This window comes from Talpa europaea, assembly GCF_964194135.1.
Source record: "Talpa europaea genome assembly, chromosome: 7".
Taxonomy (NCBI): domain Eukaryota; kingdom Metazoa; phylum Chordata; class Mammalia; order Eulipotyphla; family Talpidae; genus Talpa; species Talpa europaea.
The window spans coordinates 9,684,059-9,917,956 of NC_140074.1; the positions used below are offsets into that span (position 1 = coordinate 9,684,059).

The 233,898-nt window shown below is 49.0% G+C and overlaps 1 protein-coding gene across 1 annotated transcript; it reads left to right on the forward strand.

Annotated features, from left to right (window-relative positions):
* Window positions 1-20,618: 20,618 nt before the first annotated feature.
* On the forward strand, window positions 20,619-216,954 carry TTLL11 (tubulin tyrosine ligase like 11; the record flags this gene model as incomplete). Its single annotated transcript, XM_084236353.1, is given in 11 exon segments — window positions 20,619-20,654; window positions 20,658-20,676; window positions 20,679-21,343; window positions 58,641-58,737; window positions 64,555-64,688; window positions 93,809-94,384; window positions 106,263-106,358; window positions 107,105-107,220; window positions 179,733-179,984; window positions 187,779-187,885; window positions 216,683-216,954. Coding segments are annotated over 11 exon segments (2,370 nt in total).
* Between the last annotated feature and the right edge of the window lie 16,944 nt (window positions 216,955-233,898).

Consider the following 233,898-nt stretch of genomic DNA (forward strand, 5'->3'; position numbering starts at 1 on the left):
CACACACACAGATACCGCTGCTCACACAGCCCTCCCTCAGACGCTGCCAGCCCATCACCCAGAAGGCTGGGCTGCTGAACCAGCTCCATGGTCTCCCCGGAATGAGCAACTGCACTATCCCGCTCACCCAGGCAAATCTGCAAAAGGATTTGCACGCATGCACGTGCACACACACGCGCGCACACACATGGCACACAGGCACAAAGTCCGAGCTCACACAGGCCTCTTGCCCACTTGTGAGTGTGCCCGGGTGGGCCCCTGCTCTCTGGAGAGTCACTCTGAAGCTTTCTAGTGTCCCTGGAGCCTGCTCTGGGTCCTCGGTAGCCCCTCTCCCCCCATAACAAGATGAAACAGACGGCTCCCTCCCCCAAGCACCCTCCTGGCCGTCCTCATCCTCCAGCACCCCCACCCTCAGCTTCCAAAGCACCGGGCACCCCTTCCCCAGCGGGTGCCCCTCTCGCGCTGCGGGGTAAGTGCAGGGAGCACAGCTCGGAGCAGACAGGCTGGGGGACCCGGAGACGCAGGGGCAGGATTCAAACTCAGGGCGCTGGGGTCCCCCACCCCTCTCTCTCCTCGGCCACCCGCTCCTCCCGGGCGGGGCAGGGGGCCCGAAGGGTGCTCGGCGCCCCCCACCCCAGCACCCAAGGGCCCCCGACACAAAGCCACTTGGCGGCGCTCGAGGGGGCGCGCGTGGGAGCGCGCGGCCCGCGCCTCCGGCCAAGATGTTCCCTCTCGGCGTGATTGACAGGCTCGAGTGCCGAGAAACAAAATTGTTTATGCGCTAATGAATAAGGCCCTGATTGCAAGATCCTGTTTGGAAAATTATAGTGCGGCGGCGGCGCGGCGGCCGCGGCGGCCCAATTACAGCCCGCGCTGCATATTCATTTCGTCTCCCCTCCGCATGGAGATGCGCGCGGCCCGCGCCCGGCTCGGCAGCGCCAAATTTAGTCCCAGGTTCCGCGCTCCTCCGCGCCATTGTCTGCCGGGGCCACCTGCCTCCCGCCCGCCCGGTGGCCGGCCGCGGGGGCCCGCCCGGGAGGGCGCGGGAGGGACCCCAGCAAGGTCGCCCCCCCCCCGCGCCCCTGCGCGCGGCCCTCTCGCTGCCCCCCTGCGCCCTCGGCCCGACTTTCTCCTCTCCCAGCCTCTCCCTGGTCGCGCTCTCCGCGGGGCTGACGCTCTCTGCTCCCCCGTCTCTAGCTCCGGGGCCTCCTGGAGAACCGTGGAGTCTGCAGCCCCGTCCACCCCCGCGCGGGGCAGCGTGGCCTGGGGCCCGGGGGCTGGAGGACAGAAGGGGCGGCCAGGGGCACAGTCTGCTGCCTGGAGTCCACAGAATGATGCTTTGAGAGCGGGGCAGCTTGGTCCCCCAAATCAGGCTCCTTGGGACAAGGCCCCCCGCTTGTCCTTCCTCCCCAGGCATCGCCCCACAGCCCTGCCGTGCAGCACCAAGGCCGGCCAAGCGCGCCGCTCACATCTGCCTGTCCTCGCACGCGGCACGCCCTCCTGTCCCCCAAGACTCACGCTGATGAGCTTCTAAGAAGCCTGCTCGTCTCCCCAGCACCCCAGCAACAGGACAGTATTCTTCTTGCACACCCTCTTTTCCAGGCATGTGCTGTTCTCCTGGCCACGGGTCCTGGGGGCTGGCGCTGAGCCACCCTGGGGCCTCCACCAGGGCAGACCAAACCGACACACCTGTTTGGTGATATGGGGTGCATTCACCCTGCTGTAGGATATTAGTAGGCAGGGGTGATGGAAACAGAGGGGGGGACAGGGGCCCAGCATGTTTGGGTCCCCCACATCAGACTCCGCCGCACCTCCAAGCCCCAGGCCGGGCTGTCTGTCCCTTCTCACTGCGGCCGCTGCCTTAGCCCGCAGGCACTGGAGGTCTGGGAGTGAGGGGGGAGCTTTTCAGAGGGTGGGGACTGTGCCCAGGTGAGACTGCACCTGCTCCCCATCCTTCCTAGGAGTGGCCAGGACACTCCTTCCTGGCTGTGAGAATTGGGGGGTCCAGATGTAGAAGATGGACAGTCACATTCACCAACTGACCTAGCTACACCCCCCAATTAGACAATCAGAGACATACAGTCCTGATGTCTCTCTGTCTGTCTGTCTGTCTGTCTGTCTCTCTCTCTCTCTCTCTCTCTCACACACACACACACACACACACACACACACACACACAGAGGAGCACTACCCCTGAAATACACAAGCCCTCTGAGACACAAAGACAGGTTGGTCTCAGGGGCTGTGCATGGGCCAGTACTGCCCTCTGGCGGCTATGCTGACGATCTCGGCCAGTCCCTCACTGGCTTTCTAGAGCCGTGAGCTGAGCCTTAATAGCGGGAGGCACCCAGATGCAGGCAACTGGGGGTCCCAAGGAGAAAAGGCATTTAAGGGTCCCCGAGGATGAGGGGCTCTTGAGCTCCAGTCCCCTGTCCCTATATGTCCATGTTATCCAGGAGCCGACTTTGCTCTCAGTAGACAGTGAGACGGAGGGAGCTCCCCATCGCGGGAGGTATGCAAGCTCAGCTACTGTCGCCTGCAGATTGGTGACTTTTGGTGGCAGAATGGACCACCGTGGAAGTCATCACGAGCTTGGGATGACATGCCCAGACTCCTTCCCCACCCCAGCCCCGACAGCCTCCCTGGGAGTTTGTTCATCACCAGCCCAGCCTTGAAGGCTTCTTGGCACCCGCAACTTTGGTGTGAGAACATGAATGTAGGAGCCGAGGGAGCACGACCACCTCTTGGGGGCCGGCAAGGCCAGCCTCAGGAACATGGACTTTATTTGGGGGTAACAGGGATCTGGGCTCAGGCTGACTGGGGGTCCACACAGTCAGAAGGGATGTGAGCTGGTCAGGGGCAGGAGTGCCCGTCGGAGGGCCAGCAGTGGCCTGATCAGGGCAGGGGCTGAGGCGCATGGTGGGAAGGAGGTAGATTCCAGAGCATTAAGGAGATGGACTCACTGGCCTTGCTGGGAATTGGCGGAGATGTGGGAGGAGGTGGGAGGAGGAGGTGGGAGGAGGAGGCAGCTGAGCGTGGTGGTGAAGTTTCCTTGGGGCATATTAGGGTGGGAAAGTGAAGTCTGGGGAGAGATGATGAGAATCACTTGGATCTGTTGAGCCCAAGAGCCAAGGGGACATGTCGGGTGGGGTCCAGGAGATGGTTGCGATCAGGCCTAGCGACATCCACACGGGAGTTGGAAGGTTATTGGCAGGTAGTTGAAAGCAATGAATAGGGCCTCCCTGGTGGCGCAGGCGGCCGAGTGCAGCGGTATGAAGCTGTCCGCAGCCTCTGCAGGGTGGCTTTGATCCCGGCCCGCCGGCGGGAATCCCGCATGGCGCCGCAGACCTGCTCCCCTCAGCAATGCATTTCTTTTTTCTTTTTTTTAAGTTTTATTTTTATATCCCCCATACAATTGCAACCCCCTTATTTTGACCCCAATCCCTCCTTTCCCCGCCCCCCCCTCCCATAGAGTGTCTCTGGTTCATAGTTGTTTGTTGATTTTTTCTTTCTTATAGTTATTCTTTTTCCTGGTCCCTTATTTAGGTTTTCTAGATTCCCCTCAGCAGTATATTTTGTCAGTCTGCCGGTTCTGCTCCCCACTCTGTCTCTGGTGAATCCTCTCACTCCCCGCATCTGGCCTATACCCTGGTTTCTTGGATGCATGAATAAATAAATCTTTAAAAAAAAAAGAAAAGAAGAAGAAAGCAATGAATTGATGAGGTCACCCAGGCAGGCGAGGTCACCTGAGGTCACGCTGTGGATAAAGTGAAGCCTAAAGCACTGAAAAGATGATGCTGTTCACCTTACCCGTTAGTAAAAAAGAAAGATGCCACACAGCTGCCATCGGACCCGATAATCCCACTCTTGGATATTTGCCAGAATCACAGGAAAGCACGGATTTGCAGGGATCTACGTCCCCCTGGCACCATGTTCATTGCAGCACTATTTTCAGTGTTGCGACAGGGAAGCAACCCAAGTGCAGAGGATGGAGGAGCAGATTAGGAAGATGTGTCATATACACCGTGAAATACTACTCGGCCACTCAAAAGGATGGAATCTTGGATTTGTGACAACGTGGATGGACCTGGATTATGCTTAGTGAAAGGAGTCAGAAGAAATACAAATACCAGATGATCGCACTCATTTGTGGACTATTACGGGGAAAAAAAGGCAAACAAACAAACAAAATGCAAACAGAGACAAATCCTTAGATTCTGACCACAGATGGTGGCTTCCAGAGGGGACGGAGGGGGAGAGAATGGGTGGGTGACCCGTTGGTCAGCGGTGGGTGGCGACCGGGTATTTGGGGGTGGGAGCTGCGTGATAGCTACTGAGATGGAAAGGGCACACCTGAACCCCGACACATGCTGTAAACTGACGTTATCTTAATTAAAGAAAAAAGAACATGGATCGTAAACCTAGCGCTTACATATACTATAAAAAGTCATCGCTACCGAGTGGATGGATTCAGAGAAACTGACCTCTCCCTCCTCGTCTTCCTTTGTCGGCCCCGGTCAGCACGAGCCCGGCTCCCCTCCCGGCCTGATCTCCTGTCCACTAGGTGATCCAGCTCCAAACCCAGGCAACAGCAGGGAGGCCAGAGGCTCAGGAAACTTCAAGTCAGGGCCAGAGGGAATAAGAAGCCCCCTAAGGTCAGAGGACTCAGAGGGGAGTGATCGGTCGTGAAGAAAACCAGAGAGGGCAAGGAGGTGAGGACTGAAGATACCCCCAGACGTGGATGGCGTGGGGGGCTGCAGAGACAGGGGTGCTGCGGGGAGGGGGTGACTGGTGCACACTTGAAGCTCTAGGGGGCAGGAATCTCTGCCCAAGGGAGCCACATTGGGTAGGGAAACTCAAGTAACCCTTGAACCCCGCATGTCCTCAAGCTGAGAAACAGAGGTAGAGCCCAGGGCAGGGGTGGAGGGGCCAGTGCTGGCGCTGACGTGGGCAGGAGAGAAGCAGATCAGCCGCTCTGGATCTGCTCCCCCAGCAGCAGCGCCTGTGGCAGTCCCTCCTCTGACCACAAGGGGGAAGCATAGGACCAGGTCGCTCCTTGGCCCACATCCTGCTTGGAGCTCTGTATTGCCAGAACCAAGGTGTGCCCTGGGGCTCCCTGGTCTCAGTTTCTTTGCCTGCAAAGGGGATAATGGAACCCCATAATCTCTTGAGACCCCTGGGAGAATCCCCTTCATTTCATATCCTGCCTCCACCCACCTGGACCTGTGGCTTTCCTGAGACAGACCCCAGGGCAGAGCACCATGTCATCTCTCTCCCCCTCGCTGAGGCACTGAGTGTGTCCAGTGGACACAGACACAGGATGCGAGTGGAGCACAGGATGCTCCCAGGCCACGGGCTTGTGCAAGGTGGGCAGAGCTCAACCTGTCTGTGCTCAGGATCTGCAAACGTGGCTCCGGCGTCCCCCTCCTGGGAGTGTTGGGAGGTACCTGCTCTCTGTCCCTTCTGTCTGCTCCCTGGACAGCCTCCTGCTGGAGGTCAGAGCCTTGTCCTGCCCGCCCGCTGACCCTCAGTGTGGCTTGTCCCTGCCCCTGCCCTCTCCGATGAACAGTGGGGGCAGGGAGGTGTGGGTCAGCGTAGATTGAGCTAATACCAGAAAATAATGATCCAGCAAGTATTTCACTTGTGCCTTTGTGTCCAGTGTCTTCTCTGTGCCTTCTAAAGAAGGGCTTTCTCTGTAGGCGCTTTCTCATTTAATCTTTGTGACAATGCTGAGGCAGGACTGTTATTGTCCCCATCAAACAAATGAAGAGACCAGAGCACAGAGAGGTCAAGGAACTCAATCAAGGACACACAGCAAGTGGTAGCAGAGCTGGGCACGGGACCCAGAGTCTGACGGCGCAGCCCCTGTTGTCATCCTATCAGGTGTATTACCACTTCCAAATTTTTGGAGAGCAGTCATACAGATTGTAAGGTGAAATCCCCCAATTTGTAAAGTTTCTAGATATTGGCAACTAATCACCATTGCTTTTCAACATCCTGCAAGCCACAGGCCTGGAGCCTGGAAAGTGTGGTTTGACACAGAGGAGGGAACAGCACCTTTGGCTTCTGCCTCAGCATCTGTGCCACCCCACCCACCTGCTTCCTCCTGCCTGCTCAGGAGGAGGCGGGACAGCCTGTCCCAGGGCTGAGGCCAGCTGAGCACTGTGCTGTAGCCGGCTGCTCCCAGCTGCCCCTCGCCCTGCATCCCGCCCCCCTGCACCTGCTGTGTGACCCTGGGCCAGGCTCCTTCTGCTCAGTCTCCATTTCAGTCTCTGCCCCTGGGGAGAAAACTTCCTGACAGGCCGAATGTGACATTTGGGCATAGATTTTGGGTATAGCCATCCAATAACAGCCAGCTGACTCAGAATCAGTGGCAATTCCTGGAGATCACATTGAAGCTTCCAGACTCGGGCAAAGCACTTGACACCCACTCCCCGTTCAGTCCTAAAATCGCCCTGTGGTCCTGGCTGCAGCATGCGGCCTTGCTTGATGGCCGCTTCGGTGGGTGAGCTCGGGGTGACTCCCTGGAAGATGGGGAGAATAATACCGGTGAGGCGTCCGGGAGTTCAACCAACACAGGCAAAGCGCTTAGGACTGCCTGGGTTCAGCGGGCGCCGCCTCCATTAGCTCGTTCCTCTATCTCTCTGCGTGTCCGTTTTCCCAAGGGGGGAAACCGAGGACAAAGAGCTAAACGCCTTGTTCAAGGCAGCCGTTCTCAACCAGGGGACTTTGACCCCAGGGAACATTGACCTGCCACTCAGGGCAGGGCTAACCGGAAGGCAGCCTTTGGGGGTCCTGGCCTCACAGCCCAGCACATCAGAGAGGCAAGGGTCAGACAGACAACGGAAAGACAGCTCCGAAAGACGGGCCAAGGTGGGCGCAGAGCCAGGACTGATCCCAGTGTTGGGGTTTCCATGTTGCAGCCTTTCCCCCACAGGCTCTCCCTTCTGATGTGGCCAGCAGGCAGGCATCCCACCGGGGAGCAGAGGGCCACGTGGCACAGAGTGTACCCCTCCACTCTCAGCACCTCCAACCCAGTTATTAGAGGGTGATGCTTTGCCCAAGGATGCTTTTCCTCCAGGCTTGTAGGGCTAGCTCTGGCGGGGTGGGAGGGGAGGTGGGGTTGGGGGGGGGAGGGGGTGGTGCTGGGTTCTAGAGGTGCAGAAGAGACTGGGGTTACCACTGGCCAAAGAGCAGCCCCGGGGGACTGGTTGGGCAGCTGCCAGGAAGAAGATGTCTCCATCCCTCAGGGAGGCTGGCACAGAGCCCCGGGAGCTGGCACAGAGCCTCCGTCCTGGGCTGGCTGGCGGGAGGGGCTGCAAACAGCCTCCTGCAGGGGGTCTGCTGGGCTCCTCCATCCAGACTCTGAGCAGCCCCCTCTGTGCATGCAGCCCCCGAAACAAGCTGATCTGGGGAGACAGACCAGGAAACCAGCCAGAGGGACTAGGATTATGTGGAGGGACACCGGGACTTGGGGATCACGAAGCTGAGTGACCCAGTTTTGCAGAGAGGCCACTGGGGTTGGGACTTGAGGGGCAAGAAGTGGCAGTGGAGCAGGGAAGCCTGTCGGGGGGAACAGAAAACCCCCAGAACCGTGTGAGAGAGAGAGTGTGACGGGCGTCGTCTGTGGTGACCGCAAGGCGGGTGGGCGGCCGCGGAAGTCCTGCAGAAGGTCGGGGCTCGGGAGCAGGTGTGTCCCATTCACAGGAGGTGGGGCCGCGGGAGGCCCCTGAGCAGGCACGGCCGGGCGGAGCTCACGGGGATGGACGGTGTGGGCTGTGGTGGGCAGGAGGCCAGCAGGGCTGGCAGTGGGGAGGCTGATCTGGGTCAGGGCAGGAAGAGGGGACCGAGTTCAAGTTCAAGGTAACCCGTGTGCCTGGAGGGGCGCGGGGAGCAGAGGATGCCTCTGCCAGGACGTTCCTCCCCAAACACCAGAGGCACCCGCCGAGCCAGTTCTGGGGGGTTGGAAAGTCTTGGAGAAACATCCTTAGACTCAAGCTGTGGCTGGTGTTGGCCGTGCAGAAGGCGAGGGGGTGTGAGAGGGAGAGGAGCGGGGTGAGGCAGCAGACAGACTCCAGGGAGCCAGCAAGAGGCCCGGGGAGGGCGCAGGGGGCCGGGGAGGGCCTGCAAGGCCGGGTGTGCAGACCGCACCCTGGGGTGGGGGCCCGGCTGCCGGGAGGATCCCCAGCGGAGATGTGGCTCATGCCCGACGGATGGGGACCCCAGTGAGCCAGGTGCAGACCCTGCCAGGGATTATTGCCTTGGAGCTTGTTGGGGGGAGCCCGTCCTCTGTGTCGTGAGCCCCCCACCCCCACCCCGCACCTTTCCCATGGACTCTGCTGCTGCAGGACGGCGCCTCCTCCTCCCGAGCACCAATTGTGTCCCAGCCTGGGCGTCAAGAGGCCTCCCCAGATCCTCCCACCGGCTTCCGCTGGCACCCGCGGCTCCGGGAAGGTAGGCCCGGCCCGAGGCCGCACATCTGCCCTGAGACGAAATTCAAACTTAATTCCGTCCGCGGAGCCAAGGGGCTTTTCTGTTGCCCTACTTATCCCCCGTGGTCTGGGGCGCCTCTGCCCCAGAATGTGCTTTAGTTTGTCTCAGTGTTTTCAGGGCTCGCCCGCTCCCCTCCATCTGCCAGGTTGGGATGGAAAGGGAAGAAGCAGGGGTGGGTGTCGGAGGGGTCTCCTCTGCCTCCCAAATTGTGTCTGGCTCCTTCCCCTGAAGCTTGGCAGCAGTTCCCGGCACACCTCCCTCCCTCCTGCCATCCCCTGGCCTCTTGCTAAGCAGAGGAACAATTGCTAATCAGCTTCTGAGAGAGACTGGGGAGTGAATGGAGGAGCCGCAAAGCAACTCAATTGCTGGCAGCTGGTCCTCCCCAAGCGGCAGCCCCAGCTCTCGCTCTCAGCTCCCCTTCTTAATTCCAGCTCTTCCTCTCTCGGCCTGATCTTCTCAGGTCTCTTTAGGTTTCTTACCTGTCTTAAAGGAGTCACAGGGGTCAAGAGATCTTACCCAAAACACCCCTTCCTTCACTCACTTCCCCACAAGGCCCCCCAAAGCATTCATCATATCAAGCCTTGCACACCCTGTGATTTCTGTATGGACAGACCTCCTCGAGCTGGCAAACTCCTACCCGTCTTCTGAGGGCCAACTCAGATGTCACCTCCTCTGTGAAGCCCTCCCAGATTGCTCCTGCTCCTCCAAGGTCAATTCCCCTCTTGGGGCTCCCATAGCTGTGTCCACACTTTAATACTGTTCATGGCATGGTCCTTCTCTCCAGGGTCCAGGACAGGGGCTGGCCACGTGGGCAGCCAGCATGGCAGAGTGATGTGGTGGGAAGAGCACCAGGAGTGGAATCCAGTGTGGGTCTGGTCGCGGCTCTGGCTTGTCTTTGGGCACATTCATGACTTGGACGGCTTCTCTGCACCACCCCTGCAGACCTCCTGCTCTTCCTCCTCCTGCAGGGCGCACTGCTCTGCTGTGCTCTGGGGCAGTCCTCTCTGGCCTGTCCCTTACCTCTCCTCCCGGGACTCCCTTCCCTCCCTCGTCTCGTTAGGAAGGGCTCACTCAGAGTCCCTGGGCTCCTGGAGGGGGGTGGTTCCCACTGCATGGCCACCCCTGCATCCCTAGCCCTTGGGGAGCAGTGAGCGGATGAACGCCCAGAGCCTTGCAGTTCTCATCCGTACAATGGGCACAACAGGACTTTGCCCTCCTCGGCCATTCTAATGGGATTCCTGCAGGCGGAGCACCCGGAGCCTTCCTCAAAGGAGTGCCCGCAGGTGACAGGGTGCTACGCAAGCTGGCCCAGGGCCGCTCTCCTCATTGTCGCAGCTGGAAGATGCAGACTGAGCCCCAACTGCAGGGGAGGCCAGGTGGGTCCAGGGAAGGGGAAGGGCCTGGGCAGTGTTGGCCCCGGCCCTCCCTGGGCCTGGAGGAAGGCTGGATGGAGCTGCCGGGAGGGGAGTGAGGGCAGCCCCACCTCCAGGCTCAGCACAGCCCTTGAGCCTGCAAGTCCAGAACTTAGGGTCAGGGATTCTGCTCAGCTGTGTCCCCTGCTGGAATGTTGGGGTTTCAGGGGAGGGGGGACTGCCTGGCCCCAGAGCTCAGCTCTTTCTGCTGACTCATTCCACAGACTCCAGCGTGGAGATGTGGCTGGTGGTAACGGAATGTGAACTCCGGCTCTGCTGCTAACTGGGCAGCCTGGGCGGGTGGTACATCCCAGCCACACCCCAGGTCCCTCATCTGTCTGCTGGGCATGAGAATGGGGCCTCCCTCTGCCCTGTGCCCGGGTGGTCCCTTCTCCAGGAATCCCCTTCCTGCCTGGCCCGCAGGGTCCTGTTCCTCTCCTGTCCTCCCTGGTGTCCAGGAAACCCGCACCTCCGGGGCTCAGGTCCCCAGGGCCCAGTGCCATGTGCGGAGGTGCCCTGTGCCCCAGACCAAAGGGGAGGCTGACCTTGAGACATAATGTGTCAAGGACAACAAGGAGGGAGCCTGGGGTGCAGCGAGAGTTGCTGGGAGTTCAGGGGGGCGCTGGAGCAGGACTTCTGAGACTGCAGCGTGGATGGGGTCGCAAGAGCAAATGGCACAGCCACGCCTCAGGGTGATGGAACCCAGCACGCGGGAGCAGCTGGTGCCTGGAGCAGGGCTGCAACAGCGAGCAAGGGTCGCGCAGGGACCTCTGGGCCCACCTAACTGGGGGCCAGGGAAGAGGCCGGCTGAGTGTGGGGTCTTCAAAGCACAGTCCTAGTTCAGCAGCCATTTGAGGGCTGAGAGCTGGGGTGGCTCCAGAGCACAGAGGTGGGTGGGAAAGCAACCCGGTGGCCTGGCTGAGATCCCCGCTCAGAGCATCCGGGTTCATGGCCCGCCCTGGGCGGGTGGCTCACCCCTGGCCAGGGTTCTGAAAATGAGCTGGCGCTTGGAGTAGCAGCAGGGCAGAGCAGGCAGGGGAGCAGGCACTGGGCTCAGCCTCAACAGCTGCCAGTCCCCCTACTCCTTATTTTCTTTTTTTCTTTTTTTTAAAGATTTATTTATTTATTTATACAAGCACTGGGTACAGTCAGAAGCGTGGGAGGGTGAGAGAATTCACCAGAGCCAGAGCGGGGAGCAGAGCAGGCAGACTGACGAAGTACACTGCTGAGGGGAGCAGCGGGCGGCAGGAGAGGTCTGCGCGCCATGTGGGACCCTCCTTTGGTGGCCGGGGAGCAGCTGGGGATCGAACCGGCGCTGCAGAGGCTGCAGGCAGCTTCGCAACCCAGCACTCAACCGCTGCGCCACCGGGGAGGCCCACTCCTTATTTTCACAAGCGAGGCAGGCCAGAGCCCAGAGTGGTGTCACACAGGCCTGCATTCAGGTCCCAGCTGCTCCCAGGACACGTCAGGTGAGTAGCCCAGTTTTCCTTGCGGCAGGGTGGGGGTGGTCTCATGCCCACCTCGCTGGGGCGGGGGAAGCTTCAGGAGGCCTGGCGGAGTGGGCCAGGCTCTGGAAGAGCACCTGCGCTGGGAGGCGCTCACCATTGCTGTGACTCAGACGCAGGTCTGCTCTCAGGAGCTCACAGGGTCTGGGGTGGGGCTGCCCCCATCAGGAGTAAGACTCCAGGCCCTTTCCACCTCAGCTCTCCCTCCTTTCTAGCTCTAGATGATCCTTCCTGTCCTGGGACTAAATAAGCCTCCGAAAGCCTCCGTTCTTGAGCCTTCACACTGAGGGCGTAACTGCAAACACAAGCAAATCCATCCCTGTGAGTGGCTGTTATGGCCTGACCTTACAAGAAGAAACTTACCTGGATGCCTGGTTTAATTCTCAGCACCACGCTGTCCTATTTTACAGACAGAAAACACACGGGCCAGCACACCTTCCCCTTGCCCCTAGGCTCCCCTTGGAGGTTTGCAGATATGTGGATGTGTTTGGCGCCACCCACCTGTCCTGCTCTCCTGTCCCCAGGCCCCTGGGCTGTTCCTGGCTCCCCCGCTCCCTTCCCTTCCTCCCAGCCCCCCAGTGCATACCCCTGGACGCCATCAGTTTGACCTAAAGGGCTCCCTGGGAATAAAGCACACAGACTGAGAGCAGCTGAAGCAGCGACCCTGTTTGATAACCCCAAGTTTCTGGCTCCCTGGGGGACACAGATGGAAATCCAGGCTGAAGGAGGTCTCCTTGGGGCTCCACAGATGTGATGTCAAACCCCACCTGTCCCAAACTGAGCTCACGCTGGCCCCTCCTCTCCCAGCTGATGCTCTTTCAGGCTCCTTTTTAGTAAACGACATGTCCATCCCTCCTTTGGGCAGCCTGGCACAGCCTGTGTCACCTGACCTGCCCCTCACTTGCCTCCTAGGTTACCTCCTAGACATCTCGAGCCCTTCACTTTATCCCCACTTTTTCACACTGCCCAGCCCGCAGAGCAGTGCCTGGCACGTAGCAGGTGTTCAGTGCAAACATACTGCATGAATCAGTAGGTTGCCCCAGACTCCCTCGCCCTGGCCTGTCCCCACTAGAAGACAGAGCCACCTGTGGAACTGTCCGTGCAGCTGTGTCCTCTCTCTCCAAGTCCTTGCTGGGCCCAGGGTGGTGTTCACGCTCCCCTCATGGCTGGAGAGTCCCTGAATACCTTGGTCCTGCCCACCTGCCGCCTGCTCGCCCCACGCTCTGCTATATATAGAGATATTCCAGCCACAGCACCGGCTTGTAGGGAGCCAAGCTCCAGGCTATTACTCACTCTGTCTTTGCACATGCTGGTCCCACTGGCTAACAGTCCTCTACTTCCCCCACCCTGCTGCTCTGGAAGCTGGGGACAAGGTCATCCTGGCTGAGAGGCCCAATGGGGCTCCTTGCATTATCTCCTGCTTGTAGCACCTCCAGCTCTGCTCCCCTCAGCTCTGGCTGATCTGGACGGGACACACCCTCCTCCTCAGAGTCCTCTTTTACTCAGCTGTGTAGAAGGAAGAAGGAAAGGAAGCTCCTCAGTGTCAGTGGAACTGGAAGCACAGCTCTGTGTGGAACTCAAGCTTACATCCTGCAAGTGTATCTTCACCAAGAGAGGGTCACTCATTCAGCAGTTTATTGGTGTATGAAAAAAAAAGACTCTAAAATGGAATTGCTTAAAATAATGACTATTTGTTCTCTTTCCTGGTTCTGAGGGTTGATGGGGCTCTGCTGGCATGTTCGTCTGCTCCACACCAGTTATCTGGGGTCACCCCACAGTCATGCAGCTGGGCGCTCGGCTGGGGCTGGAACTCTCCTCCTTAAGGGTCTTCTGCAGTCTTGCATGAGAGTCTGGAATATATGGTGTGGGGCTTCCACCAGGGAACAGCCCAAGATGCTGGGGCCCTGCACAAGACCTTCTTAGAACTTGGCTTGGTCATGTTGCTATGCTCATTGGCCAAAGCAAGTCCCACCACCCTTGTGGGGCTGGGAATGTTTGAACCACAAAGGTCCAGCTTGAACCAATTTTATCTGGCTGCAACCAGTTTGAACCACTTTTTCCCCCCTGGTCAGAATCAGTTTGAAGATTTTTTATTTTTGTCAGAACCAACTTAAACTGGATTTTAACCGGTTTGATCCTGTCAGAACAAGTTTGAACCATTTTTTTCCAGTCAGAACTGGTGAGAACCTGTTTGATCTGGTCAGAACTAGTTTGAACCAGTCAGAAACAATATGAAGTGGGTTATTTTTTTCAGAAACGGTTTGAACTGGTTCAGAACCAGCCTTTCTGGAAAAAGGCAAGGTGTTTTTCCACTCTCTCAATATTACTCAATTTCAAGAGAAGCCAGTGTGGAGGCTAATTGGTTGTGGGAGGGATGGGCGGAAGGGAAGCATCATGCATGTAAAAGCAGAAGGCAATTTCTCCTCCAAACACCGCTGAGCCCCTCGCAACCAACCAGGGAAAGGATTTCTTCTCTACCCGGGCCACTAGGGAACATCAGCAACTTCTTTTTTTCCTTCTCCCCTCCCTCCCCTCCCCTGTTGCAACAGGAACTTTGTTGCTGCTTTGCAGAGGGAACTCCATGAAGGACACAGCAGTCCTGGAGCAGGTTTGCAAGACAAGACTCTGCTGCTTGAGCAGAAGTCCTTGTGCCCTCTGTTGAAAGCAGACACGCTAGTAAAAGCTGATCATGTGACAATGCTATGAGGAATAAAGTCCGGGGGAGGGAGAGGAATGGGGGACAAAGTTTTATGAGGGACAGGGAAAGGGACAATGTGGCCATACGCCAAGAGACATTTGTGTAGCCAAGTATGTTATCACAGGCAGAGGTATCCCGACACCACCATGGAGACGGTCACTAATCAGGTCAACAGCGGCCTGAGTGTCCCAGGCCTGCCTCCTGATACAGGCTATGCTCTGCATGTGGTCAAGGAATGCTCTGCTGGGATTTGCAGACCCCAAATGGGTCACAGGTGCCCATGAGGGGCCACCTAGTAGCCAGCCCATAGGAGCCCACGCTCCCCTGTGCCCTCTTCTCTCTCACGTGACTCTTCCCACTGTTGGGCTAACATGGAATTCTAGTTGGCTGCTGTGTTTTCCAGAGTGCAGCTTCATGGAAATACGGCTATATAACACCTAGATGATTGCTTTATAAAATATTTTTACACCCTGACAGCTCTCCAAGAGGAAGGCTATTGTTAGAAGACAGCAGTGACCTTTAATTTCTCTTGACCTTTTAGGAAAAGTAATTTGAAGTTTGGTGTTTATTCTGCCTCCACAGAGCGCCTGGAGATGCACCTTGTCAGTTGTGTTATTTCCAGCTTACTACTCGCTCCTCTAGACCACTAGGGCCGGCATAAGAACCCTGCGAGGGATGCCGGAACCCCTTTCTCCAGGCTTAATGCCCATGGCACAAAGGTTCCCAGAGCCTGGATCCAAGGCCCAGCATTTAAATCTCCTTCACCAACTTATAAAAAGTCAGGCCTTCAGCTCTTTCAAGCTTTTGACAAGTATCCTGCTCACCACCCTCACTTGGCATCAGACAAATGGATGCCCACAGGATCTGGGTCTGGGCCAGGCCTCTTGGGGAATTAGGACCCAGCCAGCAGGTGACCGCAGGACAGAATGCAAAAATGGAAGAACAGGGACTTAGCACAGGGCAGACCGCACTTTGAACTTCAGCTCTGTCCCCCGCTCACTGTGGGATTTGGATAAGAGGCCCTCTTTGTGTCAGCCTCAGTTTCCTCATCTCATTATGCTCCCACCGGGCAGGTACTTTGCATATATCAACTCACTTTTTTAAAATTCAAGAGTTGTTATATGAAGCATCTAAAATATCTTAGATTGACGTCCATTGGCTTATAACACAAGGGGGGACACTACACCTTGAAATCTGTATACAGTACGCTGTTCACCCCGAAGTACTTTTTCCCCTTCACCACACAATTGATGCCTCTGACCTCATTGACCTACCCCTCCATTTCTTTCTGGTAATGGCCATTTTGTTTTTATAGTTTAAGAGCTTGTTTTTATTCGTGTGTTCATTCGCTTTGTTTCTTTCTCTTCCAAGGATGAGTGAAATCGTATGGTGCTTGGCTTCCTCTGTCTGACTTATTTCACCAGGCATCATGTTTCATCCATGTTTCAACACACTCACTTTTTGCAAAAGCATTGATAGAGGTATATTAAGGTCACTCCAGGTGCTCTATCACACCTGTCTCAGAAAAGGAGATTTTGGACTTGCGCCTTAGTATAAACAGCATCGATTTGCAGACGGGGGTGACTGGGGTGTGAGAGAGGATGTACCAGACAGAGTGAGCCACAGTGGTCAATACCCTGAAGTGCAAAAGTATTTGTTTACAAATAGAGCCAGGTGGGCACTGTTCACTTTTACTCAGATGTTGCTCTGGGATCCTGCCTGTGCCCCACCAGACTGAAGCCTCCTGGAAAAGCAGGCCTAAGGTGCCACCTGGTGGCAGTCTCTGATAGCAACCAGGGCAGAAACCGCTGGTGGAGTAACAGCTGCTCCTCACACTCCTCTCCTGCAAACTGTCCAGAGCTGTCTCTTTCCATGCTGTAAATGGACGTGCTTAAAGGTGATAGAACAACAATTAAGGAACAGTTTTTACTTAAAATTACGTTTTCCCAACTATCAAAACCAATGCAGGGTAGAAAACTGGGAGAGTATAGAAAAGAATAAAGAAAAGGTCACCCTTAATTCTATCACCCACAGTAATCTTTATGAACACATTGGCATATCTGCATCCAGGGTTTTTCTCTGCAATAGTTTTCACATAGCTGAAGATTAAGGTGTATTTATAGTTACGTGTAACTGAATATACATAGATAAGGACTCAGTTATGTTTAAACATGTTCAGTAATTTTGTGAACAAGGCTTGGTGTGGGTACAAGGAGCTAGAGGGTCACACCATCCTGAGTTTGCATCTTATCTTTGCTTTTCTCAACTGTGTGAATTGGGAAAGTTACTTCTCAGAGTAACAATTTCTTTCACCACTTGTAAAATATGGTTAATAACAGGGCTGAAGTGGGCCTCCCCTGGTGGCGCAGCAGTTGAGTGCTGGGCTGCAAAGCTGCCTGCAGCCTCTGCAGCACCGGTTCGATCCCCGGCCACCGGCGAGGGTGCCACATGGCTGGCAGACCTCTCCTGCCACCCGCTGCTCCCCTCAGCGGTGTACTTCGTCAGTCTGCCTGTTCTGTTCCCCGCTCTGGCTCTGGTGAATTCTCTCACCCTCCCGTGCTTCTGACTGTACCCAGTGCTTGTATAAATAAATAAATCTTAAAAAAAAAAAAACAGGGCTGAAGTCCCAGGGTGTCATGAAGATGAAGTGACATAATGTATGCAAAACATTTAGTATGGAGCCTGGGATGGAAAGTTTCTCACTGATTACCATGTAAAGTTTAGTTTGCCTTTCTGACTCATAGCAGAGAAAAATCTGTAAATGGGATGAATTTCTGGGTCCAAGGAGATGATAGTTTGATCGTTTACCAAAATTGAGAGGAAAATTTCAACCAAGATCTCGTGTCTCTAACATCACAGCTGTTCTCATTTGTCTCTATATTCTTCTAGGTCTGTTTACACCGAACACTTTTAAGCATTGCAATTACAATGCTTTCACCAGTTTGCTTAATGTCACAGCATCGACATCTCCCTAAGCTACTAAAGCTGCCATTGACACTACAATTTACTTGACTAGTTCCTTGTTGTTGAATATCTGAGTGGTTTAATTTTTCATTCCTTCATTTGAGAAATAGTTATTGAATGCCTACTCTTCCAGACACCGAGCTGGGCATTGGGATGTGGCCAGCGAGAATGGCTTCTTATACTGGCTCCTGGACTCTGGTCAGAGAGACAGCCCATTCCCTGCACTATGACAGACAGACCATGAAAAGTAAAGGGAAAGTAAAAACTCTACTTATAAGAGTGAAGGGGAAGGAGAAAAGCTCTAGAGAGAACTACTTGTGAACATATTTGTGTATTTTTGGAAATCAGTCCTAGTCCCCAACCTGCTCTTCACTCCTCAGTAGCCACAGCTGGAGCTTCTCTTTGAAGAGTTCCCTGTGGATTTTCTACTAACACATTTAAGAGTTTCCTGAGAAGTCAGAGCTCTCTGTGGTGTTCAAAGACCTGGCAGTGAGCTCAGATAGAACTTGTTTCCTGTCTCCCTTCCTCTAGAGTGTGTGTATCAACCGGTCCAGTCTGCTCTCTGCTCTCCTGTAAAGGCTTATGACAATTCCCTTCTTGCATGTACATTCACTAAGCCTTTTTCCTGCCTCACCCACAACTGAAGAGCCCTGGCAGCCTTCAAACCAATGGGCAAAGGTGCTTCCTTGTTGGGGAGAAGCCTGTATGGGGGAGGCTTGGTGGGCACAGCACAGGCTGCATTTCAGCCCCTATGAAGCCCCTGGGGTCATCAGCATGACTGAACGTAGCAGCCCTGCCCTTGGCCTCTGGAGTGGCCTTCCTACCTACTTTCTAGCTATCTGCTTCTTACTGCTTTCTAGCTATTGACTTCTTATCTGCTTGGGTAAGGCCCACTTGATATTCTGTTGCTTATATGAAGTCTTCCTAAGCTCTCGAATTCACAGTAAGTTCTCCATTCCTTGAGCACCTAAATAATTTTTCGTTTTTACTCTTTGTTTGCTTGGCACTTAATTGTATGCTGCCTTGATTCCTCTTGTTATCCTCTTTTGTATCATTATTTTATCTTCAAGATGTTTGATTTAGATTTAGAAGTCTGAGGTAAGAAGTATCTCTGTAGACATATCATTTACACTGAATGCTGAAGAAGAAGTAGGCAGAGATCTAGGAAAAAGAATGTTTCAAGCAGAGAGATTGGCACGCAAAACCCTCAAGGTAGAATTTTGAGCTGGTAAGGCCAAAATGATTATCTTTACGTGGAATGGCCTTTCCAGATTTAACAAATCAGAAAGCAACTTATTAAGCCATGCATTCATATTGCTTTCTGACACTCTCTATTTCTTAGTCTCTGATAATGGGGATAGAGATGAATCAGACCAGACATGTTTTTTCTAAGTGTAACGGATGATTTCTGTAGAGTCAGACAGACAGACCATAATGGAGGGCTAGCATGCATGTCAGTAGAAGAAGAGAGAGAGAGAGTCACTGCCTGTGGATACTGAGAAAAGCTTATCCAAGAAGGAGAATCTGAGTAGGGTCTGACGTAGATATTTTCCAGGCAGAGACATAAAAGAAGTCCAGACTGAGGGAAGAGTTGTGTTCAGAGGCCTGGAGGCAGGGAGAGGAGGGTGAATTCAGAGGCTGGAATCCAAAGGCTCTCTTAGGACAGTGAACATGCTTGGATTTTACCTGAAGACAGTAAGAAACCAGGAGAGGTTCCTGAGCAGAAGAGTGGCAGGAAGGGCTACTGTGTGGAGAATGGATGGGGGTATGGTGTAAACTGGAGTCAGGGAGACCCTCGAGAAGACTGGTGCTTTGGCCCAGGCTACAGGTCCAAGTTGGGACAATGATAATGAGGATGAAGGAGAGAGAAAATGTAGGAGAGACATTCAAGGAGGCCAGGGAGAGGAATAAGTGAAGACTTTGCAAGAATGGGTGGCTGAAGTGGCATCCCTTACCAGAACTAGGTATGTCAGGGGGGATGATAGGATTTGGGGGCCATAGATTGGTGAGGAGAGATTGTGGGGGACAATGTGGTCTTCTCTTTGGTACCATGGACAGCTCCAAAGATCACCAGAGGACTTGAAATAGAAGACTTCCGTGGTTCTTGATCTGGGCTGCCTTAGAATTAGCAGAGGAGCTAATCTAACATGCAGACTCCCAGGCCCACCCCAATGTCCCGCATCAAGTCTCTGGAGATGGGGCTTGGGAACCTGATTCTAAGTAAGTACCCCAAGTAATTCAGGTGCAGTGAGATAACTGTACTCAAAGACTGAAAGAAACCCATGCTGGGCTCCAGGGGAAGAGAAGAGTGTGCCTTTTACTGCCAAAAGGAAGGCTGGGTCTTTTGAGTTGTGGTGGGTGAGGGTGGATGAGGGGCACCTGCTGCATGCTTTCGCCCTACAGTGCAGTGTGGCAATGGTCATTGTGTGTAGTTACTGTCTTCATGCTGGGGTGCTGTTACACCTTCCCAACCCCATTCCCTAGAAAAACAAATGTGGTTTCCTGAAGGGAGAGGGAAAGTCCTCACCTTTGATTGGCATAAAGATATGACAGCCCAGGAGAATTGAAAACAGAGATTCAAATGAGTATCCATGTGCATCCATGTTCATAGCAGCATTATTCACAGTATAACCCAACACAAACATAAACCCAGTACAACCCCTTATTCCCCAAACAACCCAATGTTCACTGAGGAATAGATGCACACAGTGTGGTACATGTCACACGAGGGACACTATTTTCCCTTAAAAAGGAATGAAATTCTGACACATGTTCCTACATGGATGACGCTAGAAGGCATTAAGCTGAGTGAAATTAGCTCGACACAAGGGATGGATTTTGTGTGACTGCACATATATGAGGTATTTATCAAGTTCAAGGAGACAAATAGTAGAATGGTGGTTGTCAGGGGCTGGGGGAGGGTGAGTGGGGAGTTACTGAATGGGTGCAGGGTGTCATTTTGAGAAGACGGCACCATGTTGGTGATGGATGGGGAATGTACTTAGTGCCACTGGACTGTATACTTAAAAATGGTTCAAAGGGTAAATTTTATGTTACATTTATATTACTCCAATAAAAAAATGACACCTTATGGCGTCATTTTTATTATGAACCTACAGGTTGAACTCGACTGGGAGCATCCTGAGAACAGGGAAAGGTGTCCCCCCCCTGCCCCCCGAGTCAGGGAGTTCTAGGATCAGCAAGGTGTTGCTTCAAACGACAGCTGCTCCGACGGCCTGGATATGTCCCGTCCATCTTCAGACTGAGGCGCCTCCCGATGGCGGAGATCCCTCCAAAGGGTGAGGCTGTGCCTCCGCCATCAGAACTGGGGTTACCATAGCCAGAGTCTGTGGGGGAGAGGCAAGGTGGGCCTCTTGTTCGGGGTGATGTCTCTCCTCCCCAGGCCTCATAAGGCCCAGGATTCCCATAAGTGGCCTTCTTCTCCGCTGGAGCTCACCTCCAAACTCTCCCCTCAAATTCCGCGCCTCGGGAAGCCAGCTGGCTTCTGGCTGGGCGGGCTCCGGAGGCCTTTTGCCCTCATCCAAGATGGCCGCCGCCGCCTCTGTGACAGGCCCGGTCACGTGAGGACGCCCGCCTATGAGGTCGCCGGGCTCGGACGTAAATTGTCCCTTCCGGCGCCCCATCCCGCGGCGGCGCCCGCCCTTGTCAACCGGAGCCTGAGCGATCATGGCAACGGGCTCGGGCGGGGAGCGCGTGGCAGCGGCGCCGGCGGCAGCAGTTTGGGCGCGGGCCGGGGCGGCGGAGCGGCGGCGGCGGCGCTGGCACCGGCGCTGGCACCGGCCCTGAGCGCCATGCAGCGGGGCGGCCCGGCGGCGCCGGCGCGCGGGTGTGAGGCGCGGGCGGAGGCCGCGGCCGGGGCGCGGGAGGCGGCGGAGCAGGGCGCGGTGGACGCGGGCGCGGCCGGGGAGCCGGAGCCCCAGGCGCGGGGGGAGCCGCCCCCAGCGCCGCCGCCGGCGCAGCCCCGCGCGGCCGAGGAGGGGGACGCCCGCGACCTCCGGCGGCCGCCGCCCGCGCCGTCCCCGTCCCGGTCCCCGTCCCCGTCCCCGTCCCCGTCCCCGCCGAAGCCGCCGTCCTCGCGGGGCCGCTGCTCGCGCGCCAAGCCCGGGAGCAAGGGCCGAAGCTGCCCGCGGGGCTCGGGCCGCCAGCCCCAGGAGCGGGCCTCCCGGCGGCGCGTCACCGTGGACAGCTCCAAGGCCAGGACCTCCCTGGACGCCCTGAAGATCAGCCTCCGGCAGCTCAAGTGGAAGGAGGTGAGGCCCGGCCGGCCCGAGGGCGAGGGGGGTGGGGGGGCTGGACGACCTCGGAGGGCCGGCGCGGCCCGGGCCAGCTCTGAGGGCCGAGCTCCTGCCCGCCACGCTGAGCCCGCGTGTCGGCCGCAAGCTGTCCATCCTCAAGGCCTAGCCCAGGCTCGTCCTCCGGGAAGGCGTTCAGACCCCTCCAGGTCAGGTCGCCACTCCTCCTGTGGGGCTCTGCCTGCTTTGTAGATGTTTGTTTGTATGTCTGTCTCCCTCCACCAGCGGTGAGTTCCCTGCCTGGACCCTCTCTCTTCTACCTCTTCATTTAAGTTCTATTTGCTTAGCACTTACTGCACGATTCTCGCGCAGTTTAACAGTTTGTATTTTGGGGCGGACTGACCGAGGGTCTCACTGCCCTGCCACTGAGCAGTGCGCCCTCAGGCAAGCTCCTTCTCTGTTTCCTCGTCTGTAAAGTGAGGCTACTAATACCTCTCTTGTGGTTCTGTTAGCATGAGAAGACTCACTGCCTGTTGTAGGACGCACAGGTGTGCAGTAAATGGTCTTACCACCCTCTCCTCTCTCTCCTTCACCATCACTGTCACCGTCACCATCAGCATCCGTGTATTATATGAACCAGGGCTTGGCGTATGGCAGGTGTCAGTGAGTGGCGGACGGAAGGGTGGATGAATGAATGGGTTATTTGTCCCTGAGCCCATTTTAGATGTGTTGGGGCTGGGATGAACCACCAATGACATGGAGATGCCTGTTGAAGCAGGTTGAGTTTAGCCCTGAGGCTTTCAGGAGCGCCAGGGCTGCCATCTGGGCTAGGCAAGTCCAGAGGTTTAGACCCAGATGGTCACTGAGGAAACAGGACCTGCAGCAGGCAATGTGAGGACTTAGCTACTAAGCCCTGGGTCTTGGTTATGGTAGATGTTCAGGAATGGGAGGTGCAGAGATATGGCTGCGAAAGGATTAATGTCTCAGCATGAAGGAGTAATGTGGTTTGGAGGAAAGGACAGACTTCCTGGTAAGGAAGTCCAGGTGCCAGGGCCTTGGGGCTTGGATTTGGGGGAGGACTTTCGGGTCTGGGGAACATGGAGAAGTTAGGGCATTCTGGAAGGGACCTAGATCCAGGCCAGAGATATGAAGACCAGAACAAGAGAAAACTAGAGAACTTGTCAGTCCCATGGTCCTCATGAAGAGAGGATCCAGGGACTGAAACCAGGCCCCAGAGTCAGGCAAAGCGGCTTGGCCCAAGCAGGGCCTGGGCTGAGCTTAGCCTGTGGGAGAGAGACGTGAAGCTGTCTGGATCCCCAGAGATAGAGCTTTGTGGACTCAGAAATCTGCAGGCATCCATGGCAGCCCAAATTCACTCACTCATTCTCTAAGTAACCCTACACATTAAAGATGCTTGAGATGTAACGCTTGCTCTCAGGACCTTACAGTTCAGTTGGGGATGGAACCCATTCATTGCACTGTTGCAGGGCCTTTGCTGCTGCTTCCTGAAATGCTGTTCCCCAGTTATTTGCTTGGCTTACTCTGTCTCTTCAGATCTCTGAGCAAATGCCACCTCCTCCAGGAAGCCTTCCTTGCTGATACCTGCACCCACCCTTGTGCTTCTTTATTATTATTGTTGTTATTGTTGTTTATAGCATTGAAATCTGCCTTAAATATTTTGTACTGCTTGTTTATTGTCTGTTTCCATCACTAGAATGTAAGCTCCATGAGGGCAGGGATTTTGTTTTACTTACTGCTGTATCTCAGGTGCTTGGCACAGAGAATTTGCTCAATAAATATTTGATGAATGGATAAATCCATTATGTGATGAGTATTTCTCTCTCAGTGAAGGCATAAGGTCAAGGAGGGGAAACCTCAGGAAGAGCTTCCTGGAGGAGAGAAACTCGAGCTGAGTTCTGAGTGCTGAAAAGGATTAGGAGTTATTTAGGGGTCATTGGCTGGAACCCCAGGATAGGGAGCAGTAGGGGCAAAGCAGAGCTACTCTGGGGTTAGCACGCAGTTCTGTAAAGTTGGATTTCAGAGTGGGCCAAGAATGGTGAGCAGTGAGGCAGGAGAAGTGAGCAGGGTTCGATTGTGTGTCACACTGTGGGGCCTGAACTTTGTTGAGGAAGTCTGTGTGAGCCTCTCTAGAATTTTAAGGTTCTTCTACTTCTTGACTATACTGCTTGGGCATAAGAGTTAAGCTCTTTAGGCCTTAGTCTGCCTGTTTGTCAAATGAGTGGGCAGAGCTAGTTCAGTGATTCCCACTCTCTCTCCAGCTACAGTCACATCGTGTAATGCTAATCTACATGCCACCCTTGCACTGGTGGACCCAGTGGGTGGGTGTTCTCCAGCATGCACCCCCTCCACTCCCGGCACTGCCTTTCTCTCCTGCTCAGAAGGCATACTGGCATGTAAGTGGAGATACCCATTCCAGTATATTTTAAAACATAATTCGCTCACAAGAATAAGACCTTACTAGTAAATGTATCATTGTTTACTGAATATCACTCTTCCCAACTGGTCTGTGCGGTCCTGAGTGCAAGAGTGGTATCTGATGTGTGTCCCCAATGCTCCAATCGAATACACCCTGGTGTTCAGTAAATGTTCATCCAGTGAATGGAGGAAATACATCAGCGCTCACATCTCTCAATACCCTGGAATGTGGAGTTTAAGAAGTACCAGACTAGGGACACTTTAAAATTTCTCACGGTACTCTTAGCACCCACTACAAAGTTGACTGCATGGCAAGGAACATGTGGCATAAACCAGGTTCTAACAAAGTGCAAACAAGTGGCTTCCCAGGCCTCAGTTTCCCTAGCTGCTACAGGGAAGATGTTGGACAAGATCATTTCCCCGTGCTGATGTTCTAGGAGCAGGAACCCCTGTTGGGGGTTGAGGCTTGAGGAGTGCACCCCGGTGTCCCTCGCGGGTCATGTGTACTGCTGGCTGGCGGGCTTTGACAGGGTAGGCGGCTCGCCCAGTAAGAGACAAGGTCGTGAACACCAACCAAAGTAAGGGCTCTGCCTCCTGCTGTATGTGCACAGTCAGGGGCCCTGAGCAGGCCAGCACCAGCCCTCCAGCAAGTTCAGATGTTGGCTCTGCACGCATCATTTCCCTTCTCCCCTCTTCTCTGTTCTGCGCACATCCCCAGCCACAGCAGTGACAGTAAACAGCAGCCCCTGTAATGAGCCCTCACATAGCTCTGTGCCCGGCATTCTTCTCAGTGCTTTCAGATTTGCAGTGATTTGATTCTCCAACAGCCTGATTCAGTAAGTGCCTGGTTGTCTCCTTTTCATGGGGGAGGTGGGTGGGGTCCTTAGAGGTTAACAGCCCAGGCCATACAGCTGGCAAGTGGCAGGACTAGCATTGGAAGGAGGTCGACCATTCAAAACCAGTCTGTAGTTCTGTGCCCTTCCCCTGCCCCCCGGGGGCTCTCTACTGGCAGGCCCTGGGTTAAGGATTGCAATAGGATATGAATAGGGTATGAATAGGATTCATTTCTTGCCCTTCAGCAGCTCCCAGGGTCAAGGGACAGACAAGCACACAACTACAGTCTCCATTCTGGAAGTTGAGCGGGTCAAGGGCATTTCATACAGAGGGCCTGTGTGAAAGACAGGATGATAGCAGCTTAGGGAGGAGGTGGGAGAGCAGAGAGAAGAAGGTGCCAGATCACACAGGCTTGCCTAGATTCTCCTCCATAGATGGAACTTGCCTTGCCCAACCCTCAGATGATTCCCTTTTCAGTCCTGTTCACACTGGTTAGGTCCATTTCAACTGTGTCCACAATGTTAAATTTATTCCTCAAAGGAAACTTCACAAACATTTGCTCTGTGAACTTGTCGGAAAGACAAAAGTTCATTCCAGAAAAGCCAAGTCCTGTTTACAGAGTCGCCTGTGAAGTGGCAACAGGAGAGAGGCCCCCTACTCGTAGTTGCTCGATGAAGGTTTGTGGGGCTGTCTGCTCCTTGTGCACTTGTGGGAGCCTTCCCCCACCCCCTCCGTCTTCTTTTGCAGTTTTGACGCCCTCATTAAAGAAAACCCCAGGGAAAAGACACCCTGGAGAATAGTTGCCACCCAGGTGAGCTGCCCTCCTTGGAGATGGAGGTTGTATACGTGTGCCCGTTGGTGCCATGGACACCACTCACAGGAAGCAGGGCTCCCGGAGACTTGATAAAAGGACTTTTGTTGACCACAGTGTGCATGAGCCCTGACCCAAGATCTTTTGTCTCCACATTTGTCTTCTGAAATTCATCCTGCCCTCCTCCGTTGCTCCTGCTCTGAACTTGTGCTGGTATTTTTTTTTTTTAAAGAGTTATTTATTTATTTATACAAGCACTGGGTACAGTCAGAAGCGCGGGAGGGTGAGAGAATTCACCAGAGCCAGAGCGGGGAGCAGAGCAGGCAGAAGGACCGAAGTACACTGCTGAGGGGAGCAGCGGGCGGCAGGAGAGGTCTACGCGCCATGCGGGACCCTCCTCTGGTGGCCGGGGAGCAGCCGGGGATGGAACCTGCGCCACAGAGGCCGCGGGCAGCTTCGCAACCCAGCGCTCAACTGCTGCGCCACCGGGAGGCCCTGGTATTTTTTTCTTTTTAATTTTTTTAAAAGATTTTTTTTTTTAAATTTTATTTATACAAGGATTGGGGTACAGGCCAGATGCGCGGGAGGGTGAGAGGACTCACCAGAGACAGAGCGGAGAACAGAATGGGCAGACTGACAAAATACACGGCTGAGGGGAACAGCGGGCGAGACAGGAGAGGTCTGCTTTGCCATGTGGGATTCTCGCTGGCCGGCTGGGATCGAACCTGCGCTGCAGAGGCTGCATACAGTTTCACAGAGCCACACTCAACCGCCTGCGCCACCAGGGAGGCCCCTGTGCTGGAATTTTTAAAAAAAGATTTATTTATTTATGCATACAAGGACTGGGATGTAGGCCGGAGTTGCAGGGTGTGAGAGGATTCACCAGAGACAGAGCAGGAAGCAGAACAGGCAGATCTACTGAAATAACCCTCCTGAGGGGAGCAATGGGCGAGACAGGAGAGGTCTGCTGCACCATGTGGGTGTCTCCCTGCCTGGGGATTGAACTCATGCTGCAGTGGCTGCTGATAGCTTGATAGCTCTGTGTCTTTAACCCCTGTGCCACCAGGGAAGCCCAATGTGCTGTTATAATGACTGCTGTCAAGGTATCTCTGAGGTGCTGGGCACTACTCACTGCCTCTCCTCATTAGCTACTCATTAGTCCAACTTTTCCTTGGATAAGTTTACTTAACCCTCACAGCAACCCTCTGAAGTAGATCCTATTATCATTCCAACTTATGGATGAGGAAACAGGTTCAGAGAAAGGCTGACCCAGGGCTAGCTCAAGGCCACACTGGTTGCAACTGGCAGAGCCATTCCGTTCCGTCCTAGGAGCCAGTGTGCAGTCCCATGCTATCATTGTGCTAATCCGTTGCAAGAATCCACCCTGCAAGCAGTTGTTCTATTATTATTCCAAGATAACAAGTCCAGGATGGAGGAGTGAGCCCCAAGGAAGTGGGAGGCCAGGAAGTCGGGGGCAGCCAGCAGTGTCCCTTGTTCCCAAACCTACTTCTCGGTGTGGTTTCTACGTTTCCAGTCTCTCTGATTCTCCCTCCCGTGCCTCTTCTGAACGGGAGCTCTCCAACAACAGAGCAAGCCGCTCAGTGTCTGGAGAGCGACATGGCACACAGAACACACTGAAATATAACTTGCCTGGCAGGGGAGCATTCGGGGCAGGCCCCTCCAAAACCTACGTCATCGCTGCTTGCGAAGGAGAAGCGGGCTGTGCTGCAGATGCCTTGCCCCTCTGTGCCGCGTGAGCCCCCTGTGGATCACTGTGTCCCAGGTTCCTCGTGGGTGATGGCAGAGTGGAAAATGAAGCACCGAATAGTTTAACATTCCCCGCTTTCTCGTTTGAATGACCGTCATCATGACTTACGTTCTACTTTTTGAAAACAGCATTACATTTAAGAATGGTTTCCGTCCTACTCCGTCAACTGCTCTCCCTCAACAGACTTGTTATTTTAATGTCTCGTCCGCCAGGATTTTTCCTTTGTAAGTTAAGCTTGTCATGCCATAAAAATCACACATTGCCATCCTTTGAACAATACTATCTGCGTAACAGCCTCATGAATCCACACTAATCCTTAAACCTTTAAAAGGTGGTGAATGCCAGGGCACACATTCAAGTTCTCTAACCACTGCCAGCTAGGAGTCTGTCTTCTTAGCAGATGTTGTTATTGCTGGAGCGATTTTCTGTGTTATAGGAACATACTCTCCATTGTGAGTAACCTCAATCTTGGTAGCATTCTGGTTTCTGGTGTTGGAGCAGCAGAAGTTGCAAAAGCTCAATCACACATTTCTTTGTTCTTTGAGATCTATTCCTTGAAAAGAACATGCTATGAAAGTAATCAGCCACTCGGAGTATCTTCTGTGAAGGGGAAGCTCTATTCTGGGGGTGGCATGGACTTTGGATTCAGACAGATGACTTAAAATCCTTACCACTAACTGCTTATGTGATCCATGTGCTGTGTGCTAAGTACAGAGACTCCCTGAGCCTTGGTTTCTTCGACGGTGGCCAGTGACACTGATTTTGCAGAATTATAGTGAAATTCAGTGAGGGAATGGATGCCAACTGCCATAACCCAGTGCTTTGACGCTTGGGGACTTACGGCGAGTGTTAATTATGTCCCTATGTTGGCTGATGACAGGCATTGCTTATTTGATCCATTGTTTTTTAAACTAGAGAACATTGGAGAATTTTGTCTGCATCTATAGGTTACCGGTTAAATGGATATTGAATCATTTAATAAGCATTTGGAGAGCTACTTTGTGCCAGGTTATGGTTGGGTTCTTGGGATACAGCAGATCCCACTAGGAGGCAGTTACATTTTGAATATGTCAATGTGATATAATCTAGGCTTGATTTTTTTTAAATAACTCTGATTTAAAGCTTTTTCTTTTAAAGTCAGTTATACTTTAAGATTTCATGAATCTAACTGTGTTTTTAAAGCCCTATGCCAGACCCGGGGCCTGTCTTGTGCTTTGGTACATTCATTATATGTGTCACCATGGGAAACGTATTAGCTGTTTGAAGGATGTTAGTATCTTCACTTTGGGTTAACCTGCAAGGTGACTAGTTCACAGGGGACAACTAAGGGGGTTATCTGAAGGTACCCTAGCTGCATGAAGACATGGATTTTCCTGGGCTGACTCTTGCTCTCATTGTGAGGGCCCCTCTGCTCCCCAAAAGACCACAGCCAGGTGTGGCTCTGACTTGGCAGAAGACCCCTGGGCCTGCTTTGCTTGCCTGAGCCAACGGGTCCTCCTCTGTAAGGAGGAACATGAAATCCTTAATAGGGTTGTTAGGAGGATTAGGTCAGATAATCTTTGTAGTACCTGGTGCTTCAGAGTAAGAGTACCTGTGGGTTTGACTCTCTCTCTCTGATTTCTAGGACATCGTAATTAAATTTTCCAACAGACAAGTCAATTTATATATAACTAAATAATCTGGCTATTCTCTTGCATTAATTTGGAGCCCGCCCCCTCCTGGTGGTTCCTCCTCTGCAGCTGAGTCATGTCCCCCAGATTCCTTTGCACAGGTTATACGTGAGAGGAGTGGTGGCGTTTCTCTGTTCCAGATGGACGCACCTCTCTCCTTGCCCACTGCTTCGGATCCTGCCTGGTTTTAAAAGCTGCCTTGACCGCCATTTGTGTGTGGCTTCCCTGGTGGTTTCAAACCACTACCTAAGTCCTAGCAGGCCTTTCCTCTCCCCTCTGCTTCTGTGTCAGGGAAACCTCATCCTTAACCGGGTGAAAGAACAGGGCAGGATGATGGCGAGATTGCCCGCCGTCTCCCAGGAAGCTTCACTTTTCCAAGAACACCCCAGTTCATCTGCTACAATTCTTGCACAGGCCTCATTTATCTATGATTTTCCTCTTTCATATTTTGATCTTTTTTAAAAAATTTATTTATTTATGCACACAAGAACTGGGGTACAGGCCAGAGATGTGGGGGGGTGTGTGTGCGAGAGGATTCACCAGAGCCAGAGTGGGGAACAGAACAGGCAGATTGACCGAAGTACACTGCTGAAGGGAGCAGCGGGCGAGACAGGAGAGGTCTCACCACGTGGGTTTCTCCCTGTCCAGCTAGGAATCTAACTCTTGCTGCAGAGGCTGCAAATTGCTTCATAGTGCGGTGCTTAGCCCCTTGCGCCACCAGGGAGGCCCCCATATTTTGCTTTTTGTGTGTTTTGGGAGATTTTATTTCTCTTTGTGGTAGAACTATGGTTTATTAAAAAGCAACAGTGGAAACTTCTGGATAGTGTAGGGGATGTCCAAATATCTTTGTCAAATTCCAAAATGACCTATGTGCTAAAAATTTATACAGCCCCAAGCGTATGAAATAAAACCTGGAAATCCCCACTCTCCATTACCTACCCTCTCCCCCTTCCCCTCTAATTCTTCTCCTCAGGGGTCATGCCAGGATTACAGTATGGTGTGTGTCTTTCTGATATTTTCCCCCTATTTCCTGTAAGTATCAGGATGCTACATTGTGCTATAGTAACAGCAGCCGCATAATATTGGCCTGGAACATGACAGGAGTTTATTTCTTGCTCATATTTAGGGGCAGGATCATGGGGGTGATGAGGGATGTCATTCTCTCTCTTATTCAGAGACCTGGGCTTCCTGCTCAGCACCTGCTTCAGTGACTCACTGTGGGGGCAGCAGCGTGGTAAATGAACTGTGCAAGGGCAGACTTGCTCTCAGGAGTGACTGTGCTCGGATTTTTTTTTTTTGCCAAAGCCAGTTACATGCATGACTGACTTCAGAGGGACAGGGGCTGTGCTGTCCTCCTGTGAGGGTGCAAAGGGGAGCTCGGGAGCATCTGGGGAACCGGGCTCATGACCACATGATCATCATCTGTAGAGATGCAAGAGATACATACCTACAATTTTATTTTGTTCTTCATGCTGCAGTTGTATGATCCCTAGTGCTTGGCAGCTGCTTTTTTTTTATCAGTACCTCGTGGGCATCTTTCTCTGTTTGCCTTATAGATTCATTTCATTTTACTAACAATTTAATCATCCATTGAATGGATCTACTACCATGAAATTTATTGATGATATTGTTTGAACATTTTTTCTTTGCTATTATGAGAAAGATGCAGCAAACATCACCTTTTGAACATTAAGTATTTGCTCGTGCAATTAGTTCTGTAGGAGAAATCCCCAGGAGTTGCGGGGTCAAAGGGGGTGAGCATTTTCTGTTCCCGCCCAGGTGCCCGGCGGGGTGTGTGTGTGTGTGTGTGTGTGTGTGTGTGTGAGAGAGAGAGAGAGAGAGAGAGAGAGAGAGAGAGAGAGAGAGAGAGAGAGAGAGAGAGAGAGAGAGCGCGTCTTGCTCCTGGCGTCGTGCTCTGCTACCTTGTGTCCGGGAAATCTAAGCTTTTGCTGAGCTGATAGGCAAAACTGTGTTCTTTTAACTCACATTTCCCTGCTTATCAACATGGTGGGACATTTTGGCCAAGCTTAATAGTCTTTTGTTCCGCTTCATTTGTGAAATGTCTCAGTGTGCTCTTCGCTCATTTATCTTTTGGGTTAAGTTTTTCTTATTGGTTTCTCAATATTACAGAGTTACTTTTTGTCTCATATGTGTTGTGAATCTTTCCCCTCCTATTTATTGTTTAATCATCTAACAGGTAATCATTTGTTTTGTGAGATCTACATTATTATAAACAAAAAATTTTCTCCTTCCTATTCACTAAAAATAGTCCTTAATTATCATCAACTTGGTAGCCTAAGGAGGTTGGAGAAACACACACTTCCATCTTCAGGTGCTAGTAAACATCTAGTAAATTAGCAGGTTTTATGGGGAGGCTTAGAGTCTTATATTTCTATGAAACTAGATGTTTATTGTGGAAATTTCACACACATTGATCTAAGTTGTCTAGGACTCTAGCGTGTATAGTAGACTTCATTACGTCTGCCTAACAGATGTCATTGGAATGAGGCCCCACCACTCAACTAGTTCTGCCACCTGAGTGTTGTGATATTTGTAGCCCAGCTGCATATTTTTTATTGTTGTCCAACTTTAATAACATCTGTAGCAGCTCTGCCAAAGTCAGCATGCTCTGAGAATTTGTTCTGTTTCAACTCTCCCACCATTCAGAGGACTTAAGTGACATACAACTTCGAATGAGAGCTTGGGCCTCCTGGCTCCCAGGCCAGGTCTTGTTCCAGTAGTCACACGGTACATCTAACTAGAATATTCTTTCCTGGTCACTTAGAAATAAGGCCATTGGAAACAATGCAGGGCTGGGCATTGAGCCTGGCTCTTAGTTTTACTTGAAAAACACATTTATCACTTTTATAAATAGTCTTTGTACATTGTTTAAAATATTAAGACTTTGCAAAAAATTAAAAATATATAATCCCAACATAGAAATGCAATAACTATTTTCATTTTGAAGCATTTCATTGTAGCATTTCTCCTAGGCATAAATTTTTATATTTTACAAAAGCCTATATAATTTTGTTAATGTTTCACAAAGCTGATATAGCTTTATGATGTTAAAATTAATACCCACATTATGATTTAAATATTTCCCATACTATACTAATTTTTCATAAGTGTCATTTTAGTTGCTGCAAAAAATCTCATTTGGTGATTTATATTTCATTATTTATTTGCATGTTATAAAATGTTAAGATTGATGCCTCTATGAAAAAATTTCTGGAATGCTTCTTTGCTCTCCATCCCCACCCCCCATACCTCATATTATTTTCTTAAGATAAGCTTCCAGAAATGAAATAATTGAGTGAAAGGGCATGCCCATTTTCAGGCTTTTAGGATGTATTTCCAAAATGCATTCTCAAAGAGTTATAGCAATTTGTACTCATTAGTATATGAGTTCCTTTAAGTACTTACTTTTGAAGGATATAATGATAAATCTTAGGGAAGAGAGTGATAGAAATGAATATTCTCTCTGTCTTTACTAAATATAACTCCAAACAATTAGTTCCTACTTCAGAGCAGGGCATTTTAATATGACTATTTTGGTGTAGCTGATACATCTAAATTCACCACATTGAATGTAAAGTCACTTTAAAACTCTCAAATTATGTGTCCAGTCACATAGTCAAATTCCCCCTGTCCTTTACCTCCCACATTAATTCCTTACCCCACTCCTGTTCTTACCACCCAGGGTAAGACTTAAGTATTTCACATATGGTTGGGCTATGAACTGCTGAAAGTTTCAATAGTTTATATCTTAGGTTTGGTCAAAATATCTTTATGTAAAAAAAGGATACTTTAAGAGCTGTGGTAAAATGTCATATGCCATTATTAGCTATTAAGGAAACAAAATTCAAAACCATAAAGAAATGCCACTTTCATACCCACCAGGATGTTTATAATAAAGAACACAGATTAGGTGTTGATGACAATGTGGAGAAATTGGAACCTTTATACACTCCTGCTGGGAATGTATAATGGTGCAGTCATTTGAAAAACAGTTTGGCAGTTCCTCAAAATATTTAACATGGAATTACCACATGCCAACAACCCACTCCTAGTATATATAGCCAAGCAAAATGAAATCTTATATCCACACAGAAACTGTATACTAATGTTCATTGTAGCATTTTTAATGAGAGACAAAAGGCGGAAGCAACCAATTTACCACCAACTAATGGATAACTAAAATGTGGTATATACCACATTGGAATATTACTTGGCCCTGCAAAGGAATGAAGTACTGATCATACTCCAGAATGGATGAGCCTTGAGAATATGTTCCCAAAAGAAGTGACTGATCATCTTCATTATATCTTTGTTTTCTATTTCATGACTTTCTTCTCTTTGTTATTTGTTTCCTTCTGTTTTTTGAAGTCTATTTTGTTGTTCTTTTTCTGACTTTAGGTTGGCTGCTTAGCTTATCATTAGCTTTTCTACTAAAAGTGTACAAGACTACACACTTGCCTCTCAGTGCTGCTTTAGCGCCACCCTCAAGTTTTGCTGTGTAGCATTTCATCAAATTACCTTTTATTTCTATATATTTCACATTTTCAAGAAAATTTCTTTCTTGACCCATGGGTTATTTAGATTTGTGGTTTGTTAGAGTTTTCACACATACAAGAATGTTTTGGCTTTTCCATTGTTAATTTCTAACTTAATTGCATCCTTGCTTAGGGGATGTTCTTTTTCTCCTCCTTTCTTTCCCACTTCCTCTTCCCTCTCTCCCTCATTAGCCGCCCCCCCCCCATTTTTTTGCTTTATAGCCTAATACTAGAGCAGATGTTCCATGTATGCTTGAAAGGGTGTATTGTAGTAACTGGGTGCAATATTTTACATATATATACATTTGTTAGATTAGAGCTTGAGGCTTGTATCATATAAATTTTATAGCCCTACTGTTTTTGTCAGATTATTAATTACTTGAAGAGTTATATTAACGTTTTCCTCTATATTGCATATTTCATATCTTTTAAAATTGATATTTTTATTTTTCCATTACCCCCATGCCAGCATAGAAGTTAACCTAACTATTTTTATTCCTCTTGTGATTGCCCTAGAAAATTTAATGTGTATAATTTCACAAAAGTTAAAGTTGCTATCTTTTTTTCTCTCATCAACACAAAGATCAACAACCTTAGGATGCTTTTGTTTTGCTTGTACCATCCACCTCACAGACAGACTTTCATTGTCCAATGTTTTACTTCTTACTTTATCCTTTTTTTTAACTTCACAATTTAGACCTTATAATTATTTTTCATAGTCTCAGTGAATTTTAGGCTTACCTATGTTCATCATTTTAGTATTCTATTTTACAACTCAGATCTTCCTTCTGGAATCATTTTCTCTCTCCTGGAAATCACCTTTTAGAAGTTCCTTTAGTGAAGGACTATTTGTGATATATTCTGTCAGTTTTTATTTATCCAAAATTGCCTTCATTTTGCCTTCTTGAAAGTTAGTGTTGCTGTGCATGCAGTTCTGTTGAGCTGCGTGGTCTCTGCACGCTGAGGCCGTGGGGAAGTCACCTCTTAAGTCCACTCTTTTCTTCTGCTGGTAAAGTGTCTTTCTCCTGGTTGCTTTAAAATCCCTTCAAAATGTCTTCCGTGTCCTTAGGTCTATCTCGGCAAGAATTTCTTTGCATTTATTCTGCTTTGGATTTATTGAGATTCTTCTCTCTGAGGTTGGGTTGGATATCTTATCCATTCTGGAAAATTCTCTTGTGTTTTCTCTTTCATAGTGTCTCTCTCCCAGTCTCTTTCTTCTCCCTGGAATTCTGATTTAGATGTTGTTAAACCTTTTTTGACAGGGAGCTGTGTTTCTTGCAAATTTATTCTCTAACAATTCTTTGAGGCCTAGGTTTGAAGTGAGGATTTGCATCTTGTGCAGCTTCCCTGGAAGGCTCTACCAACCAGAACACTTAGAACTTCATGTTTGGACTTAAGCCTTTCAGCTTATAAGCATCATTGAGTACTGACTCCAGACTTGGATGGAGAGGGTGTCATGGGTATGCATACCTGGGGGAGACTTTGCCCTTCTATTTCCCCTTTCCCTGAGCCAAGGGCAAGACAGGATGGCTTTTTTTCCTCCTTCACCCACTGAGAATGTGGGTGAGAGGGCCTGGCTTGAATTTGGAGTTTTCCAATCTGATGCTTGCGTTGCCAGCAGGCATTCAGGCCCCAGAGTACACACAGAGGGCAGTCCTTTGCCAATGAACTGGGAACAAGATGATTATACTTGTCTTTTGAAAAGATCACGCTGGCTGCCTTGTGGAGGAGGGATTAGTATTCCCTAGTGGCGCCAGAGGCAAATTAGGATGCTGTTGTAGACTGGGTGCAAGATAGCACTACCTGGGACATGATGATGCTGGAAGGGGAAGGTTATTATCTTCCCTGGACTGTAAGATATTCAGTAGCAGGGAGCCTATCTCACTCATCTTTGAGTCCTCCGATGCCTGGCACAGAGAAGGCATTCAGCAAATGTTAATTGAATTGAACTGTGTAATCAGTAATGGTTTGAGTGCTGTTTTTTGGACTACCTTCAAAGTGACTATTTTCTTTAAAGGGAAATGACATAAAGGGATTCCAGGCAGTGAACTCATCCTGTCTCTTACATTGCAAGGCTCAAGCCAGAAATAGGGAGCCAGCTGCTGGTAAGTCCCTGCCAGCCTGAGATTTGGCTGGGTTTGCCTTCCGTGATCACTGAGCTTTCTTTAGCCTGTGCATTGCTCCTTTCTTAAGGAACCTCAGGCTCTGTTTGAAATGACTTACACAAAGCCTTGTCTTTTTACTGGATTTTTATGGCATTTTCTCAGAAATCACTAAGCTCTACGACTCCCTAGGCAGGTTTCAAAGATGTTCCTCTAATGATATGTTATAACTGTGAAAACTTCTCACTCTTAAGATGTTCTTGGAAAAAGTGCTCTGTGTCTAGGGAACAAAGGGAGAAGCAAATGATCCCCGCTGTGTGGCAGCTTAATAAGCTTCAGCTGGTCACCCAGGACTGTGGTTTGGAGAAATCCTGTGGTACTATTCCACTAGAATGTGCAGACGTATTTCAAGAAGTATGGGGAAATCAAGTGTACAAATGTGGTGATGTTCACTTCTGAGGCCTTGGAGATCTTTATTATTCACTCAATAAATGTATGTTGAATGTCTTGTGCAAGGCACTGCCCCATAAAGACAAACTCAGACCCCACCCCAGTCCTTGATCCAGGGCTGCTACTCGATCTCCTTTTGTGTGAATCAAAAAATGTTGACTTAGTCAACATAGTATTTCTATCTCAATAACAAATTATTTTCAGCAGATGGCTTATTAATGAAAAGTTAATATTAGTTACTAAATAATAATTACATAACAAAGTACTTGTTGATTTAAACTTGGAATTCAGAAATAGTCTGGAATAGTAAACAAATATCAGATGATTGAACTGCAACACAAAACCTCATATTTAACCAGTGCACGAATACCAACGAGGGATTTCTTTAAAAAGTTAAAAGTACTCACTAATTATTCATCAGATATAAGAGCAGGTTTTTTTTTAGAAACACAGTCTATTTTAGATATTTTTTTGAGCGACAGTCTTAGGATAATCTGTTCTGTCAAAGGTGAGCAATGCGCATTGTTAAAATAAGACGCTCATCCACGACATGTCAGATGATTCTCAACATTAATATAAAATTGCCCAGCCAAAATCATCTCATGTACATTTATCCCACCAGAATATTTCTGAATTCCCAGTTTAAACCACTGAATACTTCCCTTAAGATAATAGGTAAATATTATATAATAACTGTAACTATATTATATAATAACTATATCACGGATTTCCACTGCTGTCAGAAATACAGTGATAAAATATGAGAAGTGTGCAAAATATTAAACATGCCTGAGTGTGAGCAGCCCCAAGCACCCTGTGGGTGACCTGGAGGGACACACACGATGGCCCTGGAAGTCCCATGCATGGAGCAGACATAGCTGAGGAGTCACGTGAGGTGTAAGAAGCCCACTGGGGACACGGGGAGGCAAGACGGGGTGGACTTGGGGGTGCAGAAAAGGCCTGTGTGAATGAGACTCTCTTGGGTGATCAAGGCGCCTTGTGTTTTTGACAGACTTGGGCTGATTTGCATCCTTGCCTCCTTTCTGGGTCGGTAACAGCTGAGTTCCCGACTGGCGAGATGGTCTATCCTGAGAGCAACAGCGCCCATCTTTTTCTCTCTCCCTGCCCACGTCGTCCTCTGTCTCAGGTCTGAGGTTTCTGCCACTATAGCCTGGATCAGCTGTATTTTTATGGCTTGTTTAATTTTCTTTCTTTCCCACCAGATTTTAAATTCAACTGGTACAAGGACCACATCTGTCTTGTTTATTATTGTTTATTATTGGGGCCTCGCTCCAGCGCGCAATGCCTGGGATACCATGTAATAAGCTTTTGATAGATACTGGCTGAAACGATGTTTTCCATTCATTCTTCAAACATTTCCTGAGCCCTCATTTTGTGCCATGGGCCCTGTTGAGCGCTGGGCAAACAAACAAATGACACCCTGTGGGACTCCCCTTAGGCAGCCCCCTCTGTGCTAATTACATCCAGAGGAGAAAGAACAATGTCACCGGGAAGGAGGAGGGATAGCAGGGACCTCTGAGCTGAGCCGGGGAGGAGGAGAGGGGAGAGCGAGGTCTCCAGGTGGAGGCAGGGACAATATCCAGATAGGACTCTGCAGGTGCGGTAACAGGTGGGGGCCAGAATGGGGGGAATTGAGGGGCCAGAGTGTGGGGAGGGGAGAAGGGTGGGTGACGTGACCCCTCCAGTATGGGGGAATTGGGGGGCCAGACACCCCTGGAGTCCAGAGTGTGAGAAGGGGAGAGAGTGGGGTTGGGTGGTGAGCAGGAAGTGGGGACAACTTCCTGGAGGGCAGGGAGCATGACTCCTGCCCCGTCTTCAGTGTCTGGCGAGTGGCTGGGGTGTAGTGAGCTGGGGTGTAGATGATTCTCTGTGACTCAGTCAGCCTGCAGAGCCAGCAAGGCAGCAGTCCTTGCCTGGCTGCAGAATAACTGCTGTCCTTTTAGGGAGCCTCCCAGCAGCCTCTTGATGCCTGCAGGGCCTGCTTCCTTCCTCTATTGTCTCTGCCTTGCTCACAGGTAACCCGGCCTGCCTGAGGAAGGACCTACGCCCAGGTGTGTGTGGTTGCCAACCCTTGGCCCCAAGCTGCCCCTGGGGTCCCGGGCAGGGTCGGGTGCCAGTGCTGGCTGTCTCTTCTCCACAGGGACTGTGACTCCCCTTTCCAATGAAGTGGGGGATCTTGGCCTTCCAGCCACTGATGTGTCCCCTCCAGGTAGTGCGCCCCCTTCCCTGTGTGGGCAGAGAGGCAGAGCTGCAGGGGACAGTGGAAGACTATCTTCCCCAAGCAGCAGGGAGAGATTTGTGGGCGCTGCGCCTCCTTATTGCCCTGATATCATGCTGCTATTTAATAAAGGCCTCATTGCTTGAAGGGCCATTAAGTAACCAATGATATATTTCAACCTCATTGAGGAAGATGCAGAGTTAAATCAAATTCAGACCATGTGGAAATAAAATAATAAAGAGGCTATTCACATGCGAGGCCTTCTTCCCCAGGGAAAAGGGAGGGCGCCACCCACCATCCAGGGTCTGCACTGACCCAGGTGCAGGTCTTCTTAGTCCTCACAGCTCTCCCCTACTGTGCGCAAAACTACCTTTTAACAAAGGCAGGTCCTCAAATAAAGTCAAGTCCAAGTCAGCTTGTTCTGTGAAACTCCACCGGAGGGTCGCCTGTCATTGCTGTGACTTGTGCTTGTGGCTGCTAGTGGAGGCTTGCGGGGTGCATTGGAGGCGAGGAGATGGAGGGCTCTCTTCAAAATTCAGATTGAAAATTCTCGTTCCTGTGAGAGTTGTGGAAAGGAGAGATGTGGCTTGACTTGAGAAGGTAAGAGATGAAGTCCACAGTGTCTTTGCTTTGAAAGTTTTCACTGATACAGACCCTGCTCCCTCTTCCTGTGATGACATGGATTCTTGACTCCACAGCCGAAATATATGGCAGATTTATAAAACAATGCAAACCGGCTCTTAGCTTCAGAATTTGTTTTCCCACATAGGTAAAGTATCTAACAACTCAGTGACCCCATCACACAAGTTGGGTTCCCCATAATAGAAACAAAAGCCACTGGTTGGTTGGTTGGATTTTGAGTGGTAGAGAAGCAAGCACACTGGAGTGATTTCTCTGTGTGGGTATTTTTCAGATTAATGATCTCATTTAATCCTTGCAAACGTTTGAGGTGAAGAATATTCTCCCTGTTTTCCAAAGAAAGGAGTGGGTTCACAGAGGTTAAGAAACTTGCCCAAAGGCATACAGAACCAAGCTTTGAACTCAAGTCTTTATAATGATGACCTCCCAATATGGGCCTCTCCTGTTCTTAATTAGGGAATTTAGTATAACTTTCCTGAATGTTCAAGACATGTTAGCTACTGCATAAACATCTGCTGGTGAGCACTGCCTTCAAAGATTCTGTGGCATATCTGAGCATATCCCTGGCATCACAGAGAAAGAGGACCCTTTTTTCTGGCTGGGGCCCCAAATTGGGTAGCTGCTGCCCTTAGACCTTATTTATATCATGACTCCAGCACCTCTCCGTGACCAGTCCAGTTGACACTGTTAGTCCTACTGTGGGTGGTCTCTATCCCCTGGTTCTAGCGCCAGAGTGCTAGCTGTGACCCTGGAGTCCAGCTGGCTCCATGAACTGTCCTTGCCTGGTGTAGGGTAAGGAAAAAGCATCAGGCTATTCTGCCCTCCCGCCATTAGGATAGATGAGGGAACCCTGTGGTCCTGAATGCATGCCTGATGGCGGGCACCTGAAGTGGGTACACCTGGCCTGAGAGACTGAGTTTGTAAGGGCGGCGTCACGGGGACGCCAGCAGAAGCCGAGAGAAGAAGAGAAGCAGAGAGAACGCCAGAGAGAGAGAGCCCAGATAGAGTGAGGATTTGCGGGGGGCTGGGAGGCCTGCCAGCCATATGCCCGGTAAATCTAGATAAGAGACCTGCAAAAGCCACTGAGGACTCTCACTCCTCCGTTACCCGGTCTGCTGGATCAGAAAACCTGCCCTGTGTCCTTCCTATCCGTATACCTGGGTCTTTCCCACACCTTTTAGCAAATTTCTTATTGTGTTTTCTGTCTTTCTGCAAAGGAAAGTCACCAGAAGCACTTCCTATATTGCAGGGCATTCTTATTCCTGGTGACCTATGCCCCCTGCCCCTGCCAGGGCTTTAGGCTTTGAGCTCCCTCACCTCAACTTCAAGGTGCTCTCATTTCTGGAACCGGGACTTCGTTCCAGTTCCCAGGAAATCTTTCACCTACGAAAAAAACTTAGGGTATTAAAGACCTCCCACCCCTTTTTAAAATGGCACATCATATCCAGAGGACCACACTATTAGTCAATCTGCAATATATTGTTTCTCGCCAGCAGAGCTTAGAGCCTCGGGCTCTGTGCCTGTGAATCTCTCCTTTATGAATTTATTATCTCTACTAACTCTTGGCTCCGTATCAGCCTTCTCTTGTTGGGCTACAAATTCACTCTTGCTTTATTATTTATTAATCAACATTTAAGAGTCTGATAGCATTAGGGCACCACCTCCACTATCTCACCTAGTCCTCGGAATAACTGCAGAGGGGGCGGAATTAGCTCCTTTTGCAGTGGGGGGGAAATGAGGTTCATTAGCTTGTCCATGTTTCATCTAGTAAGTGGTAGGTCTGGGATTTGAACCCAAGTGTTTGGATTCTAAATCCACAAACTCTCCCAGATGAAAGGCAAGGCATGTAGTTTCTTATTATCTTGCTGCTTGGGTTACTCTCTTCTGCTCCTTAATTAGTGATGACTCCAAATGAGTAGCACATTATTGAGCCTTCTGGGGTGGGAGTGGGTTTTGTTTTGACAGCAGTCACATACTTCACACTGAGAAGCTGTTATTTAATCCAGAATGAGAGATGGTAAAAGTCCCTGGGAAATTTGGAGGAAAGGAGAGGGAACATTTTTATTGGGCTAGTTGATTGAGCTCTAGGGTTTTAAATTTTTTTTCCCATTCTTTTTCTTCCTCGAAGGCTAAATTACTTCAAGGAGTTCTACCCAGTTCTTAAAAATGTCCGGGAGAATATAGATCAGTAAACTCCCGGGGTGTTGGGTCTTAGGTTTGCTGAAGCCTGAACTCAACATATCCCATCTGATCCTAAGAACCCCTTGGGGCAGCTGCTACAATCTGATTTCCCGGCAGGGATAGGACCTGGGGAAATTTTTTTTTTTTTTATAAACAAGCCCCCTTAGGCGGTTTTATGACTGGACTGGCTGGGGAAGCACTGCTTAGCGTCCTGGGAATTAGGTCCTTCTTGTGGCCCTCTGCTTAGTCTCTAAGCACCGCTGGTCATGTTGTATTGCAGTGGCCGGGATGGGAACTTTGAGGGCAGAAAGCACAGGATTCAGCACTACCACCTGACCGCAGATATATTTTATTATCTCAGCGCATAATCAAACAGTCTCACCTCCAGACCTCTGCTGCCTCTTCCTCTGCCTGGAAATAAGAAATTGTTTCCCTTTCTTTCCCCACCTCCTCTGACTTCTTAGTATTTGACTCTCCGGGACACATTACGTGATTCCTCCTAAATTGGGTCATTCATAATTATTTCTATAATAATATTTTTGTGTCTATCATTCCCCAATAGATTCTCGATCCCCTAAAATCAGGCACCATGACTCTCGTGTTTATTATTTTTGATGCTTATGTTAATTATTGATGATTTTATCACTAGGACTTAACGTTTCTTGCTGCAGGCCCAAGACCTAGCCCAGTATGGTGTAACTGAGCTCTCAGCTCTGCTTCTTTTATCTGTAAAGATGGATGCGTGGGCGCTATCCAGCATGGTGTTGGGAGATTTAACTGAAATGCAGAATCTCAGAGCAGCTGGCATATAGGAGGCATCTAATGCATGTCCGATTTTGCCTTCTTTAGGAGAATCCTTTTGTGGTTATTGTACTAAATAGAACAGATTATGACCAAGTTTTTAAGGCTGTTTGCTTGATATACTATTTAAAAATATTTCTAGTATTGTTAAAGATTTAGAACTTAACCTTCTTCTCCCCACCTGTCTTTAAACTTCATTTTGGTGATCCATTTTGAGATTGCTACATGATTTCCCATGGATACTGTATCTTTCAGTTTTCCTTATTCAGTTTAGTGCTGAGAATAAAAATGATGTGATTGTAGGTTGAACTTAGTTTTGTTTTTGTTTTTTTTTAAGATTTATTTTTTATTTATACAAGAGCTGGGGTACAGTACAGATGTGCTGGAGGGTGAGAGGATTCACCAGAGCGGGGAACAGAACAGGCAGACTGACGAAATACACTGCTGAGGGGAGCAGCGGGCGAGACAGGAGAGGTCTGCTCGCCATTGAGAGGATTCACCAGAGCGGGGAACAGAACAGGCAGACTGACGAAATACACTGCTGAGGGGAGCAGCGGGCGAGACAGGAGAGGTCTGCTCGCCATGTGGGTTGCTCCGAGGCTGGAGGGGATCAAACCGGCACTGCAGAGGCTGCGGACAGCTTCACAGCGCTGCGCTCAACTGCCTCGCCACCAGGGAGGCCCCCTGAACTTAGTATTTTAAAAAGAACACAGGTGGTAGGATGGGCTTCAAAGGTAGCATCATGGACTCTCCTTCCCTGGAATTCCATAGATGAGAATAAGGATGTTGACTTGTGGAGATTTCTTCTAATTTTTTCACTGAGTTGACATTATTAGTGAATAAAATTCAGAAATTCATTTTGCTTCACCATCGAGTTAGGAGTAACTTTTGGATGAGAGATGACCCATTCAGATTTCAAGTTCATGAAGGCTTAAGGTGACTGGTGATCCTGGTTTGCCCAGAACTAGGTGATTTCCAAGGCCCAGCCTTTTTAAAGCTAGGACAGTCCTGGGGAAACTGGGATGAATCAGTGGGTTATTTTGCACAGTGCAAAGAGCAGCTTGGAATTGGAGTCACAGAGAAGTAAGCATTAGCATGTATTTCTGTTGTTTTTAGGAACACATGGACCTCAAGGAGTTGAAACCACCTTTTAAGGAAGTCTTATAGAGGTCTTTACAAATCAGTTTTACTTTTAAAGCCACTAAATTAAATATAGGGGATCTCAGATGTAATTGCTTTAGCACCATTTTAAACTCAATGACAGTTATTTAGAAATGAAGGGTATTGTATTTCAATCCCCAGTCTTGTCTTTTCTGCAGCTGCATGGCCACAACTAGCCAATTTATGTGACTCGTTTCCTAGTGTGAATCCTTTTCACTGATAATGCTGTGAGCAGATTAGCACTGAGGTTTTTTTTTTTCTAGTTAAAAATCAACAGTAAAACCAATATTATCATTTATGAATCTTGATAATAGGTCTGTTTGGAAAGAAGGACCCTTAAATACACATACGCTGTATATTATCACTTAAGTCTCACAGAGTAAATTTAAAAACTTCGTAAGTATGTGTTTCTAAAACATGTAAAGTGGCTTTCAAAGACACATACATTGTTACATTGTTATGGGTTTTTTCCCCAAAAAATTGATATACAAAAATATCAGGGTAAAAAAACAAAGACGGTATAAGATGAAACCAGGAAACAGCCAGCATTTAGAAATGCATGACGTGAAAATATTAAATGATTTTGAATGATGGAACAGACTTTGTTCAGAGGTTTTTTAGTTACCAAGGAAACACAGAAATGCAGCAAGCTGGTACCTATTAAGGCAAAACAAAAGATGTTGCTTAAGAGATGTCCAGCTCTTCCGAGTGCTGAAGGCTGGGGAAAATTTCCTCAGAGGGCCTTCGTGAAGTAACCCCAGGTGAAGTGATGGAAAGTGTCCCTCCTGCCTGGCCCAGCCTCTCATCAATACGTCAGGACTTTGTATGAGATAGTGCCCCTCGCCTCTCGAGGCACTCCGAGGGTGCCAGTGAGATGGGGTTATTGCACTTCCTGTGAGTTCCTCCCCTGTGGCTCTTCTGTAACCTCCTGGCAAGTTTTTAGCATTCAGATTTCCAGTATCCAGCCTACCTTGATTAAATCAGTATCTGTGTGCTTCTTAAATGCTCTTGGATGTTCCTGATAGAGAACTACTCATTTAGAGTTAAAAAAGCAAACTAGATATGTAAAGAAGGGAGAGTCTCTTTATCCAATAAACATTTGAAAAAAAATTCAATCTCACTGATATAATCATGAAGATGCAAATTAAAACACTGATGAGAAACCTTTTCACATGCCCTTGATGGGGAAATATTCAGCGGCAGTAGAGTTGAAAATATGACCCCACCAGTTCCACTTTTAGAGATGTTCTTGTCCATGTACACAGAGACACAATGAGGGTGTTTATCACCGAATTCTTTGTAAAGAGGAAAATTGGGAAGTGCCTATATTCCACTGATTATTACTTGGGTTTAATTATGTCCACCCAAGAAGATATGTCCATACCCCAACTGCTCTCTGTGGCTATGACCTTACTTGGGAATCATTTTTACAGATGTGTTAAAATTAAGACCCTCCAGATAACATGGTTTACGGGGTAGGTCTAAATCTAGTGAGGATTAGTGTCCGTATAAGAAACAGAAAAGGAGTAGACAGACACACACAGAGGTGCAGGCCATGTGAAGACAGGGCTTAAAGTGAATCCATCTACAAGCCATGGGTTGCCAAGGACAGTGTCCAGCAGAAGCAAGAGAGAGGCATGGAAGATTCTAGCTGAGAGCACTCTCTGGGAATGAACCCTGACAACGCTATGATATAGAGCTTCTGGCTTCCAGAAAAAAAAATTTCTGTTGTTTTAAGCTGCATAGTTTGATATGGTGGCCCTAAGAATCTAATAAAATGGGAATATTCCTTCAAGTCACAGGGATACCTGGAAGAGGGTATAGCTAGAGGGTTGTCCCTCATCTAGGAAAGTGGAAACACAGAGTTAATAATCCTCCACAGAGCAATGAGAGCAGTTTTGTCCTGATTTGAGGCTAAAACAACCCTTGGAGACCACCAAGTCTAACTCCCATGTTTTAAAGATGAGGAAGCTCAGACCAGGGAAGGGACTTGCCCAAGATGCTAGAGCTAATAAGGGAGAGAACTTGCATTTGAACCTGGATCTGTCAGACTGTCCAAAGTCTGTGTTCTTTCCGCTTTCACTGTGGTACCAGCACTAGAATAGACCTAATCTTCTCAGGTCAATATGGTTAGCATAGGTCAGAAGTTGGTTTTAGATTCTGGTGTCTGAACATTTGAGTGAGAGTCTTTGCTTCCCCATGCTCCGCCAGCATAGCAAGGAATCCATAACTTCTCTAAATCTTTTCCTGACAGTGAGGCTAACCTTTGCTCCCAGAGCATCCAAATGACTCAATGAGATAACCAGTGTGCAAAGATCTTTATTCAACTGTGTAATTGCTGTATAAATAGTAGGACTATTACCTTCTAGTCTAGTCTCAGGCCAGGAAAGAGAAAAGTCAGAAAGCATGTTAGGCAGGATCCTAAAATGATCCCTAATGACCTTCACAGGAATATAGACCTCTCCCTTTTCATTAAGGGGAACCTGTGGATGTGATGAGCCATCACTTCCAAGATGGTCACATTATATGACAAAAGGGAGTTCCTTTGGGTGGGCCTGACCTACTGGGTAAGCCCTTTAAAAGCAAAATTTTCTCTGGTGGTTGCAGGAGAGGAAGTCAGATAGATGTGTCATTCTAGTTAGTCTGCAAGAGAGCAAATGTCCCCACTGTGAACTTCCTTTGGGGGTCACTGTGGCAAAGCACTGTGAGTGGTCCTGGGTTGAGGAGTGTGGACCCTGGCAACACCTGGGGAAAAAGGGCACCTCAGTCCCACATCTGCAAGGAGATGACTTCTCTTCAGTGAGTGTGGAAGATGACTCTGACCTGCAAGCCTGGCGACACCCTGATTTCAGCCCTGTGATAACCTGAGCAGAGCCCAGCTCCACCAGGGTGGACTCTGACGTAAAGAATTGTGAGCTAGTAAGTGGGTGTTGTTGAGTGAAGCCACTAGGTTTGTGTTGATTTTTTTGTGCCATGATAGAAAACTAATACAACTAATACAGGAAGATGGAAAGTTTCCCCCTGGGTCCTAATTAGAGCTATTAGGTGTACTTGTCTGTACATTCTTCCCCCAAACTGGCTTGGCTTCTTAAGGGCTTGAAAACTGAAGCAAATTGCTTTACTTCCCTGTGCCTCAGTTTGCTTGTCTGTAAAATAGGTATAATAACAGTACTTACCCTTAGGATTGTCAGGAGTGTTAAGTGACTTTATACAGTTGAACCAAGCCTGGAATATAGCAGATGCTAAGCAGAGGTGGTGGGGATGGTTTTGTTCTACCTCAGCATGTAGCCCCGGAACACAGAATAGGCATTCAATATTTGTTGAGAGAATGAATGAATGAATTAGGGCTAGAATTCTTGGTCTCTTTGATTTTTAACTCTATAATAATTCTATTAATCATTATTTGTAGTAAAATACAGAGTTTTTTCCCCAAAGTGAATTTACTGGTCCAGTTTCTTCAGAATGGAGCAGGAAAGCACCAGACTTACAGCGCTGAGGAGACACAGAGGTGTTTAAACTGGTGTGAGCGCTTAAAAACCTGCAGTGTGGAAACTGACTGAAGCTGTGATGAGGCTGACTCTGCCTTAAGAGACCACATCAGCTGATCGGGGTGACACACATTTAATGCCGTCGCCTAATTACCTGGTCATCAGGGAGATGCCAACTGCCATTGCCAAATGAAGTGGGCCACCAATCATTTTGTTCTGAGTTCATTAAGTAAATTAAAAGGTATTGCTTAAATACTTATTAGAGAATAACAACACTCATCTCCTGTTTTTGCCACAGCGATTGCCTGTATTGAGCTGTGAAAAATGAGATGATTTAGAATTTGACAATAGAATTCAATACCAGAAGCAAAAGGACACTCCGACATTTGATAAAACTCTCTGTATACTCCACCCCGGCTCCCATTGCATTTGGACTGTTATTGCTGGCAATTCTTTCTCCAATTCTAAATGGTAAGGTGGAACTCCAGCTGTGAACTAGCCATCACTCTTGAACTGGCCCACATTGTGGGCATAGATTTCCTTCCCCACAGCTGCCTTGCTCACCTGTGGAGGGACTGACATGTGCGCTACTCTCAGTTATTATTACCCCAGGCTGGAGAAATGAAGGACGAAAGCCTACACATGTTTGCTTATGCTGAGCAGTTTCATATTAGGATTTGTTTTGAGACTTACAGATTCTGTTTCCACCCAGTTCTCCTTCTCTTACCAGACCCCACAATCATGCTTTATTCCCCCTTTCTGGCACTACATACCGTTCATTCCTCAGCATCTGTTATGTGCTACCCCTTTCCAGGCACTTGGCAAAGCCCTGGAAATACAGAAATAGTTAAGCTGTTGTTCCAGCCCTGGAGAGACTTTTAACCTCCCCGCCCCCAACTCCCATGCCCTTGAACATGGGGCTTCTCCAGCCTAGACCACCTTCCTAGCCCCTGAGCAGCTCGCCTTTCAAGTCTCTACCAAGCCACACCTTGCCCCCCAGCAACACTGCTTCATGCTCTCATTGTCCTTTGACCCTTACCTGCTGGAGCATTTGCTACTTTGCATGATGTTTTATTTCCTTGTTGCCATCCTAAAGACAGACTATACCTTATTCTCAGAATCAGGTTTGCCTGAATGAAAGACTAAGGAAAAGAATGTAACTGTTCCTATGTAAAGTGGTGGAGATAGAGCCAGAGAACAAATGTGCTTTTCTAATATCTCTTTTACCAGCAGGGGGAGAGAAATGTTTATAAATACCCCATCATGTAAGTCTCTAGATTCTGTTGCCTGAAAAGCCAAAGACAAAAAAACTCAGGCACTTTCTCAGTGACTGCCCCAATTTATAAGGAGCTGTTTTACTTCAATTAAGACTAATACCTATTTTTCCCTGGAATAGTTTGTCACTTCTGGTTCTTTTGTGCAGGGGTGGGGGACCGGTAGAGGAGTGGTTAAATTATTCACAGGTTTAAAGCCATAGGCAACAAAATTTTGTCCTCTCTGAACACCTTCCAATGCAGTATTGGGACTGGAAGTTTGACAGTTTGTTCCTGGGACCTACAGTCTAGGACTGCTAGGGAAAGTTCCCTTCCCCTCGCTGCTTCTGGTCCTTTGCTTCTCTTGATCAGTAATCCCCCCCAACACATTCACCCCTCTTTCATTGCTCTTCTATGAAGAATTTGCACTTCTCGTTTTGACTTTACTCCCTTTCCTGTGTTTCTAACCCCTCATAGGATACTTCCAATTAGATGTCCAGTTGTCCCCTCAGGCTCAGTACTTCGAAAGGTTAACTGTTTCTCTCCCACGTGTACTCCATTCCATTTACTCTACTCAATTCGTGACTCCACTGGGCACAGGAGGTGAGGGTTAGGACAAGCCAAGACCCTGGCCCGAGTTGGATTACTTTGGCCGAGGCCGTTCAGCACCCTGGAGAGCTCCCTTTTCCCAGCTGCCTGCGCCAAACCTTTCCTGCCCCTTCCCTACACAATTGGTCTTAGTATGGGTGCACTTGAGTACCACTACATTTATTATTACAAACATTCTTGGTAGAATTGTGTTAATTCTTCTTAATACTATGTGATGGTATGGCTTGTGGTTCTCATGGCAGTGGCATGTGTCTGGGAGATGACAGGTCGGTTTTAGGGGTCAGGAGGAGTAGCTGCATTTAGGGGACACAATCCATCCTCTTTTATCTAGTAAATCCTCTGAGAATACTCTTCTGTGCCCCTTAGGGGCATTATCAAGGCACATTGGGGGCTTCTGGGTCAGCACAAATCAAAGTCAATTTCTGAAAAGAAGAGCAGGCCCCTGCAGATTTGCAGGATGGAAAATGACAAATGGGGAAACAGGCCTGAAGAAGTCCAGTAATGCCCAAGGCCGCTCAGCAAATTGGTGGCCATAGACAGACTGGGGCTCACAACCAGGCTCCTTGTTGCTCTTTGCTTGTTCTTTGCATGTCTCTTTGCTTCCTCTGCTGGGCTCACTTTTCCCATACCAAGAGTCCAGCTCAAATGTTGCCTGCCTCTCAGAGCCTCGGTCGCCCGTCCTGTAAGAGGGGGCTGTAACAGCTGTCACAAGGTGGGGTGGAGATTGAGTGTGGGTAAAGGGCTTAGGTCTGGACGTGTGGTAGATGTTTAGCAGGAAGATGCCTACCAGCACAATAGCAATCCACCTCAGCCTCTGCATGAGCTCCTGGAAGGTCAGGTATCTACCTCATTCTTCCTCCTGTTTTCTCCCCTCCAGCTTCATCTCCTCCCACTAACCTTCTGCTGCCACAGGTGAAGCCATTCCCAACAGTCTGAGCAAATGGCTTGACTCAAAGGCATGGCTTGCTTGTGTGTTGAACAAATGAGTGACTGGCTGGCTGAGTCATGGCGCCTTCAGACAGGCTTTCTGGTGGCAGCAGCCTCTATGGAAAGTTCTGAGTTGGCCTGGGCCTCTTAACCACAGGGGATAAGCTACCCTAAGAGATGGCAGGAGTGACTTCAGGAGACGTCTGATCTCCCCTGTGGAAGGAAAAGTGCTGTTAAAATGGAAACCTGATTTGCCTTATTTCCATTTCAGTTAATAAACACATTTAAAGTTCTGCTGTCGAAGAGACTGGGTAATTGGAGGCCTAGTGGTGAAGTAATATAATTTACTCACAGTGAGGGGGTAGAAAGCAGGGAGATTACTGTTGATGATTTTGCAGAGCATAATGGAGTTAATTTATAATTTATAATTGATACTGGAGCTCTTTTCCATAGGCTGAATTATGATGGAATAGAGTGAGGATCATTTAACGTGGTTGTTTTGTTGTTTGTGTCACCCTTATGAATTCAAACGTGGAAAAAGAACAGACTGCTAAATTGGCATCTAATCTTTTCAGAGCTATTTGCTAAATAAACTGGAATTTTAATTAAAACTGCAAGCCAAGAGGTAAATCACTTTAGAAGTTTGTGAAGTTTTTTTTTTTTTTCTCTTGCCTAATATAATTACTACTAATAAAGGTTCTTTACGGGTGGGAAATTAGACACCAGAATAAATAACTGGAGGAGATTGCCACAGGGCACGGAAATTATGTAAGGGGCAAGGTGAGCTTCCCCTCCTGCTGACATGGGCTTTTTTTTTTTCTGTCGTTAAATTGTTGTGTAACAGTTTTGATCTCCTTAAAAAGCGTTGTGATGAGAAGCAGAGGCAAGGTGGACCACAGACCTCACGGCAGCTCTTCCAACTTTAATTCATATGAGCCAATTATAATGAATGGATTTAATAAAAAATACAACATGCTTTGGTGATTAACTCAGCGAACAACGGATGGCACCCTGAGCCAGAGCCTCATGTTTGCAATAACGAAGAAGTGAACAGGAAAAGGACACTTCATAGATCACAAGAATTGCTACTTTCCAGCAAAAGGTTGTTAATTACTTATCCTCTCGCTATATTTATTGGCTCTATTAGAGGATGAGTAATTATTGTCTTCCTAGGAAGCCCTTGGAGCCAGACGGCGCCTTTATTACACGGGAAGGCTCCTCGGAGCACTAGTTATCGCTGTGGGAAGCTCTCCATTCTGCGTCTCCAGCCACCGGGAACCTGGAGGAGGTGGGGCAGGAAAGTCAGCCCATGGGTTTAAGAGAAGTGGACGCTTCCAGCACATCAGCTGTCCAGGCAGTTCTTCTCGTGGGCCTGGCAGTGCCCTCTTGCTCCTCCGTGCTTTTCCCGTGCCTGCTCCCAGGGCCTGCTTCTCTGTGGCCAGTCCCCTCTCTCCCAGGCTCAAACAGCTTCCTCTTGTGTCTGGCTTCCCTCGTCTCCCTCCACCACCCTCCGGTCTCCATTGACAAGGGCTAGCATAGCTCTGCTCAACTAATTCTCTGGGCTCATCTCCACTGCCGGATCAAGTTCAATCTCCTCAGATCACCCTGGGAGCCCTTCATGATCTGTCTGGGCTTCCTGGACCATTCCAGCTTGGTCTCCTGACCTACCCTGGGCTCCTGGCACATGGAAGGAACTTCTGGAGCTCTCCCTGACTTCCTGCCTTGCACATAGTCTTCCCTCTTCCCCCTTCCTCCACCCTCTCTATCCTCATCCCTCCTGTTCATCTCTGCCCTGTACCCAGCTCAACGGGCCCCTCCATGGGGAGATTTACCTCATCTGGAACAGAAACAATCATGCCTCTTTCTGGGCCCCTGTGTGGCATGTTTTCAGGAAGAATACATTTCTCTCTTAACACAGCCATCCCGACCCAGGCTGAGTCTGAATCCCTGGAGCTATGCTTGATTCACAACAGTTTTTTAAGCAGTGGATTTGTCGAGGGCCAGCTGCTGCTTTCTCTGCCATTGGGGATGCCTGCGACTCTTCCTCTCTGTCTTTCTCACCAAGGGACTTAATTAGGGGAAGGCAACCCAGGAGGGTCGCTCTCAAACATTCTGCACTTGGACCCATTTAGCTCCTACTATGTGCGAGGCAAATCACCAACGTTCTGTCTCACATCCTTGTTATTAACCATCAACACCTCCTGGGAGGGAGGCTTTATGATTCCTCTTTCTCAGAAGATGAAACCAAGACCCACAGTATCTGGCAGGGCTGAGATTTGAATGCGGGCTCCTAGACCCAAGTCATGGAGCACTGGGCCAAGTCCAGTTTACCTTGGAGACTAGGCACACAACAGGATGACAGGCACCCTCAAGTACCTGGGTGTAGCTTGTGCATGTTCAACCTCAAGCTGGTCTCTGGCTCTTCTGGGTACTGTCTTATCACTCAGTAGGCGTGAGGTGAAGGGTGATGGAAAGAACGGAAGAGAAGGAGGAAACCATCATTTTTTGAACACCTGCTGCGTCCCAGGCGTCATGTGCCAGGCAGGGTGCTTGGCAGCTCCCACTCATCATGATGGTCTGATAACCCAACCACGGGGCATTATGTCCCCATGGAGGAAACAGGCTTGCCGTTGCCCATCCCCTACATACTCCCCCTGCCCCCCACTAGCCCCATGTGAGATGCTGCAGCCAGGAAACTGGTGTGTCCCTCCCCAGCCCGCGGAGGTCTTTCCCACGGGCAGGAGGGAGCCTGGAGCCCCCAGTCCGGTGGTTGGCTCTTCTGGTTCGCCTGGGAGGATAGCGATGCCATTAGCTGGCCTGTGAGCAGCAGAGAAAGGAGGGAGCTGACATCTCTCTCAGGCTTGAAAGGGGCTCACTTCTTTTGATATGCTCACATTGGGCACAAAGAAGTGTGTTCCATCTGGTTGCACCCTTCAGGATTTGATGGATTTCCATCCCGATTTTCTTTGTCTGCTTTCTTGATTAAAAAAAAGACTGCTAACATTTTAGTCCATGCTTGAAGGGCAATTGCTCAGTCCTTTCCTTGTCTCAACTGGCCTTCTTCAGCCTTTTCTGTGCCACATTCTCCCTTGAAGTGTGCTTTGCACGGTCTGCTATATGTACTCCTCTGCTCGCCCCAAGTAATCCAGCTAGTGGAGTCCAAAGAGCACGAATTCTGGGCTGGCCACTTATTAGCAATGGGAGTGTATTTTTTCATGTGCAAAATGGAGGCAAACATGTAAGATATCTGGCACATATTTAAGTGCTCAATAAACAGTAATTACTATATTAATTATAAGAACATACGTGTCTTAAATACCTTCATTCTTAGAAGCCTTTCTTTTTCTGTGACCCTATTCTAAGACTGAAATGGTGAACTCAGTGTCTGTTGCTCTGGAACAAATTCCCCCCACCCCCGTCCCCCTCTACTGCTTGGCAGCTTAAAACAACACGTTTCTATCACCTGCTGTTTCTGAGAGTTAGTAATCTCCGCATGGCTGAGCTGGTGGTTCTGGTATAGTCTCTCGCGCGGCTGCAGCCAAGCCTTTGACCAGGGCAAGTCTCCAAGGACTTGTCTGGGCTGAAGGATCCACTGTCAAGCTCACCTGCATGGCTGTTGAAAGGAAGCTTTGATTTCTTACCTCTCCCTGGGCTTCCTCAAGCAAGTGATGAGAGAAAGGGGCGGGGACAGGGGGGACCATCTTTTTATAAAGCTATCCTAATATTGGAAGTGACGTCCCTTCACCTCAGTGGTGACGACGGGTCATGGAGACCAAGCCTGTGACAATGTGGAAAACTATGCAAGGATCTGAGTCCCAGGAGGCATTGTCGCCTGCCTGGCACAGATGGGTAGAAAGAAGAACAAATACCTCCACCCTGAAGCATTCTTCGTGGTAGGAGGCAGCCGTGGAAATCTTCATGCCCTGCAAGGCGGTGACTGTTCCACAGAGTCAAGGCAGCATCGGAGAGAAATCCATTAATTGCCTGGGGCATCGGGAAGGCTTCCCAAGTGCAGGTGCACCGCGGTGTGCTTCATCAAGAGCCGTCCTAATGATGCTTGGTGTTTGGTTGGCATCTTTTTAAATTGAAGTTCCTCATTGAGGTGATTACCTTGGACTATCTATTAAAAATAATAACCCATCCTATATAATAGCAATTTACTGGGTCCCCAGCGCTTTCCCATGCATCACCTCGGACCAGCCAGTGGTCCTGGCAGGCAGATGTGTTTCTTGTGCTTCTTTCTTTTATTGTAGATGATTCGCTGAGGCTTCGGGGACATTGGCTGGGTGGCAACTTCTCTGGGTGGGTGGTTGCAGGCGGGACTTGAGCCTGGGTTTTCCTAGTCCAAGTATTGTGCGTTGGTCTCCCCTTCCTGATGACCCCTACCTCCCCCAAGAGCCTTCCCCCATAATGCACTGCACATGTGCTCTCCCGTAACGAAGATTATTTGGTGCTTTCATGTCTAATCACTTGAAAGATTTTCAGCTCCTGAAGCTTTATGAAGAAAATTATTCCCCAAGTATGGAAATATGAACTGTGCCTTCATCAGCGTTCACTGTGAAATTTCATTTTGTAAAATCCCCTGGGGCCCCTCAAGAGAGACCTGAGCATCATTCCTAAAGCACCCACAGGCTCAAAGGACATTGAATGGGCTCCTTTCTTAACTGACCCTGGTGAACTCGCGAGCTTGCTGCAGGCCTGCTGGGCAAGCGGGAGGATTCTGGGTCTGCTGGAGTCTACACTTCCTTCGTGGTGAGGGATGAGGGCCGGTGAGTCATGGTAGCACGTGTGATGAGGTAGACCGGTGGGCCTCAGGTCTAGACCAGCATGTGTGGCAAGGTGCGTGGGCCTGGGAATCAGGCAAAGGGGGAGTTGGGAGATAGCCCCTTGGAGGAGCGAGCAGGTAGTCAGGCCAGGTCAGAAGACCCCAGGCCACAGAGAGCAGCACACAGGCTGCTTCACCCATGGTCCTCGGACAAAAACAGAGACAAGACATGGACAGTGACAACACTCAGGCCTTCTGACCCCCAATCCAGCGCTTTTTCCAAAAAGATTTGAACAGAACAAAGGAAAGATAACTCCCAGATTTAGAACCAGGGTGAGCAGGAGGATGGTGCAGACCTTGAGAACAGTGGGGTGTGGGGTGTCTGAGAAACATTTGTTTGTTTCCAATCGCCCCATGAGATTCCGTGCAGCATTCCAGGCTCGGAGTGCTCAGCCTCAAGGAGCTTGAGCAGACAGGTCTTTGGTTATTGTTTTACTGTGGTCAAGTAGGCATCACATAAAACTGACCATCTTCACCCATGGCAGGTGTACAGCTCTTTGGCATCGAGCACCTTAACATTGTACAACCATCACCACCAACCATCTGCAGAATAGTTGTTCTTCACAATCTTTCCAAATGGAGATACTGATTTTCCCTCCCTGCGCCCCTGTCCCAACACTCTGCTGTCTGTATGGCCTGATGGCTCTCAGCCTCTAGTGCAAGTGGAGTCGTACAATCTACCTCTTTTTCCCATGTCCATCACTTAGCATAATGTCTTCAGAGTTCACCTGTGTCGTAACAGGCGTCAAGATTTCATTCCTTCTCGATACTCCGTGATATTACAGTGTATTATACACCACATTTTGCTTCTCCACTGAAGGACAGTCGATGGATCCTAGAGCTGTTCCTACCTTTTGGCAGTTGTGAATGATGCTGTTATGAATGTTTGTGTACCAAGATCTGTTTGAGTCCTTGATTTCAATTCTGTTGGGTATATACCCAGAAGTAGAATTGCTGAATCATGCAGTACTTTCATTTTCCACAGTGGCTTTTTACATTGCCAATGCACAAGGGCTCCAATTTCTCTATGTCCTCATCAACACTTGTTATTTTCTTCTTATTATTTTTATAATAAGTCATCCTAATGGGTATAAAGTGGTATCTTACTGTGGTTTAGATTTGCATTTTCCTAATGGTTGGTGATGTTGAATACCCTTTCATGTGCTTATTAGCCATCTGCGTATCTTTGAAGAAATGTCTATTTAAGTCCTTTGCCCATATTTTAGTTGTTTTGTCATTGTTGTTATTGAGTTGCAGGAGTTTTAATATATTCCAAATATTAATCCCTGATCAGATATACAATTTTCAAATGTTTTCTTCCATTCTGTTGATAGTGTCCTTCGATGCAAGAAGATTTTAACTTTGATGAAGTTCAGTTTATTTATTTGTTCTTCTGTTACTGGTGCTGTTGGGGTCAGAGTAAAGAAGTCACTGCCAAATCCAATGTCGCGAAGCTCTTATGATTAAACCTTTGATCCATTTTCAGTTTGTATTTTGTATATGGTATAGGATAAGGGTTCAGTCTCATTTTTTCACATGTGACTATCCAGTTTTCCCAATACCAGCTATTGAAAAGATCACCCTTTTGGAAGAGTCATTTCATCCTTGTCAAAATATGAAGGGTTATTTCTGGGTTTTCTATCCTACTTCATTAGTCTATATGTTTGTCTGTATGTCAGTACCACACTATTAAAAAATGAGCTATTTTAGATTCATAGCAAATTGAGCAGAAGGGACAGATTTCCTATAAACTTAATGTCCCTGCATATGCACAGCCACCCCCACCATCAACATCCAGCACCAGAACGATACATTTGTTACAACAGATGAACCTACATTGATATATCATTATCACCCAAAGTCTGTAGTTTATGGTAGGGTTCACATTTGGGGATATACATTCTGTGGATTTGGACAAATGTAAAATAACATGTACCCACTTTTATGGGATATAGGGTAGTTTCACTGCCCTGAAACTCCTCTGTGCTGTCTAATCATCCCTCCCTCCCTCTAGACTCCTGACAATCACTGCTATTTTTCCTGTCTCCTTAGATTTTGCCTTTTCCAGATTGTCACATAGTTGGAATCATATAATATATAGACTTTTCAAATGGGCTTCTTTCACTTAGAAATACACATTTCAGTTTCCTCCATTTTTTTTCCTCATGGCATGATAGATAATTTCTTTTAGTGTTTGTTAATATTCCATCGTCTGGATGTACCACAGTTTATTTATCCATTGACTTATTGAAGGTCATGTCGGTTTCTTCCAAATTTTGGCAATAATCAATAAGCTGCTATAAACGGTTGTGTTTAAGTTTTTTGTGGACATAAGTTTTCAACATTTGGATAAATACCAAGGAGCACAATGGCTGTATCCCATAGTACGAGTATGTTTAGTTTTGTAAGAAACTGCCAAAATATCTTCCAAAGTAGCTGTATCATTTTGCATCCCCACCAACAACAATTGAGAATTCCCGTTGCTCGATATCTTCATCAGCATTTGGTATTGTTCGTGTTTTGGATTTTGGCCATTTTAATAGATGTGTACTTGTATCTTGTCATTTCACACACTGTTTTGATTACTATAGCTTTGTTATAAGTTTTGATAACAGGAAGTATGACACCTCCAACTTTATTCTTTCTTTTTAAGTTTGTCTTGGTTACTTAGGATCCCTTGAAATTCCATATGAATTTCAGGGTGTACTTTTTTTATTTCTGTAAAAAATTCATTGGGGTTTTAGTAGGGATTACATTGAATTTGTATATTGTTTTAGGTAGAATTGATATTTTAACAATATGAAATCTTTCAATCCATGAACATAGGATATTTTTCCATCTTTAATTTCTTTCAGCAACATTTCATAATTTTCTCTAAGTCTTTCTCTTTCTTGGTTAATGCCCAAATATTTTATTCTTTTTTGATGCTACTATAAAAAGAATTGTTAATTTTATTTTTGGGTTGTTCATGGCCAGTATAGAAAAACAACTGATTTTTATGTGTTTATTTTATAACTTGAAACTTTACTGAATTTATTATTTCTAACAGTTTGTGTGTGTGTATGTGCATGCGTGCATACCTTTAAGATTTTCTACATATAGGATCATATCACCTGCAAACAGAGGGAATTACTTCTTCCTCCTCATGTGGATGCCTGTTATTTCTTTCTCTTGCCTATTGCTCTGGCTTGAACTTTCAATAATGTGTTGAAGAGCAGTGTCCAATTCCTGATCTTAAAGGGAAGGCTTTCAGTCTTTTATCATTGAGTATGATGTTACTCAGTCTTTTATCATTGAGTATGAAGTTGTTTTTAAAAAGAACTTTAAAAAAGGTGGGATTATAAGACTGGGATCCATTTATAATTGTATTTTTTTATATTCTAAGATCTAGCAAAGTGTCTAGCACATAGTAATAATTGGAAGGATAGGTCTTAAAATAAAGATAGTTTCTCAAAACTGAATGAGCTAAAGGCACTTCTTACTGAAGGGTTGATTTGGGATTCAGGAGAGTGGCAAGGATTGCAGGCAACCAGAAGGGTAATAAGGAAGCATCAATTCCACAGACACAAATGTTAGCCTCACATTACAGGCAGGAGAGCCCCTTGGATAGTCTGCTTTTTAGAGAGAACTTTCTGGTGAAGTTTTTCTTCCCTTTTCATATTAGCATGTAACAGCTGGAAGAAAACAACATATGTTGTATCTCTTTATATTTATGAGTACTGAATTAATAACTTCAATCTATTGGATGCAAAGAAAATGAGTGAAATGCTATAAATTATAGATGACAGTTGTTAATGCTAATAGAGTATGTAACTTATGCTTTACTTTGGCACAATTTTGAATAGTGTGAATGATTTAAAGGGCTTAAGTCTGTTTACCTTTATTTTAATTTGGAATATTTGGAAAGCATGGTGTTGCCACCATTTTATGAGTAACTCTGTATTCCTCCATCAGAGTTTAATCCTCTCAACCTAGAGTTGATAAACATTCTGATTGACTATGGGCTTAGAACAGAAAAATCAAATGATTTTATGAAATGTGTTGGCATTTCTCCCCATTTAGACTTTTACCAAGTTGGTTGTACATATGAACTACCAAGAGAGAGAGAAATCAGTCTTTTGGCAGTGGGTTCAGAATTACAATTTTCAGTGAAAGAAGAATATGTTTTGGGATTTCAATAGTCCTGAATTCAAATCCTGATTCCTTCCCTTACCGGCTCTTTCTCAGCGCTGATTTTCTCATCAGTAAAATGGGACTAATTCTTTTTAGGGTAGTTATAAGGATTAAAATGGGAAGAGTGCCTTTAAAGTTACTAGCAGTGCCTGCCACACAGAATCAGAACTCCGCCCTTCAGGGGCTGTGATCCTGAGCAGGTTACTCAGCCTGTCTCAATCTGTTTCTTCACCCATGAAACGGGAAATTATATCACTACCTCCTGCATGTGTCCTATACGAGCATCCGGTCACACGATATAGGCCAGGGTGCCAGGACTGTACATAACAGGCACTCAGTGTGGGAGCTGCTCCTGTTGTCCTTGTACTAATCACATTTCCTCTTTCCTCTAGTTCCCATTTGGCCGACGTCTGCCTTGTGACATCTACTGGCATGGAGTTTCATTTCATGACAATGACATATTCTCCGGTCAAGTGAACAAGTTTCCAGGTATCAGCTGTTACTGTTGGCATTTAAAAGTATTTCTAGGGTTGAGTCTGAGGGTACATTCTTCTATAAAAACATGACAGTGTTTGCAGATGAAAGTCAAGGACTCTTAATTGGGAATCGCTGCCTGCATTCTGCCTCAGGGACATTACCTTGGGGAGGGAGGTGATCGGGACTTCACCCGCCCAAGGCTTGAAGACTGGAGGTTCAGAGCATAAGAAAACAGGCTTTGCTGGTCTAGTTCCACTGGAAGCACATGATTTTCACCTTTTAAGTTGTAGATATAATATGGGGTGTAATGAGGGAACTGTAGTCTCAAAAGAAAAAAAGAAAAAAGAACATTTCAGTCAAATAGTTTGCAGAAACAGAAGTACTAAAAGCCTAGGACTCGATCACAGAATCACAGAAATGGGTTAGCAGCTTCCCTTTTCTTGAAGTCTCTTATTGGGAGGTCTCATTTAAAAACCCAGCACACCAGTCTCTGCGCTAGGGATGGTGGCAGACAGCGTCTGCCTTGAACTTGAGGACATTATCTCAGTCCCTTGGTGCCAGAAAAGTGGCCTAATCAACATTTGAACATACCTGCCCTGGCTCCACTTCTAGCACCCTCATATACCACTTCATTTTACTTTTGCTCTCTATCCCCTCTCTGATGCTTGGGTTGTTATTCATCATCTTTATGGCTGAGGAAAAGGGAGGTTAGGGTCAGCTCCAGGAGTTGGTGAGAAAGGAACATTTGGTTAAGCTGGGCATGATCACAGCCTGAAGGTCTGTCACTTATTTTCAGAAATTGTAACATAAAATGACAAACCATGGATACCACAATAATAATTTCTCAAAAGAGCATCACCCTGAATCCCATCCCACATTTAACAAAGCCTCAATGTATTTTGGTATTTACCCCCCAAGCCCTAGCCAGGCTGGGGTATCGGTTCTACATAGTTGCCAGCAGCACGTAGTGCTGGACTAGAAGGTGTTTTCTCTTGGCATCATTATCGGTTTTGCTTATTTTAAGAAGGAGATTCAATTTACTCTTTTTTCTTCAACATCCTCTGCTACGTTTTTAAGAAAACACCTCTCAGGAAGCCCCAAACTCTCACCTCCTTCATGCCTTGGGGTGCCGTGGGTTTTCCACTAAGCCGCAGATTTCCTTGCACCTCACTGGGCTGAGGCTCACCCAGGACCTGGCGCAGGAAGCAAGCTTGCCTCTGGGTGATGCAGGCATTTCTCTGCAGGGCAGTGTCTTCACAGTGTTCCAGGGCCCAGTCATTGGCGCCTCAAGTGTGAACTCTGCTCTGGTGGGTGATAGTCCATCTTGGCTAAGACCCTCTCCCACCAGCCAGTGTCTTGTAACTACACGCGGCACAGACCCAGGGTCCCCGCAACAACATACTGGGTTACAAGAGCCTCTAGATCCAGGAAGACCCAGAGCTTCGTCTTCCCTTGGTATTTACACAGGGACATAGATTTTGTTGTCCAGTAGCGTGCAGCTGACTTTCCACTTTTACTGGTTTCCAGGGAAACCAGAAAATTAGCCCAAGGTCAGATCTGCCCTTGAGGAAGAGAAAGGGTTTTGTCAGGGAACAAGGACAATCCTTGCAGCCAGGGTCCTCGCACACCAGTTGCAAGAGACAACCTGTATTTTCTCCAGGTTGCTGCTCAGAAAAGGTGACCTTTAATGCCACCGAAAACACGGGCAAACAGAATTGGGAGAAAACAGCTCTTTGGATATGACAGGAGCTCTTGAAGCATGAATCAGGAAATGAAACTTTACATTTCATGTGCAAATGAAAATGTACCTTTTCCCATTTGCTCAGACCTTCTCAAATGGCAGGGAAGAAGTAGCAGCTATGGCTCGACACTGGAGCACATGCTAGGACCAAACAAACCTAAAGGACCAGTTACATGAAAATAGCTGCCACTGTTCATTCCCCGGGAGCACGTTCGCCCTCCCGTATTCCACATACCAGTGATAAGAACAGACGATTTTCCACTTTACTAACAGCAATTAATTAGCTCTAATGACAAAGCTGGCTCTGGAACTTCTAGGCAGTGGGCCGTGCTGTCCCGCCCTCTGCCTGGTGACAGACAGCCACCCGGCGCCCCGGGGCCATTACAGGACAATCTGTGCTGTGGCTCCAGTTTGCATCCAAGCTTATCTCCTGTCCCTCGGCTATCCCATGACTCCAAAAGCACCGTTTCTATTACTTAGAGTAAATTCCTGAGGAGGAGCCAGGCAAGAGCAAACACTCCACAAGCTGAAAGCTGAAAGCCTCTGGGTACGCATATGGAAGTGATTTATTTTCTTTGTGTCAGCACATTAGATTTTAGCCACTTTTCTATGGGCAATTTCCTTCGAGATCTGTGATTGTATCTTAACTGATGAATTAAGACTTTCTATAAAAAATAATCCGATTTACATATGTCTTTATTTTGAGAAAGTTCAGAACTGTCGATTCTCAGCTTATGAGCAACAGTCTTTTGTTTTGTTTTGTTTTGTTTGCTGCATTTCAGGTCTGGGATGTGGAGGGGTGGGCTCCTGGCAGGTGGTACCTAAGAACTACCTACCCCATGAGGGGACTTTCTGTCAGAGGGGGAGGGCTCCAGGGAGGAATTTGCCTGTCATTCAGTGAAGAGCTTGTGGCTCAGGATGGCTCGAAAAGGGCAAGTGTGATAGGGAGGACAGAGGTGATAGGTAGGGGCCAAAGATCATGGGGTGCCACAGAAATTTTTAAGCCCAGACTGACACATGGGCCAGCGTGCATGTCGCAAAGATCAGCCAAAGGGGAAGCTACCAGGGGCAGTTGGGGAGGCTGAGGGAGGACCCAGAGCTCAGAGGCTGTTGCAGCATCCGGCCCAAGAATGATTGAGCCTGGGGCAGTGGAAACAGAGAGGAGGAGGTGGCCCTGATGGGGGTGCTTGCTGTTTGGGGGCTGCCGTGTGCTTTGGCCAAGAATTATAATCAGGAGTGATGTTTGGATTCAGCAGTGCTCCCAACCTGACTCAGATTTTGTTTGTTTTAATTGGGTCAAAGTAGGTCTGTGTGGGCCAGCCCGAGGGCCAAGCCTTGACGCTCATGTAACTGCACGTGGGATGAGTCCTTGCAGCAGACTGAAGGACGCAGGCCCAGAAGAAGCCCCAACTGGAGTTAAGGACTTTCCCAGTTGTTAGGGGAACTGCCACTATAGGGACGTTAGGGGCAGACCTTGTGGAGAAGCCCAGGTAGGCAGTCAGCTCAAAAGGATCTATTAGTGGGTAGCTGGACCCCAGACACTGGGCTAGCCACCGGCAGGAGGACCCGTCCCCTGTAGGGCAGGCTTGGGAGGGACTGAGGAAGGACACTGAAGAGAGCATGGCAACGGCATTGCTAAAGCAGCCACTTGGGCACTAGGAACCAAAGACAGGTTACCAAATTTTGGGGACAAAGCAATGACACCTCAGAAAAACAGTTGAAATTCTATTTACCTAAGTGGAGCAGAGAGTCAAGGCCAAAGTTAGAAGTGGGGAGATCTCATGGTTTCCCCTAGAGCGTCCACTTTATGACCTGAGTCCCAGAGCCTAGGGTAGGGGTTGCCCTAGAGGTCACGTGCTGTAGGTGCTTAGAGAAAGGAGGGCTGCCAATGGCCCCCACCCCTTTGCAGACATTTACTCCGGGGTCAGCTAGGAGCACAGCTAGGAGCACAGCTACTGTGGTCAGCACCTCACTGAGAAACAAGTGACGGCTCCCCACATCTGTCTTTGAACCAGCCACAGGCTCCTCGTGGGGTCTAATGAGGCGGGGGAGACACTCTTCCTGGCAGCGTTGGTTGGGAACACAGCTTAGACTTGGCGGAGAAACAAAGGTTTCCAAAGTAAGCAGAGAGAAGGAGGTTTGCACTGGTGCCTCCTGGAGTTAGCGGGTTAGGCAGGAGTAGGGGTGAGCAGACTGCAACCCACCTGCTGGATGTGTTGGGAAAGGTGACTGTTGGCTCGTAGGGATGTGCTTCTAAGGAGGACTGTTTTCAGTAGAGAACGGCCTGGAGACAGACGTACAGGTAATGTGGGAAACAGTCCTACTAGCTCCTGTGGGGCCCGATGACCCACGTTACAAAAGGGGCCTTTGCAGATTTAAAATGAGTATCTACTCCACTGGCTGGACCTTGACTTTCATGGAACTTTCTGGAACATCAAAATCTGACTCCTGTACTCAGTGCACTTCTTGTATTTTTCGGAAAGAGACTCTTTCCCTTACACCACTGTTAACACACAGGAGATGTCACACCACCTTCCCATCTGTCTGGAGGCATCGTCCCTCTGCTGTGGGGTGCGGTATGCTAGTCAGTTGTGAGGTTTGTACTTGAACACTATCGCTAAAATGCTGCTTAAATACAAGTAAAAAGGTTCAAAAAAACAAGTTGAAATTTTGTCTCCTGTACTTTAAAATGCTCAGCTCCAGTGTTTATGATTCAAAAATTCCAATTACCTGGGGGAAATGAAAGAAAATAGCTGTGATTTTCCAGATGCATGCTTATTTCTTGGGAAGCTCTGAACAGCGTCCTCAGTGAGTTTTCTTTAATATGGAAGAATCTAGAGCACAGTTTATTGGTACTTCTTAAGCTCCTTTATTTCTTACTTATTTCATCTCTATCACCTTCCAACCAAGAACCAAGAACCTGGGCACTGAAATCTTGAAGCTGTGATCTGGAGGTTTATTGCTCTTTTTAATACGCCGAGGAAAACAAGGAGGAGGTTATTCAACCTTCACTCTCAAATGTTCGCCCGATGCCTCCTGAGAAAGGAGTTTAGAGAAACCTCGTTCTTTCTGTCTGTGCCCATTTGGAATGTGTGATAATTTGGACATGCCAAGCTGGCACGAACCTCTGTGCTTTCTACTAAAAATAACTGTGCTAAGCACATCTTCTAGTGTCAGTAATGGAACTATTTAGCCTTTCTCACGGGGAGGCCAGTGGTAGTCTCCATTTTTAGCAGTGATCTTTGCCTTAAGAAATAAGCGTGGTAATATTTAAAAATAATTTTTCCTTGTTAGCTTGAAAGTTGCCTTTCAACTTGTAGAGGAGACTCCTTGTCTTCCCTTGTCAGAGTTACTAAAGGTGTGCCGAGGAAAAAAATGCACTGTTCTTTGAAAATGTTTTATAAGTGAGACATTTCAGTCCCCTCTGGGCATATTAATGAGATCTGATCAATGTCAGTCTCAGTACTTTAAACTGAAGAACTCCTACGGATTCCATTTTCCTCCAAAAACTCTAATTTATGCTGATATCCTTTTTACTTCCTGTCCTTAATTCAAGGAGACGGATTTTGTGCTGAAAGGTATATATTTTTCTGTGCCATTTCTTTAATACTCATGAAAGATTTAAACAAAGCAGCTTCACCAAGCTTCTCATAAAATAACCAAGAATCCACTAGATAATATTCTCTAGGCTATAAAATAAGATGGAAAGAATCCCACAAGTATGTTTGCTGGTCCCAAATCAAAGAGGACCTTGAGTTTTAAGTGCAAGATATAAATGCTTCTCTTTATTCGTGATCCAGGGGACTGGCAAAGTGGAATAATAAACTGGGTTGGAAATTCACTCTTTCAGACTGATGCTTCATTTTTATCAGGAGAAAAAAATCATCTGTCCGTTAGCTCAAGTTTTTCATTAGTTTGGTACATCTTTCCAAACTGAGTCACCGCTGCGGGGAACAACTCATACCTTTTTTAATCCTGTCTGAAAAAGTGAATCTGTTGGGTGGGTGGTTTTGAAAGTCCCCAATAATGGCTGTTTTATAGCTAGTGGCCCACTGTTGTTAAAACCTCACAGCTTCTCTTCTCCCCAGGCATGACGGAGATGGTGCGTAAAATTACTCTGAGCAGAGCGGTGAGAATCATGCAGAATCTCTTTCCAGAGGAGTACAACTTCTACCCTCGCTCATGGATTCTGCCTGACGAGTTCCAGCTCTTTGTTGCTCAGGTAGATGGCACTCTGTCCCCACGACCCTTGAATTACGTCATGGTTGCAACTGTGTCCTGGGTCCTGTGTGCTGGGAGCTGGGGCAAGGTATCCCCAGGAAGCTGAGACAGCTGCGGGGGTGTCTTAATAGTACACAAGTAGGTGTTGGAAGCAACCAAGGCAGCTTGCAGAGTAGCACGGTTAGGGTGACAGGTAGGTAAACTGAGGAAACTGGTCTTGACCAGAGGAGACAGGCCTGAGGCTGATAGTGAGAGCTGGGTCATGGAGTCAGGGCATCTGGAGGGAAAAAAGCTGGAGCAGCTGGTAGAGCCCAGAAGGGCACTGGGGCTGTGGAAGCGTGTCCTAGAGCTGGGGTGTCCCCAGCATCTCATGGTATGAAATGTGGGAAGTCAGGCTGCATTGATGTAGGTGAGACAAAATGAGGGGGAAAGCTTTTAAGGGTCCTGGCTTAAATTTATTCCAGAAGCAATTTTTAGATGACCCAGATCAAAGCAATATGTTGGAGTACGAAACGCTTGGTTGTGAAACACAGCCAGGAGTGGAGTTAAATTCAGAGCGGCCATTCTGGTTGGCCTGTCAATGGTTTCATTGAGGGCTGCTTCAAAGTCTTGAGCGACAGGCTCCAAGCCCCTCCCTCTGAGGATAACTAACAACAAACGCCTGATTGTTGATCCTACCATGCTCCCGGCACTGTGCTAGACGCATACTGTTACTCCTTTTAGTCCTTACAGCAATCTTGTGAAGTTGCTTGTGTTATTATCCCCATTTTATGGATGAGGAAATAGGAGCTTTGAGAAATGAAGTGATTTGCTCAAGAAGGAGTACTTTGCCCCTAGAGCGGCTTTCAACACTTAAGGTTTTGGAATCTACCTCTTTGCCTCCTTGTTGTCTTCTGTTTAACACTGATTTATAAAGTTTGTAGTAAAATTATGATTTACAAAATATAAAAGAAAGCTCTATGGGATGTTGATCATGTGGGTCTGTATACATGGAATTACGAACCTCAAATTGGTGTGCAAAGGCAAAGTATGCTTCAGTAACATTAATTTAAAAAATAAACTATCAACTCTACCCTACACTTGCTCCCCAATTTCTCACTTCTGTGCTCTGCTTATGTTATTGTGGCTCATACCTTTCTTTCCCATTTTACATCGATACCTAACTATTCCTGAAGGCCAAATTTAAATAAGATACCTACTGTGTTTTCAGAATCAGATAAGTGAAAAGACCATTTCCATCATCCTCAGAAGTTCCTCTGTGTCTCATTGCTGTCCATCCTCAGCCTCTGATCTGCACGCTTATTATAGATTGGTTTTGCCTGTTCAAGAAATTCATATAAATAGAACCATCTAGTAGGTATCTTTGGAGTCTATTTCATTTTTTTTTCAGAATTATATTTTTGAGATTCATCCATGTTTGTTGTGTAGATCAGTAGTTCATATTTTTATTGCTGAGTAGAGTTCCATAGTATGAATATACCACAATCTATTTATCCCTTCACCAATGAGTGGACATTTGGGTTATTTCAATTTGGGGGATATTAGAAATAAAACTGCAATGACTAATCATGGCCAACTATTTTGTGGATATTAGTTTTTATTTTTCTTAGGTAATAACTAGGACTGGAATTTATGGGCTGCATGGTTTGTGTATGTTTAACTTTGTAAGTTGCCGAACTGTTTTCTGAAATGGGCTTACCACTTTCTACTACCACCCAAGTGTGCGAGTTCTGTTGTCCAAGGCCATTGCCACTACTTGATGTTGTTAGTCTTTTGAATTTTAGGCATTCTGGCTAATTACAGTTGTGTATCTTTATGGTTTTAATTTACAACCCCCCCACCCCGATGACTAGATGTTGAGCATCTTTTCAAATGCTTTTTTTCAATATTTGAATATATTCTTTTGTTAAGTGTATATTCAAAATTTTTGCTTAGTTTAATGAGCATCTTATTTTTAGCTTGTTGGTTCTTTATATATTTAGAGACAAGTCTTTCGTATATGTATTGTTATGTATTTGTATATATGTTGTGAATATTTTATCGCACTTGACTTTTCCAAGTCTTAACTTTGAAGAGCAAAGCAAAAGTTTTTAATTTTGAGGAAGCTGATTTATGAGTTTTTTCTTTCATATTTTCTGCTTTTTGTAACATCTAAGATATCTTTACCTAACTAAAAGTTATGAAGAGTTTAGACTTTACTTTTTTTCTACATGCTTTGTAGATTTAACTTTTGTATTTTCCATGATCCATTTCAAGTTAGTTTTTGTGAGAATAAGGTTAGTTTTACTTATTTTTATTTGAATATTCTGTTGTTTCAGCATCTTTTGTTGAATTGATTGTCATTTCTTCTATTAAATTGGCTTGATATCCTTGTTGAAAACCAACTGACACATATCTGGACTCTGTTTTGTTCCACTCATCTGTATGTTTAGTCTTATGCTAATAATGCATATTATCTTAGTTACTATAGTTTTATAGTCAGTCTTGAAAATCAAGTTAGGTGAATCTTCCTACATTATTTATCTTCTGTATTGCTCTGGCTATTATAGGTCCTTTGCATTTCCATATCAATTTTGTAATCAAAATTACAAAGAATCCTGCTGGGACTTTGGTTGGAATTGCACTGGATTTGCAGATCAGTCTGGAGCAGTGGCCATCTTAACAATGTAAAGTCATTTAATCCATGATTTTTCCTTCTTTCTTCAAATCTTCTTTAATTTGTCTCTGCAATGTTTTATAGTTTTCAGAGTACAGGTCATCCACACATTTTGTTAAATTTATCCCTAAATATTTTCTTCTTTATGCTATTTTAAGTGGTGTTGTTTGACTTTCACTTTCCAATTGTTTGTTGCTAGTTATAAATATCCCAATTGACTTTAAAAATTTGAACTTATATGACTTAGTTTGATTCATTGGTCTTTAAATATTAAAGCAATGCATTTTCTCTCTAAGCAGTGCTTTAGATGCATCTAAAATTTTTTGTATATTATATTTTCATTATCACTCATCTCAAAATGTTCTCTAATTTCCCTTGGAGTTTCTTCTTTCAGTCATGGTTTATTTAGGAATGTGTTGTTTAATTATGAAAATAATTTTGAAATTTTCCAAGTATCTTTTTTCATTGATTTATAATTTAATCTTGTTGACATCAGAGAGTATATTGATTATTATCTCAATCCTTTAAAATTTACTGAAAGTTGTCTTGTGGCCCATACTGTTTGAGAATGTTCCATATGTACTTGAAAATGGTATATATTCTGGATTTGTTGGTACAGCATCTTATAATTGTCAATTAGTTGAAGTTAGTTCTTGGTACTGTATATCTTCCTTAGCAATTTACTGCATCTTTGATCTATTAGCTACTGGGTTTATTGAAATTTCCAATGCTCACTGTAATTTGTCTGGTTCTTATTTTGGTTCTGTCAGTTTTTACATTGTGTATTTTAAAGCTCTGTTACTACCTTGATGATGTGGCTCCTTTATAAGGTAACTTTCCTTGTCCTAAAGTTGACTCTGTTATTAATATAGCACTTTGGTTTGCTGTGGGTTAGTGTTTGCATAGTATATATATATATATTTACCATTATTTTACTTTAATGTATCTGCATCTTTAAAGAGTGTTTCTTGTTGATAGCATGTGATTGGGTTTTGGTCTTTTGTCTAATCTGACAATCCCTGCCTTTTAATTGGCCTGCTTAGCTCATTTATACTTAATGTAATCATCAGTGTCATTGTATTCAAGTAAATCATCTTGCTATTTCTTTTTTATTTATCCTATGTTTACATTAATTGGATTTTTTATTATTTTTTTTCCTCTTTATGTTTACCAGCTACACCTTTTTAAAAAATGGTTTCGGTTTTAGTTTTATAATCTAGGGTTTACAATACATCTTTATCACATTTATCAGTATGTATTACATACTTCAAGTAAACTATAAGTACCTTACACCAGTATGCTTGTATTCCCATTCCCATCCTCTATGCCACTGCGATATGTTTTACTTTTATGTTATAAACCTCACAATACATTGTTATTATTTTTGCTTTGAAAGCTAATTATCTTATGCAGAGACTAAAAGATGAATATATTTGGCTTCTATACTTACCTATATATTTACATTTTCAGCATTCTGCATTCCTTTATGTAGTTCTTGAATTCATCTGGGAATTATTTTCCTTCGACTTGAAGAATTTTCTTTAATAAATTTCTTGTAGTGCAGGTGTGCTTGTGACAGATTTTCTCAGCTTCTGTTTGTTTGAAAATGTCTTTATTTTGCCTTCAGTTTTAAAAATTATTTTGAAATAATTTTAGACTTACAAAAAAGTTGCAAAGATTTTTATATAGCGAGTAGTCATATTTCCTTCATTTAACTTCCCTCATGTTAACATATTATACAATTACTGAAACTGGAAAGTTATCATTGATATAATATTACTAAATAATTTACACATCTTATTTGCATTTTTGTCCTATTATTTGCATTTTGTCCTATTGTCCTATTAATGTCTTATTTCTGTCATGGCTCCACACCATGTTCTCTCACTGCATTTAATTGACATTTCTCCTTAGACTCCTCCAAGTTGTAATGGTTCCTTAGTCTGTCTTTGTCTTTTGTGACCTTGACTCTTTCGAAGAGAATCAGCCAATCATTATTTTTTAGACCATCCCTTCATTTAGTTTTGTCTGATTTTTTTCATGAATAGACATAGATTACACATATTTTTGTGTAAAAATGATATGACCTCCTCAATGTAGCATCAGGAGGGACATGATATTAAGATGTCATTTCTGGTGATAACTTTGATTCCCTCGTTAAGGTAGTATTTGCTAGGTTTCTCTACTGTAAAGTTATGACAGTGACTTTTTCATCATTAAGTATTATTGTGCAGAGATATTTTGAGATATTATTGTGCAGATAACCTATTTGTCTATTTTGAGATTTTGCAGATAACCTATTTGTCTCATACTTTAAAAATCATTTTAATTAATAACTGAAATAATACACTGAAAATGCTTTAATAAACTGAAAATATTTTAGTTATACTATTTGATACATGTAAAAATGCATGAAATCATCCCCACAATCTAAACAATGAATCTATCCATTCCCCCAGAATTCTTCTTAATGTCCCTTTGTAATCTTTCCTTTCTTCCCTTCCCTGTGGTCTACCTCCCATCACCAGGCAATCATGGTTTGACTTTTTGTCAAGATTAGTTTGTAATTTATACAAATGAAGTCACACAGCAGGTGATCTTTTAGGGGTTCTTTCATTCAATGTAATTATTTTGAGATTCATCTATGTTGTAGTATTCATCAATAATTCATTATTTTTATTGATTATTCTTTGAATATGTAAGTATACCACAGTTTGCTTATTACACTGTCAACCGCTGCTGAACATTTGGATTGATTCTAGTGTATGCCTATTACAAATAAAGATTCCGTGGCTATCCTTGTATAAGTTTTTATATGGACACGTGTTTTCATTTCCCCTGAGTAAATGCTTAAATATTGAATGTCTGGATCATATATTAATAGTAGGTTTTAATTTAAAATTTTATTTTAAATAAAGTATCAATTGGTTTTTCAATGTGATTGTGCCATTTTATATTCCCATCAGCAATGTGTGAGTCCTCTAGTGCTTCTCCATCCTTGCTAACACTTGGAAATCGTTTTTTTTAATTTTAGCCATTTTAATAGGCATATAGTAAGAGTTTTCTCATTAGTTTTAATTTGTGTTTCCTAATTTTAATGATGTTGACCATCTTGTCATGTGGTTATTTGCCATCTAAGTATATTATTGAATTTCAAGGGTTCTTTATTTTGTGTACAGGTATATATATATATATATATATATATATACTTATATTTATAGATTTTTAAATTTATAAAATTGCCTTGTCTTTTCATTATTTTAATAGTATCTTTGGTTTTTTTTTTTTTTTTTTAAGATTTATTTATTTATGCATACAAGAACTGGGGTACAGGCCAGAGGCATTGGGGGTGAGAGGGTTCACCAGAGACAGTGGGGAACAGAACAGATAGATTGACTGAAATACACTGCTGAGGGGAGCAGCGGGCGAGTCAGGAGACGTCTGCTGCACCATGTGTGTTTCTCCCTGGCTGGGGATCGAACTTGTGCTGCAGTGGCTGCGGATAGCTTTATAGGTTGCATCTTAACCCCTTGCGCCACCGGGAGGCCCTTAATAGTATCTTTGAAAGAGCAAGTTTTTAATTCTAAGGAGTCTACTTCATTGATTTGCTTTTTAATGGATCATGCTTTTGGTGTCATATATAAGAATATTTACCTAACCCAGGCTCACAAGATGTTCTCTTGTGAGTTTGTCTAGAAATTTAGTAATTTTCAATTTTATATCTATGATTCATTTTGAGTTAAGTTTTGTATATGTGAACTATTTTTTGCATATTAATATCCAATTGTTTCAGAAACATTTGATGAGAATAGCAATCTTTCTCCCCCAAATTTCCTTTGCACTTATGTTGAAGGGATGTTCAAGTATGTGTGTTATTCTGAATTCTTTGTATTCTATTCCTCTGATATATTATTTATCTTTATGCCAATACCTCACTGTCTTAGTACTGTAGTTTCATAATCAGTCTTGAAATCAGGGTAGTGTAAGTCCTCCAATTTTTCTTATTTTTCATAGTTGCCTCTCTCTATTTTTAGTGGTTCCTTAAGGGTTTATAGTGTACGTTTTTAATTTATCATGATCTACCTTTAAATTATATGAAGGCTTTAATATGATTCCATTTTCCCACCTCAGATTTTTATGCTGTTACACACTTTGCTTTTATGCAAGTTATAAACCCACCACTATGTAGTTACTATTTTTGTTCAATTAATCTATTGTATTTAAAAGATATTTAAATTAAGAGAAGAAAAAGTCACATATATACTCATGGTTACTATATCCGGTGTTTTTGTCCCCTTTGTTTAGATCCACATCGTTTTTTTTTTTTTCGCCTAAAAGAGCTTTCTGTAGCATTTCTTTAGTAGGGTATTTTGGTGATGAATTCTTTCATTCTTTGTATTTCTTAAAATTTATTTGCCTTTGGTTGTCTTGTGGTTATTTTTTGCTTTTGGTTTTGAAAGTTATTTTTTCTGCATATAGAGTTCAAGGTTGACATTTTTTTTCTTTCAGTGCTTTTAATACATTGTTTCTCTGTCTTTTTGCTTGTATTTCTGAAAAAAATCCATTTTTGTCCTTATCTTTGATTTTCTGTATATAATGTTGTTTTACTTTGACTGCTTTTAATATTTTCTCTTTATTGCTGTTTTGAACAATTTGATTATGATATCTTCTGGTTTATTTTTTTTCATGTTTGGGTTCACTGGACTTTTGTATTTGTGAGTTTATAATGTTCATAAAATTTGAAAAATACTTCTCATTATTTCTTCAGATTTTTTTTGTTCCTCCCACCTCCTCTCATTTGGGGTACTTCAGTTACAGACATATTAGATCATTTGAAGTTTTCACTCAGTTCACTGATATTATGATCATTTAAAAATTTTTGTATTATCCTGGGGAGTTTCATAAGACTATAGTCTTTGTCTTCATGTTCACCAATTTTTATATCTTTAGAATCAATATGATGTTAATTCCATTTGTTTTACTTTTCATCTCACATATTGTATTTTTTATTTATAGAAGTTAGATTTGGGTCTTTTTATATTTTCAATATTTTTGGAGCATATGTTTTGAACATATGAAATGCATTATAAAACTATCTTAATGTCATTGTCTGCTAATTCTAATTCTGTGTTCATTGTGGGCTAGTTTTGATTGATTTTTCTCTTATGGCTCAAATTTCCTTGTTTCTTTTTATGCCTAGTAATTTTTAATGGGATGCCAGACAGGGAGAACCTTACCTTATTTGGATGTTGTGTATTTTTACATTCCTATAAATATACTTGAATGTTGTAGTGAGACCCAGTTAAGTTACTTGGAAATAGATTTTGGCTCTTGTTTTGAAGGTTTGTTAGTAGCAGTGGAGCAGTGCTCAGTCTAAGGCAATTTATTCCTCACTACTGAGGTAAGAATCTTATGTGTGCGCTACCTAATGCTACGTCAATCATGGTGTTTTGCAGTCTGAGTGGTGAGAACAGACACTAGTTCAAGCTCTGTATGGGCACAAGGTATTGCTTCCTCCCCCTTTTGGGTAGCTCTTCCCTTGGCCTCAGTTTCCTCACATACATGCATGATCTATACTCAGTTAAATATACAATGGAGAACCCCTGTGGATCTCCAGAGTTCTCTCTTTATGATGAAATCTTCCCTCCAGTGCCCTGTCCTAAGAACTGCAGCCATCTTAGTGTCTCCAGTCACATTTTCTCCACTTGGAGTCCACTGGGCTGGAATTTCTCTGTGAAGGCAGCAAACTGGGGCAACCATAGGACTCACATCATTTGATTTCCATTTGTCAGCAATCGCTGTCCATTGTTGCCTGATGTCCAGTGCCTTGCGATGTATTGTTTAATCTATTTTGTCCATGTTTTAGTTGATTCAGGTGGGAGAGTAAATCTAATTTCTGTTACTGCTCCTTGGATGAAAGTGGAAGTCCTATGAATGAAAACATTATGTAACAATAAAAGTAACAGCATGTATTGAGACTTTTTTTTTAATTTTTTTTTATTAAGGCATTTTATTTATTTATTTGTTTGTTTGTTTTTTTATACATGTACTGGGTACAGTCAGAAGCGCGGGAGGGTGAGAGAATTCACCAGAGCCAGAGCGGGGAGCAGAGCAGGCAGAAGGAACGAGGTACACTGCTGAGGGGAGCAGCGGGCGGTAGGAGAGGTCTGCACGCCATGTGGGACCCTCCTCCGGTGGCTGGAGAGCAGCCGGGGATTGAACCGGCGCCGCAGAGGCCGCGGGCAGCTTCGCAACCCAGCGCTCAACTGCTGCGCCACCGGGGAGGCGCTGTATTGAGACTTTTAAATTGGATTACATAATTTAAAATTCTTCAACAATCCCAATAGGATTTTTCATAAGAGAGAAAACGGTTACACAGAGGGGTCAAGTATTTTTGCCAAGGTAGCACAGCTTAAAAGACTGATTCCAGAGCCAGTAGTTTTGCCTCCTGTACCATAATATAGGAGAGTATTTGAATACATCTGTGTGTAGGGCACAGGCATATTCCAGAGAAAGGAGTAAAACATTCTTAGTGCGACAAGAGGGTAAACATGGGTAGGGTAGAGGACAGGAGGAATGGAGGGAAGAAAGAAGACTTCCTGGTAGAGGTGGTAATTGACCTGATTTTGAAATAATGAGTTTACCTTACTAGCCAAAGAAGAGCACTCCAGCCCAAATTTAAGCTTGTGCAAAGATGCATAGGCATGAGCTACTATGGCATATTGGAATGACAATAAGCTTGGTGTTCCTGGAGCTTAGAGGAAGAGGGTATGAGGTGGATGCGATGAGATCATGGAGGGCCTGGGATGCCAGGTTGGTGAGCTCTACAAGGGATAGCTCTTATGTCAGGGTGGGGAGGAGGTTGGGCAGATTTTAGTAATAGAAACCTGTTGGCAAAGGATAGAGTAGATTTGGGAGGGCAGAGGAGTGGACTCTACTTGTCCGGGTAAAAGAGATGCTGATGTTATGATCAGATGCTGAGACAGGAATACTAGGCAGAGAAGAGCCAGATGTGAAGACTATTTAGAAGATGTCCTCCGTAGGACTGCAGACAGATTGGAGAAGGGGATAAGGAAGAAAGCAGATGACTCAGGAATTTGGCAGAGGTGCTGCTTGCCAAGATGGATAGCCAGACAGGAGGCTTAGTGAGAAAATGGAGCATGGATGCCAAAGACCTGAGAAAGTGCTTGTTGCTTAGCGGTGGGCTTTCTGACTTTAGCCATCTAGAGGGAGATGTTCTCATCAGTAAAATGGGGAGGTAGGGCCTGGCGATTGCTCTGGTCTTTCCGTTTTCACATCTAAGCCCAGAGTCATCAGAGTCCATTTGACTGATGCTGAAAGTACTTTGGATCGGATAATTCCTTCATAGGAAGTGAGATTGGTCTCTAAAATGGCATTAATTTAGAATCTGCTGACTCAGGGCCTGGCACATGCAGAGTCATTTGCTGGAAAGCCCCTGGCACCGTCCCCGATACCTCATGGATCTCAGGCAAGGCCTGTCTGCTGTCAGCTCCATTTCTTCACCTATTAAATGAAGAAATCCTCACCAAGTAATGGTGGCCATCCAGTATTTGATGATGATAAATGCTTGATTAGCAGTAAACCTGACGCAAACATGTGGCATTCTTGTTTTTAACATCTTCTTTGTTTTAATCCAAAACAATGCATTCACATTAATGATTCAAATGATAGAGGAATGTATAGTCAAAAGTAAAAATTTCCTGAGCCTCAGAAACTACTAGAACACGTTCATGTGTCTCCATGCAGAGCTCTTCTCTGTATAAAGAGACATGCACTGGAGCAAACAGAGATTTTTCTTTTTAAAAAGTCGAATTATACCATACAATCTCTTCTTTAGCCCACCCGATAGGTCTTAGATACTGTTCCATGTCAGTGCTGCATAATATTCCAGTGTCTGAATGCCCCAGGTCTTTGAAAATCATTTAGATAGTTGATGAGTATTTAGGTAGCTGTCATATTTTTGGTTCAATAAATAATGCTGTGGAGAACAACCTGTGATAGGGATCTTTACACACCTGTACCTACGTTACTTCATAGAGATCTCAAAGTGGAATTGCCATACTGAAGGATGTGTATTTTTATATTTTTGCCAGGAAAAGCCAAACATGAGACTTTCTTAGCAACAGTACACTTCATTATGACAGTAAACCATGTTTTGTCAATCAGTGCCTTGGAAGGGAGGTCCCAGAGGTGTGTGAGTGTGAGGGTGTGTGTTGGAGGGAGCGGGTAGTTATTAGTGTAGGGATTTCACTTTGTGATTCGTGGCAGCCACAAGAGGAGGTGTGAGTTGCTGTAAGATATTCCAAAACCAAATAATACTTTGTAGGCATTTTATTTCTTGCTTCAATTTAGGATTTAGTTAACTTTGTTAAAGAAAGAGGGAGGCCCACATCCCCCTTGCTATATCCATTTGCAAAACTGGTACCTGAATATAATCAGCAGGTGGCACTAGCTGGAAGCAAGTAGGATTCTTAGTGGAAATTTTTGTGAAGACTAGAGGATGGAAGCTTTCTTTCCAGTTTTAGCAGATGGCCAATAAAAAATTCCTTGGAGTTTATTTTGCATATGGTCTTCCATCTGGGTATTTGAGAAAAGTACAGTTTTGTTATCAAAACAGTATTTATTATGGTGAAGGAGTTTGTATTTCATAGTAGAAGAATTTTTTAGTGAATAAAGCCAAAAACCTGTTCAATAACGTCTTGCAATTTCTTGGAGGGAACTAGCAAGCATGGGCTTCTTCCATTTTCCTCTCCAGTTACCAGCTGAAGTTAGCTTTTATTGATTCAGCTCCTCAAGGCTGAATGAAGTGCATTATTTGCAAAAACCCCAGAGAATAATGTTCTCCACTGGGTTTAGGAATGAGGAAATGTGGAGCTCTAAGTGGGTCAGAGCCGAGCAGAAAGCAGACTTGCCGCGTGAAGCGCGCATTCCATGTCCTGACCCCACACTTAGCGAGGAACCCAGTGCTGAGCTGATGGCACTCGCGGGTTTCCTTCTTAGAGACAATATGCTGACTTGGCTGGCTGCGGACCACCTGATGGATCAGCCAAAGGATGAAGCTTAAGCTCCTTCTCATGCCTCACAGAGCCGCTGCCCTCCTCTGCAGCCCCCGGGGCTCCACTGCCAGCCTCTTCCTCTGGGGTGCTTCATTGCCAAGTTTCATAGGTGCCCTCTCGACGCTGCATTTGCACGTGGCTTTCCTTTCGTCTTCATCCTTTGTGCCCTCTCCCACTTCCAAAGCCGCCTTCCTTCAGCAACAAGGCTGACCAACTTCGCCATTCTTCGGGCTCCTGTTCTCTTTAACTTTCTCTGCCAGGCCCAAGCTGCCCCCACCCCCATATCTGGCACCAGCCCCGACACCCTTGATATTTCTCTCTTCCTGGTACTTATGTCTATTATACTGCCAGTGACTACCTGTTTTATTATCTTTCTTTTCTAAATTGCCCAAACGCAGCGAGTGAGTAGACGTGTCTTAGTCGTCATTGTATCCTGAGTGCCTGTCACAGTGCCTGGCACATAGTAGGAACTCAAGTATATTTGCCAAATTGAATTGCAAGTTAATATGCAGATGCCATGATTTAACATTTTTGATGGCAGCTATCAAAAATAGCTTCTCCCAGGCCAAGGGAATCAACTTGTCCCAGCCTGTTGTTTTACAAGGGTGCAGGCAGACTTGGGCCACTTATCCAAAGTGGAACTTAACCAAAGTGAGGCCGCCCAGTAAGGCCTTCTGGCCTTTGCCTGCGATGTCTCAACCTCCACCCCCACACAGAGCTCTCAGGTATCTGCAGCAGCCCTGAAGCCCAAGTGGAGAGGAGTGTGCCTTCTGCTCCTGCAGCAGCATCCCCGGAAGCCGAGGCAGTGGTCCAGGCTCTAGTAGGACAAGACTGAAGACAGAAACCCTGGAACTCCAGCTGTCAGAAGAAGGCAGATGATTCAGAGCTGCTGGCAGAGACTCTGTAGGAGCCATGGTTTCACCTCCCATCTGCTTCAAGTTTTATTGCCTTTGTTGCCAAAAATAGAACTTTACCTCCTGCCTAGATCTATCATGCTGTTCTTGTGCCCCTTGTTTAACAGCTCAATTTGTTTACTGGAAAAAATGATATCATCTAAAACTCAAGATGCTGCTCCTCTCTGGAAAGGATGCTTCGGTCCTTTTAAATGGCCCAAGTGACAGCCAGCATCTGTGTAGGGCACTGCAATTTACCAAGTGCTTTTTCTACACATGACCTCTCTTCTGTGCACTCAATCTGGGGGAGGGATCATTATCTCCAATTACAGATGAGGAAATAGAAGTTCAGAATCGAAGTACTTGCTCACGGTTATTTATGAGTGCACAACTGCTAGTGCTCTCAGATTTACAACTCACATTAGTTCACACATTTCTTGAGACCTACTAAGTGCCATGTGCTAGGGATACAAAACAAGAAAGATATATCCTTGCCCTCATGGAGTTTCTTGTATGGAAGGGTCTGTTCACTCAGTCAGACAGGGGTTGGTCCAGATCCTATTGTTCTATCATTGCACCATGTCCACCAAGCTGAGCAGGGAGGGTTATGTAGCTTGCTTACATACTGGTAGCCAGGACCCCACCTTCTGACTCTTGTCACAACTTCTTCTAGTGTCAACAGATATTTACTGAGTCTCCTTGTGTGTCCAGCACTAGTAGACTGAAGGGTCAAAGATAAGAAGTGTGGTCCCTGCTTACGGGCGAGGGTGCTGCTGTGCCCTACACAGTGGAGAGAATTGATGGCAGGGCTGGTAAAATCCGAGAGGGAATTTAGCCAAAGGACTATGTGGGCCAAAGTAACAAGGGGTTCAGGTTCTGGCTCCGCTTATTTTTGGCCCCCAGCTTTATTGAGAACTAATCAACATATGACTAATGGACATCTGAGGTGACCAGGATGTGATGTCATACAAAGGGATGAACAAGAACAGCAACAATATTGTGAAATAATTACAACAGAGGTTAGTCAACATATCCATTCCCTCACATCATTGCAGCGTGTGTGGTGAAAACATTTAAGGTCTTTTCTCAGCAGCTTTCAAATATACAACATGGTATTGTTGACCACAGATAGTCCCCAAGCTGGAGATCAGGTCCCCCAGAACTGATCATCTCATCCCTGGAAGCTTATGCTTGTGACCACCATCTTCTCACTCCCCACCACCACCCCTGGCACCCACCATTCTACTCTGCTTCTGTGAGCTCAGCCTTTTTTTTTAATATTCCACATAAAAGTGAGATCTTGTGATACTTGTCTTTCTCGGGCTTAACTTCACTTAGCATAATGCCCCGTGTCTGTGTCAATGGCAGGCTTTCCTTTTTATGGCTGAGTACTATTCCATTATATATAATGGAAGCCACGTACATCCCTTGCTATTTATCCACTGCAGCCTCAGTGGGCTCATAGGTACTTTCCACATCTTGGCTACTAGAAATAAAGCGGCAATGAAGACAGGGGTGCAGCTCTCTCAGAGGTGGAGATTTCATTTTTTCAAAAAGTGTACAGATGCCCAGGAATGGAATTGTGTGAGCCCATGGGGGTGCTATTTTTTAGTTTTTTGAGAAATTGTATCCTGGTCTTCGTCGTGGCTGCACCAATTCACAGTCTTGCCGATGAGCGTGAGGTGATGCCTCCTTGCGGGTTTGACATATGTTTCCCTGGGGATTAGTGACAGTGAGCAGCGAGCATTTCTTGTGCCTGTTGGCCATTTGTATATCTTCTTTGGAAAAATGTCTTTGTAGGTCCTCTGCCCATTTTTTGTTGTATTATTTGTTTTTGTTTTTTGTTTGTTTTTTTCTGAGTTATATGAGTTCCTTATATATTTTGGACATCTGATATCTCCATATGTGACCTATGGTTCATGGTTATTTTTCCCACTCTTCATTTTATTGCTGGCTTCTCTCACTGTGCAGAAGCTTTTTAGTTGGATGTGCTCCTACTTGTTGATCAGCTATTGTTGCTTTGGGTGTCTTATCCCAGCGTGGCACCTCTTCACTGGCTAGGGGAACCTGGCCACGTCACCTCTACCCGCCTCCCGCCTCCCCCCATCCCCAAGGCTTCAGCACTTCCTCTGTGCAAGGAGATGGTGGGGTGGCCCTTGGACCCTCCCAGTGCTAATGCTTTGTGATCCTGTGAGTCTGGCTCTCCTGGACTTCCATAAAACTCCCAGAGTTAAAATTCTGTGCAAATTCCTGCTGCCAGGGTTTCAGCCGGAACACAAAGGGCCGTATGTAATCAATCATCCTCTTGTGAAGGCCAGGCCAGTGTAGCCCAAGGCTACTGAGGCGCTGGTAATGAGGGCTGCAACAAGGCCACCTCTGGAACCACCCCGGGGGCCGGCCGGCTATGGCCTCCTCATCTGCTCACCCCCTCCCAGAGGTACTGAGGCTGTGTCTGCAATTCCCTCCCAGGCAGTCCTGTGGGGCCATTGGCAGAGACTGAGAGCAGATACTGACTAAACCAAGACAGCCTTCCTGTTGGTTCCCTCCAAACCCACTCAGGAAGATTCATATCTGCCCAGGTTCTGGAACCTCCTGACTGGTTTTCTCTGGGGGATCCCCTTCCTGTACTGGTCCACCTGCCAAACTCTAAGCTTCTCTGTGTCAGAGTGGACGCCTCCAAATCTATAAAGTTCTTTTCTTTCTTTATTTGGGGAAGAACAGTTCAATAACTTATTTCCATGCAGCACCCCATTACCATGGTGAACAAATGGGTCTCCCCGCAGCTAAAACAATGTGGAGAATTGTCTGCTGTCCCAGGTGTCCTGGTGTGCTTATCAAAGGGAGGAAACAAGCAGTTAAAACGTGGCTTGTCCTTGAAGGCCTTTTCCCCAAACCCCCTCTCTCACTGCTTTTCCCACGTCTGCAACTCTGACCCATGACAGTTCTCTGGGTCCCTATTTTATATTCTCTCTCTCAGTTATAGCCCCCCACCAACATGGTCTTTTTTTTTTTTTTAAGATTTATTTTATTTATTTATACAAGCACTGGGTACAGTCAGAAGCGTGGGAGGGTGAGAGAATTCACCAGAGCCAGAGCGGGGAGCAGAACAGGCAGACTGACGAAACACACTGCTGAGGGGAGCAGCGGGCGCGGCAGGAGAGGTCTGCGCGCCATATGGGACCCTCGATGGCAGCCGGTGATCAAACCGGCGCTGAAAGGCTGCAGGCAGCTTCGCAGCCCAGCGCTCAACCGCTGCGCCGCCAGGGAGGCCCCCAACATGGTCTTTTATTGCAATGTTCCTGGCTGGATTCAGGTGAGGATTTGGGGTCAGTGTAGACCTGGGTTAAAATCCTTTCTTTATCGCTCTCTATGTGTATGTGCAGAGAAGTTACTTAATTACAATGTGCCTCAGTTTCCCCACTTATAGCGCCACAGGGATGCTGTGAGAAGCAGGCTGTATCTCCTCAGTGAGTGGATGTTAACTTATCTGCTATCCCTGCAGGACTGGGGCGCCCCAGGGAGCTGGAACCTAGTCCAATTCATCTCCGTCTTCCCAATTCCCAGCACAGAGGGGCTCCTAGGTACGTGTGTGATATGAATGAATATTGATAGAGGTTTTTCAGTTTGGCATGGAAATTTAAGCCGTAGCTAAAACTGCTTAGACAAAGTGTTCAGGGTGTCACTGGCTGATTGGAAATGTGGAAATGGACTTATTTTAATTTTTAATAAAAATCTAATCCTCAGACTCGTTATCTCGTTATTTGATGATAGATCATCTAGAAGAAGACCGCACTGAGTCTCCACTTGGGCTGAATGGCATCCGGCCTGGCTTAATTTTTCTTCCCCTTAGATTGCTCCCTCCCCCCAACCCCAGGCATTTCTTTGCAGTAACACTTTTAAGAGTAGCTGCTCTATTGTTTAATTTTAAACTTCAATTTGGCCCCAAATACACTTAGTGTTTTAAATCACAACTATTACAATCCGGCCACTTTGCAGGGCTGAGTTATTATGTGGTGTTTGGGGATGGATGTGGCATTAGGGGCAGCGTAGCTGTAAGGCATTGTCCCCCCTCTAATGGCAAGGTTTTAAAGAGAAAAGGTGAAAGAGGTAAACATTTTTCTGGGAGACTATTTTAAAGGTCAAAAAAACTCTGCTTCCCGAGGCAAGTAAAAGGTCATCTTTCACCCTTCAATTTTTGTCCTTTCATTTCATTTTGCCAAAGTTCTCGGTGCCATCACCCTCGTCACTCGAGTGGCAATGTCTAATTTTCTGCAAGAAAATAGTTGAGCCCATCTTGACTTCAGTGCACATTTCAAAGGGAAATTATGAAAATTGCTCCTCCTGTACCTTCTTCCCTCATCTCCACAGAAATGAAGGAATCGCTTCTACTCTGTTTCTGGTTCAGCTCCTTTTCTGCGTAATTGCTTCTTGGAGGAGTTCTAATGAAAGGCGAAGCAAAGCCGGGATTCGGATTTAGAAAGATGCTGTAATCGAATTCTCTGGCCTTGTTAATGAAATTATTCTCTCGTCCTTTCCTGTCACCCAAACATGCAGCTGCTTCTTCACCCACCTTCTGAAATTAACTCCATACGTTTTCTAGAAGACCGAGTGGAAGAGTAGGGTGGACAGGTTCTCGGGGCTAGCGCAGAGCTGGTCCTGGTGCTTCCCTATCCTGATGGGCCACCCGCTGGCCCTTCCATTTTGTTTTTTACTTATTTTGACATAATTCAGACTAACTGAAAAACTGTGAGAATAATATAGAGATTATCTATACTCCCTTCACCCAGACCACCCCAGTGTTAACATTTACCACATTTCCTTCTCTCTCCTCTCCTTTCCTCTTTGTCTCACTCCCTCGCTCTTGCCCCCCTCTTGCATGTTGTGTGGGTGACTCACATACATGAGCCACATGCGTCAGTAATGTGACACTTCTGAAATATTGGACAATTTGATAAAATTCCAGGGGAAAAAAGTGAAGTGTGTTTCCCCTCTCTTTACTGTGCTGTTGCATTCTGGGGGAAATTGTGATGGTCAATTTAAATCATGTAGAAAATTAACCTTGTTTATATGTGTGAGGAGTCAGGTTCTAGGCTTTCTCTGTGTCCTTTATAAATAGGCCTTTCACAAAGGTGTGGCAGGACAGCCGGGGGTGCAGTCAAGGGGCCGGCCTTCAGACCCCTGTCCTCCAAATGCCAGCAAAGCTCTACATTCACCATGGAACCAAAAACACACCCAGAAATTTCCAAAACCCTCCCTAGGTGGCAGTGCCAACCTCAGTGGGAACCACTGATGTATCTTAACAGAACAGAAGCATTTTCATCTCTCTTCCTTAAGAAACACAGATCCTATTATGTTGCTTGAAAGCATTTAATTTTTAATACTTTCTATACTTATGTCCAATAATACAGGTTTTCTACTTTGCTTTGGGACCCAGGGTGACCCCAAGCTGTCTCCCTGCTTGGGTAGGGAGGGGGCCCAGCTCACTGCTGGGTGGTTAGAGCGTGTCCGCCAGGAGGGCTTGCTTGTCCATGAGAAGGAAGGGGGTCACCTCAGCACAGCTCCCTGCAGGCAGTCTTGCCATAACCCTGGCCCTCTAGAGATAAATGCTTCCATGTACAGATGGGGAAACTGAGACCCAGAGAGGGGGAGACACTTGGCCAAGTCATCCAGCCACTTGGAGCTACTCATTAGGCTAGAGGTGAAGGAATTGGTACCAGAGACCAAGAAAATGACAAAAAGTGGACGGTGTCACAGGTAATTGTGTGTTTAATGTTATCCAGAGTGATTGAAGTCGCCAGTGACTGACAGCATGGGCGGCCCTCTCTTGTACGATGCAATTATAATCATCTGCATTACCAACCCCAACATGTGTGTGTTCTCCAAGGACATTGTACTTTTTTTTTTTTAAGACTTATTTATTTATGCAAGAACCAGGGTACAGGCCAGAAGTGCGGGAGGGTGAGAGGATTCACCAGAGAGAGCGGGGAACAGAACAGGCAGACTGATGAAATACACTGCTGAGGGGAGCAGCAGGCAAGACAGGAGAGGTCTGCCGCGCCATGTAGGATTCTTGCCAGCCGGCCGGGATTGAACCCACGCTGCAGAGGCTGTGGATTGCTTCACAGTGCGGCGCTCAACTGCCTGTGCCACCAGGGAGGCCCAAGGACATTGTACTTTTAAGTGTCCCCTGGTCCTGCAAGTCTGGAGGATGCTGGAGCAGAGAGGCTTATTGTAATTCCCGCTGGATGGATGAGGATATTGACGCTGTGGTGAAACAAACACCCTGCTGCTTCCTGGATGTCTGTCTCTGTGACTGTTTAGTCGGGCTTGTATCCTGACAGCCTGAACTGCTGTCCTGTGGAGGGTACAGCACAGCTATCTTGTCTATAGATCCAGGCTGAAGTCTCCCCAAGCTCATTGTTGGGGGTCACTCATCTGGGCTTCCGGGGCATCCAGATGTGTATCAAGGGCGGGGTTAAGCACCACCTTCTGCCCTCTGAGGGCACAGGTGGGGGTGCTGCCATGCTAAGACCACAGTTTCTCTTTACAAAACAAACCAGTTGCATACTTTTCTCTGTGTTCACTTCCCTCCTGCTCTCTGCCAGTCCAGAATGAAGGCTTTTGGGGGTGATCACATCTGGGCTGCGGGGAAAGGAGAGACTGAGGGCTTATGCTTGGTCCAGGGTGACAGAGGGGATCATAATCCCCTCCTGACTTAATGCCGTTGTAGTGGGAACAGCAAGATAGTCTCAACCAGAGGGTAGATTTGGGGGGGGGTCAGTCAGGGGAGTTGGTTCCCACACAGAGAGACAGCCTCCCTGTTTGACTTATTAAGGGAGCTGGGCAGCTTCCACCGGCCACCCTTGGTGACTGCCGAGGTTAAATGACTGTCCAGATGTCAGGAAGGGGCACAGGGCGAACGTGGCCTGTGAGCCCATCTGAGCCCAGTCAAAGGTCCCCTTGTCAGTGGCCACCTGCTGCCATGGCAATACAGTGGGGCGGGAAACAGAGGGTGTTTATTTAAGCCAAAGTGGCTTATAGAGCTGGCCTTCAGCGGCACAGTAGGAGTTCCTTTGTAAAACTCAGCCCAGCTTGGCTCCCAACCAGCAGGCTCATTTAGAACATCTCGAGCTTCACGGTGATCAAAGGCATGCGAAAGTAATTCCTTACATGTCAACACCTTCCTCCTTCTCCTTGAAATTTAAACCAGCAGTTGAAATTCTGAGGCTCGGGAGCTGCTGTTCTCACCCTCAGGGTAAACGATCAGGCTAGCGACGACTGTCCGCTTCCAGGCAGACACTTGGCTGCCAGGCCAGGTTCTCCGAGATTGGTTTCTGGGTTTGTCAGTTTTCATCAAGGGCTTTTCCGAGGGAGATAGGAATCTTGTCCTTGGGCACTGGCGCCAGCGCCACCGGCCACAGGCGGTGCCCCTGTGCACAGGCCAGTAAGTGCCCCGGCTCCAGGTGCTGGTCGCCCAACTCCCCTGCCTTGCCCCCTCCTGCCCTTAAAGATTCCCACCCTCCTGGTGTTCTGGCTCATCGCTGCCTAACAGTGTGACGCCCAGCCCCCTGACTTTGCTAAGACTCAGAGCCCAATTAGTAATATTAAAAATGATACTGCAGCCTAGAAATCTGACGGAAGAATTGAGCCTTCCAGGGGAACTGCAAAGAGGGGAGAGGGCCCCATTTGTGGTAGGGGATTAAGGGAATCCCATTGACAGGTGTGGTCGTGGTTGGCTGACATACGTCTGAAGGTGAAGAGGTGGGGATCTATATCTCTGTATCATAGACTGTGTTGTCAATTAAAAAAAAATACAAAAAAGTCAACTCCGTTATCACACGTTTCCACACAGGATTCTAAAGAACAAAACAAAACAAAACAAAATGGGCTAAACAGGTGAAGGAGGTCACAGGTATAAACTTCTAGTTATAAAGTAAATAAATACTGAGGCTGCCACGGAGCACATGGGACCATTTTAGCCAAAAGCTAAAGAGCATCGGGAGAGGATATCTGGTCTGCGTGTGGTAGAACATGACATTGCTATTCTCTCTCTTTTTTTAAAGTCCAATGTCAAGTGTGGCAAGAATGCCAGAGCCATAGCACGATGGTGCTTGGAGTGTGGGTAGAGAGGAAAAGCCAGGGCTGGTGAGCTGAAGCGCTTTTGATGACAATGTAGCTGTATGCATTGGAGGTGAGCTAAAGATTATTTAGCCAGTTCATTAGCAGGAAACCCTCAGGATTGGAAAAACGATTTTAGCTAGAAGGGGAGCTTACTCAGCAGTGGAGTGTTGGCTCAGCTGTGCCACCCTCTCCCTCTCAGAAGGAGACTTGGGGGTTGGAAGGCGGGAGAGTGAAGCTGGGAGGCTGGGAGACTGGAGGGAGACCAGCTGTGGGCTGGGCTCTGCCGGGAGGCCCAGAGGAAAAGGGGACATGAGAGTCTGACACCCCGGGGGGCCAGGAAACAACTGAGGGTAGGGAGCCAGGCTCAGCCCCCAAGGGCCTCTCGGTATAGGTGGGTACTTGGACTCTGGCCAAGCAGGTCAAGGATGGTTCTCAGCAGGGAATCAGGAGGCTGATTAAAAAATAGGACTGTGTTAAGTACAAATGCAGGGAATTATGGACTCTCACAGGCACCATAGAAGCCAGGCCCTCACCCCAGTACTGATACATGCGGGGGGGTGGCTGGACGAGGCTGGTTTGACTAGGAAATGGCCTCGCTGAGACTTGAACCTGGTCTCTCTGAGCCCAAAGCCCCTGCCTGCCCTGTGCTCTGCTGCTCCCCACAGACACTCAGATCCACACACTGGGACCTGGTGGAGTAAAGGGGCTGCAGCCTGCAGGCCCCCTTGCTCCGGGATCCCCAGAGCCCTTAGGATGTAGCTTCAGGCCCAGCAGGTCTGGTAAAATCCCCCTTGTTAGGTAGACAAAGGCGAGCTGGGGGTGGGCCAGGGAGGACTGGACTATGAGGAAGGTGAGGAGGGTGGATTCTGGTCTCATCACTCCCTTCACTCAGCTACTCCAGTCAGGGGCTGGGTCTTGAGGGGAGACCTGAGAGGAAAATGGAAGTCCCACGAAATGACTGGCTCCCCCCATTAAGCAGGTTTTATAGACCCAGATGCGTTCAGAGTGGCTTTTTCATTGCTCACTAATAGTAGATAGATTATAGCCCCCATAAAGTTGCTGCTTACTGAAAGTGGGGTCCATTAAATTGCACTGACAGTGGGCTGGACAGGGGCAAAGCTCACCGAGAGGCTTCCCTCTGTCTTCCGGCTTCCCTCTGTCTTCCGGCTTCCGCAGCCAGCCGGGTGATGCCGGCTCCACTGCCCCGCAGATCTGAGGGCGCCTGGATGAGACAGGGCAGCGTGGCCCGGGGCTGCTGCTGGGAGACTGAGTGCGCCTCCCTCGCCTCTCTGGCCTCAGTGTCCTCACTCTCCCAAGAATGGAGATGTGCAGCTTCCACAAGGGACAGCTCTGGGAAGCCCTGACCTGCCAGCACAAGACACATGTGATGTGATTGTCCTTTACCACAAGTTCCTTCCTGAGGGACCTCTGTGGATGCCGGAACTTTGGGGTGGAAGTCTGGAGATTTGATGTTCTGTTTCTGGCCCTGCCACCTGCTACGTGGCCTTGGGCTAGTCCCTAGCTTTTCTCTTTATGGAGTCTGTGTGCGCGCGTGTGCATGATGACACTTTGTGGCCTGGCCTGGCTGGGTCTGGAGGTGCATGTGGCTCCAAAGCTGTAGAGAATTGCTCTTCTCACTCTGGCTGCTGCTCCAAAGGCAGGTGACTCGGGTTGGTTACAGCTTGGTGTTTGCAACACTGTTTCCTCCCTTTCTTGGCCTATTCTGCAAATCTTCCTACCTGTCAACCGTTCTGAGTTTTCCCAATGAAAATATGTGTCATGGAAAAGAGCACAGACTTTTGAATTTGATCCATTTAGTTTCAAGTCATTACTGCTCTTTAGCTGCGTGACCTTTGCCTGGGAATCCACCTCTCTGAGCCTCTCTTTCCTCGCAGGGTTGTTGTGAGGATCCCACGGATCCTGACTGTACAGCAGATAGTGTGTGTGCTCCCAAACGGTTGTTTTCCCTTTCCTCGTTCTTATTTGTTCTAGCAATTCTGTTTCTGTAGGAGACGCTGGTTTATCTGGCAATCTGTCAGCTAGATATCAAGTCGCTAATGTTCTGGGCTTCATAGATGCCATCGCAATCCATCTTCCTTGTAACTGTACTTCGGAGAATATAATATTTACTGAGCACCCCCTGTGCTACCTGCTGGGAGCAGTGAGTCACGGAAGCACAGCCCTTATCCTCCAGGAGCCTGTGGCCCATGGGAGGGGGCGGGGTCCTATGCCCCACAGCAATGCCGGCCCACCCAGCACTAGCCCTGACAGAGCGGCCTTTGATTTACAAAATCCTGAGGGGCAGAGGCGCTACTATACTTCTGCTCTCCAGGTGAGCATCACCCAGGGGCGGGGGTCCTGGAGCTCTCTCACATGTTCTGCACGCACACCGACAGTGACTAGAAAGCGCATCCGCTAGGTTCCTAACCCCCTCATCTTCCCTGCCTCCCCGAGGCCCTCCTTGCGCCTCTGGTGTTCCCTGCGAATATACACGCTACCTAGACTTTTGCCTGTTGTCCTGCATGCCTGTTCCCCTCACCCATCGGTCGATTTTACCTCCAAAATATTTCTCTATGCTGCCTCCTATCTCCCCCACTGCCTGCCTCAGTTCAGGCGGTCCCTCTCTGCTGCCACCCTTCCATTTCCTACCCCGCCCTGAGGGCTAGTGCTACAGGACAAGGCTAATTAAGTTGCTTCTTTCTCCCAACCCTCCTGAGACTGCCCACGATTTCAGGACATTGTCCAAACTCCCTAAAACTATATTCCAGGAACTTCTCTATCAGGTCGTGTTTCATACCCAAGCTTGATCGTCTTCATTGGCCCTCATCACGGGTAACCCTCATTCATTTCAAACATGGGCTCTGGAGTCACTTCTGTGCCTGCTTTTCACATCCTGGCCCCATGTCCTATTTGCTGTGCAACTCTTGGCAAGTTACTTAACATCTCTGGCCCTCCCTTTCCTTGTCTGTGAAACAGAGTTGTTGAGGATTAAATGAGACAATGCTGTGAAGTGCTCAGAACAGTGCCTGACCTGTCTGTGACCAGTAGGTGCATGTTGTGTTCTTGCTGTGGCCGTGTTGCTCTCTGGCCCCGGCCAATCCCACTGGTGAGCTGTCCAGGGCATCCCTTCTCCACTGCACCCCTCTTCAGCCGTTGCAACTATTTGCAGTTCCTTCAACATCTGCTCTCTCTGCCTTCACACATGATCCACCGTGGCAGCTATCTGCTGCTATCTGCTCAGTTCTTTTTATTTATGTTAATAATTTCATTTTCTAATCAATTTTTTATTGAAGTGCTGCTGGTTTACAGTGACTTCCTTCAGGTGGAGTCACTCTCCGCTCAGTTCTTCCAAGGCCTCACCTGTCTCCCCCGCCCGCCCTTCACTGGCTGGGCTTGCACTTCCTGTCTGGCCCTTGGAAACCCAATTCCTCCTTCTCAACCCAAATTCTCCTCCTGCCTCCTTCTCAGCAGACAGGCATCGTCTTGAATGTCTGAAGAGCAGGGATTTGCCCTGAGTCTGGAAGGGGCTGGTCCCTGCACCTGCCTGGTGAGAGCTCAGTGGCTGTCGCTTGCCTGCCAGATGCTGATGTTTCCTGAAGATACGCTCCCTGTATGGCAGCCCGGGGCTCGGTGTTCAGCTGGGATGCAAATGCGCATGAACAGCAGAGGACCCCACTAACCGGCTTTGGCCTCCCTGGCATGTAGACACAGTATTTCTTCAGAAATTGTCCTCTTACTGTTCCTCGCTACTAATAATATTTTGTGGCTTCGTGTTCCAGTTGCTGAATTTCTCTCAAAATATTTTAGCTTGTTTCCCTCAGATGCCCAGCCAGCTTTCTCAAGTGCCTCATAAATTTCCAGCCCAAATCTGCTGCCCTTGTAGCTAATCCCCCCCGCTCAGCAGCTCCCTATGTACTCTCTGCTGATTAATGTCACCTGAGTGTAACACAGCCATCAAGTGTGGTGATGGCAAGATACATTGCAGTTCAAAATCTCTTAGCTGGCAGAAGCCAGGGACCTAGCGTGGCCCCCTGTATGTTGTAGGTCAGCACAACAAACCCAGGCAATGATGTGACTTTCTCAAGGTCACACAGCCAGAAGCTACCTGCCTAAGTTGGCACTGGAGTCCAGATTTTCTGCTTTGTACTCTAGTACTCTAACTCATAAAGCCTATTTCTATTCTTAATTTCTGAATTCAAAAAATTTTGACTTAATGCAGCAACACTCACAATAGCCAAGAGGTAGCAGCAACCTAAGTATCTAGTGACAGATGTGTGGATAAGCAAAATGTGGTTAATGCATACACTGGAGTATTACTCAGGCATAAAAAAGGAAGGTACTTGTGATGCTTGTGTCCACATGGATGAAACTTGAGAACGCTATGCAAAGTGAAATGAGCCATCACCCAAAAGGGCAAAAACAATATGCCTCCAGTTATTCAAGGCACTTAGGGTAGTCGAATCCATGGGCAAAGAAAGGGCAGTGGTGGTTACCAGAGATTGGTGGGGGTGGGGCTAAGGGTTGGAGGAGTTGGAGTTTGATGCCTACAGAGTTGTAGTTTGGGAAGATGCAAAGTTCTGCAAATGGATGGATGGGCTGATGGTCACAGATAATGGGAAGGTACTTTAATCTACTGGACACTTAAAAAGAGGAAGATGGCAGGTTTTATATTGTGCAAGTTTATCCATTTTTTTTAATTTAAAAGCAGTTTATTTTTTGTAATTTATTTATTTATTTATTTGTTTATTCAAGCACTGGGTACAGTCAGAAGCACGGAAGGGTGAGAGAATTCACCAGAGCCAGAGCAGGAAACAGAACAGGCAGACTGACAAAATACACTGCTGAGGGGAGCAGCGGGTGGCAGGAGAGGTCTGCGCGCCATGTGGGCCCCTCACTGGCAGTCGGGGATCGAACCAGTGCTGCAGAGTCTGCGGGCAGCTTTACAGCCCAGGGCTCAACCGCTGCGCCACCAGGGCAGACCCAAATTTGAAAGCAGTTTAAAATGATTTTAAGGAAGCACTATCACAAAGCATTCCCTCTGTGGTCTTCCTAAAGCGAGATCATGCTGTGAGCAAACTCATGTCTGCCAGTTTGGCCATCAGTTTTCATGCGTTCTGTCCCTCAAATATATTTCAGGGCTTCTCTCTCCTATACAAATTAGTCTACCTGTTAAAATTCTTCTCTGTCTGAATAAGAATTTTTAAAATTATGGGCAACATGAATATAAAATCCTGGAATAGATACCACCTCTCCCTCCAAAATCAGAGATTTTTGTATTCTTCATAGGGCTTTTTTATCTTTTCCAAACTTTCCATTAGGCAAAAAATATGGATGGAAATAGTAGGCAGAAGAAAAGATCTCTAATTATAAAGATTTTCATGAACAGATATGTGTACATCCATTCCTTAAGACCATTTAAAACATCTCTGTGGAATGTCTTATGGCTAAGAAATGTTGCGGGGCTGGGTGTCTTTCCTGACACGTTTCTTAAATAACCACTAGGGGGCAGTAAAAGACATAAATTTTTCAACAAGCCTGGCAAGTGCCAAGCAATCCAACCTCCACACCCTTTCTATCTCTTTCAGTCATCCGAACTCACAGTTTCAAGGTAATGGATTTCACTTCCAAGGGCAGGTTTAGGCAAAACTGGAGCTACCATCAAATATAGCCTAGCTGCTAGTCTCCCTCAGGTTGAGGCTCACCTCAATGCCAAGACGTTACTCTATACTGGTCCTGGGCTGCATTTTGACTTAACTCCCCTTAGCCCAGTGCATCTCAAACAGAGTGCACATCAGCATGACCCATTATGCTCTTTACAAAAATACACTCAGGTCTCCTCCCAGATCTATTAAATCAGAATTTCTGGGGCCGGGGCCTAGTTCTACAAACCATATTTAGCTTCTGGTCCATGACTTCTTGCTAAATTAGTCCTTAATTTTATCAATGTTAATAATTGGGGGGAAGGATCACCCTTTGGTAAAACTCAGAGGAGAGTGAATATGAATCTTGGAAGACCTTTTTCCTTTTCCGAAAGAGGTTGCTGAAGAACCGAGATCTGCGGGCTTCATAGTAGGGACAGGTGTGAGGCTCTCCCTCAGAATGTGGCCACATCACCACAAGTCAGGAGCAGAGACAGAAGATCTGGAGCTGGGGCAGGCCTAGCAAACTCAGGATCTATAGTGGGAGCTCCAAGGAGGCCAGGCCCAGGCACCGGACTGCAGTGTGAGCCCCGAGATCAGACACCAACACGGTGTGCTGTCTTACGAGAGCCCTTTGGATAGTATCCAGGAAAAAGAAACCTTTCATTTTATCTTATCAGAGATAGAAATGGCACAGAGAAGCTACGAGGAAGTCAGAAGACCCCAGTTCTTATCCCAGCTGTCCCACTCACCAGTTCTGGGCCCACGGCACACTATGTCTCTTCTTGACCCTCAGCTCCCATGCCTGAGTTATGAGAGGAGTGGACGCTGTTCATCTCCGAGCATCCTCCAGTTCTCAGGAACTCAACGATTCTATTAGTATTAATAATCTTGATGTGTATGGTATGACTCTGGCAAAGAGCAGAAGAAATATTCAGCAAGGCAATGAATGACAGAGCCTATTGACCATGTAGTTTAATTTATTTAGGGCATAGGCACTGAATTCAAAGGAGAAAATATTGTTCCCGATAATATATTGAACTATTAGTATCTTCAGCATAGTGAAAGCTTTCCAGAGGGAAAAATTACCCATCAGTGCAAACTTGACATTTTTCACTTCCCGATCCATAACTGCCATTTCTCCAGCACACTTCTATTTACTGTAAAGGGCCAAATGTATGAATGCTTTGGGTGAATATTAAATAACTACATAAACGTCAAGGTCAGACAAGTCTCAAGAAAGACGCACAGGGCCCTGGGAGGCTGGCATTGATCTCTCCCGAAGTTCCATTCTCAAATCCTGCTGACAAGGGGAAACAATTGATGTGGACCATTATTAAGGCTTTCAGTGTTTCCCCATTGTTAAAGATCTTTTACAAGCCTGGAGTAACTGATAGTGCCCAAGGAATTGGCAAAAGCTTCACTTAGAAATATAGGCTGGTCAGAGAGATAAGTGACACCCAGACTTCCGGGTCGAGGGTGAGGCTGGGCCATGGCCTCCTCCCTGTGCAGGGCAGCCCCTGAGTGACGGCCCAGAAGGGAGGGCGAAGCTGTTCACACTGGCTCTTTCACACCAAGGCTGCAGAGGGGGCTGCTCCTCTCTTAAATCCACCTTTCCAGTTCCTCCAGCTACTCTCCCCTCCTGCTGTTCTCCATAGCTGCGTGAAGGGTCTGACAGGTGGGGGGGGGGAGGGGTGGTGGTGGCTGGGGATAGGGCTCTGATCTCCTGCTGACTCAGAGATCCAGACAGACTGTCTGTTCTGGTCAGGGGCCTGGCGACTTCTGAGAATGCCCGGCTGACCTGGAGCCAGGAGGGGAGCAGCATTCTGGGTGATAGAAGGCACTTTCAAAAAGATCTCAACAGACTGAAGGATAAGGCAGGTCTACTTGATGAGCCCAATGAGAGGTATAAATGATGAAACTGACATTTTCCATGCACATTTCAGTTTATCTCATCTTTATAACCACCCAGCGAGGGTTGGTATTTCTTGCCCCATTATAATAGCTGAGGAAAGCAAGTCATAGTGACATGGAGGGAGAATCAGGCACATTAGACCTCAGTCTCCATTCCAGCCCCAGCTCTACCCCTCAGCTAGCTCACAAGGGACTTCATTTTTGAAAAGTAGCAGTAGCTAGACCTTCTGACACTCCTGTGCAGGGTTCTGTGCCTAGTCCTTTGCATTTGTATTTCTTTCAATTTTCAAGCACAAGCTGAGTCCTATTTTGCAGATGAGGAAGACACAGATAGGTAAGTGACTTGTCCAAGGTCATGCAGTAAACAGCAGGGCCAGGACTAAGCCCAGACATCTTGACTCCAACGCCCTCTCTCTCACAGCTGCCGTATCCTCTGTTTTCTATATTCTAAGGGGACCCCCTGTGTTTTCTATGGGGTGAGTGGAGAGAACTTATGTAATGTGCACACTAGACTACCTGGCACAGAGCAGGTGCTGTCGTTGTTGGCTTCTTCATCATCCTGGGTTAGAGCACGGCCAGCAAAGACCTGGAACTTGAAACCCACTGCACTCACCACCTCCCTTCTGGAGGACAGGGGCCGTCTCCAGGCTACCTCTCAGCACCTACTTCAGTGTCACCTGCCCAGCAGGTGCTCAGCACGTGCTCCCACAGGCAGGGCTTGTTTGTCACTCATTCACCAGACATCTGCTAAAGTCCTGCTCTGCTTTGAGGATCCCCAGAGGAAAAGAATGCAATGCTAACCATTCTTATTCCCCTCCTAGGTTCGAATGGTGAAAGATGGCGACCCTTCCTGGAAGCCCACTTTCATCGTGAAGCCTGATGGTGGTTGTCAGGGTGATGGAATCTACCTCATTAAAGACCCCAGTGACATCCGCCTAGGAGGGACCCTGCAGAGCAGGCCGGCGGTAGTCCAGGAATACATCTGCAAACCTCTCCTTATCGACAAGCTCAAGTTCGATATCCGTCTGTATGTCTTACTGAAGTCCTTAGAGCCCTTAGAGATTTATATAGCCAAAGACGGACTCTCTAGATTTTGTACAGAGCCATATCAGGAGCCCAGCTCCAAAAATCTGCACCACATCTTTATGCACTTAACCAACTACTCACTGAACATCCACAGTGGGAACTTTGTCCACTCAGACAGCACAAGCACAGGCAGCAAAAGGACTTTCTCCAGCATTCTTTGTAGGTTGTCTTCCAAAGGCGTCGACATCAAGAAGGTGTGGTCTGATATCATCTCCTTGGTGATTAAGACTGTCATCGCCCTGACTCCAGAGCTCAAGGTTTTCTATCAGTCGGACATCCCCGCGGGGAGGCCGGGACCTACGTGCTTTCAGGTAACCAGCGCCCTTCCTAGCCCGAGTTTCCCACCACGCTGGGCTGATAGAGGACTCCCTGACCTCAGGCGGAATGAGGGGTGGGGGTGGGCCACGGCCACCGAGGGCTGGGCAGTTGCCCGTGTGTGTGTCGGTGTTAAACTGGGGTCCAACTTCCAGGCGTCTATTTGGTAGCTGTGTGATTGGGGCAAGTTACTTTTCTTTTCCTACCTGTACAATGAGACCAATAGCACCTTCCTTAAAGGATGCTTATTAGAATTAAACGAGATAACATACACTAAGCACAGCGCTTGCCATTTATTGATTCATCTATCTTCCAGCAATTTTGGCTAGTAGGGACGAGACCCTGGCCAAGGTCCTGATGACACAGTAAATCAGAGGCCTAGCATTGTGGGAGACAAATAATTTCAAAATGTGTTGCACATAAGGTGTCACAAGTACTAGAGAGAGTGGGGAAGCTGTGGGTGGGTGAGATTGTGGGACCATCTAACATTTTCTGGGTGGGCATGACAGTAGTCTAGGAAGACTTCCTAGAGGAAGCGGCAGTAAAGTGGAGGTCACTGGAGGATGCACCAAGATTTTCGTGTTTCCGAAGATGAACTGGCTGCAGGGTGGAGAATGGATGGAGCAAGGCTGGGACAGGGAGGTGGCAAGTGAGCCAGCTGCGCTCATAGAGGCAAGAGAGGATGCTGGCTCAGATTAGGAAAGTGTCGGTGGAGATGGAGCAAATGGATCTGAGAGACATTAAGGAGAGAACGGCGAGAGGGGGTGATCAGATGGGATGGGGAGACAGAGAGATGGCGGCCAAGAGGGAGGGGAAGAACCAAGATTGGATTGCAGGTGTCTTAGGCATTTGGAAGCCTGGATAGAGACCTCTGGAAGGGGACCAGGTTTGTGGGGGGAAGGTCAGGAGTTGGACTTGAACCTGCCTTTGGAGTGCCCTTATGATACCCAGGCAGAGAAGTAGAGCAGACAATGAGGAATTTGGGCCTAGAGTTCAGGAGAAAGTGGTCTGGGCTGGACGTAAAGGTGGGGAGCTCAGCCACATTCACATGCACTGTATTAAGGTACTGGAAAGAATTAGGGAGCAGGGCTGAGAGGCAGAATCCAAGAAATCAAAAGATCAGGGCAGCTGTGATGGCCACGGAGCCCCAGGAAGCTGCGGGTGAGCGGAGGCCTGAGAGGGCGCCTGGGGCACCCACTGAAATAGGGAATAGGCAGAGACACAGGACCCAGCAAAGGGGCCAAGAGAAGTAGCTTGAGATAGAAAAGGGGGGTCAGGGAGGGAGGGCCCTGGAGGCCAAGGAAGACGGGCTTGGAAAAGGCAGGGAATGGCTCAGCAAATGTAGCTGAGGTGGCATGGGGCCAGACCCCGTCTGTCCACTGTCCTTCCTCACTGGAGCCACCGTCAACTTCCTCAGGATGAGGGGGTAGGGGCCAGGGTGCAGTGGCCTGAGCCAGGGTGTGGGAGGGGTGGAGCCGGGGATGAGAGGAGGGCCTTCCTGCAGACCACCTGCCTGAGGGTGTGGGGAGATGAGGCAGACACAGCCATTTCCTTCCACCAACCGGTTGTGGTGGGGAGCAGATGAGCAGGAGGACCGCCCCGGGCCCTGTCTCCATCCACCTTGACAATGCTTTCACAGCAGTTGAGATAGAGAAAGGGACATGCAGGACACATGCGTAAGTCACGAAGCAGAACAGCTAAATGACCGTTCCAAACCCGCCTCCTGCCCAGGATCTCCAGCCGTCACGCTATCCCCTGCACAGTTTCTCTTCTCACCGTGGGGTGACCATGACTCTGGACTTTAGGTCTATCACTTCCTTGCTTTGAAAAATACTTTCATTATATAAGAATGTGTCCCTAAACAATATACTGCTTTGTTTTACTTGTTTTTGAGTGTTATAAAAGCACCATTTTGAAGTATATAGCCTTCTGGAACATTCTTTCCTACTCCATGTTGCTGTGGGGCGTTGGGACTGATTCATCGGCACTGCTGGACCTTCCATTGCAAATGTGCACAATTTGTTGACCAGTTCTTCCGTCGCTGAACCTTTGGGTTGTTTGTTGTACTCTATGTGGTCTTCCGTGACAGAAGAGTATCAGGTGGCACGGAACAGAAGGAGGGGAAGGCCCAGAGCAGTATGTCTAAAGGATGGGCCACTCATTAATTCTAGAACCGGAGGCTGGCCCTGAGGAGGGCTGGCCCCTTATCCAGAAAGGCTGGTCTGGTGGCTGAGTTTCCAGGCAGGCTGGTGGGGTGCTTTGGAGGGGAATTTGGGCAGCGATCAGTTCTATGAGGGGCTAAATGTTACCCAGAGATTGCCCTTGGCCCTCACACCCCAGGCTTTAGTTTCCAGGCAGACTGTCCAGCTCAGCCATCAGGAATGTGGCTTAAGGTACTGGAAAGGACTAGGGAGCAGGGCTTAGAGGCAGAACCCAAGAAATCAAAAGATTAGGGCAGCTGTGATGTGGAGGCATTCAGGGGTCATCCCAGGGGATTGTGGCCACAGCTGCTTGACAATGACAGCTATTCTGGGAGTGTCATGTGGACAGGGCTGCATGGCCAAGCCACAGAGCGCTGGCTCAGAGGGCCTGCAGGGTGGAGGCCAGGGCAGTTGTCTCGCAGAGGGCAGGCTGTGTGTGGGGGTCTTGGGGGGAACCAGCCACTAAGCTGCGGGAAACGGGAGGGCAGACAGGCAGGGAGCCACTAGTTTGAACAGATCACTTCCAGCAAATGGAGCCCCAGGGCCAGCCGGTTTTCCATAGTTTGAGGACACTAAATGCTTCTAGGCTGGGGGCTGGGGGTACAGGCCTGAGGGCTGGGGGTGCAGGGACCCCAGTGCTGGAATCGAAGCTCCAGAAGGGGCACTTCCTCTTTCCATCTGTGTGACCTTGGGAAAGTCTCTCTACCCTTGAATCTCTGTTTCTTTATGTAAATCACCTAAACTCCCTTCCCTACCTGCCTTCGTGGCTGTAGTGTGAAGTAACTTCGGTGAACACCCTTTGTCAGAGCTGTGCAGAGCCAGCTGCTGCGGTGTGCTACCTTATGCCGCAGGTTCCCAGAGACTGAGAAAATAGCCTTCCTCTCCTTGGAGGCCTCTTTTACTTTCTTTTCTCTTACCACTTGTTAAAAACCTCAGTAGCTTGGGTCTTAAAAGCCTGAACTAACTTGGAACCCCAAGATTTAGGGATGCCGTGGTTCTGCCTTTGACTTAACTGTGTGTGCATGCATAAGTCACCTCACTTCGCTGGGCCTCCAGTTCCTGGCCCAACTCATAGGGCTGCTGTCCAGCTCACACAAGACAGAGATTTTGAAGGGCTCTGCAAACTGCAGGGCTCTGTGAATATATAATAAGTTCTTTCTTTGCCACGAAGCCCTTTCTGCTTGCAGCTTGAGCCTGGCCCTGCAACATTCCAGAACACACTCTCTCGCCAACAAAATTACATTTATTTTAGACATGTGACCGTGACCCCTTTCCAATCACAGCCACAATAACTACTTGGGAAATGGTGATGGCCCGGAGCTGCTGCTGGCTCAGCTCAGGCTGTGGGCAGATTTCCTATAATCTGTTGCCTGGGAACGTGGCCGCCCTGTCATTCCTGCATGTCCCCCTGTCATTGCCCAGGCAGCTCCCAGCAACATCTCCTCACACCAGTCTTCTTGAGGGCCGTGGTTTGACCTTGGCTTCAACCGTCAAGTCCATCTGGGGTAGATGATTCATGTGGCAGAAATCCAGCTCGGTTTTCAAGAACGTTCTTTCCCAATTCCATTGCTTGGTCTATATCTTCCTCCAGCTCTGTGTCTAATTCTGTCCCGGGCCCATGGTCCTTCCCCTTAGGTGTCTGGGGTGACAGCCATCTCCTCCAGCCCCCCCCCCCCACCCCGGCCTAAGGTGCTTCTCCTCTCTCTTCCTGTTCTTTCTCTGCCAAGCAGAGAAATGTATATTCTTCTCTAATTGTGCCACACTCTCCTGGTTTCCCTCCTACCTCACAGGCTGCTGCTCCTTTTCCCTCTGCCTGGACACCCTCAGGCAGGAGGGGAAGCGGCAACCTGACCACCACAGCGGGTTTTGTTCGCAGAGGCCCTGGGTTTGAGCTCATTCCAGCTTCTCCTTGCAGCAGCTCTAGCTGGTGAGCTTGGTAAGTTGGCCTTTCTTAGCCTCAGTCTCCTTGCCTGTAAACAGAGGTGACACTTGTATCTGCCTGTGAGAAGTGTTGTTAGATCAAAAGAGAGAAAGCTTGTGGGGCGTCAGCACAGTACCGGGTGCATAGCGATCACCTAGTAAATGAGGGCTTTGATTATGTTATTTGTTATCTTTAACAATGACAGTTCTCAAACTTGTATGTGAAGAAGTACATTGACTCAGAGGAAACCATGAGGTATTCACATTTTAAACTTACCTGGAATATTGGTGTTCCAAGGAGCATAGTTTGAGAAACAAGTCCTTAGTCTGGCATTTGTTGCCACCCAGCCTGGCTCCAGCCTCTCACTTCTCTGGACCCTCTCTGCGCCTGTGGTCCTGCCAACCCAGCGATGTCCTGTCTCTTGGATATAATTTTGTGCTTCCCAGTTTTGTCTGTTCTCGTCTGTCTTGGTCTGCACACACTCTCCTATTCTCATGGTTTTTGTGGGGTTTTTTGAAATTCAATGCCTTTCAACATGGGACTACTCAAACCCCACCTTTTCTATAAAGTCTGCCCTGACCTCTTCTGAATTTAAGCCTTCTCTAACACGTTCACCGGGTACCCACTGAGATAAGCCCTAAACTCGTTGTGGGGCACATGGTTATGGATAAGATACTACCCCTCCCCTAGCTGGGGCAGGGCTCAGTAGAGAAGACAACTCCTGTAACAGATGCTGTAAGCAGGCTTTAAAAAGGATGCCGGGAAAGCACAGAAAGCAGAGCACTCAGCTTTACCTAACCCAGTGGCTACTTCCCAGAGGAAGAGATGTGTAAACTGGAATTTGAGGCACGAAGGAGAATTTGCCAAGCAGAGAACTATATGTTCTCATCTGCGATGTGCCACGCTCCCCTGGTTTCCCTCCTACCTCAAGATTGCTGCTCCTCGGCCCCTTCTCTAGACCAGTCAGCTTTAGGGATCCCCAGGACTCAGTCTTAAAAAGTTTTCCTCTCATCTTCAATCACTTCCTAAGTGGTCCCTGGCATTAAGTACCAGTGATAAGCTGTTGACTCCTAAATTTGGATCTCCTGTCTTGACCTCTCCTTGAGCTCCTGAGTAGCCTCTAACCACTCACTGTAACGCGCCCCTTGGATTTCTAATGGGCATCTCACTCTTAACAAGTCCACAATCAAACTTGATTTTGGACCTGTTCCATTATCTTTCCTATTTCAGTTGCTATTTATGCTATTCAGTTCCTCAAATCAAAAACCTGAGTCATCCTTTTATCTTCTTATTCACTGCTTCCTATATCAAATCCACAAGCAACGCTTGCAAATAGACTTTAAAACACATGCTAAATGTAACCACTTCTGATCAGCTCCATGGCTCCCCTCCCATTGTAGGCAGCCAGCACCCTGCATCCTGCACTTGTACCACAGCGACAGCCTCCCAACTACTGTCCTTATTTCCACCCTTGCTGCCTGTAGCCTATTTTTTTTTTCTTACTGTTGCCAAAGTGATTCTTTTCAAACATAAGTCAGACCAAATTGCTTTCCTTGTGCAAATTCTCCACTGGCTTTCTCACTGCACTTAAAATCCTGGCTCCTTACCATGCCTACAAGACACTACATGATCTGCCCCTTCTTTCTGTCTGACCTCATCGCTTAACACACTCCCTCTTGCTCACTCCTTACTGTTTATCCAAAGTGGCTTTTGTTCTTCTGTTCTCTCCAGCTGCAATACTCTTCCTTAGATCTTCAAATGACTTTTTTTTTCACTCCATTTGGTCTCTGTTCATAAATCACCTGCCAAGACTTTTGCTTCTGGTCATGATGGAATAACAAAGACCGGACTTAACATTCACTGAAAACAACTAGGATACCAGACAAAATATAAGAAATAGGTGTTTTCAGATTTTGACACAGACAACTCAGCACTGTGATCCCTGAGGAAAAGGGGTGGGGGACCCAATACAACTATGGTTGCCTTAGTTTGATCTGGAGGTCAAAGTTTGGGAAGGTCAAGGTGGCTGGAATTCTGTGGGCAGAATTCTTAAAGGGAGGGTAGTAAACAGGAAAAGAGGTCTAAAAACCTAGTAGATCTTAAACAATGGGTCATGAAAATATCAAACTAATCTGCAAGTAACTATCAACAAAGCCTAATGCTTTTTTAAAGAAGACAAAATTCAAGACATTCACATTATAACATTTACAATTCCAGCATCTGCTTAAAAGCAAATAAACTAAAGCAGATGTTCCACAGGACAGGAAAAGTTGACCCATACCCAGGGGGGAAATCAATAGAAACAGACCCAGAAAAATTAGAAATTGCAAAAGTTGTAGGAAAGGGATGTTCAAAAAAATCTAAAGGAAAATATGAGCGTACTGAAGAGAAATGGAAGCTATTAAAGAGACTAACTGGAACTTATAGAGAAGAAAATGCATATCTGAAATGAAAATTTCAGGATTAAATAGGATTAACAGCAGATTAGATACTGCAGAAGAAATAATCAATGAACTTGAAGATATAGCAATAGAATCTGTCCAAAAAGAAAAACAGAGAGGAAAAGAAAGACAGGAAGAATAAATGAACAGACTTTCAATGACCTATGGTACCATATCAAGTGGTCTAATATATGTATAATTGGAGTTTCCTGAGCAGCCTAAGAGACCAGGAAGATACAGAAAAATATTGGAAGAAATGACCAAAAATTTCCAAAAACACAAGCTAGAAACAATATTGTATAAGCCAGAAGATAATGGGATGATAAATATCACCTATTTGGAAAGGCCTCTGACCATCTTATCTAAATTGTCAAAACCTCTCCTCCTTTAGTTATCTCCTTCACTCTCCTTTAGTTATTGACTTATTTGTGGTCTTTTTTTCTCCACTAAACTGCAATCTCCAAGAGGGCAGGAGGTTTAAGCATCCCTTGTCTTGTTCAATGTTTTATCCTCAGTGCATCTAACAATACCTAGTATTTTGTAGGTGTGCCATAAATATTTGATAAAGTCATCTTCAGACAGAAAAGTAAAAAGGCAGAGGCAGGAAAGCATCCTAGAACTAGAACAGTTCAGCACAATTGGAGCCCAAGATATGCCATAGTGGGTAGGAGGAAATAAAGCTAGTGTGAGACAGATGCCAGGCCACAGAGGAATGTAGAGGACCTGCTACGGGACATGGGCTTTATTCTATAAGCAAGGATTATAGGTAGAGAAGTGTTAATATTCTATTTGCATTTTAGAAAAATTAGTCTGGTAGCCCCTTCTTCCAGATGAATTAGAGAGGTGACTTGAGAGCAGGGAAAGCTGTGGGGAAGCTCTTCAATAGTTCAGGTGAAAGATGGTGCAGTCCTGACCTATTCTAGGAGCAGTGAGTAGGGGCCAGATCTGGAGAGAGCTTCAGGAGCTGGTATGTAGGGCAGTCAGTGTGCAGTTCCATATAAAGGATGAAGGAAAAAGTTTTGATTTGTGTTACTTGGTGGGTGAGGAATACAGGGGGCAAAGTCGACTTTATAGAAAGGCGGTGCATCAATTATCTATTGCTGTGTGAAAAATTACCCCAAAACTTAGCACCCTAGACTAGCAAACATAATTATCTCATAATTTTTGTGGATCAGGAAGCTAGGCTTATATGTTGGCCAGAACTACAATCATCTCAAGTTGTGCCTGGGGGAAAGACCCTCAACTTCCCTTGAAGCTTCTGCAGGTCAGGAGGAAGGACACATTTCTGAAACCCTAGGGTGCCCCTCAAGTAAGTGTGTAACACATAATTGCCAATTGCATTTCTGGGGTGAGGGGCAGATATTGCAAGATTGAAAGGTGCTCTCCATTAACAAATACTGCTGTGCCACCAGCGGGGCAAAGATTTTCCCTCTTCAAGTTGTAGTTTCATGGTCTGCACAAGTGGGTGTTAGATTAGATTAGTAGTTATTGTTTGCATTTTGTTTTCTGGGTTTTTTTTTTTTTTTTTAAGTAAAGCATTTTTCCCTGGGAAGCCTAGATATAAAATAACTAAAAGTTGATCCCATCTAGTCTCCCCAGTCTACCCCAGAAAAGAACCCCATTTTGAAAAACACCAAACCAAATAAATGCCTTATTTTCTGTCAGCTCTGATGCTCTGGGATTTTGAAATAAGATCAAGTCTAAGCTCCTCCCAGTCTTGTGATTCTGTGTGTTGAGATTCATTTGTGCTACATATTTCCTTAAACTTTTGCAAAGAAAGCAATCCATATTGCCTCAAACCTGTGACAGAAGATAATAAAGTTGATCTTCATTAAATCCTTACACACATGGGCCTCCCCTGGTGGCACAGTGGTTGAACGCTGGGCTGCGAAGCTGCCCGCAGCCTCTGCGGCGCCGGTTCGATCCCCTGCCACCGGCTGTCGGGGAGGGTCCCACATGGTGCAACAGACCTCTCCTGCCATGCCCGCTGCTCCCCTCAGCAGTGTGTTTCGTCAGTCTGCCTGTTCTGTTCCCCGCTCTGGCTCTGGTGAATTCTCTCACCCTCCCACGCTTCTGACTGTACCCAGTGCTTGTATAAATGAATAAATAAATCTTAAAAAAAAATCTTTACGCACATGGGGCATTGTGTAAGCTAATTTCCTTCATACTTATTTGATCCCATCTCCTCTACTAGATTGTAAGCTCCATGTGGGTAGGGGCTTTGTCAAGTTTACTACTCTATTTCCAGCAACTAGAATAGTTTCTGTCACATAGGGAACACTCACTAATTATTTTATGAATGAATGGACCAAGGTAAGTACTGGTGGTTGTTTTTTTTGTCATAAGAAGATAAACTCTATATATTTATTTATTTAGTCTGCATATATACTTTTTTAACTTCTCATATTTGGATTTGTTGTTATATAAGATTCAAAGATACGTGAGGAACCATGGATAATAAATCAAATTTGTAAAGCAATAATGAAAATGTTAAGTTCAATACTTTGTTTTTTTTTTTTTTATTGGTAAGTACTAGTTTTACTCGCATTTTACAGATGAGGAAGCTGGAGCTTAGAGTTGTTAAGTGACTTGCCTGTTGTTACATAAGGAAAAGGCAAAGGTTTCAAATTAACTCTCCTGGATCCCAAAGCCACTAATTCCATTTCTTGTTGATGGGATGAGTGGGAGATTAGGCAGGGAGTAGCCTATAGCCTTCTGTATGGTAAGCATAGTTACCGGGACACTTTGCTTTTTCATTGTCCTGCTAGTAACTGCTGTTGTCCCATTTTTTCAGATGAGGTAAGCGAGGTTGAGAGAGGCTATGGGCCCTGTGTCTAGAGTCATCTAGCTAGTGTGAGAGACAGAGCCAGGATCAGAGACCAAGCCTTCCTGACTTCAAAACATCACTGTTTTTTTTCTTTTTGCATAGAAGAACTGGGGTATAGGCCAGAGGTGCAGGGGTGAGAGGATTCACCAGAGATAGAGTGGGGAGCAGAACAGGCAGATTTTACTGAAATACACTGCTGAGGTGAGCAGCGGGTGAGACAGGAGAGGTCTGCTGCGCCATATGTGGGTCAGCTCCCTGGCTGGGGATCCAACTCAGGCCTTAGCAGTGACAATGCTGAGACTTAACCGTTAGAGCACCAGGGAGGCCCCAAATCACCACCCTAAAGACCCAACTTATTCAAGTACATGCACCAAATTTAAGTTCTAGAAGATAAACCACTGGTGGGTGTGGGCCAACATGGCTGACGACGTCTTGCCCCCCCTTTCCCCTTCTCCAATTTCCCTTTCGCTTTATCCTCGCCAAACCACAGTGTGCTGAAGTGGGAAGAGTCCACTGGGCTGAGGAAGAGTAAGTCCGAACACATAAGATGGAATGAAAAGTAAGCATCGATGACTAAGGATGATTAACGCGGCGCTGCAGCTGCCTCTGTGCAGCCGTTCTCATCAGCATCACATGTCTCAGACCAGGTCCGAAGTTAGACAGATGATGTCACCAGAGTCTCTTAAAAACCTCATCACTCATGTGCACTTGTCACATGTTATTAAGCAGATCTATAACGCATGCAACATTTTCCACTGAATTTCCATTCCCTGCTTTTCATGGCCAGGGCGAGAAAAATAGAGAGGATGAATTTTCCCAACTTCTGATCCTTATTGCCCTTCATTGAAGGATAAGTTCGTCTTGAATTATTTCAAAAAATGGCCGCTCTGGCTCTGACTTAATTAGTAAGGATGAAGCTTCAATTTAATAACTACTATTTAACTAATGTGCTTTCTGCGTAGACAAGGAAATGGATCTTCCTTTTCTCCTGGAGTCCACACAGGCGGGGGTCCAACCCTCTCTGTTTATTTTCTCTCCTTTGTGTTCCACATTATTTTTTTTATTATTATTTTAGGGTTGTGTAAATTATGTTAGACGCTTTCTACCTCACCACCTCCTCTAAAGAGTATGAGAGTCCTCCCGAGAACCTGACATCCTCCTAGTCCAAGTCTGAACCTAGGGAGGACCTAGGGAGGACTTGTTCCTCAAGGATGAGGAGGAGTTTTCAAGGAGAAAGGTTGCTACTGGCAGAGGGAATGAGAAGCCCCGGGAGGCAGGGTGGGGGCTTCAACCTCACCTCGGGGACTTGTATTGAGAGAGGCCAGGGGAAGACAAAGGCTCCCCTGAGTTAGCAGCTGGAGTCAAGGGCAAGCATGGAGCCTCGGGTACAGAATGGGTCATGGGCATGCGTCATGCGCTGGCTTCCACCGAATGCATAGCCAGCCATGCCTGGGTGTGAAATACAGCGCTGGCACTTGCTAGCTACACAGCGTTGGGGGCATTCATTGTCCTCCCTGAATCTAAATTTCTGCTCCTGTGAAATGGAAAGCATACTCCCTACTTCAAATACGTTGTCGTGAGGATTCAATGAGATGCTGAATAATGGATTGTGCCTGATAAATATTCCAATCTCCTTAGCTAAGTAGGTAGGTCAGAATATCCTGGGGTGGTGTGGGGGGCACGTGCGTTATTGAAAATACATTTGCCTTTTTGTCTTCCACTGACTTAGCGTGGGTTGGGGATGAACAGAGGTTTTGGAAGGGGTCCTGAAAGTGGTACTGATGGACACCTGAGGTTAAGAAAAGCAGCCTTGGGCCTCCCTGGTGGTGCAGCGGTTGAGCGCTGGGTTGCAAGGCTGCCCGCAGCTTCTGCGGTGCTGGTTCAATCCCCGGCTGCTCCCCGGCCACCCGAGGAGGGTCCCACATGGCGCGCAGACCTCTCCTGCCGCCCGCTGCTCCCCTCAGCAGTGTACCTCGGTCCTTCTGCCTGCTCTGCTCCCCGCTCTGGCTCTGGTGAATTCTCTCACCTTCCCGCGCTTCTGACTGTACCCAGTGCTTGTATAAATAAAATATAAATAAATAAATAAATCTTTAAAAAAGAAAAAGAAAAAGAAAAGCAGCCTTGTATTTTCAGAGATCTAGCTAAGAAGCAACTTAATAGAGGAGAGCAGAAGGAGAGGAAGAAATTGATGGGCTGCTTCTGATCCTTACCATAATAATAATTTTTAAAAACCTGTTACAGAAGAACGAGGTCATCCACTGAAAGCCCTTCAGATAGCACTGATAGTGCTGGAATGCACTAGGGGAAACTCATTTCATTCCCAAGACCCCTATACAATTTTCTGCTGTCCAATTGGCTGACAGTATACCCAGAGGAAGAGGGACTATGGCCAAGCCTCAAGTTGGGGGCCAAGTGATAATTTACTTTCTCAGAAAGAAATTGTAGCTAGAGGGAATAATTCTGAATTATGTTTATCCTGCCCAGATTTTAGGCTTTGACATTCTTCTAATGAAAAATCTGAAGCCCATACTACTTGAAGTAAACGCGAATCCCAGCATGAGAATCGAGCATGAGCAAGAAGTAAGTATGTTGGAGTCTCACTGAATATGTTGCCCCACAGCTGAATGCGCGCACCTCTCAAGTTGTTTGCTTGGCTAACACGACTCAACATCCCCAATTTGCCCAGCAAAGTTTTGCTCAAATCTAAATCATTTCAGGTTTTGTCGAACTCTGAACAATCTATTAATATAAGACCTGTCCGACCTGTGCTAATTTCCCAGCATGCCATTCTTCCCATTTTTAAGGTCTGCAAACACGGGAGCAGCTGAGAGTTTCCATCCGTCTTTGACATGAACTAATTAGTTAGCCTCAGGAGATGAACTAATTGAAATTCTATGAATATGATTTAGCCATGTCGACATGCTTGAATCACTAAGATAAATAGTACATTTATAACCATGGTTATATTTTTCTCCCCCACCCCTCAACTGCATTAAAGGAAGGAAACACACCAAATGTTGACATTGAGTTTGGTTCATGGGGGGAGGGTTATCTAGGTTTCATGTTCTCAATCCCAATCTATATTTCCAAATTTTCTACAATGATCATGTGTATAATCAGAAAAACAGTGCTATTGTTCCTCTTCGTGTATTTTGTTGATTGGTTAAGGGACATTGACACTTTAAGGTAGTGTACGGGGAGCCTTTGAAAAATTCTCTTCTATTGAGTAACATGAGCAAAATCAAAGCAAGTGGAAGAGCTGGATGCTGCTGGTCCCTTGACAGAATCACTGTCTCCACCGTGATGTGGAATCCTTGCCCCTTCAGCTTTCTCCAGGCGTCTTTGAAAATGTCCCCAGCCTTGTCGATGAGGAAGTGAAAGTCGCCGTGATCAGAGACACTCTGCGCCTCATGGACCCACTTAAGAAGAAAAGGGAGAACCAGTAAGTATTTCTTCTATCATTTGTTTCTATTGACTCTGCTTTCTGTGCCCGAAGCAGGTAAGTTAAGTTCTTGGAATGGTGAGATTTATAATCATGGAACTATCTAATAAGTCATATTGTCACATGAAGCTTGGCACCCAATCAGTGGCTCAATAGCAGGAGATGGAGACTTACCTATGGATCAGATGTGGGGCTTCAGCTGATGGTTTGCAGCTGATTATTACCTGAGTCTGGAAAGTCTCTTCTCAAAGCCCAGAGATGGACTCTCCCCTTGTGCACAGCTGTCTGTAAACTTCAGATCCAGGTGTAGGAGTGAGTAAGGTAAACCCCAGGCAGAGGGCCCCTGGTCATCTTCCTTTGATTTTCTTCTGGATGTTTGTGCCTCCACAGTTGTCTCTCTCAGAATCTGCAGGGCTGTTTTACTGAAGCTCCGGCAGTCCTCTAATGTGTGCGTCAGTCACAGATCCTCCCTGTGCCGCCCGTCTCCCTGGACGTTACGTGGGGATGCTGGTGGGGGTCTGTCCCCATCCCTCCTCCAGGGAGTCACCCCTGAAATGAGTAACATTTCACTTGGGTATTTTGTTTGTTTTGTTTTGACCAAATTCCTAACTCTTTAAAAGTAAAGGTTAAGTAAATATCATAGTGGCTGCTTTCAGCTGAAAAATCAAAAACAGGCATTTCACATCACCTCTCCCAGCCCCTCCAGCAAGTCAGATGGACCCAGACACTCCCAGGCAAGTGACACAATTATCAGTTCTGGTTCAAGATTGAGGGGACATTGACTTCCCTCAGCAGGTGATGTTTGCAGGCTCCTCTAACACCGGTTCCCTCCTTACTGCCTGGGTTGGAAATCAAACATGGTTAGACTCAGCCTCCAGTGCCGCTGCTCTCCTCTCCTAGGCTGCACATTAGAACCATCTGGAGAGCTCTCAGAGATGCCAGTGCTGGCCCCTCTACCCATGCTGACTTTAATTAGCCAGGGCTGGAGGCCTGGTGATGATGCCCTGCAGCCGAGACAGCGTGCTGCCCCGCAGGACCACCACTCTGAGGGGGTACTGGCCCTATCCTGAGTCAGGCTGGATATGGTGCCTGCTCAGCCCAGTTCTCCCCAGAGCCTTCCTCGCCTTGTGAGGCATATGGCACAGATCTCATGGTTGGCAGCACTCAGCCAGGAATGTTCACCTGCACTTTGTTCCGGCTGAGCCTGCCAGGGGCGGCCTCCACCCACTAAAGCATGGAAGTGGTGGTGGCTCAGGCCGCCAAGTCCTCAGAGCAGCGCAGACACGGCAGCTGCAGTAAAGTCCCCCGGGCTTGGTGGCCCCTGCTCTCCTCAAGCCGCCCCTAAGGAAAAGCGGTGGATTAATTGCAGTTTGCTCGGATTAGCTGCAGTAAAACTCATACCCAGGAAATCTACTCTTTAATGCTTATCCATCCCATCTGTAGAGAAGAGGTCTTGGAGACTGGCTGGCGCAGGTGGGGACTTCGGGCACCTGCCGTTGCCAGCATGGCACGCTGGCATAGGTGGCCATACACACTGGCATTCTGAGCTCTTTGGTGGAAACAAGTTCCAAGGCCCTTGTGTGGCCTAAGCTACTTTAACCTCTGTCACCAAAACATGCGGGTGCAAAGGACCCCTCACATCAAGCACCAGCACAGCCCGTTTGCTTACTCTCTTGCTCGGGTTGCTTTTCTTTCCCCACAGCTGGCCTTCTGCATGACCCACGCGAGCTGCAGGTCTGCAGCTTAATAGCCACAGGCACAGGCCAGTGGGAAGGATGAGAAAGGCATTTTACAACTTATCAAGTCATAAGTAACAGCTCCTTATTTTTTAATCTGAAAAGCATTGACTTTTTTTAATCGATAACCAGGAACAGTTAGAACTTCAAGAACCTGACTTCAATTCTGATATAAAAGCCCTTGATCTCACCCTTTTCTTACAGACAATATAAAAGTGTACATGTTAGTAGCTAAATGTCATTTACTGATATTTTTCCTTGCTTTCCCCATTAAAATGCTGAGTTTACTACTCAATAATAAAACTATACTAGATCATGAAAACACAAAACAATAGCACATGGTTCCCACTCTCTTTCCAGGTATTTCCCTGATTATTTTAAAGACTAGATGTTAGTCCCTCAATTGAGTCCTTTCTGGAATGTCACTCTACCCTTGGGGGAGCTGTTTTACTAGTACATTTGTCCTTTTCCTGAGTGTGGATGTTGCTGGTAACCAGAATCCTTTCTCAGGAATCATGACCCTTCATGACCCCAGAGTAATATAAATGAAGCCAGAGCCAGGCTGGGAGGAATCAGAGGGGTTTTCTTGTTAGTGCAATGCCCGGAAGCTGGGGTCTAGACGCCCTGGGAGCTGGGGTATAGACAACTTGCCTCTTTTATTCAAAGTATATGTTTGGAACTTACCATGTAAGGCACAGAAGCCACTTTCCCATGGTAACATTTCACTGTCCTCTCCCAATTTCATTTACTTCCTATCACCATGGGAACCAGGTTTGTTATGAAGGGAGGATGCAGCCCGCCAGGGCAGCTTTTACCCTAATTCAGAGATTTGTCTTCTCAAGTCTTTATTGGAAACTCAGGTTCTACTTAATTTTTTATTTAAGATTTATTTATTTATGCATACAAGAGCTGGGTCATAGGCCAGAGATGCGGGGGGTGAGAGAATGAACCAGAGAGAGAGCAGGGTACAGAACAGCAGACTGACTGAAATACACTGCTGAGGGGAGCAGCGGGCGAGACAGGAGAGGTCTGCTGCGCCATGTGGGCTGCTCCCTGGCCAGCCGGGAATTGAACTTGTGCTGCATAGGTTGTGGATTGCTTTGTAGTGTGGTGCTTAACCCCTTGTGCCACCAGGGAGGCCCCATCTACTTCTTAATCTTGACTCCAAGCATATTCCTTGGATACGGTGCTATGGTTAGAAGCAATAGATTAGATGAATCCCCAAATTAGGGTGATTCTACATAGAACCCGGGGTCAAGGTGGACCATCTATGAGAACAGAGACTAAGGACCATCCCAGTGACTAAGTTCCCAGCGGGGTCTTGTGCTGTGACTGAGAAATGGAACTCTGTCCTGGCCTGGAGAAGAATATCAGCATTAACTAGCATGACGTGACCTTCATTGGAATCTCCTCCAAACCCAGACCCTGCCAGTTAAACTGGCTAAAACTCCTCAATATGAAGCAGGCTTCCCAAACTCTCTAGACTAATCACTTCATAGATAAAGGACATCTTCTTTCTCATCAGAGAGTGTTCTGGAAATAGACACTTTCTGGGGTATCATCTGACCACCCTGCAGAATGGCCAGTCCATAGGTGCACAGCCGACATTTTGTTGAAATTCTGGGGTTTTGCTGATTCCTAAGGATGTCTTTGTTGCAAAACCCTACCGATCAGCACACACTGACCCCAAGCACCTTTCAAGATTTCACATAAATAAGGAGTCAGGGTCACGGAGAGGTGAATTATTTACATATATCCTTGCGTTTCATTGGCACCATACATAGATGAGAGAAATGGGTATCGATTAGTTAAATCATTTCTTGAGCACCTACTGTGTGTCCTGGAGGAGATCATAGAAGTGAATTAGCTCACAAGCCAGCAGGGGGGGCAAGATCCCACATCTATAATCTGGGAAGTGCAAGGTGCCCGACATACAAAGACAAGTTGCAAGGGAGGAAAATGTAAGGACGATCTTTGTGAGGAGAAGAGTTATCTTGATGAGAAGAGTTAAAAAAGAATCTGACAAGGAGGAGGTGGCACTTGAATTGAGGTTCAAAGAGTGAGTAGGATTTGAAACATGAAAATGGATGGCAGGATGTCCCCACTGGAGGGAACAAAGGCCAGGGCTCGGTGGAGGGAAATTGGAGGAGTTCAGTCAACTGAGAGACAGGTGCCGGAAGCAGAGGGGTTGGGGCGAGGAAGAGGGAGATGCCAGAGGCCAGAGGCCTTGAAGGCCCAGCTGAGGAAAGCCCAAGAAGACTTGTTGTGAGACCAGATACCACACCAATGGTCTGTGTCTAGGTGTGTTTTTCCTGGGGTGAAAAATCCAGAAATCTCATATTTTTAAAGAAGTTATGAAGCCAACAGTCATATTGTCACTGGGAGCTACAGAGTGCTGAGGCAATTTGTCCAGGCCCAGGCCTAGTGACATCAAGGCACCGTGTGGCCTCCCTCGCTAGAAGGTCCCATGGGTTGGAGGGTGGTCAGCAAGCTAGCAAATTGTGTGTCTTTTCAGGTAGGCACAGGTAGGAAGTGACTAGTGAGCGCTGCATTCTGTTACAGGCAAAGAAAAACCCAGACAACTCTGCCATTTGCAAACTCATAACCACATTAAGTTAGAAGTAACCTGTAAAACCTCTTCTGCGTGAAGTTTGCTTGAGCGAGAACCATTTTGGAGACTTGTGGGGAAGGTGGGATTTCCTGAGCTGCTGCGAAGGTGTCATTTCAGAGCCTGTTAGACATGAGTCAGCCCCTCCACTCGCAGAGAGCTCCTCTCCCTCTCTCAGACTTGAGGAGCAGACAGGAAAGTACTCGAACCTCCTGCCTGTCCATCTCCATTACAGGGCAGGTGGAGTTCAGCATGGGCCCTTCCAGAGCCATTCCAGGTAGTGGTGGTAGCAAGTGTGTTTGGACATTTCCTCGGGAGATGCTCCAATGAGGTCTACTTGCTTCCACACCAGGATCTCAGCGTGGGGCAAGGAGGTAGTGCTGTCTGAGCTCAAGAGACCGAGATCTTGGGGCCAGTTCTGCTTGGCCTCACATGAGTCACTGTACTTCCCTAATCCTGTTTCCTCATCAGTAACACACACGCTCACAGGAACATGGCTTCTGCCCTGCGTCTTTCACCAGGAACTGCTTTTTTGAGTGTTCCCTGTGAGTGCGAGGTGGTGTTTATGTTCATCCCCAGTGGTCCTTGCAACAACCACGTGCAGTGGATGCTGGGCCACTCCTAGTCACTGGTGAGCCCGCTGAGGCTTCAGGGGTGGAGTGACATGCCCAAGACCACAGGTACAAGCAACAGACAGCTCTGTCAGCTCTCACCTTGGGAGACAATGGGTGTGAGTGTAGTTAGCAGAATAAAGAGATTTAACCCTCCACACCCACCCATGGTATTATCATTTCCAGGGTGGATTCCTACCTTACTGTAGACTTTGGGCCACAGACTCACCTCTCTCTTTCCAAATGCAGAAACCATGAGTAGGTGCTTAGGAGTGATAGAATTATCTCCTTTGGGGCAACCAGGTGTACACTTAATCTTCAGTAATGTTCAAAACCAGAATGAATGAAATGGAAGCCACTAGGCAGAGAACACCAATTTACAGCAGGATCTACACAGGAGATGAGAGAGTTTTCCTTACTCCCCTGCTGGCTTTGAAATGCCAAGGAGCCACAGTGAGGTTGCCTGTGTAGGTGCCCACATGGCAAGAAACTCTGGACAGTGTGGTAAAACTAAAATTTTCTTAGTTTCTTCCAACAATCTAAGTAAATGTAGAAGGAACCTTCCTCGGTCGAGCTTCCAGATAATAACAAGGCCCAGCCAACAATTTCAGCTTGGTGAGATCTGAAGCAGTTGCCTCTTCTGCTTCAGGCAGCTAAACTGCCTGAACTCCTGATTCCAAGAAATTATGAAATAATAAGTATGTGTTATTTTAAGTCACTGGAGTGAGGGAGAGTGAGAGAGAGAGACAGAGAGAGACAGAGAGAAAGGATGTTACTAGGCAGGAATTTCCTGTGTGCAGGCAGTTGTGCCCCTGATGGAGAGGCTGCCCAGGATTAGAAGAAAGCTGGGTGAGCCAAGGATTAGGCTGAAATGAAGCACATGAAGCTGCCTATTTTAGAAGTTTCTTGGTCCTACAGGAACAGCAGTTTCCTATGACTCAACCTGATAGTTGGGCTAAGGTGGTCAAGATAGGATTCTTGAAAGAGGGGGCTTCCGTTTGCTTGGGCTTGCTGGGTGAGGAAATGGATGGAGCCTGGCAGGAATAAGGATGGAGGCAGGCAACCAGGTCAAGGGGTTAGGTGGGGCTGGCAGGTACCAGGCCAGGCCAAGAGAGCCAACCTTCCTTCCAGTAGGGTGTTCTGGGGTGGGCATACAGACACGTCTTCCCTGCTATCCACTTTTTGTTAACCTTTTTTTCTCATTATAAAAGTAATTTGTGCATAGTGTAGAAAAATTGGAAAACACTGAAGCGCATATAGCATGAAATAAATATCTCCTTGAATTCAACCACCCAAAGTTAACCTTTATTAACTTTTTAGTTTCTAAAAATAACATCACTTTCTTCTGACTCTGTTGTTTCATAGTTGAGGCCATTCTATCTTGTCATTTTCATGTGCTGCTTTTATTCTCCTCCATTTCATGTCTCAGCAATTTTGCCTTCCTGTTAACGACTCTCTAAATATCCTTTTCATCAATGGCTAGACCAGAGGAGCCTCCTGTTGGTGAATGCTAAGTCTCTTTCTGGCATCTGCGTGCCATTTGGAAGGTCGGCCTGGGTAGAGAGCGTCCTCAGGAATCAGAACTGGAGAGCCACTTGTGTTTCTAAGGTGCAGGTGGGAGAGAAGAGTGGGTAGGAGGGGGGCCCTGGTGTCAGGTGCCTTGGGGTAACTCCTGTCCTTCAAAGCGGCCTCCCTTCTCTAGACTTCAGTTTCTTCATCCGTGAGGGAGGGAGCTTGTAGCAGGTGTTTCAAATCTGTAAAGCAATGAGAAATTCTTGATGGGGGGTGGGAGCACGTTGCTTATTCCCAAGAGAATACTGTCGTGGGATGCGTCCCATCTGAATGCATTTAAATGAATCAAGCAATATATGTAAGATGGGGCTTCTTTATTTTTTTCTGAAGAAAAGCTAAAGCACGAAGGTTGAGGTGATAGAGTAAGTGGGAAGGGAGCTACAGCAGTGACAGGTTAATCTTTGGCTGCAAGGATGGATTTGATTTCCCTCTAATTATCTGCTAGATTAAAAGAAATGAAAGATCAAAATTAAAGCCAGTTTTAGCAATCACGGAAAGCCCTGGGTTATCATACCACATGACGGGCAATGTTCTCCAGCTGCTTTCTTTCCTTTTCTTAGGCCACCCTCCTCCCCCCACTTTAGGCTGCATGAGGGCCCCTGGCAACTCCTCTCACAGAGGCTCACATGAGGGATGGGAAGAGGGTGGAATGTGAACGGTTTGGCGTGGTGGGATCCACCCCCAAGCTTGTCCCTGCTGGGTGCTGCCGCTGAGAGTGGGAATGAACAGCGACCCATGTTGAGCAGGAGCTGGCTGTTCGGCCTGTGCACTTCCTGTCGGGTGATTGTCTTCATCTGCCTTCTTGCTGCCGACCGTCATTCCCCTGCAGTGCTGGAGGCCAGCCTGGAGAAGCTGTTCACACATCCATGTGTGCAGGAATGCCCGAGCAAGAATGCATGCATGCATGAATGAGCGTGGGGGCTTCCACTGAAGGCTGGGCCAGGGGTGACTGAACCTCTCTGAGGGGCCGGAGGCAGTGGGAGCACCAGCACCAAGGTCAGCAGGATGGAGGCACTGAAAACAGTACCCCTGGGAGCTGTAAGGCAGGACCTACACCCCGGAACTCCAGGTGTGTAGACCACAACCGCTCCAAGGTGGAAACCATCTAACCATCCACCAACAGAAAATACATTATTGGCGGTGAGTCCTGCGCTGGAATACTCTCTGTCGAGGGAAATGCACAAACTACAGCTCACACATTGAGATTGATGCTGAGCAAAAGAAGCGAGTCACAAAAAAGTATAGTGTGGTTCCAATGAAATAAATGCAAAACAGGCAAAACCAGACTTTGCTTATAAAGATGTAACTCCAAGTGGCAAAAAATATGAAAAAAAGGCAAGGAAAAATGATTTGAGTGTTTAAGATGGTTGCTCTGGGCAGAGCTGGGGAGAAGAGCTGTGACCTGGAGGGGCACAGGTGGCAAGTTGAGGTCCTGGATGTGTTGTTTCTTGGCCCTGGAGTTGGAGGGGGGTTAGCACCTAGGCTGGATTTTGGGATAGATCTTCAGTCCTTTCAGAATAGCAGCATGGATGGCACAGTGGGCATCAGATTCTGGGCTTGAGTCAGCAAGACGTCCACAGGTCCCCTCCTACGGATGCTTTGGAGTCTGTGCTACTCCTGCCTGAGGTCAGCACAGGCCAGTGGGCTGGATGGAGCCAGAGAGTTTGACTGCAGGACTTCAGAGCCTGCAACCGAGGAGGGGCAGAGGGGAGACAATGCCCAGGTTGGTGGTGGTTCCCGATCTTTAGCAGCATCAAAACCACCTGGGAGTTTGTGAGCCCCAGAGGGCAGAGTCCCACCCCCATCATTTCAGATTAATTTCCATGTCCAACAAGGTCCAGTGACAATGTTTGGGGAGCCACTTGCTGGCCAGCCCTGATCCTTGTGTCTGTCCCAAACTCCCACCGGCTCTGGGCAGCAGTCCCCCAGCCTCTCCTGGGCTGTGGCCCTGTGCTCTCCGTGGGCACAGACTCATCCTTATGCCTGAGAGATGGAAGACGCCCTGGGGGAGAGTTTGCCAGTAGCATGGAGAGTGCGGCGCTCAGGTTAAAATAACTACTCACATGCCCACAGAACTGAAAAGAACAAACAGGGCCACTTCCTGAACTCACATTTTGATTAATCGGCATCCTCGCCTTGCCTTTCTGTGTGGGTTTCTCAAGACAAGTGAAATATTAAATGATTGTAAAATCTAACCTTTGAGGCACAATCAAACCCTCTGAAAACAATCCTCCTAATGAGGGAAAAGGTTGCAGGTTTCTTCCCCCTCTGCCTTCTCTTCTGGCTGGCTCACAGGCACAGTCCTAGATGCATTCCTAATTTTGACTCAGCCTTTCTCTCCAACAGAACAAGTGGCGGGGAAAATTTTTCCTCTAGGCAACAGCACCATTTCTGTCTCATTGGCTTGGTTTTGCTCCGTAACACGGCAGCTTGTGGGGCTGCAAACGTGAACTTAGGTCCTTCTAGGAATGCGTCGTGCGTGATCAGTGAGTACATCAGGTTGCAGATTTCAGCCATTTAATTATTGAAAGTGGGAATGCTTCCGTGCCTCATGAATATTTGAAAATGGAACAATAGGCAAATTGTGTTTCACTCCCAGACTTCGTTGTCGTTCAGAACCGCTTCATATTTCAGCATTATCTGATGCCTGACCCTCTGAGCTCTGTTTCCCTTCAGGGAATTTGGTAGCCGCAGAGTTATTTTGTTCCAAACCGTGGAGAAGACCAAGATTTGTATAGGAAACAGGTCATCTCAGCACCATTGAGTCCGTCCTTGAATCTATAAATGTCCTTGCTGGAAACGGAACTTGAAGTCATGTTTTATAAATTGGGGCGTAGCGTTGTGTGGTAGAAAGGCAAAGATTCTAGAGTCCTGGGGGCCTGGGCTTGAATCTTGACTTCTGCTCTTGTCCACCCTGAAATGTGAGGTAGTTGCTTAACTTCTCAAAGTCTCAGTTTCTTCATCTGTAAAATGTGAATAGTAGCAATCACTACTTGACTGTTAAATGAATTCACGCACATAATGATGTAGCCTAAAGCCTGGATGTGATAAGTATTGAGTAAATGGTAGTTATTTTATGATTATCTTTATTGTTGTAATTATAGGAGTGCCTATTACAGTGCTGAGCACACAGGAGTTCAATAAATGACCATTATTATGATCACTGTCATCATTATAAGTTTTACAGAGGGACATATTTAATATGCAGTTTTTCACCATGCAAATGATACATGTTTTTTTTTTTTTAAGATATTTGATTCAACAGGAATTTATGTAAGTAAATGGACAGCTTAATGAAGTTTAGCAAGATGGAAGTAAATCAGCAGTGCTCATCTGAAGAGTTTAATTAAGATGATCCCTGATGCAAAACATTTGTTCAATTTGTGCCTCAAATTGAAAATGGTTTCCATAAATTTTCAGAAACTTCTCCTCTTTGTTGGACCACACTAAGGGGATCACCTTTGCAGGAAAAGGTGGCTCTCATGGTGGCGATGACCTGAGCTTGGGAGTCAGGTTCCCCGGCTGGGGGGCCATCCTGCAGCTATCTTGTGCTGTGCTTGACCTTGGGCCACAGCCCACACCCTTCTGGACTGCGGTTTGTTCATCACTGGAGTCTGCTGTGGTGTGAATATGCTGCAGTTCTTTAAGTGCATGTGATTAATTCCCTTAAAAAAAAGAGATTGGAAAAAAAAGGAGTGATTTTATTCCTTAAAAAACCCTCAGACTCTGCAAATTTTTCCAGTTGCTTTTAAACCACCAGGTATTAGGTGCCACATATGTGAGGGCAGCTTAATTGGAAGTTGTGTTTATCATCTGGGGAGAATGTGCCTACACAGAATGTGTTTTTGACAGTCTTTCACCACCCAGCTCCTTGCCTCCAACCAGCACGATTTGCTTCTCCATCACATTCAGACGAAACACTTTAGTCCTGGTTACCAACGTTAATTAGTCGGAGGAAGAGAAACAGGATTGTCTTTCTAAAAGTAGTTCTGATATAGAAAGCTGTTTTTTGGTGCCGTGATAATCTGGGTGCTCACGAGAGTAACATTATTGGGCTTTGCATTTATTCTCACCTGCATTTATTGCTCACGACTGCAACCCGTGAACCAGCGCTGGTAATTAGGGGAGTAGCAAGGGGGTCGTCTCTGTGCTTAGGTATTGTGCCCATGACCCATGGTCTCCCGGGCTTTAAGTCTTTGTACTTACTCCACCAGTTATTTGTGGGTTGGGGGGGAAATCTTTCCCTTGGTCTTGGAAACCTGTGGACCTGACTGGTGAGAACACAGTATGAATACGTAGAATCTGTGAAGTGGGCTGAGATGCTTTAGGCAGCTCCTTGGCCCAGCCTCATCACCAGGCCACTTCACCGCTTCAGCAAGAGGCTTGGATGGTTATTGAGGACCCTTCCTTGGCTCGATTACTGGTAACAGTAATGTCGCAGGTCTGTTGTTTAGGTAGGCATTTTGGTGGAACTCTGGCTGCAGGCCAATCTCAGGATGAGTTCCAAATGAGAGACAGCTCCAAAAAGCAGGTTTAGTTTTTTAAACCGATTAGATCCCACATAAGGTTTGTTGTTGGTTTTTTTTTTTTTTTTTGGTGGGGGGGGGGCGGGAGGCAGTTATAAACTGGTTCTTGGCTCCTTCTAAGTAGTTGAGATATGCTGTGGCTTAATTTTCAATTCTGGGCTATCATTGGCATTCCAATTGCTCTATGTCTTACTTCAGATTAAGATCTCAGCATTGGTAGGACCTGGCATCTTCTTGATTTATGATGTAGTCACTGAAAATTGTGTTTTCTCTTTTAGTTTGTTTTACATTTGAGTTATTTTTGGCGATGTGTTCACATTCTCCCATTTTTCTCCTCAAACTGCCTCCTAATCTGAATTAAAGGAACTATACTCATATAGCATAATAATGTTTTGGAGGCTATTTATCACAGATGTGCTGACACTTAAGCTATCTTTTCTTTTGGGAAGTGCTTTATCTGTAAAACAAGAATCACAGCCATCAGAATCTTTGAAGGGGCCTCACCAGCCCTCTGCACCACTTCGGTTCTGAGATCAAGACAAAGGAGTAGAGGATTGGGCCAAAGTGTCCCCTTCATTCTAGAAGAGTGTGTCTTTTTTTTTTTTTTTTAAGATTTATTTTATTTATTCAAAAACCAGGGTACAGGCCAGATGTGCGGGAGGGTGAGAGGATTCGGCAGAGACAGAGCGGGCAGCAGAACAGGCAGATTGACTGAAATATGCTGCTGAAGGGAGCAGCAGGCGAGACAGCAGAGGTCTGCCTCGACATGTGGGTTGTTCCGAGGCTGGTGGGGATCGAACCAGCACTGCAGAGGCTGGGGACAGCTTCACAGCGCTGCGCTCGATCGCCTGCGCTACCAGGGAGGCCCTGGAAGAATGTGTCTTATGTCTGTAGGCAAATGAGCTTCCTAATGTGGAATCCAGAGTGAAACTTGAGTGGACAGCAGCCCCTCTCCCTACCACACATACACACAGAGGTGGGGGGGGGGTGGGGACCAGCCAGTACCCACTCCGGGTGAGCTGCAGATGGCAGCCTCTAGCAGGAAGCAGGGGAAAGACTGAGCTGCTTTTTCCCATCTTCTCCCCACTCACCAATCAAAGAGGGCATCTTGTTTCTTCAGGGAGAGCAAGGGTAGGATGGAGAGATACCAAAAAGCTTATCTTAATGGCTCTCCTGTCACCTGGAAAGAAATATCAAAGGTGGGGGAATAGTGCCAGCCCATCCCAAACAACCAACCTGGCCTTCCAGGAAGCAGAGTGAAGGGGTTGACAGGACGAGCTCTGGAGCCCGACATGCTCCCCTTGCAGGCTGACCCTAGCTGAACCCTTCCCCTCACTAAACCTCACCTGCAAGGGAGGGGTGAGCATTGGTCTTTGTGAATGTTAAGTGAGATAACGCTTTGGAGTGCTCAATAAATAATAAAGTCAAATGAGACATATAGAAACGGCCTTTGCAAATGACACAATTTGACATCAATCACACTTAGAGAAACGTAAAGATTGTTGCTGGTGGTATTCATGGAAAGCTGAACCCCGCTTGCGAGGCCACACCACAGATCTCCTGGTGTGGGCTTGTTGAAGCAGGCTGGGAGGACTCGGTGGCTTGTTCTGCCTCTCTTGTCTATTAGCATTTACAATAGACAACCACCCACCAGTCAGACAGAAAGTTTACAATAGACAACCACCCACCAGTCAGACGGAAAGTAGAAATTAAATGAACGAGAAACTTCCACGGGTCAGAACGGCCGTTCTCTGATGCTGGCTATTTCTGCTGGTTCTCCTGGAAGCTGTTATGTGGTCCTGGAGCAGCCGTTAGGAAGTCTCCACTCCATTTAATTTATGCTGAAAAGTCATTAGTGGGGATTTGGCACAGGCCTGGGGTGTTCACAAGCCGCCAGTCCCCACTGTCAGGCTTCAAGGGGCAGCACCACTGGCCAGAGGGAGACCTTGAAGGTGGCTGCGAAAAAGCAGGGCGAGGGAGACCGCCTGCCTGCACTTGGCCCTTCTCAGCCATCACTGTCACCATCACGTGTATCACGTGTGGCCCGGCAGCCTCTCCCCTGTTGATTTTGTACGTAACCAGATGCGGCCTGACAAGGCTCCTGCTCCAACTTGGGCAGAGTCAGGATTTGGACCCAGTGCGGCTCCTTGCAGAGCCTGTGTTCTCTCTGTCAGGATTATAATGGTGAGGCCAGCATTGGGCGGGACCCCAGCTGGCTCTGAGTCATTCTCACCTTTAAATTTCCACATTTTTGAGTGGGTCAGGCAAGCATGCTCCTGTGAGAAACACTTAGCCGGGAGACAGGGCAGACAAATTCCTATCCGGGTCCCCCTGTCCCCAAGAGCATCGGGCCCTGAGCCTGCTCCCAGGCTGCACTGGGCCTGCCCTCACTGGTGCAGGCAGGGAGGATCAGTGGTCCCCGTGCTCCTGAGTAGTCCTGCAGCCTCCCCAGTCGGGAATGTTCCCCATTCAGGGTTGCTGCAGCCTCAGCGCGTGACAGTTAGGGTTGAGGAGTGGATTTAGGAGCCCCTGAACCGGAGCATCACTGTGAGGAGCAGGGCTGCTGCCCCTTGCCAGCTCTATGACCTTGGACAAGCTGCTCCCCGAACCTCACCTTCTGTATCTGCAAAACTGGGACAGGTATTGTGAGGGTCGATGTTAAATGCTTGTCTGGTCCAGCACCTGCAGAGGACTCGCTGGTGAGTGACCTAAAATCACCTTCACTATGTGATCTTTTTTTTTAAAAAAAAAATATTTATTTTTAAAGAGGCATGTATTTTATTCATTTATTTATTTGTTTGTTTGTTTGTTTATACAAGCACTGGTTACAGTCAGAAGCACGGGAGGGTGAGAGGATTCACCAGAGCCAGAGTGGGGAGCAGAGCAGGCAGAAGGACCGAAGTACACTGCTGAGGGGAGCGGCGGGCGGCAGGAGAGGTCTGCGCGCCATGTGGGACCCTCCTCCGGTGGCCGGGGAGCAGCCGGGGATCGAACTGGCGCCGCAGAGGCTGCCGGCAGCTTCGCAACCCAGCGCTCAACCGCTGCGCCACCAGGGAGGCCCCACTATGTGATCTTTAGGCTCCTCAGACAAGGGATGATACTATTCCACAAACAGTGACCCTGTATGTAAGCACCTATCCAGTCTCACTGTAGAAACACACATAGAAACCACCTTAGGATTTTTTTTGTTTGTTTTGGCAAATGTTCAATAAATGAAGCTCAGAGTTTAGGCCACTGACAATCCCCTTTCTTCTAGAAGTATTTCCATCTCTCAGTACAAATAACTGCCCCACAATTATTGTTCCTCCATTTTCTAGTGCTGCCACACAGCCATGACCAGTTGAGCTAATGTAACAGCCGCTATCCGTGCCTCAGTTTGCTCATCTGTAAAATGGGAGCTCCTTCATAGGGGACTGAGAGGACTCAGCAAGCTATGGAACCTCAGGGCTTTGGGTGGGGCTGGGCATGTAATTGTTGCTCAGTAAGCGGCGGTTCGGGCACCCTGTGTGAAAAATGCTCGGTCGCGGTGCCTGGTGGTAAAAGCAGGCACTCGGCAAACAGGTTCCTTTTTTTCCTTTTCAATGTAGTCTCCTTCAAGCTTCTAAAAGCTCCGCATCACCAGGCTTTCTAGTCGTGAGGAAAACACTGGGTTGTTCTTTGTTAGAGAGGAGATAGGAGGAGATGTGGGGGCGAGGAACCCTGCGGTCTCTCCGCTGTTCTCTAGAGCTCTGATCCAGCCTTCCCAGCTTGGACTCTGCGTGACCAGGCAGCCGAGGCAGAGACCGGGCTGCCAGGCGGCTTGTTCAGAGAACATTTTCTATTATTCTCCTGGTGTCAGGGACAGGGAGCACCCCAAGATACTTCATTCCAGGCTTTTATTTTCCTTTTTCGCTGCCGCTAAGTGACACCAAATGAAGTGCACCCAGCAAAGAGCAGCGAGCAAAATGCAGTGGTCCCCATGTGGCATCTCAACACAAACTACAATGAGGATTTTCCACCTACTGGAGGTTATTGCTGCAAACTCAGAAACTCTGTCCATTTTAACTAGTTGGAGTGAAATCTCTCTAAAATGCATTCCTACACCTGCTTCATTAAATCAGAGGAACAGCGTTTGGCAATTTTTCCCCTTTTCCTGGTGCCTTGGAGTTACATGTGCTGGCAAACTGGCTCTGAAAAATCCACATCAACAAACACACAAGCCCGATCTGCTGTGTTTGCCGCTGATCTCCAGCTCAGTGCTTTTTGACAACCATCTGGAGAGACTCCTGAATGTTTGTGGGCCCCACGAGCTTCCCCTGCAGGAGGCCACATGGCCACAGGGAGGACACGGCCCTGAAGCCTGGGCTGACCTGGTTCTATTTTAAAGTCCTTGTTTTTTCCCACTTGAGAACTGGGCTACCCAGGACAGAACGCTTAATTTGAGTTTCCTTATATAAATTGAAACCACCAAGATTGATGGTGAGGACTTGAGATGTTGACCTAGGTCAGGGATCCCCAACTCAAGTTCTGTAGGGCCAAGCAGGGACACGGGGTGCACTGGCCAGGAGTGGGGATGGGGGGTACTCCAGCAGAGATGGAGACCAGTGGCTCTCAGGCTTGGCCAGGGAACATCCCCCCTCAGCCTCACCCCATCTCGGATCAAGTAAACCAGAATTTCTGGGGGTTGCCAGGAAGTAGACTGTTTTCATACTTTCCAAAATTCCACAGGAAGATCGATTCCTATGGTAGGATTTGTTCAAGGGGGCTAACCAGGGACTTTCTTTAAAGAACTTAGACATTGACTTTTCATCTAATTTTTCTGTCAGTATTGCCCTAAATGGAAACATTAAGTCGAAGGTGAGTTGGAGAAAGCATAATTTGGGATGGATGGAGGTTAGGGGTGTAGGAAGCAGAGGATGAGGAGAAGGGTTGGCAGTGGTCCCATTATAAAGGGCCTTGACCTCCCCGGTGGCGCAGCGGTTGAGCGCTGGGTTGCGAAGCTGTGCGCAGCCTCTGCAGCGCCGGTTCGATTCCCGGCTGCTCCCCGGCCGCCAGAGGAGGGTCCCACATGGCGCGCAGACCTCTCCTGCCGCCCGCTGCTCCCCTCAGCAGTGTACTTCAGTCCTTCTGCCTGCTCTGCTCCCCGCTCTGGCTCTGGTGAATTCTCTCACCCTCCCGCGCTTCTGACTGTACCCAGTGCATGTATAAACAAAACAAACAAACAAATAAATAAATAAAATAAAAAAACATGCCTCTAAAAAAAAAAATTAAATAAATAAATAAAAATATAAAGGGCCTTGAGTACCAGGCCAAGGTGCAATAGATTTGCCCTGTGGGCAGAGGAGAGGCCTCCAGGGACACTTCAGCGGAGGGATGGCAGCAGCATGGTCAATGGCTGGGAACGAGAATCAGTGGTGGTTTCCCCATTGAACAGATCGGATCCCATCCTTCAGAGCAGCCCCTAAATCCCCTCTCAGTCATGTGTTTCTGCCCTTCTCGTTTGCATAATTTACCTTTAATTATTGCTTTCATTATTTTCACAGCCCAAACTGGCAGGAACGGTCTGATGCAAGGTGGCATTGAATGATGGATCCCTAGAAGCCCTCTTTGTTCATATTATAAACCAAGTACTTTTCAGAAAAGATTGTATTGATGGGGATCATTTGGGGTGTGTTTTCAGCTGTATTTTCCAGGAGAGAAAGGCCAGGGACCACCTTCGCACCTGACCTCCACCCCTACCCTCCTGTCTGTGCTTTTTTGAAAGCAGGTGTCACTCAGCACTTAAGGAGTTCCAGTTTCTAATTAGTTGCTTGTTAAGCCACAGGCTGCCAGATTGTGCTGCTAAAATTACTAGTTTATTCACTGAAGAAATCCTAATGGTAATTTTTTTTCACCCTGAAAACAGACATATCGGGTTCTTTGTCGATGCCACATCTTTCTGGGGTTGTTGTCGCTGCTGCTGCTGAACCATGTTGCCATTACTGTTTATGGGGCAGGGCTGGGTGCTTTGCAAATATTATTGTCTGGTTGGATTCTCACTGCATCTCTGCAAATACTGGTTTTCCAAAAGAAAACAATCTGGCCTGAGAGGTCTGAGTCATCACCCAAAGTCACACGGCCAGTCATGGCCCAGCTCAGCCCTCGGCTGGGCCTACGTCCTTGTTCTTGGCTGCAACCTCCTCACCAGAATGTGCTCATTGCGATCCACTGGCCTGTGTATAATTGACCAGGTTTTATGTCACGGGCATTTGGATTTTAGTTAAGTAGAATGGGAAAAGAATGAAAATAATTTTAAAATATAGCTTTAAAAAATACAGTGAAGGTGTGGATTAAATACCAATAATACCCCCTGGACGATTGTCATTCCACTTGAGTTCACTTAAAGGAACAAATTCAGTATTTCTCTATTATGACAGAGAAGTTCCAAATTCTAAAATGACCCCCAAGGACAAGAGTTTAGCTCTTCAGTGATCATTTACAGCATGGCCAGCCTGCCTGGGCTGCATTTATCATTTTGTTAATTTGGTCCAAATTTGTTTCTCCTTCCAGGAAAACAGAGACTTGGGTTTGGAACTGTCACATGAATATGGTTTTTTATTTCCCTCACCAAGTTTCCTGTTTACCTTCTTAGAATATGAGGATAGATTTTTATTCACTGATTACAAATGAAAGAAGAGACAGACATGCAGATGGACTCATTCATTCATTCATTCATTCAGCACACTTGGCTGGGCAGCTCCCGTGCATGGGATACTCTCTAGGGGACAGGATGGTGCCGTGAAGCTAACTCAGGTCTGATCTCCTGGAATTCTCATTGTAAAAGAGGGGTGGATGTTTTGCAAATACTCAAAGAAAGAACAAGCAACAAGAGCCGTGGCACCACTGAACATGGTGGCAGGATAGTGAGGGGGCTGAGACCCGACCCTTTCTCTGTAGTGCTCTCTGCCGGGGAAAGAGACACTGCAAGGAACAGACACAAACGCTGGCTTCTGGCGTGTGTAGCTTTAACCTCAACTTTTCTGGACAATTCTTGAACTACATGAAGATCTGCGAAATGGAGCAATTGATCAGACTTTTAAGGTTTAAATTATCTTCCACTATAAGGAAAAAATTTTTGCCTCCTGGTAAAATAATTTGGACATCAACAAGTAGGTGAGATAGGTATGCCTATCAGTGCCCATGGACTCAATCCACATAGGTCCTCTTTCTTTCATTCATTCATTCATCAAAGCTTTAACTTAGTGTCTGGCATGGGATGTACACCTAAGAAGGAAAGCAGGGTGGTTCCATCCCTGTCCCTGGGAAAGGAGAAAAAGATGTATATTCATTATATACTTGGCCCCTGATGGTCCTGAGCAAGACATCCAGAGCCGTTGTGGGTCTTCTCACTGATGGCTATTACTATTATGCAGAAATGAAGATCCTTTGGGTATCTGGCTTCACTCACTAGTTCGGTCACTTGCTGATGGTGATTCAACGTGCTTAGCCCATGTGCTCTCATTGTGGAAGAGGGACTTGCGGGTGCAGGAAGTCTAGAGGCTGTCAAAAGGATGAGACTTGACATTGTGACATGGACTGTGGCGGGACCACAGGCCTGGGTACAAATTCCAGCTCTGGCACCAGTGAGCTACGTGCCCAGGGCCAGTTGCTGAACAAAGTGTGCCTCAGTTTCTGCTGTGTGTAAAATAGCAGCACCAACTCTACAGATGGAGAGGCCTGTAAGAAATCCACATTAGAAACGAGCAAGGCGCCTGGCACACTGTCAGTGCTCAATAAATGTTGGCTATCTCCATCATTATTGCCGTTGTCATTACTGATTTCATGGCCAACAGCTCATCGGTGGCAGTTGAAGCAAGGGCTGAAGGTGAGGACCACCAGGCTCTCTGTGTAGACAGAGCCCCAGAAGAGGATGGAGGAAGAAAGCAGCTTCCACCTCGTTTCTTTTTTTTTTTTTTTTAAAGATTTATTTATTTATTTATACAAGCACTGGGTACAGTCAGAAGCACCGGAGGGTGAGAGAATCCACTAGAGCCAGAGCGGGGAGCAGAGCAGGCAGAAGGACCGAAGTACACTGCCGAGGGGAGCAGTGGGCGGCAGGAGAGGTCTGCACGCCATGTTGGACCCTCCTCCGGTGGCCGGCGAGCGGCCAGGGATCGAACTGGCGCTGCAGAGGCTGCGGGCAGCTTCGCAACCCAGCGCTCAACCGCTGCGCCACCAGGGAGGCCCACCACCTCGTTTCTTTTAGAAGTCAGGACAAAAAGCATTTTCTAGAATCCGGGGCTTGCTTTTGTCATGAGTATGGCTTGACTTGAAAGTTGGTTAAAATTAACTGCAATTTTAGAAGGCAAGGAGTAAGCCTCGGGGTGTGTGTAGTCACCCTGAAGTCCCCCTTCCACAGCAGCGCTTATGAGCACATGATAATGACATGCGCAGCACGGCTAAAGCATTTTAATGGAGAAAAATGGATGTGAACAACAGGATCTTAGAGGCATTATTTTCAACATCATGAAATTAATCGGCTCCCAAATATAGCCCATTTCTGCAGTAATTGGAGTTCCGAGGAGCTTCTAATTTTCTCTGTACCTTTAGTCAACAATTCTGGGTTGATGGTGAATAAAGTCCCGCTTGTTTAATTAGCATTGAATCATGTTTTAAGAAGTTGGTAATCTAATTGAAATTGTATTTCTGGCTTACGGAGCCTGCTCCACACCCTGCAGTGGGTGACAGGGTGTCGAGAGGGGCCAGGCAAGCGCCCTGGCCTCAGGCAGGTCAAGGTCAGCTCCTGGAGGTAGCCCTGGGTGCAAGGACATCCGCTGCAGGTGACAGATGGTGACAGTTCCTGGTGCTGGCACAGCTCAGAGGAGAAAGTCACTCCTGTGAGAGCTGACATTTGAGGTGTACCATGAAGGATGCAGGGAAGACAGGGAGGGCGGGAGGACCCATCGCTGTGGTCCAGGGAAAGGAGGGGGCCCGAACTAGACTCCGAGCCTCCAGACAGAAGTACTTCCCCTCTCCTATGGTGGCTGGCAGGTGAGGGATGAATCAAGGGATCTAGAGAAGTCCCAGATCCCAGATGGCGAAGACTGCTCGGGAGGAGCGATGCGGACATGGAGTGGTGGGGGGCTGGAAGGGCTGCAGGTTGCCCAGGAGGGTACAACTTGCGTAATTTAGTCAAAGGACCCATGACCACCCATCAAACGAATATTCAAAAAATCTAAGAGCTCTTACAAGCTTTGTGCTGCTGAGCTGTGCTTTGAGAAATGGGACGAACGCCCTGTGCCATTGTCGAAATCCCCAAGCCTGAGCCCTGTTGTGGGATTCCAGTAACAAAGGAAGCGGCCAGGCTGCCTGGGAAGGGGGTGGGGAGGCCTGTGTCCTTTCTCCACAGTGACCTTTCCAGGTAGTCCCAGTAACGCCCTCGCCTCCACCCGCTCACCCTCTCCGGCCTCCTTTCTGCTGACCTCCCTGTCCCCACTGCCTGCCGCTCCCTTCATCTTCTCTTTGTTGAGCCAAAGTAAAGCCTGGATGGACAAAATACTTCTCAGATCTGCATGGACTCTGGGAGGGGGCCGGTTGCAGAGAGGAGTCTGGACCAGGGCAGGGCCGTGAGCGAGGGGCGAGCCCGTGATTCCTGGTGCTTAGGGTTGAAGCTCTGTCTTGTTCTTTTTCAAATTAAAAAAAAAAAAAAAAGAAAGAAACTTTCATTATGAAACATTCAGAAAACAATATAATGGATATTTTTATGCGCTCCCCTACCAAGTTTCTGCAGATGTGAACAATGTCTTAATTACTTTGGATCTCTCACTCTCTTTTTTAATAAAAGCAATCATTTTCAGATCAGGCCCCCCTTCTCCTGAATTTCCCCAGGAACCCCCGCTGTGGCCTTTTACTACAGGTGTATGTGATTTCTAAAGAACCCATGTGATTATTTTATATACCAATTTTTATGTAAAGGACACTGTCCGTGTATCTCTTTGCAGCTAGCTTTTTTGCTTAACATGTTTCTAAAACTTACCCACTGTGATGTATTTGGAGCCATGCTGGATCCGTATTACTTATTTTAATAGCCCTATGATGTTTCCTTTAGGAAACTGCATTTCAGTCACCCCTCCCCCCCTCTTATCAAACGCTTCTTATGAAAAGCCAGATTATTTCTCCTCTTTGCTGTTAGAAGCCCAGCGGCAGCAAATGCCCCTTCGCACATGTGGGTTTCTCTGAGATCGGCCCCTGGAACAGGGCACGGGCCTGCTCTATTTACTGCTTGTTTACTAATACCAGACTTTGTCTGGTTTGCTACCATGTCTTTGCACCTGTAGCACTGCCTGGTAAACAAACACTTGTTAAAAGAACCTATTGACAGCTTGCTCTCTGAAGGGACAGCGCAAGCTTTCGCTCTCACCAGTTTATATGAGTATTTTCATTTCCAACATTCTGGCCAATACTAAGTTATCCAATCCATTCATGTTTGCCAATCTGATACTATTAAATGGTGTCATATTGTTTTAATTTGCATTCCTGTGGTCACTAATGAGCTTGACGGTCTTTTCCATTTGGCTTTCTCCCTCTATGAGATACATGTTTGTATTCTTTGCCACTTCTGTTTTCTCAATGACTTATTGAAGTGCTTATTTATCGGGTAAAAGCCCTTTGATGGTATATGGGTTATACATACGGTCTCCCAAACTGCAATTTGTCTTTTACCTTATTTCAGTTTGCCTTAGGCTAAGCTGAAGTCGTCAATTTTTTCTAGTAGAATTTATCAGTCTTGTTATTTGTTTGCTAAGAACAATCGTTTTATTTCTTCCTGTATTCTCCTAATGCTTTTTATTTCTTTCTTAATGTCCTTTGCTCAAATGAGTATGAACATACTTGCCTTGTTTCTGATTTTAAAGGGAATGATTTTCACATCTCACCACTGAGCACCATGTCAACTCTGCGTTTGGCAGACAGCGTTTATCAGGTTATTTTAATGCCATCTTTGCCATCCTAGGATAATCCTTGGTCGTGATTTTTTTTTATACTTTATTGGATTTGTTTCCAGATCTTATCTTTGGCTCCTTTCTTAAACTTATTCTTTCCTAATTGTGTTTCTTTCCTTAGGGCTTGCTTTTCTTTGAAATTTTAATTATTTTAAACATACCTGTCTCAGGATTTGTCTTTTATTTATTTATTTATTTTTTTCAGGAAGGCACATTTCTTCATGTTTTTTTCAGGTTGAGTCACTCTTTTGCTTGATTGTCTTACAGAGTCCCAAACATTTATCAAGCAGCTATAATATGCCAGTAGAGCAGGGTGGGGATAGGGGAAGTCTCTGGACCCCAAGAGCTCTTTGTTTGCTGAATACTTGTCCTACAATTAGTGTTCACTGTCCTCAAGGCCTTGCACAGCAAAGCAATGGTTGGGGGGGGGGTCAGGGGGGTTGCGGGGAGTGGTCCAGAACCCAGGACTTAGGGTGAGAGGAGTCTGGATTTAGATTCTGCCTCTATTATGTCTCATATTATAAATAATGAACATATTGTCATATTAATTCACTTTTCAAAGTCTCACTTTACCTCTTGCATTAAAGTGGGATAGTGACAGTTTGGGCTACACAGAAAGGTTCCAGGATCTGGGATGCGCTGAGCACAGGGATTGGCACCAAGCGAGAGCCAGTTGAAAGGAGCTGTTACTGTTATTCGTGTTCATTTTCCCATTTGATCCCCGCCATTGCTTTATGAAAGAGATTATTAACAGTATTTGACAGATGTTGTTTTATGAATATGTGGGAATATTTAGCAAAAAATGATCAAAATGCTGGTTGTTTATTAATTTATATAAAAGGGCTTTGATAAATGTAAACCATCTTGCAAATGTGAGGGAGTGCCATTCTCTGGTTCGATTTAAACCCCAATTCTTATGTTCATTTAGAAGTATCATTACAGGGATTTAAAACCATATAGAAGGCCCAGAGGAACAGCCTAGCATGTCTGAAAAGGAAGGAGCAGAGAAAGGGTTGCAAGTATCATTTAATAATAATATTTAGGTGTTACTCTTAAATTTTTAAAGTCTATAGGATGATGTAGTAAAATGTTTCAAAACCATTTGCATATAGTGCCAATTCATTTAAAAATGTATGGCTTGGGTGCATAGCATATTAAAATTAAATGATATTAATATTAAAATGTTAAAAAGGTGATTTTTGATCTCTAAGATTAATGGTAATTTTAATTCAGGTTTCTAAAATGAACTTGCCTCTGGGAAGGAAAAAACAGAGCTGGGGTCCACCCTTCAGGCTTGTGTGAGGGCAGTTTGACCTCAAGTTCCAGAGGACTCATCCAGGAGAGACATTTGCTTCTAGGCAGGTGCTGGAGCCAGAGGTCTTAGAAATGCAGCCCCCAGATCCTCTGAGGGCTGAAGAGGAATCTTGTCTCTTCAGTTTCCACAGTCTAACTGGAAACTGATGGCCTTGATTATATGTTCTCCGATAGCCTTTGGTGCTTGGGTTGGTTTGATTCTTCCAGCTTGCTAAGTAGTACCTGTCCAGGTAGTACCTGTCCTAGGTAACGGAGATCTTATGCTAAGTCCCCATCTGAGGTTCTCTTCTCATACTCCCCGGCAGTGTCTTCCTCTCTCCCATCTTCAGTTCCCCAAGAAGGGGGAGACGGAAAGGGGATGGCCAATCCACCCTTCCTGTAATGTCTCTTTCTGAGGGTAATTAGCTCAGTCTCAGCCAGAAGCTGCTTTTCTCAGAAGTGACCAGTAGGGGTCAGTGTACCTGAGACCTTTGGAGACCTGGAGTTCAGTCCTGGGCAAGGCAGCCAGTTTTCGCTGAGCAAACTCTGTGAGCCAGAACCCTGGCTCTGTGCATTACATGCATTACTTCTATGAACTCTTTTCTCATTTCCTGCAGGCACCTGAGCCAGAAACTGTGGAATTTCCCACAAACTCTCCATGGGTCCTCTAGAGTCTATTGAGGAGCAAGGGAAATCATCCTGTACCCCCTCTGAGTTCTTTCAGGTTGGCAAATAAACAAGCATTAGACAGGTTGATAAGAGAGAAAAACCCCAAAGCTGTTTGACAAGGATGTATTATGTGTGTGATGTTGAATGTCGGCCTCCTGGATGCACGGGAGAGACCCGGCATGACTGAGTAACTGGCCTCCTGGCTTGAAGCCATCTAAAATAGTTTAGCTAAGACAAGAGAGGTTGGGGGAAGAAAGGAGAGGTCAGGTAGGCAGTTGATGGGGGAACAACAGGATACAGGTTGAAGTTTTGCCTTCCCTGGTTGAAAGGAGATAAGGAAATTAAGTCTTCCGGGGAGAGGCCCTTATAGAGAGAACTTTACAGATAAATAGCAAAAGCAACTTCGCCGCAGCCCTCAGGGCCTTTCTTTCCTTAGAAGTCAGCCTCTTGCCAAAGACATATTTTGGGAGGTAGGTTTTTGCTCTCCTGCAAGTCCATCTCCTATCGACCTCGATTCTGCCTTTCTCGCCGTCTTCACTGACCTCACCTTTGTCCAGGTCACCATCAGCTCTAGTTAGGTTAGTTCGAAGAAACTCACCACTTATTTTTTCCTCGTCTACTCTTTCCCCCTGACCCCCCATTTTATTCTTGCAGCAGCCAAAGTGATCCTTTCTCACCTCAGGTCTAACTGGGTTAGGTTCCAACTTAAAACACTTTAGTGACTTTTCATTTATTCCTCAGAGGAGTAAGAAAAAACATTTTTAAAGCCTGACAACAATTTGCAAGGTCTCGTCTAACCCAGAGGTTCTCAAAGGGAGGTCGTTGGAACACCTCCCTTCCTCCAGGGTGCCCCAAGATCTTTTTAGGATACCTGCAGGGTCAAAACTACCATCATCATAATAATACTAAGATATTATTTGCCTTTTCATTGTGTTGACTTTTGCATGATGGTGGGTGAAGCTGCCAGCTCCTTGGCATTTCCTCAGGCCGTGCCTCCATAACAGCGGCAGCCATTGCATTCTTCACGGCCACGTGCTCTCTCACACTTTTAAAACAAACAAAACCAGTTCACTCAAGGAAAACCTCAAAGCAGCAGCACAAAGTATTGATTTAACTCAATCTCAGTCCTTGAGGACACTTCTTTGTAATATTCTGTGTGACAAGACAGCAAGAAAGCTAAAGCATTGCTGCCTATGGGTGCAAGAGGCTTGTCTTGAGGAAAAGCTCCTATGCGACTGCGTTGCCAGCTGAACCAGCCCCATTTGTCATGGAATGAATGGAAAATTCTCTGTCATGGAAAGAACGATTGGCAGACAGATGACAGTTACTCAGATTTGGGCATTTGACAGCATTTTCTCGACACTGACAGGGAGCTTCTCATTTCAAGGAAAACAACCAATGGCTTTGCCAACAATGGGGGACTCAGAACTTCGATGTGAAATTCAGAATTTTAGAAAACTTGTGCCTGCCAGATGAGCTTGACAACTTGTTAATATTTAAAGATTCTTCTGATGAGCGATCTGTGATAGTATTAATGGATGCGATCTCCTGATAGGGTATAATGAGTTGCACAGCATTTGGAAGATGTGCTTAATTAAATGTCCAGCACCTGGTGTGACACAATTCTGCACATGTAAAAGCTCCACTCAAAGCGCAAGATAGACCAATAGGTTTTCCTAAGAGAGGCCAAGAAGTTTATTGAAATGGCTTCAGCTTCCACACCGTTACTAACTTTTCAGAAAACCCACTTAGCATTTGGTGTACACCAGACTTCCTTCAGATAGTTCAGCCCCAAGTGTATCACAGTGGACCAAATGCAGACACAGATATGAGGATCCACGTCTCTGTCATTAAACTACACATCGAAGAAATGTGCAAAAATGTAAAACATGCTGCTTTTGGTACTATTTTTGTTGTTTTAGAAAAAAAGCTTTATTTTCACAAAAATGTTCACATGGACATATAGTGAGTTTATTATTTTAAAAATATTTAAATTTATTTTGAAATGGATATTTTTAAAGTTGTTCACTTTGGTTTTTATTATAATAAATTTTTAAGTTGTAAGACCAAAAAGTTTGAGAACCACTCTTCTAGAGATCCAGACCTCTAGTCTCATCTGACATCACTCCTAAGACTGCCTGAAGGCCCCCCCAAAAGTGCCTTCTTTCTCTGTTGCTCCATCAGCTCCCACAGCCTGGCTTCCTTCTGCTGCAGCGTCTTTGCAGAAGCAAAGGATTGCGAGAATTTCTTTTGCTGAAAGTGTATATTTCCCACTGTCCAATGATTCTTTATTAACCTCTACTCACTTTTACCATCACGCTTTCAGGAGCGCCTTCTCTTTTTCTGGATCCAGCATCTCCCTTCTCCTTCTTGCCTTCCATCGGCTCCATGTTGGCCTCTTCCGTGCTTGTTCTCCCCGCTCCCCTCAGACTAAAATCCCCATCGTGTCCTCCTTTGTCATTTCCCCTTTGTGCCTGCCTTACCGGCAACACCTCCGCTGCTGTCTATTGTGTTGCAGTCATCACCACCGGCTGACACTAAAGAGAAGAAAAACGAACCGACATTTTCAATGCAAAACGGGAGCCAGTTGATCAATCTCGTCCTTGAGATGTCTTACATTTTTAAGAGGGTTCGCAAGCACCTCTTTAGAGGCTCCGGTGTAATTTGCTCTGTGTTTTTTTCAGCTCAGGAAGAAAAGCATCTCCATTTTGTCATTAATGAGGCTGATTTTCCTGTCTCTTGTAGTTGGAAAACCTTGAAGTGTGTGCTTATTTTTCTGTACCTGCCAGCCTTCCCATTTTAGCGGCACGTCATCTTTTCTTGGGGCTCAGCTCCTTGAAGTGTAAGCTCAGAACTCAACTATCCTCGGGATCAATGGGAATTAGCCTTATTATTCGATGTTCCTTTGCAAAAATGGGTTATCTAGATCAATCTGCTGCCACACTACTGTGAAAAGTTGTTTGCAAAAAATTTATTTTATTTTATTTTATTTTATATATTTTTTGCATCATTTTTCATTTTTGCTCAATGTATACATTTTCATCTTGGTTATATACCCCATACAATTCCCACCCCCCTTGTTTTGATCCTACTCTCTTCTCCCCAGCCCTTGTAGTGTGTCTCTGGTTTATAGTTGCTTGTTGATTTTGATTTTTACTTTAGAAAGGTTGGATGAGATTTTCTTTTTGAGCTGTTAAGGGAGTCTTTGTAATAGCAGAGGTGACTTGCACAGGGGCGAGGGTGTCTGGCTGCCAAGCACCCCGGGCAAACCTCTTGTCCTCTGAGGGCCTGGTTTTCCCATTTGTGATGTTCAATAAAGCTCATCCTGCTCTATGATTCTGTAAGCCAAATGCACCCCAAGGACCCTGTTCAGATCCAGACTGAGTCTGCTGCCAACGAGGGGCACAGATGCAGGAGAAAAGGAGCCAGAGTGAGTCCAGCATCCTTGGAGCCAAGTATTTACATCTCTGAAAACACGAGGCACAATCCAGGGTGACACCCACTTCATGATACAGCGCCTCCCCCTCAACTGCAGTTTCAGGTTTTTTGTTTTTTTTGTTTTTTTCAAAGAAGTGGGGCACAGGCCAGAGTCATGGTGGGTGAGAAGATTCACCGGAGAGAGCAGGGAGCAGAACAGGCAGATGTACCAAACACACTGCTGAGGGGAGCAGCAGGGGAGACAGGGGAGGTCTGCAGCGCCATGTGGGTTGCTCCCGGCCGTCTGGGGATCGAACTCACGTCGCAAAGGCCCCAGACAGCTTCACAGCACTGCACTCAACCCCCTGTGCCACCAGTGAGGCCCTGCTGTTTCACTTTCTGCAGTTTTCGTCTCCCCTTCCCCAGCCATGGTCCAAAAGTAGTATGTACACTATTTTGAGAGAGCACACACACATTCCTATAACCACTGTCACAGAATATTGTTGTAATTATTCTATTTCATGATTAGTTGTTCAACAACAAGTTGTTCAACTTAACATGCCTAGTTAATAAGTTAAACTTTTTTGTAGGTATAAGAAGAATCACAGTATAGCACAGAGTCAGTACTATCTGTGGTTTCAGGTATCCTATGGGGGCCTTGAAATGTACCCCTTCAGTCAAGGGGGGACAAATCACTTTCTATAGAGAGACAGGCAGGCAAACAAGTAGATCAGTATTTTTTAAGTCCATGTTATATGTGGGTATTGGATGCCCCTCTGGTGCCAAGCCCCTTGTTAGTTCCGGGGGCCTGCTGGAGGCCCTCAAAAACAGTATACAAAGGTCAACCATCAAGGAGGCTTGTAATGGAGAGTAAAATATAAAGTCCGCTGGACCCCAGACCCCAGCATGGAGGCCCTGAGCTGTGAGAAAGGACGGGACAAGAGGCCCCGCCTGAGCAGACATCATTGGGAAAAGCTGTAAAGGAAGCTGGTGGGATAGGAACCAGCAAGGTCAGTGCCCAAATGCCTTTGTTGAGGGTGCAGTGGGATCAGTGGAACCCTCTAGAAACTGGGTAGTTAGAGGGGTGGGTGTCCCCTGGTCTGAGGGGACAGGGCCTTGTAGGAGGACCCTCTGTTGTATTGCAAAGACTGTTTCTCACATTGATGGGTGCTTTAGTTCTCTCTGACAGGGGGGATTGAGCCTTACAGGCTGGAAAGACTGGTGAGGTGGTGTGGGAGGATGTAACTTGAGAACAGATGCCTCCCCCTCAAACAAGGAGCCTGTATAGAGCAGCTAACTTTAACCTTTCAGCCACTTAGCTTCCGTCTTCTATCTGGGAGAGGTTGGTGTGCCGCAAGGGACTCCGAGGAGGCCTTCGCATAGCCTGGTGCCATTAGTGCATTAGATCATTACGCTCGCTCTCGGCGTTTGATAAATGGGACAGCTGCCGCTCAGGCAATTTCCTCGTGAATGGCCCAGCCAGGTGAAGCGGCAACAGGGAAAGCTAATACTAATCATTAGGTCTTTGAACCTTGCCATGTTACCAATTAATGGTAGAATAAAGTGAAACGAGTAATTAGATGCATTCCGACCCACTGGCTGTGCTTCCGTGCTTGAGTGCCCCATTTCCTTACTGTGTGGAGCAGAGGGCCGGGTACTCGGAAGAAGGGCAGTGTGGGCTTAATAGGTTCTGCCATTGATGACTGCCGCCCACTAAAAATAAAATGAGCACTTACTATGTGGCCGATCTGTGCTAGGGAATTTGCATTTAAACATTTATTCTCACAAGGGCGCTGGGAGTGTGGCTAGAGAGAGGATCAGCTTATAAATTCGAAGGTCAAAGGGCAGAGGTGTAGTGACTGCTCCTCTGACTGTGAGTGGCAGACATGGGGTTCAATCCCAGGTCTGCTGATGCCAGAATCCAAACTACCCCCTCCTCCCTTCTGTCCACTCTACATCAGACAGCGCCGGGCACCCACATGCACCCCTTCTAGTCCCTGTGCTGCCCAGCAAGCTGGGAAGGGGGTATCCACTCAATTCACCCTTGAAGCACCTGCAGGGAGAGAGGCAAGTTGCTCGCTGAGCCCACGCAGAGAGTTACAGACAGAGGCCAGTTTCTGTCCCTCTCCACTCCTGGAGCTCCACTGCAAATGGCCTGGGGCCCTGACGACGGAGGCTCACATCTGGGCATACCTCGAACCCCTGGTGACAGCAGTGACCTGGGGTTAGGCATGCCTGCTCCTCCATCCTTGGCCTGAATTCTGCTACTGCTGGCTGTCAGCTTGGCCCTGGGCCAGTCATTTCCACTCTCTGCTGAAGGTGACCTGCCAGAGCAGCGCTCCTCTGTGTTAACTGAGATGGGATTAAGTTCAATTCGTCTCCCTTCATTAATTTTATAAGTGAGTGGCTTGTCTTAAGATGTAGACATGGGTTTAGTAATTGTGAAACTGAGAAAGGGATATCATTCGTGTCTGTATTTTCCCCAGACAGCTGATCCCTTTGGGTTATTCTCTTATACTCTCAGAATATCTGAGTAAGAGAACTAGAGGCCACATGTCTCGAAGAACTTTCTCTCTGCTCTGGAGCCCAGTTACTGCTATTGCCTGTTTACCCCATAATCTCCACGTCCCAGCCACATGCCCGCCTGAAACTTTCATCCAGGCCCAGCCAGGTACATTGCTGTTTTGCCTCTAACTTACTGGGAAGTCTCGGTTGATTTCCTTGGACCTCAGTTTTCTCAGATGACAGATATTTTTAGGAACATTTTTAAGGAGCACTTCTAGCTCTCAAATTCTGCGATTGTCTACTTATCAACCCCCTGTGATCCCGTATTTGGGGCATGCAATCTTCCCTGTAAGTGAATTCTTTCCAAAGAACAGGCACTTACTCCACTAGCCACCAAAATACAATGTTCAGTCTCTTAAAATTGGACGTCTTTCAAAAAGCTCACACATTTTTCTTTTCTTAACTATAGTAGTTATTAAACTTTTTCTTCATGTTAAATTTATCATTTTGAACATCAAAACAGAGGCCTTTAAAGTGCTCAAAAAAAAACTGAGGCCCACCCCCATATTATACAAACACCCAAAGGGATAGCATGACCTCTCCGGGGGTCACACAGTCCAAGGAACAGAGTGTGGTCTCAGAACCCCCTCTGCTTCCAGTCTAGGGTGTCTTCTTTCAATCTGTTGTGTTCTGAAGAATTGTTGCCCTGACGCCCTCCCTGTATTCCCAGAGCTCAGCACAAGGCAAGACCCAGAATGAACACTAATTACTATTTTGGGAATGAATGAGTGAGCTCGTGTTCCCGCAAATGGCACTGCTCATAGCACTGGTGCCTGATGCTAACACTTTGTTCATCACTCCCCACCACAGTTCCCAAATACACTCCTCAGCTGCTACAGGTACCCCACCTCTCTGAAATAAAATGCGTGGATATTATGGGATCTCACTGCAGTCCTGGGGCCCCTGGGACTCACTTCATGTTTAGAAGTTATGTTTTATTAGTTTAAATAGTCTGAAACTGCAATGTGCTACTTAAAATCACACAGGTTGTCTCTAGTAGGCTGCAGATTATTTTTTTAATCAAAGTGAGAATAAAGATGTCCCTATCCTAGTGTGGCCTATGGCGGGTATATATTGTATCCACATAAAATAGAATCGAAGTTTTTAAGATTATCTGTCACGACGATAATCTTGAAATAGCTCTAAATTTTCTAGTAATGGTAGAAAATGGTAGAAAATTCAGGTGGTTCTGAAACAGAATTCTTGATCTTTCCAAATCACAGACACCATGTACACCATAGCCCTCTCCATCACCTTCCATAGTTCTAGGTCATCTACTATGATATTTTTAAGACTGGGGTCCCTGGAGCACTCCCCTGAGGTCCCCTGGCTGCATACTCAGTAACGTCAGAGCCTCTGGACTGGAAGGTAGTCATGTACTTTCAACAAGCTCCTTGGATATCTTCCTGGACTCATCAGCATTTAAGGTTGCTGGTCTCTTCACTGGGACCCAAACCCAGTGCTGAGAAATGAGCAAGATCCTCCGTGGCCAGGTCTCGCCTCTTTATCAACATCACCTTCCTCCACCTCCTGCCTCCCAATGATCCCAACTGTGTGCCCAAGAAATTATAACTAACAAACAGCCAGGCTGCACTCCCTCCTGCTCAGAGCACTCTCCCCGCCCTTTCTCTGCCCAGCTGACTTGTACCCGCCTAACAAGGTCCTGTTTGGGATGATGCTACTCAGAAGTCATCACTAACCCCCCAAAATGCCCATTTTCATGTGTCTTGTGCGGCTTACTTTTTTTTTTTTTTAAATTTCAGCCCACGTGTTCTTTTCACCCCTAGATTATGAACTTCCTGGGGGCAAGGAAAGGGCCTCATGCAGCCTAAATTCCTTTACCTGGCAGTGCCTGCCAGCAGGAGCAACTCCACCAGTTTTATTTTTTTTGAGATTCACTGATCCAAAAGCTGGATCAGAATCAAGGAGAGGCAGTTTCGAGAGGCTCGTCATGGTACTGACGGTTGAGCAAAAAATAGCAACCACAAAGGTCAAGTCTGAAGAGAAAGTAGGAAATCCAGAGAGGGGGAAATGATATAAAAATACCTAGCAGGATAGCTACCCATGGCACAGGTGAGCGTTGGCTCCATGTTGGATACTGTGCTTTGTGAGAACCATTTCAGTGAATTTTCACCCCAGGGCTAGAGGCCTTGGTACTGCTACTTTCTCCATTTGGTGGGTGAGGAGGCTGAGGTCTGGAGACATGAACATGTGCCTAAGCACAGCTGAGTCAGTGGGACCCAGAGCCGAGCCTGCCTGAGGCCAAAGCCTCCTTTCGCATTTGGACAAAAAGGCCAAAGGGAGCTGAGGGACAGTGGGGTGGCCTAGGAAGAGCAGAGACAGTCACTGACCAGCCCTGAGGCCTGCGTCAAGCCATTGTTCCTGCTCAGGCCTATTCCTGGCCTGCGCCACTGGGTGACCAGAACCCACCCTAAGGGGCGGTGGGAGTCACCATTTCTGTGACATCCTCAGCTCAGCCCTGGCCCCCCACCAACCCACAGTGGGTGCTAGACATTGTTCCCACCAGCTGGTCTGAAAATGAAAGGAAGGAAGGAATGTGGATGCATCCTTAGTAAACCATGTGGCACTGGACAAGAGAAGGGGGAGTTCGCTTCAGATTCTAAACAAGCGTGGGCTGGTGAAGACCAGGAGCCCCGTGGCGAGAGCCGGCAGACAGGCGTGAGTTCCTGTGCTCGACGCCCTGTGTTGGGACTGGACACAGGACCGGCCTGCCCAGGGACCCCCCAGCAATGGGCTGAAGACCTACGCCCTGTCTGCAGCTAATACTCCTCATCGAAAAAATCATGGCTACTTCCTAGCCCATGTGAAGGGAACTTCAAAGTGTGTATCAGGATCCCCTTATGACTCTAAAGATTTAAAAGACCTCAAGAGACGAAATAACCTCAGAGCCTTCACGTGGTAAACTGGTGTCGTTTTCAGAGGAACACAGACGAGGAAGAGATTGATATGACAGGATTTCCAGGGCTCCTGTGGCACAAGAAAAGCGTAAAGGAAAGATGAATGCCTTATCTTCTAAAGAGCGGGCCTGTGCCTTTCATCGTGAGATTAGAGGCCCTGGCTGCCAGGCCCTCGCCCTCTGCCCCCTCCCAAAGGCTGTGTTCTTCCACAAAGGGTGAGATTGGAGGAGGGGGTGAGGATGGGTCTCCAGTCAGTCATTCCTCAGGCCCTGGGCAGCCTGTCACAGACTCTCAGGGCCCATCTGTGCCTGGGGGCCCTGGAAGAGCAGCGGGGACCTCGGAGGAAGCAGCTCCCTCGGCCTGGGATTGTCCCCGAGGAGGGGGCCCATGAATTTGAAGAATGAGTAATAGTTTGAGAGGAAGAGGCGCGAGGAGGAAATCCCAGGCAGAGGGGAGGGCTTGAGCAAAGGCCCAGAATCCTGGTGTGTCCCAGGAATGGTGATGGGGATCCTCAGGGAATGGGGCTGGCAGGAGGTCAGAGGACTGACAAGATGGAGCCAGGCAGGGCGAGGCCTCTCCCGCCCAGCTACGGGCCTGGGGCCTGGGACTCAGTCCGGCCCAAAGAGCACCGTGACAGGGAGTGGCAGGGAGTCATGTGCGCTGGGCTTTTATTTTTTTCTCCTAAGCTTCAGCCAAAAACTCCCGTCCCTCTGTTTGTCGTGTTCTTCATTCAGTACCTGGGTCTTTCCTTCAGAACTGTCATGGCAGGGATCAGAACTGAATTCTGCCGGCCATGTTGGGGCTATAAAAGGAGCCACTCAGAGGAGAAATGAAGAGCGAGCGCCTGGCCTGATCCTTGCCCCCAACCTCCTTCAGCCAAGCCTGTCCTCTCCCCCAGGAGGGAAAATTCGGGTAATAAGACGATATAGTTGGATTAAAACAGACTGCAAGGCAACAAAATCAATAGTTGGCCACTTGTTTTATTATAGAGAGCCTCCACCTCGCCTACAGACATCTGGGTGAGCTTCAGCCCCTTGTGACAAATGACTATCTCAGGGAGAGTTAAAATGTCTCTCGCGAGCTGGAGGAAATCTCCGGAACGAATTTTAGAAGATAAAAGTCGCTGGGCTTGGCGATTTTGCTCAGGTTAGGAAAAAAATGCTTGTTATCCCCACAGGTATTTCTGCGGGAAATTGCCTGGGCCGTTTTCTCTCTCCCCTCCCTGGAAGGCCCAATTTCACTCTGACCCCTGCCTTTTCATCAGTGCTGTCCCCGAAGCCCTTCTCACCACCTGTCGTCTTCTGTTTCATGTTTAAACTTCCCGTCTCCAGCCGCAGACCCTCACCTGCCCCTTCCCCACCATGTCTGGCTTTGTTGCTCGTCTTTTCCATCTCCCTCCAAAAGGCTCCCTCTTAGTACCCTGTAACTCGGAATTTACATAGTGGTTGAGGCAAACCAGCAAACAACCCTGTGTTGTGTGCAGAACTCAGGAAAGGGGAGTCTAGGACTGTGGTCTTTACCCAGCCCCCTGGCCCCAAGAGCTGAAGCTGGGAAGGGAGGATGCAATCCCGCGGCCCCTTTCCACAGAGTCCTGAGCACCTACTGTGCGCCGAGTCCCCAGGAGAGAGCCAGGAGCAGCAGGGGAGGGTGACGTCTGGGAGACAGTGCAGAGTAGATGACCGCCCAGCACAAGAGCAGAGGTCCCCGAAGGAGGGATTCACTCTGGAGGACAAGACTAGCATGTCACCTGCCCCTGAGCCAGAGAGACGTGGAAAGAAAGCTGGGGCTGGAGCCAGCGCATCAGAGCTGGGCCCTGAGGGACTTTTTACTACCAGAGCTGGGAGGGCCACTCTCTCTCACCACACTCCAGTCTCTGTTCCTGTAAAGTGAGGTGTCTGCCTGCCGCCCAGGTAGGCGGGGTTGGGATAAGGTGAATACCATCAAAAATACCCTAGAGCATGGCCTGACCCAGGGGCTATCATCTAAGTAATGATTTCGCCCAATTCTGAAGGAATCCCTTTGCAGTTTGGGAACAAACACCAGAAAAGCACGTTTAAAAAGCACAGCAGTCATGCTGAAAATGAAAATCTGAGAAAAACGCCTCCCACCAGTACAGTGACTGCTCCTCCAGATCCTGTCCCCTTGCAGATCTGGCTTTAATATTTCCCATAATGCGCCACGCTGAGTACCCTGCTGGTGCTGAGCCTCCTCACCCCCAACCCCGCCGCTCTGCAGCCCTTGCAACTGTTCTGGCTGAACAGAGAGAACCTTCTGGCATGATTGCGCCGCACTTTACCACCGTCGCTGTGCATTTGTGTGGAGTTCAGTTTCCTTCTCCTGTACACAAAACCCAGCCCTGGAATCACTGAGTCGAAGGGATGCTTGTCTTTAAGGATCTCGGTGCAAGGTGCCATTTTGCTTTTCCATGGGGTGGTGACTTCTGCCCTGGCCACCATCGACGCCTGCATGCGCCTATCCCCTGCAAAGCCTTCAGTGCTGCCTTTATAGCGTGACTTGCTGATGCAGTGTGTATGAGGTGGTTTTTATTTTTTATTATTTTTAAAGATTTATTTATGCATACAAGGCCAGAGGTGGGGGGGTGAGGGGATTCACCAGAGACAGAGTGGGGAACAGAACAGGCAGACTGACTGAAACACACTGCTGAGGGGAGCAGCGGGTGAGACAGGAGAGGTCTGCTGCGCCATGTGGGTCACCTCCCTGGCCAGGGATTGAACTCATGCTGCAGAGGCTGCGGATAGCTTCATACTTCCGTGTCTTAGCCCCTTGCGTCACCAGGGAGGAACCTGTAACGTGGTTTTTATTTTTGTATTTCTATTTTTTAAAGATTTATTTATACAAGCACAGGGTATAGTCAGAGGTGCGGGAGGGTGAGAGAATTCACCAGAGCCAGAGCAGAGAGCAGAACAGGCAGAGTGACGAAGTACACTGCTGAGGGGAGCAGCGGGCTGTCGTGCCATGTGAGACCCTCACCAGCAGCCGGGGATCGAACTGGCGCTGCAGAGGCTGTGGGCAGCTTCGCAACCCAGCGCTCAACCGCTGCGCCACCCAGGAGGCCCTAACGTGGTTTTTAAACGTGCGTGTCTTTGGTTGTTGTTGAGCATTAATGATGATGTGTCCATACAACCAACCGTTTATGTTTACTGTTTACATTTTATTTCTGGGATTTGAAGATTACCTGCCTGTACCCATTGTGCGCACACACATACACACACACACACAAACACGTGCGCGCACGCATGCACACACACACACCCCTGCTGTCAATATAGATACTCACATTGCCCTTAACCCTTATTTGAAGGTAATGAATCCCCACCTGGCAAGCACACATCCATCTCAGAAGGTGATGGGGACCTGTCTGGGGCTCTAACTTCAGGGGTTGTTGCCCTCCTAGCTATCTGAGAGGGGAGCTTCCCCCCTCATATCACAGGTGATGGCAGGGGCTGCCCAAGGGTTTCCCAAGTCAGAATCACTTCTTCCAAGTGAGAGAACAAATTCATTCCAGGCTTAGTGAGTCTCAAACTTAGAGTTTGTAAACAAGGTCTTCCTCCGGAAGCCAGTGGGGTGGCGCTGTCTGTCTCCTCCCGCCCAGGGGCAGCTTGCTTCCCAGGTGGTAACTAATCACAATGCTAATGTAGCATTTCACGAACTCTGAGGACCCCTAAGCCCCAAGAATCCTTACTGTCGGGACCCTGGTGAGAAAGGCCATGCTGCCAACCCCAGAGTGACGCCCGGAGGTGCTCGCCTGGCTCCAGGGACCCAAGTGACCAGCGTGAATGCATCATAGGTGCAGAGATCAGGGGACACAGCATACCGACGCTAACGTCTGTAACAAGGGTATCAATAAAATGAAAATAGGGGAGGGGAACTACCGTGGAGAGCTCAGGGATTTTAGGAGAAACGCTGGCTTGAAGGACACTTGCTAGGGGCTAGCGGTGTTTTATTCCCTAGTTCAGCCGGCGGGGATTGGTTTCTGCGATATGAATTCCTCTGGAGGAAGGAGTTGCAGCTGAAGAACAGCAGCAACAGCTGACGTGGAGAGCGTCTGCCAGGTAGCATGCTAAGCTCCTTGAAGATGCTATCTCGTAATCCTCGAAACACAGATGAAAGGGGTTTCAGACCACGCTGGCCCGGCTTCCTGGGGTCCTCCACAGGCTTAAGACGACTCTCTCCAGAGCGGGCCATCAGCCCTTCTTACACATTTCTCAGCTCTTTCTCCCCCTGAGGCCGACCCTGAACATCTTAAGGTTAGGATTACTCCCTTTATCTGGCCCTGGGCTTCTTTGCAGGATTCTCTACCCTTCTCCCCATCAGCTTCGCTTCCACTCTCCATTTCCAGCCCCCTGCTCCCCCTTTGTCGAACCATCCCCAACTGGAGTGCTTCATAATTGCGATTACTAAAGCTAAAATTCTCAAGGTGCTGAAAAGTACACAGAAATAAATCAGCAGGTGCCAGAATTTCTCCTAAGGGGGACTCAGCCCTGGGGAGGGATTACTGCGGTTTAATTTACACAACAGCTGTGCTTCTCAAAGGGTGTGTAAATCAGTCCTGGGTAATTGAAAGGCACTGGGAAAAAAATTGTTACTTAGAGGAATCCTATGGCGAGCTCTTTTGTAAAACAAATCATACTGATCCTTCGAGGTTCAGCTATGATGCCACCTCTTCCTTGAAGCTCTCTCTGATCAGCCCCCCTCCCCTGACTGGATTAATTACTCCTTCCTCTGAGCACCCTGGGGACATTAGCGGTGCCGCCACCTAACACGTGATCCAACCTGCCTGGCGATATAAATAGTTCTTGGCATAAAAAAAGGTGTGAAATGAACGTGGAGTCCATGAAAGAGGAAAGCAGTGAATTCGACTCAGCTCCCTGCAGGAAAGGTGTGCATCTGCCTTAGCTTCTTTCTTGCGTCGCACCGCAAGGGGCTTGCTGTGGCCAGCAGATGCGTGGGTGAGTGACCACTACCACCAAGTCAGCCTCTCTTGATCGATCCTTTGTGTAAACCCCACTGTTAACAAAGAGAAAACACTTTCTAAGATTCTTAGGAAATTTCTTGGCAGGAGGCAAAGTCATTCAAAAGCATAAGGATGCCTTCCAGGCTGTTGGCACAGTCACTGGATATTTCCTCACTATCATCAGGTGAAAGCGCCCGGCTAGGTATCTTGGGTCCACTGTTGGAGGGGAGGGCGTGTTCCTCCCTCTTGGGGCTGCTCTCACTCACATCATTCACGAGGCTGACACGACCACGGCCACCTTTGGTGGCGTTAATACAGGCCTACACTCTTGTCTACTGGTCAGTGCCAGAGCACACGCGTTTCCAGAGGGAAATCGCATGGGTGACCCTCTCTTAAGGCAAAAGTCTGGTGAGCTACTTCAACATTATGAAAGGATTTCAACCCTGCCTTTGATTTGACCGGCTGTCAAAGAAAACAGCCTGGGTGTAAATGTGCAAAATAGCTTTGCTTCCTGGCGCCCCCATCCGGGGTCCTTCCAGAGAAAGTGGATCAGCCAAGCCATCGGCACCTTTGCTCTTGTTTTCATTGTTCTGGCCAAAGTAGCACTGGTTTTAAATTCACGATTTTATGTGGAAAGGACGAGAAAGTGCGTGCATGTAGTTAGACGGTATGGAGGTGTGTCTGCTTTTGCTATCGCCTGCCTCACTCCCCGCCACAACACACCACACCAGCATCAGTTCCAGGAAAAATTGGGCTTCTCCTGAGCAGCGGATATTGCTTCTGTACTGTCACCTCATATTGTCAATGTGACCCTTGTAACTCTTGTCTTTCCCGTATTCCTTTAGATAACAAATTGGAGTCCAATCTGTGGGCTCCACAGCAACTGTGTCCCTTTGTGTTGAACTCATCCTTAACTTTATCTTTTTATCCTGCCATGCTTTTCCTGCATCCTGACTTCCATGTGGATCCATTTTATATCTGCCTTCCTATCCACCTGTCATGCATCTATCTCTTTAAGCCACTTCCTAGCCTTTTTCTTTAAAAAAATATGTGTTTCTTTAAGAAAAAACAACAGTATTTAAAAGCATTTCAAAGGGATGAGACTCCTGAAGTCATATTGCTGCTATCTTTAAAGTTGCCTAGTACTGATCTGTGCTAAAGCACAAATGGATACTCAAATTTATATTTAATGAAACTAGCCCCTGTTTTACCCATCACTTAGTCTTCACTTCTGATCTTTGCAAAATATGCCAGTTTAATTGATACTTGCTTTCTAATTGACACATAACCATTCAAAGAGAAAAGTATGTATTTCATAAGTATACTGCTCAGGAATTGTCATAAGGCGGACACACGGCGGTAACCGAACCCAGGACATGAAATGGGGCATTTCCGGAACCTCCCCTAAAACAACTCCCCTCCCAACCATTCACATGATTTCTAACACCATATGCTATTCCTGCCTATTTTAACTTTACGTGGAAATGCAGTTTAGTTGTCTGTGTTCTTTTGTATGTGGCTTCTCTTGCTCAGCCTTAAGTTGGTGATATTCATCTCTGTGGATGCATGGAGTGGGAGTTCATTCACTGTATGGAATTAAATTTTGCAAATGTACTATTTGTTTCTACATTTTACGATTGATGGCTTGGGTTTATTTCTAGTGTTTGCCTGTTATTTCACGTCCTTTTGGGGAACAAGAAGGGCACTGAAAGAAATTAAATTAAATGAATGAATGAATGAATGAGTTTAAAAAATTGTCCAAGATGATGCCTCTCCACTACTAAGGAGCTTGGCCAAGGGCTTCCAGAGCCCCTATCGGAGCTCCTTGAACAGCCTCTGTATTGTCCTAAATGCCATCTGCCCTAGATCCAACTCAGGTGGCGGCATTCAAGCATTCATTCATTCATGCCACAGTAAGTATTAAAATATCTAGATAGCATAAGACATGTTTTGGAATCGGGGGTGGCATCAGGTACAGGAACACATGCCCACCACCATCCTCCTGGCACAGTGTTCTGGAGGCTTGGAATTTCCCCACCTGTTAGAACTCACGCATTCTAACATTTCCTGCCACTCTGTGGCCTCTGGTCAGTGCCCTGCCCTGTGGGGGACACTCTCTGCTAGGCCTTGCCCTGCCTATTCATAGCTTTCAACCAGGGGCATGTGGGGGGACCCCGTGCAACAGGTTCCTCCCAGACTCTGCCCCAGTAGCCCCGAGTCTGCAGCTGTCCTCATCACAGACCAGTGGTCAGGCAAGCGCCTGCAGCATGGAAGTTAGTGCCTGCGGCTCACCTCCCATTCCCTTTGGTGAAGGATCACAGATGGGCATGGCTTGTCCCAAAGCTTAAAAACACTTTCCTTCCCGCCCCGCCCCCCCACAAAATAAATAAATAAATAAATAAATAAAATACCTTTTTTTATTGCTGTTTAGGCAGGAGTGTAAGTTTGCCATCTCCCCGTCACGGCCGAAATTGGAAGTGTATGCTTGTCTTTTTAATGGTCCCGTATCATTCCATTAGATGGGCTTAACTTAATGCTCGTGGATTTTTTAAGTGCAATTTATTTCCTACAGAGCAAAGAGAAATTGAAGGTACAGATTATACTCATTCTTGCCCCTAACTCATGCTCACTCCACTAGGTGCTGTAGATCACCTTTCTTTCTTCTCCTGTTGAGGTAAAATATATATCAAATAAAACTTACATTTTAACAATTTTAAAGTATATAGTTCAGTGTCATTAACTTCATTCAGAGGGTTGTACAACCATCAATTCAGGCAGATTCTAAAGGCGAGGAATGACTCCTGGCACACAGTAGGAAGTATTTATTTGAATAAATATATGATTGAATCCTGCCAATGGAGAGAATGTTTTTGATTTAGTTGGCAATCTTTGGGCTACAAGGAACTTCATTAGCATGAATTATAGGGAAATGCACTGGCTCCCGTGAAATGATGTCAGAGGCTAAAGGCATTCTGGGGTTGGTCGGCGCAGTCACTCCAGGACCTCACGGGGCACCCAGGCTCCTGCTACCCCTTGGTTCTTCCAGCTCAGGACCATGGCTTTGTCCTCAAGGTCTTTCCCCAGCTTGCCAAGAGACAGCAGCTGCAGTTTCAGGTATCATACCCCCAAATGAGGGGCAGCTCAAGACAGGAAAGGGGCCATCCCTTGCTCGTGTGTCTTGAAGGCCCCTTTCTCAGAAGCTCCTCAGGATTTCCCACTGAGTCACATTAGCCAAAATGGGGTTACGGTCCCAAACCTAAACCAACATTGTCAAGGGCCTGGCCCACCACGATTGACTTAGACTTATCAGAACCCACTGCAAGGTGGCGGTAGCCTCCCCTGAGGAAGCGCCTGCGCCCCTCATGGAATGTGAATTCTATTAGGAAAACGGGAGCAAAGGGATGGCTGGGCCATCTGTCATGTCTCCCCATGGCCTCCCCCAATAAATCCGCCTCGCTTCCCAGGAAGACATTGACTTGTTGAAAAATTAGGTTTGTCTGAATAAAGTAATAAGAATCTTAACTGGAGATCAGGTTTTGTAACACTTTTTCCAACGGTCTGTCATCAGCTATGAATCACATTCTAACGTGGCCAGCAGGCTGGAGGCTCACACAGCCCCCGATGCCAGGATGCCACTTCTTGCCTTCTTATTTCTGCGATCGTTTCAGGCTCAACCCAGAAAGCACTTCCTTGGAAAACCTTTTGAACCCCAGAATCAAAGCAGTGTTTTCCTTTTTCTATAGCCTCTTTCATCCGCTTTGTATCACCTCTGCATATCCAGCCACTTCCCCCCTTTATTTCTTTGTTTAAAAAATTATAAAGTAATACATCATTCTTGTAAATAATTCAGACACTAAGTAAAGTATATAAATTAAAAAGGCACATCTTCCCACTCGGTCTTTCCCTGCATCCCAACCCCACTTTCTGGTGGTAAGGGCTATATAAATGATTTGCTAGATCCTTTCCAAAAATTTTAATGGGATACATAAACCTCCCAGGAGAGGTAATTTTGTTTTGTTGTTGCAGTTTTTATAAAAATGGAATCAGAGCATGTACCGTATCCACGTGTGTCAATCTGTGATCTGCTCATTTTGCTTCTCAGGAAAGTCTGGATCTCCCTTTCGGCAGGTCCAGCTCTGGACAATATTGTGTCTACACCTGAGGGGGGCTTTGCCATATTTTTTATAACCAGTTCCATGATGGTGGGGACTTAAGTAATATCTACTTTTCCTCATTTCAAACAGTGCTGCCAGGAACCCGTGTGTGTGTGTGTGTGTGTCTTTGTCTACACATATTAATATTTCTACAGGATGAATTGCTGGGTCAAAGAATAAGTGATATTAAATTTTGATAGCTATTTCCAAATTTTAGGAGGGTGTTTTGGGACCAATTGCTGGTATAAGATAAGTAATTTCCAGACTTTCAGACTTTATAACCAATAAAATGTAAAAAAACAAATTGTAGAGATAACATAAAGAAGCCAACATTTTATTTTTCCATGTGAAGATGTTAAAAAAAATTGAGTGCTGATTATTAACTTGAACCATGCGAAAGTGACATTTTTGTATTTCAAAATGGTCTAATATCTGCAAGTGCATACATTTTATATATTATATATATTGATATTTTATTGTGCTATATATTTATATTATAGCTTAATACTTTTGCATAATTTCATAAAAGAACGGACACACACGTTCACCCACTCATGCCTTTATTTGCTCTCCTCAGTTCACCCACACATCCTATGGGTGATCACTTTACCTCATGTCCAGGAATCACTGGTATATAGAGCCTTTGGTGGTGGGCCCCTCCCGCTGCCACCACTAGTGCCTGTCTATTCTGAATCTAGGAGAGAGGTTTTGTCAAGATGAAGAGGTGCAGGATGGGAAGGGGCTGGAGATGGTATGGCATAATGCCCTGTCCTGGCCCCTTGCTCTGGGAGAAGGGATGAGAGGCAGAATCTGGGAGAGAGGACCCCCTTGGCACAAGCAGGCCCTCTGGAGCCACACAGGCCACAGGCTTCCCCCCAACCCTTTCCCCCTGACCTCTCCCATCTCTCCAGGGAATCTAGCTCCATTGGAGGGCTGGGCACCCAGGGAACAGGGAGCGTGAGCCCTCTGGCCAGACAGCGTGCTGAGTGGTCTGCTACAGAGGACAACAGCAGGCCTGAACTCTGGTTCTCTTACCAGATAGGTTGAGAGCTACTGAGATAGTGGGTGTTTAGGCTTATGGTTTTGTTTGATGGTCCTGCCTTTAGACTAAGTTCCTTGAAGCCATGGACAGCATCTCTATCTATTTGACTTCACTCAGGTCCCTACCCAAACCCAGGCCTTACAGGCAGTGGGTGTTCGATAATTTCCTTGTCATGTTTTGTGGCCTGTTCCAGGGGTGGCAACTCATCCTGTCCAGAGCCTGAGAGAAAATAGTCTAGACAGTCATACTGTCTGTGTCACATCCACTCTATTCTGCCTTTGCTTCATGAAATTGGCCATAGACGATACCTGATTGAATAGTCATGGCTGTTCCAATAAAACTTGATTTACAAACACAGATGGCAAGTTGGTTTTGACCCAAGAGCCATGGTGTGTGGACTCCAGTCCTGCACTGTAGGGGAGAGACCCAGAGCAGAGAGTCTTAGGATCGGATACTATCTTCGTTACATGCCAACTAGGTCACCCAGGTAAGCCACTTCACCTATTTGAGTCTCTGTTTTCCCACATGTAAAGTGGGGATGATAATGGCTGCCTTCCGGGCGACAGCGCGAGCTCAGTGAGGTAGATTGTGGAAAGCCTCTGACAAGGCACGACACGAAGGTGGCTCGGAGCTGCTTGCTTTACCTGAGTGTAAACCTTTGAGAACTCCATGACCCAGTGTCCTTCCCCTTACCCTGTCCAGGGAGTACCGGGAAAAAGCAGGAGGTAGGATTTTTAAGGCTGACAGACTTTTAAGGCTTGGGACTTTGATTTGATTTCAATGCAAGTGCTGGGCAGAGGCATAATGTCCCTGGTCCTCCTTCCTCACAGCCTTCAGGTGTCAGTTCAGCAGCGTCCTGGTTTATTACATCCATCACAAACAGCTTAAGGCTTCCAAAAACACCGTCCTAGACAGATGTTGAGCCTGTCTGGGGATTAGAAATATCCTTTTCCATTAAGCATAAATTAACTTAATCACCAGGTATGAAAGATAAGCAACATAAACACCATTCCCTGAAGCTCTCATTAAAATTAAAATTCTATTTAAAATTTAGCTTGTATTTTCTAGGACTCGAACCCCTTCAAAGAGATAATATCTGCTGTAAATTTTTACTCTGACAGAGTGGCAGAGATGAATGTGCTGGGGACAGTGATGTACTATGTAATTTAACTTTGCCTCCTGGCCTTTTTGCCCTCGGATGAATCTGTACATCTTAAAGAAATAATTAGTCTCGGTAAGATCTGGTCTCTGACCATTTCACAAGCAGTCACACCGAGCCCCCCAAATTGGGCCCAGATGGCTGAGCGCAGGAAACCCTCACGCCTTGTTGTTCAGATCCACGATGCAGAAGGGTCTTCAGGAGAAAAGCACACAGAATGGGAGGCGCTGATGACGGACCCACAGGACACCTCCAAATGGAAACCCTGGTGTCTGAGGGTGGAGTGGGGTGCCTGGGGAGCGCAGTGTCAGCTCACTGCATTCCTTATGGAACTTTGCAGGACAGTCAGCCTTTCGGGAAACTCAGCAGAGGCCATGTGGCATGGTGCAGAGAACACTGAAGTCAGACTAAGCTGGCTTCCGACCGTGATTGCTTTTTCTGACTCTGATCTGGGGCAAGTCTCAAAATTTCTCCAAGCCACGCATCCCTAATCTGTAAAACGAAGGTCTTGGTGAGGTTTAGAAATCATCTTAGCGCCTGGAACTCATCACGTTCTAAGAGCTCACCCAACACTTCGTGTTATTTACTCACTTATAAAATAGTTGGCGAATAGCTGCTACATGCCAGATCCTAGACTAAGTGCTGAGGATACAGGAGGTCATAGAACACAGACCCTCCCCAGCAGAGATGCCCACAGATCCCATGGGGCATTGAGACATACAAACAAGAAAGTCACAATTTAGGTGACAAGTCCAGCAGTGGAAGCAAGAATAAGTACAGAGGTGACTTAGAGGAGGGAGGCGCACCCTGCAGGAAGTGACTTCTGCTGGGTTTTGATGTCACGGAGAGGCTGGTTTTAATTGCAGATTTGAGAGGAAGCAAATGATAGGATTGCAAATGTCCTAGATGAGCAGGCCAGGCAGCCTGGACCCTAAGAACTCACATAAGCTCCCTAGAAACATGGGTGCCGTGTCTTGTTCAGCATTGAGGCCCCAGTGATGGCCTGTCACCCACGGAAGCCTGTAAATACTTGAGAAGTGAATGCTCACCTCCCTCCCAGAGCCATTCAGCGGACCAGGGATGGACAGGGGTCAATGGCCTTGGCCAAGCCTCAGGGTTTATTCATCCCATGAGTAGGGTCGTCATGATTATTGGGAACACAGCCACGTGCCAGTGAGAACCTGCACCGACCTTGACAAGCCAGCTCCCCCCTCCACAGAGAGGTCTCCGTGTGATGGTCACCACGCACCCATTCAACAAAGCCGGCTTATGGATGGATGTCTTTTTAAAATTGAAGAAATGCAAACCATTTAGTTATATTTGGTGATTTGTCTTTTCAGTATTGCAAAGCCGACTTATTAGTCAAAACAATAATTATACTTGAGACTTTCAAGGATATCCAAGTTCTTTCCTATGTAATCTGAAAAATGTTAATTTACAAGAAAAAATTGAAATTGCACCTACCTACAAAGCAAGCATTATCTCAAAAAAAAAAAAAAAGTTTTTCTCAAACATTTTCACCTGCCTTGACAGCTCAAAACATCGCTGTTCCCCCCAAGCCCACAGCCCTTTGTTTTCGTGATAAATGTGTTTTCAAGAGCGTCACTCCCCTAGAGGGCTGGAGTCGGTGCTGGGTTTGAGCTGTAAAGATGCTTTCTGAACATTTACACTCAGCTGACAAATCCGTGAAGGAACTGGAAAGTTTCTGTATCCAGGGACAATTACTGCAGTAGTGGAAAGTGGACGGTTCTGAGGAAATGTGTCTGAAACCCAGCCTCACTGCTCCCCGCAGTTAACTAACACACTCTGGTCCAAATAATAGCCCAATGATATCAGATGTGCCTTATGAGTGTCAGAATCGGAGACTGACCCAGGGCATGTACACGATCCAAATTGGCTTGTTTTCTCCAGGAGATCTATTGCTGGGGCTTTTAAAACTCTTGTTCCGGGTCTGCAAAGCGTAGGAGACCGCAGGTCTAGCCCTGGATTGTATGGACAAAGTTATTACCCCTCCTGGGCCCCAGTCTCCTTGTCTGGACATCGTGACAGCGATTTCTGCCCTGCCTACCTTGCAGCAGGGCTGACAGTTCCACGCCTACCCTGCCTGCAGCTTGCATGAGGTGAGGGGTGACAATTGGGGTGTTGAGCCCCAGAAGGGACTGTCAGAGGGTTGGTAGCCCTCCTCCCACCCCCAGGACCCCAATTGCCCCCGCCCCCCTTCTCCACTGCCCCAGAATACCTCTCTCGTTTGGAGCCACCTGGTGTCCTGCTTCTTCAGAATTGCCCCAAACTCACTCATTTCATCCCTAACCCTTGTCTGGGACGGCCCAGGTGACATGGCCAAGAGAAGCAAAGTCCAACTCAGCTCTGCACCTCTCTCGGGTGGTCCTGGGCAAATCCCTCCCCACCCACTGGACTTCATTTTCTTAGACCTAATGTGAGGATTTGGCCTACAGGATTTCAAAGTCCTTCCAACAGAAAGTCTCTGAAGTCCATGAGCACTTAAGGTGGCTGGTCCTTGTCAACAAAGTGAAACTGAGCAGTTGGAAACCTGGGGGAGGGGCCTTTAGATTCCTTTACTTTCTCAGTGGTCTTGTGTTTAACCCTCTAAATGCCAAAGCCATTCAGTTTTATTGGAATCTTAGCTTCTCAAATACATTTCAGTGAACCTGACGTTCTATGAACCATGTTCTATTTAAATCATGTTTCCATTGGAACCGATGTTCTGTGATGCATTGTGGCCCTCGGAAAGCCCCGAGATTCTTCAGAGAGTCTCCCTACTTTCCCCACTGTGCTCTGGCCGCAGCTGTTGCCTCATCTGTCTGCGGTTGCCTGGTAGAGGTGTCCTTTGCGTCCCTCGCGAACCATGGAGTTTGCTGGTTGTGCCCTGCTGGGCATGGGCTGACAGTCAGCCACCAAGTTTGCTAGAAGCCCAGGGAGAGTCAGAGTCCCAGAGGCTTGAACTTTCAGTGACAGGTGTGGACCTCAAGGCACGGACTTTGAGTTCTTGGTGGTGGCTTCTCACTTGCCTCCACTTCTCCGTAGTGATCTATAAAGATGGAGGAAGCCGTTGGGCGCCTGCGTTCCATCTGGAAGAGATTTCTCAACTGCCTGGTGTTCCCACGGTGATTGTCCAAGGCCCCCTCCCCTTGATCTCACCTCTCTTGCTGCTCTTCCCTGTTACCTGAGTTCCAGGCCTGTGCTCTTTGCTCCCACATCCCTGTGTGCTTACACAGGCATTTTTCTGGCACAGAATCCAGGGATTCCTCTCCCTCCCTCCCACCTTGAAGGTTCTGCTCAAGTCTTTCACCTCTCGGCTACCTTGTGGGAGCCTTGGAATCCTGCCCTGTCCTCACGTGAGCAGAGTGCCCTGTGGTCCCTCGCCTCCCTCCTGCATCACACAGAGTGATCTGTGGGGTGACACCTCTGCCGAATGCTGGGACAAACCTGGCTTGGCTTTGTGTCATTGGCTTGGCAACCAGCACAATGCCTGGCATGTGGTGGGTACCTGATTATGGTCGGAAGAATGGATGATTATGAGTGAATGAATGAACAATTGGATGAATGAATACATTGACTAGTTGCTATGGGCTAAGTTGTGTCACCCTGTCTTCAAAGTTTGTTAATTGAAATCTTAACCCAAAACTGAAATGTGACCTTGTTTGGAGACAGGGTCTGTACAGAGATGGCTGAGTTGAGATGAGGTGGTTAGGGCGGGTGCTCATCTGGAGAGGGGACGTGGGGGACCTGCATCGCGGAGGGGACACCTGAAGATACCTAGTGCCCTTCACCATGGACAGCCTTTCAGTGGGAACACCGAAACCTCTATTGGTTGTTATTTCTCCATGAGCTCTGGGAGGGCAGAAAGAACCTCTTATTCCTCTCCAGATCCCCTCACCTAGCACTGTCCTATTCCCTGGAAGGCACTGTATGAACATCTGTGAAATAATGTGTTTTTCCTTCATTTTGGAAACACTAACATTTTTGAAGTAATATTCTCTTCTTCTGACCATTGCTCCGCGTACAGCCTCTGGGCTGGCACTGGAACTTTCGGACCCATTCTGACCCCCAGAGTCAGAAGGCACAGCCCACATGCTTAGTGGCGAACTGGAGAGTCAGCCTGGTCCTGGTGGTGCCTGTCATGTTGCTCTACCTCAGTCCTGGGAGCCACTAGCTCCTGGTGGGTGACTTTAGCAGATAATTCAAATTTGTTGAAGACCAAAGTGAGTGTTGAATGAGGTGCTGATGACGAGCTATGGGAGGGCGAGTGATTAATTCTGCCTAGAGGAGTTGGGGCGGGTTCACAGAGAAGACAGATATTTTTCAAAATGTATTACATAAATGGATTCTGAGCAGCTGACATCCCAAGTTCACATTCTACACCAGAAACTCAAAAATAGAGTTCACTGTTTCCAATTCTGGCTGCCTAGGGTGCTGACTCAGATGCAGATTCATAGCTCAGAGAGGAGGAATCTAAAAAATAATTAGAGATACAAATCTCAATGACTATTTCTTATTATTAGGAAAGTGACTGTGGGTCACTTGAAAATATTGCTTAATCTCATGACTTCTAGTTTCACATACTCTTATGTATGAAATATTTTGAACCATATTTATGTTGGAATTAATAAAAAAAGGTGTCACCCCATTTTATTATAATCTCAACAGTTAATTACATGGCAAACACAAGATTATAGGCAAAAGAAAAAGCACTTTGAATTAGTGACTACAAATTTATCCCCTAACAACTTACAAGGTCATAGACTAAAGCCAAATAATATACCAAGAGCCTTAGAAATGTTAATACCTGTTGACTTAGAAATTTCACATATGAGAATTTACACTAAGATATAATCTAAAATTACGAGATTTATTTTATAAATATGTTAATCCAAGTAACCAAAAAATCAAAATAATCTAAATATCCATTAGCATAATGATAGTCATTCAATCATTAAAAAATTTCTATAAATAATTTTGGTGCTATGGCAAAATGCTTATAAGATGTTAAATACAAAAGCAGATTACAAGATTGTGTGTTTAGTATGACTCAACTATGTGAAAAATTATATTCATACAGGAGGGTTGGGAGGGAATTTACCAAAATGTTAAAAGTGATAATTTTGGAGAGAGATTATGTCTGAGAGTTTTGCTCTCTTAGCTATATATTTCTTTATTTTCCATGTCTTCTGCAAAGTGATCTGATATCCCAATATGCAGCCCCCACATCTGCAACCACGAGATAGAAATGCACAGCATGGGCCAGGCTTGAGGGCCTAGGGAGTTGTCAGAGCCCTTAAGAGCCAAAAACAAAGCACACTGGGTCCATCCTGGTGGGGCGGCAATGGCCAGGTCACCTCCTATCCTGGTCTGTGAGCTGTTCATTCACAGCCTGGTCCAGATAACATGGAGGGGCGTGGAGATCAGCACCTGCTGCCTTGGCGAAGGAGCAGGCTGGGGTGGGGGCAGTCAGTGGGCAGGTTGTCCTCTGAGTGGAAAACTTCTGGAGTTCAGAGTGAGCACCATGGCAGAAGCCCCACTGCGTGGACTTGACCACCCAGCGTGAGGATGCAGTTGGTGGCTACTGGCATCCTAGGTTGCTCTGAAGCGTGGGGAGTCCAGGCTCAGGGCGGAAAGAATCCCAAGGGGTGAGGTAGTGGAGGTCCCACTCACTGGGCCAGGCCAAGCTCAGAGCTTGGATGGAGCTGAGCCAGCTGTGGAGTCCCAGAACTAGGGAGCGTAGGGGTGCAATATATCAGATGTGAAATCATGTCTAAAAACCAAATAGGTGTAGATGTGCCTTTGATGGTCATTATTAAATGGGGAGCTATTTTTGGTGGTTAGTATTTTCTCCAAAGAGAAAATGCTATTTGCAAAGAAAGTGTTCCCGTGCATGTGGGAATTTAAGCAATTTATGTTTCATTTTCAGACTTGGAGTGAGAAGCTAAGTCCGCCTGTATATTTAACTCACGTAGTATTTGGTATCCCTGAGCTGTGCTGGAAAAACCTGCAAACTCCTAGCTGTGAAATGACAGGATAGATGTTGTTCCATTCAAAGAACAGAAGAGAATAATACTCCTATGTGTTTTCTTTTATACTTTACATTTACCTAATCCTTTCCATTACACCATTGTCATTTTTCTACGTGACAGATTTATGAGGTATAGGCCCCGTCTACACCTTGTAGCATAGACCACAGTGTAGACACGGCCCTTGGCCGAAGAGACTGATGACCACACTATGGCGGCCACTGCTTAGATCTAGGGGATGTGTGTGTGTGTGTCACAGAGTGTTTTAAGACATTTTATTAAAAGAATGTATATAAAAATATATACATGTAATCTTATTATATATGTATGTATTTATATTTATGTAAAGTATCACTTAATCGTCCCAACAATCTTGCAAAGGCAATATCCCCGTTTTTCATTGTGCCCTTTTTTAAAATGAACAAAAAATTTATTGAGATAACATTGGCTTGCAGCATTGTGCATGATTTAGAGGAAGAAAACAGGATCAGAAGAGTTAAGTGACTTGCCCAAAATCACACAGCATCTGCGTGGCAGAGTAGGGACTTGAACCCAAGTTACGGGTAGAGGAAGGACATGTTCCTCCTGCAGAGCTGGATCTGCGTTGCTTTGATCTCTGCCAGCCCCCCAGGGCCCCTCGTTGAGGTTCAGGCATCTGCAGATGTCCATGAACGCTTTCGTTCCCATAGATGAGGTATTTGAGCCACTCCCAATGGGAAGGATTCGGGAAAGGGGTCTGGGAGCAGGGAAGTGAGGCGGACAGGTCAGCGCAGAGGGGTTGGCTAATAAAGCCATGTGTGAGGTAAGAAGGCTGCAGAACTGGCCTTCCAGAGGTGTCAGGAGGACCAGGGTTACCTGGGCTGGCTGTTGGGGGGATGTCCTTGGCCTGGTCCTCTGCCACTAGTTAGGGGAGCGTGTGACAGCCATGTTAGGAAGATCCTCTCCAGGGTGGAAGCGTGCCACACCTGCTGTGGTCACAATACCCCATGTCTCTGTTTGGATCCTGAAAGTAGAATTAACAACTCCTGGGTTTTTGGTCAGAGAGGAGTGAACCTTTAGATGGCAGGACAAACACATGCACACGCATGCACACACTTTCACATGTACACATACTCACAGAGATGAGACTTAACCATTAATGTCATCTGCAGCAACTGTCATCTGCTCCAACTGTGAGGGAGAAACATCCTGAACAATGTCTAGGGAGCAAAATGTGGTGACCCTCACCCTGCATAGAAGATAAATTAGACAGAGATAAATCATCCCTGACCCCTCTGTCTTTATTAAGACAGAGGCTTTAATTGATTGGCTCACGTGCTTGGTCCCCCCAACTCTGCTTCTCAACCATGAACTCTCCCATCTTAAACATTTTAGGGACCTGGCCTGAGGCTTTTTGAGTGAAGCAGGTTTGCATGTCTGTGTCTCGGCACTGACTCCAGCCCTTGACTCTCCCCTTGGGGGTGACTTCGTGCACCAGTGTGAGCCACTGGCAGGCAGGGACACAGTCTTATGTTATGTCCTCTGTTCCCCGTGCTGGGCGCAAAGGAGGTGCCACCAGGGTATCTGCTGTGAGATGTCTAGAATCTACTACTATGACTTGTTCAAACCAGCCGAGACTCAAGCGAGTCCAGACTCCCACTTCCTCCCCACAGTGCATCTCTGGTGTCCTGCCCGTTAGCAGCTTGGCAGGCAGGGACAGGCCTTCTGGCCTCTCTCTAGAAGTTACTTGTAATCACCTAATGCAAAACAGCTTGCCAAAAACTAGTTCCTCGTGCTTTCTGATTCCAGCTTTCTAGATATCTATATGGACAGAAAACCCAGATTCCCTCCAGTTTCTGACAGAATGTCTTCATCGAAGCTTCAGCTTTCGAAGCTTTCCATAGTCAGGTACTAGTCAGTTGAGTCGACATAGCCGGAATAACCTGCACCTCCTCTACCTGTCGCCACATCTCTCAGTAGAATACAGTCCAGCAGGCAGGGGCAGGCAGCGGGCGGCAGGCGTTAAGATGGGTCTAAACAATCCAGAATTCGTCCTTCGTGAGCAGGAAGCAATTTGGCAGGGTTGGGGACGGCAGGTTTTGATCACAGAAAGACTGGCTATGAATCCCTGCTAAGCTATTTACTAACTGTGAATTTGGAGAAATTACCTCCCCTCTCTCGGCCCCAGGCTCCTCCTCTGTAAAATAGAGATAAAAGCAATACCCAGCTCACAGGCTTGCTATGAGAGCTGGAAGTAATTTTTGATAAAATGTGATCACGGCGATGTTAAAACTCACTCCTCCCTCTGTCTCTGTCTCTCTCTCTGTCATACATACACACATACACACACACACACACACACACACACGTGAAGACTACAGAAACAGACAGACAGGCAGAGAGGAAACCCTGGAAAAAACACCCGCATGTTGGCAGGTGATGGTGAGGGTAGTGAAACAAAGGGTGAATTTTTTTTTTCCTTTTTCTGTTCTTGGTATCTTTCAATATTTTTTCCATGAACGTTTATTGACTTTATAATTAGAAAAACAGAAAATAAGCTAAGAAGTATAAAACAGGGGGAAAAATAATATGCATTTAAGTACCAGGCATAAGTTGGCACTCAGTAAATGGTAGCTATTTTTACTAATTAGTCATTATGCTTAATAATAATAATTAGGAGTAATGATTTCCTCTGGGACCACAGGTTGTGAATTAGTCTGGTGGTGGTGGCTCATGACTCACAATTCCCCTCCCAGTGAGAGGGGGTTCTGGGTTCACTTCCAACTGGGGCCACCACTCCCTGATCTTCTGCCAGCACCCTGAGCCCCACACCTCTCCCCTGCTCCCCCCTCCTCCAGTGTGCCCAAAGACAGAGCCCGTGCCCGGGACCAAGGGGGCACACTTCCCATGCACAGAAGGGGCTTGTCCAAGGCCGGTGGCCGCAGCCGGATATGCCTCCCTCTGTTGGTGGTGGGTCCTTTGTCTAGGGGACAGTGGGAGTGGCAGGTCACAGTCATGTCTATTTCTTCTCTCTGGGTAGCAGAGAAAGTCCCTGGTAAAGGAGTTTCCCAGCAGCTAAAACTAACTAGGTGCTGCCAGCTGGAAGATCATGAAAGTTAAAACTGTCCCTCTAGCTTCAATGATGGGTACAGTGATGATAACCATAAGGATTTAGCCCCTGTGAGAGTTTCAAGCAAAACAAGCATGCTCCTTAACCCCAGAGAGAAGCAGACTCTGCATTCGGGAGAGAGAAAGCAGAATCCCTAGCAGGCTCTGCGAGCAGGAGCAAGTCAGGCGGCCTCGCTGCCGTGTCTTCAGGTATAAAAGGAGCGATCATCAGAGCTGGCCCTTGAGGCCCCTGGAATGTCCCGTCCACTCTGTGTGGATTATAAATACAGTCAGTTCTGAGAATAAAGTGGACATGGAGGTTTTCTCCGCTCAGTAGACAAGCTGCCAAAATGTGAGCGATAAGACAGGAAAGGACAGGAGTCCCCTCCAGACACTAATAAGTGTTGGTCCCAGAGGTGACAAATGATGGCAGGACTTCAGCCGGTGGCCTCTAGACCAGCGGAAGCGGCAGCTCCTGCGGAGCCCAGCCAGGCCTCTGGCACTGGAGCCGACAGCGCACCCCTAAGTGTGAGATGCCACTGGCACGGGGATCACATGGAACGTCCCCTCTGGTGCTTGGGCAGCCCTGGGGGAGGCAGCTGAGACTACAGAGGTTGGCACATCATCCCTCTAGGTATTTTCCATGCATCTGCGGCATGTGGCTCTGAGAATCGGAGGGTGAGCGAGGTGGTACCACTCACGGGCGCTGGCAGTGTAGAATAGCCACAGACAAGCAACACGGGCGATTGTGGTGCAGCATGGACAGGGCTTCTAAGGGGGTCAGCAGAGCCTCCCACCACATGGTGAAGGGGCTGGCCACCCAGGGTGGGTGGTGGACGATGGCACTCTGGGTAGAAGCCAACGCACATGGCAAGGCCCGGGCTGGTGGGTAGCAGTTCTTGGCGCGCAGCACAGGCTGGCTGAATGTACGTGGCAGTATGGTGTGAGGGGGGGCTGGAGAGTATGAAGCATATGACCAGGCCAGGGACTTTGGACCTGATCCTGCATCCGGGGAGAACCCGTCCCTCATGCCTGCACACACTTGACCAGTGTTCGACAAGCTCCTACTTGTGTGCCAGGATCAGGAAAGTCTTGGTAGTGAACTAGGCCTGCCTGTGTGAAACTCCATAGCTGTGTGTTTGAGGGAAGGGGGTGGAGGGGACAGGACAGGAGATGAACAGTAAACAAGATCATTGAATAAATCTGTGCTCTGGTAAAAGGTGTAAGTGCTGTGGCAAGGGGCAAGAAGAAAGCAAGGGGCCCAGGGCTGCTGGCGACAACTGCTGGTCACAGCTGTGAGCAGAGTGGTCAGGGGCCAGACTGAGGCGGGGACATTTCCACAAGCTCTTAAGGAAGTGAGGGAGGAGCCAGGGACAGGTCTAGAGCCGTGGGCTGACACTGTCAGGTCTGCTCTTCGGCTGTGACGTGGAGGGTGTGTTGGGAGGGAGGACCGGAAGCAAGGAGACTGGTGAAGATGCTGTTGAATTCAGGCCAGCCACAGACCAGGTGTCAGGTGATGGCAACGTGGATGGCAGGAGAGTGGGTGACTAGAGGTGACGGAAGGGCAGGACTGGGCCTTCAAGCGGGAAGAGGGGTTAGCTAGTCCCCTCTATCCTGCTTCTGGCCCTGGCACTAAGCAAGCAGTGAACCTCTCCTTTGAGTCAAGAGACAGGTTTCAGGTGGCCACTGAAGGGGGACTGGATCCACAAAATGTGGTAGGGCCACATGGTGGGCTATCATGCAGACTTCCCCTGGGAGAGATTTGGGCACAGGCTACAGCATGGGTGAGAGCACCTAAGATCCAGTACCGCAGGATTCCTTGTGGGGTGCCCACAGCTGTCAAGGTCCTCGAGAAGGAACACAGAGGCAGCTTGTGGGGCTGAGGAGCAGAGTGCTAGCTAACGTTTAATAGGTGCAGAGCTTCTGTATGGGATGATGAGAAAGTTCTGGAATGGATGGTAGTGATGGTTGTACAACCTTGTGAATATACTTAATAGAACCAAACTGTGCCTCCCAAATGGTAAATTTTATGTTATTTACATTTTACAAAAATGTAATTCCTTCAAAGTAATTTACCCAAAGTCACACAACTAGCAAGCCCAGCCCAGTCGCAGCAAGGGTCCTTAGGCAGCCTTGCCTTGATCTTTCTCTGCCTCCAGGCTATGCTTTCTAGCCTGTTCTAGCCTGTTCTAGACTGTTCTAGACTGGCTTGGATCACGTGGTAAGCTTACTTTGCACTCTGGGCCTATTTTTCCTCACCTATAAGGGGGAGACACTACTTCACAGAGGCGTTCACACATGTCACATGTCTCACATGACATTAGCGTTACTCACTATTTTTACATATTAGCTATTACTCCTGTGTTGGCAATTATTGCTACTCTTCTGTCAGAGCCCTGTGGCATTGGTAAAGCAGCAGGACCAGGCTGGACTTCGCCTCCAGCATGTGGGAGATGCGAGACATTGGGCAAGTAACCTGCCTGAGCCTCAGTCTCTACCTACAAAGAGGGCAGACCCTTCCCATCCGTCAGGCTGGAGGGCAAGATGAAATGTCCTCAAGACCCCCAGTACAGGGCCTCTTGCCAGTCTCTGGAAAATAATAGCTGTTGGCGTGTGGGCACAAGATCACAATTATGCAAGGACAAGCTCAACATGGTGTTATGGCAAGTAAATGTGTAATAACATCAGCGCCTCCTTCCTGGCAGTTGAGGTATTTGCGGAGGCCAGAAGTCCCACCTTTGTGCTGACTTCTGCAATATGTCCTTTGCTTTACAAAGGGGACCTGTTCAGCCAAGTCTGAGTAACATTTACTGGGCTCTGCCTGCCTGCCTCTCCTCCCCCCACGGCTGCTGCTACAGAGTGAGTGATAAATCAGACCGGGGCCTTGTCCACAGAGAGTGATAGTGACCCAACAAGAATTAAGGATGTCACAGCAAACTGCCATGGGAGTTGGAAGCCTGCCTTTCTCCTGAGCCCAACTACCCCTCTCCTGGGTATTGACCAGAGGAACATGAAAACACTAATTCCAAGACCCCCATGGTCATCATGGCACGATTCACAATAGCCAGGAGCTGGAAACAACCTAAGTGCCCATCAACAGATGTGTGGATACAGATGTGGTCTGTGCACAATGGAATACTACTCAGCTGTTAAAAAGGGCAAGTTGTTTCAACAAGAAGACAACACGATGGGCCTAGAAGGTATAGTGCTAAGTGAAACAAACCAGACAGAGAAAGGCAGGCAGTATGATTTCACTCACATGTAGAAGAGAACCAAAACAAATGAACAGATGAAACAAACTCTTAGACTGAAAACACAATGGTGCTTACCAGAAGGGAAGAGGGTGGGGAAACCTGGCCGAGGGGTTAGCTGTACGGTGAATGACGGAAACAACTTTTGGTGGTGAACGTGATGTAGTATATACTGGTGTTCATTTATAATGGGGCACACCCGAAACCTGTATAATGTTAAGATAAGCCAATGCTACTTCAATTAAAATGTTTTTAAAGGGAATGAAACCCCAAGTACCAGGAAACTTTAGAAAAGTCACTTCTAATCTCCAGAGCTCAGGCCTTGTCTACATACAGAAATGAGGGCATTATGACCCAAGATAGAACTGGCCAGACTCTGAGACTTGAAGCCATTTCCTTTCCAAATATGTTGATCCTTTTGCCACATCACTGCCTCTGGGAGCAGAGTGCAGGACCCAGGAGGTCCAGGGGAAGTTGGGCCAGTGTCATTGCCTTCTCTGCTATATGGACCTCTCCTTGGGAGCCTAACCGTCCCATCAGGATGGGCTTGACCCCAGGGCTTGACACGCAGCAGCAGACTGGTAAGGAAGGAGAGGATGTGGCGGGAGGAGGGGGGAGCTGCTGAGCATGGGACCGGAGACTGGAATAGGCACTGGGGCGTCCCTTCTACAGCAGAGAACTCCAGGCTGTGTGGGAACTGGGCAGGGCTGACTCCAGACCCCCACCAAGGGCCGCTGCTTCCTGGTACCCTTGCCAGCCGCTCTGGTTTGGAGAAGCCTGTCCCCAGAAGACAGACATATTCCAGGCCTGCTCTGCCTTCCCCAGGGGCAGGAGCCCCTCTCCTCGGCTGCCAGCCCTCCCCTACCCAGTGAGGAGCGGGTAGAAGACAGATTTTATGCGTCTGCTCTCAAGGAGCTCTGTGCTTACAGGATCTTGAGGAGTCTGCGTCTCTGACCCAAGTTTCCCCTTCGCCGGTGGGGCCCAGGGAAAGAGTATTGCACAGTGCTAATCTCAAGTCTGCCTTCTGGCCTTCTCTCCATCTCATGCCAAAGCACGGTCTGTTCATTTCACATGGGACGCTGCACCGTGCTTTCTTATCTCACACCGGAATTGAGTCCAATCCAGCAAAGCTGTGTTCAGGTCCTGGGGATCATTGATATGTGTGCTGGCATCGCGTGTCGCAGGCACATTCTCCGTAGCCAACCCAAGTCGATTAACGTGGGGAAAAATCGCAAGTTATCATTCACCACATATGCATGAGGCCCAGCGACTTGACTCCCATGCGGAAGTGTCACCTTTAGAGGGGCCAGTTTCAGAGCGTCCCCTCCCCCACCCACACCCCCCAACACTGCCCTGGGAGCCAGTGTTACTGCAGCCCTGCAGCAGCTCAGGAAACCGCTCGGGCTGCCCACATGCCATCTATGTGCCTAAAGAGTTTGATGGGCTGCTGCCACTTAAGAAATCGGTCACATTTAGAAATATTCAGCTTCAGTGAACATGTCGTGCCTGTGTATCGAAAAAACATACTATTATCTCTAGAGCTTGCCTGAAACAACACGTTTGTTCCTGAAACAGATGTTTTGTGAAACCCACCGTGACAGGCTCATCAGAGCTGGAGAGGGGCCAGCGCTTCCTTACAGGTGCCCAAGGACACGGGCGTCTCCGCCAGCTCCCCCACAGCCCCGCACCTGGGCCCAGAGGAGGCCCTCCCCATGCTCCGCCTTCTGGCTTGCGGGTCCTGAAGTTAAACATTTTACAAGCCTGATACTGCAGACAGACTTCGCCGGCCAGGAGTGCCCAAGGGGGGCGTTTCCACCATGATGGCTCAGAACATGTGAGTTGGGTTTAAGCTGACATTTATTGAGGGCCAGCCCAGTGCCAGGCTCTATTCGAGTTGCCTTATCTCACAGTGACCCTCAGAGGTTGCCCATTTCAGATCAGAGATGAAGCAACAGACCTGAGCCAGCTTCCTAACAGCCACCATGCCAGGGTACCACGAACTCGATGGCTGAAAACAGCTGGGCGTGGCCTCTTGCAGTTCTGCTGTCAGACACCTGAAGCTTGGTGTCAGCAGGCCCTCACTGCCCCCCGAGGCTCTAGAGGAGTCCCTTCTTGCTCCTTCCCAGTTTGGAGGCTCCCAGCATTTCTTGGATTGTGACCACATGACTCTCTGTCTTCACGTGGCCTCTCTGCGTGTGCGACTGTGTCAGGTATTTGCCTTTCTATGGATTCCTATCTCTGGATGACGTCCCTCCCTTCAATCCAGGATGAGCTGGTCTCAAGATCCGCAACTGGATTCATCTGCAAAGACCTTTTTCCAAATAAGGTCACATAGACAAGTTCCAGGGATTAGGGCCACCATTCAGCCCCTCTAGGCCTCTAGCGCCCTCTAGTGTTTCCCTCAGGTCATACAGCGAGAAAGGGGCCAGGGGCCAGGAGAACGCAGCGTGGCAGCTGAGAGTGTCCACTCTCTGGGTCCTCACTCGTTAGGTGCTATTAGGCCACCGTCGTGCTGAGACATGAACAGGTTGGGCAGGGGCCCCAAAAACCCCTTGGCTGGTGGGCAGGCACTTCCTTTGCGTGCTGGCTCTGAGTGAGATCTCTTGAGTCAAAATGACCCATGAGCGTGGGCAAATTCTGTCTCTGCTCTGTGTCCTGTAGGGGGGACATCTCCTATGGACAATGGAGACCATGTTAAGAATAATAACTGTCTCAGAGGACTGGGGTGAACTCCAAAGGAGAGCATGTGCTTAGTACGCAGGCGTGAAGTCAGCCGGCACCGGGTGCCCTGACCCACAGCCTCAGCAGCCGACTGCTATGCTCGCCGCTTCCACCTGCTAGGCAGCCCCCCGAATATTTGAATCAGAGGCTCTGGATGGAAAAAGGACAGCAGGTGTGTTGGGGGGGAACTTCTGTACAAGTGTGCCCAGAATCCAGGGTGAGGAAATGGGAGAAGCCAAAGCTGACTTCAGGATTTTGAGCTTGGCTCACTGGGATACTGAAGTTGCCAAGAACAATGTGGAAATGGCAAGAAGTAGGTTTGTGGGGGGCTGGGGTGCAAATCGTACTCAACTCAGAGGCTAGCAGGGCACCTGAGTGGATTTGACCACCAGGTGGTGGACTTAGAAAGGTGACTTTTAAAAGTGGGAGAGGATGGAACTGAGCTTGTGCTACCTCATGTGCTGCCCCAGGCCCAGCCTTTTAGGGGCAGAGAACAAACTGGAAAAGAGTAAATAAGAGGCAGGGCTGGCCCTCATTGACTTGCAGTCACAGCGCTCAGTTTTTGTGACTGTACAATGGCCACACTTGCCTTCCCGAGCTTTTGCTCAGGTTGCTCCGAGATTATGCGCTGAGCCCCTGCTGGAGGTGGCAGCCTCAGTTCCCCAAGTGGCGAGCTGGGCAGCAGTGCCCTCATCTCGGCTAAGGAGTTAGTGATGCCCCTTCACCAGGTTCCAGCTGGCCTTTTGGGTGGGCTTTAAATCTATTCCTGATCGCCCAGGGAGCTATATAATAAAAACTGGGACTGGTGAGCTCCTGGCACGGGGTGTGCTTCTGCTAATGGTTTTTATCACATCGGGTGAGTGTCCTCTCATGAATATCCCTGAGGCTCCTGCAGTGCTGCCCTCATCCCTCCACCACCTCCCACACCCTGCTGCTCCCCTCTCCTGGGTGTGTGTTACACAGGATAGGGTAGGTCCGTTGGTGTCGCCATGACAAACAAAGAGTCCGCTGACTTAGTAGGGAAACTAAACAACAAACATTGTTTTCTTTCTTAGGATTGGGGGGAGAGTACCCACACATTTCAGTTGGCATGGAAACCTTATACCCTCACCGGGTGAGCTAGTCAAGTGGGGATATTAATTTATTTGAATGGGTGTTTGGAGAAGCCAGTATGGAAGAGGAAAGTGGCCGGACACAGAGGTTCTGATCAGTTTCACAATGGGCTGCTTCTCTCTGGGAAGGGCGGCCTGTGTGTCTGTGCGTCTCCAGACCTCTGGGATGCAACATGTGGTACTCACGAAAGCCCTATGGCCTGGTATTATCTTCACCACTTTAGCGAACAAGGAAACTGATGCTCAGAGAGGTTAAGCACACCTCCCTCCCTGGCCCTCCAGGCCACACAGTGTGGCAGTCAAAGCCCAGGCCTGCTTAATGCAGACTCCCTGCAACTCTTGCCACTCTGCTGCCCTGCCTTAACCTTGCACTTGAACTCATGCAATCTTTCCAGGATCCCTAGAGTCATCGGGAAAACATCATCTACCAAAAAAATGTACCATGATAACTAAACCTTTAGTACTTCCGTGAGCTACACTGCTGCAAACTGTCTGGATGTCTGCTTAGGGAATTGCACAGTGACAAGAGAAATTAAATACTTTAATGGATTTTGACAACAACTCTATGTTAGGGGAATTCAAATTGCAGAGAGAAAAAGTTAGTCTTCCTCTCTGGACTTGATTGCTAATATGCATGCCTAATTTATTAGCCACCTTTTTTTTTTTTTTTTTTTTTTCTTAAGCTAATTTTGTGAGGACGGAAGTTCTTGGCGTGAAAGGATGGTGTGTGGGTTGGAGGAGGGAAAAAAATCCCTGCTGATCCATGCTCTGGACTCTTGACAGGGGCATTCCTATGCTTGTGTTGGATGAGTGAGAACAGCTTCCGTCTCCTTCACATTCACTGCACCGCAGCGGGGTGCTAGCCTTTGACATCTCTGTGAGGTGGATTCTCCTGTCCAGCTCCAGCAGACCTCTTCTCTCCATGCAGAAGAGACCAGGCTAGGGTGACAGCGGGACTCCCCAAGGCTGCACAGTGGTTAGTAAGGAGTGGAACCAGGATGACAGTTATTCACATGGCCAGGAATGATCATTGCAGTATTAATACTCTAAAAAGTGACTTTATAGAACCTGAGGCTGGAAAGGACACCCAGAAGTCACACTGCCTGTTTTCTTGCCTTCAGGAAAAATGACACCAAATTCTTCGTGTTATTTGTCTTAAAGGATACTTTCTGACACAGTCATTTTTCAGCTTTTTTTTTTTTTTTTTTGGACATCATCATTTAGACGTCAAGTACTGTGAGGGTGGGAAAGGGAAGAGCCATATCTCTGCTTAGAAATGGGGTGATTGAACAGGAGAGGTGCAAATGAAGTGCATGGGAAATATATTGTTTCTGGGTGGGGGCGCTTAGGGAGGCTTGGGCGCACTGGCATTTGTAGTGAGTGTTGATGCCTGGGTAGGATTTGCACCCAGCTGTTGGTGCAAGGGTGGGTGAGCTGGCCTCAGGCCACCAGGTGCAGGGGCCTGCCTCAGCCCCCCGGGCCACGGGGGTGTTGGAGTCATCTCCAGTGTGAAGGAGATAGACCAGGAAGACTGTGTCAGGCAGGAAGCAGGTCAAGGACCATCACCACTGAGAGTCAGAAACCCAGACAATGGGAAAACCCAGGCGGATGCATGGGCACAGAAGCCAGGAAATGAGTTTCAGAAAGAGAGGGGGTGTTAGAGGCTGAGCTGGAGAAAGAGCAAGAAGGTCAGTAGCAATTAAGAGATGCCTGGTGTGTGTTTGGAGTGGCGGAAGCAGAAAGCAGTGTGCTCATCCTGAGGTCAGGCCGACCCTGGACGAGGACGGGCTTTCTCCGGGTCCCTCTAGGCCCGTAGGCGGGGCGAGGACTCTGATTGTTGTCTCCTAGCGGAGAGGCAGCAGAGCAACCCCTTGATGCTGCCTAACCTCGCCTGAAGCCCAGAAGAACAAACCCAGACTCCCAGCCCATATGCTGGTGACTTCGAGGACTCTGTTTGCCTGAGCTTGGCTTTGTTTGATAAACAATAGCAGCTAACAGCTTGCTTACTGCATACCAGGTGTGGCGCTGGGTGCTCTAGACAATTATTAGCGCCTGTGATTCTTAGAATAATGCTGTGACACAGGTACACTATATCCCCACTATACAGATGAAGACACCAAGGCGCGAGCAGGTTAAGACTTTTCCACGGTCACCAGCTAGATGGGGACAAGGCCAGGACTCCCACCAGGTCTCTGGCTCTGGAGTATATGTGAGTGTCTCCATCTGGAAGTCTCATTTCGACTTCATTGGGATATTGATGTGTGGGTGAGCTCCTGGCCCACAGCGGGGCTAACTCCTTGTCAAATACCAAGGCAAAGTCAGGCTATTCTTGCTTGAGAAAGGTCTGTGGGGTCAGCCCCCCAAGGCCTCACTCACATTAGTGAAAATCCCATATGGAATGGCACACAGAAAATTGCCCTGCAAGCTGGGATGTTGATGCCAAGAGTCCCCGGGGCAGTGTTGAGGGAACATGGTTTTGTATCCAACACTGGGACTACAGGGACTGGCCTGTGGGCTACAACAGCACCGCGGGTGTGGGGGAGAGCCCCAGAGGCAAATGAGTGACTAGTGAAACTCAAAAAGTAAATGGATTTCATGGGAAATCTGAGCAGGAAGGCGATCTGACCTGGGATATGGCCACTGAGTTCCTGGATGAGGTTTTACTGGGCACACAGTACACAAGAGAGAATTAGGATTATCATAAAAATGAGCTGGGTTGCATGAAATTAAGTGCCAACGAGAATTACAGCCTAGGCAAAGGATAGCTTCTACACATGGCTTCCCCCACTTACTGTCTGTATTCACACAGCCCTATACTTTGGCGCAGAACTGTGTTTAAACACTAAAATGCTTTGTGTTACAGATAGGCGCTGAGTGTGTAATTAAGAGGATCCCTTCATTAGCAGAACGGTACAATGAAAGCTCAAGTTGGCCTTTTCTGCTAATTTTGGAGGTGGTAAAACAGAGGCTAATACAATCACTGATTACAGTTGTCACGCAGGCACTGCCTGCAGGAAATCTTTGTTCTCCCCAAGTATAGACAGGATCTTCCAGTGACTGGGAGAGGAAAAGAGGAAGATTCAAGAGATTCATTCTGGCAACCAGAAAGGAGGGTGTGGCACATGGGAGTTAAGAGCGTGGCCCCCAAGACAATTCCAGTCCCAGCCCATCACTCGGGCAGCTCAACCTCTCCAAGCACCAGTATCCTCAGAGGTGAACCCGAGTTCATACTGCGTCTGATCAATTGGCCGTTGCGAGATAGTATTAGAAATACTTCCCCAGACTAAATTCATCATTAGATGCTTTGACCACCTACTGGGTGCCAGAGCTGTGTTGGGACTGTAGGTACAGTTGTGACCCAGTGGTGACAGAGCTTGCCCTTCCAGGATGTCAGTCCGTTGACAGAAACAGGCGACCGACCCAGTGCTGCACTGAACACCACTTAGGTGTGACTGGGGGGACTGCTGGGGAGGAAATCTAGAGCATATGTGGGCTTGGCGTGTGCGGGACAGAGATTGAGTGCTCCATAAATACGATGAGGATGGCTTGCAAATTCTGGGAGGTTAAGAGGGAAAGAATACCTCCAAAAGCTGTGGAAAGCTTTTTGGAAAAGGGGCTGCAGAATGTCAGGTGTGAAGGCTGAGTTCTCCAGGTGGGAAGGAGCATTTCCAGGGGGAAGGAGGACGGTGGCAGGAGACGCCCCGCAGGTGAGGCAGACCCCGAGCTCCCTCAGGCGGGGCCTATCCTCCGTGCCTGGGGCGGCCGGGGTGGCAAGGCTTAGAGTTTGGAAAACCTTCCTCCAGGTTCCAGGAAAAAATTAAGTACCAGCCCAACCGTCCAGAGAAACATGCTTAGAGGGTCTAAGGGGACTCAAAGCCCTCTGAGCCAAGAGAATGCTCCTTCCTGCCTGCGCGGTGGCCGGAAGTCTGAAGCTTGTCATTCAGAATCGAAATCTCGGCCACTCTGGTGTTTCAGCTGAATCGTGGCATCGTGTTTTGTTGTCATTGTTTTGTCGTCATTGTTGTTTTGTCTTTGTTTTGTTTTAAAGCTCTGGCTAGGCAGTCAGGAGACCCAGGCCAGCCTCTGCCACCGGCTTGCCCTTGATACTTCACCCCTGACAAGTCCATTTGCCTCACCTTTCCTGATACATGTCAAAAGGAAAAGAAATGGCTGCTTGTGCCCCTGCTAGCTCCAAAGTTTAGCTCTTTATGTGGCGAGCATGGTCGTCTGGTGCCACTTGTGACATCCACAAACCCCAGCAGAGAAGCACCACAGCAGACAAGCTGCTGCCCCTCCAGGGAGGCTCCAGCCAATGAGACGGAGCTGGGGCTTGTCTGGGCTGGATCCAGAGGCCTACAGAGACCCTGGCAGCCTGCAGCGAGGTCCCCAGGAGGCCGAGGGCAGTCGGAGGACCCAGCAGGCAGCCCAGGGTGGGCTGAAGGCAAATGAGTGGTCAAGGAAACCTCATGTTCTCCCAAGTTTCCAGAAAGGCCTGCTCTCTCCCATGGAGGTTGGTGAAGCCCCTCCAGATGTTGGCACATGTGCGCTGAAGACAGCGATGATAATCGAAGCGCTTGACAGGTATTGAGGCACTGTGTTAAGTACCCTGCATCTGGTTGCTCTGCAGCCCCTCCAGTCCTATTGGTTAGTCTCATTTTATATGAGAGGAAACCGAAACACTGAGGTCACAGGGCTTGCCTGAGGTCGCACAGCTCAGGAGGAGAGCTAAGGTCCAGGTGGTGTCTCGAGGCTCTCCCAGAACCCACGCCCTGGACCACCAGGCTGGAGCCCCAGCGGGGCGGAGCCGCCAGCAGCACCCTGGCCCTGGAGTGACAGGAGGTTTAAGGATTCTCACAGCCTGAGGCGCGGGTCAGAGAGAGCAAGAGGGACAATGGTGGAGAGACTCGCTCTGCGAGTTGGGGCAGAGCGGAGTGCCTGCTAGAAAAGGAGCGAACTGGGAGGTCTTTGAAAAATGAGCTGTTCCCTCAACCGGGAAATGAGAGGGCTGGGCCCGGTGACCCGGTAAGCTCCCTCCAGCTCTGGGGCTGAAGGAACAGGGGCCTGGAGTAAGTCCTCGTGTTCATCCTTTTGTTAATGCGCCGCTTGGCCCGGCAGGAAGATGCTCCTCAGGCCACCCAGGCCTGCTGGCTCCTGGAATTCAGCCCCAGCCAGGGCCAGAGACCAAGTCTATTGTTGTCACCACTGGGGCTGTCATTAATTCAAACATGTGACAGACACGGTGCAGACGTCTGAGAGTGTGGGAGCCCGTAACTATAAAATACTATTGATTTATTGGGCAATCAAAACAGAGCAGCCCCGTTCAGGTCCAGAGAAGAGCTGGTCACTCCCAGCTGGTCACTTCCAGGTCGGTTACGAGCCCCCCAAGCAGATTCATTTGGATGACTTGTAGGGGGGAGGCTGTGCTTTGGGTCCTACACAGTGACTTGTAGGCTAGGTGCCCCGCCCCCCCCCCCCCCCCCCCCGCCACCATCCCTTGTGGCCACACCTCACCCCATCCGGCGAGACTTCTCTCCGTGCAGGAGAGGAGAAATCAGCTGCCCAGCTGGACTGAGTTGCAGCATGATGGAGGGTAGGGCGCCTGGGCTTGAACTCACACAGACCCGGGTTCAAATCCTCGCTCAGACATTTGATAGCTAGCTGAGTGCCATCTGAAAAGCAGGCTCACCTCTCTGAGGCTCATTTTTCACATCAGTGAGACAGGGACACGGATCAAACTAATTCGCAGGACTGCTGCAGGGCCAGAGGAGCTGTTCCAAGTGCCGCGCCGGCTCTCCATGCTCCGTGCCTGGGGTGTGGGGGCGGCGAGGGCAGGGGTTAGGAGCCAGGGTTGTTCCGCCTGCTGGTTTCTGGCCTGGATCTTCAGTGTTTTAGCTGGTGTCCTTGTACCTTGGCTCCTTCATCATAAAATGGGGATTGTAATAACGCCTTCTTCCTGGGATGTGATCAAGATTATATTTCTAAGATGTGCAGTATTCCTGGCACATAGTAAGTGCTACCAATATCATTGCTGTGTTTGTTGCTGTCAATATTTCAACTTGCTATGGAAGACAGAGGAGTGGGGAGGAAGTGGCCAGGTGAGTGTGGAACACGGCATGAACGGGGCGGGATACACCCAGCGTGGGCAGAAGTCTTACAGGGACTGGCATGCCAGGAGACGGTCCCTCATTAAGTCCTTTTCCTCTTCAATTTGGAAACTCATGCCTCACCCGTTTTGTAGTCTATCGCTTTCCCTTCGAATAGCGCAGCATCGCCATCAAGCAAATGAGGCCTCTGTGATGGCAGGGATTTATCAAGTGACGGCGCCGGGCTACGTGGTAGTTATGTTTATTTTTAGTGGCTTCAGTCTCCAACTCTTTAAATTAGCTGCTAGGCTAATTTAAGGGTCTTCTTTGGTGCACGGTTAGCAGTTTCTTCAGGAACGCCAACGTGCATTGAAATCCCCATGGAAATGATGGGCTCTGGGCCCAACAGCAAAGAAAGTGTCCTGCTGGCCTCCCTTTGCCAGGGTGGCCCTTCTGCCCACCAGACACTCCTGCCAAGCCACAGGATTTCCCAAGAACGTGACCCAGAGTGTTGGTTCCCTTTCATCCCACACAGACAAGCAGTTGCTAAATCCCTTCTTTTGTGTAGGCCAGAGATTCTTAAGCCTCAGCCTGTACCCGAATCAGCTGTGGGGCTGGCTAAGATAGCCTGCCCCCCGCTCAGAGTTTCTGAGTCTGTAATCTCGGGTAGGGCCAAGAAGCTGCATTTCTACCATGTTCTTAGGTGATGCTGCTGCCCCGACCCAGGGACCACACCTGGGGAATCAGTGACTCCAGTAGCCCCCTACCCACATCCACTCCCCCTCGGGTCAGGACAGCGGCTGCCGTTCAAATTGTTCATCTTGGCCACACTTCTGATTTTGTACCTCCTGTCCCCCAAATCCACTGCATTCTTTGCATTGCCCACACCACCAAATCCAAGCACTCTTGTCAGATGTTCACGATCCTGCAAGACCACCCTGATTGTCATTCCAACTAGTCCCTTCCACGCATGCTACTGAGATCAGAACCCGAGCCGCGGGTGGGTGGCAGGTCCTAGGTCTGGGTGCTCACCTGGCCACTTACGCCTCGCTCGGCCATTTTCATGGGTGGGTCTTGTGCACCCCCACTTGGTCACTTGCTTGTGGGTGGCAGGGGCTGTGTGTGCCTCCGTGTATCCTGGGACTAGTAGGTAAGTGCTTGGGAAATGAGTCATGAATGAATAAATGATTGAAAAGATGCTCAACTAAAAGGGAAAATTATTTCTCATGGAGAACCAAGCACCTTTGCTGGAACTGGAACTTGACCTCGCTTTTCCTATTTTGCTCATTTCTGGGAACATAGACAGTTAATACATAAGAAAAGTCTTTGGTTTAATTAGAATCAAATTAGCACTCGAATGATAGTGAACGACACACACGTGTGTAAGGGACAGCCCTGGATATAAATTCTGATTCCATTATTGCTCTATAATGTTGGGTGAGAGTTCAGATTCTCCTAGCCTCAGTTTCCTATTCTGTAAATGAAACTCATTTCTACCCACCTCAGATATGAGATAACGTAGGTAAGTTACTTAACACCATGCGTGACGTTTAGCGACCCTCCCATAAATTGTGGTGATTTTTAATAGTTAGGCTTTCCAGGCAGAATAGAGAGAGGAGATTTTTCACAAGAGTTTTAGTGAAAAAGAACTTCATTTTATTTGAAAGGCCATAACAGATAAAAGCATTCCAGGATTCTTTCCTCTACACTAATGAATCAAGGATATACCAAATTCAATAAAAAAAAAAAAAAATGACCCCAAAGAACTAGTAAACTTGATTTATATTTTCTTTACCAGTCACTCTTATTTCAGAAGCCTGACATTTCCATTAAAATGCCATTAAGTAAAACAGAATTTTACAGTATTTGTGATAGCTTGGGTCTCAATGTGACAATTGAGATGATCTCCAGCAAGGATATCATTTCTCATTGTTCTATTCCCTCTCCTATATCAGCTATATCTTGACTGCCATCTTCCAGTTGACTAAAGACCACTTCTCCAAATTGGTGGTTGGGGTCCATGAAAATGATAACTGTGGCTCTGAAGGCCCTTTCAGGGGTGGGTGGGACACAGCCTCTGAGCATTGTGGGGAAGCCCTCTCTAGCCCGAGAGGTCCCCTGGAGACGGCCAGGTCCCCGTCACCAGGACCCCCCAGCCAAAGCCACCAGCTGGACCATTTGCTTATAAAATGACTCACTGTTGCTAATGTCTCTCTCTACTTGAGTTTCAATTCCTTCCATGAAATGATCGCACTGTGAAAATGTTGTGAGTAGAGAGGGTAAGGGTTACGCGACGTCAGGAATGGCCTAAATGCCACAGAATTGTACACTTTAAAATGGCTAAGATGGTGAATTTTATGGCAGGTATATTAAACCACAGCTTTAAAATCCAGATGATGTCATTGAGCAGAACCGTCTCCAAGGCGGCTTCTCACTATGATGTGGCGTGTTTCTGATGGGGGAGCACATCACTTAGGGGACTAATCACCAGACTCGACAGGCCGTGTAGACTCCTAGTATCTAAATGAGGAGGGATAGTTAATTAAATTGTGGTTCAGGCATATTATGGAATATGTCCGTGAGAAATTGCGCTTGTGAAGACATTTATGCCGTGGGAAGATACTTGTGGTACCATGTAAAGTGTAAGAAGCAGAAATTAAGTCCATGTAGTGTGATCCCAACTATATAAATATAGATAAGAAATCAAAACGGTAATAGTGTTCATTCCCAAGTTGTGGGATTATGGGTGATTTTGATTCTTCTTTACATTTCTCAAAATATCTATGAAGAGCACTGTAATGGGCAGTCTATGATCTGAGCAGACGGGTGAAGGAGAAGAGAGTCCTGGAGCCCTCGGTGGCTTTTCAGGCTTTTATTGGGATTTACCAGGTACACAGCAGGCAGGGGGGCTGGGGGCGCCGAGAGGCTGGCAGGCCTCCCAGCCCCAGCAAGTCTTTACTCTTTCTGGGCTCTCCGGCCTTCTCACATGGCCTCTGCTTTTCTGCTGTTCCGTTCTTTCGTTCTCTTTGCTTCTCTTTCAGTTTCCTTCATTCTCTTCTGCTCTCTGCTCTACAAGGTCCCCATGACACCGCCCTTATAAGCCCAGTCTTAGCCCAGGTGAATCCCATCTGCCCGCACCCCACTCCAGGTGCCCGCGGTCAGGCATGCATGCAGGACTGCAAGGATCCATCATCAATGCTAATGGCGGGAGGGCAGAAAAGCCTGATATCATTTACAAGCACACATTACTATTCTAACCTAAAACCACTATTTAAAACAAAAAATAAATAACGGTACCTCCAATGTCGGAACCCCCAAAGTGAATCATGACGTGCTTTAGAATAATGGGGTGGCGATGCTGCCCCCTCAGCAGTGTATTTCAGTAATCCACCTGGTCTGCTCCCCACTCTGTCTCTGGGGAATCCTCTCACTTCCTGCACCTCTGGCCTGTACCCCAGTTCTTCTATGCAAAAAATAAATAAATAACATTGCATTAAAAGAAAAAGAACGGAGTGGCAACAGGGAAGGGCCCCATGAGAACTGTGCGTGACTCCAGTTCAGCCAGAGCAAAGAGGGGTTTCAGCTTGGTGAGCCTCGTTTCTCCGTCGGGAGCAGGGGGTGCTCACGAGTCTGGTCCCGGGACCGCGTGAACATGCTCCGCTGATTGGAGGCCACTTTCATTGTCGTGAGTGTATTCAAACTGTACATTTCCAAATCCTCCCTTTAACAAAACCTTAATGAGTGCTTACAGAGCCCGTGATTGCCACTTGCCAGCCACTTAAGAGCTAATTTCCAGAACAGCACTCCTGCCCCCTCCTCTTTCTTCCTGTCACCTTAATGGGAAAACATTTCATTTCATCTGAAAAGTTGCCACCTGACTTTTATTTACTGACTTTAGTTCAAGGAGCTGGTGAGGAAACCAGCTTAGGTGAAGGACAGTTTGCGCCCTCCTCCACTCCCCCCAAGAATGTTCTCTCCTCCAGGGGAAATGGCCTCTCCCCTTGGGAGGAGGGGCCAGAAGCACCCACACTGTTGACTCTAGAGGGGCTTTCTCTCCGCTGCCCTGGCTCTGCCCCCTGCCTGTCCTTGCTCTGCGACCAGCGTCGGACCCCCGCAGAAGGCGCACGGGCAGGGCCGCCGGGCTCTTGGCTTCTCGGCCACACCTCTCCCATTTAAGAGAGCGCATGGCGTCCAGCGCATCATAACCTTGATGTTCTGTTTGTGGCTTATCTTGCTATTATAAGCAAACTTTCACAATTCAGTGAACCCAATGAAACACTTCTTAAGCACCCGACATGGGCTAGGTCGAGTAGAAACAGACTTGAGTAAGACATGGACCTGCCTTCAGTGAACACACAGGGTGAGTGTGGCAGATGCGTGAGTGTGACAAGGGGACAGTGACACCCCCCCCCAGGAACAGGAGTGGGGCACGGAGGGTGGTCAAGGAGGCATCCAAGCTGCTTTTGAACGTGGAGCAGAAGGGTACCAGGCATCCTGGCCCCAGGGAAGGTCTGAAGATTCCAAGATGGCCCAGCTATGAAGGGGATCCCTGGGCATGAGGCCGCTTACTACAGGAAAGAATAGACAATGGCCTGGGGGTTGAACTTAGCACCATGAGAGCAGCTTCGCATTTTCCTGGATCAAATAGCCAATCAGGCAGCCTTAACTGACCCTGGATCACGCCATCAGGGTTTGTCTCAAGAAGGATGCAGTGGGTGGGAAAGCCCCCCCACCCCCGCCCCCGATCAGTCATGGCCAGGACAGGAGTCAGGAAAGCAAGATGAGCTGCAGTAGCAGAGATGTGCTGAGTGTGGAAGGGAGCTGAGTTCTGGGAGGGGGAGGAGGGGGGCGGTGGAGGGCAGGGCAGTGGTGGCAGGGAATGTTCCAGGCCTTGAAGGGAATTGGGTGCCATGGGCAGTGATAGGAAATGAGGAGATGGAGAAGAAATTGGAAAGGGCCTTGAGAGCCAGAATGAGGAGTCTGGGCTGTGTGGGGTGGGTTCCTGGGAGTCACTAAGGAGGTGTAGCAGGTGGGTGAGTCCATCGGGTTTGCTTTACAGGGGTGATTCTGCTGCCAGCGTGGATGAATGTTTGGCTGGGAAAGGCCAGAGGCAGGGTGCCTGAGCTGCAGTCCAGGCAGGAGTTTCCAGGACCCGGGCGGGGAGGGAGAGGAGCTGGTTGGAGAGAACAGCAAGGAGGAAGGGTGGGTGGTGGAGGCAGAAGGCTGGGAGGAGGTGCCTTTATTCCGTTTCCTGCTTGGGTAACTGACAGATGGTGGTGACATTTAAGGAAAGAGGGAACGCAGATTTGGGGTGATAGGAAACGGTCACTTCTATCTGGGATGCCTGTGGGCTTCCCAAAGGGTAAACAGGTGGTAGTGGCTGAAGTGGGTCTGTAGGTGAGACGAACATTCCAAGCTAGGAACGGTGATTTGAGAGTGATTAACCACTAAGGTTCTGGACTATCAGGATAATTTCAGAATAAAATATCCAGATGAAGAAATCACAACACTATGATCATTTTCTTTGTATATGTTCCAAGTAAGAAAATGGTTAAGCCAGAAAACGTAATCGTGCCTATTCCTCGAAGTGGGTAACTGATGTATCTTTGCAAATTGTTCATCGAACTGTGCTGATAGCTTCTTGCCAGCCCTCGATGAGATTTTTATATTTCTTAATTATTCAATTACTACCCATAAGTAGGAGTTTGAAATCCAATCCAGACTGCTCCATAATAGAGTGCTCTCCCAGCTCACGAGTACAGTAAAGGAAGTTGTCCCAATCGGGAAGTGGGGAGGGTAGGCCAGAAGCTGCATGCGTGTCCAGCCCTGTGGAGTTCCAGGTTCAGCCAGGTGAGCTCAGACAGGTCACTTCTCCGAGGTCAGCCTCTGGTCCCTGGGATCAAACTAGCAATCATACCACACCTCAGGGTCTAAAATCTAAAGGAATGGAGGGTGAGCAAAGGTTACTCTGTATACTGTGAAACCCGCCCATTGATGGTTCTGTCTTAACTCCTTGTGTGTTTCAGATCTAAGCAGCTTCAGAAGTCTTTGGCTGAAAAGGACAACCCTTCCAACAGCGAGTTGACCAAGGCCTCAGACGGCAATGCCAACCCCGAAGCCCACTTGCCCTCCATCTGCCTTAAGCAGGTGTTCCCCAAGTACGCAAAACAGTTCAACTACCTGCGCCTGGTAGACAGGATGGCAAATTTGTTCATCCGGTTCCTGGGGATCAAGGGCACAATGAAGCTGGGACCAACAGGCTTCCGGACCTTCATAAGGTCAGTGAGTGCAGCCCCCTCTGACTCAGGGTTGGGGCAGGATCCAGCCCCATGTCTGGCCGGTCCAATCTGCTCCAGGGAGAATCTTTGCTACTGGGGTTGATTGGCCTAGTGGCTGGCACTGGGCCTGGCATGTAGCAGATTCTTGTTTGTTGAATGAATTTGTGTTATGGATGTGACAGCATTCTTATCTGATGCTTGTGGCTAAGGATCAATTCTGAGGCAACTCAAACGAGGTCCTTGAAAGACAAACAAATAATTACCCCCCCAGAGTCAGACAGACCTTGGCTTTTAAAACCAGGGTCGCATGGAGCTGTGTGCTGTGCCCTTAGGAAGCCACAGCAGAGAAATACAGCACATCTTTCCAAAGTGTCAATTTCAGAAAAGTTAAATAATTCAGTTGATAAATAATTTAACACATTTGTTCTAATATAAAAATAACATGGTTATATTATAGAGTATAATACAAAATTTGCATGAATTTCAAAGATAAAACTTGAGATTAAGAAGTCGTGTTTTGCTGCAGCCTACAAAATAAGTCATCGCCCTTTAACCTCCTGAGATTACTCGTTCTCTTGCCTCTACCCTCCTGGGACCGTGCAGGGGCACCTTCAAGCTGTGTGACCCTTGGCTAAATTAATGACCATCTCTGAACCTCAGTGACCCCATAAAATGGATGCAGATTTACCTGAACCCTAGGATGGTATATTTTTTCTCCACCTCAAGAAATTCTGCCTGCATTCGAAGTTGCTGTTGTTTTGTCATCTCTGGTTTTAATATTTCTTCTTTGCACCTCAAAGTCACACTCTTCACAGTTTTATTCACTAAAGCAAATAATTAGGAGTCTTGAATAAGACCTTTTTTGTCATACACTGTTCTCCAAATGAGTTTTATGCATTCAAACTGTAGCCTCTGCTATTCCTAGAGGGGTGGTAAACAGAAGTTTCTGCAGGAGGGATTTCACCATTTCAGTAAACTCAAAGTAGTACGTGCAGGGCGGTTTTTAGAAGGCTTTTAAGATCAGAGTGTTGTTTGGGGGTTTTTTTGGAAGGGGGAGGGATCCCAGGAGAAAGAGCACAGGAGTCTGGCTTCGGAGCCAAGCACACCACTCAGTAGCTACATGGCTTTAGGCAAATCCCTGTCTTACTCTGAGTCTCAGTTCCCTCACCTGTAAAATGGAGATAATCTTTCCTACCTGGGAAGGTTGTTGAGAGGTGGTTTTGTGATACATCAGAAGGCACTTGACTGGCTTCCTGTGAATAGCATCGCGGGCGCGGCAAGGACCCCTACCCCATGAGGTCTGCTCTGTCTGGACCTGGTGCTGGAGAGGGCCTGTCTGGCTTGGCCTGACAACTCTTCCCGAGCCCCGGTAGCAGCAGGACACCTGGACATGAGTAACGGAGCCCCACCTGTCCTGGGAGGATTCTCAGTCTAACACAGCACACCCAAGCACATCATTCAGCACCATCCTTTGGCAGCCACACAGGGCCATGGCCCAAGGGACCCCCAGGGTTGCTCAGGATGCTGGAAGTATATAGAATGGGGGTGCTCCGTCTTCTGGTGGAATCAGGGCAGGTTCCTGAGAGGAGGCAGAGTCCATCTGGTACGCAGGGGGGTGGGCCTGTTAGTAAAGGGAGGGAGGCCCAGTCCAGGCAGCCGGGCAAGCCTGAGAATGGGTCATGAGTGTGGCTTGTGTTTACAAATCTGGAAAGGTTTATCGTCCAGGCCACACTGCTGGTGAGAACTGTGATGTTTTCTCTCTACTAGCAAAATTCTACTCAGATGTTAGAGAGAGGGAGGGAATTGAACAAACAGCGTACCTTAAGAATCCCAACCTCAGTTGCCCTGCAGGCAGCTGGAAGCATGAATGAGCCAGTGGGCCGGGTCCAGAAGGGTGGACAGCCAGGCTGAGCACGGGCCCTGGCCGAAGGACTGCCGCTGGGCTAGTGGTACCCAAGCTCCTGATTTTTCACCAGGACCCAGAAATACTGATTTTTTTATGTAAAATCTCAATACGTGCATATGAAGTCTAGCTGTTCAGAAATTGATTTTCAAGTACTGTGGGTTTGATCACAGGGTGAGTGCCTGAGACCACCGGTGTGCGAGCTCCAGGGGGAGGAGCTGGGGGCAGCTCCATGCTCAGAGGACCTATATTTGTACACGATCTGGAAGAAAAAAACAGAATTGAGAATGGGTCTGGTAGAGAAGGCTCCTAAAATGCTCTCCAATTGGAATAGAGATGTCAAAAATATCTCTACAAAGCTGTCTCTGTGTGATAGGCTTCCTGATTTCCCATCCCTTTGTTCTCTGTAATTAAAGCATTTGCATGAAAAACTGATTTCCATGGCATTAGGGACCATTAGGTCCTGCAGCTGCCCTTCCAGCCTGTGACCCAGCACCTCCATGGGCGAGGGGGTGCAGCCCGCAGGACCCCCAGGCCGGCTTCCCCGAGCCACAGCAGACAACAGCTGGTGCCCCTCCCTCTGCACTCTGCACCCCACCCCAGAGAATGGGTCTTAAGTCCCGACGACTTAAGGAGGCAGGAAGAACTAGAAAAATAGATTTTGCCCTCTCAGGGGGCCGCAGCTATCCCAGCTGCAGCCTCATGGTAGGAGATGGGATTCTGTGCTTTCAGATTCACCCCAGTATGTTCAGTCTCGCGGCTACATTCGCAGCCTGCATCTTCCCTCGCTAACACCTCTTCTCTCTCACCTTTCCACTTTGGCTTAGATCTTGCTTCATTACAAACCACTAATATTTACGCCATATGTTAAGCGGAGCCGAGCGCCTTCTGCGGAGCCGGAGCCGGTGCAGGGAGCTGGCGGGGATCGAGGCCGTCCTCCCCCGGCAACGGCGGGCGCGGGGTGCGCTCGGCTCTCATCTGCAGCCCCCGCGCCCCCGCGAGCTCCTTGCAGAGAACTGGAGGGAACAAAATCATAAACATCCCTGTGGAATTTATTTTCAGTGACCATCGCTCCCAGCGCGCTGCATAGATCAGCAGTTTTCGGAGTGAGTTATGCTAATGCCGGGCTGGCCGTATTCAATTTTTCTTCTCCACCAAGAAATGAGGAATAATGAGCCGCCGTCCCCTCGTCTAGACGGAGCTCCCCCCGCGCCCCTGGCCTTTCCTCTGGGGGCGCGCACGCCCCGGGAGCCCCGGCCTCTGCGCTCCCGCCGCCTCCGAGATTTCCTAACAGTTGCTGGGGTGTGGAGACGGCCCTGCCCCGGGGAGCAGAGGCGATCTGGTTGTTCAGTTTGACAGCTTTCCTTGCGGGAACTGCGCTTTGCTACTCTCCTTCCCGTGGATGACTCATGAGGGGGGGCAGCCTGTGCACTTCACCAGGAACGAGCTCTTCCAAACACAGCCTCGATGCGGGCTCCACCTCGGCCTGCACGGGCTGCGGTGCCCACCTGCTCGGCCCGGGGGGCGCGCCGGGCGCCGAAACCCCGGTTAGGTTATTTCTGGGAACCGGAGGGGGCTCGAGCCCCGCTCTGCACCCCGCCCCTCCCGCCCGGAGCCCCCCCCCCCCCCCGCGAGGAGCCCCCCCCCCGCCCCCTTCTGGTGTCTGCACCGGGGCGCCTCTTCAATCAGAGTGATTTTCTCTTTTTTCCTTTTCTTCCCTTCCGCTCCCTTTTCTCATAAAGAGATATTAATACCCTTCATAATGGGTAGCTGTGGGGGGCTTATTCTCGGCGAGAGAGCACGGTGTGTTAGAAGGTTCTGGAACAGAAGTACAAGGGGCCTCGCCGCCCCGCCCCCCACCCCTCCTCATTAACTCCTCAGTGGCTTTGAAAATCCCCTCTTGGGTGACGATCTCTTTCCTGCAATGTGTGAGAATCTATATCTGGGATCTCAATATATATATATATATATATATATAAAGAGAGAGAGAGAGAGAGAGAGAGAAAGACCTACAATTGGTTTTTTCTCCCCCAAGATCTTCAGATAGTAGTTGGTGGTTTTAAAAAAAAAAAAAAAACAAAAACAAACAAACAAATGTTATCATTTCTTGGCTTTTACCTTATAGAAAAATTCTCCGGGAACAAGCAGCTTCTTTTCCGCACAGAAAGGATGAGCAGGAAAGAAATTCTTTAAGTAGGATTTTATGGAGTGGAAAAAGTTGGTGTCTGAATTTCCCGTGAGATGTCAGTAGTTGTTGAGAGGAAATAGGGATGATCGTTTCAAATCTTTCTCTGCTCAGGCTCCTAATGAAGTTGAGTGATTTGTGATTCTCTCCTATCGTGAGTCTGAGTCCCTTGATTCTGTGGGGTGGGGGTCGGGGGGGGGAATCATTTCTTCCCACTGGTTCTATTTCATGGGGAGAAGAGGAGCCACTTCCTCATCTGTGCCGGGCGCTGAGCTAGTCCCTGAAAGAGCCTTGTCCCAAGTAGCCCTATTCCCCTTGCACAGAAAAGGAAATTTAGATGCAGAGCACTCCAGTGTCTTGTTCAAGGTCACACAGCAAAGTCAAGATTCAAACTCGTGTGTCTTTGACTCCAAAGTTAATTTTTTCCATGTACATGTCTGGCCTATCTTCCTCTTCTTGGGGATTTTTCTTATGTTATCAAAATTCTTGGATAACAAAATTCTTGTCTGCTAAAGAAATTATCCTCCCATACATTTAATCATTTGAAGAACTGCATCCTGGGACATAAAGGGAAGCTGTTTTCTGTGATGAAGAGTTGCCAAGACCTTGTGTTTTTGCCTAGATTCTGGGGTCACTGCTACCCTCCAGAGTGGTCACAGGGACCCTACATTTAGTGGACAGAGAATAAATTCTGTATTGAGTACATGGAAAATTCATTCCAAAGTCGTCACCCTTGCGGTCTTCACATTTTGAGTCCATTGAGGATGTTTGATGATCGTGGAGTCAAATCAGGAGAAGCCTGTCTCCAGGTGCCCCTGGCAGCCTTTCCTCGATGTCCCAAACTTCCCGTCTGGGCTTCTCTGTAGAGTTCATCTTCCTGAGCCCCACCTGAGACTCGGCGGCTTGAATCCTGGGCTCTTGCTATCACCTCGGGCGACCCATTGCCCCACATCTCCCCCAAGCTCCCACGCCCACCACTCTATCCCGCAGGGGAGGACCAGATGTGAATCCAGTTGTGTGGTTCGGGGCAAGTCTTGCCCTTCTCCTGCGTCTCAGCTTACCCGTCATTGAGTTGGGACTCCAAGAGTCTCTCCCTTGCAAAGTGGTTATGAAGATGCAGAGCGCTAATGGCAGGAAGGGGTCTGGCACAGATGGTGCCCAAGAAATGCCTACAGAATCAAAATTCTTTGAAGGCATTTCCTGTCTGCTGCCGCCAGCCCACACCCTCCTTCCCCTGTCCCGGGAGCAGATGTTGCAATCAACCGTATTTGCGGGCGTCACCAGGGAGGATGAGTTACCTTGGGAAAGGGATAAATGGAGAATTCTCTTTGGTAAATTATGGCTCCTGCAAAAGGTTTGACACTTCTATTTTCTACCTGTCAGAAAAAAAATAACTCTGTGCCAGTGGTCAGTTTGGTTTCCTCGTTCATACTCCATTAACCCACAGAGCAAGCCGGGCAGCGCTCCCGTCCCTCCCGGGGGTGGGCTGGGGTGGGCAGGCAATCAGAGGACGCGGTATGATCATTAGAGAAGACCAGTGGCCGTTCCTAATGAAGCTCTGGAAATGAGCCGCGCAGGCTGTCAGAGCACCCCGGGGGAGGACGGAGCCCGATGCCCGCAGACCCCGGTCGAGATAGCCGTCTCGGTGGCAGGTCCCCGCGGGCCCCGGTAGAGATAGCCGTCTCGGTGACAGGTGACGTGAAAAGCCCCGCGTCCACTGCCATGCTGTTCCCGGGGCTCAGTCACTGCGCTGGCGTGCTTTGAAGTCTGCCACAGTGGCTTGTGATTGAAGCCCAGGAGGAGGCAGGATGAGAATTGATGGTCTGAGAAATGTGGGCGGGAAGAAAGGGGTGGGGGCAGGGACACACGTGCGGGCCTATAAGGAGCACCTGCTTGCCGGGCATCACGCTGGGCAACTCCCAACCACCCCTGCGAGGGGCACGCATGGCTTTGGAGAGGTCTGGAACGCCCCCCACCCTCAAATCCTGCTTGCCAGTCGCCCCCTGGCCAGTCAAGTCCCTGAGAGAGCTGCTCACACAAGGGGTGATGACAAATGGGAAATCAAAGAACCGCTTTATCATTAGCTGGGGTGATGGATGTGGACACGTTCAGAAAGTTGAAAGCAGCACTAAATGCAGTTCAACCAGATAGGACAGAGGTTGCGCTTTCCCTGGGCAAATCCAGCCCCCCTTGAGACCTACCACCTGGCACAATCTGCTCCGGAGGGCATGGGGTGCACCCAGACAATCCAAGGGCTTCCTCCAGCCTGAACAGAGCCCAAGCCCTGGCACCCGGAGTCTCTGCTCAGTGAGCTGTGTGTCCCCAGGAAGGACAGAGCCACTCCCTGAAAGGGCAGCCCCGGATGCGGCTGAGATGGGTCTAGCTCCTGAAGCGGAAAGGAGGAGCAGAGAGAGATCCGGGCGGGGGGATGGGGAGGAACACTTTTCCTGGGCCATCCAGGTGCCAGCGCCGAGCCTGCCCCTGGGCACGATACCTCATCCCATCCTCACAGCAGTCACGTGGGCGGGAGTTATTATCTTCACTTTAGAGAGCAGAAAACAAAGGCACGAAAGGTGTCAGTCACATGGCTAGAAAAAGCACTGATGCCAGGACTTCAATCCCGGCCTTTATGATGCCCAAGCCCAGCCCTTCCAGTGTACCCACATTTCCAGATCTCCCCCCAGAAAACAAGTGGGGAAGCGGAGGAGGATTCTGAACAGCCCCCTGTGGCTTAGACAGGGAGCAGCGTTACTGACACTGGACTGAACACCTGCTCTCTTGGCCTCCTTGTACCTAAATTAAGGAAACCAGAAATTCAGTGGTCTGCTCCCTTCCTCCTTCTCTTACATCCAAGTGACTCCCCTCAAGTCAGGACTGAGCATGAAAGGCCCTCCCCCACCATGCTGCCTCAGACCACACAAAGGGTATGGGCCAGCCCTCGGGGTTCTACTCTGTGGGCTTCTAGTAGATCTTTTGGGGGCCCTATAAAGTCTTCAGGCAGCAGCTTTAGAGGGGTGAAGTGCAGAAACCGCAAGCCCCAGTCTGTGGCCCAGGGACTCAGCTGGTGAGCATTTCACGGAGGAATCACTTCTGGACAGCAGTGATGGCCTCAGCCTGTGCCAGTGACATGCTGTTACCATTGAGTCATCTGAGCATGCCACCATCAGCCCCCCAGATGCTGGCAGGTGCACACAACCCACAGGTCCTGCTTCTCAGACACTGATGGATGTGACAGTGAAGACAAAGGCATAGAGGGTGTTTGGAAATATGGAATTCCCAGATCCCAGTTCTTCTTGCAAGCAGGCAGAGACCTGCACTGGCATGTGTGAGGACAGGCTGGTGCAGAATGGGGGTAATAAAGACTACCTGTCTCGTGGGCAAGGAAACTGGGGCTCAGGAAGGAGAGCGGGTGTAACCAGCACCATCCAGCTCCATAGTGGCAGAGCCTGGGTTCAACTCAAGTCTCGCCATCCTAATGTCCTGCTCTTGCAACCCACTCGACCCCTAGTTAACCACGGAACAGAAATCCTCATGATCTCTCCTCAACTTATACTTACAGCTTTCTCTCCCTCCATCCCTGCCTTGCCCCCTTCGCTAGCTCCAGCCGTAGGAAGGGAGGCCTTCTGGGCAGGGAGCAACGCCAGGGGAGGCCAGGCAGCTGCACGGGCTCATCCAGCAGTAACGTGTCCCTACCCGTCTCCTGCAGGAACTGCAAGCTCAGCAGCAGCAGCTTGTCCATGGCCGCTGTGGACATCCTGTACATTGACATCACGAGGAGGTGGAACTCCATGACCCTCGACCAGCGGGATTCAGGTACCTGATGATTGGCCTCTCTCGTGGCCTGCAGGGTCCAGGTGGGGAGGGGTGGTGCATTTTCCTGTTCAAACTCAAGGTGGAAGAAGGAGAAATGTTATCTGATCAGCTCTTGAACCCCCCGGGGGGACTGAGTTGGACTTGAATTCAGGGGGCACCATGGGTTGCAAGGCTGTGCACACCCATTCGTAGTAGAAACACTCACTGTTCCTTCAGCCATTCATGTATGGAGTGTAACTGGGCCAGGCCTTGAGTAGACCAGATTGACCAGCGCTTGGCTCTCACCCTGAAGGCACTTGCCGCAGAGCTGGGAGGCAGATGAAAACACAGCACTAGTGTGTTGTGCTGTGTGCTAGGAGGGAGGGAAGCACAGAGGACTGCAGGGAACCTGGAGGACATCCTCCCACGAGAGTTCAGGGAACAAGAGAGACTACGGGTGGACTTCTTGGAGGAGGTGAGTGATAAGCCTGTGAGCAGGGTGGGACAGAGTCCTGGCAGGGGTGTCGTCTGTCCAGGCCTTGACTCCGTGGAAGGCTATGGAGCTCCGAGGGGCTGGTGCAAGAAGGCAAACAAGGAAGGGCACGCTGCGCTGCGGAAGCTGTCCAGGGGCTGAACGCCACCAAAGAGTTTGGTCTTGAGCCTCTAGGTTCCGTAGGGCCAGTGAAAGCTTCAGTTAGATGAATCCACCTCTGGGTGGAACAGCTTTTGATATTTTCCTCACAGAGGGTGTTTTTCTAAAAAGTCATAATAACTATACCTGACATTTGTACAGCTCATCACGAAATTTCAGATACTTTCATGCATATTCCTCATTAAACGTCCCTGTGAACCAGTGCAGCCGGTAGAACCATTCTCATTTCACAGGCGAGTAAACTGCAGCTAAGGTGACCTGGCACCCAGGCTTCCCCTGCAAAAGGGATGCCCAAAGGAGGGGGCTTCTCAGGGAGCCACTTTCTCCTGTGGCTCAGCAGAGAGGACTTGAAATCAGGTGGGAGATGCAGAGTAGGCCTGTCTGTGCCATTGCCTATTGATGTAAGCTAGAAAAGCCATGTCACCTCCTAGTCTCCACTTCCTGTTGTGTAAAATGGCACCAACACCACCTGCTCTCCGGGGCGCCCTGAGATCTCCTGAGGCAGTGGCAACAAAAGCATTTGGAACCTCCCTGGCATTTGAGGCAGTTTGTCTCATTACATTCGTCAGCGCCACTTTGCAAGGATCCCGGGCGTCAGGATTCTCCCCACTAGATCCTGCCTCGCGCTGGGTTCTGCCCTGGGCTGCAGCTTCCTGACCACAGGGCACAGCAGACCCTTCCCGCAGGCACAGTGCTCAGGCGCCAGCTACTGATTGCCTCGTGTTTCCCACTGATGCCACTGGCTGCGGTTGTTGGGTGTGCCCCGCACCAAGCACTGTGCTGGGTGTTCTGCACATGCAGCACCGGCCAGGACTCTCCTGGAGGAAGGTACGATTGTCCCCATTGTACAGAGAGGGAAACTGAGGCTCAGAGGCATGACCAGTGGCTAAGGCTCTAACACTGGGCTGCCAAGGGATCCCCGTCCTACCAACTGGCCCTGGAGTGAAATGACCCCATGCTGCTCCCCTTTCTCGGATTCAGAAGCAAAACTGGGGGAATACCGGTACCGGTGGAATCAATGAGGTAGGCGCTCCCGTCACATCTCTGCAGGCCGAGCGCCTTCCCAGCCCTCCTTGGCAATCAGGAGAGGCTTGAAACAGCGCGTCTTCAGGAGAGTAGGCAGATTAATTATCATCTCGAGGACCAAGAGCGCTCATGTGACAGTCAGCGGCGTGCTTTTTGCTGACGCCTTCAGAAAGCGAAGAAGTGTTTGCTCTGCGAGTTGAATGCGGGGAGTCATCACAGGATCCCGTGGAGGGGGCCAGATGAGGGGGTGGGGGTGGCAGTGGAATTATTAAATATTGAAATTGATCAGGAGTAGCAGCAGGAAGCTATTTATCATGTTTTATTGCTTCAAACTAGCATTACCATCTGGCCCATTGTTAATTCTGAGTAGCTTTTCATGTTTTGTTTGCCTCTTAAATTGCTCCCTGGAAGCAGAATCCACAGGGGTTGTCCACTGTGCCAGCTCCGGGGAGGTTTTCTGGGGCCTGCCGGGGTCTCCCCATTCTGCTGACCAAACTAAAGAGAAGAGACAAAATATGTATTTTTAGCACGCACCGACAAGCACATCGGGCTGGGATCTTCCAGGCCTTTACCAAGCCTCGGCCCCTATGTGTGGAGTAAGAGTCGTTAGTGGTAATTGCAATTTTGAGATCGCCGCGTCTGTGCATACATCACCGATGATTCTCACACCAGACCTTCGAGATGGGTAATTATATCCCATTTTTCAGATGAGGACCAGAGGTTCCAAGAGCAAAGAGTGACTTGTCTAAGTTCCCATAGGCAGTGAGTAGCAGAGAACAGATATAAACTCAAGCCTCCTGGCCCAGGACGCTGCCCCCAGTCGAGCAATGCGTACTCAGGTGACTGACTTCAGAGGGGGCGGGACTTGTGAGGTGTGGAGGTGAAAGTTCAAGTAACAGAGTACAAGGCCTGCCTAGGACAGAACCTGAGGGGGGAGGTGGGGCCTTCTCTAGGGGCCTGCCTCCTTTTCATCTCGAATACCCCAGAATCTTGAGAAGAAGGAGCTTCTGAAGCCATTCAGGAAGCAACTGGATGACAAGGGGTACATTGGTGGTGGAGTGTTGAGTTTTCCTTTTGGCAAGTATCAGCAGAGAGACCAGAGTCATCCTTCCTTCGCTTCAAGGTACAAGGCCGAGGGATTCTCAGGCCCTTGGTTCCAGTCACTTCCTGGCCAGAGGTGTGCGGCTGTGTCAGAGGGAGGCAGGCAGCTTTACCTGTCTCCGAGTTTCTGTGGGGCTGACAGGAAAGAAGTCAGAAGAGTGACAGACCTTGGGTGCTCTTTCTCAAGGAGCATACCTCATTCACTCATTCAGTAACTAGAATGAACACGTTACCACCTATTGGGCCCCTTGGGAATATAAAGAGAAATTAGTTACAGATCCTACCCTCAAGAGAAAAACAAATAATTTAATAATAATAATAATAATAATAATAATAATAATAATAATAAAGATCATTCACCGAACATTTATGCCACAGAAATTAAAAATACTTGTCAAGAATTATCTCATTTAATTCCCACACAATCCTATGAGAGGATGGTTGTTATTTCCCTTTGACAGATAAGGAACTTGAGGCTTAAAGAGATAAATTGAAACAGATGTGGAAGGTGTTCCACTGGTGAGAGACCCTGGGGCTTCCAGAGCTTCTTGCCCTTTCCATCCCACCCAGGGTCTCTTACCACATCCGTGAAGAGGGCACACACGACAGCTGGAACACCACAGAGGGTGGAGAGACCACGTGCAAAGCATGTAGCCCGGCCTATGACGCAGAAAAGGCACCCACTACATGTTCTGTGTCCCTGAGGGCCTAGCACCTGGCCCAGAGCCTAGTGCAACTCTCTTCTTGCCCAGTGAATGTTGACAGATAAATGCTAACATAAAATGTACCCCGCGCCCCCAAAGCCAGCAGTTGGGGCTTATGGTAGAGGTGGTCTGGTGACGGGGTCTTCTTTTCCGCTGTTTATTCTCCAGCTTAGAACACTTGCCCGTTTGGATAAGACCATCACTGCACACCCAGCCCCGGGCGCTCACACGCCACCCCTCCCCCCTTCCAGAAGCCAGCTCAGGCCTTCCTCTGCCCTAAGGAGAAGCAGATTCCCAAACTCCAGACCTTTCTAAGCTGTTAGGTAACCTGCACAGGAGACCCTGCCATTGAACAGGAGAAGAAAAATGGTGTTTCCAAAGATGAGCAAAGGGGGGGAGAAACTAGTAAGGAAAAGCACGCACATGAAAAAAAAACAAAACTAAATCTCGGACCATTCATTTAAATAGGCTTGTCTTCAATTGATTTGTTTTTTATTGGATCAGGTGCATAGAATTGGATTAATCATCCTCCTTGGTTCATGAGACACTTCCATTCTGATCCCAGCAAAGCCTGCTTTTATTTCACTCTCCTAATGAGTTATTTTTAAGGATGAAATAAGCATCCACCCACTCATCACCCAAAACGAAAACCAGGCCATGATAATAGCCTACATCTGACTCGTGACCTCCCCCCACACTGACCATTCACCGTCTGCCCTCCCAAGGGCCCCTCCTCTGTACCCTGTGCTCATCGGGCCCTGAACAGGCTGGTCTCTCCCTCTGTTGGAATGTCAATGACTATTTAGGAGCTTGATGGCGCTTAGTAAGATGCAATCTCACTCTCTGCAGCAGACCAGTGCAATTGTCATTAAAAAATAATTAAAGATTTGAATTTCCAATTCTAGAATTTCTCGCAGAACACAGAAATCTAAATGATTTGTTATCAGCAAAACAGGGGCGAGGTGGCCTTCTCGTTGCCTAGAATCAAGTGAAGAAAGACATTTCATCCGTGAAGATGCCCTTATTTCATATAAATTGAACTCATGAGCTCCTCCTTGTCATTGAGACTTTGCTCTCAACTCCTTCCAGAGTGGAATTTCACTTCTCGGTGGAGAGAGGCGAGGCCAGCATCAAGACAAGGGTGGGAGGCAGGATCCCTAGCATCAGCTCTGAGAAATGAGCATTTCATGGGCAGAGGGAGCACTTGTGCTCCATCCCTCAGCATTTTGTCCATCTAATATACCACCGACGTGGCTAGGGTTTAAGGGGGGACCTTGCACCTTGATGGCTTTCTTTACTCCATGGCCAGGTGTTTGGCTGTTTTCAGTAAGCTAAGCTCCCTCCCAGTAACGAACACAAACAAGATTGCAAAGCAAGAACAAGTGGACGGAGAGTCCTTTACACCTCCCTTCTCCCCCCTTGGCACACACAAACGCACCCCACTTTGCAGAGGAGAATCTAAGAGTGGCGTAGTTTAATGTCTGCCAAATGCTGCAGGCTCTTTGACCAAAACAAACCTTTCCCCCACTGCCTGAAGAATGCCTGAGTTTGAGCCTGCCTTCCTGGGGATCCCCCAGTGTGACCGGCAATGTGACTGAAGCCGCAGGACCTGGGGTCGGACAAACGAATCTGGGCTCAGTGACATGCTAGCTGTGCGGCCTCCATGGTCCTCGTCTGTAAAGTGGAGATAGCGATGGTGCCGACCTCATAAACACGTTGTGCGGACGAGACGAGTCCAAGCAGGGAAAGCGCTCAGACAGGGCCTGCCCCAGGAGGTGCTCCAGGAGCGAGGCCGGCTCTCACGTACCCGTCTCAGGAAATGCTTCCTGGACACCTGCCCAAGGCGCCCTGCACGTGCTGGGAGCAGGCAGGAAGAAGCCCCTGCCTGGCGAGTCCACCGCCCGGGAGAGCAAGGGGGCGCAGCAAGGGCCGGAGTGCCAGACCCCCACTCCTTCCTGTCCAAGTCTGCCCTCACCTGTGGCTGCACTGCCAACAGCCTGGTGCCTGCCGCTCCCCCTCCCCCAGCCTCTTGCCTGTCTTGCACCGTCCTGTTGGGTGTCTGGCTGGGAGGAGGAACCCAGGTCACCAGCTGAAAGGGAGGCCTCGGCGGGACTGCTAGGCTGGGGAGGCGGGGGCTTTTGGCAGCAAGTACAGCTGGCCAGGGCCCCCACGTCTGGACGCCAGCACTGAGTCTGCCCGCCACAGTGGCTGAAGGCCGGCTTCGCCATTCCTGCCTGTGATCCACGGGCTCTTGGGTGGGTGCTGGCTGTCCTAGGCCCGCCCTCGGTATCAGCTTGCGACTCAGAGTCCATCGTCAGCTACCTGCGGCCTCTGGCCTCTCGGCTTGGCTCTGGGGCAAGCGCCTTCCCTCAGCAGCTGCCCTCTGGTCACCAGCCACTCACTGCATGTACTCGCTCAGGCCAACGTGGGGCCACCAGGAGGCTCCCCCACCAGGGGCACCGTCTCTGCAGGAGACGCCTCCCCTTGAACACCCGCGTCCCAGACTTCTCCTCAAGGAACCTTCCTCAGCACTCAGACTGGGCCAGGGCCCCCAATCCTTGATCCCTGCGCTACCTAAACCCTAGGTTGATGGGGTGACCTCCACTCCTTTAGCCAGACCGGCCTCCACTAGCAGAGCTGTTCCCACCCAAAGATGCCCCGAGCTGTGCCTGGCACACAGTAGGAAGGAGCTCGCCAGTAGGTGCTCGCCAGCACGTGCCCAGGGGCCGGTGATCAGGCCCTGACAACCAGCTGCCTTTCTCGCTGTCTCTCACCACCTTTCCTCAGTCGACCTATGCAAATCAGCTGCCTTCTATAGTTTCAGTGGGATGAGCCCCCTCTGAAATGGATTTGGTTAACGCCATACTGAAATATTTAAAAGTATCTTTACTTGGAATGTTTAGCGAAGCCTCGCTTATACATATACATGGGCGCCCCTCCCTCCGAGGCACGGGAGGCCAAGGATAATGAGGCAGGTCTCACGCGGCGCCTCACCGCGTGTCTGGCACACCCGGCATCCCTCAGCCTTGAAATTATCTCCAGTCAGATGGGCCTCTCTGGATAGGTGCCCCCACGCTGACAGAATAGTCAGCGTCAGAATTATTTTTAATAAAGGCCAGCGAGCCCACAGATCTGCCAGCTGGTCCTAATCCTCCCCTCACACAGATGCTGTGTCTTCATCATCGCTGTCCTCCTCTGGGGGTGCTGCCAGAGGTGCGTTCCTACCACCGCCCCCATGTCAGGCCAGGGCCCCCACTTCATCATGCCCTCAGCCACCTCCAGGATGGTGGGGATGGGATCTCGGTCCCATCTGGTCCCTGCCCCCCTCCCAAAAAAAAAAAACCACAACGAAAGTCACTTCCCAATGAAAGTCACTTCCCATGCGCAGATCTTGCAGGAAGAGTGTGTGCAGGGTGGAGCCTTGTGGGAAAAGATGTGCCACCGAGTCAGTTGGGCTGGGTTCAACTAGAGGGGGCACTCGGCTTCCTTTCGAGCTGGCCTGATGACGCTGGGTTGCTGTTAAGGACTGAGCAGGAAGTCTGTGGTGGCTCGGAGGGAGTGGTTTTCTCCCTTGAAACCACTGCCATCGCTCCTGGCATTTGTGGGGGGGGGGGGGGATAAAGATTCATGCGTGGTTAAAGATTAAAGATTACAAAAGAGCTTTCCAGGCCACTTCTTTGCTGATGGCTTTCCCATTGGTGAGCTGGGGTTAGCCCCACCACCCCACCTGCGGAGGAGGAAGCCAAGGCTCGAGGGGTACGACTAGTACTGACTCTGGGCCTGTCCTTCCTCAGGAGGGACAAAGTCACGAGCCTGGGGACCATGTCCATCCCAAAGTGTCCCCAGGCGGGAGGGCCTGGCTGGGCTCAGAGGCATCCCTCAGGGAAGGGTAGAGCTATGGTTTGGTAAGAGGGTTTGGTCTCGGATGTTGGTTCAGGGAAGACATAACAATGACTTCCCACACCAGGGGGTTCCTCCCAGCCACTCCCCCAAACCCATCTACTTCTCCTCCCGCAGAGGGGGAGGAGGGCGCTCAGCAAACAAATTTACATCCTCTGACCTGCAGAGTACAGCCTGGAGGCACCCCCCTTCGCCAGCTAGCAGTGGATATCACTTGGATGGGGCCCATGTCTCTTAACTAAATCTTTTCCAACTGGCAGCCTCTTAGCATGACTGCCAGTGATTGACAGTAATATGAACTACATTTAGCCAGTGCCTGACAAGTGCCAGGTGTTCTATAAGCAATTTTTTTTTATAAATTAATAGACTACTTTTTAGAATACTTTTAGATTTAACAAAAAAATTGAGCACATAGTACAAATTATTCCCATATACTTCTCCCCCTCCCCTCCCCTCCCCCCGCCACTGTTTTTTCTATAACATCTTGCACTTACAGGGTACATTTGTTACAGTTCATGAACAAATATTAAAGCATTATTAACTAAAGTTCATAGTTGGCATTTAAGTTGACGGTACTGTACACTTGATGTGTTTTGATAAGTGTGTTACCATTACCATTACACTATTATACAGAATATTTTTACTGTCAGAAAAAATCCTGAGCCCCTGTCAACCACCAATCTTTCTACCACTTCCATAGTTTTGCCTTTTCTAGAACATCACATTATTGCAATCCTGCAGTATGTGGCTTTTTAAGATTGGCTTCTGTCACTTCTGTCACTTAACAATATGCAGAGAAGTTTCCTATATATCTTTTTTGTGGCTTAATAAGTACATTCCTTTTTGTTTCTTGAATAATAGTCCATTGTATATGCCACAGTTAATCCATTCACCAATTGAAGGGCATCTCAGTTAATTCCAATTTTTGGCAATTCTGCATAAAACTGCTATAAACAGTAGTGGTCTGGACATAAGTTCTCCAATGTGACTGAGCAAATTATCTGGGAATGTAAGTGCTGCATCATATGTAAGGTTATAAAAATTGCCAAACTGACTTTCTAAAATGGCTGTATCATTTCACATTCCCACTGGCAAGGGATGAGACTTCCCTTTTTCCACTTTCCTGTGAGCACTTAGTATTGTCAGGGTTTTTTTTTTTTAGCCATCTCAATAGATGTGTAGTGGCATCTCATTCTTTTCATTTCTAATTCTCCAAAGACATATGACAATGAGCATATATTCGTATGTTTATTTGCCATCTGTGCATCATCTTTGGAGAGGTGTCTGTTCAGGTATTTTACCCATTTTTTCATTTTTTTATAGTTAATTTTGAGTTTTTTGTGTATTTGGGATACAAGTCCTTTGTCATTATCTTCATAGCTAATATATCTAGTTAATATTATATTATCTTCATAGCTAATATATCTAGAAAATCATCTAGATTTTCTCCAATGTTATCTTCTAGAAGTGCTATAGTTTTGCATTTTACACTTAGTTAATTTTTGTGAAAGTTATAAGGTCTGTGCCTAAATTCTTTGTCTTTCTTTGTATATGATTTTCCAGTTGTTCTAGCACCATTTGCCGAAGCTCTCCATTAAAATTCCTTTGCTCCTTTGCCCAACTATCAATCAATTATATTTATATGAATCTATTTCTGGGCTCTGTATTTTGTTCCATTAATCTATTTGTTCTTTCACTAAAACCATGTCACTTTACTTATTTAATTACTTTCTAGTAAGTTTTTTTAAAGATTTATTTATTTATGCATACAAGAACTGGGGCACAGGCCAGAGATGAGGTGGGGTGAGAGGATTCGCCAGAGACAGAGTGGGGAACAGAACAGGCAGACTGACCGAAATACACTGCTGAGGGGAGAAGTAGGCGAGTCAGGAGAGGTCTGCTGCGCCATGTGGGTAGCTACTGGCCGGGGATCGAACTCGCACAGCAGTGGCTGCAGATAGCTTCATAGGTTACGTCTTGACCCCTTGCGCCACCAGGGAGGCCCTACTTTCTAGTAAGTTTTGAAGTTAAGTGGTATCAGTCCTCTGAGTTTGTCCTTCTTCAAGATCGCATTGGCTGTTCTGTTTTTTTTGTTTTTCACATAAATTTTGTAATCAGTTAGCTACAAAATAATACCAATATCAGAAAATGTGTTGGAATCTATAGATCAAGTTGGGAAGAACTGACTACAATATTGGGCCTTCTGTCCATGAACATGAGATGCCCTTTATTTATTTAGATTATTATTGATTTCATTTGATTTGATTTCATTTATTATTGATTTCATTGATTTCATTTTCATTTATACTTCTATTCATATAGATTTTCAATATATTCCATTAGATTTATACATATTTTGGTTTACTTTGGCACTAATGTAAATGGTGTTGTGCTTTTAATTTCAAATTCTAATTGTTCATTGCTGGCATATAGGAAAGCAATTGACATTTGTGTAGTAACCTTGTATCCTGCAACCTTGCTATAATCACTTACTTCCAGGAATATTTTGGTCAATTTGTTGGGATTTCCTACATTGACAATTGTGTTATCTGAGAATAAAGGCAGTTTTATTTCTTCCTTACCAACCCATACACGTTGTCTTGTCTTGTCTTGTCTTGTTTTATCTTGCTGTATTAGTTCAGACTCCCATACAATGTTGAATAAGAATGACAAGATAGCCTTGCCTGGTCCTGATCACAATGGGGAAGCATCTAGTCACTCACCATTGAGTATGATATTGGCTGTAGGGTTTTTTGTAGATATTCTTTATCAAGTGGAAGGAGTTTCCCCACTAGTTCTAGTTTGTGAGTGTTAGGTTTGTTAAAAGACTTTCTTGTGTCTTCGTGATGTGATCATATGATTTTTCTTCTTCGGTGTGTTGATGTGATATATATGATAGCAAGTGATTTTTGAATGCTGGAGTAGCCTTGCACAACTGAAATAAATCCCACTGGCTGTGATATATAATTCTTATTACACATTGTTGGTTTTGTTTGCTAATAGTTTGTTGAAGGTTTTTGCATCTGTGTCCACCGGAGATATTGGTCTGTAGTTTTCCTTTCTGGCAATGCCGTTGTCTCTTGGTATTAGAATAGTGTTGGCTTCATTAAATGAGTTAGGACATGTTCCCTCTGCTTCTTCCATCTTCTGGAAGAGGTTGTTGAGAATTGGTATCATTTCTTTCTTAAATGTTTGGTAGAATTTACCAGTGAAACCATCAGGGCCTAGTGCTTCCTTTTTTTGAAATGTTATCATTGATTCAATTTCTCTAATAGATATAGACCTATTCAGATTATGTTTCTCCTTGTATAAGTTTTGGTAAACTGTGTCTTTCAAGGAATTGGTTCATTTCATCTAAGTTACCAAATTTGTGGGCATATAACCATTCATAGTATTCTTTTGATGCCCAGGGAATCAGTAGTGATTGCCCCTCATTCATAGCTGATATTAGTAATTTTTAATTACTATTAGTAGTCTAGTAATCTCTTTTTTTTTCTCTTGGTTAGCCTGGCTAGGGGTTTTTCAGTTTCATTGCATTTTTTCATAGAACTAGCTCTTGGCTTCATTGATTTTATTTATTGATTTCCTATTTTTAACATTGATTTGTGCTCCAATTCTCTCTCTCTTTTTTTTTTTTTTTTCACTTTTGCTTACTTTACACTTAAGCTGCTCTTTTATTTTTTCTGGTTTTCTAAGTTGGAAACTTGAATGATTTTACATCTTTCATCTTTCTAATTTATGTTTCAATGCTATAGATTTCCCTCTAAGCACTGCTTTCACTGCATCCCACAAAATTCAATATGTTCTATCTTCATTATTATCTTCATATTTTAGAATATTTTCTAATTCTTCCTGATGCTTCTTTTTTAAACCATATTCTGTTTAGACCTGTGCTATTTGATCTGATATTTGGGACTTTCTGGCTATCTTTTTATTATTATCTCTAGTTTAATTCTACTGTGGTCTGAGAACAATCTTTGTACGATTTCTATTTTTTTAAATTTCTTACGGTCTGTTCTGTGGTCCAGAATGTAGTCTCTCTTGGCGAATGTTCCATGTGAACTGAAAAGAACATGCATTCTGCTCTTGTGGGATGCTCATGTTTATACGTGTCAATTAAATTCACTTGATTGATGGTGCTGTTCATTTAAACTATATCCTTACCAATTTTCTGCCTGCTGAATCTGTCAATTACTATTGGAAGGGTGTTGAAATCTCCAACTCTAATAGTGAGTTTGTCCATTTTTTTCTTGCAGTTCTATCAATTTTATCTATTTTGACAGTGTTATAAACTACGTACATGTTAAGGATTGTTATGTCTGAGAAAGTAGACCTTAAAAATCATCACAAGAAAATAAAATTTATGTAATTAGGTATGATTAACTAGACTTATTGTGGTGATCATTTTACGATGTATACAAATTTCGTATCATTATGTTGTACACCTGGAAATAATATAATGTTGCATTGTCAATTAGGCCTCAATAAACATAATAAAAAATTGGAATACCTATGGCCATTCAGGAGAGGAAAAAGGACTGTTATGTCTTCTTGGAGAATTTATCGTTATGTAATGTCCACTTTTATCGATACTTTTCTGTGTTCTATACTCTACTTTATCTGAAATTGGCTGCTATGATTTTCTTTTGGTTAATGTTAGAATGGTATGTCTTTCTTTATTCCTTTATTTTTTTATTTATGTCTTTATGTTTAAAGTGAGTTTCTTGAAAGCAGTACACAGTGGGTTTTTTTTTTTTTTTTAAAGATTTTATTATTTATTTATTTCTGCAAGCACTGGGTACAGTCAGAAGTGCGGGAGGGTGAGAGAATTCACCAGAGCCAGAGTGTAGAGCAGAACAGGCAGAGTGACGGAGTACACTGCTGAGGGGAGCAGTGGGCGGCAGGAGAGGTCTGTCGCGCCATGTGGGACCTCGTCAGTGGCCGGGGATCGAACCGGCACTGCAGAGGCTGCGGGCAACTTCGCAACCCAGCGCTTAATCACTGCACATGGTGGGTTTTGTTTGTGTTTTTTTTTTAATCCACTTTAACAATCTCTGTCTTTCAATTGGTATGTTTGAATCATTCATATTTAATGTAATTCTTGGGGCCTCCCCTGGTGGTGCAGCGGTTGAGCGCTGGGCTGCAAAGCGGCCCGCAGCCTCTACAGCACAGGTTCGATCCCCGGCCACCGGCTAGGGTCCCACATGGCGCGTAGACCTCTCCTACCCGCCCGCTGCTCCCCTCAGCAGTGTATTTCATTAGTCTGCCTGTTCTGTTCCCTGCTCTGGCTCTGGTGAATTCTCTTACCCTCCCGCACTTCTGACTGTACCCAGTGCTTGTAGAAATAAATAAATAAATCTTTTTTAAAAAAAGGTAATTATTGATGTAATTAGATTAATATCTACCATGTTTGTAACTACTTTCTATTGATTACACTTATTCTTTGTTTCTTTTTTTATCTTCTCTTTTTCTGCCTTTTCTAGTTTTAATTGAGCATTTTATATGATATAATTTTCTCTCTTCTTTAAATAGCAACTATACCTTTTTAAAATTTAGTAGTCATTCTACAGATAACACTATAGTTTTTCAGCAAGTAAGTCCATTTTCAAATAACACTATACCACTTCACAGATAATACAGGTAACTTATAGCTAAGTCTTTCCAATTTCTTCCTCCCTAATCACGTTGGGGTTATTCATTTCATTTATTACTAAGCTATAATCACCCAATACATTGTTGCTGTTAATTTCATCAAGCAGCTATCTACCAGATCAATTAGAAGTAACAAAATTAAACAGATTTTATTTTCTCATCATTTCTTCCTTCTCTGATCTCTTTCTTTTTTCCTTTTCAATGTAAATCTGAGTTTCTGATCTCTCTCTCCCTCCCTCCCTCCCTCCAGAGAACTTCTCTTAACATTGCTTATAGGACAAGCCTACCAGCAAGAAATCTTTCACTTTGTGTTGCTATAGCTCTCTGTATTTCACCTATGAAGGCTAATTTTACTGCATACAGAATTCAAGTTTGGTGGGGTTTTTTCTTTCAGTTCAAATTTAAATATTTAGCATTTTAAATATTTCACTCCATTCTCTTCTTGCTCACATAGTTTCTGATGAGATGGATAGAATTCTTATCCTTGGTAATGTATTTTTTTCTCTGATCTCTTTCAAGACTTTCTCTTTGTCTCTAGTTTTCTGCAGTTTGAATATAATATGCCTAATCTTGATTTTTCCAGTATTTTTTCCTGCTTGCTATTCTCTGAGCTTCCTGGATCTGTGGTTTGAGTGTCTGTCACTAATTTTGGAAAAGTCTCAGCCATTATTATGTCAAATATCTCTTCTTGTTCTTTCTCTCTTCCCCTCCTGGTATCCCCATTAGGTACATTACATCTTTTATAATCGTCTCGCCGTTCCTGGACATTCTCTTTTCTTTCGTTCTTTTTTTCACGTGCACTCTGGTCTGTGACATTTCTATTGGTACATCCTCTGATTCTTTCCTTGGCCATGTTCAGCCTATTAATAAGCCCATTGAGGACATTCTTCATTTTTGTTAGTGCTTTTTATTTCTAGCATTTCTTTTGGAGCCTGTCTTGGAGTTTCTATCTCTCCCCTTCCATTAAATGTTCTTAAATGTTACCTACTTTTTTTTTTTATTAACACTTGACATATTAAATGTAAATAATTTTTTTAGATTTATTTATATACTCATTCAAGAGCTGGGGTACAAGCCAGAGATGTGGGGGGTGAGAGGATTCACCAGAGACGGAGTGGAGAACAGAAGAGGCAGACTGACCGAGGTACACTGCTGAGGGGAGCAGTGGGCGAGGCAGGAGAGGTCTGCTGCGCCATGTGAGTGTCTCCCTGGCCTGCCGGGCATAGAACTTGTGCTGCAGAGGCTGCGGATTGCTTCATAGTGCAGTGCTTAACCCCTTGCACCACCAGGGAAGCCCCAGTAATTATTTTGAATTCCCCAACAGACACCTACTCCATCTGCACCATGCCTGGTCTGTTGTGATGCTTACATTGCCTCTTCGGACCATGTCCCTTTTTCTTGCCTTTTAGAGGACCTTGTAATTTTTTTGTTGAAAGCCAGGTATGATATAATATCTGGTCCTGGGAACTGAGGTAATCAGGCTGTTAGTGTGAGGTTTTATATTAATCTGGTGAGAATGGACTATATACAATGTTTGCTGCAGCTGTAGGTGTCGTAGGGTTTAGTTTCCTTGGTTATTTTCTCCCGCTCTCATCTTCGGGTCTCCCTAAAAACTCCTTCTTAAAGAGTCTTTGGTAGCGCTCCGTGTAATCTGCTGCTATCATATTGCAGCCCTGTTGATGTGGTGGTAGTGTTAGGGGGAAAGGCTGTCCTGAGCTAATCCCATACAGGCTTTGTGGACCCCACCCCCACTCCAGACCAAAGCCATCGGGACATTGGGAAAGACAAATCCCGTCACCACCAAGGGAGGGTGGCTGGGACCTGAGGGTGGAGTTGGGCAGCCAGGTTGGGTATAAAAACCAAACATGTGGGCCTTGGGGGCTCTCTCGCTCTGTGGCTAGCCTCCTGGCTTCAGGGCTCCTGGCTGGCGGCCAGCTCTCAGAGCGCCATTTTGGGATTCCTAATTGGTGGATCGGGTAGGACTCATTTAAAACTTTGTCTCCCACTTTTCTCCCAGAGCTGTACATTTCCTCATTTCCCCTTCCCTTGTCAATAAACCTTTTATGAACCTTTCGCGTGTGCCTGCAGTAGAGCATTGATAAGCCCTTTGAAGCGCGCGGGTGAGGACCCACAGTCAGGCACCCGGTTTTGTATCGGGGTTGCTCTACAACAGTCGGTGCTAGAGACGAAACATTTTAAACCTAGTGATTAAATCTCAGTTTATTCATGAGCTTGAGTGCGTGGCAAGCAGAGCACTTTTCAGATGTGGTTCTGGCCTTTTTTCCACCCCTTTTTGTGATCTGGGAGGGTTAGAGAGCTTGAAGTTGTGTGAACACCTCTCCTCAACTCAGAGAAGCCTTTGGGGCAGCGGTTCCCCTTGAGGGCAGGGCAGGTCTTCGTTTTGAAGAACTCCACTCCCGGTACCTTCCCCTTCCTGGAACATGAGGGACTTTCCTCCAGTAGTCACCTTGAGACCTGCGGAGCTTCTGAAGGCGAAAGTGCCAGGACGCCGCCCCCTCCACCACCACCACCCCCCAAGCCTGGGCCTACAGGCAGTTTTCGCTGCAGGCAGCACCCAGCAATCAGCAGAGTGTTCCTGGAGACTCCCTGGCAGGTTAGAGGGGGCCCCCTGCCCCCACTGGCTTTCTGCTCCCCACCCTGTCTTTCTCCTAGACCTTTCTGGGAGCAATTTAGACACATTTCTTCTTGAGGTTGTCAAGCCACAAGTGTGCGATGAAACCTGTACTCCACTCTATCCTTCACCACGGGGGAGAAGGCGGCACACCCTTGGGATGCCCCACATCTCCTTGGAAGACTTGTGGGACTTCCAGGCCAGGCGTCCTTGGTTCTTATAAGTCTCATAAGGTCCAGATGCACCAGCGGTTCTCCTCGTGACTGAGAGGGGTGGTTTCAAGTGAAAGGGGGTTTTGCCCCCTGGGGGGATATCTGGCCATCTCTAGAGACATATTTGCTTGTCACCACTGGGGAAGGAGGGGTGTTACTATTGGCATCTAGGGAGTAGAGGCCCCAATGCTGCCAAACATCCCATGCTGCAGAGGGGAGACCCTCCACCCCCACAACAAAGAAGTCATTGGCTCCAAATCTGAAAAGTGTGGAGTTTGGGAAGGTCTGGGGTAGAATACGTGCGTGCAGGATCTCTGGGCACACGTGAAAGGGCCACCTTTTCCCTCCACTTCCCTGCAAGACATCTCCTGGGAACTGCTCGCACCCTGCCATGTGATGCGGCTGTCAGGCAAGGGTTAGCGTCAGCAGCTGGGTGCCCCCGGGGGCCTCTCGGGAAAGGGTGTGCACCTGAGCTGCTCCGGGAGACCTTACATGACTGAGGTGCTTTCTTCTTGGTAGCAAGTGGGCGTCTCTGCCCACACGTCCCTGTTGATCACGTCTGCAGGGAGGAGGAATCCTTATGTAAGCGCAGCCTCACACAATCTTCTGTTATTTTGGCACCCCAGGGCCTGGGAAACCCCCTCCCTCCCCAGGTCTCCAGGGGAACGTAGCTCTGTTCTGAACAGGCCCTGCCGGGTCTGCTTGCCATGCGACAGGATAAAATCTGAGCTCTTTGGCCCTTGCTTTTGGCCCGGCAGGCGTCCTCCCCAGCCTCAGAGCCCACCCCACTGTCCCACATACCCCGTGCCTCAGCCCAGCAGGCCCCCTAAGCCAAGTCCATAGGCTTCTGCCCCTCGACTCCTGCTTTTCTTCTTGCCTGTGAGGCCCTTCCCTGCGTCTGCTACCCAGACACTGCTCGCGTGGGAAACCCTCCTTGGGGAGCTTCCAGGACCCTCTCTGGCCTCTCTTCTGTGCCCTGCCGTGTCTGCAGTAGGGCTGACCTTGCCAGATGCTACATGTTTGCGATTGTCTGCCTCGGCCTCGGCAGGGCCCAGGGACTCCTGGGAATGAGTGAGTGGGCGAATGAATGAGTAGGTGGCTGGAATACCTCTGAGAAGAATCTCAGCAACGTGACTCCCAGGGCCTCTAAGGGCTCCCTGTTGCTCCTTGGGTTTCCTGAGACCCAGGACATGTGGCCGCGGTGCTACCTCTGCCGTCGGGGCTGTGTGATCTTGAACAAGTCACTTGCCTTCTACACTCAGTGTGTCCGTGGTCACCACCAGCAACTCTGTTCCACGCGTGAGGAGGTAGCAGAATGCAAACTAAGTCAGGGCTCCCGCCCCCTAATTCTCCATATGTGGTGGCCCCAACTGGCCCCCAGACAGCAGTGCTCCTGAGCAGGAGTACAGTGAGAGAAACATTTTCGTGCACTAATAAAATTACCTTCTCTAAAGAAGGCAATTTGCATGTTAATGTTTTGGGTAATTCTGTGCAGCTCCAATGCCCTCAGGGCTGCAATTTCTCTCTGACAAAGTGACAAAAATAAACTCCCGCATAAAAGAGCATTTCTCTTCTCTCTCGTTTGTGCTCTAAAGTGACATTCTTAATGTGAGTCAAGTTGAAACCCACTGCTCTGTCTTATTTTTGACACCGCTCTGCCTCCCCTCACCTCTCCAGGTGACAGGCCAGCTCCCGGGTGAGTGCCCCCAGGACTTGCTCCTTGAGGACAGCAGCTGGAGCCTCAGGGGAGTGGGCACCTCTGCCCTGAGGTTCTGGTCCTCAGTAAATTCTGGAAGGCCCAGCCAGTGAACTGCAGGACAAACTAGGGGAGCAGGGTAGGGGGCCACCTTTGGTGGATGAGTTAGGGTGGCCTAGCTTCCCCCAAATTCCCTGTTTTCTTGGAAACAAAGAACAACTACTACGGGGTAGAGGTTTGGAACCGCTGTCAGGGCTGCTGACTGTTTACCTGCCCAGCTTGCCTCCTCTGGTTGACATATAGACAGTATAGAAAGCTCAGTCACCTTCCACATGCCGGGTGCCAGGCCGATCTTACATCTGTGTTCTCTCCTTGAACCCCCTTAAGTATCAGCAGGGTAGGTGGACGCTGAGGCTGCCACAAGTGAAGTGAAGGAGTCGAGGTCACAGCAGCCCATGAAAGGCAGATTTTGGATTTGAACTCAGGCCAGGGTTCCAGATGCGGAAGGGACACTCATAAAGCCCATCAAGGACCCAAACGGGAAGGGAGGAAGGAACTAACATTGACCCAACACTTCCCCTGTGCCCTATGCTACACCCACAGATTTCATTGAGTCAGTCACCCACTTTTCAGGTGTCAGTTTCTGGTGGTGATTCATGAGCAGTGACCCAAAGAACACACCCGGGCCTCATGTCCCTGGTCAGAGACAGACATGAAATTCAGAAATAAAAAGCGAATCACACATTGGGATGAATTCTGTGACATAACACTAAGTTTTAAGGACGATAACAGAAGATCGAGTTGATAGAAGGAGGCAGCTCTGGGAGCTCGGTCAGTAAAAGTAACATTGGAGCGGAAATTTAAGTGGTGACGAGGTAAAGACAGGGGGTGTTCCAGCAGAGGAACAGCGAGTGATAGCGATCCCGAGGGGGGCAAGTGTGTGGCACTTCTGTCTAAGCAAGGTCTAAAAAATGAAAGCGGGCTGGAGGTGGAATGCAGGAAGGGGTTGCACTGGCGTGGAATGGCAGGTGGGGGCCGGACCTTGAAGAGCTTGTTAAGAAAGGGCGAGTTGATGCCGAATGCTTTGAAGAGCTTAAAGCAGGAGAAAACGTGCCTTTATTTATGTTTCCAAAAGGTCATTGTGGGCGCCGTGTCAGAAGGGGGCAGTGGTGGAGGCGGGCAGTACCAGGGAGTGATCGCCTCTCGAGCTGTCAGGGTCAGGAGGATGGTGGAGATGGACAGCAGGGGCATATGGTCCTTGGGGTGTTGGGGGGCTCTGTGAGAGGAGCTTTAAAAATGGCCCTCAGACTTCCTTCTTGAGCAATGAAGTGGGTAGAGATTATTATTTATTGAAAAGCAGGTTTGGGAAGGGAAGGTAGGAGATCCATTTCTAAGAGGCTCTTTGAGATGCTAATGAGATGCAGCAGTGATTTCATGGAAGATGCTGAAAGCCTAGAGAATGAGGAGAAGCTGGGTCCCAGCAGAGAGGCGGCAGGACCAGGCCGGGCACAACCGTGGACAGGAGAGCTTGCGCCAAGAGCCCCAGAAAAACACAGAAAAGCAAGAGAGTGGGAAGTTCTAGGCCCAGAAAGAGTGTTTCCTCAAGTGCCACAGAGGGGGGTTAGGAGATCAGGTGAAGAAGCCGGCACTGGAAGCTGCCTGTTCTTTGGCGAGAGCGAGAAGAGGATGGAGGTCCATCCTGATGAGCCGCAGCGGAGGCCAGTGCCAGCCGCCCTCTGGGAAGTTTGACCAAGCAGGGGGCAGAGACAGATGCTGACAGTGAGAAGCAATATCAAGGCAGCCTTTTGGACAATGCAGGACCCAGAGTGGCTTTGATAGCTGGTGGGCAGATTCAGGAGGAGAGCGCTGAGCGGCTCGGGCATCTGCCTGACCCATGCCACCTGCCCGTGCTCCCAGGCATTCTGTGACCTTTTCTCCCTCTCCCGGGCTTCTTCCTTTGACTTCTGCGCCTACCCACTCCAGGCTGCACCTCTCTTTCCCCTCCCCGCTTCCTCCCTTCTTTTGGACGACACTTGTAATAGTGTGCACCTAAGGGCTGGTCCACGAGTGTTTGTGGGACTGAACTGCCCAGCCGCAGCCTTGCACAACCTCTCAGAGCAGCCATGGGAAGAGGTGGTAGAGCTGCTCCCTGCAAAAGTGAGACCAGAGATCAGAGGCAGCAAGCAGAGAGCACCCAACAGGACGGGGCCTGGGGCGTGGGGGTGGTGGTGAGCACCCCGTCATTGAGATGGCCTGATGGAGCTAGAGGATCATTATCTGCAGTATCAGGGAGGGTAATCACAGCCCCAAATCTCTCAGGGTAGCCACAGAAAGCCAGAGAGACGCGGTACTGGAAACCACGTTACTCCACTAACTTTACACCTGAGCTCCTTCCCTGCCTCTCGGAGCAAACCGGTGCCTGGAGGAAGTGGCCAAGGAGGTCCAGACTCCCCACCACCTCCTGGCAGGGGCTCCCTCCGGTGAGTGCACTTACCCCCCTGCTCCCCAGAGGCCTGCCCTGGCCAACCAGCAAACAGAACACAAGACAAAAGCTAAGGTTCACCAAACACAGGTGAACAATCGGAGGGTGAAAGGGGGCTGGGGATCAAAAATGCGCCAGCCACCCCACTTTTGTTTAGGGGCTGACATGACAGGCACCCCCCAGAACTTCTCACTCACACACCCCAAGCACGTACTGTGCCGGCTGCTCTTGTGAATGTTTGTCGTGCCTCTGCGTGTTGTTATTACCCTGTAAGGGTCTGCGCTGTTTTCTCTGAAGTCCTTTTCCAGTCAGATTTTGGCCACTCGCTGAGGAACGAGCCTGAGCCTTGGAAGGTTCCATGGGAGCCATTAAGCCGACAGACATGTCTGGACTAGCAGGAAGGAGCTGGAGGAAGCATCGACCTGTCCAGTAACCCTCTTCCCAGAGGGTGACTCAGGAGCTAGCGTTCGAGTCACGATGGAATCAGGGGTGACGCAGGGCAGGGCTGGGGCAGGGCCTCGGGGCCGCTCTGCCCCGGCCAGCAGTACGCCCTGTGACTGATGGAACAATGGACCAGCGGCTTTCGTCTTTGATTATGTTTGCTGTTCGGGCGACGCGGGCTTCTGGGGGTAATGATTTTTCTGCAAGGTCTATTTATGGCTCATTCCTGACACTTATTAATTTTTCCATCTAGCCAAGGACAGAGGTGATGGCGACTTGCTTGCTGCTGTCGTGCTCAGCGGTGACTGTGGACTATTCCCAAGCTCTGGGGGTGCAGCAGGAGGCAGGCTCTCCCTTAAAGGCTGGACCTTGAGGAGATTTCCATCTGGTTTGGGGGAAGGAGGCAGTGTAGAGCAGTAGGGGGGCATCGGCGCCACTGCCCCTGACAGTGCAGCCTCAGGTGAGTGGCCGGGCCCCTCTGAGCTCAGCCGTGTGGGCCCCGCAGCATGAGCACTGGCAGCACCAGCCTCTCCAGATTGCCATGAGATTAGATGAGCATTGGCAGGGAAATGTGCTGTGAGTCCTCACTTAATGTGGTTTATGATTTAGTTATTACCGTTTCAAAAACACATACTCCCAAAGCTGCTGGAATCCTAAGAAATCGCCTCACAGGGACAGTGAGGCCCAGAGTGAGCAAGACTGGCTCAAAGCCTCGGGGTGCACAGAGGCCAAGAACACTGAGCATCTGGGTCTCCTAACCCCTATCAACTTTCTCTCTTTGTGACCCCAGCCCATCTGCTCATTCACTCCACCAACAATTGTTGAGACCCTCCCCGGGGTGGCTGGAAATGGGGGTGCAGACTCCCTGCCTCCTCATGCTGGTCTGATATGGAAAAAGGCAATCAATCTTCTATCTACACTAACCGAAGAAAGTGAACCCTGTTGATGACTCTAGGCAGAGACTCAGAGGGGGGTGATCCCAGGAGATGCAGGCCCTGCTCTATTTTAAGTACTGTATGGGGCTTTTTCTGGGGGTTCCTTGTGAAGGTCACTCTGCAGATGAGAAACTCGGAGCCTGAGAGGTGAACTGACCTGGTAGAGACTGGACGCTAGTGAGGGCAGCGTCTTGCCCGGAGCAGCAGCACCCCTGGGGCCCATCACGCCCCACGGAGCCAGGTGCCCGCTGGGAAATGCCCAGGTCTGAGCTCTGAGCGTGGGGTCCTTGGAGATCTGGAACGATGGTGGTGATGTCTGGGGGTCCTGCAGCTGCAGACAGGGTGCCAGGCTGCAAGGCACCTAAGAATGGAGAGTGTGGCTCCCAGTGATGAACCATCCCGGAGCTGGTGCGGCTTCCCTTATGGCCCGTGTGGGGAACATTCCGCTGTCACATGGGAGTCACGCAGCTAATTCTCATCAAGATCACTCAGCTTTATGTCCTCCCAACAATTCCAAGCAGAAAGCGCGCACACGTACGCGTTTAGAATCCCACAACGAGTCGGAAGCATCTCTTCTAGGTGAGCAATAAGAGATTTAAAGGCTGGGGAGAGAGATGTCGCTGTCGTGGCCCAGCGTTCCAGAACCTTGACACAGAGTGACTGGCAAGGACGTGCAGGCATCTGCGAGCGGGAACTACATCTGTCTGTCGACCTCATGTTCCGTCTGGGGCAACATCCCTGGCTGTCGACCATGATTTGGATTTAATTCATTTAATTATATCATCTATGCAAATGTGCTCCGTAAACTGTAAGATCATAAATGTCAGATGTTAAGAGAAAACGTGGCGTGGGGGAGAGAACGCGGGCCTGAGAGTCAGCGAGCCATGGGTTTAATGCTGCCTCTTCCCTGGGCCCGGGACCCTCGACGGCGAGTGGGGAATCCTGTCAAGAGTGCTCCGAGGACCAGGGAGAAAGCAGATCTCCTTTGTGACCTGGCGCGTGCTCTGGACACCCGGGGTTTTGTTCCTGTTTCCATCCTTCAGCCCAGAATGGGTGATGGGATTAGCGGAGAGCCGCTGCCAGCCTTCCATTAAGTCCTGCATGTGGGGACCCCTCCCCGGGAGTGCAGAGGAGAGGACTCGGGGCTGGGAGGAGCCCGCAGGCCCACCCTCACCCACCAATTGACAGAAGGAAGCCGTGGTCTGTCAGGGGCCGCCCCCCAAAAGCGAAGTGCCGTCCCGGTGACACGCGTGTCGTGGCCGCGACCGGAATGACTCTGGGGCTGCCTTCTCCAGGGACACCCCAGTGAAGTTTGAAAGGACACTCATGGCTCATCGGCAGCCTGGGCAGCAGGCGGGGAAAACCTGGTTGCAGAGACGGTGGCACCTGACTGCAGCTTCTTGCTGTCGCCCTTGGAGGGGCGAGGCGGCACCCCCGCTGGCTTGAAGGAGGTGGCTCCTTTCTTCTAAATGATGAAGAAGCACCCCTGCTTGGCCTTCTCTTTGAAGGCTCTCAGCACAGCATCAGAGTGAAGAAGGCGCCAGGATGGCCCTTCGATCTGCCACCTAGCAACTGTGACTTTGGGGGAGTCTCTTGAATATAAAATAGGGCTATCCTGACTTTGTATGTTTTCCACAGGATTAAGTTACACGACACAGGTGAAGCCCCCAGTCCCCCGCCTTAAGGGTGGAAAGCGCCCGGTGAATGTCACCACGGGTGGCTCATTACTCGCGCAGTCGCAGGTCACTATAACAACGCTACCCACGCGATGCCAGACTGCGAGCGGCTTCTAGGGGGCTGGTGGGGGACAGGGAGAGGGGCGGGATTTCTTCTGTTTTCCCTGAATCGTTCAGATAATCTCAGAAACTTGGGTAGGCGTAGAAGAGGTCCCCGACTGCTGGCTGTGGCCCAGCAGAAGCTCCTATTCCAGGGTGCTGTGAACTGAAATGTGCCCCCCCCCCAAGATTCATGTTGAAACCCTAGAGCCCAACATAACTGTATTTGGAGATGGGGCCTCTAAAGAAGTCACTGAGGTTAATTGGGGTCATCAGGGTGGGGCCGCCATCCCGTAGGACTAGTTCCTCATAAGAAGAGACGCCAGAGAGCCTCCCCAGCCTCCCCCTGCACTGGAGGACACAGCCAGAGGACAGCCGTCTGCAAGCCAGGTCTTGACCTTCCAGCCTCCGGAGCTGAGAGAAAACACATTTCTATTGCTTTAACCACCCTGGTCATGGCAGCCCGCGCGGATCAGAAGTGGGGAGGGGTGGGCAGAGGGATTTCAGAAGAAAAACTGTGCTGGCCCCCCTAAGCTCTTGACTGCCCGTGGCGGGGCTAGCCCAGGACTGGGTTTCTCAAAGACCAAGCTCTTGACGTCTTCACCCACTGCCTCCCTGGGAGCCCATACAAATGACCAAATGGACACGTTCCTCCTCAAAGTCCCTGATCCCTGGGTGCAGAACCCCCGAGGGTGCAGCAGTTACAGATGCCGTTTCTGAGGTCTCACGGCCAATATATAGAGTCTTCTGGGGCTGGGTGCTAGAACCTGCATTTCTGGTGTGTCCCCGGACTATTTTAATACCAATTTAGATTCATGAAGACTCCAGACTCTCGAATCCCGATACCCTCACCGCCTCCGCTACCATCCTGGCCCGAGCAGCGCTCAGCTCTCGCTCGGACTAGTGCAGTAGGCTTGCTTCTTCCCCTTGCGCCCCCGCCTGCTGGTCTCCACACAGCAGCCACAGGATCGCCAGCCTTCCAACTCCCCGGCGGCCGCCTGTCTTGCCCAGCATGAAGTCCAAAGCCCGGCCACGACCACAGTCTACGAGACCCTCTGTGGCCTGGGCTGCTGGCCTAACCTTCTTTCCCAGAGAGAGGGGAGGCAGCTCTTTAGAGGGGCCAACGAGCCCAACCAGTTAAGGTTGAGCGACACCAGGGCTGTGCGTTTCTCAGGAACCACAGCAGGACTCGACACAACCGTGGAACCATGTCATGGCTTTTCAGCTCCGACGTTCGCCCTTGAAAATCGACATTGCGCTTGCGCGCCCCCTTCAGCTCAGGCGTTCCTGGCCCAAAGCCAGACTTCTCCAAGTTCAGGGGCAGATCCTTTTGCAAAGAGGCCCTTTTAAGGAGATGGGTAGATGGGTGTTCAGCGCAAAGTGTGGGCTGACTAGACTCGGCAGTGGGGGCGGGGAGTCGGCTTCTGCACATGGGGTGCCTGGGCCAGCAGCCTCACGCCGCCTGGGACGGTGTCAGAAGTGTGAGTCCTCGGGGAGGCGGGGAGGGCACAGGGCCCAAAGGCTCTGTTCAGCGAGCCCTCCGGGACAGATGGTCCCGGCTCACGTCTGCGGTCATCTGAGAGCCGTCTCAGCTGGTCTTTCCCCTCGCCCTTGGCTCGCCTCGTTGTGCCCGGCTGTAAATGGGAGTAACGTACCCACATCGCGCGACCTACGATCTGCGTTCACAGACCCGCAGCCCCTCGAGTGCACTCAGGGATCTGTGCTGGGGCCTGTGCGGGCCGGGCCGGGCCGGGCCGGGCCGGGCGCTGGGACGAGACTGGGACACCGTCCCTGACTCCAGGAACCCAGTGTCCCGCTAAATCCGTGACCATGGATTGAGCCCAATCTGTGGCGGGGAAACAAGAGGAAGCCCCAGGAAGGGCGAGCACCCCCACCTGGGGGGGGGGGGGGCGGAGGCAAGTGTCGCCGAACAAGGCGCCTTGGAAGCCGGGCTGGGGTGGGTTTTAAATCATATATATAACAGCTATTACATCTTTATTTGCAAAATACAGAAAGAAGGAGACAGCCCCGTGAGCGCTCCACCCCGCCCCCCCTCTCGCCTCCCCCACCCCCGCCCCTCCCCGCTGTACTGTAAGTAAATTGGCAAGGAATACCAGTGTGTTTTCCTTCGGAAAGAATGTTTTGAAACACTTAAGTGGCTCTTAAAACTTGAGCCAAATTGCTCTTCTAAAGCCTGTTGCCGTTTCGCCGTTACCTCGCTCTTATCGCCGTTCCACATTTTTGCTAGTTTGTCGGTGGATGGTTATTCCGCATGGCTGGGTGAACGGGTGAACGAAGTTGGGAACGGGTGTTTGTTCTCTCGCTTGCTGATGTCTGTCTGTGAACTGCCATTCAGGAGCTTTGTCCATCTGGCGCCTCGATGAGATTTAAAAAATGTTGAATATGAAATTAGTTACCGAGCCAACCTGACATTTAAAAAAAAAACAAATCAGATTCTGAGGATGCCCCTGTAAGGAAATCAAACCATCAAAAATAAAAGCAGTGGTTATGAAGTGTTTATCATGCTGTTCTCCGTAATAGTGGAAAATGCAGCTCGTCTCAGTGTGGTCAGGGGTGGGGGGGGGGGTGCCGTGCAAGGCCAGACTTGGTAGAATATTATGCAACCATTAAAATCACATGACGAAGGCTGCCTGGCAACGTACAAACATGGTTATGATGAAATTTTAAGCAAAATACATACAAAGCGCTTTGGCTATTGTTGTTATGACTAAGTGGAAACATCTTCATGGGAACAGAGTGGCTGCGAGGTCGGCCTGCAAGGACTCGGGGGCAGAGTGTGAACCTGACTGCGCTTTCTCAGACTCCTGCTGTATCTTATAATAAATAAGCAGGAAGGAGAAGGATGAGGACAGAACAATTCGACTGTGCAGGACCTGGGAAAGGCTGGAGACACCAGCCAGGTGGGGGTCCTCCTTCACCCGAGCTCCCCTGAGCTCCGGTGCGGACCCCAGCCCTGCTCCTGACATAATGTAGGTTAGCTGGCATGTGCTTGGTCCCTCCAGTTCTCCACCTCCACCCCCTCACCCCCCAAACCACCCACGGTGGCTCCCCGCGCATGTCCTCTGGTCTTCTGGTCCTCTCTAGAGTCTAGCCCAGCTGGGGCTCCCAGAGTCCTGCTGCAGGCACCTGGAGTATCGCTGGGCTCCTCCCGCCTTGCTTGTCCCTGCTCCTGGCCCAGCCTCCCAGCCCAGCTCATCTCTGCCCATCAAAGGCCTGCCCATCCTTCAAGACCCAACTCAAATGCCCCCTTCGCCGCCGCCCCTTTTATCTCCTCAACTCTCCAGGTCCCCCGGTAGTGGACGTCCTTGTTTCTTGCAGGTTCTGTGCATTTCCATCAAAGCCTGTCTGTCCTCCTCAACTGAAAACTTATGCCACCCACTGCCCCCCGCCCCCGCCCTGAGAGCCTTGGTAGGGATGCTAAGGGTGGGCTCCCAGGAACAGGGTACAGAAACAGAAGTGCCCGGGACCTGGCTTGGAGTCCCATCGGGACAGTCCAAGACCAGCGTGGAGCCCCGGGCAAGGTATTGCGTCTCTCTGGGCCTCGGTTTTCTCTTCTGTGCGATGGGAGCGGTAAGAATCGCAGTCCTGCATGGCGTGGGTGACTCACGCAAGAGTCATTAGTGAGGCCTATTCCTTCCACATATATGTGTGTGTACGTATATATACACACACGTGTGTATATATGAACTTTTTATCAAAGGAGAACATAGATGCAGAAAGTTTGCACTGTATTAAAAAAACGCATGCACATGGCTTCGAATTCAAATAGCAGCAAAGAGTTCTGAATTAAAAGCTGGCCCGGCACTGCCTCTTTGTACCCTCCAGAATTTCCCATTGCATCTTCTTAAATGGCGTACAGGTTTACTGTAGAAGTCAGGAAATGTAGACAAGCAAATAGAAAGCCAAGTCTCCCACCTTAAACACTTCAGAATGTCTTCTTCCAGGCCATTCAACCATGTCTTCTCTCCCCTCCCCCGTCCTCAAAAAAGTCCTTGTATTTTTTCTGCGCATTAGAGCTCTCATCACATTCTGCCTTCAGCTGAGGGGCATAAGGAATTTTTGTTGAGTAAAAGGTGCTCCACCTTGGTGCTCAGTGTGCCCTAAAGACCAGCAACTCAGTGGTGGGGGCGTGGGGGGCAAAAGGGGAGCTGAAGGCAGCGTCTCCAGCCCCATCCCTGATTCTGCATTTTCCTAAGATGGCGGAGCCCGCACATCAAAGCTGGAAGGGGGGTGTGGACAGAGCGTGGCAACCATGAGCTGTTGATCACGCTCCTGGACAGGTTAGAGCTAGGATGTAAATGCGGTCGCTTCTTTATAAAAAAAACTTTACAAAACACTGCCAGCTTGATGAGGACGGTGACTTGCATTCTGACCGAGCCCTAAATCCTGTCAGGGCTCTTGGGGTGCAGGGGTGAGCAGAGGCTCACTCTCTAGCAGGGAAGATAGTGTCAAAAGTGCCACGCAAACACTGAACGAGAGGCCAGAGGTGCTACAAAGAAGTGTGAGCAGCCTGCAGTGGGGACGGATCTACTCTGGGCCTGGGTAGTTTTTACTAAGCAGATGCTCCAGCCCTCCAGCCCCCGATGAGTCAGCACCTAAGCAGCAGCAAAGCCCGGAGGAGCTTCCCAAGGAGGCTGTCACCACCTTCCAAATGGTTTTGGGCTGGTGGAAGGAATCAGGTTTACTTTCACTTGCTTTGAATTGAGAGAGAGTTGACGGAGGGCATGTTGCCTTCTGGTGTACAGTGGAATGAGTCAACATTTGCCTCTATTGCCAAAGGATCGCCACACAACCATACAGTTACACACCTTCTTCATTGCGGTGATGACAACTTTTAAGACCTCCTAGTTGACTTTTTTGGAGGCAAAATTTATACGCAGCAAAATCACAAATCTGAAGGTGCAGACTGAGGAGCCTTGGCAAATGCGCACGCCCCCGCCGCCCGCCCCTCCGGGAGGTAGAGAACGTCAGGCAGGCTCGGCTGACCGTGTAAACATCTCCCTTTTTTTCCCCCAAAGATTTATTTATTTATGCATACAAGAGCTGGGGTGCAGGCCAGAGATGCGGGGGGTGAGAGGAATCACCAGAGACAGAGTGGGGAGCAGAGCAGGCAGACTGACTGAAATACACTCTGAGGGGAGCAGCGGGCGAGCCAGGAGAGGTCTGCTGCGCCATGTGGGTTGCTTCCCGCAGGATCGCTTCCCAGGCTGCATCCTAACCCCTTGCGCCACCAGGGAGGCCCCTTTCTCATGGAAGCCAGGGCTGGCTCGTGGGAACTCGCTCAACAGCGGGTCAGAGGAATAAAGCCTGGGCTAGGTTCAAGTCCCCACTCCCCACTTTCCGCCCCATGACTTTGCCCAGGTGTCTCCACTTCCTGGGATTCGTTTCTGCATCTGTAAAACGGGGTTAATTAAAGCTGTGAACCTGCAAATGCCCAGAGCACATGGAGGCGGCGCTGGGGGTGACCCTGTTTAGTTTCCAGAAGGGGAACAGTGGGCAGGGGACCCGGGGCTGGAACCCAGCCTCCCCCGGAGTGTGTGGGAGCCTTGGTCACTCACTGCTCACGCTCACTGCTGTCTCTGTCCACAGGGATGTGCCTGCAGGCCTTCGTGGAGGCTTTCTTCTACCTGGCACAGAAGAAGTTCAAGATGCTGCCCCTCCACAAGCAGGTGGCCTCGCTGATCGACCTGTGTGAATACCACCTGTCCCTGCTGGACGAGAAGCGGCTGGTGTGCCCCCGGAGTGCCACGTTGAGCGGCCGCCTGCCCCCCAGTACCACACCCCAGGAGGCCCAGGGAAACGCCCCACCCTGCACCAACAGCACCCCCAAGCTCTCCCACTCCAGACACCCTGCGTCCTGAGGGCCACTCTGTCCTCTGGGAAGAAGAGGGAGCCCTTAGGGCCGGAGGGAGGCCCCGGGCCCCTACCTGGGGAGAGAGGGCAGGTTGCCAGAAACGCCCCTGGGGATGCTGCTCATCCCCGAGGTGTCCTGCTTGGAAAGGCCGGCTGATCCCGCCCGCCCTCCCCCTGCGCCTGTCGCCTCTGGGTGGCCCTCCTGCTGGCGAGCCATCAGCGGACGCATGACATCCGAAGTGGCAGGCGGCAGCTTCTATTCTGGGCTCACAGAAAGCAAGCACCGGGGTAACACTGTTGCATTTGGGGCACGTGGCACCCACCATCCCAGGACTGAGGGCTGCTGGAGCGAGGGACTCAGGAGGACTCTGCTCCAAGCCCAAGTGCATCATGTTGATTTCCTACCGCGCCGCCCGCGAAAATCACGTCGGCATCCCCGACTCTCCCGTCCCGATCATGTGCTACACGGGTGTAGTTAACAGATTAGCCTCATTTGTTTCATTAGCTTGCCTGTTGCTGCAACGTTTGGTTTGTTATTAAGAAATAATTAAGACGTAACTACCTACGGCTCCCAGCCGGCAGGCACCTCCCAGATCCTTTTGTTGGATTTTGTTTGACCTTGACCCCAAAGTGAGCGTGCCAAGGTCTTGTGGCCTCTGATTGGAGACCCCCCGGGTAGGGGCTCGCTGCATGGCCAGCAGGGTCACAGCAACCACTGCCATGGGCCCCTGAGCGTCCAGCCTGTGGGGGGGGTGCGGGGGGAGGTGCTTTCCAGGGGAGGAAGCAGACAGGCCTGGAGGACAGGCCGCCTTTCCTTGTCTCCCTCCATGTCCCGAGACAGCCCCCTCTCTTAGGGGACGCCTCAGAGACAGCCAGAGCTGGCATTTTGGAAAACGGCAACGGGGCAAGCTGGGGTCCAGGGCTCATCCACAACAGGCAGGTGGAGACTGTCCTTGCAAAGCCTAGTCTCTCGAGTGTTGTTGGACTTGAGGGTGAAAGTGGCCCTCTTCCCAGAGGGTCCCCCCCGGAACGATCCTGGCAGAAGATCGAGGAGCATGAAAGGGCTTTGAGGGCAGAGCACAGAGCCTGGCCCCAGGTAAGCCCAGAAGGCCCTCCCAGAAGGAGCTCGAGGGGAGGGAGGTGGGAGGCAGGACAGTGTTCCAGATACTCTTTCTCCTGCGCTTCCTGCCTCTCCTCTTGTCTTCTTCCTTCTAATACCTTCCCTGCCTCCTGATCCAAACCCAGGGAGCAGGTGACTCGTGGTCCCACACAGAGCAGGCAGGTCCACGCTCAGGGCACCTCTGTGCGAAAGAGTGCCGTGGATTCGCCCTCCCGGGAGTATTTTTAAGCCCAAAGAGGTTGTTCACTCTGGGCCTCCCTGTCGTGAGGCGTCTTAGCACAGGGCCCTCTGTTCACCCCGCCAGGCCCAAGCTCACTCTGAAAGGGAGGCCGGTGTGCAGGATGGCTCCCCGCAAGGCCTGCCTCACCGCTGCCTCCTCCTGCTCCTTCCCCAGCCCCGGGGCCCCAGCAGCCCCCCAGCCCTTGGCGCAGGAGACCTTGTAACACCTTTATCATCCCTGTGGTGAGCAAGACAAGTTTAAGATGGGAGAGGAGCCCAGTGGGCCCCCGGCGCCTCCCGCGGGGACCAGCCCAGGCTCGGGTGCAGCAGCAGGGAGTGTGCAGGCGCCTGGGAGGAGACCAAAGCCTGAGAGGCCACGTGCAGGGTCTGCCCCGGGCCAGCAGGTCTGTTGACTGACTCCGTCTGCGTCCCCAGGCGAGCGTGGATCGGCTCTGACAGGGCCGCTGCCCCCGCCCCTCCCCGCCATGCCACCAGGCCACGGGCCAGGGCAGCGCACCCTGCTAGACGGGCCACCGCGAGGGGCAGAGTGGGAGGACCCTGCGCCTGCTCGCCCAGATCAGACCCTTTGCCAGAGCCAGTGATTTCACGGCGGAAGAGCCACGCAAACGCATCCCCGCACCCTCCACCTTCCTTCCTTCCTCCACAGCCACCAGGAGCGGCGAGTCTCAGCTCTGACCCCGGTGCCTGGCGCTGATGACTAGAGAGCGCTCGCTGCCCTGTGGGACGCCACGTCCCGCCTGGAGTCACCCACACCCGCTGACCTGGGGTGGGGGTAGCAGTTGAGTTTCAGCTGCGTCGCTCCTGGAGATGAGACAGTGGAGGCTCCGGCTGGGGCCTCTCCTTGCCTCAAGCGTTACCCTGGGCCGGCTGGGCTGCCAGGGCTGGGGGGGGCTGGGCCGTGAGTACCAGGGGAAGGAAGCTGCGCTTCACAAGCTCCCGCGAGGCCAGGAAGGGCAGGCCAGGCTCCTTTCTCCCAGTGCTGGCGACCAGGAAGAATTCGAGGCCGGCCATCTTGGATGCTTGAAGACCTCCCTCCTCCCCGAGCCTGGGGGTGCCCTGCGGTGTTCACCCCCACCTTATGGCTGCTCGCTCCTGTGCAGGGTGTGACCGAAGTGAGAACAGAAGAGGCGGTTCCCTCGCCTGGGAAGAGGGGACGGGCCAGGGAGCAGGGTGCCTGTGTTTTGCCTGCCAGATGGGCCCATTCCGGGGAGGGATCCAGCCAGACCCTTCTGCCCCCTCCTCCTGCCCTTCCCCCCCTCCTGTGACGCCCCCACCTACACAGTCCAGCCACACCGACCCTCTCACTGTTCCCCAGCGGAGCCCTGAAGGGCCGGCACCTAGAGCCGGCTCGATGCGTGGGTGAGAAACTGGCCTTCAGCCCATCTCAGCGTGGGGTGCGTACGTCAATGGGGGCTGCCGGCCTGGCCCCCTCTGGGGCACCAACAGCTCCCTTCCCTTCCACGCTGGCCTGTCTACTGAGCCTGCCAGGAGCGTCGCACCCACGGCCTGGCCAGAAAGGGGCCACGGCAGAGGCGCGGGAGGTGCTCCGGGTCCAGCTGTTAGAAGGGCTGATGCTCACCCCCTGCCCCCGCCCCGGCGGCCCGCGTGCAGAGACAGTGCTCCCGGAGGGGCGCCTCCTTCCCCCAACACGCCTCCTGCCCCCCACTGGGCTCTGTCCTCTCTCCACTGGGCTCTGTCCTCTCTCCACTGGGCTCTGTCCTCTCTCCACTGGGCCCTGTCCTCTCTCCACTGGGCTCTGTCCTCTCTCCACTGGGCTCTGTCCTCTCTCCACTGGGCCCTGTCCTCTCTCCACTGGGCCCTGTCCTCTCTCCACTGGGCCCTGTCCTCTCTCCACTGGGCCCTGTCCTCTCTCCACTGGGCCCTGTCCTCTCTCCACTGGGCCCTGTCCTCTCTCCACTGGGCTCTGCCCTCTCTCCACTGGGCCCTGTCCTCTCTCCACTGGGCCCTGTCCTCTCTCCACTGGGCCCTGTCCTCTCTCCACTGGGCCCTGTCCTCTCTCCACTGGGCTCTGTCCTCTCTCACTCTAGCTCAGCCCTCACCATCCTCGCCTGCCCTCGGCCTGTGCTCCACCCCTGTCCTCCCGGGCTCTCCTGCCCCGCTGTCCTTGCTGGGTGACCCCCTCCCTCCCCCCAGGCAAACTCACCTGCCTGTGCAGATCCAGCTCAAACGTCCCCACTGCAACCCCCACACCAGTGAAGGGCTCACGTTGCGAACCCGGCAAGTTCCTTCATGGCCACCCTCGTCACTCGTCCGCACAGCGCGCCGCTGCTCCCGCCTCGCTGACCCCTTCAGTGCAGGCAGGGGCTGGGTTCACCGGCCCTTGGGGCACCTGCAGAGCCCGGCAGCCGCCGGTAAAATAATAGGAATGTTCCGCGGCCCCGGCTGGAGCCCTGGCCACCATGCTCCGTCTCCCCTGCGCCCGCGATGCCCATGGATGTCCGAGCCTGGCCGAGGCGATGTGCTGAGCGCCGCCATGTCCCGGCGGCCGGTCCTGTCCCGGCCTGCGGCACCGCCCCCACGCAGACAAGGACCCCCCCCCAGAGGCCTCCGCGCCCCTCGTGCGGGTCTGGGCCCGGGTCCTCCACGCTGGGTGACCCTCGCCTGGAGCCCAGTGCCCGTGGGGTGCCTCGTTCTCCCCAGGCTCCTCAGCCTGTCTCTTCGGGCCTCAGGCAGCCCGGGAGGGTGTGGGGCCGGGTGGTGCAGAGGATGCAGATGGGAATATAGAGAGCCGGGGAGAGTGGGATGGCCTTGGGGGGGGGGGTGCGGATTTCAGGGGCATTCCTTGCCCTTCTAGAACCAACTGTCTTTCCCTCCTGGCAGCCCTGCAAAGGTTAAGGCTTCTCACCCACTCTCTTCACAGATGGGGGTGACTGATACCTGGCAGGTGCAGTGACCGGCTGTTTGAACCCCAGCTCCGAACCTCATGCCCCTTTCGGGCACCACATCCACTCTCCCGCTGCCTGGAAGCTCCGGCCGACGGGAGACGGCTTGACCCCGTTTCATGTAGAAACACACATCTGGGGGGCGTGACTCTGTCAGTACTGGGGGTGATGGAGGCTGAACTGGGGGCTGTCCCTCCCGCTCTGCTCTCACTGAGCTGCCCAGGAGGGACACAGCCTCTCCACACGGGGTTACAGGTCCGTCCTTACTTGATCTCGGGCTACAGCTGACGAGAAGCAGAAAGCGTAACAGATAGGAACGTGCCCCAAGGTGCTGCTGCAGTGCTGGGGTATTTCCAGACGGGCTTCTGTTTTCCTGCAAAGTGTCAAGGTTCCTTCTAGAATGTTCTAATCCCTCAAGACCAAGGAAGCAGGGACTGTCAGCGCCTCTCCCTCTACCCTTCCCTGTTTTCCTCACCTATTGAAATGTCACAGGGTGAAAGTGGTTCCTGTGTTTCCTCTGTCACCTGGAACCAGCCCAGTGATTGGCAGAGAAGGACACCAAAACAGCTTAGGTTGACATTCATTTCTCGATAAAGGCCTCTGACTCCTTGACCCTCTCCTTGAGAATCGGGCTTGAAACGCTGGACATCCTCCCCAAAGCTCAGGGATGGGAGACCTCCCACCGGGCTTGGGGGCGGGCGGGCTGCTCCCGGCTGATCCTCCCACGGGGTGCATTCACCCAAACCCACCTCGCCTTCAGGGATGTTGTTGCCCATCCACCAGGTAGTCTCGAGAGAAATTTCCCACATGGCGTAGGAATTTCTCCCTCACAAAATAAGTCCATCTTTTTTTCTGTTCCCAGGGCAGAGAGGCTTTGCAGAACAGTCCACATGTTCAATTACCTCCATCTCTGGTCACCAAAAGTCTTGTTTTTATACAACTAGAAAAAGCACACGGCATAGAGCTTGCAGGTACACCCGTGTGTTCTCGAGTGAAAACGCATGCACACACACACACACAGAGCACCATTGAGCTTTTGTATAAAATGGTGAAATTATGTGTTTTTCTCATTTCTGGCAATTTGCTTCTGAGCCTTCCTTAGAGAGCGGGGGACAAGGGCTCTTTATGGCTCTGGACAACATCCTCTTCTCTCCGGAGCTTGGTGGGAAACATTTCCTCCAGTCCCAAGGGGTTTGCTGAGCCCCCAGCCGGCACTGCAGTCTTGGGGCTAGTGGCCCCGTGGGGGAGTTGGGGAGAGGAGGGCCTGCTCCTCACCGCGGCTCCCAGGGCCCCCAGGCTGCTGCAGCAAGGCCAGGGGCGAGGCCCGGTAAGAAGTCAGGGAGTTTTCTGCTCAGAACCTCTTACATCACTGAGAGGATCCCAGAGGAGGCTCCGGGGGAGCAGAGGAGGCAGAGCCTGGGGGCCTTTGTCTGCTGCTCCCTCCATCCAGGACCCCCCCCTCCCTGCGCCATTCCTGGCCTGCGCAGCGGGAGCCATTTTGTGAAGAGCTGGGCGTGGGGCTGGGCCCGGGCAGTGCCTGGATAAACGTCTACTGGGAAAAGGACGGTCTCAAGATGCCGACAGAAGACAGTGCGTGGGGAACCCTGCGCCCACCTGGCCGGCCCGCCGGAGGCGGCTCCCCGGGTCTGGGGACAGGCCGCGTGCGCCAACCCCTCCCGCCGCTGCTGGGCTGCAGCTCCTGCCTCTTAAACGCCTTTAAACACTCTTTATTAAATTTTCATGCCACATAAAGTCAAGGTTCTGTTACTTGGCCTCAGTTGTCTTGGTAACTTCGTAAAATGCAATAAAAAAACGAGGCTGAGTGTCGCTAAACACAGGCCCATTGTGTAAACGGTGCCAAGTAGCGAGGACTTCTCCGGCGCCATCTTTCCCGGCAGCAAGTCCACCGGGGGGGACAAGGCTGGCTCCTTTGGGGTCAATCCGTGAGAAAAGGGCTCCTTCTATTTTTTTCCCTCCCATGGTGGTTAATGTTCGCCTGGGAGGCTGTGGCCTCGGGGAAACTGGGGAGGTCCCAGGGAGAGGATGGGGGTTTGGAAAATCCCCTAACCCTGCACCTGCTGGGACAGTCTCCCTCAGTGACAGGTCCTCGAGGCCAGCCACCTGTTGGGTGGATGCAGGGGCCGCTGCCCTGAGGGGGGTGGCCTCTTCGGCTTCAGGGGTCACCGCAGGTGAGATGGCGCAGCAGGTGGGTACCCCAAATTCTACCCTCAGAGGGGAGGCTGCAGGCTTCACTAGAGGACTAAGCTAATTCCTGCACCAAAGAGGCAATTTCTGATGCTCCCAGCAACTCTGGGGGCCCTTGCCTGGGACTCGCTCCCCAAACTACCCTGTAGGGTAAGGAAAAATGTCAGGCTTTTCTGTCCTCCCGCCATCAGGATTGATGATGGATCCTTGCGGTCCTGAATGCATGCCTGATGGCGGGCGCCTGGAATAGGGTGTGGACCTAGGTAGATGGGATTCACCTGGGCTGAGACTGGGCTTTTAAGGGCGGCGTCACGGGGACGCCAGCAGCAGCTGAGAAGCAGCAGAATGAGCGGAAGAGCAGCGAAGCAGAGAGAAGGCCGGAGAGGCCAGATAGAGTGAGGACTTGCTGGGGGCTGGGAAGCCTGCCAGCCCCCCGGCGCCCCCAGCATCCCTGCCTGCCATATGCCTGGTAAATCTAAATAAAAGACTTGCAAAAACCACTGAGGGCTCTGACTTCCCCCTTTACCCGGTCTGCATGGGATCAAAAAACCTGCACTGGTCCATTCCTGCCACTACATACCCCCATTTCCCTCCCCGGTTCTGGCATCACTTGTCCCCTTGGCCCTTTGGGAGCAGCTATGTCCCTGCTTCATAGCACCTGGATTCTGGACCCCTGGTGGTGGCAGAAAGCAGACGGCCTTGATTTGGAGGGGGATCCTGGCCCCAACCCCTAGAAATCACCACCACTTAGGTCACCCCTTGCTGTTCCACGGGGGCCAACTGTTCCCCCTGGAGACTGTTCTCTGGAGCCCTCAGGTTTGCCTTTCTTTTTTTCTTTTTCTTTTTTTTAAAGGAAGAAGCCACTTTTTAAAAAAGATTTATTTATGCATGCAAGAACTGGGGGTACAGGCCAAAGTTGGGGGTGGTGAGAGGATTCACCAGAGACAAAGAGGGGAACAGAAGAGGCAGATTGCCTGAAACACACTGCTGAGAGGAGCAGCAGGCACGACAGGAGAGGTCTGCTGCGCCATGTGGGTAGCTCCCTGGCCGGGGATCCAACTCGTGCTGCCGTGGCTGTGGGTAGCTTCATAGGCTGCATCTCAACCCCTTGCGCCACCAGGGAGGCCCAGGTTTGCCTTTCTTGAAACAGTCCCATCTCACAGCTTCCTCTGCTCCTACTCTGTCCTAGCCCCTTGGCATGGATGCCTGAGTCCACAGGTGATGGCTTTGTGGGGTAGGGTGGGGGGCCGAGCAGCCATCAGTTCCCTGTGAGGAAACCAGGTTTCTCAGTTGGGGGGAAGGGCACCCCCCAGCCTTGGAGGTGGGACCCGCCTCTGCCCTCCACAACCAACCCAGGGTCAGCTGGCTGCCAGGGCCTACCTTGCCTTGTATCTCTGGGGGTGCCCCTGAGGGCCCACACCCCACCTCTGACTCTAACACCAGCAGCCCCCATTTTGTCTCTGGTCAGTGGAAGACTGTTCAAAGACGGCTTGCACGCCTGCTGCATCCCAGCCGTCAATTTTGCAAATGAGGCAGAGGAAGCCCAGAGAGGGGAACAGCCTTGCCTCAAGTTCCCAGCAAGTCAGGGCGGGAGCCCAGGCTTCCTGAGTGAGGGAATCCTCTGCACCTGGTTCCGGCCGCGGGCTGGCGAGGAAACCGGCACCAGCCCCGGGATCCTCTCGTTGAGGAGTTTTAACGAATTCCACCTGCTGACATGTCAGGAAAACGCTTCAAATATCATCACTTCCGTTGTTTTCCCCCTGACAGAGCAGGGGACCTGGGCGAAGTCGCTTGTCGGGCATCTTCCCGCCACCTGAGCCCCGCCTCGGCCCCTGCCACCACCACAGCGTCGGGTGAGGCCAAAAGGATCAGGCTTTTCTGCCCTCCCGCCGTCAGGACAGATGACGGAACCCTGCGGTCCTGAACGCGTGCCTGCTGGCGGCACCTGGAGTGGGGTGTGGGCCTAGGTACCTGGGATTCTCCTGGGCTGAGACTGGGCTTTTAGGGGTGGGGTCACGGGGACGCCAGCAGAAGCCGAGAACGAACAGAAGCCGAGAAGCAGAAGCAGAACTACGAGAAAGAACACGAGAGAAGGCCGGAGAGCCCAGGAAGAGTGAAGACTGCCAGCCTCCCGGCCCCCCGGCCCCCCGGCCCCCCGGCCTGTCGTGTACCTGGTAAATCCCAATAAAAGCCTGAAAAGCCACCGAGGGCTCCAGGACTCCTCCTTGACCCGGCCTGCTGGGTCAGAAAGCCTGCACTGTGGCCCTGTCCTGCCCCTACGCACAGGCCCAGGGCACCTGGAGCACCAGCGTCATCCACGCCAGAGCCCCAGGGAGGAGCAGGGATCCCCCGGTCAGCGAGGGGAGCCCAGCTCATTTCTCACCCCTAATCACAGGCCCTCTGCCTCAGGGGTTCCTCCATCGCTCAAGCAGGTGTGCTTGGAGCTCTCTCTGGAGCTGGCGGTTGTGGCCTTGCGGGGGGCGGGTTTCTGCCACCGGCTGTGCTGGGGTGAAAGAGCCCAGGCTTTGGGGAGTCTGCAGGCGGGACCCAAAGAAGCCAGCTGCCAGCCGCCATTTCACGCCGCCGCGCGCGTTAACTTTAAAAGTCCTCTCAGCACAGCCTTCTGCTCCGTCTTACAGGCACGTTAACTGGGGGAGATGAGGAGATGCTGAGATTGAAAACTAACCCCTGGATCACACGAGGGAGGGTTGTTTCTCATCCGTGCAAAGCTGACGTGGGCCCCGCGGGCCTCCAGCTTGCGTGTCCTCTGCACGCGGCCCGCTACTCCAGCCTGCACTCTTGCCTCGACGGCCCCTGGGGACACGAGCCACTGGGAGGATGGCGGGCCACTGGCTGGGCCACGGCTTCACCTCCACGCGCTTGCCCTTGACCAGCCCCTGGTCACGCACAGGACGCTGGGAGGTGTTGTCTTCTAGACGTCTACACAGGGGACGCGGCGAAAGCACAGTATCGCTTTGCCGCCATTCCTACTGGTTTTAACATAAATGTTTTTCTGCTCAATACGGAAATAACATTGTTGCTCCAAGAAAACCACCCTGTCACCTCCCAGCTGTGACCCACCGCGTGCATCACCCTCTGCATCCGAGCCGCTCAGCGGGACGGGGGCGCGTGGAGGCCCTAAGGCCCCGGAACCACAGGGCACCACTGGGGCGGCTCCCACCTTCCCCAGGAAAGCCCATCCCAGGCTCTGCTGCTCAGCCCCACGCTCGCCGGCAGCTTCCCAGCACCCGGGAAACAGCACGGAGGAGGTCAGAGGCAAGCCTTCCCCCTGAAGGGTGTGGCAGCCAGGCCTGCATCTTGGAGCCGCTCAAGATCCCAGACAGTGTGTGACCTTCCTGGGCGGGCAGAGAGCTTGGCCCAAGCCCCGGAGGCCATCTGGCCTAGATAGAGGCGGCGCAGCCCGGCCAGCTCCAGCTGCCCCTGCGTGCAGGCCCAGGGATCCCGGCCTGCCCGGGGCAGGCCCCACACAGAGCAGCCTTCGGGCAGTGAGTAGATGGGTCCCCTTAACCCACTTCAAGGCGATTCTCTGCTGTAGTCACACTGGGTGCTGAGTCACAATGTAGGGCGAGGGTGTGAGCCCCGGAACTTCTAGTCCCCAAGCCTCACGTGTAAGGCCAGACCATCCGGGCACATCCTGTGGATTAGTTTATTCTATCGAGTATCATGTTCCAGAAATGAGCGATCTTACTGCCTCCTTGTTTACAGATGAGGAAACTGAGACTCAAAACTGAGATGAAGGGACTGACCCAGGAGGCAATGTTGGCTGGGACCTCAGGTTCTCCGGCCTGACGGCCAGACCTGCTCTTCTGGGCTCCCCTGCCAGGGAGGGGGCCCCGGGAACACGTGGGAGCGGGGATGGCGCCTCGTGAGCAAACATTTCTCCGAAACGCCCTTGAGTGTAATAAAGTCCTTGAGGGGAGGCCTCACCGCCCCCGCTCCCTGGAGCTGCTCCAACCCATCCAGGTTTACACAACAGGGAGGCCTTGAAAACTCTGGGCTTGGCAGCCATGAGGCTGCACAGGGGAACACAGAGAGACCACGTTGCCAGCACCGGGACGCCCCATGTCCGGCCGGGGCGCCTGTGCTGCAGTGGAGGGAGGGGGTCTACGGGGAAAGCCGTGACTTGTGTGAAGGATTGACTTCACCCCTGGCACCCTGGCCATGGAGGGAGGTGGGCCCCCAGCCCCAATGCCCAGAAAGAGGCACCAGCAAGGATGGAAGCAACTCTCAGTCCTTTCTCTGTGCCGCTTGTGGCCTGTCAAGTGGCACCTGACGGGACCGCAGGGACAAGGCATCCCGAATAGGAGCGGTTTTCAGTGCCGGGCCAAAGAGCCCTTTGCCTCAGGCCAGCAGGAAATGTTCAAGCACATTCCATGTCTTTTTTCTTTTTTAAAAAGATTTATCTATTTATGCACACACGAGCTGGGGTGCAGGCCAGGTGTAGGGGGTGAGAGGATTCACCAGAGACAGAGTGGGGAGCAGAACAGGCAGACTGAAGAAATACTCTGCTGAGGGGAGCAGCGGGCGAGTCAGGAGAGGTCTGCTGCGCCATGTGGGTCATGTCCTTGGCCGGGGATGGAACTCGTGCTGCAGAGGCTGCGGACAGCTTCACAGTGCTGACGCTTAACCCCTCGCGCCACCAGGGAGGCCCTACTTTGTTTACTTCTGGCCCCCAGCTGATGCGTCCAAGAGTTTCCAGCTTTCTGTTACTAAAGTGTAGCAGGAATAATTCCTGGCCCGCATGCGTGTGTCCTAGAAGCTGAATTGCAAGGTCACAGGGCATGGGCACTGAAATGCCATCCATATTGCCAAAGCGCCCTCCAAAGAGCAGGACAACAGGCGAGTCACCCTCTGAGTCCCAACAATGGCATGAAGACGGGTCCCGTCCCCCAGCACAGCACACTGGCACCCAACACGGCATCGTCTGACCTTAGATTTCATTTTTCTTGCTCTTCCACGAACGAAGCTGAGACCTGCTCGTCACGTGTCCAGAAGACACGGCTATTTCCTTCTCTATGGACCACTTGCTCATGTTCTTTGCCCATTTTTCTGCTGGTCTTTTCCTTATTGACTTGTAGAATCTCTTTGCAGATGAAAATAATTAGCCTTTTGTCAATTTTTTTTGCAAAATCTGTGCTCGATATGGGCCATTTCTCAGCAGCCAACTGTCTCCGCTTCCAACTCATTCTCCACAGGCTGCCAGAGTGGCCTTTGAAATGCCGCCCTCGTAACTAAACAATGCAAAACGGCTTCCCGCCACCTGGATCCTGCTCGAATTCTTCATTTGATGTAGGGGGTGCTTCCCATTTGGGGTCCAGCTTGGAGCGAGCCCCAACCAACGCGACCACCGGGTGCAGCCATGAAGGCTGTGCATGGCCCGTGGGGGGCGGCCCCTGGAGGTGAACCGCGGAGCGTCCACTGAGCCGCTGCCTCTGCTGGAAACGCGGTCTCGTGTGGGTTTCACCCCACCTTTTGCTGTTCCCCAAATACCTCCTGCTATTCAGTTCTCCTGACGTCACAGCCATGCTCTTCTTTCAGCCACTAACACCCTTCTTCCTCTGTGGGCTGCTGAGCTTCCTGCTTCCTCCCAGTTGACAGACTACTCTGAAAATCTGACCCTGCTCCCAGACCCATTCATTCCCCAGCCAGACTCCCCAAGCTGTCTCGAGGACACACCCCCCTCAAGGTGAGTCTGTCTCTTGGGCAGGGCTGTGTTCACGCATGTCTGAATCCCAAACCAGACAGGGTCTGGCTCACAGGAAGTGCTTAGCACGGGGGTGTGGGAGCGGATGAATGAATGAGTGAATAAACGAGTGAGTGAATGACTGGATCCAGGCAGCCTCTGACTGCGAAACCCGGTGGGCATGAGGGTGGAGAGAGGAAGCCCAGGACCTCCTCAGCCTTCGCAGCCTAATGTAAATTTGTGCGTTTATCCAATAGGCAACTTTCTGTAAAAACATCCTTTAAACACTTTGTAAAATGCAGATTTTAAAATGCAGCAGACTGTTCTTCCCAGGTAATTATAGTCTGCCCTGTGAGTCTGCAGTGAAGGCCTTTTTATTTAGTAGGTCTATTACTCCTTGCAGATTACAAATTAGGGCCCTTTCAAGGAGCAAGTTCTCCTCCCTCCTCTAATTCCCCCAGAGGGAGGCCCTAGGAGCTGCTGGTAGGCAGCCGCCTCTGCCATCAGGATTGCCTGGGGAGTGGACCCCAGAAACCCTCCTGGGCTACAGGCTCTGACGGGATGTGGGCGCTAGAGCAGTTTCTTCCCCCCAAGCAGCCCCTCACTGTCCACCCCTCCCCAAGAGGGCAATGTGCCCACAGCGGGAAGCTCTGCCAGTCTCACCCCTGCATGCCGAAGGGCCTCTTCCCACTGCCCACTGCAGTCCTTGCCCTGCATCCTTGGGGTCCTTAAAAATGCAAGTCAGGGGGGCCTCCCTCGTGGCACAAAGGGTTGAACACAGCACTGTGAGGCAATCCACAGCCTCTGCAGTGCAGATTCGATTCCCAACCAGCTGGGAAATTGCTCACATGGCGCAGCAGACCTCTCCTGCCTCGTCCGCTGCTCCCCTCAGCAGTGTATTTCAGTCAGTCTGCCTGTTCTGTTCCCCGCTCTGTCTCAGGTGAATCCTCTCACCCCCCGCATCTCTGGGCTGTACCCCAGTTCTTGTATGCATAAATAAATCTCTTTAAAAAATGCAAGTCAGGGGATGGGCCTCCAGCCACATGCTGCGGCGTGGTTGCCCCTTGGTGGAGAGCAGGCCACTGTCCCTACCCAGCCCCGAGGCCCCTGCAGGCTCCCTGAGCCGGACTCCTGGCCTGGAGCCTTCTCATCGCCTTGTGACTGCGTCCGCCTCCCTCCCCGAGGGTGGGCCGGGCCCACCTGCCGGCAGCTGTCACGGTCTCTAGCTCGTGGCTGTGCACATAGTAGGTGCAATGCCCTGGGAAGGCGTGCATGATGACAGGTGAGTGGGTTTACCGGATGGGGAGACTGACCCTCTTCCTGGTGGTGCGGCGAGTCACCGGGGGCCTGTCACCAACCAGGGGTGTGCAAGGCCAGGGAATGGTCCTGGGCTGTTGGCCCAGGCCCCGGGGAACTCGACAACCGCCTCTCCCTGCCCGGCTCACGAATACCTGTTTCCACAACCAGTCATCTCCCCGCACACCCGCAGACAGCAACACGCACTGTCCCAATAAATAAATCTGAGCCACTTTTCAGCCTCGCTTAATGTCCCCGGGAAGGCGGCGTCACGTGGCCCGCGGGGCAGCCCATTAGCCGGCAGGCTGAAGCATGTCATATTGAATTCCACGGCCCGTGGAGCCCGCGCACCCCCGTGCTGCTCTGAAATCTGCGCCGATTTATTAGCGCGCGGTCGTGCTGCCGATGTCCCGTAATGAGCGCGCTGCCCCCCAGCCGGGACCACGCTGCCCACGCCCGCCCGGGAACAGGAGTCGGGGGGTCTTGAACTCACTCCCTGTCTGCAGCTCTCACAGGGGGCCATGCGAGGAGGAGACGGGGGGCTTGTGGAGAGATGGCCTCAGGGCACCTGCTGTCCCCCGTCCGGCCTCTCCCCAGCGCCCTCTGCCCTGTGAATGCCCACTCGCCCGGCCCCCCGGCCCTCACGCGCAGCAGCAGCAGGACCACGGCCGGGCCGGACAGCGCCTCAGCCCCCCAGCCCAGGGCCTGGCCCACAGGTGCGTCCACCTCTGCCACCCCTCCCGGGGCCCGGCTTATGCCCTCAGCCCCGGCCTCACACAAGCAAGGTGCACACACCCACGGGGCTCTCCCAGCCACCAGAGACACACCCCTGGGTTCCCCCCACCCCCGCCACACTCGCGGCAGGAAAGACTCGTGCTGCTTTTATCGCTCTGGGGTCAGGAGAGACCCTTCCTGCTGGACGCCGAGACTAGTCCACGAAGTCGCAGTGACTCGGCGCCCACAGCCTGACACGACAGCGGCGCCCCCAGACACACCAACGCGGGCAACCCCGAGAGCCCCTGCCCGGGGGGGAGCCCGGAGCTCCCCAGTGCTGTGGCGAGTACGTTGGCCTGGGCCCCTCCGCCTTCGGAAGGACCGCGTGAGGCTGGTTTGCAGGTGCCGTGAGATGACCCGCGGGGGCAGCCGACGCCTGTCTCCTCACGCGACACACCTTGAGGAAGGGGGACGCCGCCCCTGCGCCCAGGCCCCGCAGGGTCCACGCTCAGCTTCCCTGCAGGCCAGACAGCTGTGCCCGGAGCTCCTGCCGTGTCTCCTGCATCTTTCTCTGCTAACATTTCTTTCTTTTCTTTTTTTAAAGATTTATTTTTTATACATAATACAAGAGCTGGGGTGCAGGGGTGAGAGGATTCACCAGAGACAGAGTGGGGAGCAGAACAGGCAGACTGACTGAACCACACTGCTGAGGGGAGCAGCGGGTGAGCCAGGAGAGGTCTGCTGCGCCATGTGGGCAGCTCCCTGGCCAGGGATGGAACGCGGGCTGCCAAGGCTGCGGACAGCTCCACAGTGCAGTGCTTAACCCCTTGCGCCACCAGGGAGGCCCCATGTTGGTTCTTTTTTGTCTCTGTTTCCTGGACGCCCCCAATAAATATCTCCTTGTCGCCCTTACTCGCCTCTCGAATCACAAGTGCCGCCAAGCTCCTGCTCACTCACTCGCCGTCCGCTTGGATCCCTTTTCAGGGATCGCGTCCTTTGCCCGGCCTGTGAGGATGATGGTTTAACGCTTTAAATGCCCTTTTCTTTGTCTTTTGTCAGATCCTGGGGCAATTCCTCCAGCCGGTGTCTCCTCCATGTTGAACACGCCTTTCCCACTCTGGCGACGACGTTCTCTAGCCCTCCCCAGCTTTCCACCGCAGGTTGCCCCTTTTTCTTAGCCACACCCCCGACGGGGATGAGGCCGCCTCTGGACGCGTGGTGTAAGGGCCCGAGGACACGGAGCAGGTGTCTATGACCCAGCAGACAGGTGAGGGAGGAGAGAGTCCTGGAGCCCTCGGTGGCTTTTCAGGCTTTTCTTGGGATTTACCAGGCACATGGCAGGCAGGGGTGCCGGGGGGCTGGGTGGCCCCCCAGCCCCCAGCAAGTCTTCACTCTGTCTGGGCCTCCAGCCTTCTCTCGCCTTCTCTCTGCTCCTCTCGTGGTTCTCTGCTCTCGGCTTCTCTCCTCTGTACCCCGTCTGCTCGGGTCATGGGGCACCTGCTCCGCCCCTCCCTGCCACTGCATCTGGCGCAAGTCGGCGAGGTGGTCCCTGCAGCGGGGACAGAGCCCTCCGAAGACCTCCGGAGGGCTGAGGAGCAGCAGACCCAGAGCCTGTGACGGTGCCGTGGGCGTCACGGCGGCCCAGGAGGCTGACAAGGTCCGGGCGCTGCGGGACGAGACCTCGCCTGGGGGAGACGCCCGAGAGGACCAGCCCCCGACCCCCGAGGCCGCAGAGTCGCCGGGGAAGAGAGGACACGCCGGTGCGGATGGCAGGAGACCGGTGGCCTTGGACTGACGATCCCGCCGGAAGGCGGAGGAGCCTTGGCAGGCTGTTATGTTTTGGGGGACCCTGGGTGTGCGTGGTATCACTTGTAAACCCCAGGAGATAAAAATCAAGCCATGGCCGGTGGGCCTCGGTAGAAGAGCCCACGACGGGTGAGGGACGAAGCCCTCGGCCAGTTGTTTGCAGCCGGGCAGAGGAAAGAAGCCAATTTAGAAAGGCAAAAGCTGGTGCCGAGATCAGGGAGCCCTGAGCGGCTGTTCAGCGGCCTAAGTCTGTTGAAGAAGGCCAGCAAGTCTCCTCAGATCACCGGTGGGTGGCCCCTGCTCGTTGTTGGGTGAGGGTGAGGCCCTGAGGAACCCGTCCTTGGGGGACGGGTGGGGAACGTGGCTTGGGGTGGAGCCCACAGCCGAAGGAGGGGGCCCGAGAGAGGCCGCCTGTGGCGCTTGTATCCGCGGGTCCCGACCCCTGTGCGTGTGCAGCGGGTGGGCCTGAGCGCGGGGGCCTGCGTGTCGTGCTGTGGCCATGGCAGTCGAGTGTGGGAGCGACCGCAGACAGGAGCCCTGAGGGTTGGCGAAGCACAGAATCCCCAATCCAGGAGTGAGCGCCTCCTGGGGAGGATGCGGTGGGCGGCTTGTGGCCGAGACCACAGCCAGAGAAGGCCAGGAAGCCTCTTGGCTCCCGGTGCGCGACGGCTGATGCCTGAGCGCTCCCCGCCTTTCTCATGAGCAGCGCCGTGGGCAGCAGACGTGGTGGATCATCTGCTGGTGCCAATAATCTTGTCTTTTGCCACTAGGTTGGTGCCCTGCCTGGACTTATTTGTGTTCTGTTGTATTTTATATATTCAGTTATATTGCGATGTAAATTGTTTGCCTTTTTTTTTTTTTAAGAATTATTTATTTATTTATACAAGCACTGGGTACAGTCAAAGGCGCGGGAGGGTGAGAGAATTCACCAGAGCCAGAGCGGGGAGCAGAGCAGGCAGAAGGA